Source organism: Oncorhynchus mykiss, chromosome 23, assembly GCF_013265735.2.
Source record: "Oncorhynchus mykiss isolate Arlee chromosome 23, USDA_OmykA_1.1, whole genome shotgun sequence".
Taxonomy (NCBI): domain Eukaryota; kingdom Metazoa; phylum Chordata; class Actinopteri; order Salmoniformes; family Salmonidae; genus Oncorhynchus; species Oncorhynchus mykiss.
This window is the reverse complement of record NC_048587.1, coordinates 24142269-24414224: the sequence shown is the minus strand read 5'-3', so window position 1 is coordinate 24414224 and position 271956 is coordinate 24142269. Positions and strand designations below refer to the sequence as shown.

At 41.7% G+C, this 271956-nt stretch overlaps 4 protein-coding genes and 1 pseudogene across 8 annotated transcripts; 2 read left to right on the top strand and 3 right to left on the bottom strand.

The window, feature by feature from the left end:
* The first annotated feature begins 53009 nt into the window (after positions 1-53009).
* Positions 53010-121326, top strand: LOC110502475 (E3 ubiquitin-protein ligase NEURL1). 2 transcript variants are annotated; one of them, XM_036960344.1, is made up of 6 exons: positions 53010-53237; positions 63052-63299; positions 63798-64119; positions 103107-103808; positions 117657-117836; positions 118322-121326. In XM_036960344.1, the coding sequence occupies exons 2-6, from the start codon at positions 63198-63200 to the stop codon at positions 118564-118566; spliced, it is 1551 nt and encodes a 516-aa protein (XP_036816239.1). In that variant the 5' UTR covers positions 53010-53237; positions 63052-63197; the 3' UTR covers positions 118567-121326. The 2 variants fall into 2 exon arrangements, with proteins under 2 accessions (XP_036816239.1, XP_021436186.2); XM_021580511.2 differs by lacking the exon at positions 53010-53237 and adding an exon at positions 53371-53947.
* Positions 121327-130178: 8852 nt separating this feature from the next.
* On the bottom strand, positions 130179-219511 carry LOC110502474 (SH3 and PX domain-containing protein 2A). 2 transcript variants are annotated; one of them, XM_036959992.1, is made up of 14 exons: positions 218974-219509; positions 214072-214152; positions 195258-195333; positions 194330-194406; positions 190779-190870; positions 181484-181515; positions 160759-160887; positions 146498-146611; positions 143564-143647; positions 141468-141585; positions 140975-141336; positions 140828-140877; positions 133044-133163; positions 130179-132890 (listed from the first exon to the last, which is right to left on the bottom strand). In XM_036959992.1, exons 1-14 carry the CDS (start codon positions 219043-219045, stop codon positions 130989-130991), a joined length of 3309 nt encoding a protein of 1102 aa, XP_036815887.1. In that variant the 5' UTR covers positions 219046-219509; the 3' UTR covers positions 130179-130988. The 2 variants fall into 2 exon arrangements, with proteins under 2 accessions (XP_036815887.1, XP_036815888.1); XM_036959993.1 differs by lacking the exon at positions 143564-143647 and having other exon boundaries at positions 218974-219511.
* Positions 219512-230283: 10772 nt separating this feature from the next.
* On the top strand, positions 230284-240064 carry gsto1 (glutathione S-transferase omega 1). Of its 2 annotated transcripts, NM_001160618.1 has the most exon segments (7): positions 230349-230443; positions 230543-230594; positions 231313-231421; positions 231542-231764; positions 233387-233488; positions 238947-239053; positions 239508-240063. In NM_001160618.1, coding segments are annotated over 6 exon segments (720 nt in total). In that variant the 5' UTR covers positions 230349-230443; positions 230543-230566; the 3' UTR covers positions 239659-240063.
* Positions 240065-243248: 3184 nt separating this feature from the next.
* Positions 243249-247638, bottom strand: LOC110502473 (annotated as a pseudogene).
* Positions 247639-248213: 575 nt separating this feature from the next.
* LOC110502471 (tumor necrosis factor receptor superfamily member 6) lies at positions 248214-264190 on the bottom strand. Of its 2 annotated transcripts, XM_021580507.2 has the most exons (9): positions 264013-264188; positions 262372-262516; positions 262008-262142; positions 259170-259287; positions 250440-250513; positions 250218-250313; positions 249975-250018; positions 249218-249236; positions 248215-249111 (listed from the first exon to the last, which is right to left on the bottom strand). In XM_021580507.2, exons 1-9 carry the CDS (start codon positions 264049-264051, stop codon positions 248792-248794), a joined length of 990 nt encoding a protein of 329 aa, XP_021436182.2. In that variant the 5' UTR covers positions 264052-264188; the 3' UTR covers positions 248215-248791. The 2 variants fall into 2 exon arrangements, with proteins under 2 accessions (XP_021436181.2, XP_021436182.2); XM_021580506.2 differs by having other exon boundaries at positions 248214-249111; positions 250218-250513; positions 264013-264190.
* Between the last annotated feature and the right edge of the window lie 7766 nt (positions 264191-271956).

The following is a 271956-nucleotide window of genomic DNA, read 5'->3' as shown; positions in this document are numbered from 1 at the left end:
TCTCACCGTACCTTCTCCGCTGTGCAATACGGTTTCCGAGCTGGTCACGGGTGCACCTCAGCCATGCTCAAGGTCCTAAACGATATCATAACCGTCATCGATAAAAGACAGTACTGTGCAGCCGTCTTCATCGACCTGGCCAAGGCTTTTGACTCTGTCAATCATCGTATTCTTATCGGCAGACTCAACAGCTTTGGTTTCTCAAATGACTGCCTCGCCTGGTTCACCAACTACTTCTCAGATAGAGTTCAGTGTGTCAAATGGGAAGGCCTATTGTCCGGACCTCTGGCAGTCTCTATGGGGCTACCACCGGGTTCAATTCTCGGGCCGACTCTTTTCTCTGTATATATCAACGATGTCGTTCTTGCTGCTGGTGATTCCTTGATCCACCTTTACGCAGACGACACCATTCTGTATACATCTGGCCCTTCTTTGGACACTGTGCTTCAATGCCATACAACACTCCTTCCGTGTCCCACAACTGCTCTTAAACGCAACCGATCGCTGCCCGCACCCGCCCAGCATCACTACTCTGGACGGCTCTGACTTAGAGTATGTGGACAAATACAAATACCTAGGTGTCTGGTTAGACTGTAAACTCTCCTTCCAGACTCATACTAAACATCTCCAATCCACAATTAAATCTAGAATCGGCTTCCTATTTCAAAACAAAGCATCCTTCACTCACGCTGCCAAACATACCCTCGTAAAACTGACTATCCTACCGATCCTCGACTTCGGCGATGTCATTTACCAAATAGCCTCCAACACTCTACTCAGCAAACTGGAAGCAGTCTATCACGGTGATTGTCACCAAAGCCCCATATACCACCCACCACTGTGACCTGTATGCTCTGGTCGGCTGGCCCACATTTTCGTCGCCAGTCCCACTGGCTCCAGGTCATCTATAAGTCTTTGCTAGGTAAAGCTCCGCCTTCTCCTAGCTCACTGGTCACCATAACAACACCCACCCGTAGCATGCGCTCCAGCAGGTATATCTCACTGGTCATCCCCAAAGGCAACACTTCATTGGCCGCCTTTCCTTACAGTTCTCTGCTGCCAATGACTGGAACGAATTGCAAAAATCACTGAAGTTGGAGACTTCTATCTCCCTCACTAACTTTAAGCATCAGCTATCTGAGCAGCTTACCGATCGATGCAGCTGTACACAGCCCATCTGTAAATAGCCCCTCCAACTACCTACCTCATCCCCATTTTGTTTTTATTTACTTTTTTTTTGCTCTTTTGCACACCAGTATTTCGACAAGTACATCATCATCTGCACATCTATCACTCCAGTGTTAATTTGCTAAATTGTAATTACTTCGCTACTATTGAATATGAATTGCCTTGCATCCTTACGCCATTTGCACACACTGTATATAGACTTTTCTATTGTGTTATTGACTGTACGTTTGTTTATTCCTTGTGTAAGTCTGTGTTGTTGTTTGTGTCGCATTGCCATCCCTCATCTTCTCAGTTGTAAATGAGAACTCGTTCTCAACTGGCCTACCTGGTTAAATAAAGGTGAAATAAAAAATACATACTGAAGAGGAAATACATTCTTTTTTATCTCTTTCAAACAAAATACTTTCATCTTGCACTGATACTGTCTAGCTCTGGGTAACTCAGTAGAATATTCATACGCTGTTGCATATATATGATTGCAGATGAGTGAGAAACAAAAAAAACGAAACAGTCAACCATCAAAATAACAGTCGGCCCTGAGTGGCTTCCTCTCTTTTTTATTTTCTCGCTTATATATTTCCACCACTTTGTTCTGTGCCTCCATGCCTCACAGCACTAGCAAACCAGGCTCTCTCTCCCCTGCACGCACCAGCAGGATTTAGATACTCCCATGTATTATGGATGGGAAAAATAAACGGAAGGCACAAACCATTTATATGAAACACTGCAGGATCACAGAGAGATTAAAATGTTGAAATAAAGCTTCTTGCTGCATGGAAAAATAAAGCAAGCAAAACAAAGCTCAATAAATGTTTGTTTTTTTCTTGACGCCTCCCTGCATGTCACCCTGTAACCAATTACATTAAGCTACCATTCCCCCACTTGCTGGGAGTCTATAAAAATGGGCCTTAATCTAATAGAAAGCTTATGAATGTGCTGTTATGATAATTATTCCTCTCATTGAGGGTGATAGCACCTTCATCAAACAGGGGCATGCTCAGGAGGACCTCCCTTTGCAACACTAAATTAAACCAACTGGGCATGCAGAATTGTCATGCACTGCAGTTTTATTCTTATATGAATAATTACACCCAAGGTTACAAAGGGGCAAACTGTTTACTTTTCTATTAAATGTTTTCTAACTAATTAATTGTGGATTTAATGATGTCAGAAACCCACAGTGCATTCAGGGTGGTAATCATAATACAAAGCCTACAAACCATCATCACCTTATACTACAACAGGATAAGTACACGTGAAGAAAAGGAAATATTTATTCACCGTAAAATGATGAGACAATAAATCATGCATTTTCTGCTGTTCCAATTTTTGAACTACTCTGTTTCTCACCCTACTCTGTTTAGTTCATGTTAATTGAATCACTTAGGTGTTTTCGAAAGTAAACCTGGTCTAGCCATGCCTGGGGTATACATATGATTACATCTTGCAAGCAGTGAAGAAGCCTGAACTAGCCTGAACGCTAGCAGTCAGATTGTTTGTGGCCTGTATATTAAGTTTAAACCTGATTGCCAGTGGGACAAGCACCATTGTTTCATGTATGATGCATCTAACTTTCTATCTAATAGCAACAACATACTGTATCTACAGTATGCCTAATGGAAAGCAAAGTAATCACATCTTGATTGATTGACTGATTGATGATCCACCAAATATTTTATTTATAGTAAATGTGGAAATGAATTGCTTGAAATTCTGTCTTTGTTTTGTGGAAATGTAAGTAATACTCTCAAAGAGTATGGTAAACCCTGGTAAACTCATGTCATCTGCTTAATGCAGGTTTGATCGTATGTTGTTCAGAACTCAGTAGAATTAAGATGAGTGTAAGTGACATTAGATCCTTCCAACTTCAAATCAAATCGCATTTGTCACATGCATCGAATACAACAGATGTAGACTTGAAATGCTTACTTACAAGCCCTTAACCAACAATGCAGTTGACTTGGCTCAAGGTTCATAATGCTGAAGATGACATGATAGAAAGGATATTCAAGCCCTGAGGAGAAAATTGCATATAACTAAACAGTAATGGTGAAAAGTATATCTCTGTAACCTATGTGTAAATAAAGCTATGAATATATCAGCATGCTAGATTGCAATTTCACAATTGTTCAAGTAGATCTCAAATATAGTCTCTATGCATTATTGACATCAATACCTATTTTTAGCTTCTAAATGAGAGAATTGTTTTCATAAGTAAACAATGCTCAGTGGCCACGCCCAAGTGAAAAGACATTGGTTGAGAACTATGAAACACGCCCTTCTTTCGCCCAAAACAAAAGCCTGCTGACGGAAGTCAACCTTAGTTCCCAACAACGTGAGGACTGGTGTCCATACATTTTAAAGTGCTGTACGTGACCTAGGAAAAGACAGACAATCTCCTGAGAACGACAGGGTACTTCAACATATCTCCTCTACAACATTACAACCAGAAAGATTCTTCAATGGACAATGGCAATCTCTGTTGGGCAAATCAGTCGTCCATCTTCGAATCTTATGTATTCTAATAACCGCCCATATCGGTTTCGTCCATTAGGGACTTTTTATTTTACGACATGATTAGTATATGTATATGTAATTCTGTGTGATTATTTAGGTATTTAATAAATAAATAAATATGCCAAATGTTGTATTACTGATTCAACTTGTTCGCCAGGGTTCATGAAGATAACCCAGAATTTTACGACATTCATACGACGTGGCGTTGGTGGCTGGAGCGAGACATGATGTCCAAGATGTGCTCAATTGGATTCAGGTCTGGGGAACGGGCGGGCCAGTCCATAGCATCAATGCCTGCCTCTTGCAGGAACTGCTGACACACTCCAGCCACATGAGGTCTAGCATTGTCTTGCATTAGGAGGAACCCAGGGCCAACCGCACCAGCATATGGTCTCACAAGGGGTCTGAGGATCTCATCTCGGTACCTAATGGCAGTCAGGCTACCTCTGGCGAACACATGGAGGGCTGTGCGGCCCCCCAAAGAAATGCCACCCAACACCATGACTGACCCACCGCCAAACCGGTCATGCTGGAGGATGTTGCAGGCAGCAGAACGTTCTCCACGGCGTCTCCAGACTCTGTCACGTCTGTCACATGTGCTCAATGTGAACCTGCTTTCATCTGTGAAGAGCACAGGGCGCCAGTAGCGAATTTGCCAATCTTGGTGTTCTCTGGCAAATGCCAAATGTCCTGCACGTGTTGGGCTGTAAGCACAACCCCCACCTGTGGACGTCGGGCCCTCATACCACCCTCATGGAGTCTGTTTCTGACTGTTTAAGCAGACACATGCACATTTGTGGCCTGCTGGAGGTCATTTTGCAGGGCTCTGGCAGTGCTCCTCCTGCTCCTCCTTGCACAAAGGCGGAGGTAGCGGTCCTGCTGCTGTGTTGTTGCCCTCCTACGGCCTCCTCCACATCTCCTGATGTACTGGCCTGTCTCCTGGTAGCGCCTCCATGCTCTGGACACTATGCTGACAGACACAGCAAACCTTCTTGCCACAGCTCGCATTGATGTGCCATCCTGGATGAGCTGCACTACCTGAGCCACTTGTATGGGTTGTAGACTCCGTCTCATGCTACCACTAGAGTGAAAGCACCGCCATTATTCAAAAGTGACCAAAACATCAGCCAGGAAGCATAGGAACTGAGAAGTGGTCTGTGGTTACCACCTGCAGAACCACACCTTTATTGGGGGTGTCTTGCTAATTGCCTATAATTTCCACCTGTTGTCTATTCCATTTGCTCAACAGCATGTGAATTTTATTGTCAATCAGTGTTGCTTCCTAAGTGGACAGTTACATTGTGTTGTTTAAGTGTTCCCTTTATTTTTTTTATTCCATTCAAAATGTATAACTTCAATAATTTGGTCACTTGGGTACATTTGGGCTACTTGTGTTGGACACCTGGGTGACTTCATGATAAATGTCATGTAGCACACTCATTTTGGAAGTTATCATTCTGAAACTTTGCACAGGTACTGTTGCCCTCATGTTTTTCACTGAAATTGTCCCCATCATCCTATCTGTTTGTTTTATCTTGTTCATTTTAAAGATGATGGTATAACAATAAAAAATAAAAAAACGTATGTTTTTTTCATTGTATTATCTAAACCAGATCTATTGTGTTATATTCTCCTACATTCAATTCACATTAACACAATGTTCAGTGTTTTTCTTTTCAAATGGTACCAAGAATATGCATATCCTTGGTTCTGTGCCTGAGCTACAGGCAGTTAGATTTGGGTATGTCTTCATTCGGAAATTGAAAAAAGTAGGGGGTAGCTCTAAGAGGTGAATTCAATCACATCATTCAATCAGTCGAACGTTAGGTAATCGATTTGCTAAAATAGTCTGTCATATAATTGAACCAGTTAGAGACACAACACATCTTTGAATGCAAGTAAGCAGCAGACTTTATTTACCAAATGTGGTGTGAATACAACGATGCAAAAGTACTTTAAAAAAACAACAGGAATCAGTGACCCACTATACTGCTGTGTCTGACCAGCATGGCATCCACACCGTCTATGGGACTTTTACATATGGAGTAATCACTGTAGCTATATGCCACAGAGAGAGACTTACCAGACAACGCAAGCCTTGGTTTTCCGCTGCATTAGAGGCTCTTGTAAGACACAGGGCAAAAGTCATCGAAGTACAACTCTGGGATGAGTGTTAACCCCACAGACAAAGAACAGGGAAATTGGTTACACCCAATACACTACTTCTCGATCTAATGACAAATATCACTTGGCAAGTTCTCATGTGTCCATATTTCATTATCATTCCTTTCCTATAGTCCTTCTTTCCTGTCACGGCACAAAGTATTCAAATTCAGTAGCAATGATGAAACAGAAGCACAAAGAGTCACATTCGTGAAATAATAGTTTCTCTGCCTTAAAGTTTAATCAATTTGCCACTGAGCCCCCACACAAGGCCAGCTCTGTCAGACTACTCAATGACTCTTTATAGTGTGAGTGTGAGTGTTTGTGTGCGTGCTTGCATCTAAAGCTGAAGAGCTACAATTTTTCTGAACAATTCCATAAACCCTCTGTGGCTGCCAGTACTGGTGATTTAGAAAAAGAGAGAAGACTTGACACTAAAATGTGTCATTTGTACCACATCCATTTCTATAATTCCTTTTCCCAATTAATTATTTGCTTTAACACAAAGTCACTACACTGTCATCTCAATGACATCTACAGTACAATATGGTTACACAAACAAGGGGGAACTGATCTTTTTCATGAATCCAAAGAGGTGAGGTTCTTAGTGGTTTTTCACTGATGTCCGACTCACAGTAATGAAGAGTAATGGTGAGATCAAAGACTTCATTCATTGTCTCAACATTGTGCAAGATCAAATGTCGGCTTGTAAGCATACAATGTGAAAGTGAAAGCAAGTAGTGAAAGTTATCAGTGTTCTGGATCTTATGATCTTACGGCAGGGTAGCCTAGTGGTTAGAGCGTTGGACTAGTAACCGGAAGTTTGCAAGTTCAAATCCCTGAGCTGACAAGGTACAAATATGTTGTTCTACCCCTGAACCATCATTGAAAATAAGAATTTGTTCTTAACTGACTTGCCTAGTTTAATACAAGTTTACACATTTGATATAGGAAATTGCAAAAGGCTATGCGTCATGATTGACATCCCTCGACTTAAAAAAGTGTGTTTTTAGTTCAACTTTAACTTCTTCCAAAGCTATCTGTAACAGGTGGTTAGTTAAATCTATGGTTGAGTTTAGGTTCTGCTTTTTGTTTTTCATTGAAATCAGAAGTGTCAACATTGTGTGTCTTAATATTTTGACAGTATATACATTTATTTCAATATCTCTGACACATACACGTTTAAACAAAAATATTGACGTAGATCTGGCCAGGTGTCATTACAAGAACCAGTATATAAGCAATGGGTATGTTTCTGTCCGGCTTGGATGTTAATCTACATGCACAGTGGCTCTCTATTATATACTTTGGAGATGGCTTAATGGGAAGTCATCACGCCTGACAGGAAAATATCACTATTATTTCCCTTTCAAAGCAGTCCCCCCAAACACAACACAAACAAACCAAGACATCGCCATATATTGGCCATCATCGGGAGAGGAGATTATGTTCCTTTTGGCGAGTTCTATTCAGATGATGTGTACCAGAACACATAAGGGCCTTTATTCACCATCTATCACAGCATTAGAAACACTTTGTTGTGTGTTTAAGATTCTGGGCTGCGGCTAGCTTCACTATTCATTTCAAACCTCGTGATTGACAATTTGGGACTACACATGTAAACAAATTAATTCTAATCTTCGGCTACACATGATCAAATATTTCACATCATTGGTGCTCAACCCTTCAATAAAGATCACCGATTATGAAGTCGTTGCATTGGGAATTTAATCAGGCTTGAAACCTCACCCTGTCGTCAAAGGATTGAAGAATTGTTAATGAGACAGGTCCCACGGAGGTTATTTACAGTAATGTCATGTAAACGACATCCTTCTGTGTGGAAGGCAAATTATCCACTGTGTGAACAGTAGATCTAGCAGTGGCACATTCTGAAATAAATAGTGTTGGGGTATTTAATCATTAGCCGGGAGGAAAAGGAGAATGGAAAGCTATCCGATGTTCCATAATAGCATCACAATCACCATCCACAAGATAGGAGTGCAACAGGCCAAAGGTGAGTCCCCCCTCCTATGTTATCAGTACGGTGCACATAATCTCTACCAGGCTGCCAGCAGAACATAACAGTACCTGGATTTAATGAATGTGGTATCGGCCCAATATCTGTCCATCACTTGCCCACCATGAGCTGAACACCATAGTACCCTCCAAGCTCACCACTAAGCTCAGGACGCTGGGACTGAACACCTCTCTCCAACTGGATCCTGGACTTCCTAACGTTTATCGTGCTTATCTTAAATTTTTTAACAAATATGACAGCCAAGCACTTCTGGACATCAGATTGACAGTTCCTGACCTCAATTTTGACTTCAAATACGACTTCAACTCCGCGTAGACATGGGAGATGAGGTGGAGTCCTGGGGAAATTGAGGTGAAGAGAAAACTGAACAATGCTCTGTTCTATAGGTCTATGTCTCAGTAACTTGAGAATAAGAGCTTCGTTCGAGAGTCTCCAATCAGAGAGACTTGAAAATCTGCAATATTATATGTTTTACTGAAACGTGGCTGGATGATGACATTACGCATGTACAATGCCTTGCAAAAAGTATTCATCCCCCCTGTTCTGCGTTCTCCCTATTTTGTTGCCTGTAATTAAAATGGATTTTTATTTTTATTTAATGTAATGTACATAGACAAAATAGTTTAAATTGGTGAAGTGAAATGGAAAAAATTCCTTGTTTAAAAATGTTTAAAAAAATAACAAAACAAACGGAAAAGTGGATAGTGTGCCTATGTATTCACCCCTTTGCTATGAATCCCCTAAATAAGATCTGGTGCAACCAATTACCTTCAGAAGTCACATAATTAGTTAGATTGCACACAGGTGGACTTTATTTAAGTGTCACATGATCTGTCACATGATATCAGTATATATACACAAGAGGGCCACCATTGTTCCTGTTCCCAAGAAAGCTAAGGTAACTGAGCTAAACGACTACCGCTCCGTAGCACTCACTTCCGTCATGAAGTGCTTTGAGAGACTAGTCAAGGACCATATCACCTCCACCCTACCTGACACCCTAGACCCACTCCAATTTGCTTACCGCCCAAATAGGTCCACAGACAATGCAATCTCAACCACACTGGACACTGCCCTAACCCATCTGGACAAGAGGAATACCTATGTGAGAATGCTGTTCATTGACTACAGCTCGGCATTCAACACCATAGTACCCTCCAAGCTCGTCATCAAGCTCGAGACCCTGGGTCTCGACCCCGCCCTGTGCAACTGGGTACTGGACTTCCTGACGGGCCGCCCCCAGGTGGTGAGGGTAGGCAACAACATCTCCTCCCCGCTGATCCTCAACACTGGGGCCCCACAAGGGTGCGTTCTGAGCCCTCTCCTGTACTCCCTGTTCACCCACGACTGCGTGGCCACGCACGCCTCCAACTCAATCATCAAGTTTGCGTACGACACAACAGTGGTAGGCTTGATTACCAACAACGACGAGACGGCCTACAGGGAGGAGGTGAGGGCCCTCGGAGTGTGGTGTCAGGAAAATAACCTCACACTCAACGTCAACAAAACTAAGGAGATGATTGTGGACTTCAGGAAACAGCAGAGGGAACACCCCCCTATCCACATCGATGGAACAGTAGTGGAGAGGGTAGCAAGTTTTAAGTTCCTCGGCATACACATCACAGACAAACTGAATTGGTCCACTCACACAGACAGCATTGTGAAGAAGGCGCAGCAGTGCCTCTTCAACCTCAGGAGGCTGAAGAAATTTGCCATGTCACCAAAAGCACTCACAAACTTCTACAGATGCACAATCGAGAGCATCCTGGCGGGCTGTATCACCGCCTGGTACGGCAACTGCTCCGCCCTCAACCATAAGGCTCTCCAGAGGGTAGTGAGGTCTGCACAACGCATCACCGGGGGCAAACTACCTGCCCTCCAGGACACCTACACCACCCGATGTCACAGGAAGGCCATAAAAATCATCAAGGACATCAACCACCCGAGCAACTGCCTGTTCACCCCGCTATCATCCAGAAGGCGAGGTCAGTACAGGTGCATCAAAGCTGGGACCGAGAGACTGAAAAACAGCTTCTATCTCAAGGCCATCAAGACTGTTAAACAGCCACCACTAACACTGAGTGGCTGCTGTCAACACACTGACACTGACTCAACTCCAGCCACTTTAATAATGGGAATTGATGGGAAATTATGTAAATATATCACTAGCCACTTTAAACAATGCTACCTTATATAATGTTACTTACCCTACATTATTCATCTCATATGCATACGTATATACTGTACTCTATATCATCGACTGTATCCTTATGTAATACATGTATCACTAGCCACTTTAACTATGCCACTTTGTTTACATACTCATCTCATATGTATATACTGTACTCGATACCATCTACTGTATCTTGCCTATGCTGCTCTGTACCATCACTCATTCATATATCCTTATGTACATATTCTTTATCCCCTTACACTGTGTACAAGACAGTAGTTTTGGAATTGTTAGTTAGATTACTTGTTATTACTGCATTGTCGGAACTAGAAGCACAAGCATTTCGCTACACTCGCATTAACATCTGCTAACCATGTGTATGTGACAAATAAAATCTTATTTGATTTGATTTGAAAGGCCCCAGAGTCTGCAACACCACTAAGCAGGGGGCACCACCAAGCAAGCGGCACCATGAAGACAAAGGAGCTCTCCAAACAAGTCAGTGACAAAGTGGTGGAGAAGTACAGAACAGGGTTGGGTTATAAAAAAATATTAGAAACTTTGAACATTCCACAGAGCACCGTTAAATCCATTATTAAAAAAGGGAAACAATATGGCACCACAACAAACCTGCCAAGAGAGGTCCACCCACCAAAACTCACAGACCAGGCAAGGCGGGCATTAATCAGAGAGTCAACAAAGAGACCCTGAAGGAGTGTCAAAGCTTCACACCAGAGATTTGAGTATCTGTCCATAGGACCACTTTAAGCCGTACACTCCACAGAGCTGGGCTTTACGGAAGAGTAGCCAAAAAAACATTGCTTTAAGAAAAAAATAAGCAAACACATTTGGTGTTTGCCAAAAGGCATGTGGGAGACTCCCCAAACATATGGAAGAAGGTACTCTGGTCAGATGAGACTAAAATTAATATTTTTGGCCATCAAGGAAAATGCTATATCTGGCGCAAACCCAACACCTCTCATCACCCCGAGAACACCATCATGCTGTGGGGATGTTTCTCATCTGCAGGTCCTGGGAAACTGGTCAGAATTGAAGGAATGATGGATGGTGCTAAATACAGGGAAATCCTTGACGGGAAACCTTTTTCAGTCTTCCAGAGATTGGAGACTTGAATGGAGGTTCCAGCTGGACAATGACCCTAAGCATTGTGCTAAAACAACACTCGAATGGTTAAAGGGGAAACATTTAAATGTCTTGGAATGGCCTAGTCAAAGCCCAGACCTCAATCCAATTGAGAATCTGTGGTATGATTTAAAGATTGCTGTACACCAGCGTAACCCATCCAACGTGAAGGAGCTGAAGCAGTTTTGCCTTGAAGAATGGGCAAAAAGCCCAGTGGGAAGATGTGCCAAGCCTATAGAGACATATCTCAATAGACTTTCAGCTGTAATTGCTGCAATGATACAAACCCCCCAAAAATCTATTTTAATTCCAGGTTGTAAAGGCAACAAAATAGGAAAAATGCCAAGGGGGTGAATACTTTCGCCACTGTATCTTAATTACCTCGTACCCCTGCACATCGACTCGGAACTGGTACCCCGTGTATATAGAAAAGTTATCGCTACTCATTTTATATTTATTTACGTTGTTATCTTATTTATTTCTGGTGTTTTCTTTTTTCTCACATTGTTGGAAAGGGCCTGTAAGTAAGCATTTTACTGTTAGTCCACACCTGTTGTTTACGAAGCATGTCACGAACAACATTTTCTTTGATTGATTTGATTTCTGAGTTATCTGACTGGGGGAAGAGGCCCTCATCCCTGTACATGAGTCAAGAGTCGTCCCATATGATTTTAATACTTTTTTGACTGCACCCCTTTTGATTCATATGAAATCTTCCATGTATGTTTGCCCATGGTAGAAGTGATCAAAACATTCAGGAAATAGAGATCCCCATGAAGAGCACACTTCTCCAGTGTGGCAGTGGCCATCGAAGGTCGGTTACAATGCCGAAATGTAGTCAGTTAAAGACCCTGGTGAAGACAACGAGCACACAGATGAGCTTCCCTGAGACGGTTTCTGACAGTTTGAGCAGAAATGATTTGGTTGTGCAAATCCACAGTTTCATCAGTAGTCCAGGTAGCTTGTCTCAAACGGATGTGAAGGTCCTGGGCTGGCGTTGTTACACATGGTCTGCGGTTGTGAGGCCAGTTGGACATACTGTAATATTCTCTAAAACGACATTGGAGGCAGCTTATGGTAGAGAAATTAACATTACATTCTCTGGCAACAGCTCTAGTGGACATTCCTGCAGTCAGCATGCCTATTGCACACTCCCTCAATACTTGAAACATCTGGGCTATTGAGTTGTGTAATGGTCATTCTTTTTTTTCTTTTTTACCCCCTTTTTCTCCCCAATTTCATGGTATCCAATTGTTAGTAATTATTATCTTGTCTCATTGCTACAACTCCCGTACGGGCTCGGGAGAGATGAAGGTCGAAAGTCGAAACACAACCCAACCAAGCCGCACTGCTTCTTAACACAGCGCACATCCATCCCAGAAGCCAGCCACACCAATGTGTCAGAGGACACACTGTGCACCTAGCGACCTTGGTTAGCGTGCACTGCGCCCGGTCCGCCACAGGAGTTGCCGGTGCGTGATGAGACAAGGATATCCCTACCTAGGCCAATTATGCATCGCCCCACGGACCTCCCGGTCGCTTCCGGCTGCGACAGAGCCTGGCGCTGTGATGGAGTGCCCTAGACCACTGCGCCACCATTAAACTAGGCAAGTAAGTTAAGAACATATTCTTATTTTACAATGACGGCCTACCCCGGCTAAACCCTCCCCTGACCCAGATGACGCTGGGCCAATTGTGTGCCACCCTATGGGCTCACTATGCTCACTAACAGGAATGTAAACTAATTTGTGAAAACTTCTTTAGAAAAATAAGCTTTTGTGGGTATGGAACATTTCTGTGATCTTTTATTTCAGCTCATGAAACATGGGACCAATGCTTTACATGTTGCGTTTATATTTTTGTTCAGTGAATTTCCATTTGTTTCTATTCCTAAGATTGTACAAGCTAATGCATGGGATATAAGACAATGAAAACATGAATTCACTTGTGTGCAGTGGTGAAGAAATTACCCAATTGTCATACTTGAGTAAAAGTACAGATACCTTAATTGAAAGTTACTCAAGTAAAAATGAAAGTCACCCAGTAAAATACTACTTGAGTAAAAGTCTAAAAGTATTCTTCTTAATATACTTAAGTATAATTAAGAATCGAAAGTAAATGGAATTGGTCAAATATACTTATGTAGCAAAAGTAAAAATATTTTCAAATTCCTTATATAAAGCAAAGCAGATGGCACCATTTTCTTGTTTTTAAAATGTACAGATAGCCAGGGGTACACTCCAACATCATTTACAAACGATGCATTTGTGTTTAGTGAGTCTTCCAGATCGGAGGCAGTAGAGAAGACCATGTGTTCTCTTGATAAGTGCGTGAATTGGACCATTTTCCTGTCCTGCTAAGCACGCCATGTAACAAGTACTTTTGGGTGTCTGGAAAAATGTATGGAGTAAAAAGTACAGTATTTTCTTATGTAAAGTAGTGAAGTAAAAGTAAACGTTGTCAAAAATATAAATAGTAAAGTACAGATACCCCAAAAAACTACTTAAGTAGTACTTTAAAGTATTTTTACTTAAGTACTTTACACCACTGCTTGGGTACCTAGAGCTAGCTCCCTGTATAGCAGCATAGTGGATGGAATGCAAAATGGCTGTAAGTTAATAGACCTGAGCTTGATTCGTGCCAGGGCTCTCCTGCACTTCTCTCCAGTTGAATGATAGGTACTCTGCCACCAGTCAATAAACACACTAATCATCAAGCTTTGATCATATAAATCAGCTGTGCAGTGTTAGAGCAAAAACCAAAACATGTACCCCTTGAGGTCCCGAGGACCAAGTTAAGGAACCGCTGCATTATCAGATGATAGATCCAGAGCATTGACGGCTATCAGTAGTAGTGGGTACAGCACTTCCCTCAATACAGCCTTCATCAAGCAAGCCTTGTTGCTGTTCAAACAGATCATTTTGCCATTAGATTTCAATTTGCAGTGCAGTGAGTCCAAAACTGTCTTCTTATTTGAACACTTTTTGGATAATCTCAAACTGAGCAACTTGCTCTTCAAAAATATTGACAAGTTTTTACAAACAGTTGATAATGTGCATGACACACCCCTTCACGTTTTAAATGTTTTGTTACGTTTAAGCCTCATTCTAAAATGTACAAAAAAAATAATAATCTCATCAATCTACACACAATACCCCATAATGACAAAGCAAAAACAGTTTTAGATTTTTTTTCAAATGTATTACAAATAAAAACAAATACCTTATTTACATAAGTATTCAGACCTTTTGCTATGAGACGCGAAATTGAGCTCAGGTGCATCCGGTTTCCATTGATCATCCTTGAGATGTTTCTGCAACATCTCAGACCAAAGAGTCTGAACAGTTATGTAAATAAGGTATCTGTTTTTTATTTGTAATAATTTGCAAACATTTCTAAAAACCTGTTTTTGCTTCATGATTATGGGGTATTATCTGTAGATTGACGAGGAAAATGTTCTACTTCATCCATTTTAGAATAAGGCTGTATCATAACAAAATGTGGAAAAAGTCAATGGGTCTGAATACTTTCCGAATGCACTGTGTATATACATAAACACAGCAAAAAAATAAACGTCCTCTCACTGTCAGCTGCGTTTATTTTCAGCAAACTTAACATGTGTAAATATTTGTATGAACATAAGATTCAACAACTGAGACAAACTGAACAACTTCCACAGACATGTGACTAACACATTTAATAATTTGTCCCTGAACAAAGGGGGGGGGGGGGGGGTGTCAAAATCAAAAGTAACAGTCAGTATCTGGTGTGGCCACCAACTGCATTAAGTATGGACTCCACCAGGTTTGCCAGTTCTTGCTGTGAAATGTTACCCCAGTCTTCCACCAAGGCACCTGCAAGTTCCCGGACATTTCTGGGGGAAATGCCCCTAGCCCTCATCCTCCGATCCAACAGGTTCCAGATGTGCTCAATGGAATTGAGATCCGGGCTCTTCCCTGGCCATGGCAGAACACTGACATTCCTCTCTTGCAGGAAAAAACACACAGAACGAGCAGTATGGCTGGTGGCATTGTCATGCTGGAGGGTCATGTCAGAATGAGCCTGGAGGAAGGGTACCACGAGGGAGGAGGATATCTTCCCTGTAACGCACAGCGTTGAGATTGCCTGCAATGACAAGCTCAGTCCGATGATGCTGTGACACACCCCCAATCCATGGACCCTCCACCTCCAAATCGAACCCACTCCAGAGTACAGGCCTCGGTGTAACGCTCATTCCTTCGACGATAAACGCAAATCTGACCATCACCCCTGGTGAGACAAAACCGCGACTCGACAGTGAAGAGCACTTTTTGCCAGTCCTGTCTGGTCCAGCTACGGTGGGTTTGTGCCCATAGGCAACGTTGTTGCCGGTGATGTCTGGTGAGGACCTGCCTTACAACAGGCCTACAAACCCTCAGTCTAGTCTCTCTCAGCCTATTGCCCTTTTGTGGTCAGTCATCACTGATGGAGGGATTGTGCGTTCCTGGTGTAACTCTGGAAGTTGTTGTTGCCATCCTGTACCTGTCCCACAGGTGTGATGTTCGGATGTACCGATCCTTTGCAGGTGTTGTTACACGTGGTCTGCCACTGAGTATGATCAGCTGTCCATTCTGTCTCCCTGTAGCGCTGACTTAGGCGTCTCACAGTACGGACATTGCAATTTATAGCCCTGACCACATCTGCAGTCCTCATGCCTCCTTGCAGCACGTTCACGTTTAAACAAATCAAAATATATTCTTCATTTTAGATTCTTCAATGTAGCCACCCTTTGCCTTGATGATCATGGCATTTTCTCAACCAGCTTCACATGGAATGCCACCCCCCCACATTTAGCCACATGCCACCCATCGTAAGTGTACTTGATGTCAGGCCTCTCCTCCCTCAGGTACTTCTGGATCGAAGGGTGTCGATCTGTGACAATGGAGTCAATGCTGACAGCTGCCTCCTCTAGGGCAGCGATGATCCTCAGCAGTCCCTCCTTTTCCATTCTCAAACTATTGCCAACCTTGTTGCTCTGTGGAAGATTAACATTGGCAATTTTTCCCTCAATCTTTGTAAGGCTGGGTAAGGAGGCTCCCAAATCAGGATTCAAGTTTGCCATTACCAACATGACACAGCATAATCTATATAAACAGAGAAAGGTACTCCATGGATGAAAAGCTCACCTGTACAAGATGTATGTCAAGCACTCTGTTCATGTTGAAGTTGACCATGTTGTAGGACCCTGTTCGATGTCAGAGTTTGAGATCAATGTCAGTCCAAAACAAGATAATTGTGGACATTTGTATATGTGTGCGTATGGTCAAATATGCTTTGGACATGCAGGCATGTGTGCCTTTCTCCACATGGAATTCAAAAGTGGACGCTCAGATACATTTTACAAACCAAATTTTGCAGAGTGGCCAGATGAGTCTGCTCTCATATCCCCTCCAAGATCCACATTGTCCCTGAAAGACTGTTGGAGGACAACTCTCTGCTCTGACTTCCACTGCCAGTATATGGTTGGAAGCAGTACCATTTTTTATGGCTGTAAAAAGTCGATTGATAAATGGCCTGTACTTTTAGTGCCTTCAGGAGCTGAAGCAGAAATTAAGCACTTAGAAGATTTTACACTACAACATATTTTGCTTTACTTTGTTTGTGCTTTGTCTAGCGAAAGAAAAAGCTGGAGTCAGTTGGAAGTTGCCTGCAGGATTGTCAGACACGTACGGCTGACTCTTCCACGTCTTAATATGGTCGTAGTGAGGGCATATCTCGACAATGGAGATCAAGGTGCCTTTGAACCGCTTTGTGATGTTGCATATTCTGGTGCAAAGGGGACAAGAGTGGAAAATCTGTCTTCGTATACAATGTATTTCCTTGCCCTGTGAACAGGTGTGTTAGGTATTCTTTAATAGTTATAAAAGTTTTTTCATGGTCTACATTAGTTGACATGTAGTATGTTGGTACAGCAATACAGTTCACTAATCAAAAATGGTCAGTACAACAACATTTCAACACAATTATCATTACAAGCTCACTAGTGTCATTTTACAGGTCACCATTGCAGATGGTGTCTGTGTCATCATCATGGTGAAACTGGAGTCGTCGCTGGAGTAGTCAACTCTTGGCTTTTTACTGGAATGAAAAGGAGGAGATGTTTCAGATATGCATACCAGTGTTGCTCTATTGCAAAACACACTGGCGTTTTGGCTGGAACAGGCTGGCTGTAAATTATGCAGAAAGACAGATGTTTTATTGTCTCAGTGAAACTCCATCCACGGCTTGCAATCCACATGCAACTCGTTGGGATGATAAACAGGCGAAATTACAGGTTTGATAATCTGGTGAACTGCAGGCTACAGAAGTGATACAGTTAATGATCTCATTCCCATTGGCAATCCCAGTCAAACTGTCTGCCATAAAATACCTTCTATACCCGAGTGCAGCCTGTCCCTCTCATACCCTCCTAAGTCAGCCGCAGCTCCACTGAACCCTACCTCAGATAGATATTTGTGTTGAGATTGAAAAACATTGTCTAGGCAACAATTGAGCTGTGAATTTAAACCGTATTCCTGTATTTGAGGTGATCTGAATGTCAAGTATGTCGTAACCGACTGGACACACACTAGTTGAATCAACAATGTATCCACTTCCTTTCAATGAAATTACGTTGAACCAATGTGGAATATACAGTGCATTCGGAAAGTATTCAGACTCCTTGACTTTTTCCACATTTTGTTACATTACAGCCTCTTTCTAAAATGGATTAAATTATAATGTTCCCTCAATCTACTCACAATACCCCATCACGACAAAGAGAACAGGTGTAGACATTTTTGCAAATTTATAAAAAATATAAAACAGAAATAACTTATGTACATAAGTATTCAGACCCCATCCTGTTTCCATTGATCATCTTGAAGATGTTTCTGCAACTTGATTGGAGTCCACCTGTGGTAAATTCATTTGATTGGACATTATTTGGAAAGGCACATATCTGTCTATATAACGTCCCACAGTTGACAGTGCATGTCAGAGCAGAGCAAAAACCAAGCTATGAGTTTGAAGGAATTGTCCGTAGAGCTCAGAGACAGGATTGTGTCGAAGCACAGATCTGGGGTAGGGTATCAAAACCTTTCTGCAGCATTGAAGTGCCACAAAAACACAGTGTCCTCCATCAATCTTAAATGGAAGATGTTTGGAACCACCAAGACTCGTTCTAGTGCTGGCCACCTGGCCAAACTGAGCAATCGGCAGAGAAGGGCCTCGGTCAGGGAAGTGACCAAAAACCTGATGGTCACTCTGACAGAGCTCCGGAGTTCCTCTATGGAGATGGGAGAACCTTCCAGAAGAACAACCATCTCTGCAGCAATCCACCAATCAAGCCTTTATGGTAGAGTGGCCAGACGGAAGCCCCACCTCAGTAAAACGCACACGCTTACGCAAATGCAGTAAACCAAGGTAAGTTGCTAGCTAGCATTAAACTTATCTTATAAAAAACAATCAATCATAAATCACTAGTTACACATGGTTGATGATATTACTAGATATTATCTAGCGTGTCCTGCGTTGCATATAATCTGACTGAATATACAAGCATACAAGTATCTATGTATCTGACTGAGCGGTGGTAGGCAGAAGCAGGCGCGTAAACATTCATTCAACAGCCCTTTCTTGCGTTTTTGCCAGCAGCTCTTCGTTGTGCATCAAGCATTGCGCTGTTTACAGTGCCTTGCGAAAGTATTCGGCCCCCATGAACTTTGCGACCTTTTGCCACATTTCAGGCTTCAAACATAAAGATATAAAACTGTATTTTTTTGTGAAGAATCAACAACAAGTGGGACACAATCATGAAGTGGAACGACATTTATTGGATATTTCAAACTTTTTTAACAAATCAAAAACTGAAAAATTGGGCGTGCAAAATTATTCAGCCCCCTTAAGTTAATACTTTGTAGCGCCACCTTTTGCTGCGATTACAGCTGTAAGTCGCTTGGGGTATGTCTCTATCAGTTTTGCACAACGAGAGACTGAAATTTTTTCCCATTCCTCCTTGCAAAACAGCTCGAGCTCAGTGAGCTCGAGCTCAGTGAAGAGCAGGCCCAAACCATGATGCTGCCACCACCATGTTTGACAGTGGGGATGGTGTCTTCAGGGTGATGAGATGTGTTGCTTTTACGCCAAACATAACGTTTTGCATTGTTGCCAAAAAGTTCAATTTTGGTTTCATCTGACCAGAGCACCTTCTTCCACATGTTTGGTGTGTCTCCCAGGTGGCTTGTGGCAAACTTTAAACAACACTTTTTATGGATATCTTTAAGAAATGGCTTTCTTCTTGCCACTCTTCCATAAAGGCCAGATTTGTGCAATATACGACTGATTGTTGTCCTATGGACAGAGTCTCCCACCTCAGCTGTAGATCTCTGCAGTTCATCCAGAGTGATCATGGGCCTCTTGGCTGCATCTCTGATCAGTCTTCTCCTTGTATGAGCTGAAAGTTTAGAGGGACGGCCAGGTCTTGGTAGATTTGCAGTGGTCTGATACTCCTTCCATTTCAATATTATCGCTTGCACAGTGCTCCTTGGGATGTTTAAAGCTTGGGAAATCTTTTTGTATCCAAATCCGGCTTTAAACTTCTTCACAACAGTATCTCGGACCTGCCTGGTGTGTTCCTTGTTCTTCATGATGCTCTCTGCGCTTTTGACGGACCTCTGAGACTATCACAGTGCAGGTGCATTTATACGGAGACTTGATTACACACAGGTGGATTGTATTTATCATCATTAGTCATTTAGGTCAACATTGGATCATTCAGAGATCCTCACTGAACTTCTGGAGAGAGTTTGCTGCACTGAAAGTAAAGGGGATGAATAATTTTGCACGGCCAATTTTTCAGTTTTTGATTTGTTAAAAAAGTTTGAAATATCCAATAAATGTTGTTCCACTTCATGATTGTGTCCCACTTGTTATTGATTCTTCACAAAAAAAATACAGTTTTATATCTTTATGTTTGAAGCCTGAAATGTGGCAAAAGGTTGCAAAGTTCAAGGGGGCCGAATACTTTCGCAAGGCACTGTATGACTTCAAATCTATCAACTCCCAAGATGAGGCTGGTGTAACCGAAGTGAAATGGCTAGCTTGTTAGCGCGCGTTAATAGAGTTTCAAACGTCACTCGCTCTGAGACTTCTATTGTTTGATCCCCTTGCTCTGCATGGGTACCGCTGCTTCGATGGTGGCTGTTGTCGTTGTGTTGCTGGTCCAAGCCTAGGGAGGAGCGAGGTGAGGGATGGAAGCTATACTGTTACACTGGCAATACTAAAGTGCCTATAAGAACATCCAATAGTCAAAGGTTAATGATATACAAATGATAGAGGGAAATAGTCTTATAATTCCTATAACTACAACCTAAAACTTCTTACCTGGGAATATTGAAGACTCATGTTAAAAGGAACCACCAGCTTTCGTATGTTCTCATGTTCTGAGCAAGGAACTGAAACGTTGGCTTTCTTACAAAGCACATATTGCATTTTTACTTTCTTCTCCAACACTTTGTTTTTGCATTATTTAAACCAAATTTAACATGTTTCATTATTTATTTGAGGCTAAATTGATTTTGATATATTATATTAAGTTCACATAAGTGTTCATTCAGTATTGTTGTAATTGTCATTATTACAAATAAATAAATGTAAAAAAAAAAATTGGGACGACTAATCGTTAACGGCTTTTTTTTTGGTCCTCCAATAAATCGGTATCGGCGTTGAAAATCATAATCGGTTGACCTCTAGTCAGGATAGAGGGAAAGATGAACGGAGCAGAGTAGAGAGAGATCCTTGATGAAAACCTGCTCCAGAGCGCTCAGGACTCCAGACTGGTGCAAAGGTTCACCTTCCAACAGGACAACGACCCTAAGCACACAGCCAAGACAAAGCAAGAGTGGCTTCGGGACAAGTTTCTGAATGTCCTTGAGTGGCTCAGCCCGAGCCAGGACTTGAACCCAATCAAGAATCTCTGGAGAGACCTGAAAATAGCTGTGCAGCGACTGCCCATCCAACCAAACAGGGCTTGAGAGGATCTGCAGAGAAGAATGGGAGAAACTCCCCAAATACAGGTGTGTCAAGCTTGTAGCATAATACCCAATAAGACTCAAGGCTGTAATTGCTGCCAAAGGTGCTTCAACAAAGTACTGAGTAAAGGGTCTGAATACAGTGGCTTGCGAAAGTATTCACCCCCCTTGGCATTTTTCCTATTTTGTTGCCTTACAACCTGGAATTAAAATAGATTTTTGGGGGGGTTGTATCATTTGATTTACACAACATGCCTACTACTTAGAAGATGCAAAACATTTTTATTTGTGAAACAAACAAGAAAAAAAAGAAAAAAACAAAATTGAGCGTGCATAACTATTCACCCCCCCCCCCCAAAGTCAATACTTTGTAGACCCAACTTTTGCAGAAATTAAAGCTGCAAGTCTCTTGGGATATGTCTCTATTAGCTTGGCACATCTACCCACTGGGATCTTTGCCCATTCTTCAAGGCAAACTACTCCAGCTCCTTCAAGATGGATGGGTTCCACTTGTGTACAGCAATCTTTAAGTCATACCACAGAGTCTCAATTGGATTGAGGTCTTGGCTTTGACTAGACCAAATGAGTGTTGCTTTAGCAGTATGCTTAGTGTCATTGTCCAGCTGGAAGGTGAACCCTAATCCCAGTCTCAAATCTCTGGAAGACGAACAGGTTTTCCTCAAGAATTTCCCTTTATTTAGTGCCATCCATCATTCCTTCAATTCTGACCAGTTTCCCAGTCCTTGCCGATGAGAAACATACCCACAGCATGATGCTGCCACCATGCTTCACTGTGGGGATGAGGTTCTCGGGGTGATGAGAGGTGGTGGGTTTGCGCCAGACATAGCGTTTTCCTTGATGGCCGAAAAGCTAAATTTTTGTCTAATTTGACCAGAATACCTTATTCCATATGTTTGGGGAGTCTCCCACATGCCTTTTGGCAAACACCAAATGTATTTGCTTATTTTTTTTCTTTAAGCAATGGCTTTTTTTCTGGGCACTCTTCCGTAACGCACAGCCCTGTGGAGTGTACGGTTTAAAGTCGTCCTATGGACAGATACTCCAATCTCCACTGTGGAGCTTTGCAGTGCCTTCAGGGTTATCTTTGGTCTCTTTGTTGCCCCTCTGATTAATGCCATCCTTGCCTTGTTCGTGAGTTTTGGTGGGCGGCCCTCTATGTGACTTCTGAAGGTATTTGGTTGAGCCAGATCTTATTTAGGGGCTTCATAGCAAAGGGGAAAACGCCAAGAGGGGTGAATACTTTTGCAAGGAACTGTACTTATGTAAAATGTGAGTTTTTTTTTATTTTTTATACATTTGCAAAAAAAATCTAAAAGCCTGTTTAAGCTTTTCATTATTGGGTATTGTGTGTCGATTGATGAGAGAAAAAAAATGTAATACATTTTTGAATAAGGCTGTAATGTAACAAAATCTGGAAAAGGTGAAGGGGTCTCAAGACTTCCTGAACACACTGTACGTTGAATTGTCGTCTGTGCCCAGTGGGTAGCAACTGTAACACCATTATATCTGAGTAGGTGGGGAGAGGCAAAGGGAATAGCCAAGCCAACGAGCTAATTATTCTGGTTGCACCACTGTAGTTCTTACTTGAGCATCAGAAACTCACCCTTGCTCAGATAAATTACAAGCCTGCATTGTAACCTAGAGAGTTCTGGATAAGTTTTGCCCTCAACTAAATAGTAGCTAGCTAACTTGAACTGAACTCACTTCATTTGGATGTTTTGATACATTTATCACAACTAGCTAGTCATCTCAGTCAACTAGCTAGTCAGCCACCAAATTATTTGGTTAGCTACTTGCATAAGCATTTCATGTAACGATGAAGCTAACTAGAAGAAGAAAGTTCAGAATTGACATTTGATCAGCTAACTAGTTAGCTGAGAAGCTCTCTTTACTTACGGTCTTGCAGTCCGGGTTGATGGTCGGAATGGTGTCTTCATTGAGTAATTCTCCCGGGTGAAATGTGCTTGCAGACTGAGCCATGCACAGTTTCTTCTGACTTCCAAGCTGATGAAAGTAATTCACTGGAGGTAAATATGTGGATGGAGACATTGGGAGGGCAACTCATGAAAACCCTGGTCTTTGATGTTGCAACCGGCAACCCTATACTCACCGTAGCCGTGGGGCTTTGCACAAATTAACATACAAAAGTATAAAGCTACAAGCAGACAGATCCAGAAATGAAGCAGATAAACACTAATTAGACAAACTAATTCAGACAGATATATTGAGCAAAAATATAAATGCAACATTTAACGATTTTACTGAGTTACAGTTCATAGAAGGAAATCAGTCAATTGTAATAAATTCATTAGGCCCAAATCTATGGATTTCATATGATGGCCAGGGGCGCAGCCATAGGCAAAATTCTCTAAAATTAAGTTGGAGGCGGCTTACGGTAGCGAAATGAACATTAAATTCTCTGGCAACAGCTCTGGTGGACATTCTACCAGTCAGCATGCCAATTGCACGCTCCCTCAAAACTTGAGGAATCTGTGGCATGGCGTTGTGTGACAAAACTGCACATTTTAAAGTGGCCTTTTATTGTCCCCAGAACAAGGTGCACCTATGTAATGACCATGCTTTTTAATCAGCTTCTTGATATGCCACACCTGTCAGGTGGATGGATTATCTTTACAAAGGAGAAATGCTCACTGACAGGAATGGAAACAAATTTGTGCACAACATTTGAAAGAAATAAGCTTTTTGTGCGTATAGAACATTTGAGGGGGTTTTTCAGCTCATGAAACATGGGACAAACACTTTACAAGTTACATTCATATTTTTGTTCAATATTGATAGATAGATATCATACTTTGACTAAAACGATGACTTACGGACTTAAATCGTTGTGCAGCTTTTGCCACCATCTTTCAGCTCAAAAAAGTGGATTTCTACTAGTGTGAGCGTTAATGGAGACCACAGATACTCAAATCTAAGGTTATTAACCCTTTAAAAAGAATTTACTTAGGTGATATGGTTCAGAATTTTGCACATAATGTAATTGAGTAACATTGACAGTTTTAATTTAGAAACCAAATAACACCAAAGGGTGCGATTAGCTAATAATTGCATTTATTAGACACCTCCCCGATTACAGTTTGCCACTGGAGGGAATGTTCAAGGTCTGTGTATATCTTTGTAATGAGTGAATTTCAAGGTGTTAATTAACACCAATTACATAAAACCTTATATTTGTAAGGTATTTTAATAGCGTTATTTGTTTTTGTGGATCAATACAATATGCAGTGCCATCAGAAAGTATTCATACCCCTTGACTTCTTCCACATTTTGTTGTGTTACAGCCTGAATTCCAAATGTATAATATTTTTTTAATGTGTTTTTAAAAAATGTTTGCAAATGTACTGACTATGAAAACAGAAATATCTAATTTACATAAGTATTCACACCCATTTGCTATGACGCTTCAAATTGAGCTCAGGTGCATCTAATTTTATTTGATTATCATTGAGATGTCACTACAACTTGATTGGAGTCTACCTGTGGTCAATTAAATTGTTCAGACATGATTTAGAAAGAAACACACCTGTCTATAAAAAGGTCCCACAGTTGACTGTGCAGTCAGTGCAGAAACTATAACATGAAGTCAAGGAACAGTCCACGGATCTTCGAGATAGAATTGTGATGAGGGATATATCTGGGGAAGGGTATAAAACAATTTCTAGAGTGTGTGTTCTCCATCCTTTGGGAAATTGAAAAAATATGAAATTCCCCAGACTTTGCCTACAGTACGCCGTACGATCAAACTGAACAACCGGGCAAGAAGGGCCTTGGTCAGGGAGGTGACCAAGAATCCAAATGACCACTCCGACAGAAACAGAGTGCCTTGGCTGAGATAGGATAACTTGCCAAAGGGAGAACAGTCTCTACAGCACTTTACAAATCTGGGCTTTATGGGACAGTGGCCAGATGGAAGCCACTCCTGAGAAAGGCACATGAAAGCACGCCTGGAGTTTGCAAAAAAAGGCACATGAAAGAATCAGAGAGCATAAGGCAAAATATTCTGTGGTCTGATGAGGCCAAAAATTCACCATTTGCCTGAATGCAAAGCACTATGTCTGGTCTATCGTGAAGCATGGTGGTAGCATGCTATTTGGATGCTCTTCAGCATCGAGAACTGGGAGACTGGTAATGATAGAGGAAGCAAAATACAGGCAAATCCTTGAGAACCTTCAGAGTGCAAACGACCTTAGACTGGGGAGAAGATTTACGTTCCACCAGGACGTATGAGCATACAGCTAAAGCAACAATGGAATGGCTTCAGAACAAGAGTGTGAAAATCCTTGCATACAGCTAAACCCCAGACTTGAATCCCATTGAAAATCTGTGGAAAGACTTGAAGATTGTTGTTCACCACCACTCCCTATCTAACAGAGTTTCAGAAAATCTGCAAGGAAGAATGGGAGAAAATCCCCAAATCCAGATGTGCAAAGCTGACAGACATACCCAAGATGACTCAAAGCTGTAATCGCTGCCAAAGGTGCTTCTGCAAAGTATTGACTCAGGGGTGTGAATACATACGTAAAATAGATATTTCTGTCATTATCAATATGTTTGTAAAAATGTCTAAAAACATGTTGTTTTCACTGTCATTACGGGGTATTGTGTGTAGATGGGATGGGGGAAAATCTATTTAATCCATTTTCAATTCATTAATTTTGTAACAAAATGTGGAATAAGTCAAGGGGTATCAATACTTTCTGAAGGCACTGTATGTAAGTAATACTTTTGGTTAAAAAAAATGTAGCATTCAAAATAGTCAGCTTGGTCTCAGACTAGACAACATAGTAAATCCTGGACATTCAAATTAGTATGATATGTTCTGTTTGGTATGGTTACATAAGACAGATGGTTACTGAAGGCAAAATAAATTGTAACATGTAATACGAATTGTAATTCGTAACATATCATACTAAATGTGTGATGGACATCCACAAATTAATAGATACCATACCATATGAAACGTAACGTAACATATTATACTAAATGGAGTGTCTTGGTTTTACATACAATATAACACGAAATGCTCTGAGACTAGGTTGAAATAATAGATAGATATCTCTAAATCCCCAAAGTAGGTCACTACAACTCTACTCAGCACTACTGGGACAAGCCAATTTGCTTGCCCTTAGTACTTTATACAATGCATTAAAGTAAAGTTTTGCTGTATGACGGACTTGCGTTATATTTTATCAATAATAAACAAAAACGTGTGATGTGTAACTGTTATTTTAAAGTGTTGTTTAATGGTTGCAACGCTGAGGCATGCAAATCTCACCTCATTTCAAGAATGATCCAAATTCCATTTAAATATACTTCAAATGTCATAACTCAAAACATACAATGATTCTGTTTAGATTCATGGTTTAATTTCAGTGCAAAATGAAATAGTGCAAGGCCCCAATACTACTCTGTCCACGGCAGACTGACATTTAGATTTCTTTCTGCAAATGTGATGTTAATGATTTGGCTTTCTAGGAAAAGGGGACCTACTAGGAGGGACTTTCAGCAGTGTGAATGCAATTTCCAACCTTGGGATGAAAGCACATTGATTGCCCTCTGATGGTTTTTTAAGGGCGTGCATTCAACCAGGCCAGGGCATTATTGAGCTGTACTCAGTATTTCCCGATCTTGTATAACTTTAAGTCATTGATGATCTGAGATCTATGATCTCTGGTCAGAGAAATGTAGTGACATCAAAACATGATTTCTAATAATATATGTAATAACCTGACAGAAAAACAAAGGGGACAATGGCCACCACTACTTACTAACCGAAAATTTTTCAAAAATTAACCGAGTGGCTTACTTTTCCTATTAGGGCACTCTTTCAGAAAAATTGCGCCTTATACCAAGTCTCCATGGCCTTACAGTTTTTACCCATTTGATTGCACCAGGAATTTGTTTTTCTCCTAATTTTATATCTTCTAAAAAGGACAGTATGCTTACGTCATAGACCTTACATCAACAGTTTCATAGATTTATACAGTATGCTACCTCAATATACATTAACGCATAATGTAACCTTGGCAGAGTAACTAGGGAAGTCAGGCAATAAGTATTATGTTATTAATAGCCGAACAATAAGCTTGCTACAGTATTTGCATACTATTGAATCAGGACACATGCAGCCCCTAGACATGTTATTCTATGCATGCATAAAAATACACTTTTAATTCATTAACAATTCAATCAGACTTTCTAATTTGGAAGCCCCTTAGTTTCACATTAGGCAGTATTAGCGCCCCTGCTTTCACATTAGGCAGTATTGCAGTAGGAAGTCAATCTGTCCTTATATCCATTCCGATTACAGACTCTGCTTTGTGTGTCTCTATTGTTCTAATGTGGTTTCTGCTTGGGTTAAATGCTGAAATTAGTTTGAGTGATTTTCTTAATTATTAAAGCTTGAACCTTGTTGACATAATACAGACAGAGAGAGACATGGATATTGTAGAAACATAATGTCTACATGAATATCTCTTGATTGAAAATGCTTTTAGTGGCAATGATGGAAATATATTCCATCCTAATTTCCAGTAATTGCACTTAATGTGAAACAAATTGATCAACAGCAAAGCTGCCCTCTGCTCACATCTGTCACACTCTCTGGACCCTACTTTTAAATTTACATACCAACAATATTGAATCAAGAACAACTGATATTAGGAAAATGTTGATGCTATTTTCATCGCTGTTTCCAATATGAGGGAATGTATGGCGGGGGCCTTGATTAGCTGGTGACATTTAACCTATAAAACTGCACATTTAGCATATTTGTGTGTGAATAAAAACATTGATCTCTGCTCTTTTCACTTAATTTGCTGTCAAACTATTAATATTGAACCCGAGGCCTCACCTTTGCGCTCCATATTGGCATGGAATAGGTGATGGATGGCAGGGGTGATTTTATATGTCAGACGTGTTCACATTAGCATCAGGGCATGTGACAAACACAAACCCAAGTTCAAGAGGCCCAATTTAGACCTCCATTTCACACTTTAAACAAAGCTATATTGTAACTCATGGACACTCCATATTTAGAATAAATTACCATTCTACAGAGAAGTTAGGAAAGCAAAACTGACTCTAGATCAGTGGTTTGGAACCTCGATAACAGTACCGTACACCCATGGCACACAGGCATCTCATGCAATCCAATGTGTAGCCCAGCCCCATTCGTGCTGCCTGTTCAATCCTTTGTTCTTTTTTCCTCTACCCTAAGACCCACAATCCCTTTAGATCTCAAGAGGCTTAATCAGTGTCTGTGTCAGACTACTTCCCAGCAGCCTTCGGCCACAACGGATATTATCCATCTTTCCCTCCAACAAATCTGTCAATCCACCCAATGGGAAATGAAACTTCTCATTTTGCCGACAAGCTACAGTAACTGTTTGTCTGGAACACCCTGGCAAAAACAGGAAGCAGAAGAACATGAATTCCCCATTTAATACTAGCACAGGTGATCTCTGATTATTTACAGTAGTAGTGTAGTAGCTATACCACACATTAATAACAGGTACCATATCAGTCACAAATTCCTGTCTTGTGCAATGGAACCAGCCAAGGGAATGCTTGCTTTGATTTGGCTTCATTTGCATTAACCTTCCCAACTATTATTGTGTTCCACACCCAGGGACTTGACAGTGCATGACATATTTGCATATTCTAGACAAGATAACCTTTTGATTTCTGAAAATAACAAGATACCAACATATCTACCAGACCTGTTTTTCATTCACTTTGTTTGGATTCTTTTTGTTTCTGAAAAATAACAAGATGTATATGAGATACAAAGATTGTTGTGAAAATGACAGATGTTAAAATTACATAGACCAACAATACTTAATGCCTGCAACAGTGTGGTTTTACAGTGTCCCCTGGTGGTATTACTGTGAATTCTTTATTGATGAACTGTTGGAATAAAATACTAGGGGATGTTGTCAGTCATTTTTCTTAGAAATTCAGGAACTGCCATATATATGCCTAAACAGACACCTGTAACTAATTTTGTGCAATGGTTTATTCAATGTTCTAACATGACTCCCTATGGTTTCAATATATATATATATGTGTGTGTATCAGCAGCCCTGATGGGCAAATGGATGTTGCATGAAGTGTTCACTTACTGAATATTAGCATGCTTCCCAGATGCATAGTAGAATTTCATGAACTGCAACTCCAACAAGTGGGGGGGTAAAGAATAGAAGGCTGTGGTGTGTTTATGAAACACTAGGTGGAGATATATCATTGGCAACAAGCTGTGCCTTGTCGAGAGATTGGCATTTTATTTCCCCACTATCACAAGCAGCAATGTGCAAAATAACAGGCATGGATAACTTGAGCTGTTTATAACACTAATATCCTGCATGTAAATGTGTTTTGAATATCTCGGGGTTTCACATGAAGTTATTGGTACGACATTGGGTATGATATTGGTAAGACATGTTATAATTTATAACTCAATAGCAAATTGTTTTGTTTTATTGCTGTAATAGTAAATGACCTAACTGATGCCTATGTTTCTGTAGTGTATTACGTCGTAAACATTTGGCAGAAGCAGACCTGCCCTTTGTAAATTCCTGGAATTTGAATGTGACAGCACAACAGCTAAGACATGGTTGGATATTACTTCATCATGTCAGAGTAAGCCCTCTCCATGGTCTTACACTGCAAAGCTGACAGACGTGATGGATGGTGAAACAAAAAGAGAACAGAGGGATGAGATCCATAATTCAATAGGGTGGAATGAGGGTTCGCTTGGCAGCAAGTTCATCTGCTGCCACTTTAATTTGTACGATTTTTTAAAAGACAAACTAATTGCCATTAGATGACTCTGTGTTGATAGGGGACACAATGGAAATATTGCCAGGTGCAGGAGGAGCATTAGCATCCACTGTTTAGTTTCTTTGAAAAGGTAGGATTACACTTCTAGAATGGCATGCAATTCTCTTTTATGAAAAACTGAAGAAAAAAATCCTTAATTTAAGATAATTGGACAACTCTTGGCTTGAAATGCTATTCATGTCCTGAATTGATTAGAATTAAAATCCAATTGATCGACATATCCAGCCACTGGGAAAGATTTAGAAGTTTGTGACAGCTTTGAGACCTAAGCAAAAATGCAAAACGTTACACAAACCATTATATATATATATGCATCGAAATATTAAACAAAACTATCATTTCTAACCAGGGTTCAGTTTTTAGCTATGATCCAACAAGAATCAGCTATGAGCCACTATTGGGTTCTGTTGTGGTTCTGGTGCTTAGGGACAGCTCGTGGTGCGGAGGTCACACAGCGAGCTCATCAAACAACCCATTCAAGAGGCCGACCAATTGAAACCAATATCCACACATTCAAAACTAAATACTTCATTTTGGAAACTCTAAAAAAAACGTGGCAGCTACAAATATACTATACACGCTCCATGCACCATTGACATGAGTGACATTTCAATCTGCAGGCAAAAGCAAAATACTCTACACAAAATTATTTGAATTAAAGCTTTTTCAGTTTCCCTCACTCTGAGTATTGAATGCAACAGATGGTATATGGTCCGAGGTGCATAGTAAACACTCTATCCAAGGCCACTAGGTCCCATTCTGCCGTGTTTCCTTGACAACCAAGCATGACACATCAACGGACTCCTCAACCGTCTCCTTGGTGAGTGCCTCTGATATTAGTAGCCTACATTTAATGATAATAACGGAAGGTATAAGGATGAAAATGAGTGTAATTTGCTCTCACTCAAAAAGCAAACGAGAAATCAGCTGTGTTTTCCATTTTCTCTCTTAACCTTCCTCGTATGAGCCTGAGCGCTTTAGGACAGCTTCCTGGCTTCTGTCAGGCTTTTCAAACAGTTGCCTGTTGATTGATTTATTCAAAATCCCCTGCAGAAGGGCTGCCTGAAGGGGCCCTAGCTCTGCTGTGAGGATGATGTCAGTGTGAGTAGAGACAGATGTGTTGAAGACAATCTGTCATGAATATGGACCCAGTCAGAGAAAAATACTGTACTGTAGCATTGAAAACCTCCTCAGTACACTCACACACAGTCGCTTCACACCTCAGTGTCCGAATATAATGCATATGTATTCACAAAAAGCATGATGTCTGAGGGTGTTGTGGGGTGCTGTGTTATTATATATTGTGATACGATGTTGTGTAGAGCCAAAGGGAGTTGTTGCGTCTGTCTGAAGGCGTTGTCTCCCCCCATCTTTCTGTCGCTCTCTCTCTAACAAACACACTCGCTCTCTCTCTCTCAAACACACTCTCTCTCTCTCGCTCTCTCAAACACACTCTCTCTCTCAAACACACTCTCTCTCTCTCTCTCAAACACACTCTCTCTCTCTCAAACACACTCTCTCTCTCTCTCTCTCAAACACACTCTCTCTCTCTCTCTCTCAAACACACTCTCTCTCTCTCTCAAACACACTCTCTCTCTCTCTCAAACACTCTCTCTCTCAAACACACTCTCTCTCAAACACACTCTCTCTCTCTCAAACACACTCTCTCTCAAACACACTCTCTCTCAAACACTCTCTCTCTCAAACACTCTCTCTCTCAAACACACTCTCTCTCAAACACACTCTCTCTCAAACACACTCTCTCTCAAACACACTCTCTCTCAAACACACTCGCTCTCAAACACACTCGCTCTCAAACACACTCGCTCTCAAACACACTCGCTCTCACACACACTCGCTCTCACACTCTCTCTCTCAAACACTCTCTCTCTCAAACACTCTCTCTCTCAAACACTCTCTCAAACACACTCTCTCTCAAACACACTCTCTCTCAAACACTCTCTCAAACACACTCTCTCTCAAACACACTCTCTCAAACACACTCGCTCTCAAACACACTCTCTCTCTCTCACACACTCTCTCTCTCTCTCTCTCTCTCAAACACACTCTCTCTCTCTCTCTCTCTAACAAACACTCTCTGCCCTCATCTCTGACACTCAGGATTTCCTGGTTTACGAAGGCACCAACGTAGACAAATGTTTCATAGGTTTATGCAATGATGGGTAATGTTTTGGACACAGATGTGAATAAACATGTGATTCTAAGGTTGGTCAGTTTAGAGAATGTACTCTTCCCATAGGAGATTGACAGAAAAAAAACTAACGAAGTATATACACAAGCATGCATACATGCACAGGTGCATGCAGTCACATATACACACTTTGCAACAGTTTACTTTCCTAGAGAGTCCACATACAGTAGCATGAGTGCACTCAATGTCACAAACACAACTGAAGAGGGATGAAGGGAACATGAAGTTTAGAATTAATATGGCCTTCACCTCCTAGTCTGCTTTATTTGATTGTGGGTCAGAGCCAATAACAGAACATCCGTTACTGTCAGGAAAAGCAATAGTTTGGAGTAAATGGTCCTTTTTTGTACACTATATTCTTATACACTGAGAAAATGCAGCACTGATTCACCAAGATGTATACTTACAAACTGTGGAAGACAGAGATATTGTTTGACCTTATACAATACTGTAACCACCTGTGAATTAGATGTTGTATTTTTACATAAAAACATTTTTTTTCAAGCTTTATTTCTGTTCCCCAGATAATCAAAACAAATCAAATGTCATTGGTCCAATTCACATATTCAGCAGATGTTATTGTGTGTGTAGCAAAATGCTTGTTTGGATACAAATCAAGTATATGTTTAATATTAGCCTTTATGATCATGAACCCAAACCGCAAAACAAATTAAAAAAAATACTAGTTACATTAAGCCGAATACTTTTCTTCTAGTCAGTAACTACCTAGCTTTAGGGAGCATCTAAACCATATGTGTCTGATACGAAAGGCACAAAAAAATGTAATGGCGCAGAACAATTGAATTTATGATGAATATCTGATCATAACATCTTCTCCCAATTGGTGCCCTACAAAAATCACAACAGACAAATGGATGTACAGTTGGAGTCAGAAGTTTACATACACTTAGGTTGGAGTCATTAAAACACATTTTTCAACCAATCCACAAATTTCTTAACTATAGTTCTGGCAAGTTGGTTAGGACATCTACTTTGTGCATGACACAAGTCATTTTTCCAACAATTGTTTACAGACAGATTAGTTAACTGTATCACAAATCCAGTGGGTCAGAAGTTTACAAACACTAAGCTGACTGTGCCTTTAAACAGCTTGGAAAATTCCAGAATATGATGTCATGGCTTTAGAAGCTTCTGATAGGCTAATTTACATCCTGTGAGTCAATTGGAGGTGTACCTGTGGATGTATTTAAAGAACTACCTTCAAACTCAGTGCCTCTTTGCTTGACTGTACAGAAACCCAGCCTAAAACCCCAAACAGCAAGCAATGCAGGTGTAGAAGCACGGTGGCTAGGAAAATCTCCCTAGAAAGGCCAAAACCTAGGAAGAAACCTAGAGAGGAACCAGGCTATGTGGGGTGGCCAGTCCTCTTCTGGCTGTGCCGGGTGGAGATTATAACAGGACATGGCCAAGATGTTCAAATGTTCATAAATGACCAGCATGGTTGAATAATAATAAGGCAGAACAGTTGAAACTGGAGCAGCAGCACGGCCAGGTGGACTGTGGACAGCAAGGAGTTATCATGTCAGGTATTCCTGGGGCATGGTCCTAGGGCTCAGGTCCTCCGAGAGAGAGAAAGAAAGAGAGAAGGAGAGAATTAGAGAACGCACACTTAGATTCACACAGGACACCGAATGGGACAGGAGAAGTACTCCAGATATAACAAACTGACCCTAGCTCCCCGACACAAACTACTGCAGCATAAATACTAGAGGCTGAGACAGGATTGGTCAGGGGACACTGTGGCCCCATCCGAGGACACCCCCAGACAGGGCCAAACAGGAAAGATATAACCCCACCCACTTTGCCAAAGCACAGCCCCCACACCACTAGAGGGATATCTTCAACCACCAACCTACCATCCTGAGACAAGGCTGAGTATAGCCCACAAAGATCTCCGCCATGGCACAACCCAAGGGGGGGCGCCAACCCAGACAGGATGACCACATCAGTGAATCAACCCACTCAGGTGACGCACCCCTTCCAGGGACGGCATGAGAGAGCCCCAGTAAGCCAGTGACTCAGCCCCTGTAATAGGGTTAGAGGCAGAGAATCCCAGTGGAAAGAGGGGAACCGGCCAGGCAGAGACAGCAAGGGCGGTTCATTGCTCCAGAGCCTTTCCGTTCACCTTCCCACTCCTGGGCCAGACTACACTCAATCATATGACCCACTGAAGAGATGAGTCTTCAGGAAAGACTTAAAGGTTGAGACCGAGTTTGCGTCTCTGACATGGGTAGGCAGACCGTTCCATACAAATTGAGCTCTATAGGAGAAAGCCCTGCCTCCAGCTGTTTGCTTAGAAATTCTAGGGACAATTAGGAGGCCTGCGTCTTGTGACCGTAGCGTACGTGTTGGTATGTACGGCAGGACCAAATCAGAGAGATAGGTAGGAGCAAGCCCATGTAATGCTTTGTAGGTTAGCAGTAAAACCTTGAAATCAGCCCTTGCTTTGACAGGAAGCAAGTGTAGGGAGGCTAGCACTGGAGTAATATGATCAAATGTTTTGGTTCTAGTCAGGATTCTAGCAGCCGTATTTAGCACTAACTGAAGTTTATTTAGTGCTTTATCCGGGTAGCCGGAAAGTAGAGCATTGCAGTAGTCTAACCTAGAAGTGACAAAAGCATGGATTCATTTTTCTGCATCATTTTTGGACAGAAAGTTTCAGAGTTTTGCAATGTTACGTAGATGGAAAAAAGCTGTCCTTGAAATGGTCTTGATATGTTCTTCAAAAGAGAGATCAGGGTCCAGAGTAACGCCGAGGTCCTTCACAGTTTTATTTGAGACGACTGTACAACCATTAAGACTAATTGTCAGATGCAACAGAAGATCTCTTTGTTTCTTGGGACCTAGAACAAGCATCTCTGTTTTGTCTGAATTTAAAAGTAGAAAGTTTGCAGCCATCCACTTCCTTATGTCTGAAACACATGCTTCTAGCAAGGGCCATTTTGGGGCTTCACCATGTTTCATTGAAATGTACAGCTATGTGTCATCCGCATAGCAGTGAAAGTTAACATTATGTTTTCGAATAACATCCCCAAGAGGTAAAATATATAGTGAAAACAATAATGGTCCTAAAACGGAACCTTGAGGAACACCGACATTTACAGTTGATTTGTCAGAGGACAAACCATTCACAGAGACAAACTGATATCTTTCCGACAGATAAGATCTAAACCAGGCCAGAACTTGTCCGTGTAGACCAATTTGGGTTTCCAATCTCTCCAAAAGAATGTGGTGATCGATGGTATCAAAAGCAGCACTAAGGTCTAGGAGCACGAGGACAGATGCAGAGCCTCGGTCCGATGCAATTAAAATGTCATTTACCACCTTCACAAGTTCAGTCTCAGTGCTATGATGGGGTCTAAAACCAGACTGAAGCATAGTGGTTCATCCTTGGGAGCAATTTCCAAACGCCTGAAGGTACCACGTTCATCTGTACAAACAATAGTACGCAAGTAGAAACACCATGGGACCACGCAGCCATCATACCGCTCAAGGAGACGCGTTCTGTCTCCTAGAGATGAATGTACTTTGGTAGCCCGTGGGGTAGACCGTACCACACACACAGGGCTCAGTTTGCATCCCTCCTGGAGAGGGCATCTGCATTGCTGTGCTGGGCCCACGACCTGTGGATGACAGAGAAAGAGAATCGCTTTAAAGACAGGAACCAGCGGGTGATGCAGTCATTCGTGTCCTTACCTCTTGTCATCCACACAAAGGTGGCATGGTCAGTGATCAGGGTGAACTTCCTCCCGAGGAGGTAATACTTGAGGGTGTCCAGTGCCCACTTCACAGCGAGGCACTCCTTCTCGACAATCGAGTACTTCTTCCTCAGGAAGACATTCCTGCTGACACACATGATGGGTTGTTCCTCGCCTTCCTGCTCTTGGGACAAGACAGCCCCTACCCCTGTGTCAGATGAATATTTTTGAGAATTTGAGTACCGGCTGTGTCATCCAGCACACCGTCTGTGGTAGGCGTGCTTTTGATAGGTCTGAGGGGAGAAGCTATTGCGGTAAAGTTAGGTACAAATTGACTGTAGTATCCTGCTAACCCCAGGAACGACTTCCCTTGCCTCTTGGTTCGGGGGACCGACCATTCCCTAATGGCAGCATTTTTTTTCTTTTTCTTGAGGCTTCACATTTCCCCGCCCGATTTGATAGCCCAGGTACTCCACCTCGTTGTACCCTAGCTTGCACTTGTGGGGGTTCGCGGTCAGCCCCAAATCCCTTAGCGCATCCACCACTACCTGTAACCTACAGAGATGGGACTCCAAACTGTCACTGTGCATGATTATGTCATCCAAATAAGCAGCAGCGTACTCACAGTGCGGGCGCAGGACCCGGTCCATGAGTCGCTGAAAAGTTGCTGGACCAACTCTTGGAGCTCTTGTCGTTGGGTCAGGTTGAGGTCTTCCTCCATGGCAACTTCGACAGAGGGCGGGTTCTGCTGTGGCCGGATCTACGTTGCGCACAGCTCCTCATGTCCATGCCACGTCTTCAGCAAGTTCATATGGTAAAGCTGGATGAGTTTTCTCCACCCCGGTTGGCGGACCTTATAATTGACGTCGCCTACCCACTTTACGATGTGGTAGGGCCCATGCCACATGGCCAGGAATTTTCTCTCCATTGTGGGGATCAACACCAAGACATTCTCACCACTGGCTAAACAGCCATCAAACTCTCCCTCATCTCCTCCATGTGTGCCATCACGCTGTGAGGGGGGGGGGGGGGGGGGGGGTTGGTTGCTCCTCCCAGACCTCCTTGGCTAGGTCCAGCAGTCCATGGGGCCGACAGCCATACAGGAGTTCAAAGGGGAAGAACCCAGTGGGGTACCTCGCACACCGAGAAAATCAAGTGGGGCAGCAGCTGGTCCCAGTTCCTCCCATCTCTTTCGATTACCCTCTTCAGTATCTGCTTTAGGGTCTTATTGAAGTGTTCGAATAGCCCATCTGTTTGTGGATGGTTCACACTGGCCCTCACCTGTTTGATTCATAACCAAAGGGTTTCTATTATGTGCGCTCAGAGCTGTGATCTGGCACTCCAGGCAGGTACGTCAATAGTCCTTCACCTCCACTCCGAGCCAGTGGAACAGATTCCCGATCCGCTCCCTGGTTTTCTCCATCCTCAGGTGTGCCCCAAGCAGGTGGGTGTGGGCGAGCTGCAAGACAGTCCTAACATACTGGGTGGGTATGAGTAACAAGTCTTTCATCTCCCCATTGTGCTTTACAACCTGGTCAATAAATTATGCTTGATGGCCAAGTGGGGGTAGCGCCACTCACTTACCCCAGGTAATAGCACGCCATCCACCGCGATTACCTGGCCCCTTGCGTTTTGGAGGTTGGGGTCTTCTAACTGAGCCTTCCCGGACTGGCCCATGAGGATTCTCATGTTGGGCAGCCCGTCTGGTGCATCCACCTCTATAAAAGGGAGCCTGAGGTCCTCCTTGGACGATGGCTTGCATCCCGGCATGGGGTTGTCTCCCTCCTCCTGGTCTGACTCGGGCCCAGTTGACTCCTCTCATGGCGGGGCATGGGTTGTGCAGGCAACTGTCCTTTTTCCTATCCTTACCTCCTCCTGTCTTTTTTCCTCTCCTTCCTCCCACATGCATCTGGCACACCCCCTTGGGGTGGTTATCCGCACCGGAATGGTTGGGTTCCTCTGTGTCCCTGTGTACACAGGACACGGTCACCTCGTCCCCGCTTCGTCTTTCCCCTCGTGTGAGCCACTGTGGTTGGGCCAGGGTCAACATGCTGCCGGAATCCAGCAGAGCGCTGGTGTCAACGCCATCGATTTGTGGCGGGGGGCTGTCGCGTGTACACCCAACAGGGGGTGACATAATTCTTCATCCGGTTACCCCGGAGCAGGGGGATGCGGAGAGCATGGACTCCTCCCTGCCGGGGCAGCTCCATGCAAGGTGTCCCGGTTTGCCACACTCATAGCAGCGCCTCTGATCTAGGTCCAGCAGCGGATGTTGTCGGTTTGGGTTGCCCTCCCACTTCATCGCCTCAGCTGGTTCCGTCCGGGCCACCTTTCAGCCCCTCGCCTCTCTGTACTTTTCTTCCCCCTCCCAATGTCCACTCTCTCCACTTGGGCCCTTTTCAGCAGGTCTTGGGTGTTCTGGTGGAAACATTCAAGTCGAAGTAGGCCCTCTGGGCCTTCCCAGAAAGATAGTGGGCCAGCCTTTTGGCACCCTTGGGCTTGGGCCATCCCATCCTTCACTCTGCGTTTTCCTCTCGAAGGTGCACAAATAGGTCTCCACGTCATCTTCCTCTAACTTAACCAGGAACTGATTTGGGCTAGACTCCTGAGCCATCCCAGCCTCCAACTGGGCTACCTGCGCTACCAGTCTAAGGTTTTGTTGGCGCTGCTCCACAAGTGCTTGCTCCTGGAGAGCCTGTTGCTTCTGCTGGCTGATGATAAACTAAGCCACCAGATCCTCCATGGTAATCTCTGCACGTTCAACCCCACGGCACCCAAAGCTACCGAGATGCCAGCATCCTCCACCATATGTGGTAAACTGTGGGGTGTTGGGTTGAGCGTGCAAAGATTAACCCCGAGACTGGTAGGTTCTAGTCAAAAAACACAACTTTACTAGGCAACAAAATAAACATAAAATAACGTACTGTAGATTTAGCTAGGTCCTTCTTCTCAGGTTCTGCTCTGTGTCTGTCTCACTGTTCCCTCTCACAGTGTGCCATGGTGCTCGCTTTATGTGGCTGCACAGCTGATTGGCACTCTCCACTAAATACTTCCACTTGGAGCCATTAGCGTCAGGGTGCCGAGCAAGTGTACTCCCAGAAGAGGGAGCCAACGTCGCGGCACGTACCTCACCTCTATCACCAACCTCCGGGGTAGTCCTCCCGGGATACCACAAGAGATAAATAACATAAGCATGTCTATGTTAGTGCAAGGTGAGCTGCACACAGTGGACTTCCTATCAGGGCGCTACATCTCAGTGCTAACAGTATCACTGGTTCATAGGCACATGATTACTGCATACAATAGCTGTGGTATCAGTAGAGGCATTCAGGGCAGTAAGAGTGACAAAAAAATAGGTTACTTACATTGTGTCTTCCAATGCCGCTGGGATAATGTACATTTGCTGAAGCATTATGACAACTCAGTGAAACAATGGTAGGGATTAAATGAGCTGTGCTTGGGTCATTAATAAGTCATTGTCTCAACATAGCCTTATAATGCTGTGAAAGAACCCAGGAACCCAAATTATTTGGTGGGATCACATCCTCCTTATTATACTAGCCTTGTTACAACCACAGAGGTGCATAGTATACACATTTTGCAACAAAACCCATATTAATACACATCTAAAATCTGAGAGCAATATTTTACACACATGCTGGATGTAATTAAGTTCAACACAGCCTACAGTTGTAATAAATAGGCCTGCATGTCCTTCATAAGTCTCTCCATCTTTCTCTCTCCGATTTATGATGGAGTGGAAAGATTGCAATGTCGTAATTGTGTTCTCTGTAGATGTCACCCGAGCACTAGCATACATCCACGCTGGCAGTAAAAGTAGTCACTAAGTCTTGTTTTTTTTATTGTTATCATAACAAAGATTATATTTTGTTAGGATTTAAATGAATGACCTGTTAAACAACAGGCTACTGTACCACTTAATCACTGGAACAGTAGCCTACAATTGAAAATGATCAGTAGAATAAAAATATGGTATTCCTTTTTGTTTTTCTTAATATGTGGGATATTTTAAACGAAGACACACACCCCACTCCCCTGACTTTAAAGGTCTACTCCTCAGTATACTTTGTGTGAGTGCCAAAATTTGACATTGAGTGACTTTGGTCTTGGCACATGGTGATATTACATAACCATTACTATATTACCTGAAGAGCAGCTGTTGACACTAGAGATCGACCGATTAATCGGAATGGCCATTTTCAAGTTTTCATAACAATCGGAAATTGGTATTTTTGGGCGCTGATTTTTTTTTTTTTATATACACCTTTATTTAACTAGTGATTATGATTGTTTTTTATAACTACACATGGTTGATGATATTACTAGTTTATCTAGCGTGTTTTGCATTGCATATAATCGATGCAACGCTGGGGGATGATTTAACAAAAATTAATCGTTGGACGACTGTACCTAACCATAAACACCAATGTCTTTCTTAAAATCAATACACAGAAATATATATTTTTAAACCTGCATATTTAGCTAAAAGATATACAGGTTAGCTGGCAATATTAACCAGGTGAAATTGTGTCACTTCTCGTGTTCATTGCACGCAGAGTCATGGTATATGCAACAGTTTGGGCAGTGTTGGGGAATAATCAGAATTGGTTGGCAACATAGGTAAGATGTTTTATATTCATCATATGTTTGTAAGTTATTTCTCATCAGAAGGTTATTTTTGTATAATACTGTGGCGGGGTTGCAGTATCTGTTCTGTCAAGACTAAGTTGCTTGGGCCGGAGAGAGGGGAGAGGTCAAGCGTGTATCTCTTGGCTCCACAATGTCTGTGTGCCAGCCAGTGTGTCTCTGATCTTGTCAAGATAGGATGGATTTGATATATGCCTGTTGATATGGAGGATTGGTTTATGGTTCTGAGTTTGAGAGAAGAGCATAGTTTGGGAGACAAAGCTGAACGGTGAGTTATGCCTATGCTGTCTCACTATGTGTCTTTGCTATAAAGGATCTCACTTGAAATGTGGAAGGGGCTCTCAGAGAATTCATTGATAGACACTGAATTGAACTGAGAGTCACAGGGTTGTGATAGAGCTCATATAATTAAAGATGGACTTTGTGATAACTAACTCTGACTTGTATGTGGTTTGCTCTCATGATTTGGTAAATAGAGGAAATTTCCATGACAACAACCTAAAACCTATTACCTTGGAATATTGAAGTCTCATGTTAAAAGGAACCACCAACTTTCATATGTTCTCATGTTCTGAGCAAGGAACTCAAACGTTTGCTTTTTTACATGGCACATATTGCACTTTTACTTCTCCAAAACTTTGTTTTTGCAGTATTTAAACCAAATTGAACATGTTTCATTATTTATTTGAGGCTAAATTGATTTTTATTGATGTATTATATTAAGTTAAAATGCGTGTTCATTCAGTATTGTTGTGATTGTCATTATTACAAATAAATAAAAATCGGCATCAGCTTTTTTTAGTCCTCCAATAATCGGTTTCGGCGTTGAAAAATCATGATCGGTCGACCTCTAGTTGACACTGCCAGCACTGTTGATCCGTAAACCAAGCTGTGTAGCCTCAGTGAACATGTTCTGGAACTCTTCCTGTTCCTCAATGGCTCCCAGGCAGTCAGTGACAGTAATTAGTCTTTATTAAATTGAGTTAATTACTATGTAATAACTAATGTGTCCACTTCAATCAAGCAGTTAACATGTACAGTCGGAGTAGGACTCATTAGTAAATTGATTACCTCAAGCCTCCATCGACTTGCCTGAGATACTAAGGCTGCTTTTATACAGGCAGCTCAATTATTATATTTCTTCCAGTAATTGGTCTTTTGACCAATTAGATTTTTTCAGAGCTGATCTGATTGACCAAAAAGCCAATTACTGAAGAAACGATCAGAATTGGGCTGCCTGTCTAAAGCAGCCTATTAGAAAGAAACAGTTCTGGTTGTGACTTATAGTGTGCATACAACCCCATATAGCTATTACATTTACAATATGAGATTACCTATAGTACTTTAATTCTGCAATAACATGGTTCTATCTAGCCTGGTTTAAGTATTTATTGTAAACGTCATATTTCATTATGAACTTGAAATGAAAGCCTTATGCTCCACCTAATTCCTTACCCTTATACTTTAGCTGTGGAGATGAGCTTGGAGACATTTGTTTCGAAATCAACAAATAGCGGGAAACAACGCACATCGCCAATGACGCATTCTCAGAATGCCAAAACATGTTTTATAGTATGTACATTTTACATTTTGTTACGGCTTTCTTCTGTTGAAAGAGAGGAGGACCAAACTGCAGCGTGGTTATCTTGATGCATCTTTAATAAAGATAATACCGAACAATACAAAAACACTAAACGTAACGTGAAAAACCGAAACAGCCCTATCTGGTGCAAACAAACGGAGACAGGAACAATCCCCCACGAAACACTCAAAGAATATGGCTGCCTAAATATGGTTCCCAATCAGAGACAACGATAAACACCTGCCTTTGAGAACCACTCCAGGCAACCATAGACTTTTCTAGACAACCCCACTAATCACAATCCCATAACCTACAAAAAAAAAACTTGACAAAACACACCACATAAATAACCCATGTCACACCCTGGCCTGTCCAAAATAATAAAGAAAACACAAAATACTAAGACCAGGGCGTTACACATTTTTAGCATATGGATTGTTTTAGTTTTGTAATCTAGGCTACCTATTGAATTATTTCCTTTATGCCTCAAGCCTTAGCAGTTATTCTGATATTGTTCCCAATGATCAGTGCTTTAGTTATTATGTTGCTGTCCAACGGTTCTGAATTTGGATGCACCCAACTGCCCACGTTTCTCTGTGCAATAACCTTTTGATTTTAAAAGTTTTGGTGTGTGTACTAGGCTAATTGATTTAATGTATACATGTTACAGCACTTTGGTTTCACTAATAAATATTTTGAAATGGAACCAAATGATCCGTTTCTGTCTTGAGTCCTTTTTAAACAGGATGAATGGGCTATATAGGCTATAGGCCAGCTAATATGAAAACTATTTTACACAGTGATCCTTCAGCACCAGGATTGGGAGATTACCATCAAGTTTTGGGTAAACTGGAATGTGCTTTTTTGTTGGCAGGAGACTGTCATTGGTGGGCTTTATTTCCTATTCTCTCTCATTCACTTCTCCTTTGGCTGAGTGGATCTAGCTATTTACTGTATGGGGGAAGCGGAGGTTGTGCTGTTACCATCTGGCTTGTTGTCCTACTTTGAGTGAATGGAAACATCTGCAGAGTGGATGGTACACTAGCTAAATTGCACTGAACCATCGTATCTCTCAGGAGTTCACTTTCTGACAGCCTCACACTTGAACACATTCCTTAAAACAGAAGAGACCAAAGGAGTGCTGAACATAATGCATTTTGTTCTTAAGATTTTTTTAATCATAATTTGGACCAGGAGTCAGTCAATATTTTGTCTTACTTTTTGTCATTCAGAACTGGTTCAAAACCTAAGAATGTCAAAAATGATCCGCATTCAAATGAATATGATGTGAAAAAAATTACACCTTGTGACACCTATTTAAATCATGGACAAAAGTTCAAGGACTGTTTTTCAGGGGCCTATCTGTTGGGTTCGAGACATATGGTACACAGACAGCTATTTAAATGCAAGCAAATCACTTTTGGGGAAGAATATGCAGCCATTCCAAAATTGCTCTGACATTAATGAACTGAATACAAATAAGATACAGTTTCCACAGGGTCAGCACTGCATTGTACAGGGCATATAGTTAACTATGTGCTTCCTAGTTATCACTTTGACACTATGCTATCTCAAAGATGCGAACTCTAGACTCTAGTTCCAGTCATGCTGGTCAAGAAAGAAAACTATTGGAGACAATGGGGTCCTTGAAGAGTGGATTTGGCCAGATTCTAAAACAAATTCGTTCCGAAACACCATGCATTTTAAAACCATATCAAGAATTTCTGAATATTTTTTGGGGGCGATTCATCCATCTAAGCAACAGAAGCATGTGACGAGATGACATATGATGTCGGCCCTTCAGGTGCTGACAACCAATTTCTGAAAACATTTCATGTAGCTGAACATAGCTGCCATAACAAATGAGCACCAAATTCCTCACTTAAGAACCTCTCCTGAAAGTCACATTACTTGCTCTGAAAAACCAGAGCCACAGCGAAACCTAAACCATATGCTGCTTGTGTGGTGTGTACTGTACAGCGCCTCATAGCTTATAATGAGAGCCGTGCTGGACGTCTTCTGGACAATGACTTGACAACAAGTAATTGCTAAATGACAAAATGGTAAACTGTATTAGGAAAAGGTTGTCCGTGCCAGTTTGGTAACAGAATGAAGGTTTGTGCTGTTTGTGCCGTCATTCTCTTAGCAAAATCTGCATCTGCACCGTTCAAGTAAATGTGTTTTGTAAAACTTTGTGGGAATTGTTCAAAGTAGTCTTTGTTCTTAGAGTTGTATGGCTTGTTTAACGTTTTTGTTTGACATACATTTTAAAGTGAAAAATCTGAGTCTCAGCGTTACTCTGTTACAGTGCCCCTATCAAATACTTGGTTGCTTGTCTTCTGTCTAAATATTTTGACTTTGCAACATATATCAACTGTCTGGCCCTGGGTTCCAGTTACCTTACAAGGAATGCCTCAATCCTGGCCCAGAAGGGAGCGTTTGTAAGCCACATTTACTGACCTTTGTCATATGTGAACTGTAATAAGTCTCTTGCTGTTTACAGTGGCTACAGGAGAGATTCTAGGCAGTGATGTTAGTGATTAGGCACATTAAAGCAATACAGCACCTTCCCACTAATCACACTGGTTGCAAACTTAAACTGTTCAATGTTCTTGAATGTAACCTAACCCTAGTTCCTTTTCCAGCCCTGCATTTCTAGTTTGGCTTTCAAACAATACAAGACACCTAGGATATATTTAGGAAATATCTAGTGTCAATCTTGCCTGCCTCCTCTCTTTTATATTTGATAGGATGGAAAGAGATGGGCCTCCCCTAGTGCATGAGTCACGCCACAGTCCCTCAGTTACCCACATCCAAATTTCATTGATGATTCATTTTTCCTACATTACCTGGCTCACTGCAAGCCATCAGAGGCCAGACTAGATGAAGCCTAAAGTGATTAGTCTTGGGTTATAGACAGTCCATAGTGCCAAAATATTCAAAACATTAAAACTGAACTAAGGTGAAAAAACTAAATGGATGAGCGCTCAGTGAGTGAGAATTTAATGTAAGCAAGTTCAGATGTTCAGTGGAATTGACACAACGAAACAAAGATCAACACGACTTGTGAAAAGGGCAGTTAGTCACATCACAATTAAGCTAATGTTGAGCAAAATATAATCTTTGGAAAGCACTGACACAGCCCTATTTCAACTTGAATGTGCCTTAGCATAATACCACAAACATCAAATGGTTCTTGCAAACTTGTGAGCATTTGGCTTTTTATTTGTGACTGCAACACATTTTATGCCCTCTATTTCACCTCATAATTTGGCTGGAGGGCTGGGGTGAAAATTCACTGTCTCCCTGTTGAGGATCATATGATGCTCGTGTTGCTTTGTATTTTTTCACACGTCGCCACAGAGCCAGGGTTTCAAACCCTTGGCTGAATGGTGTGTTTGTTCATCCTGGTCCCTGCAAAACAGGCACACGGCTTTCTCAGACAACACTGTCAAGAAGTCTAAGGGAGGCCCCATGCCAGCACACCCTACGTCGCAGCTGCTGCCAACAAATAATTTACAGGAGAGGGAAGTGTCAGTCAGTGCTGTATTTACAGTCCTAACCCTGAGAAAAAAGACGACATGAACACTAACATCGAGGGGCATATTTGGACCTCATTTTACTAGAACGTGGCTGATGAATATTGGCACTCAGGTTTTTCCTTGATGGGAAGAACAATCACAACTCAGGATAAGACCCAGACAGCTAGAGTCACATATGTTTATTGACCCAAACAGGGGGCAGGCAAAAGACAGGTCAAATGCAGGCAGAGGTCTGTGATCCTGGGCAGAGTCAATAAGGTACAGAACAGGCTCAGGACAGGAAGAATGGTCAGAACCAGGAAAACTAGGAAAGAGAACTTGAGAAAGCAGGGAGACAGAAAAACACACTGACAAGACGAACTGGCAACAGACAGAACACAGGTATAAATACACTGGGGATAATGAGGAAGATGGGTGACACCTGGAGGGGGGTGGAGACAAGCACAATGACAGGTGAAATAGATCAGGGTGTGACAAAACAGAACATTTAGCTTCAAATGTTGATACATTTTTATTTCTTCACATTTTAGGCACAGCAATGTACACACGATGATAGGCCTACACGCAAATGTTCCAAATCAAATCACATTTTATTGGGCACATACATGTGTTTAGCAGATGTTATTGCGGGTGTGGCAAAATGCTTGTGTTTCTAGCTCCGACAGTGCAGTTGTCATGTCTACTCCCGGTCGACGACATACTAACCACCGGTCCTGGCATCCATCATTACGTGCACCTGCAGATCATCATGATACTCCCCTGGACTCCATTACCGTCCTGATGACCTCCCCTATATAATCGGTCACTCCCTTGGGTCCCCTCCTCAGTCAGTACTGTTCCTGTGTTCATGCGTAAATGCCACTGTTATGTTGTCTCGTTTGTTGTTTTATTAAATGTGTCACCCGCTTCTCGACTCACAGCATCTCCGTTACAGCAGTAATATCTAACAACTTCACAACACCTACCCAATAGACACAAATCTATGTAAAGGAATAGATTTAAGAATATATGGACGAGCAATGTCAGAGCAGCATAGACTAAGATACAGTAGCATAGTAAAGAATACAGTATATACATGTATTTTTATTTAACCTTTATTTTACTACATAAGTTTACTTACTCAGCTGACATCTTCACCCAGTTTACGCCCTCATTTACAATGCAAACCATAACGAATTACTATGGGAATAAATGGAAGAGGCAAGTGGAAGGTGGTGGAAAGTAAGGAACTTCTCTGTCGGCCCTGGAGGCCATTTGAAAACATGTTGTTTTCACAAGGGCTATTAGCAGGACAATAGACATGTGGTCACAAAACCCCCTCTGACATAGGGTCCAGCATATCTCTTGATGATGACTGGGCTCGGGCCAACACGGGCTGCTTTATATAATTAACATTTATTTTTCCATATTTTCTCATTGTGTAGCCTACAGTGATGCCTCTTGCACATCTCAGTGCAAGAGGCATCACTACAGTCCCTGGTTCAAATCCAGGCTGTATCATATCAGACCATTATTGGGAGTCCCATAGGGCGGCAAACAATTGTCCCAGCGTCAACTAGGTTTAGCTGGGGTAGGCTGTATTTCTTTTTAACTGACTTGCATCGTTAAATAAAAAGGTTATATTGACATTTTCAAAACCTCATCCAGCGAGGGTATTGTTGTCTTAGCAAGGGAGGAGAATTATCCACCAGGGCAGACTGAGAGGATCACGTACAAAACACAATGATATCCTTGGGCATGCTGTAGTCTTCAAATCTGGTGGATAAATTGTCCCTCAGCTGCTTAATGAGATCTTCCATCACCTCTCTGACAATGCTGCGGCCTGGTCCCTCTGCCTGTCGTTTCTTCAGTGTGCTGAAGTGCAGTAGCCTTCCAGATGACAAGTCCAAATCAAACATCTCAAGCTCCTAGTAAAGGCTTCAAATTTCTCCACCATGTCCACAACTGTTTCCCTCTTCCTTGTAACTGCAGATTTAATTATTTCAAGTTACAGAATATGTACACACACAAAAAAAAAAGGTGCAGCTTGCAGTTGACGATTCAATGTTTCTTTGTAGGGCCTTTATATGGGACGGGAAGGCCACTGAAGTTCTATGCTTAGATTCAGAATTAGTCAGATTGCAAATAATTCAAACAGCGATATTTTCATTGCAAATAAGACACTGGCTTGGCATTGGGAAAAGATGGAGATGAACATTCTCTGAAACTTAGATTTTCATTATCCACCTTTATTCTTGATATTTAATGAGAGCGACATTTTATCTTGCTATCGAGCAAATTGTTCTGAACAAACGTTGACGTTAAAAAAGTAGTGTAGCCTACAGCAGGCTACGTAGACCTGTTTCTCACCAATCAACGCACAGAGAAATAGACTAAAATAACAATTGAATAGAGACAGTGATTTTTTGTGCGTAATCAGATCAAAATTACCTTATTGTCACTGAATTTATTAGGTACTAATCATGTGTGTTAAACATGTTACATTTTTAGTGTAGGCCAAGTAATTGTGCTAATATTATATACTTATTATGTTCTGGCCGGCCGTCATCCAATTGTTATAATAGGATTTGAAGCAATAGCCTACCCGGTGTCAACTATTTCATCACCGTTTCGCTCTGCTCTGAGACAAGCATGGGAACTGGTCTTGAAAAATCAAATTGATTTATCTTCCACTGAATCTCTGTTTGGGTATTGGTTAGCCTACAATTAGGGTGTGGAAATGGTCACATTGTACAACGCCATATTTTCCTAATGGAAATGCTAAGGGTTTCCTTTTTCATGGAATTGAAACACCATAATATTAATCAAATTAATTAAGCTAAATTTTAAAATCAATCCTCATACTATGTTCTCACAAAAAAAATGATCTAGTATAGCCAATATTGAAGACTGTCAAATGATTCTCAAACTGCCCTTTGGTGGTCAAACTAGCACCAACTAGCATTAATGGCAACAATGGCTGACAAATAACGTGCCACAAGATTTTGCTTGGTGGGCTGCAGTAGGATACACATTTTAAAGGAAGAACCACTGTATGAGATGAGTAATGCAAGATATGTAAAAAATTATAAAAGTGATTAGAGTTCCATTTATTAAAGTGGCCAGTGATTTCAAATCTAATTTGCAGGAAAACACAAAATGCACACTGCACATGGACAGAGATGGAAATATCCATTAGAAATTTAGAAATAGGGGATTTCTATAGAAGCAATAACTATCACGGGTTGCTAATATGACTAGGATAATGCATTTGGCTGCTAGAAAATGAATGTTTACTTGAAAACAAATAGAACAGGAAAGCGCATATGAAAAAGTAATTATAAAATAATTGCCTCCACGTTTCTATGGTGGGATTTTGGTTGTAGGCTACTTTGAAGCAAGGTAAAACAAGCCTCATAATATGAAGTCCAGGTTTCAAACAATTAAGGAACAGAAAAAAATATAGTGATGCTAATGACAGGCCAAACCCTTTTCTGGTAGATGAAAGGCTTCTTCTGCTATGGTATTATGGCAGTGCCCAAACATACATTAGAAGTGCATGCCACCACCTACTGTGTGGAATGTGTGTCAGCCTACAGTTCTGGAGTGTGAATGTATTACACTTTGTAACAAAAAGGGGAGGGAAAAAGGACGGGGAAAAGAGATGAATGCCCTAACAACTAACCCTACACCCATTAAAAGCTCACCACTGTTCAACTACTTTGGCCCCATCTGATCCTAGGTCAGCCCGGCAGCCTGGACAATTCTGATCTCCCGCACCATGAATTAACACAAATCTTTTTCCAGCGATACTACACATTCCTTTGTCTCATGTCCTCCTGCACACTTCTCACATATAGGAATCTCCTTCCTACACACTGCTGTTTGTCATAAAATTAGACATGTGCGGCACAAGAGTATACCCACTTCTTCAGACACCACTACACCACTGGTAATGTCATAAGTATTATTCCATGCTAGTTTTAAGGGTATCTATTCAATTATCTTCGAGGTTGTTTTTGAAATCCATACTTTTTGTTGACTGATTCAGTTAATTTCAAAAGCATGCCTAAACTGCATGCAGTGCAGATACATTTATTCCACTCCAGGCCATGTTGTCCTATATGTTTACAATGCTCATCCTATGATCAGAAAATGCCTAATCATATTTTCAAAGTCAAGTGATCAGGTGGCCTGTCAGCTATCACACTGTGTTAACAATAAATGTCATAGCCACAGGGATCTCCATCCCACATGAAAACACCCTCCAAGTGCACTGTGATTCTCTTTTAATTCCTGAGCCAAGAGTGTTTTTTTTAAACTTTCTAATAAATAAACTGCACAATCCATCAGAGCTCAAGCAAACATATTGTCAAGTAAAGACTGGATACATTTTTCTCTGATTTCCATTCTGTCATTGTGCTTTGGATGACTACTGACAACAACAGTTGACAACAACTGGGTCGGCAGAGATGGCTAAAGATATGCTGTTTCTGACAAACTCGCATGTCTAACTAACCAGTATGTCTTCAACCAGTATATTAATACCACCGCTGCTGCTAGCCAAGCTACTTACACTATCTGAAGGCTGGCTTGTTACATGCATTATGTAATGGCTGAGGTGACAAAGAAAAGTCAGAGAAGTGCCCATTGAGAGCCGGGGCTGTGATGATGTCAACTTGGCATGGTTGGACCCAGACACTGCAGAGCAGACCTACACTGTAATAAGTGGCTGACTTGCTTTGTCAAATAACCAACAAATCACTCCCATTTCTTTGGGAAAAATGGTAACCAGTGCTCATCACTCCTACATTTAATGATTCAAGTCTACAAAAGCATGCGTGTGCAGCCTACCTGACTTGATTACTGGTGTTCACAACACAGCTCTGCTGTCTTGGTATCTTCAATCATTTTCTTCAGCTCCAGCCCGCAGCTAGCGGTCTATGGGCATAGTAGTTGCTATACAGTCAAACCTGTCAAAATGCATCAGTGTTAAAAATGGGCTCACATGAGCATAATAAATCCCAAAGTTGTGCACCATTTTTAGTACAAACATTTGTTCAGTCTGGATCATTTCAACTAGGCTACATATAGCTTAGCCTGGTATATACATGACACAGTGAAAGTGCAACCCGAAACAGAGCTTGTGCGGAGGCCTTTTTCCATATATAGACACACCCTATGATTGAATAAAATAAACTATATGTAGGCTACTGAGTTTGTTTGATGCTTTCAGCACTGATTTGATGCTTTCGCAGATTCTGCCATTATGCTCCTGAAGTTGCCAGTAATAGTCTACACCAGCGATCTGCAACCTTTTCCATTTAAAGTGCCAAGTTATCATACCATTTCTACTGATCTGCGTGCCAGTTATGATTTTCATTAGCACATTTTCGTGGAACAGTTTCATTTATAATAAAGTCTACATATCTCAAAATCAATGCCATGTGGTTCATCAAAATATCTAAATGAAAGTGATACAAATCTAAAAGTAACTTATATTGCCAATATGAAAAGATAGCCTACATAAACCAACAAATAAACCAACAAATAAAAAGACTGCAGCCTGAAGGTAGAACATATACTGATAATACATATCCTATAAATCACATTGGCTACGCACTATTAACTTGGTCCAACCCGATCATGCTAGCAATCTTGCAACATTGTATAATATTCTGGGCCCTCCCGAGTTTCCCACACCAGTGTGCTCCGGGCAGACAGCTGTATACTATTTGCCCAGGGGATAAGAAGTAGTCAGTCAGGCTTAATTTATGACATTTTTTCCCCTTTCATGCTGTGGTTATTGAAAGTGAAAGAGCTGGAAATAGTTTTCAAAAAGGCAATATTGAGGAACTATTGTCATTCTCGATGGATGTAAAAACAGATAGTTTACTTACTGTTTGAGGCGAAGAACGAGTAGCTTGAGGAGCTACACAGTGATGCTGATTTAAGACAGAAATAGTATCAGCTCCCCAAATAGGCACATTTACAGGCCTACATTTGCACGCAGGCCAGGTAGCCTAGGCTTACTTTTATGCGTAATCAGGTGCTTGTCCTTACTCAAAAATTGACAGGAGCGCTCCAAACAAAAGACAATTAATAAATTATCAACTTGTAAATGGAAATAAATGGGGAAAAAAGTGTAGCCTAAGTTGTGCGCTCTGTAAACAACGTTTCCATTCCTACAATGACAACGGTAAGACTGAAATAATAATACATACATAATAAATACATATATTGAACTGAAATGACCGTAACCAAAACAAACATTGTATATTAGAAATTATGGGAATTAACAGTAAATGTGATACTGGTGTGCCATCCCCGCGGCCTCCACAATTAATTAGTCCACTGAGACTAATTGTGCCATACATTTGTTTTATACAATTGCCACTGCTCCAATAAAACAGTCTTGGTCGACCAACAGCCTATCAATCAACCAGTCGACTAAATGGGGTCAGCCCTATTAACACCTGATGCAGGTTTATATTTACACTGTTCATAAACACATTAATTAATGTCTTCATTAATATCAACCTAAAAATGTAGGCTGCGCGAGGCAATTGACATGCATTGTGGCTGGTTTTATCCATTCAACTTGTGCAGTAGCCCAACCAGTCGCAAGATGGCAGTATTATTTATTTTACGTCGTCTTACGTCCGACTTTAATGTGCACAGCAGGGTATACACTCGTGTACACCTTGGACTGGCTCTTACATGAAACATCCTCCATTCAGGCTGCAAATGTTTCAGTTTCCTCCTCAACTCGATTGAATGGCTCGTTGGTGAAAAAAAAAAACTGGCAAAATACGTGTACTGTCTTAATAAAACACAATTTTCCACCACTATGCTAAGGTGGCTAATGCTACTTCCTGATGTTGCCCACTATGTTCAGCCAGGGGTAAGCAACAGTCACGCACCATCCGGAAGTTGTCTGAAAATCCGAAAATTGTGGTGGAAAATTGTATTTTATTAACAGTATGAATATTTTGGCAGTTGTTTCCACAGAGGAGCCATTAAATTAAGCTAAGGAGGAAACTGACGCATTAGCAGCCTGAAGGGAAGACACACTGGGCACATACATCAGTTCAATGTTTAGATTTAAATTTGGTTAAGTTGTCCAATAACGTGAATTCAAGGTGAAATAAAAAACAAATGACCATGTCATCGGATTTGGGTGAAAATAATACGAAATTCCATTGTGTTGATTACTTTTTGCAAATCCAATCAGTTTTCCACGGTAATTCAACGTCATCACCTTGATTACCTGTACTGGCATCCACCTGTATATATATTGTTTTACTGCTGCTCTTTAATTACTTGTTACTTTTGATCTCTTCTTCGTATTTTTTTGAACTGCACTGTTGGTGAGGGGCTCGTAAGTAAGCATTTCACTGTAAAGTCTACCTGTTGCATTCGGCGCATGTGACTAATACAATCTGATTAGATTATTTTGGTTGAAGTGACGTTGAAACAACTCAACCAGTTTTTGCGCAGTGGGTATGATTTATGATGCCGGCCAACGGGGGACATGAGTGTATTGCTGGCTATGCACATTAGTCAGCCGTAAAATGACAAAATAATAATAGGGCCATCTTGCGGCCGTTTGGGCTACTTGCGCGGTAGATAAAAGTAACTTGGCGGAGTTTTTCTGCATTTTCCAAAGCTGTGTAGGTCATCCATATTTCTTATAGGCTGTTTCCTTCCTCTCAATGCATAACTTGTTTTTGGTCGGGCTAGGTTTGTTCATACGGTGATTTTTCGCGGACCTCAAAATTAGTTGGAATTCTCCTTCGTTGAAGATATCGATAGCGCTAATGGTAATTACTGAAGATTCACCTTATGTGATTCTACGCTGCGGTGCTGCTATTGTATCCGATCGGCTGGGACAGCCACTACTCTCACGGAGGGTTAAGTGTTAGGACTTCTGTGAACCCGAGAGAACGAAATCGTGAATTATCCGATTATGTTATGTTGACAGACAAGGAGCGCATGCCTCTGAATATTTTGTCTAACAAACCCAGAGAAGAGGAACTTGCCTTGTATTTAAAAACATGGGAGGTCAGATAACAAGAAATACCTTGTACGGTAAGGAGATTTTACATTTGAGGTGGAGGAATATTCGACTATAGATTGCATATATTTAGTAATTAAATCGTTGTTGATGTCAGAGGCTACAACGAAAACCTTGTAGCAGAAATGGCAAATCGAGGATGATTATATATTGAGAGTTAAGGGTCAGTAATGCACACATTTGGAAAGAGTCTGCAAGAAAATTAGTGTAAGTTATGAATACTCAAGCTATGACTTCATGTGTAAATTGTATGTAAAATGCATGCAAACGTTATCACACTTATAGCAATGCAATATTTTGTTAGCCCAGAAACGTGCATGTAGTCTAGATCAAGAATGAACTTCGTATTTGCAATTTGGCTGATGGTATTTATACTTTCGGGAATAACACTCGACTTTGTTTCCCCATTAGGCCTACTAGCTGACAGATAGCTACATACTTCGAGAAGAAAATGTACTTACTTATCCAGAGCGATAAGTCATAGTGTCTAAATGACAAATGTACATTATCTTTGGTTGACAAGTTGTTGTAATTATACAGCAACTGCCCCTTAAAACCAACTTCTCATTTGGAAAACAGCCTATGTGGCATAGATGAGTCAAACATTTATTATACCGATACATTTACTGCGAAGTGTAAATAGGATAATTTGGTCGTTTTGAGACTTGTTTGTGACCGCATCACAACGTAAATGAAGGGTGTTATTTTTTGAAATTTTGCCTATAGCTGGCTTCACACAATGAATAATACATTCTGAGTGCAGCTGCACGTGATCTGATCATATTGCCTGTGTTAAATTTGTGTTGACTTGGAATATCCCTATGGGGCTAGTTAGGGACCATCGCCGTGACTTCAAACCAACTAAAATTGTGTGTGTATGTACATATCTCGCAACAATTTTACTGAGTTACAGTAAATCAATCAATTGAAATAAATTAATTAGGCCCTAATCTATTGATTTCACATGACTGGGCAGGGGTGCAGTCATGGGTAGGCCTTGAAGCGCATAGGCACACTCACTGGGCAGCCAGGACCAGCCAACAAGAATATTTTGTTTCCCCACAAAAGGGCATTATTACAGTAAGAAATACTCCTCGGTTTCATCCAGCTGTCCAGGTGGCTGTTCTCAGAAGATCCCGCAGGTGAAGATGCCTGATGTGGAGGTCCTGGGCTTGCGTAGTTCGAGGTGGTTGCGAGGCCAGTTGGATGTACTGCCAAATTCTCTAAAATGACATTGGAGTTGGCTTTTAGTAGATAAATTAACTTTAAGGTCTCTGAAACAGCTCTGGTGGACATTCTTGCAGTCAGCATGCCAATTTCACACTCCCTCAACTTGAGACATCTGTGGCATTGTGTTGTGACAAACCTGCAAATTTTAGTGGCCTTTTGTCTCCAGCTCAAGGTGCACCTGTGTAATGATCATGCTGTTTAATCAGCTTCTTGATCTGCCACACCTGTCAGGTGGATGGATTATCTTGGCAAAGGAGAAATGCTCACTACCAGATATGTAAACAAATGTGTACAACATTTGAGTAAAATAAGGTTTTTGTGCATATGGGAAATGTCTGCAATCTTATTTCAACTCATGAAACATGGGACCAACACTTGTTGCATTTCTGTTTTATGTTCAGTGTACAAATATTGAAAGCATTTAATGAGATCCAAAGGTGTACAACATGAAAATATTATGTCATTTATATTGTTTAATTTATTGACAGTCCCTAACTATCCCCTGAGATTGGAAAGTCAAACCAATTTTTGCCATGGTTGCACACCAGCTGGCTGAAGCTAATTGGTGAAATAATTTGTCTAACTCTTCCCACCTGCGAACACAGACAACCAACTCACGATTGAATTCAGTCAGTTCTTGATGGAGCAAATCTAACCCCTTTATTCAGGCTATTTTTGGGTAATGTCCAGGATAAAAATATGCACTTATGTGATGCTGCAAAACCAGTCTTCATTAAGGGGAGGCTATGCTTGTTTTTTTTATTAAATGAAATTGGGGTAGATGCTAATTGTTTGTTTTTATGTTTCTAAATAGGAGATTCACCGGCAAAAAAGGAACATATCTTCTTCCATGGGCACTTCCGCTCTCAAAATCTATGCTATTATCAACTGTGTTACCATTAAGACTTACTTTTTGTGGGTCTTAACCTCTCTGGGATCGTTCGGGATGCTAGCTTCCCACCTCGCCAATAGCCAGTGAAATGGCAGGGCGCCAAATTCAAACAGCAATCTCATAATGAAAATTCCTCAAATATACAAGTATTATAAACCATTATAAGATAAACTTATTCTTAATCCAGCCACTGTTTGATTTCAAAAAGGCTTTACGGAGAAAGCACACCATGCGATTATGTTAGGTCAGCACCTAGCCACAGAGAACCATACAGCCATTTTCCAACCAAGGAGAGGTGTCAGAAATAGCGTTAAAATTAATCACTAACCTTTGATCTGATGGCACTCCCAGGTCTCCATGTTAGACAAATGTTTGATAAAGTTAATCTGTGTCCAAATACCTCTTTTGTTCGCGCTTTTAGTCCAGTAATCCAAATGCAGATGAAAAGTCAAAAGTTCGCAGAAACATGTCAAACGATGTATATAATCAATCTGTAGGATGTTTTTATCATATATCTTCAATAATATTCCAACCGGACAATTCCATTGTCATTAGAAAGGAAAGAGAATGAGCGTCACGGCCACACGACTAAACTAAAGGCTTTCAGCCTGACCACTTGTTGAAACAGCTCTTATTCAATGAAACAACTTTTAAAGACTGTTGACATCTACTGGAAGCCTTATGAAGTGCAATCTGACCCCATAGACACAGGATATTGGATAGGCAATCACTTTTTTTTGCCTATCATATGAGTTCTGTTATACTCACAGACATTATTTTAACAGTTTTGGAAACTTTCGAGTGTTTTCTATCCAAACCTATATGCATATCCTAGCTTCTGGGCCTGAGTAACAGGCAATTTACTCTAGGCACGCTTTTCATCCAAACTTCCCAATGCTGCCCCCTATTCCAATGAAGTTAAAACTGCTCACACTTGTTTTTAAGGACACATCTCAGATATTGCTACCCCTCCCACCTCAGCACAAGCGAGCTGATGATAGACAGGTAAATTGCCGAACCTGGCATTAGGGCTGGGAAATGCCAGTGCGCCAGTTTTTACATTGATACTTGCGCCACCTTAGCACTAGCTGAATGTAAAGCCCATAATTTGACATTAAATACAATATGGTTACTTGATTTGTTCTGACTTAATTTAAGACCATTGTTGTATATAGAGAACAATTCAACATTGTTAAAGTAGCCCAGGGATAGACATTTGAATTAGGCTTAGGCTGTATACTGTATACTGGGGTATGTGGAAAAAGCCACGGAATGGTTTTTCAATACCATCAATACCATTAAATATTTATTTTTTAAATATTTGTCACTACTTTAAGTAAATACCTGCAGTCAATTTGTACAATACGTTCACATTATTATGAATTGTATGGTAGTTTGTTTACAAGCACACAACGAGAGTCACTCACTGTTGTGCAGCATGCGCCAGGGTGATCTAATTACAGTATGTAATTCACAACTAGATAACTGTCTAAATGCTCTGCAGCTGTGCATTTGGTTTGCTAATCTAGTAGCTATCTAGCTAAGTGGTTAGCTTCTTCCAAAATGAAGCATTCGCTTGGTAACAGCAGAGACTCCCCATCTGGATCAAGAGCCTTTCTGGCTAATATTTTTTTTCTGCGTGCAGCAAACTGTGAGTAGCATTTTTGAGTTGCTTGTATAGTTTAGGTCAGAAACTGTACAAAATGTTTGCAATGCACTCGTTAGCATTCTCTATGGGATTTTACATGTACTTCGGATTACAGTTTGAAAACGGCACCCCTTTTGTCCAGTGCAAGTATTACCTAAATATCCTGGTATGGCACAAGTTTGGTATGAATGTATGCCAAGCTGCATACTGCCCAAGCCTCATTTGAAGACCTCAAGGCACAAGTGTATACTTTAACAAATAAGCATTAAATGACAGTTCAGCCCAATCAATTCATTGGAGTTCTATTGGCAGCCACAACCTAAAAGAGTTTCACAAATAAACAAACTCTGTAAAAGCACATTTGGTTAATTTCCTGATAAAATGTCCTCTTCAAATTATGCTATATTTACATTCATGGATCAGGATACGGGAGTGTTTACCCACCACACAATATTTCTGCCTTGAAATTTAAGCAGCTGCAAATAGCCTGTGGTCTTAAATGCCTCATGATGCTCTGTTGCCAATATTAACACAGGAGGTTGCTGAGGGAAGGAAGGCTCATAATACCATTTGAAATGGTGTGAATGGAAACCATGTTTGATGTGTAAGATACCATTTCAATTTATTCCGTTCCAGCCATTACTTTGAGCCCGTCGTCCCCAATTTAATGTGCCACCGGCTGCCTGTGCTGCCTAATTGATTTGTTTCCTGGGTAGTCTGAAAAGCTCTTGACCCCTAGAAGATATGAGCTGATGAGCAAGAATAACTTTCTGTTCCTAAGGGCATGTCTAGATTAGGCTATGGACACACGCGTATCTTTTATTAGGCATGCAAACATTCTCTATTTGTTGATCCTTAGACATTTTGCTTTTCAGTTTAGTGTTGACCTGCTCCCTCACAATTACTAATTAATACTGTCTGTAGGTTGGTAAAGGACTGCTATCTGTGACTGATATGTTAATTTGACAATCAGCTAAATGAAAGTCAAAAAAGAACATGAGCTACATATGCCTCATTCCCACAAATTTCTCTGAAAAATGCATTATTTGGGATGACCTAACCAGAAATATCTCCATGATAACTCGGTGTCCTTGGCATTGTTGTAATTATTTGATGAGAGATGGGGGGGGGGGGGGGGGGGGGGGTTAACCAAGGGGAGTAGCCTAACTGTTGATTTAGAGCTTAGTGTTTTACAAAATGCCAGATGTAAGAAGTAGATTGAGTCAATTACAGCGGCATTAAAGGATGTATGTGTCAGAGCCGTTTATTACCCATGATGCATTCTTTAATTTACTACAAGTCAGATACGCCCCGCAGTAGCTTTGTAGTAGTTTTTCATTCCCTGTTATACACATTTGTGTTTCTGCTTGTTCAGGGAAATGTATACAATATGTTTTTGGGATTTCTATTTGCTGCTTCCTCTAACATGCCCAAAGCTTTGAATAGCACATTAAATGGCAATCCTATTTTCTTGCTCTTAGTCATTGACTTTGTTTTTCCTGATGACTGCCTGCAACATGTTCATAAAGACAGTCATTCATGCAGCCTTCATGCAATCAATTTAACATTAGGCAAACCCAGAGATGTTGGGTTACACAAAGCTAACTGCTAGTCATCCTCATCATCACTACTGTGTCGCTTTCACCATCTCTCTGAGTATTTTAGCAGTCTTACGGTTCATCACCAAAGTTAATATCCTGGCTACCTATTCTTGTTAACTACCTTCTCAAGGGCCTTTGGAATCATGCATTTCACATTCATTAATGACTCATTAATTTCCTCCCACTTGTAACTATTGTAGGATGAAAACGTAACATGAATATAACTTACTGTTCACTGAAAGAGGGAAACGAGGTGCAACATACTTGGTTTAAGGATCTACAATCACGCCTTACAAGGCCAATTAAATTAGCGCCTTGCTGGAAGCCCCACCTTCCGCAAGTGATAAGCATGAGGCTTGATTAATTCCTTCATTTTAATACCGCTCTTCACCGATCACAGGAACGGGCAGGGGCTAAACAGGTGTTGTACCTCGTTTCCCTCTTTCAGGGAACAGTAGTTATAGTCATAACGTTACCTTCCAGTCAGTCAACTTTAGTACAACATACTATGGGGAAATAATATCACGCCCTAAGCCGACCCACAACGAATACTAAATGAAATGGCCCATGGCAGACCACCCAGACCTGACCCTGCAAGATTGTGGAGGTCTGGGTATTACACACAAGGTGCACTGCCTAGTGAATTTCTCCTGTTCCAGCTGGAGAGACGCTGCTAAGAGAGTGCCTGCCACGAGCTGGATTAGCTGAGGGATGCATCTTTCATGATCATCCTGCGGGGTACAACTGACACCATGGGAGCCTCCTGACAATAGGGGGTCTCACCCCTTGGCCAGGGTCTGTAGGCTTGACAGAGACACTCGACATGACCGATTAGGCTGTGAGATGCGTGGAAGTTGAGCGACTAGCACTCAGTGCTGGAAAGGCCGCAACAACAATAGCCCCAGGGGAACGTTTTCTATCACAGAAGTCATCATCCCCTGTAGGCGTAGGCACTGGTGAAAACACACTGCGTGACACAGATGAAATTGGGTTAATCAGAGGCAGAACCTGGGCACCCCCTATGGGGATAGAAAAGCGTGATTCACTGACTCGAGACCCAGAAACGGAATGTTCTGAGATGGAGTCGGAAAAGTTTTTTTTCAGTTCCCTATGAAGCCTTGAGACTGAGTATGGGACACCAGCATGTATGTGTGTAACACTGCTTGCCACCAGCCTGTTGACTGTAATAGCCGGTGGCTCGTGAGCATTCTGAATTCATAGACTGAGATGCTTACTAGGGGACACAAGTTTTGAGCGGGGCGTAAAGTCCTGACCCATTTCCAGATCCAGGAAATACCAGCTGTACCAGCCGTCCTGTATCTGACATAGAAACCACTCAGATTGCCTGCGTCTGGAGACTGGAGGATATTCCCCCTCTCAAAACGGGCACTGAGGCCTTGAACAGTCAGTGTGATGACATCGTAGAAGCATGGGGGACGCGCAACAAATTTCAGATGGTACCCCGACATCACTATACGCATGATCCAAAGCAACACTGCGCATGTGTGCCATTTGGTTAGAGCAGTCAAGTGCCATCTGAAGGGGTGCCACATTGTGGACTGGGAGATTTGGTTATTTTTCCCTTTACATCACTCTCTAGCACCATGTGTCTGAATGTGGAGAAGGGACACTTCATTGATCCCACATGTGGAAGACACAACACTTCTGACACCCGCAAATACTGTGGAACTTTGTGTTGACACAACTGTGTTTATGCACCAAGGTTTGCCTGAAGCATGGTCTAAGCTGGGTTCGGGGGCTCCGGCAATCAGTGATGAACTCTGATTGGCAGTGCCTCTTGGGTTATTCTGTCACAAGTGAATCACCCAACTTATTACTCTCATCATGGGGAGATTGACATACCCCTTGAGCCCTGTGAACACAATGGAATGTGGGGTAACAGAAGGGGCATCAAGCTTCCAAACTAAGTTGTGCTTCTGTGAGACTGTCAAGCCTGGATGAAGCCCAATCCCTTATTTTTTTATTTATTTAACTAGGCAAGTCAGTTACAAACAATTTTCTTATTTCTAATGACTGCCAAACCCAGACAACGCTGGGCCAATTGTGCGCCGCTCTATGGGACTCCCAATCAAGGCCGGATGTGATTCAGCCTGCATTTGAACCAGGGACTGTAGTGACACCTCTTGCACTGAGATGCAGTGCCTTAGGCCTCTGCTGCTCTGGAGCCAATGGACACTGGTGGCTCTGGCAATAGCTGACGTATCACCCGTTTGGCCATAACGAAACGTGGGGGCACTGGCGTCACAAATGTTTTTGTGAAGGGGTGCACCGGTCACTCAGACCCGTGCTAAGGCCCCTCGCTCCTGGGGTTACCCAATCCAAGTGCTCGGAGACTGCTTCCCCATCGGAGGTTTCCTGCAAGCCCCACATTCCTCCAACTCCAGGAATTTGTAATAGGAATGGGATTGCCATAATGCTGGGGGGGGTAGATGTTAAGCTTCATTAGCTGGAAGTTATGTATGATGAAGCCTCTAATCTAAGCTAGGCTAGCTGGCCTCTGACCACAGCACGGTCTGTTTAGAATAACCAAGCGACTTAACACTAGAAAAGCATACTAAACAAGATAACTACCCAAGCAATTCACCTTTAGGAAGCTGGAATAGCCAGCAGTAGCTAGCTCACCTCCGCGAGTTAGCTAACCTGGCTAGCACGCTATGCAGGGCATGTTAGCTAGCCTGGTCTCAAGTCTACATAGGACCGGATCACTGAGAAGGGACCAGGACCCTTCTGAGAAGACGTCAAGCGGTGCTTAACCAAGGCAGACACATGCGGCGAGAAGATACCCACAGAACCTTGTCACCCTCTCTCCTTTGAGTAGCCTCCCATAACCGGAAACAGAGCGCACAGGAGCCTGAAGACATAAGACTCCGCTGAGGTGCAGGCACCCGGGAGAGGAAGTCGCTATCAGAAACACCAAGCCCCCTAAAGAATGCTACACTATTCTCAAGAGAACCTGTGCCAAGGACAAGTAGGAGAACAGTGCCTCACACTTATCACCTGTGGAAGGCTGGGCTCCAGCGAGGTGTGGATTTCATTGGCCTTGTCAGGCGTGATTGTAGATCCTTAAACCGAAGTCGGGAGAGTGCTACTCCCCATAGTGTGTTGTACCGAAGTTGACTGACTGAAAGGGAACATCTGCCTGTTTTCCAAATGTTTACTGTTCTTGCCAGAGTATTATCATCAGTGCTAACTGCTGCTCTCAAAATCTGTTATTTTCTCATGTAGATATATTCAAGACTCATGACCAAACCAGTGCCAAATTGGCAAGATGTGGAATAGCAAAAAATATAGGCGTTGCAGGAAATTGCCTATTACAGAAATTACCTAATTTTGTATGAGTTTCTCGCAGCTGCACAATTCTTTCTGCTTACCAAGCAGCTCTTATCCTTATGTTTTTATCTAATGAGAAAATCGAGATGACTAACATAACTATATTTCATTTTGTTTGCACTCCTTGATATGATTTCTGAAAATGGAGCTTGAGTTAAATGCTTACTAAAGGAACATACACCCAGTCATCATCACACATTGAAGAAAGGAAGTGTTGATTGTGTGTGTACTGCTGATGCATTGCTATATTGACGTTGTGCATATTTATACAGTGGATGCCAGACAACAGCTGGAAATATTTAGGTTCCTATATTTTGTTCAGTAATACTTTTCTGATCTCTTAAGTAATGTTCTTAGTTATATCTACAAACTCCCCCTATGCTTCCTGCTTTTCAGATTCTCTGGGTGGCTCCTTCCCCACCACGTCTCACCGCTGCCACCATAAGCCCACCAAGAGATGTCTGCCTATCCAGCAGTGTGGAGGCAGCAGGTCCTCCTTTCCACTGCTCTTCCACCCTAGTGCCAAGGGCTCCCAGATCGTCATGGACATGGCCCAGAGGACCGTCAAGAGACAGGCCAGTTTCTGCAACGCCATCACCTTCAGCAACCGGCCCATTGCCCTGTTCGAGCAGGTCCGCCTCAAGGTATGGACAGACTGGGAGGTGGACCATGTTTATAAGCAGAAACTCTCATCTCTTTCTTTTAGTCTAACTGTTTTCCATAAATGTTTTTGTTTGTCTCTCTCACTATGTATGTTGCCTTTATTACCCTGATTCTGTGTGGGCCAAAGCAGCATAGCAAACGTTTCCACTTCACCTATCAGTCCATCTATGTCTCGAAAGTGAAAGAGCATGGGAAGCATTGCCATGTGAGCCGTACTGTTATCTTACACGGCGAAAGCAGTGTAAATGGAGGTTTTAAATGAGGTGAGACAAGAATAGCCAGATGATAAACAGACATGTCTATTTTTGTTGTTGTTTACCATTTTGTTTGTCAAAGTTTTAACATATGGCCAACCAGAATGTGGAGTGATAAATCTTAGACAAACACGACTAATGGAATGGTTTTTAGGTTATTCACCAGCTTAACTCTCTTTTATCATGTTTTAAATGGTACAAACCTCTTTACCTGTTCTCCTCCAGATCACTAAGAAGCAGTGCTGCTGGAGCGGAGCCCTGCGTCTGGGCTTCACCTCCAAGGACCCATCCCGCATCAACCCAGACAACCTGCCTAAGTACGCCTGCCCAGACCTTGTCTCACAGAACGGATTCTGGGCCAAGGCCCTGCCCGAGGAGCTGTCCAATGAGGGCAACATCATCTCATTCTGGGTGGACAAGAAGGGCCGGGTCTTCTACCGTATCATTGACTCTATCCCCATACTGTTCTTCTGCGGGGTCCATGCCTCCGAGCCACTCTGGGCTCTCATAGACGTCTACGGCCTGACACGAGGGGTCCAGCTACTGGGTGAGTTTCACAAGGAGAAAGGACAGTGTAATGGTGGCTTATGATGCTCCTGGCCATACATTGTTCTGTCTGATTTGAGATTAGTTTACAATTCAAATTCATTTTGATGAATTTCCCATATTGATTAGTGATGGCAAGTGGTGGTTAAATGTTTAAAATGCTATGTGCCTGGTCTGTTTAAGTGCATTTGGTTGTTTGATGTCACTTTTTGTAATACTGCTCTACTTTTCCCATACACTATCATATCAAAATAGTCCATTGGAAAAAAGATGGGTTGCACAGTTGTTAGCATAACATAAATGCCACCATAGTGGAATTTGAGAACCCCCTGGGAATAGGGTTGCACATTTTGGGGAATATTCAGAGGTGGAAACTTTCTGTTCCCACAGAAATAAATGGGAATTAATGGAAATATATGCAAATTAATATAGCATTTAAATGTAGATGTTTTTTTGCATTGGATATATTTACCATATCACATGGAGACAGAAACATAAACCTTTTACCTTATCATAAGTAGACATAATTGAAAATGATTAAATCCTTCCAATAGAATTAAAAAAAAAAAAAAATATTAAAAAAAAAAATTGAACTTAATTAAATGAGTTGACTCTTCACATGGAATGATTTCACTGAACAACAAAAGAAAGGGAATATTGAATGATCCACAATGATCCATCACATCTCCCAAAAATGTTTTCAACATATATCTGTAAAATGATAGTCTAGAAACTAAAGCTTTGGTTGTCTTCCTCTCAGACTTCCATGTCTTCTCCCTGGACCTCCTCAATGTCTACCTCTAAGGCCTCATCTTGTTGCTTGTTGTGACTGTAAGGCCTAATCCTCACTTTCCAACCTTATTGAGGATGGCTCGTTGCCAGGATCAAAATGCCTCACATTTTTCAACCCTTGTATCGGTCAGGCTGTTGAGTGCTTTGGTTTGTGTTTGTTCCCATACAAGGACCAGTTGCTCTCTGAGGCGGCTGATGTTTGTGGGATTTGGAGGATGATTGAGGCAACAGGGGAATGAGCCTCAGATCCACAAAGCCACTTCCACCAAGTGGCTGATATGGCAGTCGTGCCAACATAACTTATTGCATCTCCATCCCAAAGCCCTTGCTTGGAAGTGTACTTCGCCAGACTGCCAAGAACCTTGCCCTCTTCCAGGCCAAGGTGGCGAGGCACTGTAGTAATGACACCATAGGCCTTGTTGATCTCTGCACCAGACAGGATTCTCTTACCAGCATACTTGGGGTCCAACATGTATGCTGCGTGTATGGGCTTCAGGCAGAAGTCTTCATGTTTTTTGATGTATTTCAGAACTGCAGTTTCCTCTGCTTGGAGCAACAGTGAAATGGGTAGGGCACTACATATTTATTCTCTTACATCTGCAAGCAGACTCTGAACATCAGACAGGATGTCATTGTCGCCCTCAATCTGTGCAACTTCTACATGTTTTAGGCTGCTTACCGCTCTCTCCCAAAATACATCATCCAGGAGGATCCTCTTGATGGGGCTGTCCATATCGGCAGACTGTGATATGGCAATTTCTTGGAGAGACTCCTTCCCCTCCAGGAGACTGTCAAACATGATGACAACACCAGCTTCAATGTGGTGCTCTTATTCTACTCACTTTGTTTGGTGAGATTGCTGCAATAACTTGATGACCCTTCACATACCTAACCATTTCCTTGGCTCTCTTGTAGAGTGTTTTCAGTGCCATGATGTCCTTGAGGAGCAGATTCAATGCGTGAGCAGCACAGCCAATGGGGTGATGTGAGGGTAGGACTCCTCCACTTTAGACCAAGCAGCCTTCATGTTCGCAGCATTGTCTGTCACCAGTGCCATTACCTTCTGTTGTCCAAGGTCATTGATGACTGCCTTAATCTCATCTGTGTGACGACCCTCCCACTCTGTCTGCCGTATTCTCTCTTTGTTCTTGTTTCCTTATTAGGATGCCGGTGGGCGGAGTTGGGAGGGTCGTCAGCTACATGGGAAACACCTGGGCCAGGTGTGTCCCAGGATAATTAGACCTCTTCCACATTCATGGAGGAGACTCTCTCCATGCAGACACCTTTGTAGATTGTGTTGTGGTTATTGGTGGCCGTTTATTTGGACACCTTTCAACACCCTGCATTATCACATTCATGCATGCAAAACACTCACTTACACTACTGATTACACACACCGTTGTATATTTTCCTTAGTTGCTTTAGTTAATAAATATATATTTTGTTACTCCTTATCTCCACGTTGTCTCCCTTTGTTACGGGCTTTGAGCCGGTTCGTGACAAGTGGAGGCTCATCCGGGATCTTTGAACTATTGGTTTTGGAGACCGTGGAGGTATGTGTTTGGTTTGCATATTGTGTTTGAGTTTGATAGGCCCAGTATTGGTGGCCTTTGTTGTTTGATTTGTGTGCTGCTTTGGAGAGAGATAATGGTTAGTTTCCAGGCCCTGCCTAGCCTGGAAACTCTTGTTCTACTTTCTGTTTGGAAGTCAGTCTGAGGTGAGTAAATCGGCTGTGTACCTCGGTAGGAGATTTGTGTAGGGTAGTGGAACTTGCTACCTGGAGCTATAGCTTTTTTCCCCTGATAGGCTTAGCGACGTGTTTCAATTTTGGACATGTTGGGCATGGTTAAATGTTTGTTATTTTTGTGTGGTGTCTGTGGACTGAGCAGTTGTCTCGGGGGCACATCCGTGGCTTGGTGGAATTTGCCAGCATGCTGGGGAGTTCTCTTTCCTTGCCAGCGGGCTACAGTGCGTAAATACCCACCACAAATCTGCACGAAGACTAGGGTTGAGTTATTGTAGGTTTTGGGGTTTCTGTGTCGTTGTTCCGGGGCTCTTGTTGGTCCCCGGTTTTATGGGGGGGGAATGTGACGACCCTCCCACTCTGTCTGCCGTATTCTCTCTTTGTTCTTGTTTCCTTATTAGGATGCCGGTGGGCGGAGTTGGGAGGGTCGTCAGCTACATGGGAAACACCTGGGCCAGGTGTGTCCCAGGATAAATAGACCTCTTCCACATTCATGGAGGAGACTCTCTCCATGCAGACACCTTTGTAGATTGTGTTGTGGTTCTTGGTGGCCTTTTGTATCTCATCTCTCTTCTGTGGTGCTCAGGGTGATTGTCATTTCTCTGGTTGTGGTCTGATGTGCTCAGCAGAGGGGTTGAGCAAGATTATTTACTTGTGTACATGAGACACCATAGTCATAAGTTAATTCGCTTTCCATCAGAGGACCTGTTAGAATTATGTACTAAAGAACAGCTGTTGAAGATCGCTGAACACTACAAGGTTAAATGATTGAAATTAGTGAAATTCTGTTTAGTTGGAAGTGACTATGAATCGTTGGAAGTGACTATGAATCGTTGGGAGTTGTAAAAATTAAGAAGGACCCTGATGTTCTTTTCGTTGGAGTTTGTAGCTGTTGTGGTCTTTTGTGCCATGTTCCTGAATGTTTACGTGACTGACCATTGGTTGGGGTTGTCATGTTCTGTCTTTCCTGTCTGTTCCCTCCTGGTCTTGTGTTCTTCTTTCCTCTTAAATATTGCTTCCTATGCGCAAAGGTTGCTGAGGTCTGGGGAGGAGGAGGAGGAGGTTGGTTGGTGCAGGTGGAGGTGTGAACACATAACCCCTCATCAATTTGGGACGCAGAGGCTGTGTCAATTTGGGACGCAGAGGCTGTGTCAATTTGGGACGCAGAGGCTGTGTCAATTTGGGACGCAGAGGCAGACGCAGAGGCTGTGTCAATTTGGGACGCAGAGGCTGTGTCAATTTGGGACGCAGAGGCTGTGTCAATTTGGGACGCAGACGCTGTGTTGTTGTTCTGGGGCCCTTGTTGGTCCCCGGTTTTATGGGGGGGAATGTGACGACCCTCCCACTCTGTCTGCCGTATTCTCTCTTTGTTCTTGTTTTCTTATTAGGATGCCGGTGGGCGGAGTTGGGAGGGTCGTCAGCTACATGGGAAACACCTGGGCCAGGTGTGTCCCAGGATAAATAGACCTCTTCCACATTCATGGAGGAGACTCTCTCCATGCAGACACCTTTGTAGATTGTGTTGTGGTTCTTGGTGGCCTTTTGTTTGTTTGCTTGGACACCTTTCAACACCCTGCATTATCACATTCATGCATGCAAAACACTCACTTACACTACTGATTACACACACCATTGTATATATTCCTTAGTTGCTTTAGTTAATAAATATATATTTTGTTACTCCTTATCTCCACGTTGTCTCCCTTTGTTACGGGCTTTGAGCCGGTTCGTGACATCTGCAATGTAGAGACCAATGTGTCTGTTGGGTCTGTGCTCTTGTAGAATACTGGTTGAGGGGTGGAGATGATGTAGTTTGTTATTCCTTGCCCACAAACATTCGACCACCCATCAGAGATGATTGCCATATAGTCTGCTTTCTCTATAATTTGCTTGCCCTTCACTTGAACTCCATGGGACTCTGCACCAGCAAATGAGTAGATAAACCATGTCTGGTTGTAAGGGTGTATGCTGGGTGACGAACATTCAGAAATCTCTTCCAATACACATTGCCTGTGAGCATCAGAGGTGAACCAGTTGCATACACAGCTCGAGCAAGACATTAATCAGCATTTCTCTGACTACGTTCCTCCATTGAGTCAAAAAAACTTCTGATTCAGGCGGAACATGAGCTGTTGCTATTGATAAGGTGTCTGATTCATAATTTTCACCTCGACTAGAAGTAGTGGGACTTTTGTCAGAGGTTGCTTGTTGTGAGTGCCAAGGGAACATTATGCACTTGGCCAGATGATTATGAATCTTTGTTGCTTCTTCACATGATTTGGCACAGTATTTGCAAAGGTACACAGCTTTTCCTTCTACATTAGCTGCAGTGAAATGTCTCCACACATCAGATAGTGCCTGAGACATTTTCCTGTAAAAATGAGGGGGGACGGACGACAAATACAATTCCATGTGCAGATAAATAGTTAGTTAGATTAACCATTCTGGCGCAGACGTTCCGCTAGCGACCCACCTTGACAACATCCGGTGACATTGCAGAGCGCCAAATTCAAAATACAGAAATAGTCATAAAGATTCATAAAAAATACAAGCGTTATACATCGGTTTAAAGATTAAGTTATTTTTAATCCAGCCGCTTTGTCAGATTTCAAAGGCTTTACTGCGAAAGCCTACCATGCGATTATCCGAGGGCAGTGCACCGCACACAAAAGCATGAAAAACATTTTCCAACCAAACGGATGCATCACGAAAGTCAAAAATAGCGATAAAATAAATTGTTTAGCTTTGAAGATCTTCATCCTTTTGCAATCCCAAAGGTCTCAGTTACACAATGAATGGTCGTTTTGTTCAATGAAATCCTTTATATCCCCAAAATTTTGAAATATACCTGTTCCAATTCGCCCAATATGCCTACAAAGGATCTAATAAGTTACCTGTAAACTTGGTCCAAACATTTTAAACGTTTTGTAAAATCCAACTTCCAGGTAACCTAAAATGTAAAGAATCGCTAAAAGTTAAGATGGAATAAACTGTTTCCAATACCGGAGAAAAACCACACGGAGTGCCTGACACTTAGAAAGCATACGACTACTTCTTAATTTTTCAACAACAAAAATATTGAACAATTTCTAAAGACTGTTGCCATCTAGCGGAAGCCATATGAACTGCAATCTGGGTCCTAGTAATTCGGCTTCCCCATAGAAAAGCATTGGAAAATCCAATGACCTAAAAAAAAAAAAAAAAGAATCCTGGATGGATTGTCCTTGGGGTTTTGCCTGCCAAATCAGTTCCATTATACTCACAGACATTATTTTAACAGTTTTAGAAACTTTTGTGTTTTCTATCCAATACTACCATGCATATCCTAGCTTCTGGACCTGAGTAACAGGCAGTTTACGTTGGGCACCTCAGTCATCCAAACTTTAGAATTCTGCCCCCTATCCCTAAGAAGTTTTAAACAACTCCTTTGTAAGATAAATGTTTGAAAATGAAACGTGTATGGAAACCGGTGAATTAACAGTCCTCAGTTAGCAAGCTCAAGCAAGCTAAAACCCACATGGTAGCAAAAACGAACTAGCAGAAATTGTTAACAAGTTTGAAATGATTTGCTGTAGGCTACTATTTACTAGTTAACAAAAAAGCATCTGTCATATCAAATATATTCACCCAACCCAGTATTGTAATCAAAACTTACCAGAAAGCATTGGCTCAGACACTGTAGTAGTGTGGGCTCAATAGCATCTCATTAGTGTGCAAGCTCTTGAGAATCCGCCGTACATGTGTTGAAGAGTGCACTGCACATGTGATGAAAGAATGCACTTTGCATGCAGAGGGTTGCAATTCCATTGACTTGGGGATACTTTAACCAAAATATGCCACAAGACCCAGATTTGCCTTGTGTATCCCACAAAAAAAAGGTTCACTGTTATAAGCTAAACTTTTTGATCACTTTAAGCAAAATTCCCCAAATTCCAGGGCTTATTCCCATAAAGTTTCCGACCCTTTGCAACCCTACCTGGGAAACAAGGCATCTATTCTGAAATGTTAACCATTCTGTTTGATGGGTTTACCGCAAACAGTTTAAACTCATTTCAAGAAAACGTTTCACAGCCAACAGATTTTGCAAAGTAGAAACTATAAAAATAAATATTTCAAGTTGAAGAGATATTTGTTAAGATTTGTAGTTGGCCTCCCAGGTGGTGCTGCGGTCTAAGGCAGTGCTAGAGGCATCCTTACAGATCCGTGTTCAATCGCGGGCTGTGTCACAGACCCACGAGGCGGTGCACAATTTGGCTCCGCGTCGCCCGGGATAGGGGAGGGTTTGACCGGCTGAGATGTGCTTGTACCATGGTGCTCTAGCGACTCATTATGGTGGCCAGCTGTACAGCGTTTCCTCTGACACATTGGTGAGGCTGGCTTCCGGGTTAAGCGAGCAGTACGGCTTGGCAGTGTTGTGTTTCGGAGGACGCATGGCTCTCGATCTTCACCTCCCCTAAGTCCTTACTGGAGTTGCAGCGATGGGACAAGACTGTGGCATGTGAAAGTTCACATGTTCCAGAAGGCATTTCTGCCCAAAAACTCATTTTGATTTTAAAAGCATTACGTTCAAACAGCTCTCCTGTGAAGTAGTGACCCACGACATATGCCTAGTTTCCTGAAACAAGTCACAATTAATGTAAAATGCACATAAAATCAACAGTGTAATGTTTGGATTCAGTCTTGTGTCAGATGAACTGTTGTGTCCTCACCTTTTGGTCTGATAATTTCACCATCTCCAAAGTGTTATTTTCTTAATTGCTACTATGGGCATGCATTTAGTTCTTCTGTTAGAAACATTTCACTTTGGCCCTATCCATATACACTAATGGAAATGAGTCTAAGGGGTTAACATTGATAGGAGTGCAGTCTGATATTTGGAGCTGAAAATAGCCATATTACTGTCAAATAGTGCTAGTATACCTTCCTAGATTTTGCTTAATCCTAAATTGCTCTTGTTAGAGTACAACTCTGTCATTCACCTCTTGAGAAAATTCAAAGTTAAGATGGAAAGAAAACACCTTTCAAATTCCCCAAAACTTTAATCAACATGGGGTCGTTTTCAAGAATCGTTACCCTTAATAAAAATAAAACAAGCTCCCATATAGGTGTAGATTAGTACCATTTAACCTAATTTCTGGTTGCTTTAAACTGACAACAAGAAGTGTGCTATCTTATTTTGGGCTGTTTGGTATCCAGCGCTAGAGTGTGACTCTCTGGAGTTCAGTGGCCTTGCTCTTGTTCCTCAACAGACGTTGAGTAGAGGTGATGTCAGGAAAATGGCGTGACTGAAGCCATTTTCCCCGACGTGAAAAAAATGGAAAGTTTTCCCTGGGCTACGAAAGTGTAGGTTGTGTTGTATTGTGGAAATCACTGCAATTATAGTATGATAGCTAAGGAGATGGAGTAATTTCTGGCATTTTGATTGCAAATGAGGTCGAAAAGAGTTGTTGTTGTTTAAAACACCTGTCTCCGGATTACGTCTTGGGCAACCATGGCATCCGTGACAGAGATGGAGAAGGGTCCACCCATGTAACGGTTACTAACTCACTTGTGTACATCGCTCTGGTCTGTACAATTTACCTTATTTTAGTGCCCCAAAAACATAATACTTCCAGATCAACTGTAGTATCAATACCATTGTAAAGCACAATTTCTCCCCTTTCCAACAAAATCAATGACGAGACCTTCATGATGCCCATCTCTGTATGATTCAAGAAGGCAATGAGCTCTGTCTGGTTTAAAAAAATGGCGGGTGGGGAAGCGAAACCTATTGCGTGATAGTGAAAGGGAGAGATGTCGTGTGGGGAAACAGAGTTTTTCACCCAATCTGTCCAATTTATCACCTAAAATGTAAATAAAATAAATAAAGAGTTTATATAATGTCATTACATACCTATTTGAATCATGTTGTTCGGGCAACGCTAAAGTTATCTTCAGGAGTAAACAGCGGCTGTCGCTGCTTTTGAGAGTCATGATGGCTTACAGTGATGACCAAAAAATTACTAGCTATCCCCCTTACCCTGTCCCTTTCTTATTTTTAAATGGCGAGAGAAGTGCTACACCTGGTGGAGAGAGGCTGTAAGACACAGATTGCGTTGCTTTATTTGTGCTGTACGTAGTAGTCACCAACACTCTGGATAACATAAAAACAGCCTAACCAGCTCTGCTAGGGCGAGTAAAATGGTCAGAGTGAGATGTTCTCTCATTTGTGTCTGGAAGTAGCTAGCCAATGTTAGCCAGTTAGCTTGGGTGCTTGACTGCCCGACCCTACTCCTCGACCAGAGCGTACAGAGCGAAACGTCCGTTCGTAAAGCAATCTGACAGCGCTGAGTTTTACAAACGCCCATAGCACACTCTGGCACTCCAGATTAAATTTCCAAACTCACCCCGTACTATAAACCAGCCTTTAGTCTTGAAAGCTTTGGTTATTTAGGTCATGGCCTCCCATGTGAATCCTTACAGAGATGGGTGGGAGAGAGGGTGTGAACGATGCTGAATGGGTGTGGACAAAGAGCTCTCCAGTAGGTGTACCAAAACATTCAAGGGCCATTTTCTCAAAAGTGAGCTAAAAGTTTATCAACTTTCAAAGCAGAATTACTTTCCCATTGTTCCTTAACTGTAGTGTATGATATACAATTTTCTAGCTCTGAGTCTCTACTTTTATCCCATGGAAAAAACATAATTTAAAATGTTGCTGCAAAAGACCGAATCGGTCGGTCACGTTTAGTGAAGTTACATCAAAGCTGAATCAATGTCTTAGAAGATCACATTGATTAATTCATGTTCTGCATAACAGAACCAAATAAAATAGCATAGTATAACGTTACTGTCACATTTTTGGTTGGTCAGCTGAATAGTCCACCAAACTTTTGTGGCCAAAACTGCAAATGTCTTTAAAATTTCATCCTCTTGTCCCACATTTGGGTATATTTCATGTGGTCACCCTAAATGGACAGCCTATCCACAACAAAATTAACAGGCCTATCTAATTTTATCATGAGAACAGCTAACTACAATTCAATCAAAAAATGTAAGATCATCACATTTAACCACATTCCACTTTGTTCTGGCATGCGTACAGTCTCCACTGATGGGACTTCTGTATATCCCTCAGGAAACGTCTCATCTTGGCTTGTCAGTTCCATCCTCTCAACAGTCCCTCTATAAAAAATAATCAGATCAAACTACTAACTTTCTTAGGTCCTTGGTTGAAATGTTTTCTATATTCAGGGAACTAGCCTTTGTTTCAATTGGTCCGGATCATTCAATTGAAGTTTGGAAGGTTATAGCCGACCAGTAACTTGGTTTGTTATTGCAAATTTTGTAGTGATGGTAGAACGTCGATTTAACACAAGTTTCACCACACTTAGCTACTTGCTAATGTTGGCTAGCTAATAGCTTGAAAATACTTCCAATAGTGTCAACAATCTTCAGTCACGGCTGCGAGGTAAAAATATTGCCATTGATGAGCAATGTCAGTCTGTTAATGTACTCCATCTTCTGTTGGGATTGTCATTGATGTACTGTTCTCACACTTTGCTTACTTAATATCTAGCAAACATGTTCAAAACTGGCCAGCTGTGTAGACACTCATGCACAGCCTATTCTTGTTTGCACCGTCTCAGCGGATTAATTAAATGCATAGTTCAGAGATTTTTTTTAAAAAGGAAATGTTTTTCAAACAACTATAATCAAAATATTAATTGTGAAGAATACTTTACAAAGTGCCCAGCTTTGGAGTAGTTAGGTATATTTCCCTGCTTTGAGAGGAGCTGGCTAGTAGATACCCAGAGACCTCCAGCAGTTGCGCTAAGCTAACGATCTGTTACCTTTTAACTTCCTTCAAACTGCACGCAAATATAAAAATGGTATCCATGAGTTTGCCTGACTCTGGGTAAGTACAGTAGGAAAATACCCCAAATAAAGTATCCCTTTAAGCCTAGATACTCTCATACTTGTCTACACTGACTACCCTGCTGCCCTTTCACAGCAGCCTTAGCCCTAAGTCAACTTAAGGGTCACTTCTCTATCCGTCTTCGTCTATAGCCTAAACATCACCATTGAAGAGCATGATATATATCAAAGTGTTAGTATTGCCCCGGCAGTTGGCCACAGTTCAAGGAACCCATAGTCCCTTAGATATAGGTCGGCCATATCAAAGTCTCCCCCAGTGATCTGGCACGTGCTCAGTTTCCTAACAAAGGGGACATTTAAATACTTAATGATGCCAAATTTCACCTGTTGTGCGTCAAGCTATTATCATACAATCTGTCAGGAGGTTGGTCCTGTAGGATAGGGGTGAGTTTAGTGAAAAAACAATGCTTTGGAGTACGTGATTTTGAGAGATGACCTTTATTTGGTTGTTTTAAGTAAACGTGAAAGAAATGGAAAATTTGAGAAAAGAATGAGGACCATTTTCACATTGATCTCAAGGTTTATAGTTTATGGTGACTGTAAGGGATCTAAATCAGGAAATGTAAAACTTTTGTGTGACATGTTGTGTAATTTGAACTAGTGTGACCAGTTCAATATCCTAAATCTTGTCCACCACTGAGGCTTAACTGTCTTCCATGTGCGTGACACTATCTTGACTAGTTTTCAACTGAACTTCAATCCAACTTTCACTCTGTGTTCCAGTCAGAGATGTGTGCAGTCTTAGTGCATACAGTTGAAGTCGGAAGTTTACATGCACTTAGGTTGGAGTCATTAAAACTCAACCACTCAACAGATTTCTTGTTTACAAACTATAGTTTTGGCAAGTCGGTTAGGACATCTACTTTGTGCATGACACAAGTCATTTTTCCAACAATTGTTTACAGACAGATTATTTCACTTATAATTCACTGTATCACAATTCCATTGGGTCAGACGTTTACATGCCCTAAGTTTACTGTGCGTTTAAACAGCTTGGAAAATTCCAGAAAATGATGTCATGGCTTTAGAAGCTTCTGACAGGCTAATTTACATAATTTGCGTCAATTGCAGATGTACCTGTGGATGTATTTCAATGCCTACCTTCAAACTCAGTGCCTCTTTGCTTGACATCATGGGAAAATCAAAAGAAATCAGCCAAGACCTCAAACAAATTGTAGACCTCTACAAGTCTGGTTCATCCTTGGGAGCAACTTCCAAATGCCTGAAGTTACCACGTTCATCTGTACAAACAATAGTACGCAAGTATAAACACCATGGGACCACGCAGCCATCATACCGCTCAGGAAGGAGACGCGTTCTGTCTCCTAGAGATGAACGTACATTGGTGCGAAAAGTGCAAATCAATCCCAGAACAACAGCAAAGGACCTTGTGAAGATGCTGGAGGAAACAGGTACAAAAGTATCTTTATCCACAGTAACACGAGTTCCATATCAACATAACCTGAAAGGCCGCTCAACAAGGAAGAAGCCACTGCTCCAAAACTGCCATAAAGTAGCGGAATACTGTTTGCAACTGCACATGGGGACAAAGATCATACTTTTTGGAGAAATGTCCTCTGGTCTGAGTAAACAAAAACTAGAACTGTTTGGCCATAATGACCCTCGTTGTGTTTTGGAGGAAAAAGTGGGAGGCTTGCAAGCCAAGGAACACCATCCCAACTTCGAAGCACGGGGGTGGCAGCATCATGTTGTGGGGGTGCTTTGCTGCAGGAGGGACTGGTGCACTTCACAAAATAGATGGCATCATGACGCAACATCTCAAGTTCAAGCTTGGTCGCAAATTGGTCTTCCAAATGGACAATGACCCCAAGCATACTTCCAAAGTTGTGGCAAATTATTGGAGTGGCCATTTAAGTCCTGACCTCAATCCCATAGGAAATTTGTGGGCAGAACTGAAAAAGCGTGTGCGACTAAGGAGGCCTACAAACCTGACTCAGTTACACCAGCTCTGTTAGGAGGAATGGGCCAAAATTCACCCAATTTATTGTGGGAAGCTTGTGGAAGGCTACAATAAACGTTTGACCCAAGTTAAACATTTTAAAGGCAATGCTACCAAAACTAATTTAGTGTATGTAAACTTCTGACCCACTGGGAATGTGATGAAATAAATAACAACTGAAGTAAATCATTCTCTCTCCTATTATTCTGACATTTCACCTTCTTAAAATAAAGTGGTGATCCTAACTGACCTATGACAGGGAATTGCTACTCTGATTTAAATGTCAGCAATTGTGAAAAACTGAGTTAAAATGTATTTGGCTAAGGTGTATGTAAACTTTTGACTTCAACTGTAAATGTAGCTGCATGTGTCTTCTCTTTGAATAATCTGGTGCGTAGTCTTTCATGTTTGATGGATTGATTTTATGTCAGTTACATTAGTGTAACTGAAGCAGTTCCTCAGTACCAGCTGTAAGGAGACTGCTCTGTGCTATACATTCATTTCCCCTCATATTTGTTGTGAGGCAAGACTTGAGTGATGTGGATAATAAATAGTAGCTAGTGGCACAATGCTATATACAGTATTATATTAAGATAGTATGTGTAAGTAAATGCAGCACAGTAGAGAAGGGATGGAATGTAGAGTTTAAATCACTGCCTGTTCAATTCAGTTTAATTCCACATATTCGGTCACCATTCCCTCTAGGGACATGTGGTGATCTGTGACTTTGCTTTAACATGTCACATAGAGAAACATTTCTGGTCAAATGTACAGCACAGTAGTGATTGATAAAATATCCTGAGAATACATTTATGTTGAATTAACCAATGATTTCAGACTTTTCATTTCATAACTTAACAAGATCTGTTATCTTGTTTGTATTACCAATGGTGGTGGTAATGTTTGCATTCCTGGGGTGTTATTACTCAGATCTCTGAGGATCTCTTGCTCTGTTTCATCACAAGCTGCTACAGTATCAGGGGAGTGTAGCTCAGTAGCTATAGCCACCCATGTGAGGAGTCAAAGGTGATCCAGAGGCTGGTGCGACTGCTTGAAAGCCGATATGGTGTTGCATAACCAAGGAAGCTAAATGAATCTGCCAGAATCAAACTGAGCCTCGGGGTCTTCTAGACCAACAATGCTGCCCCTGCAATTTAAGTAAGATCTGTTACATCACTAGGCTCTCTTCCTACTCACAAATATCAATACAGAAAGGCTTGGTTATTATACCGTTATAAGCCAGTGACGTTAAGGATACACTTAGCTAAGGCTAATCCAAAGCCCTATAGAAAGATTAAGAAAAGGTATCCTCTAATAGAGTACATTATAAAACTGGTGGTTTGGACCCTGGATGCTGCTTGGACGAGCAGTGTTCCAAGCCGTGTTGTATTGGCCGTCACAGACACACCTATGGCTGCTAATTTTCAGATAGAACGGTTATCACTGCACTTCCATAAGATTATCATGTTCATGTTGTTGAATCATCTCTTGTACTTATCTGAAGTCGCACATTATTTCCTTTTGCCTGGCATTTTGTCTGTTACAGCCTGTCTGACCTCGGAAACAGTGTTGTACCATATAAGTGGTGCCCAGACAAGACAACTTTTTCTGAGCCAGTCGAAATCACCCATCAACAACATTATCATGACATATCCCAGTAGAAAAAAAAGCTAAAATGAAAATGCTGCAGGTTCAATGTGTGACGTGACTGAGTTTGCTGAAGTTGGCTAGCTAGCAAATGACAAGAATGTTATACAGCCTGTATAAATGTACACGTGGTGTAACCTTTCTGAATTAAACTAAACAAAGTGAATGGCTAACTGTGTGTTTTGAGTGGAACTGCTTATGTATATTCACCGATACCAACTTGAGTGTTTCATACTATATCCAGATACATTAGGTTCTCGTCACTCTTCATGAGGCGAAATACTGTATGTTCCGCAGAACTAAGCTCCTTTGCTAAGTGTCTCCACATTAACATTTAACTACTTCACTGCGCTTCAATTTTTGCCATATTAAAATCATGAATTGTTGTACAGCCCCTCTACACACTCAGTCTCTAATCACATTTTAAATGCTCAATCACTGAAACAGCAGGACATTTGCACATGATGTATTAGTGTGATCAGCAATCCCATCAGCAATTACAATATTGTTCTTAGACCTCTCGAGGTTAAGATGTGTATTTGGGAAGATGTTGTTGCCTTTTTGTGGTAAATGTGTTCTTTGTTCAGGATTTTTTAACCTCTCTGATCTCCCCCTCCCGGATCCGGGATCGTGAATACAGACTCAAGCTCATTACCATAACGCAACGTTAACTATTCATGAAAATCGCAAATGAAATGAAATAAATATGCTAGCTCTCAAGCTTAGCCTTTTGTTAACAACACTGTCATCTCAGATTTTCAAAATATGCTTCTCAACCATAGGAAAACAATCATTTGTGTAACAGTAGCTAGCTAGCGTAGCATTTAGCGTTAGCATTAGCGTTGGCAATTAGCAGGCAACATTTTTCACAAAAAACAGAAAAGCATTCAAATAAAATCATTTACCTTTGAAGAACTTCAGATGTTTTCAATGAGGAGACTGTTAGATAGCAAATGTTCAGTTTTTCCTGAAAGATTATTTGTTTAGAGAGAGATCGCTCCGTTTGGTGCATCACGTTTGGCTACCAAAAAAAAAACGAAAATCCAGTCATCAATTACGCCTAACTTTTTTCCAAATTAACTCTATAATATCGACTGAAACATGGCAAACGTTGTTTAGAACCAATCCTCAAGGTGTTTTTCACATATCTCTTCAATGATATATCCTTAGTGGAAGTGTGCTTTCTGTTCTGAATCCCAGGAGATAATGACCGCAATTGAAGATTACGCACGAATTTAGACAAAGGACACCGGGCGGACCCCTGGAAAATGTAGTCTCTTATGGCCAATCTTCCAATGATATGCCTACAAATACGTCACAATGCTGCAGACATCTTGAAGAAACCACAGAAAGGGCAGTCTCGTTCCTGCTGCATTCACAGCCATATAAGGAGACATTTGAAAACAGAGCTTCAGGATTTCTGCTCATTTCCTGTTCAAAGTTTCATCTTGGTTTCGCCTGTAGAATGAGTTCTGTGGCACTCACAGATAATATCTTTGCAGTTTTGGAAACGTTAGACTGTGTTCTTTCCAAAGCTGTCAATTCTATGCATAGTCGAGCATCTTTTCGTGACAAAATATTGTGCTTAAAACGGGCACGTTTTTTTTATCCAATAATGAAATAGCGCCCCTATAGACTTAACAGGTTGAATGGAGTGTGTTGATTCCTGTGAATAATATAGTCCATTATTCAAATATCAAAGCTTGATAAACCATAGACTAGAGTACAGTATAAGTGCACTCCCTTAGAAATGCTCTAGTCCCCATGACATTGTTGCCCAGGATAATCTGCCGTTGTAACGAGATCAATCATTTTGGCACAGTTTTTGGCCTATGCTGCTGGGATGCTACTTCTCACATCCAAACATTTCACACTGGACCTCCAACTGGACTAAGAGGACAAGTAGAATGTGGTATGGCCTTTCATCAACATCATACTATACACCAGGGATCCCTAACTGGCATCCCGCTGGTGATTTTATTTAACATTAAAAAATACTTATGTCATGCAATAAAATGCTAATTAATTACTTAAAAATCATACAATGTGATTTTCTGGATTTTTGTTTTAGATTCCGTCTCTCACAGTTGAAGTGTACACATGATAAAAAATTACAGACCTCTACATGCTTTGTAAGTAGGAAAACCTGCAAAATCGGCAGTGTATCAAATACTTGTTCTCCCCACTGTACCTTTTGACTATTGGATGTTCTTATAGGCACTTTAGTTTTGCCAGTGTAACAGTATAGCTTCCATCCCTCTCCTCGCTCCTACCTGGGCTCGAACCAGGAACATGTTGTCGTGTCTTTGGCTCTGACGGATTAAGTGATCTGACATGCTATTCTATAAAATCCTTTCTCTGTAATTAATATTACCTGATTTGAGCTAATCATGTAAATGTAATTAACTAGAAAGTTGGGGCACCACAAAATAAGATTTATAGTGCTTTTATCTTCCGAATAAACTCTTAAAGAACTAGTAATATTTTACATCAATAGCAGTCAATATTAATTGTCACCTTTTATTTCAATCTCATCTAAAAGTTGTAAATTCTTGGTTATCTTCACGAACCCTGGCTAACAATTTGAATCAGCAATACAAAATTGGGTTAATTATTTATTTACTAAGTACCTAACTAATCACACAGAATTACATATACACAGAATGAATCATACCTTGATTACAAATTATATCATGAAGGAAAACGTCCCTAGAGGAGGGAACTTATATGACAGCTGGTTACACAAAGAAAAAGGGCTGGGTTTGAGTGAAAGAGCAGGAAGACTGAGGAACAAAGGCAGAAGCGGTGTCTATATCGTAAATACAGTATCTTATGCATTCTAAATTACCGCCCATTTGGAAAAGGAAAATGCAATAAAATTTACTCTGAGCTGCGCTTCGGTAGGTTGGTGGTAAATGGAAGGCCGTGTTGCCCAACCGAGTCCTTTGAAGAATGTCTCAGGTGCTAAATTGGGTATGTTGTAGTAACGTCGTTGTGTGGTAGACGGGATACTCTGTCTGTTCTTTCCTAGCCCACGTTTGCAGCTGATGTTGCTAACTCAATGGCTAGGAGGTATCACTTCTGTAGTGAATAAGAGTTCAAAGTTCATACAATTCGCAACCACAGCTCACGCTGAGGTTGGCTTAGTTCTGTAGTTGACATGTTAATCCTTTTAACGTATGGACCGTCGTCCTCACATCCTCGGAACAGGAGGATACATTTTCGTCAAGGCTTTAAATAGTGTGAGTATAACAGAACTGATATTGCAGGCAAAAGAATGACAAAAATCCAATCAGGAACGCAGCGGTTTCTAAATAAGAGTCCCTTGCTATGCTTCCCTATTGAGCAGTGAATGGGATATCAACGAGATTAATTTTTCTATGGCTTCCTTAATGTGTCTAGTATCACAAGACATAGTTTAAGGCTTTTATTTTGAAAAATGAGTGTGTACAACAACATTGCGTCAGTGTCCACCTGATGGCTCTTTGTGTATTTCTCGCGCAAAAGACAGAGGTAGCCATTTTTCCACCCGGTCTTACTGAAAAAAGCTCTGTCCCGGTTGATATATTATCGAATAGATATTTGAAAAACACATTGAGTTTTGATTATAAACAACGTTTGCCATGTTTCTGTCGATATTATGGAGCTAATTTGGAATATTTTTCGGTGTTGTTGTGACCGCAATTTCCGGTAATTTCCGGTCGTTTTCTCAGCCAAACGTGAAGAACTAACGGAGCTATTTTTGGCTACAAAAATTACTTTTCTGGGAAAAAGGAACATTTGCTATCTAACTGGGAGTCTCGTGAGTGAAAACATCCAAAGCTCATCAAAGGTAAACTATTTAATTTGATTGCTTTTCTGATTTTCGTGACCAGATTGATTGCCTGCTGCTAGCTAGGGATAATGCTATGCTTGGCTATCGATAAACTTACACAAATGCTTGTCTTGCTTTGGCTGTAAAGCATATTTTCAAAATCTGAGATGACAGGGCTAAGCTGTGTTTGAATATATTTCACTTGTGATAATATGAATATTTTCTAGTAAGATTTTTTGTCTGTTGCGTTATGCTACTTAGTGTCAGTTGATGACAATTCTCCCGGATCCGGGATGGGTAGATCCAACAAGTTAACACCCCGGCCGTCTTACAATCTAAGCAAGATGCCCTCAATCTCACACAAATTATCAATGAACCTACCAGGTACCACCCCAAATCCGTAAACACGGGCACCCTCATAGATATTCCTGATCAACCTGCCCTCCAAATACACCTCTGCTGTTTCAACCAGGATCTCAGCGATCACTGCCTCATTGCCTTTATCCGTAATGGGTCTACGGTCAAATGACCACCCCTCATCAATGTCAAATGCTCCCTAAAACACTTTCTAATCGACACGGGTATCCTGGAAGGATATTGACCTCATTCCGTCAGTAGAGGATGCCTGGTTATTCTTTTACAAGTGCTTTCCTCACCATCTTAAGTAAGCATGCTCCATTCAAACAATTTACAACCAGGACAGATATAGCCCTTGGTTCACTCCAGACCTGACTGCCCTTGACCAGCACAAAAACATCCTGTGGCGTACTGCATTAGCATTGAATAGCCCCTGCGATATGCAACTTTTCAGGGAAGTCAGGAACCAATATACACAGGCAGTTAGGAAAGCAAAGAATAGCTTTTTCAAACAGAAATTTGCATCCTGTAGCACATCCTGTAGCACAAACTCCCAAATGTTCTGGGACACTAAATTCACTAATTCTCTATGGAGAATAAGAGCACCCCCTCCCAGCTGCCACCACCTTATAAATCCACGATAATTGAGAATTTCAATAAGCATTTTTCTACAGCTGGCCATGCTTTCCACCTGGCTACCCCTACCCCGGTCAACAGCCCTGTACCCCCCACAGCAACTTGCCCAAGTGTCCCCCTTTTTCTTTTTCTTCACCCAAATTCCGATAGCTGATGTTCTTAAAGACCTGCAAAATCTGGACCCCTACAAATCAGCCGGGCTAGACGATCTGGTCCCTCTTTCTAAAATTATCCACCGCCACTGTTGTTCAACATCTTTCATATCGTCTGAGATCCCCAAAGATTGGAAATCTGCCGCGGTCATCCCCCTCTTCAAAGGGGGAGACACTCTAGACCCAAACTGTTACAGATCTAGATCTATCCTGCCCTGCCTTGCAAATTCATACATCCCACTTAATAATATACATTGTATTTAATTGTTTCACTTGTACATTTTTTGTACTCTTTTATTTGCGCTTCTGGTCAGGTGCTAACTATATTTGGTTGTACTGTACTTGACAACGTTGAATCTAATATAAAAGTATTCTCTATTATTTTACAATGTAAATATATTGGAACTGAAATATTTCCTGTATATAGTATGCTTATTTACTTGTTTGTCATTTCTTATTTCATAATCATTGTCATTCATTATTGCATTGTTAGGTTTTGAGTTAGCGAGAAAGGTAGTCACATGCACAAGTACAGTGAAATAACTTGAATCTACTGAAGCACAAATTCGTATCACTCTTTTGTCCTAGACCTACTTCTCACTCTTGACCTATCATCCTCTGCTCCCTTCACTGCCTCAGCATACGACAGCTTCTGTTCTACTCCACAACCTGTCTCTCTTGCACTGGGCATTTCTGATCCCCAGCAACCAGTGGAGGTTCCTCAGAGGAGGAAGGGGAGGACCATCCTCAGTGAATTTCATAATTATAGTGAAACATTAAAATGATCAATTTTAGGTAAAACTATACTAAATATATTCACATCACCAAATATTTGATTAAAACACACTGTTTTGCAATGAAGGGCTACAGTAGCCTCAACAGCACTCTGTAGTTTAGCACCATGGAGTAGCCAGAGGACAGCTGGTTTCTGTCCTCCTCTGGGTATTTACTTCAATACAAAACCTAGGAGGCTCATGGTTCTCACCCCCTTCCATGGACTTATACAGTAATTATGACACCTTCCTGAGGACATCCTCTAACCTATCAGAGCTCTTGAACTGACATGTTGTTCCCCCCCAATCTAAGGATCAGAGAATGAATATAGTACTGGGAAGTATAAGCTACAGCTAGCTAGCACTACAGTGAATAAAATGTGGTTAGAATTTGACTCTGAGACAATAGTTGAACATTTTTTAACAATTTAATTTATTTTAAAATGGTGAGCGACTGTAGCTATTTTTTTCATTTAGCTAGCGAATGCAGCTAGCTAGTTTAGCCTACTATAACAGAGCTATGCTATGTTAGCTATCTGGCAATGTATAATCAAAACTCGATCTCTTCCAAGTCAAGGTTAGCTACGTATGGATCAGCCAAAAGGCAAGGATCCACTTTGTCCAAAAATGTCACTCCCACTGGGCCCGAATCACCATCCTTTGCATGACCATCAGGGAGAGGCTCGAAGGTCTTAACCACCCCTGCCACTACAGGTAATTCCTCTTCACTCTCATCAGGTTCAATTTCTGAGCCATCAGAGAAGGCAGAATACGGTTTGTACTTGGTGCCATTCTTCCTCAACACACATCTTCCCTCTTCACTCTGCTCTTCTCCTTCTTTCTCACCATCCATAACCATGTCTACCAGGGAAACTTTGGTTCCTAGCCTTTCACAGAATATTCTCCAGTTACACGATTGTCTGAGGAGCCAGATAGTGGCTTGGTATGTAAAATCAGTAGTCTGATTTATTGATGATTTATACTGGTAAAGCTAAAAGAAACTGTCAGTTGGTTTTCAATGTTTGTACAGAATTCCCTGCTTGGTGATGTGGATGCGGGAGAGGGCACTCGTGGCAGATGTGCGCTCTACCCATATCTATGGTCATGTGAGGATGGCGGGCACTTGTGGCATGTGTGCCTTCTATATTTAACTCCATGGCAAGGTATTTTTTTCCCCTAGAGTCGATGTACACACCCCTGCGAGATACTGGGGTGCAAAAGAGCAAAAATATAAAAACAATATGGGGATGAGGTAGTTGGGTGTGCTATTTACAGATTGGCTGTGTACAGGTATAGTGATCGGTAAGCTGCTCTGACCGCTGATGCTTGAAGATATGTCTCCAGCTTCAGTGATGCAAACATTTTTTTTTTTTTTTTTTTATTCATTCCAGTCATTGGCAGCAGAAAACTGGAAGGAGAGGCAAACAAAGGAGGAGTTGGCTTCGGGGGGGACCAGTGAAATATACCTGCTGGAACGCGTGCTACGGGTGGGTGTTGCTATGGTGACCAGTGAGCTGAGATAAGGCGGGAGTTTACCTAGCAAAGACTTATAGATGACCTGGAGTCAGTGGGTTTGGCGACGAATATGTAGCGAGGTCCAGCCAATGAGAGCGTACAGGTCGCAGTGGTGGGTAGTATATGAGACTTTGGTGACAAAACGGATGGCACTGCGATAGACTGCATCCAGTTTGTTGAGTAGAGTGTTGGAGGCTATTTTTTAAATGACATCGACAAAGTCAAGGATCGGTAGGATAGTCAGTTTTACGAGGGTATGTTTGGCAGCATGAGTGAAGGAGGCTTTGTTGTGAAATAGGAAGCCAACTCTAGATTTAATTTTGGATTGGACATGCTTAATGTCAGTCTGGAAGGAGAGTTTACAGTCTAACCAGACACCTAGGTATTTGTAGTTGTCCAAATATTCTAAGTCAGAACCATCCAGAGTAGTGTTGCTAGTCGGGCGGGCGGGTGCGGGCAGCAATCAGTTGAAGAGCATGCATTTAGTTTTACTAGCATTTAAAAGCAGTTGGAGGCCACGGAAGGAGTTTCGTATGGCATTGAAGCTCATTTGGATGTTAACACAGTGTCCAAAGAAGGGCCAGATGTATACAGAATGGTGTCGTCTGCGTAGAGATGGATCAGAGAATCACCAGCAGCCAGAGCGACATCATTGATATATACAGAGAAAAGAGTCGGCCCGAGAATTGAACCCTATGGCACCCCTATAGAGACTGCCAGAGGTCCAGACAACAGACCCTCTGATTTGACACGCTGAACTCTATCGGAGAAGTATTTGGTGAACCAGGCGAGGCAGTCATTTGAGAAACCAAGGCTATTGAGTCTACCGATAAGAATGCGGTGATTGACAGAGTCGAAAGCCTTGGCCAGGTTGATGAAGACGGCTACACAGTACTGTCTTTTATCGGTGGTGGTTATGATATTGTTTAGGAATATTACCCCTCTGTGGAAAGGTGAGACTCTTTAGTTCTAGGATGCAGACAGGCCTCACAGGACTTGTCTGAAGGTCCCCCTGTACCAGTTGAAAAAATGAATGGAAATAAGAGGTTAAATATCTTATCTCTCAGATATAGGACAGACACTTCAGAACAAACTTGATTTATATTTTTTGGTGGGACTATCTGTTCTATGCAGTGAATCTGTATTTAAATGTGTTTCTATGGGCTAATAGCACTAAGGCCGTGTGTGTGAGCCCCCACTTGTCACGAACCGGCTCAAAGCCCGTAACAAAAGGGAGACGACATGGAGATAAGGAGTAACAAAATATATTTTATTAAATAAGTAACTAAGTATAATATACAATGGTGTGTGTAATCAGTAATCAGTAGTGTGAGTGTTTTGCATGCATGAATGTGATAATGCAGGGTGTTGAAAGGTGCCAAAGTAAACAACCAAAAGGCCACCAAGAAACACAACAAAATCTAGAAAGGTGTCTGTATGGAGAGAGTCTCTTCCATGAATGTGGAAGAGGTCTATTTATCCTGCGACACACCTTCTCATGTAGCTGACGACCCTCCCAACTCCGCCCACCGGAATCCTAATAAGGAAACAAGAACAAAGAGAGAATACGGCAGACAGAGTGGGAGGGTCGTCACAGCTAGCTAGTGGAAGTAACAGATCCAAGTCATTTTGGTGTACTCTTGTTAATGTGTTATTTACAGTGCCTTGCGAAAGTATTCGGCCCCCTTGAACTTTGCGACCTTTTGCCACATTATAGGCTTCAAACATAAAGATATAAAACTGTATTTTTTTGTGAAGAATCAACAACAAGTGGGACACAATCATGAAGTGGAATGACATTTATTGGATATTTCAAACTTTTTTAACAAATCAAAAACTGAAAAATTGGGCGTGCAAAATTATTCAGCACCCTTAAGTTAATACTTTGTAGCGCCACCTTTTGCTGCGATTACAGCTGTAAGTCGCTTGGGGTATGTCTCTATCAGTTTTGCACATCGAGAGACTGACATTTTTTCCCATTCCTCCTTGCAAAACAGCTCGAGCTCAGTGAGGTTGGATGGAGAGCATTTGTGAACAGCAGTTTTCAGTTCTTTCCATAGATTCTCGATTGGATTCAGGTCTGGACTTTGACTTGGCCATTCTAACACCTGGATATGTTTATTTTTGAACCATTCCATTGTAGATTTTGCTTTATGTTTTGGATCATTGTCTTGTTGGAAGACAAATCTCCGTCCCAGTCTCAGGTCTTCTGCAGACTCCATCAGGTTTTCTTCCAGAATGGTCCTGTATTTGGCTCCATCCATCTTCCCATCAATTTTAACCATCTTCCCTGTCCCTGCTGAAGAAAAGCAGGCCCAAACCATGATGCTGCCACCACCATGTTTGACAGTGGGGATGGTGTGTTCAGCTGTGTTGCTTTTACGCCAAACATAACGTTTTGCATTGTTGCCAAAAAGTTCAATTTTGGTTTCATCTGACCAGAGCACCTTCTTCCACATGTTTGGTGTGTCTCCCAGGTGGCTTGTGGCAAACTTTAAACGACACTTTTTATGGATATCTTTAAGAAATGGCTTTCTTCTTGCCACTCTTCCATAAAGGCCAGATTTGTGCAATATATGACTGATTGTTGTCCTATGGACAGAGTCTCCCACCTCAGCTGTAGATCTCTGCAGTTCATCCAGAGTGATCATGGGCCTCTTGGCTGCATCTCTGATCAGTCTTCTCCTTGAATGAGCTGAAAGTTTAGAGGGACGGCCAGGTCTTGGTAGATTTGCAGTGGTCTGATGCTCCTTGGGGTGTTTAAAGCTTGGGAAATCTTTTTGTATCCAAATCCGGCTTTAAACTTCTTCACAACAGTATCTCGGACCTGCCTGGTGTGTTCCTTGTTCTTCATGATGCTCTCTGCGCTTTTAACGGACCTCTGAGACTATCACAGTGCAGGTGCATTTATACGGAGACTTGATTACACACAGGTGGATTGTATTTATCATCATTAGTCATTTAAGTCAACATTGGATCATTCAGAGATCCTCACTGAACTTCTGGAGAGAGTTTGCTGCACTGAAAGTAAAGGGGCTGAATAATTTTGCACGCCCAATTTTTCAGTTTTTGATTTGTTAAAAAAGTTTGAAATATCCAATAAATGTCGTTCCACTTCATGATTGTGTCCCACTTGTTGTTGATTCTTCACAAAAAAATACAGTTTTATATCTTTATGTTTTGAAGCCTATAATGTGGCAAAAGGTCGCAAAGTTCAAGGGGGCCGAATACTTTCGCAAGGCACTGTATGTGTCAAACACGCTTTAATAAACTTTACTTGTTCTTTATATCTTACTCTGTATTGTTTCCTTTTAATGGGCCTAGAACGTATTTAACATTTAGATGTACATTTAGACGTTAAGAATTTTGAATTTTTGCTACGGTGTTGTCTGTTCTGTTGCATTACTCAACTGTTGACCCAATGCAATAGGTGACCTGTCACGAACCTGTGTTCTGGTTGAGTTGTTCCCCTCTTTAAACAGTAACTGACGTAGCCTGGTAGTGGACATTTTGGCGAACCCTAGCCGGCAGGTGTTACTTCAATATACTAAGGTCATGTCCACAAAAATACTACAGTTAATACTACAGTCGTCTTCATAAACACTGAATAATGTAGTATACTTTTCATGTCAGCAAAGACACTACAGTGAAAACTATCGTATAGTAATACTACAGTCTTTAGAACATATACTAGAATTTCTTGTTAGCTGTAGAAGTGCAGTGACATGAATAAGTCACATTTTGCTCACACAATATGAGTAATGTTGGAGTAATCAAATAACCTTGTTTTTTTTTGTCCTCCTTGGTAATTAAATGATTAGCGGAAGGTGTGGGTCAGTATAGTGGTCTTCTTTCCAATATGGAAGGAGTTCCAAGAATCTGAAACATCTGGCTTTGGGCCAGAGAATCCAACTTGATGCCCCAAGAATGATACGTACGCAGCTCCTCTTACATTTGGCATCTCAAAGTCAGAGTTCATTGAAACATACACTCACCAGCCCGTTCACAAAAATGGATTGCTCCTATAGAGACAGTCACGTGCCCATAGCTTGCTATTTAAAGCAGGCAGACCGGCATTGAGGCATTCAGTTACTGTTTGATTGAATGTTTGAATGGACCAATCTTTCCACTATTTTGTAGTTATTCTGTTTTCTCCCCGGTCCCTAAATGAAACAACACCAGTAAATTTGTCTAACTAGATTACTGATGCATTCATTCTATCGATGTAAGATATTATTCTGTTGAGCGCTACTTTATTTAGTCTTCTTGTGCAACAAGTTATGACCGAAGAGAAGCTGCTTGTATCTAACTGTAGTTGACAAACAAATGTTGGAAATTCTAAGTAGAAACGTATATAATTTAGGGGTGAAAGTAGCCAGTAGTCTATACGGTCCGGTATGGAGTAGGCCTATCAGCAAAATGAATTATACTTGATCGAACTGCACAGGTAGCCTACTTTTTGAAGTCATTTGACAATCGGATGAAAACCTCACGCAACACTCATGATGCGTGAAATAGAGCATCCACAGACCGTGAAAACAACAGTTTATGGGATAAGATGTTTACATGCCACAGTATCCTGTCTAAGATCTGCATATCCCAGGCATTTTATCTGGGTTTCTCATAACCGGGATACAAGCTTTTTCAGGTTATTGTATATGGGATGAGAGATTTTATATTTGACCTGTTTCAAGAAGCTAGGTGTATGTTGCACGTCACTACTTCACAGGAGAGGCATTTGAATTTGATTATTATATTTTTGGGGGGCAGAAATGCCTTCTGTAATTTGAAAGTCACATGCCTTAATAACTTGTATGCCATCTGTAAATAAGAAATACAACCTTCCTGCTAGCCATTATTGGCTGAGATAATTGATGGGCTGGACATGCTGAGAGATGAGTTCGGATTGGTCTGCCATGTAGCATGCTTCTGACTATAACATGAGCTGCTCAGTATGTGTGGATAATCCTTTCTACCACAACTTTTTTTGAAAGATATGAAGAACTGAAAAAAGTTTTGCTACTGCTCTCAACATAGCGCTATTAACTTCAGGGCAGCAATCGACAAAGATCAGTGGGATAAAGTTGTGGAAGACGATCGTGCCATGCTGACGCTCTCTGACTTGTCTGAAAATTAATCAGACAATGAGGTAATCCGTGATTTAGGTAAAAACATTTTAATTGAACCAGACATTGTAGAGTCTTCTGATGACAGTGGTAGGGAAGAAACGGTGATCAACAGTGTCGTTGACAGAGTTTTGAAATCAGTGGAATGCTCGGTGAAAGCAGAGATTGTCAAATGCGGAGAAAGTCCAAAAGAAAACGCAGAAGGCTGTTGTATAAAACACCTGTCTCAGGATTACATCTTCAAACCATCCTTGACAGAGGGAGAAGCATTCATCCATGTGTAAGAGTAAGTCTAGCTACATTTTGATGGTAGAGCATTGCGCTTGCAACGCCAGGGTTGTGGGTTCGGTTCCGACGTGGGACCAGTATGGGGAAAAAAGTATGGAAATGTATGCACTCACTACTGTAAGTCGCTCTGGATAAGAGTGTCTGCTAAATGACTAAAATGTAAGTTAAAGCGTACGGTTAGCAAGCTAGCTAACAATACGTGTATGATCTGTGTAGTAATATTATTGGTATCAGAAATGTATTTGCATTGCTAGTTATAGCCTAATGTTAGCTAACATTGAACCTAATTAGTTTGCTTTAGCTACCTGCAGATTCCTGTATGGTAGTATTGCTGCATTCAAAACAACTGGGAACTCAGAAAAATACTTGAAGTCATGACGTCAGTGATGATTTCAGGTCGGAAAGTCGGAGCATTTGAAAGAGTTCTGCTGGAAGTGTTGTTGGACAGCCAGTAGTCTCTGGTCTAAAAAAAATATGTGATTGGAGACATAGCCATGTGTAGGGTGCAGTCTTTCAGATGGGACGTTAAATTGAATCTGTGGTCGCAATAAAATCCCATGGCACTTATATCGTAAGAGTAGGTGTGTTAACCCCAGTGTCCTAGCTAAATTCCCAATCTCATACAATCATGGCCACCTAATCATCCCCAGCTTCCAATTGGCTCATTCATCCCCTCTCCTGTAACTATTCCCCAGGTTGTTACTGTAATTGAGAATGTGTTCTCAGTCAACCGACCTGGTAAAATAAGGGTTAAATCAAATAAATAAATGATCTCACTCTGGACCTCGTCATACATACGTACAGTTCACAAACACATTTCCTTCACATGCTCTCTTTTGTACAATGAATGGGCTCTGCCTCTTATGTCAGTCAACCCCTGGCCTGTGCCCCTTTCCGCTCTTCTCACATATCCAATATGGCTAATTTTAGCCCAGGTTTAGAGGGGCAGGTTAATTTTGTTCTGCTGCCTGTCCCTAAGCATGCTATGATGCAGATATTTTTGTATTAACCCAAGGTTTGTTTTCGCTGCTAAGGCTGTCTATGAGGCTGTCTCACTCAAGTTTGCAAATTTAGCTCAAGGGAGACTAGAGATGAAATGGTATGAAAATTTCATGTCACTATTATCAGTATTATTGCGGTATTGTTAAAATGTGCTGGAAATGTTCAAAAAGTACTGATACACACACTGAAATCATTTCACCAAGTTTTATTTTGAAAACAACAAATACAATTTGCAGCACTATGTACTTTTTGTGTGCATAAATATTCAAATAATAACATTAACATTAAAGATGGCACCATGTGGCCATGAGGTAAAAGTTTCCCTAGTGCAGGTTTTAATGAATACAACCTTAAGTAAGCAAATCAAATGTGCATATAAAGGCAACACAAGTAAGCAATGTGCATGTAAGAACAATACAACCATATGTAAACAAATCCAATGTGCAGGTGTTGACATTAAAATAACACAATATGTAAACAAATCAAATGAACAGCACTGATTGTATGTCCGTTCTCTCCTTCATAAAGAAATAAGGTGCTGCTGGCCTAACATCCTGTATGTTTGCGTCTTTGTTCACTTGAGATTGAAATCTAAAAATGTCATCATATTTACTTTGTCCAGTTAAAGTAGTGATCTGCGAGGGGAGACAAATGTGCCCACTGGCACTGAACACTCTCTCTGATGGCACGCTGGTTGCTGGGATGCACAAAAGCTTACTGGCAACCCTCGCAAGGTGAGGCAGCTCTGATGCATGGCCCCTCCACCACACCAGTGGATCCTATTCTGCTGGAATGGGTGGCAGAGGCATTCCACTTTGTCTTTTGGGGTGGTCGGAATCTGAATCTTTACCTCAACAATGCAGCAGAGAGGTGATCTTTCTCAGCAACCCTGCCAGGCCTTCCCCTCCGATGCCGCTGTGGTGGTGGTGGAGGTGCCTCTGGTGCTTTGTGGTTCTTCCCTGACTTGTGCAGCTGCCAGCTTCAAGGCTTCCTGGACACAGCTGTCAGTGTCAACTTTTGCAGCCTCAGGCTCATCTAAAAAGCTCATTTTTGAAGCGGGGGTCAATGAAACAAGCCATGTGCATGACTATCTTTGCCTTATCTGTCCCTTTTCATCTCCTTGGTCAGGGATGGCTCTGTATCCTTTTCTACCAGAACATCACAGGTGGTGTGGTCCAGGACAGGCTTGATGGCTGACAGTGTCGCTTGTGTGTCTGAAGCAAGTGCATCTGTAAACTTGCTCAGAGGTTCAAGGAGCTGGCACAGTCGCTCCATGACACTTATGTCGGCATCAGATGCCATGTTCCTCTTTCTCCAGCCAGTGTCACACAGACTGGCTGCTGTTGGCTGAGGAAACGCTCAAGCATCCCATCGGGTCACCACATCATGGAACAGAGCGTTCTGTGGCATGTTGAGGGCACCTTGCTTTTCTCTCAATTCTCTCCTTCTCTTCCAGCTCCGTGAGAAGCCTTGGACCAGATGACGGCAGGCCTTGAGTGCTGTGTCAACTCTCTGAATTTTCAGGGCCTTTGAGATGGCCAGGTTAAAAATATGACCGAAGCACACAAGTCACAGATCTGGGAACTCTTCAAAAGCCTTGATCATGTTTGTTGCATTGTCTATGGTTATGCAGACCAGGTCTTTCTTGTTTATCCCCCACTTTTCCAGCATATTATCAAAAAACTCTGTTGTGAGCCGAGTGATCTGGGAAGAACTGTTTCCAGGCAGTTTGATTCCAGTTGCTTGTCTGGAGTGAGTTAATGGATAGTGAAGCTGATGTAGCGTTGACCACCCCCACTTTCACTGGTCCAGAGGTCAGTAGATGCAGCAAACCACCTTGAGCCAAACTTTTTCCAACATCAGCTTTAACCTGGTTGTACAGGTTTGGGATTTGTCTTGGAAAATAATGTTCATGATGGCACTTTGTAGTGAGGCACGGCAGCCTCAGAAAGCCAGGCCTCTCAACAATTTGAAATGGCATCATGTCAATATGAAAGGGCTGCAGTCCTGCCTTTTTAAATACTTGCTCGAGTGTCTGTGTCACAACTGTAGAGGAGGGACCCATAGCATCACTGTGTTTGCCTGCTGCACGCCCACTCTGTAAACAAGGGAGTTGCAAATGTATTATTATTATTGGTGTTATACTGTAAGTATTATTCACACACACACACAGTCTATCTTCTGTGTTGCATTTGAGTGTATGCAATGACCCCATGCACAATTGACATAAATACAAATGAGTCTTAAGGCAGTGATAGCAATGAGCCTTCTATAGGACTCTATAGTGTTTCTCCTGTTTGAACACTTTTACAACCAAGTCGACGACTGACGGATTTTAAATGAACAAAATATGTTGGTTGAGTGACTAAACTGCATAACGTGTTATCGTGTGCAATGGATGAATAGAGTCTGCAGACACACAACGCATACAGCAGCAGAACAACGTGTAGTGTTTTTACAAGAGTAGGTAACACTGAAAGCTTCAGTTTACATTATTGACCAGCTATTAGCAAGTTAGACAGACAAACCGTGAGTTTTTCAAACCAAGGTAATCAAACACGGTTTTAACAATTTGAAACGGTAATAGTAACCATTGGGAATTTTCCCATGGAACGGTAACCGTTTCATCCCTAAGGGAGACTATGTATTGGTGTTGAGCACAGCCAAAGGAAAGGGGAAATGGTTGGTGCTTCAGAATGTCTGTTCCTTCAGTTGCAGCATTGGCCATCTCTATACCACCCAAAAACATCCCACATAAACAAATATGTTTATCATATACTGTATACTCTAGTATCCCTCGATCGTGTAGTGCTTCCTATAGACATTTGTGGAATACTGTAAAATACTGTACTAGTCATTGTAACGGTTTTCTTTAGGTGAAGGAGAGTCGGACCAAAATGCAGCGTGGTATTCTTGATACATATTTCATAAAGAAGAAAACAATACAAAAACAACAAACGTAACGTGAAAACCTATACAGCCTATCTGGTGACAACAAACACAGAGACAGGAACAATCACCCACCAAACACTCAAAGAATATGGCTGCCTAAATATGGTTCCCAATCAGAGACAACGATAAACACCTGCCTCTGATTGAGAACCACTCCAGACAGCCATAGACTATGCTAGAAACCCCTACTATAATACAAACCCAATACCTAACAAAAAAAAACAAGACAAAACACACCACATACAAAACCCATGTCACACCCTGGCCTGACCAAATTAATAAAGAAAACACAAAATACTAAGACCAGGGCATGACAGTCATGTAATTCTTACTTTGGAATATTGCAGTATACTGGAGAATAGTATACTATACAGTATATTGTATCCCTCAAACTTGTAGTGCTAACTATACACTTTTGTAGTATACTGTGTAGAATAGTATACTACACACTGTACTATCCCTCGACCACATAGTGCTTACTTTAGGATTTTAAGATCGATTTGACTGCTAGCTTTATTTATGCTGATTTGATTCGAAAGTGCTGTCATTGGGGAGCTCATGCTGGGGATTACCTCTGAGTTTTACCCTCGATCGAGTAGTCCTTAATATAGAATGTTGTAGTATACTGTATAATATTATACTCCACACTGTAATATCCCTTGATTGACTGTTTAAAAAGAATACAACCACACGTGAATACAATTAATTTAGAAATGTTTCAAGAATAATACAAAGTTAATGTATTTCCTTTGTGGTCTTAGTTCAAACATGTTACCCATTTACAGCTAACGCACATGAAGCAATACTATTATATACTATGTTCTAAATACCACAGTATTCACTAGTGTTTTTTGCAGACTTTGTAGTATACTAGTGTTTACTTTAGTGTTTTTACAGAAATTACTAGTATACGATAGTATTCACTAGTGTATTGCAGATATTACTGTAGTATACTTTAGTATCCACTGTAGTGTTTTGTGGACATGACTAGTATACCGTAGTAACACCTGTCAACTAGGGTTTGCTAAAATGTCTCAACTACCAGACAACCCCAGTTACTGTTTAATGAGGGGAACACCTCAACCAGACACAGGTTCTTGACAGACCAACTATTGAGTTGGGTCAACAGTTCTGAGAAATGCAACGACCAGACAACACCTTTAGAAAGACTATCAAATGTTTATTAGAGTTGTAATATGTTAAAATTAGACACATTCTAGCTAGGTCCATTAAAGGGAAACAGTACAGAGTCAGATATAAAGAACAAGCTACATTTTATTTAAGCTTAGAGGATTAGGTTGACTTGTTTGACACACATAAATAACACATTAACAAAAGTACACCAAAATTACTTAGATCTGTTTCTTCCAATAGATGGCTTTCTGATATACAACAGTGCTTTCACAGAGCTTTAGCTGACCAAGTTCACAAGATGACCAAAAACTGTGATAAACAATACTGTTCTACTGATGGTTAAAAAAAAAAAAGTTAACCACTGTATTTACATAAACAGATATTTTAGAAATACAAATGACTTCACTTAGACAGTCACCTTATTGGAAAAGGGCTCTGCCAAAAAACTACCTGGACCTCATACCAGCAAAACCTCTCCAAACAAACCAACTGAAAACAAAAGGGCATTATTACAGTGGATTTATATGACATCTTGAATATTGTCACATTTAATAAACTCAGTAGCTATGTTTTCATTAACTTGTCCAGTGATTTTTGTTGCATTTTAGAAAGTTGATATAGATGCAACAATTGTCTGCCAGGGTTAGTTTCCATTGAACCATCTTGTGTCAATGGAAACAACTGGAGGTAATGTCACACCAACAAAAAATTGAAAATGTAGTGTTCAATAAAAATGTAGTGTTTCCATTGCACATTAATAAATTGGTGACCTATATGCCTGTCCAAATATTTCATGTAGACTGCGAAAGCCAGCATGGATAGAATGTACTAGACTAATATTTGCCATTCTCTAATATATTCATATTCTCATGCGCCACCGTATCATGGTCTGTGCCATGGTGAAACTTGTGTTCCTGTAGATCTGAAGTAATCGGATGGTGAAACTTGCCAGCCAACTTGAAAAGCAAGGCGAAGCAATTCGGGAAAGTTAGAACAATCGTTGCCCTGCAATGAAAACACTTATTTTTTTATTTTCTTGGTTTTGCAGGCAGTTGCCATTTAGAATAGCGCATATAGTTGCGTGATTAGCCTACATTACGTGCCCGGCATAACTTCAGAAGTATTCGGAAATCATTTATTTGAAAAAAAAATCATTCTGCCATTTGTTGCAATACATTTTGACAAAATCCATCCCTGTCGAATGGATAAAATGTTTTTGAGCTTTTAAAATGTCCCCTACATCTACTGTCTCCATTAGATATGTCGCAATTTTTTGTTGTTGTTGCGACATTGCTTTTGTGGAATCACCCTGGATCAATGGAAACCTGCCTACTGATGGTCGAACAACACATCCCATTCAGAACAATCGACAACGCCCCAAATATTATTTCAAGACAGCACGGTAGCCAGAAGTGGTTGCTTACAGAAATGATTGACAGTTGGTCGGCTTTGTTTGGAGTATGGTTGATCTAAAAGGAAAGGTGGGAATAACAGCAATGAACATATATAATTCATTGATTGTTTAAACTTCTTATGGCTGAGATACCGCTAAGGGGATCAATATGACAACAGCCAGTGAAAGTGCAGGGTGCCAAATTCAAACATAAATCTCATAATTAAAATTCCTCAAACATACAAGTATTTCACACCATTTTAAAGATACACTTCTTGTTAATCCCACCACAGTGTCCGATTTCAAATAGGCTTTACAACGAACGCACCACAAACGATTGTCAGGTCAGAGCCAAGTCACAGAAAAACACAGCCATTTTTCCAGCCGAAGAGTGGAGTCACAATAATCAGAAATAGAGAGAGAATTAATCACTAACCTTTCATGATCTTCATCAGATGACACTCATAGGACTTCATGTTACACAATACATGTATGTTTTGTTCGGTAAAGTTCATATTTATATTTTTTAAAATCCCAGTATACATTGGCGCGTTATGTTCAGTAGTTCCAAAAACATCCGGTGATTTTGCAGAGAGCCACATCAATTTACAGAAATACTCATCATAAATGTTGATGAAAATACAAGTGTTATACAGTGCCTTGCGAAAGTATTTGGCCCCCTTGAACTTTGCGACCTTTTGCCACATTTCAGGCTTCAAACATAAAGATATAAAACTGTATTTGTTTGTGAAGAATCAACAACAAGTGGGACACAATCATGAAGTGGAACGACATTTATTGGATATTTCAAACTTTTTTAACAAATCAAAAACTGAAAAATTGGGCGTGCAAAATTATTCAGCCCCTTTACTTTCAGTGCAGCAAACTCTCTCCAGAAGTTCAGTGAGGATCTCTGAATGATCCAATGTTGACCTAAATGACTAATGATGATAAATACAATCCACCTGTGTGTAATCAAGTCTCTGTATAAATGAACCTGCACTGTGATAGTCTCAGAGGTCAGTTAAAAGCGCAGAGAGCATCATGAAGAACAAGGAACACACCAGGCAGGTCCGAGATACTGTTGTGAAGAAGTTTAAAGCCGGATTTGGATACAAAAAGATTTCCGAAGCTTTAAACATCCCAAGGAGCACTGTGCAAGCGATAATATTGAAATGGAAGGAATATCAGACCACTGCAAATCTATCAATCCTCTCAAGCTCTGTCAGGTTGGATGGGGAGCATTGCTGCACAGCTATTTTCAGGTCTCTCCAGAGATATTAGATCGGGTTCAAGTCCAGGCTCTGGCTGGGCCACTCAGACATTGAGACTTGTTCTGTAGTCACTCTTGCGTTGTTTTGGCTGTGTACTTAGGCTTGTTGTCCTGTTGGAAGGTGAACCTTTACCTCAGTCTGAGGTCCTGAGCGCTCTGGAGCAGGTTTTCATCAAGGATCTCTCTTTCTCTTTGCACCGTTCATCTTTCCTTCGATCCCGACTAGTTTCCCAGTCCCTGCCACTGAAAAACATTCCCACAGCTTCTTCACCGTAGAGATGGTGCCAGGTTTCCTCCAGACATGACACTTGTTATTCAGGCCAAAAATGATCTGAGAGTCCTTTAGGTTTCTCTTGTCAAACCCCAAGCGGGCTGTCATGTACCTTTTTACCCTCGGAGTGGCTCCCGTCTGTCCAATATACAATAAAGGCCTGATTGGTGGAGTGCTGCATAGATTGTTGTCCTTCTGGAAGGTTTTCCCATCTCCACAGACGTACTCTGGAGCTCTGTCAGAGTGACCATCAGGTTCTTGGTCACCTCCCTGACTAAGGCCCTTCTCCCCCAATTGCCCAGTTTGGCTGGGCGGCCAGCTCTAGGAAGAGTCTTGGTGGTTCCAAACTTCTTCCATTTAAGAAAGATGGAGGCCACTGTGTTCTTAGACCTTCAATGCTGCAGAAATGTTTTGGTACCCTTCCCCAGTTCTGTAACTTGACATAATCCTGTCTCGGAGCTCTATGGAAGATTCCTTCGACCTCAATGGCTTGGTTTTTGCCCTGACATGAACTGTCAACTTTGGGACTTTATATAGACAGGTGTGTGCCTTTCCAAATCATGTCCAATCAATTGAATTTACCACAGGTGGACTCCAATCAACTTAAGTAGATACTACATTTCTACAAAACAGTTTTTGCTTTGTCATTATGGGGTATTGTGTGTAGATTGAGGGATTTCAGAATGCTTTCAGAATGCACTGTATATCATCAGACAACCAATAATACAGTTTGTGGTGCAACGTGGCGTTGATGGATGGAGCGAGACATGATGTCCCAGATGTGCTCAATTGGATTCAGGTCTGGGGAACGGGCGGGCCAATCATAGCATCAATGCCTTCCTTTTGCAGGAACTGCTGACACACTCCAGCCACATGAGATCTAGCATTGTCTTGCATTAGGAGGAACCCAGGGCCAACCGCACCAGCATATGGTCTCACAAGGGGTCTGAGGATCTCATCTCGGTACCTAATGGCAGTCAGGCTGGCGAGCACATGGAGGGCTGTGCACCCCCCCCCAAAGAAATGCCACCCCACACCATGACTGACCCACCCCACACCATGACTGACCCACCGCCAAACCGGTCAAGCTGGAGGATGTTGCAGGCAGCAGAACGTTCTCCACAGCGTCTCCAGACTCTGTCACGTCTGTCACATGTGCTCAGTGTGAACCTGCTTTCATCTGTGAAGAGCACAGGGCACCAGTGGCAAATTCGCCAATCTTGGTGTTCTCTGGCAAAGGCCAGACGTCCTGCACGGTGTTGGGCTGTAAGCACAACCCCCACCTGTGGACGTCGGGCCCTCATACCACCCTCATGGAGTCTGTTTCTGACCGTTTGAGCAGACACATGCACATTTGTGGCCTGCTGAAGATCATTTTGCAGGGCTCTGGCAGTGCTCCTCCTGCTCCTCCTTGCAGAAAGGCGGAGGTAGCGGTCCTGCTGCTGGGTTGTTGCCCCCCTACGGCCTCCTCCACGTCTCCTGATGTACTGGCCTGTCTCCTGGTAGCGCCTCCATGCTCTGGACACTACGCTGACAGACACAGCAAACCTTCTTGCCACAGCTCGCATTCATGTGCGATCCTGGATGAGCTGCACTACCTGAGCCACTTGTGTGGGTTGTAGACTCCGTCTCATGCTACCACTAGAGTGAAAGCACTGCCAGCATTCAAAAGTGACCAAAACATCAGCCAGGAAGCATAGGAACTGAGAAGTGGTCTGTGGTCACCAACTGCAGAACCACTCCTTTATTGGGGGTGTCTTGCTAATTGCCTATAATTTCTACCTGTTGTCTATTCCATTTGCACAACAGCATGTGAAATTTATTGTCAATCGGTGTTGCTTCCTAAGTGGACAGTTTGATTTCACAGAAATGTGATTGACTTGGAGTTACATTGTGTTGTTTAACTGTTCCCTTTATTCTTTTAGCAGTGTACATACCCATATAGTGGCATACGCTACAGTATTCAGACAATCATAAATACTTATGACTTGAAGTCACATATATGATCAAAGAGGGTCATTTCAAATACTATATTTATGATTGTCTGATATGTACATTACCCCCCCAGCAATCTCCTTTCCAAATTTAACACAAAAACATGCACATTTAGATGCATTTATGTGACAGTATGTTTCATAAGTTAATAAAGTGGATCTAGAATACCATCAGAAGTACAGTATTTGTCAGTGTTTTTGGGCATCTTGTGAACTTGTTCAGCTGAATCTCTGTGAAAACATTTTTTTTTTCCAGAAAGCTATCATGAACCTGTGTATAACATTCAAAATTGGAATAAAAAATATAGAATTTCGTAAGATGTTGTCTGGTCTGTTGCATTGCTCAAACTGTTGACCCAACTCAATCAGTGGCCTGTCACGAACCTGATGTGATTGAGGTGTTCTCCTCATTAAACAGTAGGTGTAGTCTGGTAGTTGTGACATTTTGGCTAACCCTAGTCGGCAGGTGTTACTACAATATACTACTGTCATGTCTGCAAAAACACGACAGTAAATACTACAATATTCACTACTGTTTTTGCGGACTTCAGTCCTTAGCACTACATTAAAGTCTGCAAAAATACTACAGTGAATGCTATAGTATTTAGACCACACTATAATATAGTATTTTTATATGGGATAGTTCAAATGGCTACAGAGGACATACTGTACTTAAGGTCAATGTTAATGTGACTTATGTAAAGTCGGGTCATGTTTATACACGTCACTGCACATGCATAAACACACTCAGTGGCCAGTTTATAAGGTACACCAGCCTGTTTGCTCCTACAGACAGTGAGTCACGTGACCATGGCTTGCCATATAAAGCAGGCATCAAGGCATTCAGTTACTGTTCGATTGAATGTTAGAATGGGCAAAGTGAATGACCTAATCCACTTTGAGGGTGGTATGATCGTTAGTGCTAGTTGTGCCGGTTCCTGTATCTCAGAAACACCCAGCATCCTGGGCTTTTCATGCACGACAGTGTCTAGGGTTTAGTGAGAATGGTGCAACAAACAAAAAACATCCAGTGGGCAAAAACAGTTTGTTGATTTGGTCAAAGGATAACGGCGCAGTACAACAGTGGTGTGCGGAACGACATTTTGGAACACACAACTCGTCAGTCCTTCTCACGGATGAGCTATTGCAGCAGACAACCACACCGGGTTCCACTCCTATCAGCTTAAAACAAGAATTTGCTCCAATGGGCACATGATCAACAACACTGGATAATTAAGGAGTGGAAAAACATTATCAAATCCGTCGAATCCCGGTTCCTGTTGCGCCATGCTGATGGCAGAGTCAGGATTTAGCGTAAGCAACATGAGGCCATAAACACATCCTGCCTGGTGGCAACTGTACAGGCTGAGGGTGTAATGGTGTGGGTAATGTTTTCCTGGCATGCAATAGGTCCCTTGATACCAATTGAGCAATGTGTCCATGCCCCCAGAGAATTCAGGCTGTTCTAGGGGGCAAAGGAGGGTCTGACTCTGTACTAGATGAGTGTACCTAATAAACTTTCCACTGGGTGTATAGCTTTTTGAAACATGTTTATGCATGTTGCTTAACTTGTAGTGGCATGATAAGATACTGCACTAACCCAAAGACTTGCACATTAAAGCATTTTAGTTCCCATACTTAATTCTGGGTGCACTAACATTCGATGAGAACTGTTTGAGGCTGATAAATGCTTTCAACAGAATGGTGAGCTATATGGAGTCTGAAAGCCTAGTTAATGTTATCTGTGTAGTGTGTGGAACAGCTGGAATGTTTGGTCTCTGATATTGTGTAGAACTGTCCCGTCCAGGGCACAGCTGAGCTTTTTGGTCTTTGTAGTAGGGACAAGTGAACTGCTCATTCAGTCAATGTTATGTAACGCTATTATGTCTATTTAATTCTGATATGGACATTACCCCCCAGCAATGTCCCTTCCCACTTTAACGCTTCTATTTCTAAACACATAAACATGCACATTTAGCTATTTGTGCATTTGTGACTATGTTTCATAACAGTGAGTAAAGTAGATCTTGAATGCATAAGAAAGACAACTGAAAAGCTTTAGGCAAACAGCTCATAATACGTATATTCCAATGTAAAAATAAAAAAGACACTTCAGTGTACAAATTTGTGCATTGTACTAACATAGAAAGTTTTTTTTACACACCTTTGACCATTTGATTCATGGAATTTATAAGAAAAGTGTTAATCAGATGATTAACCATTCTGCTTTTGTGTCTCTCTATCCCGACAGACAGTGAGATGGTGCCTCTCGACTGCCTGCATCCTCACTCCTTCACCGTGACCCACCAGGCGTCCTTATGGCGGGACCCAGACGACCCTCGCCTTTCTATCAGACTGTGTGACCTTCGCCACCAGCACAAGGAGGAAGAGGAGCGCCTGCACCCCCTTAGTTCCACCTCCTGTTCCATCCCCCAGAACTCCCTCAACTCCCAGCAGTGCTCCCTGCTCCCCTCGCTCCTTGACAGCGATCTCCACTTCCACCCACTCCGAGGTGCCAACGTCAAAGCCCTCGATGAGAACACGGTGACCCGGGGCGTGGAGCACCGCAGCGGTGATGAGAGGACCTTGGTGTTCACCAGCCGGCCACTGTGTTGTGGAGAGAGTGTGTTTGTAAAAGTGACCAAGGCGGGTGGCACTCGTCTCGGGTCACTCTCCTACGGCGTGACGTCGTGCGACCCGGCCGGGCTTCGGCCCAATGACCTGCCATACAGCCCGGAGTCTCTGGTCGACCGCAAGGAATTCTGGGCGGTGTGTCGGGTAGGGACGCCCCTGCATAACAGTGATATCCTGTGTTTCGTGGTGAACGTGGAGGGGGAGGTATTTCTGAGCCTCAATGGGATCAACGCGGGGATGCAGGTGTGTGTGGACAACTCCAGGCCTCTATGGATGTTCTTTGGTCTGCATGGAGACGTTACACAACTCAGGATCCTAGGTGAGTTCATTGGAGGGTTTGTGACACTGAACGGTTTTGTACAATTGTTATGATAATACAATACATAATTCTGTTAAACTCATGTCAGAGTTAAGGGATTATGACAAGTGCATCAAGTGAAATTCCAGTATAAACTAAGGCTTCATTATGTGTTAATACGTGTATGTGTTAATATGTGTTAATACAACGCTAATCTGTTTTCATAAAGTCAGCCTCATGTAATCGACTCTAGCAAATACATCATATTCATCTTTGTTGTTTAACTGAAAATGGTGAGACTTTTCAGATAAAGTATTTTTTCCCGATTTAAGAAACAACTTCAGTGGATGATCCTTGAATGGCCTGTGGAAGATAGATGCCTATGTACCAAAGTAATTCAATTATAGGAAAGACGATAGTTTAGGTTTTGATTGGCCAATGCATTTTAAAAGGGAATTTTTTCCCCCCTCTTTTCTCGTTCAATATCCATATTCCGGAACGTCATTTTGGACCACCGCTGAGAACTCCATTCCCATTTTGTCACCAGATGGCACCGAGATCGGTCAGCTAGTTTTTTTGCTAAAAAAAGGGGGTTGCATTTATTTGCATCATCCAATAGGCACTTTTTGAAATGGCCTCTGAGAAATGGGGAATCCGATTAGTCTGGATAGAACGGTATTTCTTAATCCTTGTCCTGTGGACCCAAAGGCGTACACGTTAGCAATGGCTGAAGGTCTTCACTTGAATGGGAACTGCTATGGTTGGTTGCGGCTGTAAGTTTGGCTTTTGCAAATTTCAAAATACAATCACATGAAAAAATTTACAGTTTGGAAAGTAAAATGCTGTCTTTACTAAATGTGTAATATTAACATTTGATGAATAAAATATTTAATCAGCCTTCCTCAAATGAAGGGGATGATGACACAATCTTTGTGAGAGGAAGGGTATCTGATTTAATTGGTCTTCAACTCTTGGCTCAGTCATTTCATTCAGGGTAAGTGGAGTTGGCCTTGAGTTAGCCTGTCCAAGAGCAGGTTAGTTCTGAAGGATTTGTTGCCATAGAAATGTACCTGGCTAAAAGGTGAGCTACTTTCATGGTACTGGTTAACCCAAGTTGAACTGTTTGTGAGTCTATAGAAGCATTGCCTCTATAGCTAATACCGGACACACATTCATTCTTCAATCTGCAGTCTCCTAAACTCCTGACTCCATTTAATGCCAAGATGTTTATTTATTTTGTATTATACTTTTGTAATGCTTTTTGTGCCGTGGATCATAATTAGTCTATCAGGTTGCTTGATCCTCGTAATGTTACGTGGAAAATACAACTAATGGAACACAGAATTAAATGTATATCATACTCGCACAAAACCAGTTATTTTTCGTATTTGCATTTCATTTCTTGCAGGTACTTTAGAGCCCACTGAATGTCCATCTTATGTTCGCTAACGTTAGCTTGAAACAATTAGTGTTTACCTTTCCACAACACAGAGTCGATAAGGGATTTGTCCATGTGTTTGCGTACAGCTGACAGTAGGTAAACTCAGCATCACAACAAACAGGAGGAGGGGCAGACAGGGGGTAGCGACGTCCAATTATGATGTATTCATCTCCATGTCCATTGACACAAACTCCGTACATGGCTGTGTTGCAGCTCGAGAATCGGGATGTTAGATTGCTCAGTGGATTTATTTTTGATTAAAAAATCAGGCCCTATTCATTTCTGCGTACTTTAACTCAGATCTTGTACCTGCGTACATGGGTAGAGAATTGCGTAGTTGTGCATGTTGGCAGGTCTGCTCTCTGTAGCCGTCTTCTCAGTCCCACCGCTACAGCACTGTGCACCCAGTCACCCCCAACAAGCTTATCTCTGTGTCATTCATTCACACACATACAGACACAGAGGAGACATAACGCTATCTACAAACAATTAATAAACCAATCAGTAATTAGGAATTGATGATTCATCATAATGAGATGGTGAGAACTGAATGACTCTTAAGTTCTTCAGGCCTTTGCAGACTGCATGATTTAGCCAGGCTGATAAGTGTGACGTGATCATGGTAAAACACTGAATGTGACGTACAGGCAAAGGCCTTTAGCATCACTGACATAGTTGTACTGTAGCATGATGTCAAAAACAGATGGAGACATGCTCGCCTTTCTGTGCCTTGACAGTTTTCAATTTTATGTATTTTATTTTCTGGTGCCCACAACAAGGCAGACCGGTCCAGTATATTACCCTCTAGCAGTCTCAAATAATGGTTACATTAGCTACATTAGCTTGTAACACTGTTCACTACATTCGACAAACTTGGACAATAACAAAGGGGCACAATTTTACATCATCCCATATTACAGTACACTCCATTAGGCCCCATTAACTTCCATTAGCCCGCTGTGTGTTGCACCTGGAACTGATGCCAGTCAGTGGGTATGCCCGGTCTGTGAGTGTTCTTCCACCAGTGCAGGTGGTCCTGTTCATTGATGGCCATGAGTGCTGTGGAACTCATTATACACAGCCTTCACACTGGGAGAGAGAAGGAGAGAGGAAAAAAGGGGGAGATAGAAAGCTAGAAAGGGGTGGGGGAATGAGAGATCAGGGCATGACAGAAATGATCAGTGAGAGATGAGCTAAAAAAAAGACATCCACACACACTCCTGGTAACAGTCTGACTGCAGGTTGTAGCCTACCTCATTGTTGGTGATGTCTGATGCTTATCCTCTTCCTCTCCTCCTGTGATTGGTCAGATACCCAAACTCCTCCATGTACAGTGCCTTGCGAAAGTATTCGGCCCCCTTGAACTTTGCGACCTTTTGCCACATTTCAGGCTTCAAACATAAAGATATAAAACTGTATTTTTTTGTGAAGAATCAACAACAAGTGGGACACAATCATGAAGTGGAACGACATTTATTGGATATTTCAAACTTTTTTAACAAATCAAAAACTGAAAAATTGGGCGTGCAAAATTATTCAGCCCCCTTAACCTTTCTGATCTCCCCATCCCGGATCCGGGTTCGTGAATACAGACTCAAGCTCATTACCATAACGCAACGTTAACTATTCATGAAAATCGCAAATGAAATGAAATAAATATGCTAGCTCTCAAGCTTAGCCTTTTGTTAACAACACTGTCATCTCAGATTTTCAAAATATGCTTCTCAACCATTGCAAAACAAGCATTTGTGTAACAGTATTGATGGCTAACGTAGCATTTAGCATTAACATTCAGCTGGCAACATTTACACAAAAAAACAGAAAAGCATTCAAAAAAATCATTTACCTTTGAAGAACTTCAGATGTTTTCAATGAGGAGACTCTCAGATAGCAAATGTTCAGTTTTTCCTGAAAGATTATTTGTTTAGGACAAATCGCTCCGTTTTCTGCGTCACGTTTAGCTATGAAAAAAACCCTGTATCCAGGATTGTGTAAATCTATCAGCAAGCTCATTAGCATAACACAACGTTAACTATTTATGAAAATCGCAAATGAAATGAAATAAATATGCCATCTCTCAAGCTTAGCCTTTTGTAAACAACACTGTCATCTCAGATTTTCAAAATATGCTTCTCAACCATAGGAAAACAATAATTTGTGTAAAAGTAGCTAGCTAGAGTTAGCATTTCGCGTTAGCATTTAGCGTTAGCATTAGCGTTAGCATCCAGCACGCAACATTAACAAAAACATAAAAGCCTTCAAATAAAATCATTTACCTTTGAAGAACTTCTGATGTTTTCAATGAGGATACTCTCAGTTAGATAGCAGATGCTCAGTTTTTCCAAAAAGATTCCTTGTGTATTAGAAATAGCTCTGTTTTATACATCACATTTGGCCACCAAAAAAAATCCATAAATTCAGTCCTCAAAACGCAAACTTTTTTCCAAATTAACTCCATAATATCGACTGAAAACATGGCAAACGTTGTTTAGAATCAATCATCAAGGTGTTTTTCACATATCTCTTCATTGATACATCGTTCTTGGACACATGCTTTCTCCCCTGAATCAAATGGTAAAGTGGAAGCAGCTGGCAATTGCGCACCGAATTCGACGCAGGACACCAGGCGGACACTTGGGAAATGTAGTCTCTTATGGTCAATCTTCCAATGATATGCCTACAAATACGTCACAATGCTGCTAAGACCTTGGGCGAACGACAGAAAGTGTAGGCTCATTCGTTGCGCAATCACAGCCATATAAGGAGAGAATGGAAAACAGAGCTTCAGAAATTCTGCTAATTCCTGGGTGATGCATCATCTTGGTTTCGCCTGTAGAATGAGTTCTGGGGCACTTACAGACAAAATCTTTGCAGATTCTGAAACTTCAGAGTGTTTTCTTTCCAAAACTGTCAAGAATATGCATAGTCGAGCATCTTTTCGTGACAAAATATCGCGCTTAAAACGGGAACGTTTTTTATCCAAAAATGAAATAGCGCCCCTAGAGCTCTAAGAGGTTTTAAGTTAATACTTTGTAGCGCCACCTTTTGCTGCGATTACAGCTGTAAGTCGCTTGGGGTATGTCTATCAGTTTTGCACATCGAGAGACTGAAGTTTTTTCCCATTCCTCCTTGCAAAACAGCTCGAGCTCAGTGAGGTTGGATGGAGAGCATTTGTGAACAGCAGTTTTCAGTTCTTTCCACAGATTCTCGATTGGATTCAGGTCTGGACTTTGACTTGGCCATTCTAACACCTGGATATGTTTATTTTTGAACCATTCCATTGTAGATTTTGCTTTATGTTTTGGATCATTGTCTTGTTGGAAGACAAATCTCCGTCCCAGTCTCAGGTCTTTTGCAGACTCCATCAGGTTTTCTTCCAGAATGGTCCTGTATTTGGCTCCATCCATCTTCCCATCAATTTTAACCATCTTCCCTGTCCCTGCTGAAGAAAAGCAGGCCCAAACCATGATGCTGCCACCACCATGTTTGACAGTGGGGATGGTGTGTTGCTTTTACGCCAAACATAACGTTTTGCATTGTTGCCAAAAAGTTCAATTTTGGTTTCATCTGACCAGAGCACCTTCTTCCACATGTTTGGTGTGTCTCCCAGGTGGCTTGTGGCAAACTTTAAACGACACTTTTTATGGATATCTTTAAGAAATGGCTTTCTTCTTGCCACTCTTCCATAAAGGCCAGATTTGTGCAATATACGACTGATTGTTGTCCTATGGACAGAGTCTCCCACCTCAGCTGTAGATCTCTGCAGTTCATCCAGAGTGATCATGGGCCTCTTGGCTGCATCTCTGATCAGTCTTCTCCTTGTATGAGCTGAAAGTTTAGAGGGACGGCCAGGTCTTGGTAGATTTGCAGTGGTCTGATACTCCTTCCATTTCAATATTATCGCTTGCACAGTGCTCCTTGGGATGTTTAAAGCTTGGGAAATCTTTTTGTATCCAAATCCGGCTTTAAACTTCTTCACAACAGTATCTCGGACCTGCCTGGTGTGTTCCTTGTTCTTCATGATGCTCTCTGCGCTTTTAACTGACCTCTGAGACTATCACAGTGCAGGTGCATTTATACGGAGACTTGATTACACACAGGTGGATTGTATTTATCATCATTAGTCATTTAGGTCAACATTGGATCATTCAGAGATCCTCACTGAACTTCTGGAGAGAGTTTGCTGCACTGAAAGTAAAGGGGCTGAATAATTTTGCACGCCCAATTTTTCCGTTTTTGATTTGTTAAAAAAGTTTGAAATATCCAATAAATGTCGTTCCACTTCATGATTGTGTCCCACTTGTTGTTGATTCTTCACAAAAAAAATACAGTTTTATATCTTTATGTTTGAAGCCTGAAATGTGGCAAAAGGTCGCAAAGTTCAAGGGGGCCGAATACTTTCGCAAGGCACTGTAGCAAGGGGTGTAGTGGGTCGCCTCCTTTTCAAAGCGGGGATCACACATGGGGGTGTCACATTGGTGGGAGATGTACACATTATTACACACACCCACGTACATAAATACAAGTTTCCCGTAGAACATCATGTTTTTACAATATTGAGAAAAGCGTAAATGTACAAAAATAGATGGTTATTCTGTACTTACTTTGATTGGTGTTGTACTGTATTTTCAAAGAATGTGTGTGTGTGTATATATATATATATATATGTCAAATTGTATGACTGACAGAAACAAAATAATGCTTTGTAAATTATAGACATTTAATCATAAGACTGAATGGTTTCAAATACTAAATCTACTCATCAAGGACTTTTAAAATAGGATGGCAACTCGGCTGTTTACAGCTAGCGTTAGATAACTAGCTACGAATCGTAGCTAGGGTAAGACCTTGAATGTCTCTCTGAATGATAACATCAACTAGCTAGCTAGGTCAAAGCAATGTATAGCCAGATATGACTATTTCTGGCATAGTCATAAATAGCTAGCTAATTAACTAGGTAGGTATCAAGCGTTATAACTTTTAGGACCTAGAAGAGTTCGCTGACAGGATAAACTATTATTGGTAATGTCAGCTAACAGGATATCCCCTTCGGTCCGGGAGCTAGCTAGCTATCAATGTTCAAATGTTAGGTACAAGCTAGCTAGTTAGGTAGGTATGTTCAATGTCTAACGTTGTTAGACTCAAACAGAACGTTGCATAGAATGATCTGCAAAAAAAACAAGGTCCCCTTTGGTCTGTTTGAGGTTAGCTAGCTAACAGCGTCACTGCCCAGTGACAGTTTCAACAAACAAAGCAAAAACTTTTAAATAATTTATACCGTAACATAATAGCTTGTTAGCAATTTCAGTTCAGACATTCAACACTGGTACAATAATTCAATCTCTTACAATGATGTCACAACGCAAAAGTTTTCCAGGTCGTTGTCTTCTATGGTATTATGGCGGTCCTCAAACAAACGTTAGAGGTGCTTGCCGGCACCTACTGTACTGGAGTGTGCAGTCAATCACAGCGTACAGATGAATCAAAAAAGAAACAAACATTATGAAAAAAGAAACACTCCGACCTAATCCTGTTCTACTAAGAAAATAAAAGAGCCCTACTTACGTCTAACAAATCCTCCCCCATCCTCCAAATCCCTTCCACCCTCCCATCCCTGTCCAACCTAAATAACCCTACACAACAATATTTCTTTCTCTTCCACATATCGGCACTTTCAACACATGCTTTACTGTTTCATCAACCATATACTCCGCACACAAACCATTCACATGCTTGCCAACCAAATGTAATGACCAGTTCAATGTTCAATGTCCTAGGCGCAACCAAACGACATTGAAATGCCGACCCTTGGTCTTGCTGTCCCACCTCTTCTGCCACACGTTTATCATAACGACTTTAATCTTACATTTGCCCTCACCTACTGTACTTCTCCCGGTCGTGCTGTAGGAACTAACTTAACTGTGTATCAGGGTTCCCCAACTGGTGGCCTGTGGGTTGAATTTGAACCACGGGTGGTTTTATTCCGTTTTCTGAGCACAAAAATGTGTATTTGAATCTTCATTGTTGGACATAAAAGATTGTAAAGGCATATGTGATAATTTTACATCATGGATGCTGATTGGACAAGCAGTGTTCCAAGCCGTATTGTATTGGCCGTCACAGGTACACTACCAAATAATCTCTTATCTCAACTCGCACATTATTTCCCCTTGCTTCTAGCCAAGCATTTGGTTTGGTACAGCGGGGGTTAATATATGCCTCCCTTGCCCTCTGCAAAACTCATCAGACTGATGCGAAATCTTCATACTGGCTGTATTTCTGCCTGCTTGAACTGTGAATATGTCTGTGTGCATGCAGGAATACACAGGCACACACACACACACCACAAATGACCGTACACACTCATTCCCTAGCTGTAAGTCCTCTCAGGTGCAGACTAACACATCATGCCCAGTCTTTACACACCATGACAAGCTTAGATAGATGAGGAGGCCTTAGGGGGGAAAACCTGAATACAACTCCCACTTTTTGGTATTGAGGTGCCAGTCCCATGTATCAGAGGCAACAGGGTGATTATAGGACCAACCCATGATAAATAAACACTAGAATAACATGTCATAAATAATGGCTGGCAGGGAAGGGTGCTGTTGCAAATGGGGAATTAATGACAAGATGCATGTGGAGATTTGCGCTCACATTTGCAGTGATTCTCCTGTTTGTAAGTGGATTTTAGGGCCTGGAATTTAAGTAAACTACAATGTTCTACACAGAGAAATTAGGGGGGAAAAGTATTACTTTGAAGATGTTTTACAGGTTGAAAGAAATCAGAACTCTTAAGATGTAGGCCTACATATTTTTCTGGTTTGCAAGCATGTTTAGTACTAGATGTTCATGGCTTTGATACTCTGTAGGAATACTTTTTTTTACAGAGCCTTGCGTCTTTAGGCAATTTATTATTTTGATATGAACATTTCTATATTGCAGAAAACAGCTTGTAAGCACAGATGCGTGTGTGTGTGCTCTATTGTTTTGTTAATAAGCTCTGTTGAGGCCAGGTTATTTGTCATAATGTCCTGAACAACCTGTTCCCCTGGTAGGCTTTGTTTTCTGACCAATTTGTTGTTGAGAATGATTGTGTTTCAATTTGTTTAACTATGTTAGCATAGTGTTTGAGAACAGGTCTTCAAAGACAAATTAAACAAGAAATGTGAAGGAACTAATGGAACTGCTTTGAAATTGCGAGGTAATTTGTCTCCTATCTTTTCCACTCTCCTCTCCTGGGTTGAGTGGGTTATTTCTGTTCTGCGTGGGCCCAGCAGCAGCGTCAGACAGTGTCATCATCCATCGGGGGGGGGGGGGCTCCGCTAGCTGCTTATGATTCCTTCCATATGCATTATGAAAATATAATTGCATCTCGCATTCAGACATCACGGTTTTCACCCACGTCTTACTCTCCTAACGGTGGCCGCCACTCTCTATCTCCTCTCTCTTTCTCTACCTCTTCTTTCTTTCTTTCTTTCTCTCTCCACTCTTATGACTCTGACATCACCACCTCTGAAAGTGGCTCTTGTCCATGGTCGTGTGTTGTTGGATCTGTGAAATGAAGCAGATGGGAGTTCATCACTTTTGCATGATCATGGCGTGTGAATACCTTCATTTTTTCTTGTTTGTATGAGCTCCAAAAGAGTACTTATTTATCTTCATTCCCATTGCAGCTCCACACACACATGCTACTATACATTCATGATAATGAAATCATGGTGTACTGTAAGTACAGTGGCAAACTTCAGATAAGATATAATGCCATTTAGCACACACTATTATCAAATTGACTTAGTCATGGTTTACATATGGGTGGTCCCGGGAATCGAACCTACTATCCTGGCATTGTAAGAACCCTGCTCTACCAACTGAGGTCTGATAAGGTTGTGGTGAAAGGCGCTGTGCATACACTACATCATTGTTACCCAACTCCAGTCCTTGAGTACCCCCAAAAGCACATTTTTGTTGTTGCCCCAAACAAACTGACCTGACTCAACTCATTGAGGGCTTGAGGATTAGTTGACCAGTTGAAAAAGGTGTGCTTTCCCAGGGCTACAACAAAACTGTACTGTTGGGGGTACTCAAGGACTGGAGTTGGGAAACACTGAACCACAGTAGATTTACCTGGGGCCACATGCAGACATCCCAGGCTGCATTGCATACTCCTAGGCCTTCAGATGTTGTCCATTCCAGATAGAGGGGCCAGGAATGCATTCATACGATGGCAGGATCTGAACCCTGTCCTGGATGAAAGGGTTTAGGAATACACATGAAGGGTATCTTTCTGTATGAGCTCCTATTAGAGGTGACCAGGATGTTACCAGACAGCTGTGCAGCCGGTCTGTCACACAGGTCACGTTAAGTAGATAATGATCATATGAGGACGCTTGCAAGCAAACTTGTGTAATTATAGTACTCTACCACAATGTCACTGAACTTGTTGCTAGTAATGCTAGTGATGTATGTGGTTCACACGTTTTAAAGAAGATACTGTATATATGCAAACTTTACATTGATCCACTTGAAACCAAACATGTTTGAGTGTAACCTTGGTTGATACATAACAATAAACAAGTGCTTGACTTGAACTGAAATAGGTGCCGGCATTCTTGTTGGGTGCCTGTACTGTTTGTATTTAGGTGCAGGAGCTCCACAATAATTTTGATATAATATTCTATGTGGATTGAAACTGAGACCCCGCCAGTAAGGGTGGTCCAACTAGATAGAGATGGGAACGTATAGGGGCGCCCCCTTGTCAAGGCTCTATTGTATCAGAGTCACTCAGTTTTAGACTAGATTATGTACATTATTGTCATAGCAATAGGGTTCACGAGAATGTGTTTCAAACTTTCTTTTAAAAAAATGGCCGGTCTCATTGAGTGAAGTACAGCTGTTGCGGTTCTTTTTCACCTTCGGGAGTGAGGTCAGGTATCTATTCCATTTCAGGGAGACTTAGGGTACGGGATATAAAAATAGGGAACAAATGGGGTAATGTGTGGGTTGTGTATGCTTACTGCTTGCAAACTGACGGTGTTGTTTCATTTGGCACATAAGTGATACCAGTGTAAGAGGAGTTTTATGGCAGACATTATGTTTAAACAGGTTTCTAAATTAAAACATCTTATTGGTGGTACTGTTGCCCTCACCATAAAATTATATAATTGGGCCTATATGGATTTCAGGCTCATTTTGTGTCCTATAAACTCTTTGTTTATTATAAAAGGCTAAAATGTTGATACAAAAACATGTCATTGAAATTACAGTCGTTTGTGGAATATTAAGTTTCTACATTGTGTAAAAGCACTACCTATTTAGATGCATTACATTGAAAATTGTACACTGTCTCCTTAAGAGAGTTCAGTTCATCGCTATGATAAGGTCATTGATTTCCTGAAGAAGCTATCCCCACACTGTTCATTCTGTACTGTCTTTGCTATCCCTTTTCCTTTCTTTCTTTTCCCCTAAACATTTGGTTATACTGGTACTCGAGTAACCAGGTTGTTAGTTAGCGAATAATGTTACATGACTGAACAAGGTGTAAACAAATGCCTGTGAGTGGTTTTGGAACAGCCCGTGAAATGGTTTATGAATGTAAGAAATAAGAAAAACATTTCAACAGTTTGTGCTAGAAACAATCAGTTTTCGCTGTATTAATGGTGCAACCATGACAGTAATGAATCTGTACTTCACTTTTATATTTTTTATCTTTATAGGTCACTCAAAAACAATAGTACAATGAAGCCTACTCATTACAAAAATTATTACCTGGCTGATTATTTTTGTAGATGCACGGTGATCCCAAAATAAAATATTGGGTCGGACAGTATAGTATTTCGTAGCATAGACAACCAAAATGGTTGCACTTTAGAGCCCTGTGTGTAAACCCCAAAAAATTGTGCCATTAAGATATAGTCCACTAGGTCTGTGGATTTGGAAATGTCATAGCTATTCTGCTCTGATGCCAATAGGAGGGCTGATGCCAAATAGGGCTGCCGGTGCTGCTGTTCAGAATGGATGGATATGGCACAGGACAGACACTGCCATGGCCAGTGGGATTGCAAATGTGGTGGTGGTGGGGGGGGGGGGCACTTCTTGGTGAGACTACAATACCTCAAGGGCTCCTGATTCACTTATAGATGCACGCAAATGCAACCATACATACTGTAGACTGGGGTCCGGGGACACAACTGATTGGCTCAACTGATTGGCTCAAACGCATGAAGAAGGAAAACAAATTAAGTAACTTTTAACAAGGCACATCTGTTCATTGAAATGCATTCCAGGTGACTACCTCATGAAGCTGGTTGAGAGAATGCCAAGAGTGCAAAGCTGTCATCAAGGCAAAGGGTGGCTATTTTGAAGAATCTCAAATATAAAATGTATTTTGATTTGTTAAACACTTTTGTGGTTACTACATGATTCCATGTGTGTTATTTCATTGTTTTGATGTCTTCACTGTTATTCTAAAATGTAGAAAATAGTGAATAAAGAAAAAACATATTTGACAGGTACTGTATATATAAACAAACAACTTTAGAGGGGGCCATACAATGCAATGTGATATAATTAATCTGCAATATAGCCAACAGACTATCAGAGATTATCATGAAATAGACACAAATTACTTATTCCAATTTGTGTCTACCACAACATTTCTTCATAACACATTTGTGTCCAGTACACGACTTTCTTGATGTGGCTAACGTTAGCTAGGTGGTTAATGTTAGCTAGGCTAAGGGTTAAGGTTAGGGGTTAAAGTTCTGTATGAGAGTCAGGGGTCAGTCTGACTTATGGAGATATACAGTTGATCTCGGAAGTTTCTATACACCTTATCCAAATACATTTAATCTCAGTTTTTCACAATTCCTGACATGTAATCCTAGTGAAAATTCTCTGTTTTAGGTCAGTTAGGATCGCCACTTTATTTTAAGAATGTGAAATGTCAGAATAATAGTAGAGAGAATGATTTATTTCAGCTGTTATTTCTTTCATCACATTCCCAGTGGGTCAGAAGTCTACATACACTCAAATATTATTTGGTAGCATTGCCTTTAAATTGTTTAACTTGGGTCAAACGTTTCGGGTAGCCGTCCACAAGCTTCCCACAATAGTTGGGTGAATTTTGGCCCATTCCTCCTGACAGAGCTGGTGTAACTGAGTCAGGTTTGTAGGCCTCCTTGCTCGCACACACTTTTTCAGTTCTGCCCACACATTTTCTATAGGATTGAGGTCAGGGCTTTGTGATGGCCACTCCAATACCTTGACTTTGTTGTCCTTATTAAGCAATTTTGTGTACAACTTTGGAAGTATGCTTGGGGTCATTGTTCATTTGGAAGACTAATTTGCAACCAAGCGTTAACTTCCTGACTGATGTCTTGAGATGTTGCTTCAATATATCCACATCATTTTCCTTCCTCATGAGCCATCTAAAATGCCTTAAGGACAACAAAGTCAAGGTATTGGAGTTGCCATCACAAAGCCCTGACCTCAATCCTGTAGAACATTTGTGGACGGAACTGAAAAAATGTGTGCAGCTAGGAGGCCTACACACCTGACTCTGTTACACCAGCTCTGGAATAGGCCAAAATTCACCCAACTTATTGTGGAAAGCTTGTGGAAGGCTACCCAAAACATTTGACCCAAGTTAAACAATTTAAGGCAACGCTACCAAATACTAATTGGGTGTATGTAAACTTCTGACCCACTAGGAATGTGATGAAAGAAATCAACTCTGAAATAAATCATTCTCTCTACAATTATTTTGACATTTCACAGACTTAAAATAAACTGGTGATCCCAACTGACCTAAAAAATGAATTTTTAAATGTCAAGAGTTGTAAAAAACTGAGTTTAAATGTATTTGGCTTAGGTGTATGTAAACTTCCGTCTTCAACTGTAAATAGAACATATAAAAAAACATAAATGGATAGCACACAATCATAGATTGTATGATAGATAGATAGATTGTATGCTATCCATTTATCCATGTATCCTCTGACATGCGCTGTCAACTGTGGGACCTTATTTAGATAGTTGTGTGCCTTTCCAAATCATGTCCCATCAATGGAACTTACCACCGATGGACTCCAATCAAGTTGTAGAAACATCTCAAGGTTGATTAATGGAAACAGGATGCACCTGAGCTAAATGTTGAGTCTCATAGGAAAGGGGCGGAATACTAAAAAAAAAATATATATATACTGTTTTTGTTTTATAAGTATGCAAAAAAGTCTAAACCTATTTTTACTTTATCATTATGGGGTATTGTGTATAGATTGAGGATTTTTATTTATTGAATAAAACATTTTACAAGCCTGTAACGTAACAAAATGTGGAAAAAGGAAGGGGTCTAAATACTTTCTGAATGCGCTGTACATGAGTTCAGAGCAGTTTGTATGTGACACAGTGCTTCTCTGTGCCCTCAGGCTCGTCTTTGAATGCAGACCCTCAGGTGCCATCAATTCCCAGCTCCCCCTCCTGCACCCCTAACACCCCAACACTGCGCTGCAGCGACAGCTCCGAGCCCAACCTCAACTCCAATCTGAACATCAACCTCAACACCATTCTCAATGCCAGCTTCCCACCAGCCTTCAGCAGCTCCACAGGTGAACCCTCTTTCCATTACTACCTTCTCACTCACCAGGTTAGATGTTATCCCGGTGTTTTATCTCTCTCTATTTTTTCTTTTTTTCTTTTCTCTTCTTCCTCCTCTCTATCTCTTGCTGTATATCATTTCCCACCTTTGTTTATGGCAGCAATGTGACCAAGAAGGGCAACATTAGCTGCATTTAACGTATTTGTTGAGTTTCTTTTGACCGCGATAGGCTGGAAATGTGATATGTATAATTCCCCAAAGGTCACACAGCAACCTGATACCTGTTATTATAGTTTAGTCCCTCTCAAAAGGAACAACATGAGTTATACTGACTCAATATCCTGCAAAGTGTAAACATAGAAGATATCTTTTCAGAGAAGATGCAGTATAATTAGTCCGAAATTGAAAAACGCCTACTAGGAGAAGTACAGTTTCCAAGCTATACGGTATGACAATTATCCACCTAACACTAAAACCTATTCCATTGTCTCCCAGGTACAACTCGCAGCTCTCCATTCTCCAGCCACCCAAAATCCTCCACTTTCCAAGTGTGCTCGGGCTCTTGGAGTGACGAGTGCACCATCTGTTATGAGAACGTAGTGGACACGGTGCTGTACGCCTGTGGTCACATGTGTCTCTGCTACGCCTGTGGCCTCAAACTGAAGAAGATGGCCAACGCCTGCTGTCCGATCTGCAGGAGGACTATCAAAGACATTATAAAGACCTACCGGAGCACGTAGGATCGGCTGTGTAACACAGTGGCTTATTCACCGAGATCAAAGAAAACATTTAGGCCTATCAGTGCATGTAGGGCTGACCTGTCTGTGTCACCTATGGCTCAGCTACAGGAGGTTTTTCATCAAAGACCACCAGAGACATACTGTAATTCAGTCTTATTGGAGCATGTAGGTTTGGCCGGTCTCAGTATGGCTCAGCAACACTGAGATTCAGCATCATCCAGTTGGCCCGTCAAAGATATCAGAAAACCATGTTGGGGCATAAAGGGCTGGCATTTCACCATGACCTGTCTACTGTACAGTGGAGGCTGCTGAGAGGCAGACTGCTTATACTAATGGCTGGAATGGAGTAAATGGAATGACATCAATTGGGGAGCTTTGACTTGTGGTAATGTTATGGAAACCATTTGTATGATGTATTTGATACCACTCCACCTATTCTGCTCCAGCCATTACCACCATCCTGTCCTCCCCAATTAAGTTACCATCAACCTCCTGTTCTACTGTACCAGGTATGTGATAGACCATTAAAGATATTATAACGATACACAGGAAGAGGCCATGCTGGCTTCCACTGTGTCACTATATCCCAGATACTGGATTGGACTCCGCAACCATGGAAGTGGACTTAACCAGGAGGGATCTGGCTCACTCACTGCAAAACAATCATCTTCTACCCCACTGGTGGTGGACAGTGATGCATGTTTTGTTGTATAGGCTCTGTACTCCAGGATTTTAAATGATACACTGACTGTTAGGTTTCTGGTGTAGACTTGTCAGCTTTAATTTGAGGGTATTTTCATCCATATCGGGTGAACTGTTTAGAAATTACAACACTTTTTGCACATAGTCCCCCCATTTTAGGGGACCAGTAAGTACAGGGACAAATTCACTTATGTGTATTGAAGTAGCAAAAAGTCAAGTATTCGGTGCCATATTCATAGCAAGCAATGACTACATCAAGCTTGTGACTCTATACATTTGTTGGATGCATTTTCTCTTTGTTCAGGTTGTTTCAGATTATTGTGTGCCCAATATAAATGAATGGTAAATAATTTGTGTCATTTTGGAGTCAATTTTTATTGTAAAAAATAATATAATGTTTCTTAACACTTAAAGGTAACCTTGTAAAGGTAACCTTGTCCCCAGGATAATTGCTAGAGAGCCAGCTGTTGGAGGAGATTATGGTAAAGGAAACAGGATATCTTTGTCACATTTTGTCTCTTTAGTTAGAAAGTCTCTCTGATATTTTGCCTTCATACTGTGTTTTTGCTGTTTACACAGGAAACTGTATTCACACATGTGGAGGTCAAGGATCTAGCTACAGTAGCTGGTTATTGTTGCACAGTATGTGAGCTTTAGACTTGCATTGCAATCATTTAAAACAAACTATTTATCTAATCATTAAGTTTTCATACTAATACAGTGTTTTGAATCTATAATGTTTCAAAGACAACAATGGTCAGGTACAAGCCACTTTTCAGGTTCATAAAACAAGGTTGAATTATATGTACATTTTCTTAAATGTGTTTTTTCATGGTGTCAAAATGTGCCATCTCATCCCTCTGTTACGAAAACTGCTCAAGGGAACTATGTTAGTTTGAATATTATAGAAGAGTATTCGTGTGTGCCTTTTGGAGAAGAGAACTTTGATCAGTTACAACACTGAAATGTTCAGGCAAATGAATATTCAGGTGCATATTTATCCCAGTTCACTTTTACATAGGAATGAAGACTTGCGTCCAATCACACATCCCATCTATTGATGTAAAAAAAATATGGTGTTTTCAAGCCAACATTTGAGTGTGTGTAATATGTACTCTATGTATGAAGTTATTCAGCGCTATTAATAGAAACTGTTTAACACAAGCCTCTGTCATTGTATTGTATAATACTGGATTAATCTTGCGCTTGAGAAGTGGTTTGCCTTGACTTTTCTACTGGTTCAGTTTTTCTGACCAAATTAGGACATACAGAGATCAACCATGATACATGTTAACAGAGACAATTATAATAATTGTATGATAATTATTTATTTTTTCAATCATATGAATTATCACTGTGTTTGTTCTTTTGACATCCTGTACAGCACAATACAAAGTGTACAAGTCTTTTTCTATTGTTTAATTTCCACTGACCTACTAGTGTGGGTTGAAATAGGATTTTCCATAGCCGAACATTACTTTTTATCCAAGTCGCACCCAAAGACACTTAAATTTCAATTTTTCATCCTCTCCAACTTTAGAAATGTTCAATCTTATATTGCAACATTGTGTTGTTTTACTGAAACACGGACATAATGCACCTCGCTTCATCCCATTCTTTTATTTTCAATATCTATAATCATAAAATGGGACCAAATATTTAAAGGTACAGACACATGAGACAGGGTAGAAGTATTGCTTTTTGAAGCAAAAATCAGGTCATTGGTCTTTACTACTTTTGATTTGTTATCATTTTGTCAAAACATCACTCTGTGTAAAATAATGAATAATAAAATAATAATTTTCTGACTTGCAACATTATGTTCACTGTGTGAGTCAGATGGACATGACTTTAACACCTCAAACTTTAAGTTAAAGTAGTTCCAAGCAAATTCTAATTTGCCTACACATTACACATACAGTACGCATTAAATAATATGCATCATAAGCCGCTATAGCTACAGTGGGGCAAAAAAGTATTTAGTCAGCCACCAATTGTGCAAGTTCTCCCACTTAAAAAGATGAGAGAGGCCATAGTGGAGTGTGACTGTTTGAGGTTGTGGACAGGTGTCTTTTATACTGATAACAAGTTCAAACAGGTGCCATTAATACAGGTAACGAGTGGAGGACAGAGGAGCTTCTTAAAGAAGAAGTTACAGATCTGTGCGAGCCAGTAATCTTGCTTGTTTGTAGGTGACCAAATACTTATTTTCCACCATAATTTGCAAATAAATTCATGAAAAATCCTACAATGTTATTTTCTGGATTTGTTTTTCTCATTTTGTCTGTCATAGTTGAAGTGTACCTATGATGAAAATTACAGGCCTCTCTCATCTTTTTAAGTGGGAGAACTTGCACAATTGGTTTCTGACTAAATACATTTTTGCCCCACTGTATATTAGCAATGTCAGTTTGTCAACTTACTTGTCATGGTTATTACACTTGCAGGGATGCTGAGGTTTGCTAATCCATTAGTAGACAAGTTAGATATGATTGTACCAAAGCTTCGTTTTCAAAACTGCTGGTTACATCTCTAATGTAATGTGTTGAGTGCAATCTACAATGTAGAGTTTTGTTGATAGTGATTCATATCTACACCTTCCTTGCTTTTAAACATTAAAATAGATCCGCAACATTAGGGCAATGCTCCAAAAATATAAATAACATCCATACACAATCATGCTGCACAGTAGTATTCTGGTCTTCAGTCTGTGCATGTGAAATACAAAGCAGAGCGCTACAGTAAACAGTCATAACTCACACAGAGACTGTTTAGAGCGGAGGCATGTAGACCTGGCCAGAGTGAACATCATCTGTTATTTACTACCATGCCTTAGCTAGGTTGGCTGCACTAGTGTTTTATACTGCAGTCTAATATGCATAAATAAAGCCTGTGATGGCTGGAAATGAAACAAGCAGCGGCAACCATTTTTCATGGACCAAGTTTCTCAAAAGTGAGGGGAGACACAGCCACCGTGTGTAAAACTGACATGGACACAGTATGTCTTTCTTTTCTACATACAGACTTTCCATTTAGACCTCTGAATGAACCTGCCGGTAAGGGTTTTGATGGCAGACATCTGAGTATTATTCAGATTTTTTTAACCCACCCTTTGGGTGCGGTTGTTGGTGAATTGAAGTAAACTGAATTGATATTGTCTCACTATCAAACACTTATCAAAGCTGTGCGCTTTTGGTTCAGTGTAATTGTTGGACATTTGAGCTAAAAAAATCTAGTAGTCTCCAAAGGTGTATTTCATTAGCATGTCCTTGTCCGGTATGTAAAGCTGTTGTCAATTCCAGGTTCATAGCTCTTTTAAAATAATTATGTTGATATCAAAATTCTGTATCAAACAAGTAAGCCATAATCTAATGGTATAGTGTTGAAGCAAGGTTTTGAGAATTACATTTGGACTGTGCTGTTCTGGAGTGCTTATGCTGCCCCCTTGAGGATATAGGATTGTAACAATCAATCAAATGTATTTATATAGCCCTTCTTACATCAGCTGATGTCACAAAGTGCTGTACAGAAACCCAGACTACAACCTCAAACAGCAAGCAATGCAGGTGTAGAAGCACGGTGGCTAGGAAAAACTCCCTAGAAAGGCCAGGACCTAGGAAGAAACCTAGAGAGGAACCAGGCTATGAGTGGTGGCCAGTCCTCTTCTGGCTGTGCCGGGTGGAGATTATAACAGAACATGACCTAGATGTTCAAATGTTCATAGATGACCAGCAGGGTCAAATAATAATAATCACAGTGGTTGTCGAGGGTGCAACAGGTCAGCACCTCAGGATTAAATGTCAGTTGGCTTTTCATAGCCGATCATTCAGAGTTTCTCTACCGTTCTTGCTGTCTCTAGAGAGTTGAAAACAGCAGGTCTGGGGCAGGTAGAACGTCCAGTGAACAGGTCAGGGTTCCATAGCCGCAGGCAGAACAGCTGAAACTGGAGCAGCAGCACTGCCTGGGGACAGCAAGGAGTCATCAGGCCAGGTAGTCCTGACACTGTGGTCCCGTCCGACGATACCCCCGAACAGGGCCACCCAGGCAGGATATAACCCCACCCATTTTTCCAAAGCACAGCCCCCACACCACTAGAGTGATATCTTCAACCACCAACTTACCATCCTGAGACAAGGCCGATTATAGCCCACAAATGTCTCCGCCATGGTACAACCCGCCACGCCAACCCGGACAGGAAGATCCGCCACGCCAACCCGGACAGGAAGATCACGTCAGTGACTCAACCCACTCAAGTGACACACCCCTCCGAGGGACGGCATGGAAGAGTACCAGTAAGCCAGTGACTCAGCCCCTGTAATAGGGTTAGAGTCAAAGAATCCCAATAGAGAGAGGGGAACCGGCCAGGCAGAGACAGGAAGGGTAGTTTGTTGCTCCAGTGCCTTTCCTTTCACCTTCACACTCTTGGGCCAGACTATACTCAATCATAGGACCTACTGAAGAGATTAGTATTCAATAAAGACAAAGGTTGAGACCGAGTCTACGTTTCTCACATGGGTAGGCAGACCATTCCATAAAAATGGAGCTCTATAGGAGAAAGCCCTGCCTCCAGCTGTTTGCTTAGATATTCTAGGGACAATTAGGAGGCCTGCATCTTGTGACCGTAGCGTACGTGTAGGTATGTATGGCAGGACCAAATCGGAAAGATAGGTAGGAGCAAGCCCATGTAATGCTTTGTAGGTTAGCAGTAAAACCTTGAAATCAGCCCTTGCCTTAACAGGAAGCCAGTGTAGAGAGGCTAGCACTGGAGTAATATGATCACATTTTTTTGGTTCTAGTCAGGATTCTAGCAGCCGTGTTTAGCACGAACTGAAGTTTATTTTGTGCTTTATCCGGGTAGCCGGAAAGTAGAGCATTGCAGTGGTCTAACCTAGAAGTGACAAAAGCATGAATTAATTTTTCTGCATCCTTTTTGGGCAGAAAGTTTCTTATTTGTGCAATGTTCGTCAAAAGAGAGGGCAGGGTCCACAGTAACGCCGACTGCATCTATGGTATGGCGTAAGGTTAAATTGAGTACCTCGGTTAGGTGGTTAACTGATTTTTGCACTCTGACATCCTTGGGTAGGAGGAGGGAGTCTGGAAGGGCATCTAGGAATCTTTGCGTTGTCCGAGAATTTATATCACGACTTTTGATGATCCTTGGTTGGGGTCTGAGCAGATTATTTGTTGATATTGCAAACGTAATAAAATTATGATTCGATAGTCCAGGATTATGAGGAAAAACATTAAGATCCACAACATTTATTCCACAGGACAAAACTACGTCCAGAGTATGACTGTGGCAGTGAGTAGGTCGGGAGACATGCTGGACAAAAGCCACTGAGTCGAGGATGGCTCCAAAAGCCTTTTGGAGTGGGTCTGTGGACTTTTCCATGTGAATATTAAAGTCACCAAAAATATGAATATTATCTGCCATGACTACAAGGTCCAATAGGAATTCAGGGATACATTAAGGAACGCTGTATATGGCCCAGGAGACTAGTAAACAGTAGCTATAAAAAGTGATTGAGTAGGCTTCATAGATTTTATGACTAGAAGACAAGACATAAACGTCATTTTTTTTGTAAATTGAAATTTGCTATCATAATTGTTAGCAACACCTCCCCCTTTGCGGGATGCGCAGGGGATATGGTCACTAGTGTAACCAGGAGGAGAGGCCTCATTTAACACAGTAAATTCATCAGGCTTAAGCCATGTTTCAGTCAGGCCAATCACGTCAAGATTGTGATCAGTGATTCGTTCATTGACTATAACTGCCTTGGAAGTGAGGGATCTAACATTAAGTAACCCTATTTTGAGATGTGAGATATCACAATCTCTTTCAATAATGGCAGGAATAGAGGAGGTCTTTATTCCAGTGAGATTGCTAAGGAGAACACCGCCATATTTAGTTTTGCCCAACCTAGGTCAAGGCACAGACACGGACTCAATGGGGAAAGCTGAGCTGACTACACTGACTATGCCAGTGGCAGACTCCACTAAGCTGGCCGGCTAGCTAACAGCCTGCTGCCTGGCCTGCACCCTATCTCATTGTGGAGCTATGGGAGTTAGAGCCCTGTCTATGTTTGTAGAAAAGATGAGAGCACCCCTCCAGCTAGGATAGTCTGTCACTCCTCAACAGGCCAGGCTTGGTCTTGTTTGTGGGTGAGTCCCAGAAAGAGGGACAATTATCTACAAATTCTATTTTTTGGGAGGGGCAGAAAACAGTTTCCAACCAACGATTGAGTTGTCAGACTCTGCTGTAGAGCTCATCACTCCCCCTAACTGGGAGGGGGCCAGAGACAATTACTTGATACTGGCACATCTTTTTAGCTGATTTACACGCTGAAACTATTTTGCGCTTGGTGACCTCTGACTGTTTCATCCTAACACCGTTGGAGCCGATGTGGATAACAATATCCCTATACTCTCTACACTCGCCAGTTTTAGCTTTAGCCAGCACCATCTTTAGCCTTAACGTCGGTAGCCCTGCCCCCTGGTAAACAGTGTATGATTGCTGGATGATTTGTTTTAAGTCTAATACTGCGGGTAATGGAGTAACCAACTAGGGTTTTCAATTTGTCAGAGCTAATGGGGGGAGGCTCCACATGGTTTACTTGGTCTGTGGAGGCATTAGGTATCCTATTAGGTTCTGATAACCTCAGTAAAAATGTTCTCAGTTTACAGCTAGTGATCGGGGGAAAACATATTTTGTAGCGCTAGTTGGCTGCACCTGCGCCAAAACCTCTGTATTTCTTAGCTTGTGCTCAATCTTCTTTTTAAATAGTGAGCCAACATGTTTTCAGCACTTCTATTTCCATGACTGATCAAAACGTATTTTCTCATGGCTCTCTCTCATCTCTATGCAGCAGACATACTGCAGATTGAGCAAAGGTTTTGAATATTGAAAATCGGCAAAACTTATCAGTGTCTTCGGAAAGCATTCAGGCTCCTTGACTTTTTCCAAATGTTTTTATGTTACAGACTTATTCTAAAATGTATTAAATAATATTTTGCCTCATCAATCTATACACAATACCCCATAATGCCAAAGCAAAACAATTTTTTTTTTTTTTACAATTTTAGTAAATTAAAATAATTAAAATAAAAAAACTGAAATGACATTTACATAAGTATTCAGACCCTTTACTCAGTACTTTGTTGAGACACCTTTGGTAGCGGTTACAGCCTTGAGTCTTCTTGGGTATGACGCTGCAAGCTTGGCACAACTGTATTTGGGGAGTTTCTCCCATTATTCTCTGCAGATCCTCTCAAGCGCTGTCAGGTTGGATGGGAGCATCGCTGCACAACTATTTTCAGGTCTCACCAGAGATGTTTGATCCGGTTCAAGTCCAGGCTCTGGCTGGGCCACTCAAGGACATTCAGAGACTTGTCCCGAAGCCATTCCTGCATTGTCTTGGCTGTGTGCTTAGTGTTATTGTCCTGTTGGAAGTTGAACCTCTGCCCCAGTCTGAGGTCCTGAGCACTCTGGAGCAGGTTTTCATCAAGGATCTCTCTGTACTTAGCGCCATTCATTTTTCCTTTGATCTGGACTAGTCTCCCAGTCCCTTCCATATAAAAACATCCCCACATCATGCTGTCAACACCATGCTTCACCGTAGGGATGGTCCCAGGTTTCCTCCAGACATGACGCTTGGAATTCAGGCCAAAAGTTCAATCTTGGTTTCATCAGACCAGAGAATCTTGTTGACTTTTACTGAGGAGTGGCTTCCGTCTGGCCACTCTATCATAAAGGCCTGATTGGTGGAGGGTTGCAGAAATGGTTGTCCTTCTGGAAGGTTCTCCCATCTCCACAGAGGAACTTTGGAGCTCTGTCAGAGTGACCATCGGGTTCTTGGTCACCTCCCTGACTAAGGCCGTTCTCTCCCGATTGCTCAATTTGGCCGGGCAGCCAGCTCAAGGATGAGTCTTGGTGATTCCAAACTTCTTAATTTTAAGAAATGGAGCCCACTGTGTTCTTAGGGTTAGGCAGGTTAGGTTGCGCTAAGTATCAACAGCCAATCCAGTAGGGTCAATACGAAACTATAGTGAGCTTCGGCTAGTCAACAGCAATGCAATATTATGGAGTAAGCAACAAAAGTTCAGCTCAGAGTGTAATGCACAAGATCAGATTCTTGCAGAAAAATCCACTTAACTACTGAGAATCATAACAGCCTCATTACCTAAAATGAAGACAGCCACTCAATCTGTTGCATCTCTTTTCTTCACTGCTTTGAATAGTATGATGCATTAAGGTTTGAGGCACTTTAGTTTGCATTACCCCCAAGGTGTCTCATACCTTGAAACATACAAGATGAAGAAATTAAAATAATCATAATTCATTCTGTAAAAGAATGACATCTTTAAACAAAATGCACACTGAAGATCTTGAACATCAGCCATAAGAGGGCCAGCTTCATTAAAATAAATTGAGAATGTTGTGCTTGGACAAGAAAGTATGTAATGTGACCTATCCATTGATAAATCAGTTCTATTCCATTTTATGTAAAACAGGGAAAGATTAACTCAATGTAACTAGATGTTAGTTCAAAATAGGGAATTAATTCCTTGAAATACTTTATTTAAAAAGTTATGTAGCTAGAATATATGTTCAAACATAAACATTTATACTACACAGCATTATTAAGAGTACACCTTTTTAAATACTGTATGTGCCTCCTTTTCAAAGGGGCAATAGTATCAAGTCTTTCCCGATATGAGTTATGAGTAGCACCAGGTGGGTCATTGTTTTATGCATTTGCGCTGCTGCCTGCAAGCCCCTTGTGGTATAAATAAAGGATTTTAAATGTAATTGATTTGTTCCCTCTCGGAGAAGATCACAATTTAAGTTATTGGAATTAGAATTGCTATTCAACACATCGCTGAGGTTTGGTTTTGAATCAATTCCAATATTCAAGTCAAATATTTAATCCTCTGGTAAATTAAATGGAATAATGGAAGTGCATAAGCAGCTCATCATTTATTTGTATTTTTTTTTTTTACAACCTAGCAAACACCTTAAAAGGTAGTTAATTAAAATGTACTTACTAGAAGAAGACGATTCTGAAGAGCAAAAAAAAAATTTGATTTACCACTCCTTCAAATATACAGTAGGCTGACTTATTTTGTCACAAGACCAGAGCAGAAATACACTTCTAAGGTGGCGAATGATACATACTTTACGTATAAGACATTAGGTAGAGTGTCATCAAGAAAATCATGAAACATTGATAAAGAATTACATTAAAGCTACAGTCAGCAACTTGGGAAGCTGTTTAATGGTTCTGTTCAATTCTTCATATTTACCCATTGAATCTGGAAGAAAATTCTTATAAATGCCTTCAGCACAACTGTCTGTCTTTGTCATAAACCAAAATTGTCCTAGCCCTATCCCTCAGCTGCACCCAAAACAAGTGGCAGGGACACAGTTTTGTTTATTTTTGTTTTTCAAATCTCAGACTGTAGCTTTTAAGAGGTTTCAAATGACTTACATGCTGTAATGAACTGATAGAACACATTCATAAAGCTCTACAACAAGATGCCATACACACAACGCCATATGAAACAATACTACATGAAATATACATTAAGCTTCATAACAAAGTGACTTAAAAACATGCACAAGACATTCTGCAGATGACATTTAACATATGAGAAGGTGTAGCAACAGACCTTTTAAATACAACATACAAAGCATTTCAAGATAAATGTTTACTTAAACAAAACATTTTAAACATGCAAAAAGCTTTAAAGGTCCAGTGCAGCCAAAAACTACATTTTTCTGTGTTATATATACAATGCATTCGGAAAGTATTCAGACCCCTTGACTTTTTCAACATTTCGTTGCATTATAGCCTTATTCTAAAAATAAAAAAATCCTTGTCAATCTACAAATTATACCCCATAGTGACAAAGCAAAAAAAGGTTTTAAGATATTTTTGCAAATAAAAAATAAAAAAACTGAAATATTACATTTCCATAAGTATTCAGATCCTTTAGTCAGTACTTTGTTGAAAACCTTTTGGCAGGGTACAGCCTTGAGTCTTCTTGTGTATGAAGCTACAAGCTTGGCACACCTGTATTTGGGGAGTTTCTTCCATTCTTCCCTGCAGATCCTCTTAAACTCTGTCCGGTATGAAGGGGAGTGTTGCTGCACAGCTATTTTCAGGTCTCTCCAGAGATGTTCGATTTCGTTCAAGTCCAAGCTCTGGCTGGACCACTCAAGGACATTCAGAGACTTGTCCCGAAGCCACTCCTGCGTTGTCTTGGCTGTGTACTTTTGGTCGTTGTCCTGTTGGAAGGTGAACCTTAATCCCAGTCTGAGGTCCTGAGCGCTCTGGAGCAGGATTTTATCAAGGATCTCTCTGTACTTTTCTCTGTTCATCTTTCCCTCAATCCTGACTAGTCCCCCAGTCCCTGCCACTGAAAAACAACCTCACAGCATGCTGCTTCCACCCCCATGCTTCACCGTAGGGATGGTCCCAGGTTTCCTACAGACATTACGCTTCGCTAGGCATTCAGGCCAAAGAGTTCAATCTTGGTTTCATCAGACCAGAGAATCTTGTTTCTCATGGTCTGAGAGACATCGAGGTGCATTTTGTCAAATTTCAAGCGGGCTGTCATGTGCCTTTTACTGAGAAGTGGCTTCCGTCTGGCCACTCTACCATAAAGGCCTGATTGGTAGAGTGCTGCAGAGATGGTTGTCCTTCTGGAAGTTTCTCCAATCAAGGGACTCCAATCAAGTTGTAGAAACATCTCAAGGTTGATCAATGGAAACAGGTTGCACGTGAGCTTAATTTCGATTCTCATAGCATAGTGTCTGAATTCTTATGTAAACACGTTTTTAAAAACCTGTTTTTGCTTTGTCGTAATGGGGTATTGTGTGTAGATTGCTGAGGACTTCCTCCATTTTAGAATAAGGCTGTAACGTAACAAAATGTGGAAAAGGGGAAGGGGTCTGAATACTTTGCAAATGCACTGTATATATATTTACACTCTATGATGTTGGAATAATTCTGTGAAAATGTAAAAAATAATGCCCTTTTAGAGTTAATGCTATTTGAGTAAATTAGTTAATAAATCAATTGCTATTTGCTATTTTTGTTTATTTTTGACTATTTTAATTGAAAACAATCACAGTAAGCTACTTAATTTTTACCCAGAAATGATTTGGTATTGAGATAAAATGGCTGCATTGGACCTTTAAAGAAGAAATCATAAAAAAACATTAAATGATCAAATATCATTAGAAGTGAATAATTTGTAGCCCATTGGAGATCATTAAGTAATGTTATCATATCACAAAATCTCACCATGATCAGCCAAAGCTGTCCAAAGCTCCAAAGATTATTCTTCCATTTTGGATTAAAAAGCACATTTCATCAAATCGACCACTTTGTTTAATTATTTTATTATTATTATATATATTTGATTGACCTTTTGCTGATTTTAATGCCAAAGGTATTTGTTCCAACCCCCGGCTGTCTGTGAATAGATAAAATCCTGTCAAAAAAGTATACTTTGAAGTATTTTCTTTGTCACTTCAGATTAGAATAATAAAATGTCAAGTAATTATATGCAGGATTGGTTGGCCACCCTACTGTAAATGGTCTCTTCTGATTTCCATCTTTACACTGTAAAAAAACAGTGTCTTTCCATTTCCATTTCCACTGTCTTCCATGGTCTCTGACCTGATTGCACATGCACTGAATATTAGTGTGTCACTAGCTCTTCCTTTCCAGGTAATTTGAGGGGACCCAGCCTTTTCGAGGTCGACCTCCGTCCAGGATCTGGCAGTACCACCACCCATTAGGGTTCCTCTCCAGAACCTCCAGAGTCGTTCCTTCGGGGAACCCCATGGTCTCCTCATCACCATGGTAATCCGCTATGGAGACATACACCTCACGGAGGTTGTTGTGGATGACGTGGGTTTTGGGTTTCACCGTGGAAATAGGTAGACCGTACCTCTGAGTCCCCCGGCCCAGTGATTCGGAGCTTCCCGTGTCGGGTCTGTTCCGGTTTGCCATGTTACCATTCGGCACTGGGCACCGCGGGGTAGTACCAAAGGAAGCATTGCGGCGCAAGGTGGGACTAGAGCGTGGGTGGTCAGTGGAGTTGAGTGACTCACCCCTCCTAAGGGAGCCTACTGGGTTTGGCCCGTCGATGATTGGCTTGGAGATGAAGACAGACTGAGGCCTGACCACCTGCTGCTGTTTCAAAACATTCTTCTGCGAGCCATTGTACAGGCCAAAGGGCTTGGAGGGGATGGGTGGTATGCTCCTCTTTAGGCTCTGGTTGATGTTGTTCAGGGCCTGGACTCTCTGCTCATTCTTCTCCAGGCTGTTGGACTTGCTCAGGCTGCCCAGTCTGGTAGGTGTGCCATCGGACTCTGACCCAGCTTTGTCGTCTAGCTGCCTGACAGGCTCCAGGTAGTAGGTTGGAGCCCAGCCCTCAGTGTCGCCCAAGCGGACGTACCACCAGCCGCTCTCCTGCTTCTCCAGCACCTCCACTTCCACCCCGGGAGGGAAGCTCATCTCTGAGTCCTGGACCTTCTCATAGGCCTCTGTGGTGCGGTAGAGACTGCAGCCCTCGTCTGAGTCTCCCCGGCTGCCTTTAGAATAGATGGAGGAGATGTCTGAGGTGCTGTGGGAGGACACAGAGTCCTCAGAGGAGATGACAGAGGCTGTTTCAAAGTCTTCTCCTCTGGAGCCCTTCTTCAGCTGGCCTGTCGGCCTAAGTTGTCTCCGGAGGCTGCCGATGTCCATTTTCTCTGCACTGGAGGCCTTGGCTAGCTGGGGCTTAGGCCTGACCAATGGCTTAGGTTTGGTGGAGGACTTGGTGGAGCCCATCTTGTGCTCCTCTTTGTCCTTCTTGGGCCTGGACTGCTTGGAGAGATCTGGGTTGGACTCTGTAGAGGCAGGTTTGGAGCTGGATGCCCCGGCCTCTGCTTTCGTTTGAGACAGGGACTGGCTGCCGTTCAGCTGGATCGTCTTCCCTTTTCTCCTTGCCCCAAACATGGAGTAAGAGTTTTCAGCTTTGCTAGTCTCCAACGGGGCACTAATCTTCAGGAAGTCTGAGTCGCCACTGGATTGTGTATAAGGCATCTCTATGAAAGGCATGAAGCAGTCATTCTCATAGATACACTCCTCTCCCTCAGGCTCCTCCACTTCCTGCCCCACGTCCTCGGACGACTCGCCCATCTTGAAGGAGGCGCTATGGAGAGAAGAGGACGGAGATGGCTTGGAGGAAAGGTGAGAGCTCTTCTCTGAGGAGCTATCCTCGTTCTTCCCATCCGCTGAGGACCCATCTGTTCTGAGGAACTCAAACTCTGACTCCAGATCAAACCCAATGGCAGGAATATCATATTCTGGCTCCTCGTACACAGGCCTTCCGGGAGATGCAGGGGACTCTTGAGCCTCGGAACCAGGACTGCTGGTAGGGACAGTCTCCTCAGAGTCCTGCTTCTTGACGGGCGGGGCTGGGGGCGGGACTTTGGGCCGGCTCAGAGTGCTGGTTCTGCGGTTTAGGTTGGGCTTCTTTCGTTTGTCGATGTAGGAGCAGGGAGCCCAGCCCTCTTTCTCACCAATCTGGATATACCACCAGCCACCAGAGTTCTTCTCGATCACCTACAAGACAGAACAGAAAGAATGCATGGGTAAGAATAGGCCTCATCAACTACATGCAGTATCTGTTAATTTCAGTAATTTACCTGAACAAGGTCAAAAACAATAACACATTGGACATGCATGCACTCCAAAATATACATAAAAGAAGCTTACATCTGCTTTCTGCCCTCCATTAAAACTGATGCCATCTGAAATGACGGACTGGAACTCTGCAATGGTGTAGTACTCTGCTTCGACAGTAGGGGGCTCTGGTGGCGAGGGTAAATTTAATCCCTGAGTGGAAAAAATGTTACAGCATTATGTGTATTGCACAGCTGATACTGTTAAAAGGAAACAATAATAATTGGCCATAGAGTTCAACTTCCAATTTAAATAACGATCCTGTTAGATGTCGATTTCCCCCTAAATAGACATACCCTCAAGTAATTATTTATCATTAAAAGGCAATGAACTATACAGTGCCTTGTGAAAGTATTCGGCCCCCTTGAACTTTGCGACCTTTTGCCACATTTCAGGCTTCAAACATAAAGATATAAAACTGTATTTTTTTGTGAAGAATCAACAACAAGTGGGACACAATCATGAAGTGGAACGACATTTATTGGATATTTCAAACTTTTTTAACAAATCAAAAATTGAAAAATTGGGCGTGCAAAATTATTCAGCCCCTTTACTTTCAGTGCAGCAAACTCTCTCCAGAAGTTCAGTGAGGATCTCTGAATGATCCAATGTTGACCTAAATGACTAATGATGATAAATACAATCCACCTGTAATCAAGTCTCCGTATAAATGCACCTGCACTGTGATAGTCTCAGAGGTCCGTTAAAAGCGCAGAGAGCATCATGAAGAACAAGGAACACACCAGGCAGGTCCGAGATACTGTTGTGAAGAAGTTTAAAGCCGGATTTGGATACAAAAAGATTTCCCAAGCTTTAAACATCCCAAGCAGCACTGTGCAAGCGATAATATTGAAATGGAAGGAGTATCAGACCACTGCAAATCTACCAAGATCTGGCCGTCCCTCTAAACTTTCAGCTCATACAAGGAGAAGACTGATCAGAGATGCAGCCAAGAGGCCCATGATCACTCTGGAGGAACTGCGGAGATCTACAGCTGAGGTGGGAGACTCTGTCCATAGGACAACAATCAGTCGTATATTGCACAAATCTGGCCTTTATGGAAGAGTGGCAAGAAGAAAGCCATTTCTTAAAGATATCCATGAAAAGTGTTGTTTAAAGTTTGCCACAAGCCACCTGGGAGACACACCAAACATGTGGAAGAAGGTGCTCTGGTCAGATGAAACCAAAATTGAACTTTTTGGCAACAATGCAAAACGTTATGTTTGGCGTAAAAGCAACACAGCTGAACACACCATCCCCACTGTCAAACATGGTGGTGGCAGCATCATGGTTTGGGCCTGCTTTTCTTCAGCAGGGACAGGGAAGATGGTTAAAATTGATGGGAAGATAGATGGAGCCAAATACAGGACCATTCTGGAAGAAAACCTGATGGAGTCTGCAAAAGACCTGAGACTGGGACGGAGATTTGTCTTCCAACAAGACAATGATCCAAAACATAAAGCAAAATCTACAATGGAATGGTTCAAAAATAAACATATCCAGGTGTTAGAATGGCCAAGTCAAAGTCCAGACCTGAATCCAATCGAGAATCTGTGGAAAAAACTGAAAACTGCTGTTCACAAATGCTCTCCATCCAACCTCACTGAGCTCGAGCTGTTTTGCAAGGAGGAATGGGAAAAAATGTCAGTCTCTCGATGTGCAAAACTGATAGAGACATACCATAAGCGACTTACAGCTGTAATCGCAGCAAAAGGTGGCGCTACAAAGTATTAACTTCAGGGGGCTGAATAATTTTGCACGCCCAATTTTTCAGTTTTTGATTTGTTAAAAAAGTTTGAAATATCCAATAAATGTAGTTCCACTTCATGAATGGGTCCCACTTGTTGTTGATTCTTCACTAAAAAAATACAGTTTTATATCTTTATGTTTGAAGCCTGAAACGTGGCAAAAGGTCGCAAAGTTCAAGGGGTCCGAATACTTTCGCAAGGCACTGTAACTAGTAATGCTGCAAGAAAGATTACAATCTCATCTTTCTTGAAAATATTTTTATAAATTGCCTAATGTACTCACTTTTTAGGACAAAAGCACAAGTACATAGTAAAAATATGATCAAAATATTAAAATATGAAATTGAGGATAGGTCTTGAAATGACTCAATAGGAATAGGACTAGGTCAACAAAAGTTGAGGAATAGGCCTTGAAATGACTCAAATGCTTTCTAAATATACGTAGTGTTAAAAATCCTCTCCCCCTGAGTATAGAGTTGCTTACATTTACTGAAAGTCTGCTGCAGTGGGAAGGATGCTCTCCCCCTCTGCCTTGGAGGTGTGAAGTGTCTGTTTACAGGTCACACCTCTGACCTTTCATGGGACCCTTGACCCGGCCCACCTTGACCATGAGCCAATAGGAACTTTAGGCCGAAACTGATGTAAGGGCGGTAAGTTGCCTACTGGTTAAAAGCGTTGGTTCAGTAACCGAAAGGTCGCTGGTTCGAATCCCCGAGCCGACAAGGTGAAAAATATGTCAATGTGCCTTTGAGCAAGGCACTTCACCCTAATTGCTCCTGTAAATCGCTCTGGATAAGAGCATCTGCTAAACACACAAAAAAAATGTTTTAAAAAAGGATAAGAATCAGGCCCATCCCGGGATCAAAAGTCAGTTTCATTTTTCCAGTGAAAGAGGTAGGCTACTCTACCACAACTGGACATTTCTATCGGCTCTTTTCTGCAAAGGATTCTAAACTCTGAACCTCCCTGGTGTCATGTGAATGCGTCGATGATGAGTAAAGTGATTCTCTTCACCCACCAGGTCATGTACATAATGTTGTTGAGGGTAATTAGCTTTTTACAATGGTTATTAAATGGCTATTACTTTGTACTTATACTTTACATTTTATTATTGTTATTTAAATGGTAGAACGTTTACATTGTTCTTCTGTGTGGTTTGTAGGTTATTAGCGAATTCCGGCAATAGCCATGTAAAAGTATGTGGACACCCCTTCAAATAATGGATTCACCTATTACAGCCACACCAGTAGTTGACAGATGTATAAAACCAACATCTCCATCTTTTTCTTTCACAAGAGTTCTAAACCTATACTTGTTTTACGGAAACAGTATTTTTTACATTAGTTATCTTGTTGTTATTAGTTGTTATTATTCCCAACCTTCAGCTCCATTCGACCCCATCCCATCTATCTTTTAACACCATCCATATTGGATTCATGTTTGCCATTTCTTTTTCAACTGTGCATTGATGTTTCACAAAAGTTCTGAACCTTTCTCATAATTTTTTACAGATTGTAAATACAAAATATACACTTTTGCTAAAAGTATTATATTATTGATCGATTGACTATGACTTTTCAGATCACCCAGTAGTGCTATCTGCAGAGTTAGCTCCAGGTAAATGTTGCAATTCTTCAGCCATTCCTACATCTATGACCAAAAACAAGCTACATTATGGACAGTAAAAAATGGTTGATTCTGTCTCTTCGCAACAAAATCTGCAGAGCTGGAAAGATTGTATCCCCCATATATATAACATTCTACTGGTTGCAATAATTTTGTATAATAATTTAAAATGAACAATTCTAAGATTTCAATCTGATGTCGTTTTGTGTACCAGTTCATGAACACGTACCATGGAATCCGTACGTCGAAAATCTCTTCCCAACTATTTTGCAATCTATATGGCACAGCTTTAAATTATTTGGTCATTAAATGAAACTTGTATACTTTTTTATTTATCACAATTTTCTTTAACCAATTATGGTCTTTAATGCCGACAGACAAGTTCCCTACTTTTTCCCACTTACACTTTCCTAAGTTTGGGTAGAGGAGACATTTCCATACATTTAAGTTAGCTGCATGTGTGACATAACTCCACCAGTCCTATTTATGATATAATTGACAAAGATTATACAATTTTTCACATTTTTTATAATTTCTTTTATCTATTACTATATTTGAGTTTAACAACAAGATTTGTTGTATTATTTGTTTAGTTTTTTTCTGGTGGATTAAATTGAAATTGCAACCAACTTTCTACGGCTTGTTGTCACGTTCGTCGTAATAATGGTCGGACCAAGCTGCAGTGCGATATGGTTTACACATCATTTATTAAAGTGAAAACTTAGAACAAAAAAAATAAAGAAACAAACAATGAACCGTGACTAACGAGATGCTATGTGCACTAACTCAAAACAATATCCCATAACACACAGGTGGAAAAAAATGCTACTTAAGTATGATCCCCAATTAGAGACAACTAGCCAGCTGCCTCTAATTGGGAATCATACCAAAACACCAACATAGAAAAAACAAACCAAAACCCCACATAGAAAATATAAACTAGACTAAACCCCTAGTCATGCCCTGACCTACTCTACCATAGAACATAAAGGCTTTCTATGGTCAGGACGTGACACTTGTTTTAAAAATAGTCGATATTTGGGAGATTATTTCCTTTTCAAATAACTGAATGTGCGAGGTTGTAATCTGAATAAAGGGAAAAAGGCCATTCTTGAACATAGGGTGAGACATTTTTATTAATTTGCTAGAGAACCAGTTCGAATTTAATTATAACTTTTGTTTGACTGAAGCCTTTAAAGTCTAATGTTTCAATATTTAATAATTTCTGCCCTCCGAATTCATATTCATTATATAAATAGGCCCATTTAATTTGAACTGTTCGCTAGGTGTAGGTAAGACCATAAGCAAATAGGTAAACTGGGATATGACTAAAGAGTTAATCAGGGTGATTTTTCCACAAATAGACAGGCATTTTCCTTTCCATGGTAGCAAGATATTATCTATTTTTGCTAACTTTCTATTAAAATATATTGGAGGAAGATCATGTATTTATTTGGGGATATGTATACCGAGCATGTCTACTTCACCATTAGACCATTTAATTGGTAAACTACACGGTAATGTAAAAGTTGTATTTTTAGTTATCCAATACATAATTTAGTACATTTATCACAATTTGGTTGTAATCCAGAGAGGTTAGAAAACGTATCTAAATCCTCTATGAGGCTGTGGAGGGATCCAAATTGTGGATTTAAAAGAAACCATGAATGATCAGCGTACAATGACACTTTTGTTTTTAAACCCTGGATTTCTAACCCCTTGATATTATTGTTGGATCTGATTTTAATAGCTAACCTTTCGAGGGCCATAATAAATACATATGCCGATAGTGGACAACCTTGTTTTACTCCTCAACAGTTTCAAACTTTCAGAAGTAGCCATTATTGTCACGACTTCTGCCGAAGTCGGTTCCTCTCCTTGTTCGGGCGGTGTTCGGCGGTTGACGTAACCGGTCTTCTAGCCATCGCCGATCCATTTTTCATGTTCCATTTGTTTTAGCTTGTTTTCACACACTTTCACACCTGGTTTCAATTCCCTAATTACGTGTTGTATATGTTCCCTCTGTTTCCCCCATGTCCTTGTTGGGAATTGTTTATTGTAAGTACGTTTGCATTGTGTGACTGGTGCGATACGGGTTTGGTGTCCATGTGTTTGCTGTTTTTTGAATGCCGGTAGTTATGTTTATTAAACGGCTCTGGCTATTTACCAAGTTCTGCTCTCCTGCGTTTGACTTCACTTCCACCAGTTACGCACCCCTTACAATTATATACTGTTTTACACCGTGCGTTATTATACATGATTTTAACCCATTATATAAGAGATTCTCCAAAATTGAAATGTTCCAGGCATTTATATATAAACTGCAGTCGTACTTTCTCTAAAGCCTTTTCAAAGTCAGCTATGAATAGCAGGCCTGGTTTCCCAGATTTTTCAAAGTGTTCTATTGTTTCCAGTATCTTAATTTATCGTCCATGTAAAAAACCTGTCTGATTAGAATTCATATCCGACAATACCTTTTTAATTCTATGCGCTTTACATTTTGCTAGAATTTTGGCATCACAACACTGAAGTGTAAGAGCGTCAGACCTTCTTGTTGAGTGTCCAATAATCTACCATTTACATAGTAGTTGTTAAAACACGCTAATAACTCCTGCACTTGTTTGTTTAGTTGAGGTTATGGGCAAATTCCCTTAGAATGGGCCTCTATGGCCTAAAATGGCGTTTGTCTAACAGCCTGGCTGTTATTTTACTGTTACTGCTGCTATTGTTGCTGGGGTTTATAGCCATTATCATTGCACTCTATGCACAATTTATATCATGTTTACTGCTATTTATAAGTTATTATTGCTGGTTTATAGTTATTACCTTTGCACTTCATAAGACTGTTTACCACTGTTAGCTAATTGCTAAGGCTACTAGCAATCCCGGATCCGGGAGCGTAATCATAGCCTCAAATGAATTAGCATAACGCAGCAGACATAAATACCCCTAGAAACTTTTCTATTCATGAAAATCGCAAATGAAATATATTCAAACACAAGCTTAGCATTTTGTTAATCACACTGTCATCTCAGATGTTCAAAATATGCGTTACAGCCAACGCTAGACAAGCATTTGTGTAAGTTTATCATGGCATAATGCTATGCTAGGCTCTGCTGGCAGCAGGCAACATTTTCATGAAAATAAGAAAAGCAACCAAATTAAATAATTTACCTTTGAAGAACTTTGGATGTTTTCACTCAGGAGACTCCCAGTTAGATAGCAAATGTTCCTTTTTTCCCAAAATATTATTTTTGTAGGCGAAATAGCTCCCGTTTGTTCATCATGCTTGGCTGAGAAATCGACCGGAAAATGCTACCACTACAACGGCGAACATTTTTACAAATTAGCTCCATAATATCGACAGAAACACAGCAAACGTTGTTTAGGATCAATCCTCAAGGTATTTTTAACATATATATTCGATAATATATCTGTCGAGGCAATTGGTTTCTCATAAGAAGCGATTGGAAAAATGGCTACCTCAGTATTTTACGCAAGATTTTCTGCGGGAGACACCATTTCAAAAAATGCGGCACTTCCTGGTTGGATTTTTATCTGGGTTTCGCCTGGAACATCAGTTCTGTGGCACTCACAGACAATATCTTTGCAGTTTTGGAAACGTCAGAGTGTTTTCTTTCCAAAGCTGTCAATTATATGCATAATTATATGCATAGTCGAGCATCTTTTCGTGACAAAATATCTTGTTTAAAACGGGAACGTTTTCACCCAAAAATTAAAATAGCGCCCCCTTACACCAAGAGGTTAAAGCTAATTGCTTGATTAGTACTGCTAGTCATTTGCCATTACTGCTAAGCTATGCTACTCTGTTACTATTACCTGCTCCCTCATGCTAATTGATTTATGCTATGCTATTTCACGTTAGGCTATGCTAATACATCCTAGTTTGTACTAGTGTTAAACCATTGCTGCTAGTTGTTATTGTCATTATGCTACTGTATAATATGCCATATTGCTGCTTATGTCATTATTACTCATCATCTGCTATTACATAGTATTTACACCTAGCCATAAACCTTTTAACACATATTTCCCGTTTTTTTGCATTTCTCAGTATACCATTCATTTAACTACACCATAAAGCTGTGTGTGTCTGAGGCAATAAAAGGGTTGAACTTGAGTCCATGTCCTGATTGTCACTGTGCCTCTAACTGGGTACCAAGAGTGATTGTCCCTTATCTAAACCGGCACCTTCATTTTCGGAGTCCATCACCAGTTGGTGGCGCTGTTTTTCATATAGTAACAATCAAATTATAAATGACTAACTACAAGATTCCACCTTCCTCATAACTGTAAAATAGAAATGATCATATTTAGTGAGAGTACAAAATTGGCATAATTTTCTGTACAGTAAAATTATGATCGCCCCCTATTTAGGGGACTTTACATCTATAGAGGATTTATGATTTGTTTCATACTGACCAGAGTTGCATCTCTGCGAGGAGGTGGCTTTTGTCTGAGGATTGGGGAGCCTAGAGAGAACCAAATTTGATAGATATAACATTTTGTGAGTGTATTAGTTTAACAAACCGTTATAACTTCCAATTCAGTCTCTGAATGACAACTCACCGATATCTATTCTGTGAGGAGCGATGCGGGCTATGACTGGAGAGACTGGTTCTACTTTGCCCTTAACATCCACCAGTGCGGCACCAGGGCTGAAGTCCGAGCTAGAGCAGGGTATGGGCAGGCTGATCTGCCTCTTGACCAGGGAGGGGGTGGTTAGGGGGTTGTCCTCTGGCTGGCCATCTGTCTGCACGTCCTTCTCACTCAGGGCCTTCTTGTTCAGCAGGTTGCTGATCTCCATGATGTTGCTGATTATCTCCACTGGGCCAGTCAAAGGGGTCTTCGTATTACTACTACGGGGAGAGAAGTCCTCCATCACCTTCTTCAGGTAGGAGGCCGGGGCCCAGCCCTCCTTATCCTGGTACCTGGGGAGAGGAAGAGAGAATGGAAGGAAAGGGGAGAAAGGGGTGATCATGAGTGAGAATAACCATAATTGAGAGACAGTATAAACAGGCAACAGTTTATATTGTGGTTGGAGCACAAATCATGGCCTTACCTGATGAACCACCAACCCTCCAGGTTCTTCTGGATGACCTCCACGATGACTCCTTTCTCAAAGGCGATCTCATCCTTTCCCTCGCTGGTGTATGGCTGCACCGTCATATACTTCTCCTCTGTCGGGCCACAGAGAGGACGTGGGAACACAGAGTCTCACGTCAGTTTCAAATGTCCTATACTGCTTCAAAAACAAAACATTACTCAAAGAAATGAAAAATATGTCAACGTTTTATAGGAGGAACTGTAACGATTGTAGAAACACCTCTGCGTGAGTGAAAGTAAATAAAGACATACTGCATATTGGCTTGAAGCATAGAATTCTGTGTGCAGTTCTGATGTGATTGATTCTGTCAGATCCACAAAGATATCCAGCATTTTACCATCAAAGGCTTTAAATAATCGGGGAAACTCTAATTAACAATATGATGTCCCTCACTTCATACTGTAAATGTCTTCCTGCAGCAACTGATAATTACATTGCCTTTATGTCATGATTGCTAATTACTAAGTGTAAATATGGGACAAAATAAACTCAAACACTGATCTCTTGAAATGGTGAAAACAGTTCTAATGACAGAGTGGACTAATGGTGTGGTAGCGGTCAGCCTCTGTAAACTTAGCAGATGATAGAGAACAGAGATGCCATCTTGATTTGTAATTTCCCAAAAGGCCAGAGTACTTCCTGTCATTAAAGACCAGAGGTCTCATCTCATCACACCGTAAAACACAGACAAGCGGAGGGAACACAGCCCAATGGTGTAGAGAGGAGATGTCCTATTTGCATGCTAAGACTGGAATGACTGGATTCCTATCTGATATCTAATAACTCTCTCCTTTCCTCAACTCCTGTTGAGTCTCAATCAGGGATTTATAAGGACTGAATAAGGATACAGTAAAAATATATTTTACTTGCAAAGAAATAAGACGATGTAGGGCCTTGTAAATAAAACCGAAAAGGCCACTTCCTGAATGCTTTGTTTTCCCCTGCACTGACTTATGGGACTTCCAGTCTCTCTGTTTAAGACTTGGTAGGGCACTCCCTACAGGGGCCTACAGTGGGGGGAACCTCTGAATAAGATATTATGTTAACCACAACATGCATCGCCTGCATAACTTTTAGAAACAATTTTCCTGCAGTCAGCGCTATTACTGCTTTTTTCCCCACAGGCAAGATTTAGTTCCTGCAGTTGAAAAAGTTATTTTTACTCCAGAGGCTGGTCGTTTTTATGCGCGCTGTGGACACTGTTGCCAAGCACAAACCTTGGGCTGGACTCAAATAGCCTATCCTCACTCCGCTGTCAGCAATCCAACCCGCATCCCTTGTCAAAAAAACCTGTCTCGAGGCAAGTGTAATGTGTGCAAGCACAAACACTTTTCACTGCAAGCACAAACACTTTCACTCTTACTCCAACAGATGAATACAATTCTTCATTAGCCTGATCCGTCGGTAGACCTGCTTGCTCTAAACACCTCTAGTTGATAAACTGGCTTTAAATAGTCTGGCTTTTTTTTAAATAGTCTGGCTTTTTAGCTCTTTTGAAAAGTACATACAGTATTGTGTACATGTTTAATTTGGCTCATAACAAAGCCAACTAAAGTAGCAAAATATTGAATGCGGCCTACCAACTTGTAGATTGCTGTGATTCTATAGCTGTAATTTAGAAAAGTTTGGAGTTGCACATAGCCGTTAATTAAAATAAACCGCTTACATGACACAATCTTTTCCAACACTACCGCATTCAAGTGCAGAAACTGAGTAACAACAAGATGGTCAATGTTTTCCGATGTTTATCTTCTAGCAAAAGGTCAAACCTGTAACTGCTGAAAGCCACCATTGTGGATGTAAAAAACAATTTAGCATTGTAATGACATATCTCTACTGTTAACTAGCTGGTTTATAACGATGTTAGTGGTTATTGGGTGTGGATCATGATGGCGTAGAAGACAGCATACGACACAAACCAAGACATTAGGCATCAGGTATGAAAGATAAGACAGGACAAGGTACAGTGGGTTCAGGAAAATGGGACTTCAGAGAATAGAAGGACGAGCAGTAAAGGAGGAGGAGGAGTTCGGCGCCCTGTCTCTGATCACCTCGGCTCTGCTGCCTGCTGACCATTCCCCCCAGGGTCCATCTCCGGTCCAGCCTCTTCAGATGGGCCTTACGGTGCTTAGTGACTGACCCACGCACATGGTGACGAGACACATACACACACACAAATTGGCAGATAAACAGAAAAGACACACTGTACAAACAACATGGAATCAACTAAAGAACCGACTTGAGTTACTTACATGGCGAACATGGAAACAACAACACCGCATTACATTAGAAGGACTGGTGGATGAAGCGGGTGAATGCACGTTACACAGGAAATGCCAACTATGGACAGATTCTCTGTGGCTTGTAATTAGTGTGGTTATTATCATGGTTTTCCCATCCTGTAGTGCACGAGCATCTGGGGCACACATTGCTGCTTGGGAATGCCATCCAATTAATAGACCAGCTGAATTCCTTTGCCAGCAGCTCTATGCCAGGTCTATAATTGTTGATTGTTTTTGTTAGTTAAATGCAGGAGATGGGAATGATCTTTTGTCACATGCCAACACTATAAACGGCAGCGCTTATAAAAATATCTAATTCAAAAAAAGCTTCCCATCACTCAACCAGAGCACTAATCTCGAAGATGAACAGGCAGTTCAGATTTCAGGGCAAATGTACATTTATTGAAAAAAAGGAAATAAAAGAAGTCCCTGTTCAAAAATATACAACAACTGACCCGCATACTCCTCCAGAATACGAATGTCATGATGAAATATGACCACCCTAAGTAGGAACATGTCCCAGTGTTATTCATTAATGTGACAGTCTTCCCAATGAGGGACAGATCCACCATTAGACTGTCATAGCCTCCAAACATCAACATCTTCAGCTAAAGCCATATTCAACACAGCAAAAAAAAAAGAAACGTCCCTTTTTCAGGACCCTGTCTTTCAAAGATAATTTGTAAAAATCCAAATAAATTCACAGATCTTCATTGTAAAGGGTTTAAACACTGTTTCCCATGCTTGTTCAATGAACCATAAACAATTAATGAACATGCACCTGTGGAACAGTCGTTAAGACACTAACAGCTTACAGACAGTAGGCAATTAAGGTCACAGTTATGAAAATTTAGGACACCAAAGAGGCCTTTCTACTGACTCTGAAAAACACCAAAAGAACGATGTCCAGGGTCCCTGCTCATCTGCGTGAACGTGCCTCAGGCATGCTGCAAAGAGACATGAGGACTGCAGATGTGGCCAGGGCAATAAATTGCAATGTCCGTACTGTAAGAAACCTAAGACAGCGCTACAGAGAGACAGGACGGACAGCTGATCATCCTCGCAGTGGCAGACCACGTGTATCTGCGCAGGATCAGTACATCCGAACATCACACCTGCGGGACAGGTACAGGATGGCAACAACAACTGTCCGAGTTACACCAGGAACGCACAATCCCTCCATCAGTGCTCAGACTGTCCGCAATAGGCTGATAGAGGCTGGACTGAGGGCTTGTAGGCCTGTTGTAAGGCAGGTCCTCACCAGACGTCACTGGCAACAACGTCGCCTATGGGCACAAAGTCGCTGGAACAGACAGGACTGGCACTTGTGGGGTTTGTGTAAATGTGAAAATCCAGAAAGCTGTCACGCTAACAGACATCTTAATTACTCTCCAAAAATGTTTTATACAGAATGGATATGCATTCTGTATGCAGGCCTAGGGAGGAAGAAGCCTGTTGGGATTACTGTGTAACTATTGGACTATAGAGGTTCATTCAATGCAGCATGTGCTCTCTCCTCTCTCCTTCAGTCAGAAGATCTACAGTGCCAGGGGTAATGTGGGTCACAGTGTTTTGGAGTCGACACTCAGTACTATAATGCTGTTTTAACCAGAGTGCTAGAAAATGTTAATGTTTGTTTGGAAGTCAATGATTTCAGTCCTTAAAGTGTATTCTTTCCAAACTACATGAAATGCATTAGGGAGGTACTGCAGGTATGTAATTATGCCTACTGTAAAAATAATGACCAATACAGTCATGACCTTTTCCACAATATTAGCACTCTGAGTGTGAGCGACAGGAGAGTGAAAATGTTAAGGCACTAACCGTAAAGCAACTCTCGATATTGGGAATGGCTAGATTATGACATAGCTTGGACTGCCACACAACGACATTATAGTCTTACCCATGCTGTGTGTTTTGGGAAAGGCTGGTCTAATGACTGTATGAGTGGATCCCAATTTTATATCATCCTGATCATTTGGCAAACAACCCTCTTGCTTAGGTGTGTTTCTTGTCAGATTCGTAGGTTTTAATGCAGAATATAGCAGCATTCAACCATTGCACAGACAGAGCAACATTCATCAATATCTTCTAGTTTTGTTTCATAATCAGTCTGTATAAACTGACATGATTTATCTCAGGGCCCGGAATAATTATCTTCAGACATGACTTGGCTAGTGACTGACTCACATAAACAAACTCCTCAAAGCTCAATCCATACAGTGAACCAAACATGCACCTCTTTCATTCGTTTAGCATCCTAAACTCCAAGGAGGTAACCTCGTTTTAGAATTGCATTGAATTTCTACACTAATACTGTAGAGTACAGTACGTCACTCAGTGCACCTCAACCCGGAATTGTGGCTTAGGCCCTGACACTCCTTCTCCAGGGCTGACTCTGGAGCTTGTTCAGGGGTGTTTATAGTGGCAGCAGCACAAAGAAGGTTGTTCACACTGGGGGAAAGTCGGACGTTAACGTCAGTCGGTGGTGGGTCGGGGGTGGTAGTCAGACTACTGCACCCATTTAGAGATGGGGGTAGTGGGGGTACAGCGGTCTTGTAGGTTGTGGGATATTGCACATCCACAAATTTCACCCAGTTGCTGGAAGTGATGAAAGCTGGTCTGTTTTGTGGTGCAGCTTGTATACTGTATTCTGGATGTTAAGTTTTTCTTCCTATATTCACAGCGGTGTGGAGCTCTTACCTTCCCTGGACTTGGAGGCGCCCAGCTCCAGGTCATCTCGTGTGTTGCTGTGGGTATTCAGATATGTGGCAGGGACCCAGCCCTGCTCCTCCGCTGTACTGACAAACCACCAGCCTGGGGGCACAGAGAGAGGGATGTCAATTGAGATTTTGTGTGGTGCTTGTCGACTAGGACAGCATCTTTCAGTATGGTTTATAATCTTATTAATGACTTTAGAGAAGTGTTCCTCCTCCATTTCAGGAATCATGTTTGTTCTAGTTAATAGACCCTGATTCAAAAATATTCCTTGGATGACTGGGGTGGTTGAAAGACTAATGGATATAGAGAAAACATGAACTATTCTCTATCACCGACAGGTTCTCTAATCAAAATCAAATAAAATCTAATGTTATTAGTCACATGCTTTGTAAACAAAAGGTGTAGACTAACAGTGAAATGCTTACTAATGGGCCCTTCCCAACAATCCAGAGAGAAAATATAAATAATAGAACAATTATAACATGTGGATATAATAATAATAACGCAAGGGTTATAAATATGTCATGTGTGGAGCATTTCATAAAGAAAACAGTGTAGGCCTAATATAGAGTAGTTAACTTAATAAAAATGTATACAAAATAAAAAGGCAATTACCCCCCTCGCCCTACCGTCGGCTCACTCTCGCTCCAGTTACTACTTAAATCAGATGCACGAGTAGACGTACATAATTACACATGTCTATATCCATGAATTCATCAGACTCTAGGTAAGTAAGTAGGCGTAGGTAAGGTGGTTGTTATCAGCTTTGTACAAGCAACTGTCTCGTGAGCGCTGAGCCAAAGGCAGCAGTTGCTAGGATATTCACACACAGAGGGGCTGTATCGCATTAATGGAAATCAGGGCAGAACTGCCGGTTTTGACTTGCATAAGTGACTTTTCACAGCAGGTTAGGATAATTAACGTATCAGGTTAGGATAATTAGGTTAAGGTTAGGAAAAGGGTTAGGGGTTAGCTAAAATAGTCCCTGATGCGACTCGAACATCTAGCTACAACCTAGCTTGCCCTGCGAACAGTCTTGGTTTCCACTAATGCGATGGTGCCACAGAGTGGGGACAGACGAGCAGCTAACAGAGGAAGTTATTTATGATTTCTGCGCTTAAAAGTTAGAATGGGAAGGGAGTGATTTTATCGGGATGGGACAGGAAATTTACAGGGTTATATAAATGTTGCGGGATCGGGAGAGCACAGGAAACAAATTGACAGGACAAGAGGGGACAGGAATGACTTTTCACTCCTGTGTCAATCTCTAGTATACACTACCCTCTATTGCGCCTTACTGCCAAGCAGTTGCCATACCAAGAGGTGATGCAACCAGTCAACATTCTCTCAATGGTGCAGCTGTAGAACCTTTTGAGGATCTGAGGACCCATGCCAAACCTTTTCAGCCTCGTGAGAGGAAAGAGGCATTGTGGTACATTCTTCATAACTGTGTTGGTGTGTGTGGACCATGAACATTTCTTAGTGATGTGGACACAGAGGAACTTGAAGCTCTCAAACTGCTCCACTACAGCCCATTAATGTGGATGGGGGAATATTTGACCCTCCATCTCTTGAAGTCCACAATCAGCTCCTTTGTCTTGCTGACGTTCAGGGACACGTTGTTGTCCTGGCACCACACTGCCAGCACACTGCCAGGACCACACTGACTTCCTCCCTATAGACTGTCTCATCATCTGTGATCAGGCTAACCACTGTGGTGTCATCAGCAAACTTAATGATGGTGTGTGAGTCAAGCGAGGCCACACAGACGTAGGTGAACAGGGAGTGCAGGAGGAGACTAAGCATGCCCCTGAGGGGCCGCCGGGTTGAGGGTCAGAGTGGTGGATGTGTTGTTGCCCTCACCACCTGGGGAAGGTCAGTCAGAAAGTCTAGGATCCAGTTGAAAACAGGAGGTGTTCAGTCCCAGGGTCCTGAGCTTAGTGAGCTTGGAGGCCAATGGTGTTGAATGCTGAGCTGTCTGTCCCCGCTGGTGCTGAACAGCGTTCCTCTTGTACAGGTGGAAGAGGGCAGTGTGAAATGTAATAGAGATTGTGTCACATGTGGATCTGTTGGGGCAGAATGTGAATTGGATTGGGTCCAGGGTGTCTGGAATGATTTTGTTGATGTGAGCCATGACCAGCTTTTGAAAGCATTTCATGGCTCCAGATGTGAGTGCTGTCATTTAGACAGGTTAACTTGGCATTCTTGGGCACAGGGACTATAATGGTCTGCTTCAAACTTGTAGGTATTACAGATTTGGTCAGGGACAGGTTGAAAATGTCAGTGAAGACACTTGCCAACTTGAGTACGCATCCTGGTAAACCATCTGGCCCTGCGGCCTTGTGAATGTTAACCTGTTTAAAGGTCTTGGTTCAGTGTTGCTTGCCTCGAAGCAAGCGTAGAAGGAATTTAGCTCATCTGGCAGGATCGCGTCACTGGGCAGCTGGCGGATGGGTTTCCCTTTGTAACCTGTGATAGTTTGCAAGCCCTGCCACATCCGACAAGCATCAGAGCCGGTGTAGTAGGATTCAATCCTGTATTGAGGTTTTGATTGTTTGGTGGCTCGTCAGAGATTACTTTTAAGCATCCGAATTAGTGTCACGCTCCTTGTCACGCTCCAGCTTGTTCTCTAGAGATTGTACGTTCGCCAAAATAATGGAGGGTGGGGGAGTGTTTACTTACTCGCCGTCTTAGTCTCGTCAGGGAGCTCGCTCGTTTGCCTCTCTGGCGTCGCCTTTTCCGCTTTAGAATCCCGGGGATTAGGGCCTGGTCTGGAATGAGCAGTACATCCACAGCTGTTGACTCGTTGAAGTAGAAATATTTATCCAAATCGAGGTTAGTGATCACTGTTCTGATGTCCAGAAGCTGTTTTCGGTCATAGGAAATCACACAAAACAGCAGAATTGGTCACGAACTCGTTAGACGGCAGCTATACAGCTCTGCAGCACCATCCTAGCCTTAAAGCCAACAGCATCAAAGGGAGGACAGTGTGGTTTTGGATGTCCTTGTGATGATTTAAATCTCGATTTAGCCTCGTTACCCCTGAAATCGGTGGGACGTAACTGGTACAGTAGCTCAAATCTCCATTATCATTGTCTTGCTTGATATGATTGAATTCCTTGGGATATGACTGCATTATTCAGTCAATTGGATTCTAGACAAAGGTCTGGGTGAAAGATACAGTATTGAGCATACACAGGACAGCTTCATCTAAAAATAAAGTAAGAAAATATTGAAGTTTGAAGTGCATGGGAATAAATTAGTATTAGATTAACAGTGAGATGTACGTTCCAAGGCCTTGTGAGTCATTTCATGCTTAACTTGGCACATTTGAGTCAATTTCAGTCACTCAGTGGATGTGAAATAATACACAGACCAGTGTTTTCAGTGCCTGAATGGCTACAGACAGTAACCTAACACCTTGATCGTTGCACCAACCCCAAGGGCTAGTTTTTCAAAACCTTTTTTGGGGGGTTCAGAATGATCCGGATTCTGTAATCATATTTCATGCTATCCAGGATCAGATAAATCTGGCTGCTTATAAGCCGTTTTTTCCCCAGAAAATAATCATATAGGATCATTCTGATCCAGATACCACAACATCAAGATCACAGAATCCAGTTCTTCAGTGCTTTAAACAGGCCTACACCATGCCATCTACTGGACAGGTTGTGGTACTATTTCAACCTGGGGAAACAGAAATGAGTAACTACACTGAACAAAAATATAAATGCAACATGTAAAGGGTTGGTCACATGTTTCATGAGCTGAAGAAAATATCCCAGCAATTTTCCACGTGCACAAAAATAATATCTCTCTCAGATTTTGTGCACAACTTTGTTTACATCCTTGTTAGTGAGATGTTCTCCTTGACCAGAAAATCCATACACCTGACAGGTGTGGAATATAAAGAAGCTGATTAAACAGCATCAGCATGATCATTACACAGGTGCACCTTGTGGGGGGGGGGACAATAAAAGGCCACTTTAAAATGTGCAGTTTTGTCACACAATGAGTGTGCAATTGGCATGATGACTGCAGGAGCTGTTGCCTGAGAACCATAAGCTGCCTCCAACGTTGTTTTAGCGAACTTGGCAGTACTTCCATCGGTCTCATAACTGCAGACCACGACAGCCCAGGACTACCACATCCAGCTTTTTAACTTGTGGGATCGTCTGAAGAGGGTTGGTGGGGGGGTTGCTGAGGAATATTTCTGTCTGTAATAAAGCCCTTTTTCTGGGGGAATATTCCTTCTGATTGGCTGGGCCTTGCTCCCCGTGTGGGTGGGCTTGGCTGCGTGTTTGGGTGGGCCTATGCCCTCCCAAGCCCACCCATGGCTGCACCCCTGCCCAGTCATGTGAAATCCATAGATTAAGGCCTAATGAATTTCTTGCAATTGACTGATTTCCTTATATGAACTGTAACTCAGTAAAATAATTGACATTATTGTATATTGCATTTATATTTTTGTTCACTATACATGAATAAAGGTACCTTGAAATTTTTTTTGCCTGCATATCACTTATAATTATGTAGATTCCCTAAGACTTCCGGGGCCGACAGAGATGGCCGCCTCGCCTCGCGTTCCTAGGAAACTATGCAGTATTTAGTTTTTTTATGTGTTATTTCTTACATTGATACCTCAGGAAATGTTAGGTTTTATTACATACAGTCGGGAGGAACTATTGGATATAAGAGCAACGTCAACTCACCAACATTACGACCAGGAATACGACTTTCCCGAAGAGGATCCTCTGTTTGGTCCACCACCCAGGACAATGGATCGGATGCCAGCAGGCGACCTAAAACAACGGCGCCGCAGAACGGGCAGACGGAGCGGTCTTCTGGTCAGGCTCCGTAGACGGGCACATCGCACGCCGCTCCCGAGCATACTACTCGCCAATGTCCAGTCTCTTGACAAGAAGGTAGACAATATCCGAGCAAGAGTTCAGAGACTGTAACATTCGTTGTTTCACGGAAACATGGCTCACTCGAGCCATGCTATCGGAGTCAGTACAGCCATTTGGATTCTTCACGCATCGCGCCGACAGAAACAAGCATCTCTCTGGTAAGAAGAAGGGCGGGAGTGTATGCCTTATGATTAACAAGACGTGGTGTGATCATAACAACTTACAGGATCTCAAGTCCTTTTGTTCACCTGAATTCTCTTCGATCATAATCATAGTCGTGTATATCCCCCCCCCCAAGCAGACACATCGACGGCCCTGAAAGAACTTCATTAGACTCTATGTAAAATGAAAACCACATATCCTGAGGCTGCAGTTATTGTAGCTGGGCATTTTAACAAGGCTAATCTCAAAACAAGGCTCCCCAAATTCTATCAGCACATCGAAAACAGCTTCTATCTCAAGGCCATCAGACTGTTAAACAGCCATCACTAACATTGAGTGCTCAACATACTGACTCAACTCTAGCCACTTTAATAATGGAAAAATGGATGTAATAAATGTATCACTAGCCACTTTAAACAATGCCACTTTAAATAATGTTTACGTACCCTACATTCCTCATCTCATGTGTACATACTGTATACCATCTACTGCATCTTGCCTATGCCGTTAGGCCATCACTGATTCACGTATTCTTATGTACATATTCTTATTCATTCCTTTACACTTGTGTGCATAAGGTAGTTGTTGTGAAATTGTTAGGTTAGATTACTTGTAAGATATTACTGCATGGTCGGAACTAGAAGCACAAGCATTTCGCTACACTCGCATTAACATCTGCTAACCATGTGTGTGTGACAAATAAAATGTGATTTGATTTGAGTTGCATTTATTTGACACTTAACATAACTTACCACATACCGTACTGCAGTCAATTTAACATAATTAACCTTTGGATTTGATATGTAATAACGTTTTTGAAGCCTCCTCAACTTAGTTACATTGACATTTCTTAGTTGTAGTGCCTGTCACCTTTCCAAATCCACCTTGAATACACCCTTCTAGTGGGATCAAAATATTCATTATTTTTGGGATCAAAACAATCCTAATCACCTACAAAGGGGCGGCAGGGTAGCCTAGTGGTTGGAGCGTTGGACTAGTAACCGAAAGGTTGCAAGTTCGAATCCCCGAGCTGACAATGTACAAATCTGTCGTTCTCCCACTGTTCCTAGGCCATCATTGAAAATAAGAATTTGTTCTTAACTGACTTGCCTAGTAAAATAAAAAATAAACAATTCCTGATTAAAGATCAGATTGGATTACTAAATCCTTATCCCTATCCGGAGGATCAGAATGTGGATAGGGTAAGGTCCATATCTGGAGAAATAGAATCCCATTTTTCAGTTTTGAAAAACTGAATTCTAAAATTAAATCCTATCCGATAGGGGTAATCCGATCAGATAACTTTTTGAAAAACCAGCCCCTTGGCTGCTGCCACATAGGCTTTTCAACACCATTTCTAGGTCGCCTAGCTCTGGAGAGGTCATGGCTGTTCTCTGCAGGAGAGTGAAATGACAAAACCCCTCGAAAATGGGCCTTCTGAATGGAGCAGCAGTCTCAGGCACTACATCGCAGTACTTGAGGTGTCACTACAGACACAGGTTTGATCCCGGCCTGGGGCACAGACCCATAAGGCGGCGCACAACTGGCCCAGCGATGTCCGAATTAGGGGAGGGTTTGGCTGGACGGGATGTCCTTGTCCCATCGCGCTCTAGCGACTCCTGTGTCTGGCCGGGCGCGTGCATACTGACACGGTCACCAGTTGTACGGAGTTTGCTCCGACACATTGGTGCGGCTGGCTTCTGGGTTAAGCAAGCGGTTTGTCAAGAAGCATTGCGGCTTGGCAGTGTTGTCTTTCGGAGGATGCATGGCTCTCGACCTTCGCCTCTCCCGAGTCCGTACTGGAGTTGCAGGGATGGGACAAGACTGAAACTAACAATTGGATATCACAAAAAATGTATTACAAATAAACCAAGGCAAACCTTCTCTGTGATGTGGCGCTCCACGAATGCTCTATTTGTTGTGGAAAGCAGAATCCAAGATGGCCAACAGCTCTTCACATCCCCCATTATGAAGACTGGAGGGTTCACTGGAAATGCAATCACACATGCTTCAGCAGCAGTGTTACTTTAGATTGACATTGTGTGGGTCTACATACTAGAAGGCCTTGCTGTTTGGATCTGGCCCTGCGCCCCCGCATTGGCAAAGGCTCAAGGCCCTAACAAGCCATGTAATGTGTTACATTTTTACACCAAGGCTGTGGCTTCATACAAACCCGGTGCCAAGAAATTAAATGGAGAACGGAGAGCTAAAATAAATGTCTACAGTACTTTGGACTGGAGCCTTTCAACTGCTGAGGTGTGCAGTATCTCCCTGACAATGCAGAGTCTGGAGTGTGTTAATGCGCTTATTAAATGGATTGCAACATTTTATTTGTGAGAATTCCCTCTCAAATGTACTATTTCTTTCAAAAAAATTTAGCTAGCATTCTTTGGACACGAGAGTGCGGTTAACTTTTGACATTAACGTAACCCCCACCACTCCTCTGACTGTTGCCGTGTCACTATGCCACATAGAACAAGTATTCCCATAATGCCGATGATGACAGAACTATAATATTAGCCTCAGTCTGCTACCCACCTGGCTAGCCAGCTATAGTAGTAGGAAAAATGTAATGGCTTTGCCTCTTCCTCTCTGTTGGCTGGCTAAAGTCACTTCACTTCGTAAACAACAGGTGTAGACTAACAGTGAAATGCTTACTTACGGGCCCTTCCCAACAATGCAGAGAGAGAGAAAATAGAGAAATAATAGAAAAGTAATAACATGTAATAATACAAGTAATAAATACACAATAAATAATAATAACTTGGCTATATACATGGGGTATCAGTACCAAGCTGATGTAGAGGGGTACGAGATAATTGAGGTCTTGCTAGCTAATATGGGAAATATGGGAATAAGGTATAGGAATGTGGTACCTTAATTTGAAAGCACATTTGAAAGTTAGACATATGAATATACATTATGGCCACTTTAATAAGGCAGCCACACAACCCACCGAATGTCGATCTGCTGTTCATCTACCATTCGTTCGCTGAGGTGTGTTTTAGGGACCACATTTTCATGCAATTCTACACGTAGAATTGGTTTGCAAATTATAGCTGGCAATCTGTTCAGAGGTGCTAAGCGGTTAAAAGCAGTTAAGAGCGTTGGGCCAGGAACCAAAAGGTTACTGGTTTGAAACCCTGAGCCGACTAGTAGAAAAATCTGTCAATATGCCCTTGAGCATGGCACTTAACCCTAATTGCTCCTGTAAGTCACTTTGAATAAGAGCAGTTGCTAAATGACTAAAATGTACATGCCTGCGTGTCTGTCCCTTAAGATGTTTGAGTAAATACACTCTGTTATTGATGGCTATGACTGCCTCTACTTTATTTTTCAACCTTGTTCTCATATGGTCTTAGGCTGAGTTCACTGCACCTCAAAAGAGGCAACAAGTATATTTCCTTGCCAATGCAGGTTTATAACACACAGGCGTGAATTACAGAGAACCTGAAAATTGTCTCTGGTCTTTCAGTAATGAATAAATGTTAATATATCAGTGCTACAACTGTTTTTGTTGCATTTTCTTGACCAAATTAAAGAGACAGAAACATACATTTAAAGATGAACCCCCTGAAAATGATTTGGTGACATGTATGAAAATGTGGAACTGAGTAGACATTCAGCTGTTGAAAGGTGAGATATGCACATTTTCCGTATCCCAGGATGTGTGTGTGTGTGTATATGCATGTGCATTTTTGTGTGTATTATGTATCATTTGATACATTGACCAGCAGGGCTGGGACTGGACCCAACGCGGAGGAAGTGGAGAGATATTATACGACTACACCTACATCTGTGTCTTTATCTGTGTCTGTCTATCTACCATATGTCTGTCATCTCCATTAACATCCTCATCTGTGTCTGTGTCTGTGTCTTCTGCAGCTGTACGAATCTTTATCATCTGTGTCTCAAGTCTGCGTTACTAGCTGTGCTGAGGAAGTAATGGATCAAGTAAATATTATTTCCTTTCTATACTGTAGTTCTCAAGAACGAGCTTTTAAGAGAAATTGCAAGGATCCATTGGTTCACTGACAGATAAACATAACAAACAACATTCACTTGAATTAGGAGCAATTTCATAATGTTTATGTTCAGGTCCACGCAGTGCTTTTCTCCTCATCTAATCACTGAGTTAACAATACAAAACAACATATGTGATTGCACTGCAAAGAAACCATGATACAACTCAGGACAGGACAAATAAATGTTGTAAACAGAGTTTACACTGGATGTACTAAATTAAAGGATGTGGTTGCCAACTATCTAATTAGGCTTTCGCCTGGATGAAATGTTGACGTCAGTCTCATTTACACAGCCAAAAACACTAACAAACACTTTTGAAAAAAAAGTTTCTTTGTTTTGTTTACAGAGAAAATGAATCATAAAAAAATGACGATAATTATGTAAGCCGTGTGTGTCGTAATTTGGCTCTAGGGTGAAAAGGAAAGTGGTACTGCTACAGTAAGGATGGATATTCCTTGAAAGGAAAAAGTGGAGCAAGTGAACAGATGTTTGGCTCAGACTTCAAAGTGATAAAGCTTTACTCATATCCCCTCTGCCCCTGTCTCTTTCTAAGAGGGAGGGCAAAATAGAGGAACCTATCTGTTGAGGAGGGCCTGAGCCCTATTTGTTTCCCTTGCAGTACCTGATGTCTGGAAACACTATATCAGGTTCAACACTCCGCAGCCTCCATATTACTGTAATCAACAACACATTTATTGCTCAAGACAAAAATGCGAACAGGCTAGCAACTTTCGATTTTCTTACTGTAAATGTATACCATATGTACTCATCTAAACTACAATATGAAATGTTTTAACACAGGATTGAGGTGCCTCAGGCTCTACTGTGCCGCATTTATTTAATTTATAGATATCCAAAGTCTCACATTGAATCAAATAGCCTGTCTTTAACTGCTACTAAAACACAAGTGTTACTTACTAAAACAAGTTTTTGTGTTTTGGGGTCAGTCTTTGAAATATTAGCTCATGCTACAGATGTGATATGAAGATTACAACCTTTAGCGTGACAAGCATTTCTCTGGGCTTGAGATGATGTGGAATGCTGAGCCTCAGCACTACTGGAGATATCTGATCCCACTGGAAAGCACTGCAGGAGAAAACCCCATTCATTTCAAGTTTCTGTATTTATAAACACTGTATAGAGTACAAAATATATAAAGTTCGATACATTCACTTCCAATTTTCATAAAATACGGGGACCAATTTCCAGCGATGGCTCTGTTAAGATTGGGAGGCGAAAAAGTACTAATGTTGACCTAAGGAACAGCCACTGCAGCCCCCTAGAAAGTGAAAAGATCCCCTCTAGAATGTGTGCTGACCTTTCTAAAGCTACGTACTTCTGCAGCCCTATGCTCTAGGCAGCACAGATGGCGTGTGTGGGGCGCCCATAAATGCTATTTAACTTGAATTGTTATTCCTAAATGAGAGGCACCTCACGAATCTGTTGTTTCATGTCCATCGTCTAGCATAAGCTTGTTCCCAATGGTGTTAAACAGCTCCTTATTCACATCTCCTCTTCCTCATGAACACTGATCTACAGTATCTGAGAGGATTTAAGCACAGAGAGAAATACATGTTGGAAACCCATCGAGTACCTCCTCAACGTATCCATGGTCCATCAAGAATGAAGGGAGACAAGAAAAGAGAGACAAGGAAAATAATTGGGACAGAGCCTTAACATTTAAGCCTAAAATACCGTACAAAGTGTTCCCAGAATTCACCACTGACTGACGCAGGCTATTGGTTTATAGACGAACACACATGCAGGGTGGTACAGGGGAGCTATGGGGAGCCTGAGGGGCAGACAGACCCAAGCTGCTTCCCTCTCCGACACAGACATTCCTGGAGTTAATTTGTCAAATTACAATTTAAAAAGCCGATCTAGGATTTGAGCAGTGTAAACGTACACTGGTCAGAAGAGATTTAGAGGGATATTATTTGGGTTGGACTGGGCAAGGCTAGCCTAACATTGCCCTTGAGGTGTAGAATAGGTGGCATACCTCTAGAGGGAAATGTGATGGCAAATGTTTTACTTTTCCTATGCATTTCGATAACAAGAAAAGTTCAACTGTAGACAAATAAAAAGATTGTTCTTAATTGACCCACCTGGTTAAGTAAAGGTTAAAAAGTGGTGTGCTATCTTAGCTTAGCCCTGGTTATCATCTCTTTAACACACTGTAAGTTGAGGAGGCATCCTGGAGGATCCATTAAGCCATTATAATGAACCAACCTCTCTGAACCGCTAACTTTGGCAGGAAAGGGCTTTTTCCATATTCCCCCTGACTCTCTCCCTGCCCCACACTCCTCTCCTCTCCAAAGTCAGTGTCTCTCTCTGGCAAGCTCTGACCTAATTCAGTAGTGAAAATATACAGAGGGATTGCAATCAGGCATCAGGGATAAAACATTTATGGAACACTGCCTTTGAGTATCCTAAAAAGTGGCAGCTGATTTGTATGCAACTCTGTGAAAATGACATAACCAAAAATATAGATCTTGCCCAATTTCTCTGCCTTTGATGAGTCCTGGCAGAGCAGCATTCCTGGCCTTTTACAAGAATTGTATAATATAAATATCAAAATAAAAATACACGTTGTCATTCTGAGTTATGTTTATTTACAAGGTACAGTACCTGATCTAATAACCAGGAACAACCTCTCACCAAAACATGAATTATCATCAGCTATGACACTGACTGAAGGCCAATATGCAAAAGCAGTATCAACAAACCAGTGCAAAAAAAGAGAAAGGGACATGGAAAGCTGAGAAAGCTGAACGTGCCTAAATGAACTGACTTAGATTCAAAGCCCCTGTCAGAAGTATTTTATCTAATCCAAGGTAAGGAAATGTGCCGTTCCTTTAGTGCAATGGGCAATCTTTTGCATTAAAATTGCATTATCCTTGGGTATGGTAACAGTGAAATCAGTTAGATATTTACATTGTACAAGAAAAGTACATAGAGTTACTTACCAAAATGCTTTCTACGTTCAAATTAGAGAACCATCATGGTAAGTAGAGCACAAAATAATAGCTCTTACACCATGCAGACACTACACAGACATAAGGACAAATTCCATTCTAAGCCATCTTCTTCATTGGACAAATGAGAGCTCTGTACGAGAAGCATAGTACCATATCAACACCATATTCACACCATTTAAAGAATTCCCCAAGACTCTATAAATACCTGAGCACCTTTTGTCATTTCACAACAAAGTACTGGAGACATTTAAGCAGCTCTGGGTTCATAAAAAGTACATATCTAACTTCTTCAGCACTGAAAGTCTGGGATTCAGAAATCAACCTCAGATGCCATAAAATACATGAACTTATTCTGGGAGAGATGGATGCTGAACTAAACGGACTGAAGTATTTTACGCGCACCTGTAATTCTTACAATTGGCATGAGGCTTAGGACTGATGTCACCCACATTGCAGCTTAGCCGTCTTCCATGCTGTCCAGGAGGTGTCATGGCTTCAGCTAATGCTAACCATGCTGTTGAACACAACAGGCTTCAGCTAATGCTAACCGTTCTGTTGAACACACCAGGCTTCAGCTAATGCTAACCATTCTGATGAACACCACAGGCTTCAGCTAATGCTAACCATTCTGATAAACACTACAGGCTTCAGCTAATGCTAACTGTTATGTTGAACACTACAGGCTTCAGACAGTGCTCTGATGGGTTTTGATTTAGCTACCTCTGCAATACTTGGGAGTCCCCTGCCTACAGTGCTTGAGTTGTTGATGCCAAATGCCATCTATACAGTACTGGTTGTACACCTATGAATCAGACAGTGATTCAGTTAGACTTGCAGGTGGGTGAACTCTCTGACCAGTGACATATTTACTCTGTAGTCATCTAAATGTACTGCAGCCTTCAATAGCCCAGTCACCAGTATCATCCATCAAGCTCTATGCTTATTATGGAGGAAAGGACTCAAGTCAAGGCCTCGGGCAGAAGGACTTCAAGGTGTTTGGAAATCTGCCTCAAAGTGACTCCCTAGTGGGCTCAAATCCAACTGGACCAAGAAGGAAAAATAAACGGAAGAACTCAACGGGTGGGTACAGACACTTCAAAGCAGTCTGAGTCAATTGACTCTCTTCCTTTAGGCCTCTATGGCATGGGGTTTTACTCACACCCAATGTGAAACCTAAGTCAAATTGCTTTTCTGATCACTGTTTCCCTCCCCTTTGAAGAACACATGAGTCACATTACTGCTTCACTGTCTGGGAACACCATTTAAGCCAGGACGTCAACCTCTGTTACTGAGCCTGTCTCTTGCTCTAGAGGCTTTGGAGATGGAGATGACAAAACGTCTTATTTCATTCTACTGAAGGGAAAGGAAAACCAGACAGGTTTCCTTATGCTGCGTCGGCTAAAACTGTGGTTCAGTTAATGGTGAGGTGTGTTTGTATGTTATAGCGCAAGAGTTAGTGAGTCTTAACTGGGTCAAAGAGTATAGGCAAAAGTAAACACGGGCATATCAAGTAAGACCATCAACAGGACTTTATAAAGAGTAGACCATTTCATTGATTCTACTGGAGGGCATCATATGCATAACAGTCAACAGACTAAGCTCTGCGTAACATTTATCACCTTTCACTGTGAAAAAACCACATTGAATCAATCTCAACAAATGCCAGATGAAGATTCTTTTCAGTTCCTTTTGAGGATCAGCTCCTAGCACTCCATTTTCAGAGGTTAAACAGCTGACTCAGGACGCCGTGCAGCTGGCATATGTAAATCGAGCATGTCTCTCTGTCTTTCCATTAAAGTGAGCTGGAAAATTAATATAGGAGTCTGGGAGACATTCCTCCTACAGAAGGCAACATTCTGGCCCCGGCCTAAACCAACAAGGGTAAAAAAAAAACAGGCCTCTCTGCAGGCCAAAGTGAGCCTCCAGGGCTAAAGCACAGTTTGAAGGCTGTGGACATAAAGGGAGAGGAGAGAGGGGGGGGGAGAAGGGAGGAAGAAGGGGAACTATTGGGGATGAAGAAAAGACCGTGACCCCAGACTGAGAGGTGAAAATGGGAATTCTCATGTGGATGCTGGCTGGAAAGTATGCATGAATAGGTGTGCATCACTGTGTGTGTGCGTGCGTGTGTGCCTGCATGCATGCGTGTGTGTGTAGGTTGGTCACTCACCACTCTCGCTCTTATCGATGACGTCTACCAGTTTGCCGGCCTGCAGGCTGATTTCCGCCGGCTCCTGCTTCTCATAGTTGGCCACCACCATGTACTGCTCCAGTAGCATAGGATCGGCACCATCCAAACCTGGGGTTGATGGGAAAAAACACGCTGTCAGCCAGCTCCCGGTCATGGGCCCGCGAGAGCGACCGCCGGGCACCCTCTGCGCCATAGGCCAATTTGTCAGTAGACCTCAGCCAATGGGAACACACGCTGGGCTCTGTGCATTTTCCCAAGAGTCTGGCCATATAGCTGGAGAGTCAAAAAGGAACGCCTATTAAACTGAAAGTCTCCCAAAATACATCAAGCAGTTTGCTGAAGAGAATCCATTCTAAGCTGTCAGGGGGCCTCATCCATAGTCTAAACTTGAGATAGAAAAATAGGAATGGATGGAGAGAAAAAGAGGAAAGCAATAGAGAGAAAGAGAAAGAAAGAGCAGGAGCAGCGGCCGGTTGTCGATAGAACAGTGCAGCGGGAGAAAGGAACGGTTTCCCCTGGAAAATAAACAGTCTGTTAAAAAGCCTCCTTCTCCTTGTTGGGGCTGGAGCTGGAGGAAGAGTAGGGGGGGTTGTGTACGCCAATCATAAGAGTCGACACTGAAGGCCTTAAATAGAACCAGATGAGTGGGCTGGAGTTGAGCTCAGGAGGCCGGGCCTCGGCTGCTGTGAAACACTAGAGCACAGGACTTTCATTTAGTATTGCCAATGGAAAGCTTCTTTCCTGGCCTCGCTGGGTTAACCATATTAGCACCAGCAATGACTTAGTTTTGACAATGTTATTCAGGAGGACCATTCCACTGGGCACAGACGTCAGTTCAACATCGAGTCTTGACTTACATTTTGTTTAGTCACGTGAATTCAACGTGAAATAAAAAATAATAATAATGTAATTGGATTAGGTTAAAAGTTAGAGTTATGAAGTTCACTTACGTTAATGGCTTTTTTTATGTGGAAACAATGTTGATTTAACCCGTTTTTGTCCAGTGGGGTACATTGATCAAACATCCAAGAATGTGTCAGTATTATAGATGAGGTGGCTCTTATTAAGCTGTGATCACAAACATTGCTTTATTTTTTTTTCATATATCTATTGTATCTGTCTTTTATACAAACTGTGCAGTCCATGTTGCATTACATGGTAGTGATGTTTATGATATGAATTTCAGAACATAAACCAGTTTGCAAAGAGTAAAGCACACTTAAATATACATGGACTGGTATTGTACAAAAAGCCATAACCTCAACATCAAAAGGAAAAAACACAAAGGTCATTGGGGATGTTTCTCATTTTGAAAACAAAGCACCTGTTGCATGAATTTAAAACAGTAAATAAACTACATCTTCAAAACAAATTCAACCACCTACCACTACACACTAAACCTTAAAAAGTCACTCCAAAACATCTCCAGCTGCAGATTGAATGAACTGAGACAACCCAGTTTAGCAGCAGAACTAACACATGTCAGCTGTAACCTAGAATCAGACACTGCTGAGATGGATTTCACACATTACTGATAGCTCAGACTGGCCACAGAGTTTCGTAAAACGGAGAGGAGAGAAATGATTCACAGATCACATAAGAACACAGTATATACATACTATGTATCCGGAGTCAAAACCAGGATATCCTTTGGTCTAAATTCCAAGCTGCTTCAAGGCTTGCCTGAGTAATAATTTATAGTTTAACTGCCAACAGAGAGTTCAAGTATATGGATACTAAGATGGAGGATACAGCACAAATGCTCTGTAGTACTCATTGTCAATGTACTGTTTCTCTCTTAGCTGAGATAAATTACAGTATTTAGTGAAAAATAAATGAGTTAGCTGAGTTCCTGTATCACATAATCAAGAGAAATGTCTACAAAACAAATGTTATAAACTAGATGAAGCCAACCATGTCCAAATGAAAACATTATTCAACCTGTGGTAAACTCAGTGTCTGGAACGTTGTACAGAGAGCTCTATCTCACACGATGGAAAATAGCATGATTCCAGTCCAATAAATACTATTAGATAAGAAGAGATTGAGTAAAAAGAGAGGACCTGATGACAACTGTCAGACTAAAGATGAACATTTACGTAAATTAGGATTATGTTCCCACTATATGCTGAGGGGCAGGTATCACAAATGTCAAAGTACTAATAACTCATCCGGATGAGCTCAGCTTCAATAGCATCCAAAATACTAAATCTGCCAACTAGTAAAGTTGAACCAGTGTGGTTCCTTCTGTGGTTTATGCTGCTTTCTCATTATTTGCACAGGGTTCTTTGCTCACCGCGAGGTTGTGTGCAGAAGCATTGGAAAGTTAATATTAGTTGAACTTTGAGTGCAGGAGTGCAACCCCTTGCAGTGTGATCCACTTACGGGTGGAAAACAATGACTTGTGCTACACATAAAGTAATGTGAAGCCTGCTTTAGAAATGCAAGGCTTTGGTTTTCCTTTCAGCATAGCTGCCATAGATGAATGCTCAAGATTATACATTCAATGAATGATGCTGAGGCCAAAACTCATCCAATGCATTTTTATAACCTGTTGGGAATGGTCAGAACGATGGTGGACCACAGAGACAGATGAATCCCATCGCTTAGCACTAGAAATGAAAAGGAGATCATTTTGACCCAATATGAATGTAAAATTGCCCCCCTCCGTCCTTTACTTTTCTTAAATAAGTCTATTTAACACACGTACAGTATGTTGTTAGAATTGATATGACAAACATAATATGTTACAAGCAGTTCTAAGAGGACAAGAGACGATCCTGAGGTTTCCAAAACACTTACCATTGCCAAATAACTATCAAAATTGATATTTAAAAATATCACTTTTTCCACTGTTACATGTGCCCCATGCTTGAGCACGCGGCAACAGCTAGCCTACAGCAACAAACAAATACAAATGATATTGTGTTATTTAAAAATATATATATATTTTTCTATTCTAATGTTACCCCAGACTTTCATAAACACAATCAAAGTATTATTTTTCTGAGAGCAAAAATCAAATGTATTTATTAGACTGTTAGAATGTTGAGTGAATATTAATCTGGTATATTGTGGTTAAAGAGTTACCTGTCTAACAGAACGCATAGGATGTTCTTTAATGGAAGCCTCTCCAACATAATCCAGGCAGAATCAGGAATTCCCCAGGGCAGCTGTCTAGGCCCATTACTTTTTAAAATCTTTACAAATGAGATGCCACTGGCTTTGAGTGAAGCCAGAGTGTCTTTGTATGCGGATGACTCAACATTATACACGTCAGCTACTACAGCGACTGAAATGACTGCAACACTTAACAAAGAGCTGCAGTTAGTTTCAGAGTGGGTGGCAAGGAATAAGTTAGCCCTAAATATTTCTAAAACTAAAAGCATTGTATTTGGGAATAAAACATTCACTAAACCCTAAAACTCAACTAAATATTGTAATAACTAATGTGGAAATTGAGCAAGTTGAGGTGACTAAACTGCTTGGAGTAACCCTGGATTGTAAACTGTCATGGTCAAAACATACTGATACAACAGCAGCTAAGATGGGGAGAAGTATGCCCATAATAAAGCGCTGCTTTATCTACTTAACAGCCCTATCAACAAGGCAGGTCCTACAGGCCCTAGTTTTGTCGCACCTGAACTACTGTTCAGTCGTGTGGTCAGATGCCACAAAAAGGGACTTACTGTAGGAAAATTACAACAACAGAACCGGACAGGACAGCACTGCTGGCCATTGGATGAACACGGAGAGCTAACATTAATGACATGCATGTCAATCTCTCATGGCTCAAAGTGGAAGAGAGATTGACTTCATCATTACTTCTTTTTCTGAGGTGTTGACAAGCTGAATGTACCGAGCAGTACATTAAAATACACACATGGAAACCCCACGAGACATACAACTAGATTTCTCTTCACAGTCCCCAAGTCCAGAACAGACCATGGGAGGCACACAGTACTACATAGAGCCATGACAACATGGAACTCTATTCCACATCAGGTAACTGATGCAAGCAGTAGAATCAGATTTAAAAAGCAGGTAAAAATACATCTTATGGAACAGAGGGGACTGTGACGCAACACAAACATAGGAATGGACACATTCATACACACACATGATAACATACACACTATACACACACGTACACATGGATTTGCGTTGTAGATATATGGTAGTGAAGTATGGGCCTGAGGGCAAACACTTAGTGTGTTTTGAATTCTGAAATGAATGTATTGTAATGTTTTTTTAAATTATATAACTAACTTAATGTTGCCTAATGTTGCCTAAGCGGCAGCTAATGGGGATTCATAATAAATACAAACTGATGAATTACATTTAAAAAAAACAGATCAAATACACCTTATGGAACAGCAAGAACTGTGAAGAAACAAACATAGGCACAGACAACAAATGCACACACACACACACACACACACACACACACACACACACACACACACACACACACACACACACACACACACACACACACACACACACACGATAACATACAGTTGAAGTCGGAAGTTTACATACACCTTGGCCCAATTACATTTAAACTCAGTTTTTCACAATTCCTGTCATTTAATCCAAGTAAAAATTCCCTGTCTTAGGTCACTTAGGATCAACCACCTTACTTTAAGTGTATGTAAACTTCCGACGTCAACTGTACATATCTGTATTCCCAGTTATGTGAAATCCATAGATTAGGGACTAATGAATTTATTTAAATTGACTGATTTCCTTATATGAACTTTAACTCAGTAAAATTGTTGAAATTGCCGAATGTTGATTTTATATTTTCGTTCATTGTAGTTTAAAACTTTCCATTTTCACATACTGAAAAGGTGTCATGCATATTGCATTTTTTCTGCTACTGGTTGATTTTGGAAGCACATTCCCATATCTAATCGAAAGCTGCTATCAATGACGAAATGAGTATGACGTCCAGGCATTTTTAAGTATACTCAATTGTCGAAATGTCACATACTATAAAAAAAAAATGCATACTCAAACGTCCTACTAGGATGCAAATATGGGTATTCAGACACGGCCAGTGTAACTCTTCACAAAGACAAAAATAGGTTCATATGATAATGTACAGTACATTGAGTGAAATATACTTAATATCATAAAGGTACATTTGAAGTCGGAAGTTTACATACACTTAGGTTGGAGCCATTACAACTCGTTTTTCAACCACTCCACAAATTTCTTGTTAACAAACTATAGTTTTGGCAAGTCGGTTAGGACATCTACTTTGTGCATGACACAAGTCATTTTTACAACAATTGTTTACAGACAGATTATTTCACTTATAATTCACTGTATCACAATTCCAGTGGGTCAGAAGTTTACATACACTAAGTTGACTGTGCCTTTAAACAACAGAAAATGATGTCATGGCTTTAGAAGCTTCTGATAGGCTAATTGACATCATTTGAGTGAAATGGAGGTGTACCTGTGGATGTATTTCAAGGCCTACCTTCAAACTCAGTGCCTCTTTGCTTGACATCATGGGAAAATCAAAAGAAATCAGCCAAGATCTCAGAAAGAAAATTGCAGACCTCCACAAGTCTGGTTCATCATTGGGAGCAATTTCCAAATGTCTGAAGGCACCACGTTCATCTGTACAAACAAAAGTACGCAAGTATTAATACCATGCAGCAGCCGTCATGCCGCTCAGGAAGGAGACGCGTTCTGTCTCCTAGGGATGAACGTACTTTGGTGTGAAAAGTGCAAATCAATCCCAGAACAACAGCAAAGGACCTTGTGAAGATGCTGCAGGAAACAGGTACAAAAGTATTATATACTCAGTAAAACGAGTCCTATACCGACATAACCTGAAAGGCTACTCAGCAAGGAAGACGACACTGCTCTAAAACCACCATAAAAGCCAGACTACGGTTTGCATCTGCACATGGGGACAACTATTGTACTTTTTGGAGAAATATCCTCTGGTCTGATGAAACAAAAATAGAACTGTTTGGCTATAATGACCATCATTATTTTGGAGGAAAAAGGGGGAGGTTTGCAAGCCGAAGAACACCACCCCAACCGTGAAGCACAGGGGTGGCAGCATCATGTTGTGGGGGTGCTTTGATGCAGGAGGGACTGGTGCACTTCACAAAATAGATGGCATCATGATGTAGGAAAATGATGTGGATATATTGAAGCAACATCTCAAGACATCAGTCAGGAAGTTAAAGCTTGGTCGCAAATGGTTCTTCCAAATGGACAATGACCCCAAGCATACTTCCAACGTTGTGGCAAAATGGCTTAAGGACAACAAAGTCAAGGTATTGGAGTGGTCATCACAAAGCCCTGACATCAATCTTATCGAAAATGTGTGGGCGGAACTGAAAAAGTGTGTGCAAACAAGGAGGCCTACAAACCTGACTCAGTTACACCAGCTGTGTCAGGAGGAATGGGCCAAAATTCACCCAACTTATTGTGGGAAGCTGGTGGAAGGCTACCGAATAAGTTTGACCCAAGTTAAACAGTTTAAAGGCAATGCTACCAAATACTAATTTAGTGTATGTAAACTTCTGACCCACTAGGAATGTGATGAAAGAAATAAAAGCTGGATACTTGGATTAAATGTCAGGAATTGTGAAAAACTGAGTTTAAATATATTTGGCTAAGGTGTATGTAAACTTCCCACTTCACCTGTATGTTATTGTGTGTGTGTGTGTATATTGTCTCTCCTAGCTCTGTAGCTTTAGTACACACATGTGACTTACAGTGGGTGTGTATTCTCCAACTCCATCATCTGAAGTAATTCAAATTAGATGCAGTAGCTAAAATGTATTTGATAGATTGAAGGAGTATGTTTTAGTGTGCTGGAAGTAGTAGCCACACTAGGGTCAACAAACTGAGATAAATGTTGCTTTTACACAATATATACAAAAGTATGTGGACACTCCTTCAAATTAGTGGATTCGGCTATTTCTTTTTTTTATTTTACCCGTTTTTCTCCCCAATTTTGTGGTATCCAATTGTTATTAGCTACTATCTTGTCTCATCGCTACAACTCCCGTACGGGCTCGGGAGAGACGAAGGTTGAAAGTCATGCGTCCTCCGATACACAACCCAACCAAGCCGCACTGCTTCTTAACACAGCGAGCGTCCAACCCGGAAGCCAGCCGCACAAATGTGTCGGAGGAAACACTGTGCACCTTGGTTAGCGTGCACTGCCCGCCACAGGAGTCGCTGGTGACCGATGAGACAAGGATATCCCTACCGGCCAACCCCTCCCTAACCCGGACGACGCTAGGCCAATTGTGCGTCGCCCCACGGACCACCCGGTCGCGGCCGGTTACGACAGAGCCTGGGCGCGAACCCGGAGTCTCTGGTGGCACAGCTGGCGCTGCAATACAGCGCCGTTAACCACTGCGCCACCCGAGAAGCTGGATTCGGCTATTTCAACCAAACCCGTTGCTGACAAGTGTATAAAATCGAGCACGTCGCCATGCAATCTCCGTAGACAAACATTGGTAGTAGAATGGCCTTAGTGCAGAGCTCAGTGACTTTCAACGTGGCACCATCTTAGGATGCCACCTTTCCAACATGTCAGTTCATCAAATTTCTGTCCTTCTAGAGCTGCTCCAATCAAAATTAAGTGATGTTATTGTGAAGTGGAAACGTCTAGGAGCAACAACGGTTCAGCCGCGACGTGTTAGGCCACACAAGCTCACAGAACGGGACCACCGAGTGCTGAAGCGTGTAGCGCATAAAAATCATCTTTCCTTGGTTGCAACACTCACGACTGAGTTCCAAACTGTCTCTGGAAGCAACGTCAGCACAAGAACTGTTCATCGGAAGGTTAAAAAAAATGGGTTTGCATGCCCGAGCAGCTGCACACAAGCCAAAATTCACCATACGCAATGTCAAGTGCCAAGTTGTCTGGAGTGATGAATCATGCTTCACCATCTGGCAGTCCGACGGACTAATCTGGGTTAGGCCAGTGCCAGGAGAACGCTACCTGCCCAAATTCATAGTTCCAACTGTAAATGCAACAGCATACAATGACATTCTAGACAATTCGGTGCCTCCAACTTTGTGGCAACAGTTTGGGGAAGATGCTTTCCTGTTTCAGCATGACAATGTGCACAAAGCAAGGTCCATACAAAAATAGTTTGTCAAGGTCGGTGTGGAAGAACTTTACTGGCCTGCACAGATACCTGACCTCAACTCCATCGAACACATTTGGGTTGAATTGGAACGCAGACTGTGAGCCAGGCCTAATCACCCAAATTAGTGCCCAACCTCACTAATGGTCTTGTGGCTAAATAGAAACAAGTCCTCGCAGCAATGCTTCAACATCTGGTGGAAAGCCTTCCCAGAAGAGTGGAGGCTATTGTAGCAGCAAAGGGGGGACCAACTTCATATTAATGCCCATGATTTTGGAATAAGATGTTTGATGAGCAGGTGTCCACATGCTTTTGGTCATGTAGTGTATGATTGATATTAGTTTCCCCACCCTTCCTTGAATCTCAGAATCTCAACAACTTTAGTGTCTAGACTCTAGACTACTGTGTTTACATGTGATACAGTATGTGTTTGTGTGTGTGCGCCTGCCTGCTAAGGTGCCTGCGTGCCTTGCTGCTTGCATACCTCAATTAAATAGCCCTATTAGCCACTTTCTGTTTACATCTCTCCTCACACAGATTTACACTGAGTGTACAAAACATTAGGAACACGTTCCTAATATTGAGTTGCACCCCCTTTTGCCCTCAGAACAGCCTCAATTTGGGCTCCTGAGTGGCGCAGCGGTCTAAGGCACTGCATCTCAGTGCTAGAGGTGTCACTACAGACACCCTGGTTTGAATTCAGGCTGTTCCACAATGGTCCCGGATTGAGAGTCCCATAGAGCAGCACACAATTGGCCCAGTGTCGTCCAGTTTTGGCCGGTGTAGGCCATCATTGTAAATAAGAATTTGTTCTTTACTGACTTGACTAGTTAAATAACGGTAAATGTCAAAAATGGTCAGGGCATGGACTCTACAAGGTTTCAAAAGCCTTCCACAGGGATGCTGGCCCATGTTAACTCCAATGTTTCCCGCAGTTGTCAAGTTGGCTAGATGTTCTTTGGGTGGTGGACCATTCTTGATACACAAAGGACACTGTTGAGCGTGAAAAACCCAGCAGCGTTGCAGTTCTTGACACACTCAAACCAGTGCACCTGGCACCTACTAACATACCTCGTTCAAAAACATTTGCGTATTTTGTTTTGCCCATTCATCCTCTGAATGGCACACATACACAATCCATGTCTCAATTGTCTCAAGGCTAAAAAAAATCCTTCTTTAACCTGTCGTCTCCAACCCTGTTCCTGGGGAGCTCTAACTAACCGGTTCTAACAAACCTGATTCAGTTTATCAACCAGCTAATTGTTAGAATCAGGAGTGCTAGATTAGGGTAGGAGAGGAAAACCTACAAGACAGTAGCTCTCCAGGGACAGGTTTGGAGATCCCTGCTCTACACTGACTGAATTGACATAAATAAAGTATCACATCTTTTACCTGGTCAGTCTATGTCATGGAAATAGCAGATGTTCATAATGTTTTGTACCTTATGTTTACATGATTACATTATGCATGATCAGTATTTATTATGCAACATTTCCTCACCTGGGATTTGAACTCACAACAACATCGTGGTTCATGCAAAGGCAATCTTCCTGCTATGCCACCATGTCCGTGACAGGTATCAATTAATCTGACTATTCTCATTAATGATTGTATTTAGTTGTCTAATGTTGGTGGGGCATATTAACCTATTTTAATGATAGTCCTGAATCACTATGATCAATATAATATTTTCTTGGATCAATAAAATATTTCTTGAGTGCATTTTTAACAGAGCTGATATTTACTTCCAAGTGCATTCACCCTATTGCTTAAACCTATCAAGTTGTTTCAGATCTACACAAATGCCTAGAGAGGAGGTTTTATGTTTTCTTCTGGACAGGGTCTAATTACAATGGCCCAATAAGCACATGCCCTACAGCAGTGGTCACGAACTGGTCGACCGTGGTCAATCTTCATGGCATGCCTAGTCAATCACCAAACATTTATGTAGAAAAGCCAACGATAAAAGATGTGATAAAAGGCTTGCACTCCTTTTTTAAAATTCCTGTTGTGCTGTTGCAGTAGGTGCACTTGATTCAGGAGCCCAGAGCACCGGGTAAGCAAAGTATTCCCATTTTGAACCATTGTCTGAAAAGACAAACTCTGCTTACCCGGCTGACCAGTAGATCTGTGGCTAAATCGAGTGTGCCTACTGCGCTGGCCAATCGGAAAGCTCAAATCACCATGCATACAAAGCTTCCATGACACCGGCCACAGCAAAGTTTGATACTAGCCTACGTAAGGTTGAATAACTTTTAAAACCATGACCAGAGAGAGACTGTCAAAGAATACAGCAAAGAGCTGCTGTTTTTATGAGTAACTTCATATTTAATTGTTTATTCAGCACTATCAACCCTGTTCTTACTCAACACTATTACAAAACATAAAACACGCATCTCCCTACTTCCATTCCCGCTGCAGCTGCAATGAATGAGTAGCCAAGTGTATAGATAGCCCAGCATTTTTATTATTACTAGCAGATTGTCTTGTCTCTTTTAAAATCGAGGAATATTTATCTCTGGTCATAGGAACAACCTGAACGGTCATCCAACTCAGAATTCCAAATCAGAAACTCTGGCATCTTTCTAGACCTCTGATTTTCCGAACTGAAGATCACTGACATCATGATTTGACATTCCCAGTTGTCTTGAAAGCACCATGATCATCTGATGCAGTTACCATCAGTCCAGTAAAATAAAAAAAAGCTAATTATTTGAAAATGAATGCTCACCTGTGCCTTTCAAGTGCTACACCAACTGATCTAAATTGTAATCAAAGCTCAAGTTTTGAAATATAATATGGTCTGAGAAGAACATAATTGGTAGGCCAGGCATTATAGCCAATATGATGTGATAATGTACTAGGCCTACCGCACAAACCTCATTCTTACAAAAAAAATGATTAGGTTAATTAACATTTTGTAAGTCATGATCAAAAGAAAATATGAGTGGTAGATCTTGACTTGCTTTTTGACTGTGAAATGAATCTTGACTCAGAAAAAGTTGGTGACCCTGCCCTAGAGATGTACCTTATTGGGACAGTAGTTAGGACATTCATCACTGGTGCTGTTGGCCTGGTTCATGTTTGATGTCGTGTTTCTGGACAAAGAGATCAATGCCGCCTTTGCAGAGTTATCATTTTACTAAAATGTTATCTTTCTCCTCGATTAACAAAACATAAATGGAAGCATTTCCACAAGGAAAAGGTTAAGTGGGGTAACAACCATAGAGAACGATAGAGGCCTCTAGTGGCCAAAAGCTTGTTTTAGCATGGGCAGCACCATTGAGGGATTCCACCAACTTGCCTTGAACGCAGTCTTTAAGGAGCCTTACATATGAACCAGCTTGCTTACTCATTGCAGACAGCCTCTGATTTATCAGCCTCTGAGGCTGCTATTGAATCTCATCAGCCTGCCAGGAATAGAGGACACCCACTCTGGATTATATGTTTCAGCATATAAAGCATTTTGACTGCTAATCTGCCAGCAAATCTGGTCAAATTTCAAATCAAATCAAAGTTTATTTGTCATGTGCACTGAATACAACAGGTGTAGACTGTACAGTGAAATGCTTACTTACAAGCTCTAACCAATAGTGCAAAAAAGGTATTAGGTGAACAATAGGTAAGTAAAGAAATAAAACAACAGTAAAAAGACAGTGAAAAATAACAGTAGCGTGGCTATAAAAGTAGCGAGGCTACATACAGACACTGGTTAGTCAGACTGATTGAGGTAGCATGTACATGTAGACATGGTTAAAGTGACTATGCATATATGATGAACAGAGAGTAGCAGTAGCGTAAAAGAGGGGTTGGCAAGTGGTGGGTGGCGGGTGGCGGAACACAATGCAGATAGCCCGGTTAGCCAATGTGCGGGAGCACTGGTTGGTTGGCCCAATTGAGGTAGTATGTACATGAATGTATAGTTAAAGTGACTATGCATATATCATAAACAGAGAGTAGCAGCAGCGTAAAAGAGGAGTTAGCGGGTGGCGGGACACAATGCAAATAGTCTGGGTAACCATTTGATTAACTGTTCAGGAGTCTTATGGCTTGGTGGTAAAAACTGTTGAGAAGCCTTTTTGTCCTAGACTTGGCACTCCGGTACCGCTTGCCATGCGGTAGTAGAGAGAACAGTTTATGACTGGGGTGGCTGGGGTCTTTGACAATTTTTAGGGCCTTCCTCTGACCCCGCCTGGTGTAGAGGTCCTGGATGGCAGACAGCTTAGCCCCAGTTTGTTGGTGAAGTGGACGCTCAAGGAGCTTGAAGCTCTCAACCTACTCCACTACAGCCCCGTCGATGAGAATGGGGGCGTGCTCAACCCTCCTTTTCCTGTATAATCTCCTTTGTCTTGATCACGTTGAGGGAGAGGTTGTCTCGTAGTTGTCGGTGATCTGGCCTACCACTGTTGTGTCATTGGCAAACTTAATGAAGGTGTTAGAGTCGTGCCTACCCGTGCAGTCATGTTTGAACAGGGATTACAGGAGGGGACCTTTTTTTTTATCCCATCCCCCGTCTCCGCAGGAGGCCTTTTACCTTTTGGTAGGCCGTCATTGTAAATAAGAATTTGTTCTTAACTGACTTGCCTAGTTAAATAAAGGTTAAATAAAACTTTTTTTGTAAATCCCCAAACTGTTGACACAAAGTTGGAATGACAGAATTGTATAGAATGTATGCTGTAGTGTTAAGATTTCCCTTCACTGGAACAAAGGGGCCTAGCCCGAATCATGAAAAACAGCCCCAGACAATTAATCCTCCTCCACCAAACTTTACAGTTGGCACTATGCATTGGGGCAGGTAGTGTTCTCCTGGCATCCGCCAAACCCAGATTTATCCATCGCGTTTCCGCTGCTCCAGAGTCCAATAGCGGTGAGCTTAACCTCACTCCAGCCGACACTTGGTGAACTTAAGCTTGTGTGTGGCTGCTCGGCCATGAAAACCCATATCATGAAGCTCCCGATGAACAGTTCTTGTGCTGAGGTTGCTTCCAGAGGCAGTTTGAAACTCTATAGTGAGTTTTGCAACCGAGGACAGACGATTTATATGCACTGCGCGCTTTAGCACTCGGCGGTCCCGTTCTGTGAGCTTGTGTGGCCTACCACTTCATGGCTGAGCCGTTGTTGCTCCTAGACGTTTCCACTTCACAATAACAGCACTTACAGTTGACCGGGGCAGCTGTAGCAGGGCAGATATTTTATGAAATGACTTGTTGGATCCTATGATGGTACCATGTTGAAAGTCACTCAGCTCTTCTGTAAGGCCATTCTACTGCCAATGTTTGTCTATGAAGATTCCATGGCTGTGAGCTCGATTTTATACACCAGTCAGCAACGGTGTGGCCGAATCCAATACTTTGAAGAGGTGTCCACATAATTTTGTATATATAGTGAATGTTCTGCTTGACATTAACTTTAAACACCAAAACATGCTAAAAAGGTTCTCAGAAGGAATTTGCTAACTTAGATAGTTAAGAGAACATTCAAAAAATTGGACACTCAAACATTAGGGGAACATTACATGTAACAGTGCAAAAAATGTTCTCTCCCTAGAATTGTTAGCCGAGTTGACACTCAACAGCTGTTGAGCATTGAAACTCATCAGCCAGTCCCTTTTCCTTATTTAGTGTCTGTTGGTTTCCTATCATATTTTCTGGCACACACTGGTTATTATGAGACGAAGACTCCATTGCTTTTTTTTTGTGTGTTCCAGCTAGCTGCCTGCTGCGGGGTTAGGAGGGGTTGGTTCCATGTCGGAGGCCAATGTGACAAATTGTCACTGTCAGAAACTGGGAGGCTTGGCTTTACGCTGACCCCTGAGTAGAACTCCCGATGGAGTCATCTACTTCTGCAAAAGGTAACTGAAGCTGTCAGTGCACACACTGACTTTGTGGTTGAAGAGACTTGTCAGTTTATAATGCAGTTCTGCTACTGCTGTATGTATTTTATAGTTAGTTTAGCCAAATATCCATACAATATCTTTATAAAAAAAAAAATGTAAGAATGGTGCAAATGTATGTCTAACCCTAGAAAATGCTATTATAAGATGGTAGTTACACTCAAGTAAGACTGAGTTAATTAAATCTTTCAGGTGCTATTGCCTTTGCAGCATGTGAATAAAAGCCTAGTATCTGGGAAGCAGGATCAGTCAAAGAGCTCAGTATTCAATGGCTGTTTATCAAGCAAGGGTAGTGTGACTGTTGAAACAGTCCACAGTTGTTTAAGTGGGAGAGAAGCACACATTCATCTACATTCAGACTAAAATCTCACGACTACCTAGCCCCTTACCCCTGTGCGCCCCTTGACCCTCCACACACAGACCCGATCCCACACACACACACACACAATTCCACTCTCTATATGCCCCTGAGCCCCACAGCTTCAATAAAGCCAGCACGGCTGTGCACACACTCCTCCGGTCCATGCGAAACACTGAAATGGTTTCCATTTGCCACGTAAACCTCTCCATCTGCTTTTCACATGCACAGTGCCTCCAAGCGCTCCGACACTCTTTCCCACTCTCTCTCTTTCTGTGTCTCGCTCCCTCACTCTCCTTCTCTCTCCCGTCTTTCTCTCTCTGACACCGACTCTCTTTCCCTTACTCACTCTCTCTGACTCCCGCTCTGCCTCTCATACTCTCTCTATCTCTCTCTCCACTCAGTCCTGTTATCCTAAGTAACACAGTAAAGCTGCTCACAGACAAACAGCTAACTTTATTAACTTGTGCTGAGTTGGACAAGTGTAAGGTTTATTTTAGTAAATAGTGTTTCAGCCTGAACTGTACTTTATCATAGTTATTTCAAAACAGTTTCCAAACAGTGTGTTCACTTTCAAACAATTTTCCTGTTGGGACACAACAGAGCTAGCGAAAACATTCAGGTCTTACTTCTGAGTAACATTGTATTCTAACAATAGAACTACAATACCTGCTAGTTTCAAGTCTAGTTGTGCTGTGACCATGAGGTGTTGACCAAACCTCACGTGCTTAGTCAGCCACTGTACTGTATGCTGCTCTATATAGAGTTAGTGTAGAGGACAATAATAGACAGAGCTAGACAATGCAAACAGTTCAGATATACATGAACAACCTGTAAGGTATATCCTGTTTTGACCCATATAGAGCCACAGATCTAAAGAATGAAGTGGACTCAAAATAGGGCTCTTGACTTACCTGTACCCTTGCACATTGACTCGGCACCGGTACTCCTTGTATATAGGCTCATTGTTGTTATTTTATTCTGTTACTATTTTTTCTTTAGTTGAGCAAATTGTTCATACTTAAAAATAAAAAACCTCTGCATTGTTGGTTAAGGGTTTGTAAGTGACCATTTCACGTCAAGGTCGACACCTGTTGTATTCGGCGCATATGACAAATTCATTTGCATTTTATTTTATTGTAGCGGAGGTCACAGTTGGAGAACAATTACTGAGGTACAAGCCAAAACCTTACTGAAACCACATGAAGGAGCAAATCATTGGGCAAGTAATATATTCGTAACTAAACAGTGGTTTTCAGGGACATCTATTCTTTATCTTAACATCATAATCAACGGAGTACATTTTTGGGGTCCTAATCAGGTACCCAGTGGTTTACCTCTGAGAAAATTAACCAGTTCATAATTAAATAACAGAACTTGAAACTATCGAACCCTGGATAAACTGATATTGAAGAAAGACATTCAAGATAGCTGGCGGGTGGGTGAGGGGATGACAAGCCACTGAGAGAGAGAAAAACAGAGAGAGAAAGAGGGAGAGAGAGAGAGCGAGAGAATAATGACGATGCTATGAATGACTGATTGTCTACGTCAGAGTATAAGATAGCCTGTGATTTCTGTAGCATGTGCATGCCAGGTAAACATTGGTAGCCAGTCTGGCTAAACCATGCACTAACCGCCAGCAGTTTGAAAGCCTGGGACAACATTTTCCTGTTGGGGCACAGTTTCAGTAAACTCTTAGGGGAGACCAACATCATGTAATTATGTGGACCATAAACTGCAGCTACAGCACAGATTCACCACAGACTTGCACACTCGCTCCGCTGTCCTGGTTTAATAAAGTAATACCAATATCTCAGCAGTTAACCCTGTGTCTTGGTGTGCCGGAGGAAGATTTCAAAAGGAGATATGGTCACTGAGCTGTCTATTAAGACTAAGATGTAGAAGCTTTGACTAGACTTGGTTGGCAAAATATTAGCATCTTGAGAGATGAGACTTTTCCTCCAAGGCTATCAATCTTAATCTAAAAGACGGAAAATGTTGTTTACAAGGGACAATAAAATGGGACCCATTCATTAATTCATCATTGTTCGGCTACTGTAACCATTTAAAATGTATCGGAACAGCAACGTTTACAACTGTGAATAACCTATTATTCCAGCCTCCGATTCCTGGAAGAAATGCAATACGTAGCATGGTCTGAATGTAGGTGACGACAGAGACACACACCTGAAATAAGGCAAGCTTTCCATTTCATCATGTCAATGGAATTCACTGATACGTAAAGGCACAATACCATAGAGTATAGAATGAAATTGGGTTGGAGTCTCGTTTCATTTCATGGCAACTTCAAGTGTGTTTTCCTATCAGAGAGAAGCAAAGAGAAAATTAGGTTACCAGGAATGAGAAATTCAGCTGTACTATTTTCTGCATAATACTCTAGGTCTTCTGTATGTGTAAAGTACATTTTCACAGAATGTTTGTGTCAAATCCATGGCAGCTTCATGAATCACTGAATCATTTAACCTCCCATTTTGTCACCTGGTAAGAAGAGTCTAGAATTCTGAAGACTCAAGTACACACACACACACACACACACACACACACACGGTCATACTACAGCTGCTAACAGACACACGGTCATACCGCAGATGCACAGCTGCTTCCCCAGCCCCACTGAATCCTCTGTATAACCCCACCCACGCCCATATCCCCATGCACTGAGCCCACTCACTGCCTCAACAGCCAGCACCCTACCCAGGCACAGCCAATACACAGCATAGCTGTACAAACAGGTGCTCCATTCCACCCAATGCTGTTTGCTTAACCCTTTCATCACAATGAGCCATGTATGATTTGGCTGTGTGTCTTAAGCAGAGACTTGATATGTTATCGTGAGCTGAGTTGGTCTTGTTATACACTTATGACATTATACAGCTTTGTTCAGCTGTCGGTGGAAAGGCTATGGACTCCCAAGAAATGCTTTACTACTGTCTGCCTATTTGGTACAAAGACATACAGTATATGCCTACACACATACACGCCAACAGGGATACGAGACACAGACACACGCACCTACCAGACTCATTTCAATAATGGACTTACATACATCATCACATAGGCTACAAGACCTGTTGCAGCTAACTCAATAACTAGCCAAAGCAATACAATACTGTAATAACTTAATCGAAATAGAACATACTACCACTGAAAACAAATATTACAAACAGGACACCTTGCAATGTAACAGACCGGAGCAGAATATATGCACCTCTATTTTTAATGCTGTTCAATATAGAGAGAAATTAGCCCAGCTAGCACATTTGGTTCCTTGGAAATTGTGGGAACGTACATTTTTTGGTGTCCCATTGGCTCTGGTAAACGAAGCCACAAGTTCCCCCCCCCCCCCCCCCCCACACACAATTAAGTCGGTGCCACGGGGCCCCAAAAGCGCTAGTCTGGCCCTGCCTGGGAGGTTTTATGTTCTGAAAATGGAAATGCTAGGTTATTTGAAGGTAATTAAATAATGTACTGAGAACATGTTTCAGTAACACTTTTAATAACACTGCTAATCTAGGTTAACTGTTTTTAACTCCAAGCACAGATAGGCGTAAGTCATGTAAACAGATGTATTTGTAATTGTGGCACAGCATCAGTGACATTCAACCATATGATCTTCTGTTCTCAATCCATGGGAGTAGTCCACTGCGCCACAGGGTGGAGCTGGCATATCATGTTGTTTTTAAACTCATACAGTGGCTTGTGAAAGTATTCACCCCCCTTGGCATTTTTCCTATTTGTTGCCTTACAACCTGGAATTGAAATAGATTTTTGGGGGGGTTTGTATCATTTGATTTACACAACATGCCTACCACTTTGAAGATGCAAAATAGGTTTTATTGTGAAACAAACAAGAAATAAAACAAAAAAATGAACTTGATGGTGCATAACTATTCACCACCCCCAAAGTCAATACTTTGTAGATACAACTTTTGCAGAAATTACAGCTGCAAGTTTCTTAGGGTATGTCTCTATAAGCTTTGCACATCTAGCCACTGGGATTTTTGCGCATTCTTCAAGGCAAAACTGCTCCAGCTCCACGTTGGATGGGTTCTGCTGGTGAACAGCAATCTTTAAGTCATACCAAGATTCTCAATTGCATTGAGGTCTGGGCTTTGACTAGGCCATTCCAAGACATTTAAATGTTTCCCCTTAAACCATTTCAGTGGTGTTTTAGCAGTATACTTAGGGTCATTGTCCTGCTGGAAGGTGAATCTCCGTCCCAGTCTCAAATCTCTTGAAGACTGAAACAGGTTTCCCCTCAATAATTTCCCTGTATTTAGCGCCATCCATCATTCCTTTAATCCTGACCAGTTTCCCAGTCCCTGCCAATGAGGTGTTGGGTTTGCGCCAGAAATATAATTTCCTTGATGGCCAAAAAGCTCAATTTGTGTCTCATCTGACCAGAGTACCTTCTGCCATATGTTTGGGGAGTCTTCCACATGCCTTTTGGCAAACACAAAACGTGTGTGCTTATTTTTTATTTAACAATGGCTTTTTTCTGGACACTCTTCCGTTAAGCCCAACTCTGTGGAGTGTACGGTTTAAAGTGGTCCTCTGGACAGATAGTCCAATCTTCACTGTGGAGCTTTGCAGCTCCTTCAGGGTTATCTTTGGTCTCTTTGTTGCCTCTCTAATTAATGCCCTCCTTGCCTGGTCCATGAGTTTTGGTGGGCGGCCCTCTCTTGGCAGGTTTGTTGTGGTGCCCTATTCTTTCAGTTTTTTAATAATGGATTTAATGGTGCTCCGTGGGATGTTCAAAGTTTTGGATATTTTTTTATAACCCAACCCTGATCTGTACTTCTCCACAACTTTGTCCCTGACCTGTTTAGAGAGCTCCTTGGTCTTCATGGTGCCGCTTGCTAGGTGTTGCCCCTTGCTTAGTAAATTGCAGACTCTGGGCCTTTCAGAACAGGTGTATACATACTGAGATCATGTGTCAGATCATGTGACACTTAGATTGCACACAAGTGGACTTTAATTAACAGATTATGTGACTTCTGAAGGTAATTGGTTGCACCAGATCTTGTTTAGGGGCTTCATAGCAAAGGGGGTGAATACATATTCACGCACCACTTTTCTTTTTTTGTTTTTTTAAAGAATTTTTTGAAACAACTTATTTTTTCCATTTCACTTCACCAATTTAAACTATTTTGTGTATGTCCAAGGGAGATGAACACTTTTTCAAGGCTCTGTACAAAGCTTTTAATTTTAGTCTATTCAAACAGACCTTTCAAAGGAACAAGCACTCATTAAGATCAGGTGAGGCCAATTAGTGGGTGTGGCCAACATACCAGAACACACTTAACAAGATGGAGCAGGGTTTCCCAAACTAATGATTTGAAAATGGTGTTAGAGAATCTCTGAAAAAAATGTGCTTGGTTCATAGAACCGGGGTTACTTCAATAACCTTCAGTAGCTGCTAGATTTGGTTACAATAAACAGTGGTTTCTGTTTTCTTACTACAAATGTGGCTCTATCCTTGGAACCATTTGAGCTGCAAAATATTACGACTCCATCAATGACAGATAAGACTCTCAGGAACACGTACAATATGTTTTCCTCTAAAATGCCCACAAGCCACGCAGGACTCATTAGAACAGAGTGGACAAGAAATAGTTATTTTCTACACAGAAGATCATACAAAATTATTGCCTGATGATTTTCTGAATTTACCAATAAGTTTGATGCATTTCGCTTCAAACCATACTTCCTTCAGATTGATATACTTTCAAAGTCCTGTCAGAATGATTTGTAATAGACGTTCATAGCCCCAATTTTAAAAAAGAAAACATCCGCCGTTGATTCCATAATTGTTTTTACATGGTGGAGTTTTGTTGATGCTGTTTTTGATGCTGTTGTTGATGCTGTTTTTACATGTTGGAGTTTTGTTGATGCTGTTTTTGATGCTGTTGTTGATGCTGTTTTTACATGTTGGAGTTTTGTTGATGCTGTTTTTAAATAACATTCTTAGAATGATCTTTGAACGTTACTAATGGTTTCTTGTGGTTTTATGGAAATGTTTCATTGTGTTCTGAGAACATGACTTTAAACCTGCAGAAAATGCTATACTGAAGTACTGAAATTCCCACCTAAGAAACATACGGTTCTCAGAACGTTTTGTGCTGGCTGTCCTGAACCATTCACAGAACTTTGTGGGAACGTTGCATGCAAAATAGCCATAGCACAAACATGCTCTCACCAAGCTCTAAGAAACATATGGTTCTCAGAACAGTATGTGCTAGATGGGATGGTTCTCAGAACGTTATGTGCTAGCTGGGAGGTGATTTGTCTTACCTGATTTGTGTTTGGTGGATCCCCCATAGTCCCTGAAAAAGAAGCAACACCAGAGAGTCATGGTAAGTGTGTGACAGGGAGCCAGGGCAAAGCAGGAGCATGTTGTCCCACACAGGACTCTGTACCCTACCAGCTACCAGCCTAACCCTGATTAAGAATGCACACACACAGATAGGCACCCCACACAGAGCAAGCCAGAGAGAGAGAGGGAGAATGAGGGAGATAGATAGAGGGAGATTGCTGTGTGTACAGTATGTGTCAGAAAGAGTGAGAGAAAGTGAGTGTTTTTTGATTTGAGTATGTTTATTGGTGAATGTTGGGTATGTGTTTGTGTGTGCAATGTGCGTGTGTCAGTGAGAGAGAACACTGCAATGAAATGGACACGCCTGATCTTAATGAGTGCTCGTTTCCTTTGAAATAGGGTGTTTGAATAGACTAAAATGGACAGTTAAAAAAACATGGTATGCTAGCTCCATCCTGGTAGCGCAGTGGACTAATTTCATAGATAAAGAACAGAAAATAATAGGTTCAAATTTCACTGACGCGGTGCCACTAGAAAAAAGAAATGTGTATGCATGATTAATGCCTAAGCTAATTAATTTCCATGTGTTATATCTGTGCTTGGATTTCAAAACAGTTAAACTAAGCTATGAGTTATTGAAACATTTTCTCAAATAACCTATGTCCGTTCTCAAATAACCTGTGATGTCTGATCTCAGAATGTTAATTTAGCCTCCCATAAAAGCTTTCAGGGTCCATAGTAAGACATTCTCAGAACCTGCCTGCAATCTAAAAATGTACGTTCCCAGAACAGGCAAAATGTTCACTACCGTTCTCAGAACGTTTAAAAAAAAACTTCAGTTTTACCAGTCAGGAAACTTATGGCCTCGTTCTCAGAACCAATGGGAAACCAAAAACGTACATTTCCACAACCAAATGTACCTGCTGGGGTACCTCGCAATATTTTGTATTTATCATTTAACTAGGCAAGTCAATTAATAATACATTCTTATTTACAATGACAGCATACCCCGTCCAAACCCTAACAATGCTGGACCAATTGTGCACCTCCCGGAGACTCCCAAACACGGCTGGTTATGATACTGCCTGGAATCGAACCAGGGTCTGTAGTGACACCTCTAGCATTAGACCGCTGCGCCACTCAGGAGTCCTGAATATTCAGAGTAATTTTCTGAAACACACAACTAGGCAGTCATATTTTATATGGTGCCTTAAGAGACATGTAAATAGTTACCTTGGCACTCATTAAATCTTACGTAATTTTGAAATAACAACACAATCAGTTGAAAAGACACTTGCATTTAAAGTTGCACTATGCAGAAATTGCTCCGCCATTTCCTGGTTGCTAAAACTCAAATAGTTCGCCTAATTTCAGTCTGTTACAAAATAAGCTATTATAGTGTAGATAATCATTGTACCATCTAAACCTCTGTTAAATATAGTGTATTTTCCATAACCCCAAAAATGTGTTGTTTCAGCTGTACAAAACCGAAAGTAAAAGACTTAAGAACGGGAATCATAGAAATAGCACACATAGAACAACAGATCTACCTAAATCTATAACTCACATTTCTATGTGAATTTGGTCAGGTTGCCCAAAAAGTTACAAATTGCCACTAACTGTTACATGGAATCTACATACATGCATGCATATTCTAAACATTAGATCCAGATGAGATGCCTGTACACTACTGAATAACAACTATAACACTCCTACTGTAAACATTTTATAATTTTAGATTATCAATGGTGAGAGATGAAATAATCGTATATCCAGCTCGTTTTGATTCCCAGCCGACATAGTATGTTTGTGTTGCAAAAAAAAAAACAACCCACAAACATTCTAAGCAAGACGACTTGTACCCTATCACAAATGAACAATAGCTTTTTGGAACCACTTAATTAAAGTTTATCCTGACTTAGTGACCTAAAGAGGACACATTTTACTGATATGGAACAAGCTAAGTACTAATAAGTAGCTAATTTATAGTTGATTCATAATTTGTATGTTGAGGTAGTTGATGTAGTTAAGGTTACAGTATGCAGCTACAGTATAAGTTCCAGTTGTACGCCTATTTTAAACGCAACCCCTCTCCCTAACATACTGTACACATCAAGAATCACTACACCACTTCAGCCAATTCTTTCCTGAGGGCCACTCAGGAGAATAGAGCTGTTCTGTTGGACGGTTGGGCTGCTGGCCTCTGGAGCTAGCTGTTTATGGTTCTGGGCCGTAGTGGCATATGAAACGCATTACCATGGAGGTCTGAGGGTGGGCTAGAGGGGCTGGGGAGCTTTGGGGGTAGAAAGTTGGGGTGGGGGGACCGGGGGATGCTGGATCGGCCAGGCTTGCGAGTAACCCGTACCTCAGAGCTGGAATAATACACTTCCCAGGAGAGGAATGTGCGCACACTCTCTGGCTCAACACACTCCTACCAACAGTAAAATCGAATAGATGTGGGGAAGTTGAGGGGAGAAATATGTCCAAACACTATTAACATGTTAAGACAGTGTGCTAGTGCTTTCTGCAGTGAAGTGAACCTTTTGCTGACTGGAAAGGGCATAGACATATAGTACACACACACACACACACACACACACACACATATACAAGCTCGAAACAATCGTCTCTCATCACTCTCTCCCTAATGCACACCATCACACACACAAACATTCAATGTATGGGTGGAGGTTTTAAACGTATAATTAAATCTGAATCTGTATGGGCCCATCCTGAGCTGAGAATAACCAGCTGTTTGTATCTGACTGCAGCTCAGTCTTTGTTGGTGGGCCCATTAGACATGGAATGTGTGAGATATTAGTATTTTGCACACAGTTTTCAGCCAGTTGGGTTTCAGCCAAGAGACTGAGTCCACTCGAGGTATATGGTAAACAAATACTGCTGTCCGTAACCATAGTCTGCCCCCTGCATGAGTAACCCCTGGTTCGAGGTCAAAAGTAATTGGACAGGAAGTCATTATAATCAATGGAGAGTTGACCTACCCACAGAATCATGCAGTGTGTGCGGTTGAGGGAGGAGGGGGTTGATAAGTGAAGACAAGCATGCATTACAGAGTCAATGAGGTATAGAGTCAATGACACCTTCCTTTCCAATTAAGCAAAAGCCCCTAGACAAGGGGTCCCCAGTTACATTCAGCTGTGGGCCTATTTTTCCATGAGCGAATGGTCGGAAGGTAGTTATAAATCATTTGTACTCCTCAAATTGACCGCAAGAATCGCAAAAATATATAGTATTTGACACAAACGGAATCATTTCAAACTTTGATTACATTGGGGTACGATCAGAAAAGCATATTTAATTATCCATGGGAATATTTGGGAACAGATTTCCTACATTTAAATCAATTTGAGCTGATTTCCTGGTGATTTTACAATATTTTATGTCCAACAATTAATTGTATTTATTTATTTTTGCTCAGAAATCTTGTGGGGGTCAAATAAATCACCCGCGGGCCACCTATTGGGGAACCCTGCCCTAGACAATGGAGTTACTGAATCCATGTCAGTGAAGGTAAATACACTGAACAAAAATAAACACTCAACATGCAATAATTTCAACTATTTTACTGAAATCAGTCAATTGGAATAAATTAATTAGGCCCTAGTCTATCAATTTCCCATGACTGGGCAGGGGCGCAGCCATGGTGGGCCTGGGAGGGCATAGAACCACCCACTTGGGAGACAGGCCTACTCACTGGGGAGCCAGGCCCAGCCAATCAGAATGAGTTTGTCCCCACAAAAGGGCTTTATTACAGACAGAAATACTCCTCAGGTTCATCAGCTGTCCGGTTGACTGGTCTCAGATGATCCCGCAGGTGAAGAAGCCAGATGTGAAGGTCCTGTGCTGGCGTGGTTACACGTGGTCTGCGATTGTCAGGCTGGTTGGATGTACTGCCAAATTCGCTAAAACAACGTTTGAGGCGGCTTATGGTAGAGAAATTAAGACTCAATTCTCTGGCAATAGCTCTGGTGGATATTCCTATAGTCAGCATGCCAGTGGCACACTCCCTCAACTTGAGACATCTGTGGCATTGTGTTGTGTGACAAAACCGCACATTTTAGTGGCCTTTTATTGTCCCCAGCACAAGGTGTACCTGTGTAATGATCATGCTGTTTAATCGGCGTCTTGATATGCCACACCTGCCAGGTGGATGGATTATCTTGGCAAAGGATGTAAACAAATGTGTGCACAAAATATGAGAGAAATAAGCTTTTTGTGTGTATGGAAGATCTTTTATTTCAGCTCATGATTTCAGCTCATGAAACATGGGACGAACACTTTACATGTTCGTCATGCGTTTATACTTTTCTTCAGTATAGTACTATGGTTAGATGAGTTTGTTAGCTCAATGTCAGAAGTCAGCATATCTGCTTTTTGGCCTACATTTACTCAAACTCTAACTTATTGTATGTTCTGTGCGTCACTCAATGTATTGTGTTACTGTAAAACCCTTGTTCAGAAACATATTAGGTGGCTCCCTCTTGTGGTAGTAAAGCTCCTGTATTTCTGGTTTCTGTATACTGCTTGAGTGGTGCATTAAGGTTACTAAACCAATAGAGGGCAGTGGGGGGAAGGCAATTGCAACAGTCCAGTTGCTTTCAGTCTTAGAAATTAGCATATGACTACAACAAATACAGTGGGCACCCTTTGGATTTGTTCACATTTTGTTGCGTTACAAAGTATGATTAAAATACATTCTATGTCTCTGGGTGGCAGAAAGGAATGATGTTGCTGTTTGACTAACATAGCAGTAACTTGATGCTGTCGTTTTTTTAAATGATTATATATTTTTTATTTCCCCTTTATTTAGCCAGGTAGGCCAGTCGAGAACAAGTTCTCATTTACAACTGCGACCTGGCCAAGATAAAGCAAAGCAGTGCGACACAAACAACAACATAGAGTTACACATGGAATAAACAAACTTATAGTCAATAAAAAAATAGGAAAAAAATCTATATACAGTGTGTGCAAATGAGGTAAGATTAGGGAGGTAAGGCAATAAATAGGCCGTAGTGGTGAAGTAATTACAATTTAGCAATTAAACACTGCAGTGATAGATGTGCAGAAAATGAATGTGCAAGTAGAGATACTGGGGTGCAGAGGAGCATTTAAAAAAATAAAAAATAAAAAATATGGGGATGAGGTAGTTGGAAAGGCTATTTACAGATGGGCTATGTACAGGTGCAGTGATCTGTGAGCTGCTCTGACAGCTGATGCTTAAAGTTAGTGAGGGAGATATGAGTCTCCAGCTTCAGTGATTTTTGCCATTTGTTCCAGTCATTGGCAGCAGATAACTGGAAGAAAAGGTCATTGGCAGCCAAAGGAGGAATAGGCTTTGGGGGTGACCAGTGAAATATACCTGCTAGAGCGTGTGCTATGGGTGGGTGCTGCTATGGTGACCAGTGAGCTGAGATAAGGCGGGGCTTTACCTAGCAAAGACTTATAGATGAACTGGAGCCAGTGGGTTTGGCAACGAATATGAAGAGAGGTCCAGCCAACGAGAGCATACAGGTCACAGTGGTGGGTAGTATATGGGGCTATGGTGACAAAAAGGATGGCACTGTGATAGACTGCATCCAATCTGCTGAGTAGAGAGTTGAAGGTTATTTTATAAATTACATTGCCGAAGTCAAGGATCGGTAGAATAGTCCGTTTTACGAGTGTATGTTTGGCAGCATGAGTGAAGGATGCTTTGTTTTGCGAAATAGGAAGCCGATTCTAGAATTAATTTTGGATTAGAGATGCTTAATGTGAGTCTGGAAGGAGAGTTTACAGTCTAACCAGACACCTAGGTATTTGTAGTTGTCCACATATTCTAAGTCAGAACTGTCCAGAGTAGTGATGCTGGACGGGCGGGCAGGTGCAGGCAGCGATCGGTTGAAGAGCATGCATTTAGTTTTACTTGCATTTAAGAGCAGCTGTAGGCCACAAAAGCAGAGTTGTATGGCACTGAAGCTCATCTGGAGGTTTGGAGAACGGTGATGAGAGGGTTTTCCAATTTTTCCTATATTTTTTCTATTTTTTCCGGTGAAATGTCCTGAGCACCGTCCTGTGAATTGGAAAGTCTTGCCTGTTCTCCCCGTGGCCCTGAGTTGGTCAGCACAGAGGTACCTTGTCCTGTATAGGCCTGCAGACTTGGGTTAGAGTCTTGTGCAGCAGTGTGCTCTCTATGAGCTGCTGTCTGAATCACACTGTGTCCTGACTGTTCTGATTGAGCTGAAACACTGTGAGCCTGGGCTGTTTGAATGTCAATGTGCTCAATGAATTGGGGTCCTTCTTTGGGACGCACACTTAATACATGTCTGGCAGATGTGCCCCTCTGCCCTATGTGAAATGCAAGGTCTAAGATCCTGTATCTCTCTACAATTTGCTCAAAGCAGTCATTCATGCTATCTATTGTTGTTGAGTTGGCCTTTCTTTCTTGCTATTTCAGTTTGCAGCTCTAGAGTCTCCCTTATTTTCCTCAGTTCCATCTTTTGTTGGTTTAATTCTTCCTCCTTATCCTCTAAATGGTGTTTGAACTTGAGAGCAGCAGCCATTATTATTAATGCTGCTCTTTCAGCCTCTGGTCGGATGCAGGCTGAGGATGTGGAGGATACACCTGAGCGTGAACTCCTGTTAGACCTGCGGCTGGAGGATTGGGACACACTGTCAGTAGGTTTAATATCATCTTTCTCATCAGTGCATTCATCAGGTTTCTCTGGTACTGGGGCTGCACCTGAGATCCATTGGGACACAGTAACAAGAAATGTCTTAATATGCTGCCATTTGGGTTCATACCAATTCAACATATCATTTTTTTATTTCATCCTCAGGTATCATGTGATGATAGGAATCAATAAATTATTTGAATCCATTCAACATTTCTTTATTACAACTTGAATATTCTTATTGTCAGTCATCAGATCAGTAACACCATATGTCCATTTTGTGAGTCAGCTTTTCCAGTTTACCCCTTCTGGATTTGCGCATTTGGGAAACTTTCTCCTTCCAAGTCCTTTTCTTTTTTTCTTTTTATATATATATTTTTTTGAATTTTACCCCTTTTTCTCCCCAATTTCGTAGTATCCAATTGTTGTAGTAGCTACTATCTTGTCTCATCGCTACAACTCCCGTACGGGCTCGGGAGAGACGAAGGTTGAAAGTCATGCGTCCTCCGATACACAACCAACCAAGCCGCTGCTTCTTTAACACAGCGCACATCCAACCCGGAAGCCAGCCGCACCAATGCGCCGGAGGAAACACCGTGCACCTGGCCACCTTGGCTAGCGTACTTCCAAGTCCTTTTCTGATAAAGGCACCTCCACTAGCACCGTGTGCACTGGTATAATTCTCTTCCACCATCTTCCCTCAATAGGCTATCAGAATAATACCTATATTTCAATATGCAACCATGAACATGGATCAATAAGCGCTCTGGTGCACTGCTCTCCTTTTAACAGTGCCACTATATAATTCATATTCACAATTCAAAGAATTAGGCAGCGGAGATTGGAAATCGGATTCTATGCATTCAATCCATTGTCCAAATAAGTCACTCCAATAGAAAACGTTCCATTACTTTGTACGTATGCATGATGAATGTAGCCATACACTTAAATGTAACCATTTATCCATCAAAAAGTGTGTGCACTTGTTAGACTACTTTTACATACCAAAGTGTGTCTTTTCTACGCTGTAGTCTTGAGGCCGCGTGAGTTCTTTGTTCCTTGGTTATGCATCTTTCCAAACAATCCAGTTTTTCAATTCCAATTAAGTCTTTTGACCATACCAGACCATGTTAACCATGCTGTTTGTTTCTTTAGTTTAATGATCAAAATTCATTTTTGTATACAGAAGAACGACAAATAAAGGTATTACTATTTTTCTAATTGAATCAAACACTGGACATTGGATTTCTATGCTTCAAGACGAACATTTCACCACTCTCCATTGAGGCTAAAGGATTAAAATGGAAATTGTATTGGGACAATTATATTGGACAATTTAGCAACTACATTTAGTCAAGAATCCTGGTACCTCTCGCAAATCAGACATGTTATATTTCTTTAAGCATGGTCAAGTTAATAATCATGCTGTGGATGTTATAGTAAAACACCCAGACACAACAAAGATACAGTCGTCCTTCTGAACTGAGCTGCAGGACAGGAAGGAAGGTGATTTTAAAACAGCTACAGAATTGAATGGCTGTAAAGGGATAAAACTGAGGATGGATCAACATTGAAGTGACTCCACAATAATGACCTACCTAAATGACATAGTGAAAAGAAGAATACAAATATACAGAATAAAATATTCCAAAACATGAATCATGTATGCAACAAGGCACTAACGTAATACTGCTTAAAAGCACACCAAAGGAATATACTTTTGGGGAAAATCCAACACAACACATCAATGTTTAACTGCCCACTGGGCACACACTGGTTGAATCAATGAAATTATGTTGAACCAATGTGGAATAGACGTTGAATTGACATCTGTGCCCAGTGGTTGTCTGCTTATTTTCAAGCATGGTGGTGGCTGCATCATGGTATGCTTGACATAGGCAAAGAGTAGGATGTTTTAATGATAAAAAGGAATGGGATGGAAAATCCTGGACAAAAACCTGCTTTAGTATGCTTTACACTTGACACTGGGAGAGGAATTCACTTTTCAGCAGGACAATAACCTACAACACATGGCCAAATCTTCGGAGAAAAAAATTACTAAATGCAGATGTAAGTTTCCACTTATCAAATGTCCATTGACATCAAATACCAAACCCTACTGGTATAAATCTGAGGATGATACATTAATTCTAGTAATGCCTTGTCTGACCTGAACTTAACCACCATAATACCAATGAACAATAAGCACTGCGCTGGGATCAGATGTCACCTCCCATGTATCATCATTAATAAAAGCCCAGAGCCTGGTTGACCATCCATCATCTATGTGACATGAGGTCACTTGGAGATCAATACATGTCAGTGTGGGTGAGAGACGTCTGCACCAGCTGCCAGTGCTCTGACACATGCACACACACACACACACGAGCAAATAAAACATATCCTTTGTATTATCATATTAACCTAAATTAAACATGTTTATTGTTGTACTTGGGGGCAGTGTTTGATACCTTAAAGTACAACTGAAAAGTACAACATGAAGAACCTGGTAAAAAGCAAGAAATTGAGAAATAGATGCCCTTTAAAACCTGACAATACACAATATACTGTAGGGAGAGATCGCCAGGTAAATGAAACTCACTCTTTAGGAGGGTTGATGTCCTCAGCCTTGGTTTCAAAGAAACTCAGCACCTCCTCACTCTGGGAGATCTGGTTAGGGAGCCTCATCACAGCCTAGAAGGAGAGAGGGAAGGAGGGCGAGAAGGAGAGTGATGGAAAATATTATAATTGTGAAATAGTATAATGATTATTCACAATGACAAGACTTCATAACACATCATCAAGATAACTATCAGCTAATGTGGTCACATGTACCCTGAATTTCATCAACTGACTGACTCCATATGTGGAAGCCACTATATCACAAAAGGACTGTGTGTGTGTGTGAGATCACCAGATCATCAACTAGGATCATCAACCAAGGGACGATTATTTCTTGAGAGGATGGTCATGGGACCAAAACATAATTACAAATTATTTGTAGTCTGCAAATTCACCGCAAGCCCAAACAGATATAATATTTGACTAAAATCTAATAATTTCAAACCTTGCTTACATTTGAATATGATCACATGCGTGTATATCTCTCTATGATGCATGGGAATACTTTGGGAATACTTTTTCTGGTGGTTTAGTCTTTTATGTCCAACAAATACATTTCTTAAAAAACATACATATTTAGTTATTTATTTTGCTAAGAAAACCTGTAGGGGGCCTCCCGGATGGTGCAGTGTTAAGGGCGCTGTACTGCAGCGCTAGCTGTGCCATCAGAGTCCTGGGTTCGCGCCCAGGCTCTGTCGTAACCGGCCGCGACCGGGAGGTCCGTGGGGCGACGCACAATTGGCCTAGCGTCACCCGGGTTAGGGAGGGCTTGGTCGGTAGGGGTGTCCTTGTCTCATCGCGCACCAGCGACTCCTGTAACGGGCTGGGCGCAGTGTACGCTAGCCAAGGTGGCCAGGTGCACGGTGTTTCCTCCGGCGCATTGGTGCGGCTGGCTTCCGGGTTGGATGTGCGCTGTGTTAAAGAAGCACCGGCTTGGTTGGTTGTGTATCGGAGGACGCATGACTTTCAACCTTCGTCTCTCCCGAGCCCGTACGGGAGTTGTAGCGATGAGACAAGATAGTAGCTACTACAACAATTGGATACTACGAAATTGTGGAGAAAAAAAAAAAAAAAAAAAAAAAAAAGAAAACCTGTAGGAAAATAAAAATCACCCACGGGCCAACCAGTTGGGGGACCCTGGTTTACAGTAAGGCCCTGTTACTCAGCAGCTCAGAGGATGAAGGGGAGGTAAGGAAGACGAGAAGGGGAAGGAAGAGGGATCAGAGCCCGGAGCAGGGATAAGACAGAGGAAAGCAGATGGAGGACGATAGCTACCAGAACCCTCTCTGACAGGACTACAACTGTGTCTGCTTTGAAAAGTACTTTCGAAATAGACAATTTGCATACACAATGAATATGATGCATATGATACTGAATTAGGGACATACAGTCTTTATATTTGGTGTAAATCTGATAATTACATGTTAGAACTTTACTCTTTCAGACTCAGCATTTTCTGTCACAAGGCTCTGCATTCACAGCTCACACGGCAGGTTTCGGTTTTTCCACAATAAAAAAAATTGAGCTAGACTTTCCAGTGAATGCTGCTGGTGTAGAAAACATGTTCCAAAGACATTCAAACTAAACAATTTATTAAAGAAATGACTGGACCGTGTGAGATGTGGCTACTTACAGTGCCTTGCGAAAGTATTCGGCCCCCTTGAACTTTGCGACCTTTTGCCACATTTCAGGCTTCAAACATAAAGATATAAAACTGTATTTTTTTGTGAAGAATCAACAACAAGTGGGACACAATCATGAAGTGGAACGACATTTATTGGATATTTCAAACTTTTTTAACAAACCAAAAACTGAAAAATTGGGCGTGCAAAGTTATTCAGCCCCTTTACTTTCAGTGCAGCAAACTCTCTCCAGAAGTTCAGTGAAGATCTCTGAATGATCCAATGTTCACCTAAATGACTAATGATGATAAATACAATCCACCTGTGTGTAATCAAGTCTCCTTATAAATGCACCTGCACTGTGATAGTCTCAGAGGTCCGTTAAAAGCGCAGAGAGCATCATGAAGAACAAGGAACACACCAGGCAGGTCCGAGATACTGTTGTGAAGAAGTTTAAAGCCGGATTTGGATACAAAAAGATTTCCCAAGCTTTAAACATCCCACGGAGCACTGTGCAAGCGATAATATTGAAATGGAAGGAGTATCAGACCACTGCAAATCTACCAAGACCTGGCCGTCCCTCTAAACTTTCAGTTCATACAAGGAGAAGACTGATCAGAGATGCAGCCAAGAGGCCCATGATCACTCTGGATGAACTGCAGAGATCTACAGCTGAGGTGGGAGACTCTATCCATAGGACAACAATCAGTCGTATATTGCACAAATCTGGCCTTTATGGAAGAGTGGCAAGAAGAAAGCCATTTCTTAAAGATATCCATAAAAAGTGTCGTTTAAAGTTTTCCACAAGCCACCTGGGAGACACACCAAACATGTGGAAGAAGGTGCTCTGGTCAGATGAAACCAAAATTGAACTTTTTGGCAACAATGCAAGACGTTATGTTTGGCGTAAAAGCAACACAGCTCATCACCCTGAACACACCATCCCCACTGTCAAACATGGTGGTGGCAGCATCATGGTTTGGGCCTGGTTTTCTTCAGCAGGGACAGGGAAGATGGTTAAAATTGATGGGAAGATGGATGGAGCCAAATACAGGACCATTCTGGAAGAAAATCTGATGGAGTCTGCAAAAGACCTGAGACTGGGACGGAGATTTGTCTTCCAACAAGACAATGATCCAAAACATAAAGCAAAATCTACAATGGAATGGTTCAAAAATAAACATATCCAGGTGTTAGAATGGCCAAGTCAAAGTCCAGACCTGAATCCAATCGAGAATCTGTGGAAAGAACTGAAAACTGCTGTTCACAAATGCTCTCCATCCAACCTCACTGAGCTCGAGCTGTTTTGCAAGGAGGAATGGGAAAAAATGTCAGTCTCTCGATGTGCAAAACTGATAGAGACATACCCCAAGCGACTTACAGCTGTAATCGCAGCAAAAGGTGGCGCTACAAAGTATTAACTTAAGGGGGCTGAATAATTTTGCACGCCCAATTTTTCAGTTTTTGATTTGTTAAAAAAGTTTGAAATATCCAATAAATGTCGTTCCACTTCATGATTGTGTCCCACTTGTTGTTGATTCTTCACAAAAAAATACAGTTTTATATCTTTATGTTTGAAGCCTGAAATGTGGCAAAAGGTCGCAAAGTTCAAGGGGGCCGAATACTTTCGCAAGGCACTGTAGTAGGCTATAAGTATTAAAAAGACTTCTTGCCATTCATTGAAGGGTAACTGCACTTCCTGATTTGGCCTCAATTCAAGATTTGGTTCATTGAGAAATGCTAGCGGCCATGACTGAATTAAAACATGGGTTGGTTTCAGGGTGTGGTTTGACGTGGGTGTCTCGTGTGTGTGTTCACAGGTGGGAAGAGTTAAAGAGCAGTTGGCCTTTAAAGCAGCAAGCAGTACATCATTTACAGCAAAGACAAAAACAAGATACTTGGTTCTTACTCTGCAGTAGTCATTAAGATGCTTCAACCTTTTCACAGCCACGTCTCTGACTTGACTTCGCCGAAATAAGAGTTTACCTGTAAAAGAGATATAGAACTTTAAGTTGTCATTGAATGTGCTGTTTCTAAAAGTACCAACAGGTGGCATAACACTAGCCCAGACCCAGGCATTCGGCAGTGGACTATTTAAGAAACGGTCTGACATATTATGTAGTAGGCCTATTCTAAATAGTATGTGGTACTCGAGACAAGATTTCATGAAAAAGACAAATGTAAAATATGTGTGAGTGTGTCTGTCTTTCTGTCTCTCTGTCTGTCATGATAACAGTAAGACGACTGTTTATTTTAGAGTGAGGAAGTGCATAGAGCCCACTCCCTGGCTAGGTTTTACAGGGTGGTGTAAACAATACTATCCAGACGTTTGAGTGCTGTGCAGCTCTCTGACAATGGCACTCTTCACTCCTCTGGGGCATGCTGAGGTTATCAAATTAGCCTCTTACTGCCATGCTACAAGCACACCACAGCCTTATTCAGCCAGCTGGAAGCGTGGAAAAACTAGAAATGTGCTATGTTAGAACAGACCAAATGATAGAGAAGCAGGTCCTTTCTGTGTGTTCTTGCGTTTCATTGCATTTTGTTTCAATGTGGTGTCAAACCCCCACCTCTAAAACGCTGCTGTTCAACATCTAGTTTTGATTGACATTTGTTTCAGTTTTCTACTAACGTGGATTGAATGTGAAATCAACAACAAAAACACCACATCATTGGATTTAGGTTAAAAGTTTAAAGAAAAAAAGACCAGGATGTTGATGACTTTTTGCAAATCAAATCCGTTTTTCACATTGATTAAATGTCATCACATACATTTTTTGGGGTCGAAATGATGTGGAAACAACGTTGATTAAACCAGTTTTTGTCAGCATGCTCACCTGGTAAGAAGGGAATTATTCTCTTTTTGGGGTCCTTCTGCCCTCCCTCCACTGGGAACTTGTCCAGGATCTGCATCTGAAAATAAAAAGAACGCAATGGATATCTTAACTTTTGTCTTCTAAAACTAAAGGATGGACACTTGTGGCAAACATCTAGATAACAGTTGGAATGAATACAGTCCTACGTGCTATGTTTGTTTTTTTGTATGGTCAATGTTATTTCAAACTTAAATCGATTACTGGTGGTAATAAAGTATATTTGATAGTTATGTGACAGACAAAGCCAAGGGAGCTCAAAGTGGAGGAATGTAGATGAGATCATTGGAAAGAGAAGCACTTGGTGGTCCTGACCTCTTACAGACAACCTCCCAATTAAATTACTACAAATGTGGGCTGTATATACAGACTCTGAAGAGCTACTACGTACCAGTCACCAGACACAGGCAGGTAGCCTAATCGCATGAAGAGTTCTAGACATGTTAAACCTAGTCTCAGAGACAGTCCTCGAACCATGATCATTGAGTCGTTTCACTGAGTAAAATGGAGTAACCCAATATTATAATTGAGTAAGGGCAACAGGTGTGCATTGAGGAGAGGCCACCCAATGGTTCACACGGGTTGAATCGACATTGTTTCCGCGTCATTTCAGTGAAATTGAATAGACGTTAAATTGACTGTGCCCAGTGGGCATTCTGTATCAAGTGATATTTTATGACAAGATCACAAAAACAATCATTCTGCTGTACATGCGTGGATGCCTGCAAGTTTGCTTACGTGTATTTGGGTGTGTGTGTGTACGTACAGTACGAGTCAAAAGTTTGGACATACCTACTCATTCAAGGGTTTTTCTTAATTTTACTATTTTCTACACAGTAGAATAGTCTGCTGAAGAGGATAAATTCATTAGTTACCAGAACCTCAGAAATTGCAGCCCAAATAAATACTTCACAGAGTGAACAGACACATCTCAACATCAACTGTTCAGAGGAGACTGCGTGAATCAGGCCTTCATGGTCGGATTGCTGCAAAGAAACCACTACTAAAGGACACCAATAAGAAAAAGAGACTTGGCTTGGGCCAAGAAACACGAGCAATGGATATTAGAACAGTAGATACCTGTCCAAATTTGAGATATTTGGTTCCAATCGCCTTGTCTTTCTGAGACGCAGAGTAGGTGAACGGATGATCTCTGCATGTGTGGTTCCCACCGTGAAGCATGGAGGAGGAGGTGTGACGGTGCTTTGCTGGTGACACTGTCTGTGATCTATTTAGAATTCAAGGCACAATTAACCAGCATGGCTACAACAGAATTCTGCAGCAATACGCCATCCCATCTGGTCTGCGCTTAGTGGGACTATAATTTATTTTTCAACAGAACAATGACCCAACAAACCTCCAGATTGTGTAAGGGCTATTTTACCAAGAAGGAGACTGATGGAGTGCTCCATCAGATGACCTGGCCTCCACAATCACCCAACCTCAACCCAATTGAGATGGTTTGGGATGAGTTGGACCACAGAGTGAAGGAAAAGCACCCAACAAATGCTAAGCATATTGTGGGAACTCCTTCAAGACAGTTGGAAAAGCATTCCAGGTGAAGCTGGTTGAGAGAATGCCAAGAGTGTGCAAAGCTGTCATCAAGGCAAAGGGTGGCTACTTTGAATAATCTCAAATATAAAATATATGTTGATTTGTTTAACACTTTTTTAATTCCTACATGATTCCATATGTATTAGTTAATAGTTTTGATGTCTTCACTATTATTCTACAATGTAGAAAATAGTAAAAATAAAGCAAAAGCCTTGAATGAGCAGGTGTGTCCAAACTTTTGACTGGTACTGTTTGTGTCTGTGTTCATAACCGCATCTGGCGTGTCGTGTGCATGAATAGATGAGCGCATTAATTGGTAAGTGTGCGAACATGGGCATGCCTAAGTGTCAAGTGTGTATCTGCTTGCGTCCTGCTCACCGACTTTCAAGACTCCATGTCTAATAAATCATTGCAGTGTGCTAAAGTAAACCAATGCACATTGGAGACCTACAGTAACAAGCCTGCTCAGCTCCAGATGTGGTCCTGCCCTGCCCTGCCTTGTTCCAGATATGCTCTGGAGAGGGACTGATGCTGTGAACAGTAAGCTCAAAATCACATGCGTATCTAGGCCAGGGGACTGGGCCAAGGCCAAAGTGGCCAAAGGAACCAGGCGCATAAACAGTCCCAGGCTAATATGGGCAGAGCCATTTTATCTTGTTTGGTTGTTTGAGAGGGTTAAAGAAAAAAAATGTCCGCAACTGGTGATTTAATCAGATGCACAAAAAATCAGGTCATGAGAGAGTTTCCAGCTAAAGTTTTTTTTTTAATTATCTTTCTCTACTGCTGTTGCTGAAACTTTAAATCTCTTTTGGACCTTGGTATTTCCCTCTCCTTGGAAAATGGAATGCGCTCAATCTTATCCTTTGAGGTAGACCTCTGCTACCTGACCAGAGACCGACATTATACATCGGGTTAGGGCGAGGAGAGAGATTACTTAACAGAAAATCTGAGTTTAGAGTGATGAAAAGGAGATAACAGCTAACTGCTCTCTCATGTCTCGTCATTAAGCAGCTCAAATGGAGCTGATGCTATGGATACTCGAAGACCCAGAGCCGCCATGAGCATAGCGCATGCAGAGCGAGCAGCGCGCAGGGAGCGAGTGACAGACAGAGAGGATCTAATGGATTTACTAATGGAGGAAGATATTTCTGATTTCGGGCAGATCCAGGTGCTAGGGCTGTGGCGGACATGACATTTTGTGAGCCAGTGATTGTCAAGCAAATAACTGCCGGTCTCACGGTAATTGACTGTTAATTAACATAAATACATTTAGTATCTCCTGGCTTCCACTCATAGCTTATAAGCCACTGATGCAGACCTTTGGAACATCAACAATAAATAAAATAAAAAAGTCTAATAAATCAATTTAATATAGTCTAAACCATCACAATAAATCCATTATTTATTTTAGACTCGTCTAAAGATAAATATGAAGAAAATGTAGTCTATTTCAAAAGAAAAAATTGCATTCACTGAGTTGTCCTTATGCATAGCCATATCAGGGTTCAACATAAGTGACTAGCCGTATGCCGCACATCACTACTTCACAGGAGAAGCATTTGAACATAAACTGAATTTGTATCAAAATGCGTTTTTTGGAAAAAAATATATCAGAAAAATGTGAACTTCCATGTGCCTTAATAACAAACTTGTTATCCATGAATACAAATAAAATTGTTAAATTACTAGTTGTGAGGGAGATATAAGACTCCAGCTTCAGTGATTTTTGCAATTCGTTCCAGAGCGACGTCATTGATGTATACAGAGAAAAGAGTCGCCCGAGAATTGAACCCTGTGGCACCCCCATAGAGACTGCCAGTGGTCCGGACAACAGGCCCTCCGATTTGACACGCTGAACTCTGTCTGAGAAGTAGTTGGTGAAGCAGGCGAGGCAGTCATTTGAGAAACCAAGCCTGTTGAGTCTGCCGATAAGAATGCATTGATTGTAAGAGTTGAAGGCCTTGGCCAAGTCAATGAAGACGGCTGCACTGTATTGTCTCTTATCGATGGCGGTTATGATATCATTTAGGACTTTGAGCGTGGCTGAGGTGCACCCATGACCAGCTCGGAAACAAGATTGCATAGTGGAGAAGGTACGGTGGGATTCAAAACAAATCTGTTTGTTAACTTGGCTTTCGAAGACTTTAGAAAGGCAGAGTAGGATAGATATAGGTCTGTAATAGTTTGGATCTAGAGTGTCTCCCCCTGAAGAGGGGGATAATCGCGGCAGCTTTCCAATCTTTAGGGATCTCAGACGATAGGAAAGAGAGGTTGAACAGGCTAGTAATAGGGGTTGCAAAAATTGCGGCGAATAATTTTAGAAAGAGAGGGTCCAAATTGCACAAGCTTTTCGCTACACTTGCATTAACATCTGCTAACCATGTGTATGTGACAAATAAAATTTGATTTGATTTGAGATTGTCTAGCCCGGCTGATTTGTAGGGGTCCAGATGTTGTAGCTCTTTCAGAACATCAGCTATCTGGATATGGGTGAAGAAGAAGTGGGGGAGGCTTTGGTACGTTGCTGTGGGGGGCGCAGAGCTGTTGACCGGGGTAGGGGTAGTCGGGTGGAAAGCATGGCCAGCCATAGAAAAATGCTTCTTGAAATTCTCGATTATCGTAGATTTATCGGTGGTGACAATGTTTCCTAGCCTCAGAGCAGTGGGCAGCTGGGAGGAGGTGCTCTTGTTCTCCATGGACTTTACAGTGTCCCAGAACATTTTGGAGTTTGTGCTACAGGATGCAAATTTCTGTTTGAAAAAGCTAGCGTTTGCTTTACTAACTGCCTGTGTATATTGGTCCCCTAACTTCCCTGAAAAGTTGCATATCGCGGGGGCTATTCGATGCTAATGCAGTACACCACAGGATGTTTTTGTGCTGGTCAAGGGCAGTCGAGTTTGGAGTGAACCAAGGGCTATATCTGTTCTTAGTTCTACATTTTTTGAATGGGGCATGCGTATTTAATATGGTGAGGAAAGCACTTTTAAAGAACAACCAGGCATCCTCTACTGACGGGATGAGGTCAATATCCTTCCAGGATACCTGGGCCAAGTTGATTACAAAGGCCTGCTCGCAGAAGTGCTTTAGGGAGCGTTTGACAGTGATTAGGTGTGGTTGTTTGACCGCGGACCCATTACGAATGCAGGCAATGAGACAGTGATCACTGAGATCCTGGTTGAAGACAGCAGAGGTGTATTTAGACGGCAGGTTGGTCAGGATGATATCTATGAGGGTGCCCGCATTTACGGATTTCGAGTTGTACCTGGTAGGTTCCTTGATCATTTGTGTGAGATTGGGGGCATCTATCAAATTGTAGGACAGTCGGGGTGTTAAGCATATCCCAGTTTAGGTCACCTAACAGTATGAACTCTGATGATAAATGGGGGGCAATCAATTCACATATGGTGTCCAGGGCACAGCTGGGGGCTGAGGGGGGTCTATAACAAGTGGCAAAGGTGAGATTTGTTTCTGGAAAGGTGGATTTTTAAAAGTAGGAGCTCGAACTGTTTGGGCACAGACTTGGATAGCATGACAGAACTCTGACGACTATCTTTGCAGTAGATTACAACTCCACCCCCTTTGGCAGTTCTATCTTGGCTGAAAATGTTGTAGTTGGGGATGGAAATTTCAGATTTCCATTGAATCATAAACTAGGATTCAGACATGGCTAGGACTTAAGGGTTGGCGGAGTGTGCTAAAGCAGTGACTAAAACAAACTTAGGGAGGAGGTTTCTGATGTTAACATGCATGAAACTAAGGCTTCTACGGTTCCAGAAGTCAACAAACGATAGCGCCTGGGGAATAGGAGTTAAACTGGGGGCTACAGGGCCTGGGTTAACCTCTACATCATCAGAGGAACAGAGGAGGAGTAGGATAAGGGTACGGCTAAAGGCTATGAGAACTGGTCGTCTAGTGCTTTGAGAACAGAGAACAAAAGGAGACGATTTCTGGGCGTGGTAGAATAGATTCAGGGCATAATGTACAGGCAATGGTATGGTAGGATGTGAGTACAGTGGAGAAAAACCTAGGCGTTGAGTGACGATGAGAGAGGTTTCGTCTCTGGAGGCACCAGTTAAGCCAGGTGAGGTCTCCGCATGTGTGTGGGGTGGACAAAAGAGCTATCTAAGGCATGCTGAGCGGGACTGGGGGCTCTACAGTGAAATAAAAAAATAAGAACTAGCCAAGGCATATTGACATTAGAGAGGCAAAAAGCAAGGCGAGCTAAGAAAACAACAGGTAAATGGTGATGAATCGGCAGAGCGGGTCAGTTAGGTACATACACGACCTGAGTCCAGGGGGCATCAGCTGTGTAGCCAAGTGATCATAGGGTCAAAAGAGCAGCAATAGGTGAGTCAGGGTGCTGTTCGGAAGTCATACTACGCTAGGCAAGCAGGGGACACAGCGTTCAGAAAAGCTAGTGGGCCGGGGATAGTAGATGGTTCTTCGACGACATTGTAACAGAATAGCCTGTTGAGACCACATCGGGCAGTCACATCGGCAATGTTAGCAAGCTAACATTTGAAGCTAGTTTGTTAGCTTAGCTACCTGCAGATTCAGACTACAGCTATGAAAATGTTCGTATTGTTAGAAGTATGAGTTGGGGTTATGCCGGTTCATCGTTTAGCAAGCTATCTACATAGCTAGCTGCATGTCTAAACAAAAGACTCCACTTCGGCCTCATTATTACATGACCCATCAAATTAGCAGGTGTGTCTACGGGTGATTACGGCCATTGATTGTATTTCATGAACATGTGCACGTCTAGACAATAGTGACCCATCCACTTAAATAGATGTGGGTGAGGGGTGGTTATAGTATTTCCTTCACAGGACCCATCAATTTAGGCAAGTTTGTTGGGTAAGCGTCATCTAATAACAATAAAACATTTATCAAATATCTTTATCTGGACACTTTCTGTTTTACAAGTACTATCACTACCATTTACACTTACTTTATCCTGTGCATGTGACAAATAAACAAAGATTTTATTTGATATAGCATGCTTTTACCACATGCCCTCGTGAATCCTTAAAGAGATGGGTGAAAGACCCAGAATTTCTCCTTACTGTAGGCTACTACCACTTAAGATCATTAGTCTTAATCCTTACTACACTACTCACTGTTTAGCACATGACCTCATGTGAATCCTTAAAGAGATGGGTGGGGTTGGCTTAAGAGGGTGTGAACAATGCTACATTTGGGTGTAGACAAAGAGCTCTCAAGTAGGTGTACCAAAACATTCCAGGGCCATTTTCTCAAAAGTGGGGTTACAAGTTTATCAACTTTGAAAGCAGAATTACTTTGAACTGCAGTGTATGATACACCATTTCCTAGCGCTGAGTCTCTACTTTTATTCAATGTAAATAATAAAATCTATGTGGTCGGTCACATATACAGTGGGCTCCAAAATTACTGGCACAAATATAAAAAATATAATTATAGAGATAAACTCAAAATAATACCAACATGTGAGAAATAATGTACTTTATTAATGTTTCAATGGAACCAACCAAAATAAGTTATTGATTTGATTAAAAATCAATGTCCTCCAAATCAAGGTTTCACAATTAATGGCACCCTTAAAGATTATTGTAAACTGCACTACCAAAATTAAACCACAAATTAAATTCCACTTATTTAAGTTTATCTAAGTCTTAAGGAACTATATTGAGCCATTACATCACTTCCTGTTTCACTAGGGTATAAAAATGAGGTAACACACATGCAATATCCCGCTGTCATCAAACACCATGAAGAAAACAAAAGAACTAGCAGTTCAAAAGAGACAGATGGTCATAGACCTTCATAAATCTGGTAATGGCAACAAAAAGATCCGCAAACGATTGAATATACCACTGAGCACTGTCAGGGCAATTATTAGAAAATTCAAAAGATATGGAACAGTTGAAAACCTCACGGGTAGAGGACACAAATGCATTTTTCCCCCCAGGATAGGGAGGAGGATGGTGAGAGAAGCAACAAAATCCCTAAGAAACGCTGTGAAAGAATTGCAGGCCTTGGTGGTGTCTTGGGGTCACCAGGTTTCAAAAAGCACCATCAGACGCCACCTCCACATCCACAGGCTCTTTGGAAGGGTTGCCAGAAGAAAGCCCTTTCTGACCCCAAGACACAGATGCAAGCGCTTGGAGTTTGCCAAACGTCATTTAAATTATGACTGGAAGAAGGTGCTCTGGTCAGATGAGACCAAAATTGAATGTTTTGGTCAGATACAGCATCGGCATGTTTGGCGTCGAAACAGAGATGCATACAAGGAGAGGCACCTCATACCCACAGTGAAATATGGAGGGGGGTCAGTGATATTTTGGGGCTGTTTTAATTTCAAAGGTCCAGGGGCACTGGTTAAGATTGATGGCATAATGAATTCTACCAAGTATCAGGCAATTTTGTCTGACAATCTGGTTGCCTCTGCCAGAAGGATGGGAAAAGGCCATAGGTGGACTTTCCAACAAGACAGTGACCCGAAACATACGTCAAGATCCACACAGAAATGGTTCTGTGACAACAAAATCAATGTTCTGCCATGGCCATCTCAGTCGCTGGACCTCAATCCAATCAAAAACCTGTGGGCTGAGTGGAAGAGGGCAGTTGATAAGCGCAAACCCAAGAATGTGAAGGATCTTGAAAGGATCTGCATAGAGGAATGGTCCAAAATCCCTCCAAATGTGTTCCTTAACCTTGTCAAACATTACAGGAAAAGACTCCATGCTGTTATCCTTGTCAGAGGTGGTTGCACTATGTACTAAATGAGGAGTGCCAATAATTATGAAACCTTGATTTTGGTTAAATTAATTGTGTATTAAATAACTGAATGATTTTGGTTGGTTCCATTGAAACATTAATAAAGTGTAGAATTTCTCACGTTGGTATTTTGAGTTTATCTCTATAACTACATTGTTTATATTTTTTTAAGTGTTGTTTGTGCATTGCCAATCAGGGGTGCCAGTAATTTTGGAGCCCACTGTAGCTGTGGGCTACAGTAGTTCATTTAGCAGACAAAATGTGAACCAATTCAAGAAACTAGGCGTATGTCACAAGTCATAAATTCACAGAAGAACCGTTTGAACGTAAACATTTTTTTTTCATCAAAAGGAATTTCTGCCAAAAAACGCATTCTCGAACTTGTGAACTTTCATGTGCTTTAATAACAAACTTTTATGCCATCTGTAAATATTGGTTTAGCCAAAGAAAAAGTCAGGAAACTTCCCTCTATCCATGATTAGAGTTGCACATTTTGGGGAATATTCAGAGGTGGAAACTGTCCGTGGGAATTAACGGGAATATATGGGAATTAACAGAAATATATGCAAATTAATATTAATAGCATTTAAATGAAGATGTTTACCATGTTTACCATATCATATGGAAAGAGAAACAGAAACGTGATCATAAGTAGACATTGCAAATGATTGAATTCTTCCAAAACAAATTTTAAAAACATTGTCAATCAAATCAATTTTTATTAGTCACATGCACCGAATACAACAGGTAATGCTTCACCTTACAGTAAAATGCTTACTTACGAGCCCCTAACCAACAAGAGATAAAAGTAACAAGAAATTAAAGAGAAGCAGTAAAAAATAACAATCTATACATGGGGGTGCCGGTACAGAGTCAGTGTGCTGGGACACCAGTTAGTTGAGGTAGTATGTACATGTAGGTAGAGTTAATTAAAGTGACTATGCATAGATGACAACAAAGAGTGGCAGTGGTGGGGAGGGGGGGTTAGGGGCTCCCATCAGAGATGATTGCAATACAGTCTGCTTTCTCTATGATTTGCTTGACCTTCACTTGCACTCTGTTGAACTCTGCATCCAGCAAATGAGTAGATAAGGCATGTCTGGTTGTACGGGTGTATGCTGGGCAAAGAAAAATCAGAAATCCCTTCCAATTCACATTGCCTGTGAGCATCAGAAGTGAACCAGTTGCATACACAGCTTGAGCATTTCTCAGACTACAATTCTCCATTGAATTAAAAAAAAATCTAATTCCAGGAGGACCATGAGCTGTTGCTATCGATAAGGTGTCTGATTAGTCATTTTCACCTCAAATAGAAGTAGAGGGACTTCTGTCAGAGGTTGCTTGTCGTGAGTGCTGAGGGACCTTTATTTACCTGGCCAGATGATTCTACATCTTTGTTGCATTCTTCACATTTGATTTCGCACAGTATTTGCAAATGTACACAGCTTTTCTTTCTACATTAGCTGCAGTGAAATGTGTCCACATGTCAGATAGTGCCCGTGGCATTGTCCTTTAAAGATGAGAAAAAAAAATGAGTAAAAAAACCCAAATACAATTCCATGTACAGATAAATAAACTCAGCAAAAAAAGAAAAGTCCTCTCACTGTCAGCTGGTTTCATTTTCAGCTAACTTAACGTGTAAATATTTGTATGAACATAACAAGATTCAACAACTGAGACATAAACTGAACAAGTCCCACAGACATGTGACTAACAGAAATTGAATAATGTGTCCCTGAACAAAGGGTCAAAATCAAACGTAACAGTCAGTATCTGTTGTGGCCACCAACTGCATTAAGTACTGCAGTGCATCTCCTCCTCATGGACCGCACCAGATTTGCCAGTTCTTGCTGTGAGATGTTACCCCACTCTTGCACCAAGGCAGGTTCCCGGACATTTCTGGGGGACCGTAGCCCTCACCCTCTGATCCAACAGGTCCCAGACGTGCTCAACAAGATTGAGATCTGGGCTCTTCGCTGGCCATGGCAGAACACTGACATTCCTGTCTTGCAGGAAATCACGCACATAACGAGCAGTATGTCTGGTGGCATTGTCATGCTGGAGGGTCATGTCAGGATGAGCCTGTAGGTAGGGTACCACATGAGGGAGGAGGATGTCTTCCCTATAACGTACAGCGTTGAGATTGCCTGCAATGACAACAAGCTCAGTCCAACGATGATTTGACACACCACCCCAGACCATGACGTGCAAATCGATCCAAATCAAATCAAATGTATTTGTCACATACACAAGGTTAGCAGATGTTAATGCGAGTGTAGCGAAATGCTTGTGCTTCTAGTTCCGACAATGCAGTAATAACCAACAAGTAATATAGCTGACAATTCCAAAACTACTACCTTATAGACACAAGTGTAAGGGGATGAAGAATATGTACATAAAGATATATGAATGAGTGATGGTACAGAGTGGCATAGGCAAGATACAGTAGATGGTATTGAGTGCAGTATATACATATGAGATGAGTATGTAAACAAAGTGGCTAGTGATACATGTATAACATAAAGATGCAGTAGATGATATAGAGTACAGTATATATGTATACATATGAGATGAATAATGTAGGGTATGTAAACATTATATTAGGTAGCATTGTTTAAAGTGGCTAGTGATATATTTTACATCATTTCCCATCAATTCCCATTATTGAAGTGGCTGGAGTTGAGTCAGTGTGTTGGCAGCAGCCACTCAATGTTAGTGGTGGCTGTTTAAAAGTCTGATGGCCTTGAGATAGAAGCTGTTTTTCAGTCTCTCGGTCCCAGCTTTGATGCACCTGTACTGACCTCGCCTTCTGGATGATCGCGGGGTGAACAGGCAGTGGCTCGGGTGGTTGTTGTCCTTGATGATCTTTATGGCCTTCCTGTGACATCGGGTGGTGTAGGTGTCCTGGAGGGCAGGTAGTTTGCCCCCGCTCCATGCCTCGGTGTAACAAAACAGGTGATGTCTGGTGAGGACCTGCCTTACAACAGGCCTACAAGCCCTGAGTCCAGCCTATTGCGGACAGTCCGAGCACTGATGGCGGGATTGTGCATTCCTGGTGTAACTCAGGCAGTTGTTGCCATCCTGTACCTGTCCCGCAGTTGTGATGTTCGGATGTACTAATCCTGTGCATGTGTTAGATGTAGTCTGCCACTGCTAGGACGATCAGCTGTCCGTCCTGTCTCCCTGTAGCGCTGTCTTAGGCGTCTTACAGTACGGACATTGCAATGTATTGCCCTGGCCATATCTGCAGTCCTCATCCCTCCTGGCAGCATGCCTAAGGCACGTTCACCCAGATGAGCAGGGACCCTGACCATCGTTCTTTTGGTGTTTTTCAGAGTCAGTAGAAAGGCCTCTTTAGTGTCCTACCATCTGTAAGCTGTTAGTGTCTTAATGACCATTCCACAGGTGCGTGTTCATACATTTTTATGGTTCAATGTTTAAACTCTTTACAATGAAGATCTGTGAAATTATTTGGATTTTTACGAATTATCTTTCAATCCTTTGGATCCTGAAAAGGGGACGTTTCGTTTTTTTGCTGAGTTTAGTTAAGCAGTTAGATTAAACAACTCCTTTGTGAGATAAACGTTTTCAAATGAAACATGTATGGAAACAGATGAATTAACACTCCTCAGTTAGTAGGCTCAAGGAAGCTAAAACCCACATGGTAGCAAAAACTATCTAGCAGAAATTGTTAACAAGTTAGAAATGATTTAAACACAATTTGCTGTAGGCTACTATACTATACTAGTTAACAAAAAAAGCATGTATGTCATATAAAATATATTCACCTCACCCAGTATTGTAATCAAAACTTAGACAGTGTAGTAGTGTGGGCTCAATAGCATCTCATTAGTGTGCAAGATCCTGAGAATCAGCTGTACATGTGATGGAAGAATGCACTGTGCATTCCACTGAATTGGGGATAGTTTAACCAAAACATGCCACAAGACCTAGAATTGCCTTATGTGTATCCCACAAAAAAAGGTTCACTGTTATAAGCTAACTTTTTTAAATGAATTTAAGCAAAATTCCCCAAATTCCAGAGCTTAACTTCCCATGGAAAATTTCCGTAAAAATTCAGAAAATGTACCAGAAACTTTCTGACCCTTTGCAACCCAAGCATGATTGGCTGAGATAATGAATAGGCTGGACATGCCGAGAGATGAGTTTCAGATTGTTCTGCGGTGTAGCATCTTGTGTCTATAAAATTAGCTGCTCGTTATGGGTAGATTATCCTTTCTACAGCAGTTGGTTCTAAAGATATAACGTTAGCCATGGAGAACTGCAAATATGTTGCTACTGCGCACAATAACATTGCTGTCCTGAATATATCAGGCGATATCTACAAAGGTCAGTGGGAAAAAGTTGTGATGGATTACTTTCTGGAGGACGATCGTGCCATGCTGACTCTCTTTGACTCTGAAAATGAATCAGATGATGAGGAAATCCCTTTTTTAGGTAAAAACATTTTAATTGAAGAAGACATTGTAGAGTCTTCTGATGACGGTGTGGGGAAAAAACAGCGATCAACAGTGTTGTTGTCACGGGAAGAAATTGGCAGAGTTTTGAAATCAGTTTTGACAACAAGCTCAGTCCAATATTAGGAAAGTTGAAAAATAAATATAGTAGGCCTAGCCTATAGAAAGCTGATTATCCTCTTTTTAGTAGAGGCCATCACTCTGTTTTCTTGTGCATTTGCAAAGCCAATTGAAATGTTGCGAGACATGAGCTCATGGGCTCTCATGAAGTATTTGATTAGATTTTCGAAATACATTTTGCATTGATGTCACAGTGATTTGAGGGACAATAGAGTGCTGAGTACCAGGCAGTTAGCAAGTTTGATAGGCTACTAATGACCATCAGCAGCATCAGAACTCGGAGAAGCCTAATTACCGTTACTAAACGGTCACATGGAATTTGACTGCCTTCATGACTCGTGACCGCCGGTGTGGTGGTAATACAGTCACCACAACAGCCCTAATCCTGCCTTCCGTTGCTTAAAAAGTTCTGGGACACTGTAAAGTCTATGGAGAACAAGAGCACCACCTCCCAGCTGCCCACTGCTCTGAGGCTAGGAAACACTGTCACCACCGATAAATCCACTATAATTGAGAATTTCAAGAAGCATTCCTCTACGGCTGGCCATGCTTTCCACATAGCTACCCCTACCCGCCAAAGCCCCCACCATTTCTCCTTTACCCAAATCCAGATAGCTGATGTTCTGAAAGAGCTGCAAAATCTGGACCCCTACAAATCAGCCGGGCTAGACAATCTGGACCCTCTCTTTCTAAAATTACCTTTGCAACCCCTATTACTAGCCTGTTCAACCTCTCTTTTGTATCATCTGAGATTCCCAAAGATTGTTAAAGCTGCCACGGTCATCCCCCTCTTCAAAGGGGGTGACACTCTAGACCCAAACTTCTACAGACCTATATCTATCCTACCCTGTCTTTCTAAGGTCTTCGAAAGCCAAGTTAACAAACTTGAGAAGATTACACTTCGAATCCCAACATACCTTCTCCGCTATGCAATCTGGTTTCAGAGCTGGTCATGGGTGCACCTCAGCCACACTCAAGGTTCTAAACAACATCATAACCGCCATCGATAAGAGACATTACTGTGCAGCCATATTCATCGACCTGGCCAAGGCTTTCGACTCTGTCAATCACAACATTCTTATTGGCAGACTCGACAGCCTTGATTTCCCAAATTATTGCCTCGCCTGGTTTACCAACTACTTCTCTGATAGAATTCAGTGTGTCAAATCGGAGGGCCTGTTGTCCGGACCTCTGACAGTCTCTATGGGTGTGCCACAGGGTTCAATTCTCGGGCCGACTCTCTTTTCTGTATACATCAATGATGTTGCTCTTGCTGCTGGTGATTCTCTGATCCACCTCTACGCAGAAGACACCATTCTGTATACTTCTGGCCCCTCCTTGGACACTGTGTTAACTAACCTCCAGACGAGCTTCAATGCCATACAACTCTCCTTCCGTGGCCTCCAACTGCTCTTAAACTCAAGTATAACTAAGTGCAATCGATCACTGCCCGCACCTGCTCGCACATCCAGCATCACTACTCTGGACGGCTCTGACTTAGAATACGTGGACAACTACAAATACCTGGGTGTCTGGTTAGACTGTAAACTCTCCTTCCAGACTCACATTAAGTATCTCCAATCCAAAATTAAATCTAAAATCGGCTTCCTATATCGCAACAAAGCATCCTTCACTCATCCTGCTAAACATACCATCGTAAAACTGACCATCCTACCGATCCTTGACTTCGGTGATGTCATCCATAAAATAGCCTACAACACTCTACTCAACAAACTGGATGCAGTCTATCACAGTGCCATCCCTTTTGTCACCAAAGCCCCATACACTACTCACCATTGCGACCTGTACGCTCTCTTTGTTTGGCCCTTACTTCATACTCGTCGCCAAACCCACTGGCTACAGGTTATCTACAAGTCTCTGCTAGGTAAAGCCCTGCCTTATCTCAGCTCACTGATCACCATAGCAGCACCCACTCGTAGCACGCGCTCCAGCAGGTATATCTCGTCACCCCCAAAAGCCAATTCCTCCTTTGGTCGTCTTTCCTTCCAGTTCTCTGCTGCCCATGACTGGAACGAATTGCAAAAATATCTGAAGCTGGAGACTCACATCTCCCTCACTAGCTTTAAGCACCAGCTGTCAGAGCAGCTTACAGATCACTGCACCTGTACATAGCCCATCTATCTCACCTCACCCCCATACTGGTATCTATTTATTTATTTATTTTGTTCCTTTGCACCCCAGTATCTCTACCTGCACATTCATCTTCTGCCATTCCATTGTTTAATTGCTATATTGTAATTACTTCGCCACCATGGCCTATTTATTTCCTTAACTTACCTCATTTGCACTCACTGTATATAGACTTTTTGTTTTCTTTTGTTCGACTGTATTATTGCCTGTATGTTTTGTTTATTCCATGTGTAACTCTGTGTTGTTGTATGTGTCGAATTGCTACGCTTTATCTTGGCTAGGTCGCAGTTGCAAATGAGAACTTGTTCTCAACTAAATAAAGGTGAAATAAAACGTTTAAAGAAAGAAATTAACTCAGGTGTGAGCCTGTACTGAACTTTTATCAGGGTTTCATGATTAATAGGCTACTTTCACACTCAAAATGACCTCAAAGCCCTTGGGATTCTGGATAGAAGTTTTAAAAAGTGAAGAAACTTGTTATGGAGCCAGCTTACAGTATGTCAGGAGGAAACTAGGGCAGAAGACAAATTACAGTGCAGACAGAGGAGATGATCTGATTCTGCTCCAATGCCTCAACCCAAAAATAAGGCAACTATGGGACCTGTAGAGGAGTTTCCACCCAAGTGGAGAGTGAAGGGAAAGCGGCCAACTTGCATATGCAACAATCCCCCAGTGGAATGTCATGATCTCTGTGTTATGTCTTCTGTGATCCAAGGGTGTGGAGCGGGAAAGTTTATTTAGGGTAGAATCTCTGTTTGACTCACGATAATTTCTGCGAGGCTCAACATTTGTGGGTCAAACCATTTCCCTCAGCCACACACCTGAAATTATGTTGTAGGAATGCTCAGCATCATTTTACACCCAACAATATTAAAGCCTTTATTGAGCTAAATTTCAGGAACTGGTGAGAAGTGTGTTGAATTTTTATGTGTTTTACACTCAGCAAAAGATGAGGGAAGAGTCAACCTGATTTGAAAAATGGTTTCTAGTGATTTATGATTGCATCCCTGAGGAGCAGTAAAGAGCTCTGATGAGTGTGCTAGAGAGTTTGGCAACATTAGGAGTAAGTGTACGTAAACCATCACCATACTTCATCTTAAATAGAAATTACTAGCTAAACTAGTAAACACTGGCTAACAATACTACACAGCTAGCTGTGAGGAGCTACTGCATCTTGAAAACAGACAACAAACTATGACAGGCAATTTCATAAACACATGAAAAAGTGCGGCTTCACGTTACAACTGTACACCATCCACAAAGTATTGAGCTGAGATGTAATTATTTCTTAATAAAGTATATTATGATTCCTTGGCGAGCCAGAGAGTGCAAAGCATGTTCGTGTTCCCTGCAAGCGTCTATCTGAACAGTGTGATTGAGCTTAAAGGGCAAAGAACAGAGATGAGCTTCAAATGAACTGTAGGTGTTTGTTGGCACCATGGCACAAACACTAACTCAAACAAACAGGGTTTGTTTCTACTTAGCAGAACACAAGAATTGAAGAGTGATCAGATGAGCCACTAGAAGATTTCATAGAATAGAGAGGAATTAAGGAGTGGATCAGGTACACTAACTATTGCTAGATTTCTACAACATTAGTAGCCCTAAATAAGTACAATAAAATCTCATAATGTTACAACCGGCCATGACCAGGAATCCCATAATCCCATAGCACAATTGGCCCAGCGTCGCCTGGGTTTATAGGGGAGGGTTTGGCTGCCCTTATCTCTCTCTTTCATCATCTTTGGTGGTCATTTCACTACCCAGTGGCCTTCCCTCATTCCTGATCATGACTTCCCCTTCATTCCACCCCAGTGCATGTTGGGATTGGGCATGCCGTCTCCTCAGCTGGATACTATACCCCCATGGAGGTTGCAAATGTCACTGGCCTGGAAGAATGACTTCCAGGAGACTCAATCACTCCATCAGTGTTCAGTGTTTTCATCTACAGATCTATAAAGCACACCAGCAAGAGTAGCAGCTGCTATTGCGTCAGCTAATGGGGATCCTAATAAAATGCGAAACACCAAGCCTGTGTGAACGTATCATTCTCAAATTGGGCTACAATAGAATCAAGCTTTAAACTTAACTGGTTCCGGAAAAACACAAAACATTGTTCAGATGAGGATTTGGAGATGTTGGTGAAGATAACTAACCCTGATAGCTGTAATGTTATAATCATGGTTGTGAGTGACAAGTGGAGAATCCATTTCGTGGGTCATCCATTGTCTCTGCCCTTCTTGCTGTACCTGGTCCCACAATGATAACATATACATCTGTATCATATACTTTCAGTCAGTGCATTCAATATGAGGACTAAACAACACCGTAACTGATTAATGGACCATACAGTATGACTATGTTCAAAGACCTATAAGGGACTTGTAAAAGGCAGTATCTCCACCCATTCCTTGTGTGGACAGCTGTTGACCGTTTCTCCTCACTGATTAGCACAGACAGTGAGCCAGAGCCAGCAGCAGTGATCTCTGGACAAGACTAATATTTACAGACACAGAGACAGGGGAGAAGCTATGTTTCCATCAAACAGAGCAGGACAGCATAATGTTCCTGGCTATTACCAAGTGCCCCTGAAACAAAGGGTTTCCTCTGCGGCCTTCACCACAGTCATGAGACCTGAAATACAGTCTGGCTGGACATAACAAGGTTTTACTGGCCATAACGTGGTTGTCTGACCTATCTACCTCACTTTTGAGGCAGCAGCAGGTAGCCTAGTGGTGGCAGGTAGCCTAGTGGTTAGCGCGTTGGACTCAAATCCCTGAGCTGACAAGGTAAAAAATCTGTTGTTCTGCCCCTGAAGGCAGTTAACCCACTGTTCCTAGGCTGTCATTGTAAATAAGAATTTGTTCTTAACTGACTTGCCCAGTAAAATATAAAAATGATAAGAGCCTCTTCCAACTGTGAAATGCAATGTAATTAAAGTGTAATGAGAGAGTATCAGACAGGGTTTCACAGAGACTTGATGCCGATTTATGCACATACATCCACATTTTCTTTTTACTATTACAGAGACCGAAGAGCCCACCCTGTTCAGAGCTGTGGTGGGCTCTTTATGGGTTTCAATTGGAATGTTTAGGATCAGAAGCCCAAGAAGTTTCCCTCGAGGGCAACTTTATGTCTCTCCAACCGATTAAGAGGCAACTTCACCCCACAGCCAATCTCTCAGCCTGAGGTAATTTTTTCCTCTCTCACGACTAGTCTGCAGGACGTATGACACGTGTGCAATGGGATTTTCCCTACTTCAGTCAGGAACCAGTGGTCTTCAATGGGACCATTCAGTTCCCCTGATTGAAACATAATGTTGTGGGAAATACACTGAGGGCATTGAGGTTTGACTCCCCATTGAGCAGCAGATGGCCATCACAAAAACATTTATGTTGGTCTCATCTCATAGAGAATCTCATAGCAATGTTTTTTGCAACATATTGCAATATATCATAAGTATTTTCATCCATTTAGAGGGCAGCAGGTCAGTTTGATAGGAAATCAATTGAACCTCCATGGACAGGACAGGGTTGAGAAAAGCTGAGTGAGGAAATGTATGCATGGTAAGGAAAATAGCTCTGTGAGATGCTATAGCATACAGATTCACTGTTTTTAATGCAAGTTCACCTTACTATAAGTTTAAGATGATTGAGTGCATGATCAAACAGATACTGGGGAATGGTTCTACATCATTGTTCTATGGTGAAACTTACCTGGAGATCAAAAAAAGTGCTGTATCTCCTGTAGATGACATGAGAGGTGGAGTCAGAGTATGTGACATTGATGAGGTACACCTACGGAAGAAAACACACAAGGAAGACTTATTAACAACAAAGTCCCATTCATCAAAGACACATAATATCATTTAGTTTTGACTGTCCCCAAACTTACATAGAGCATTCCCTTCAGACTAAACTTCAAGAGGTCAGTAGAGGTCAAGTTAACTCATTAGGCCTGTCTGTCAGCACACACCTCATTTGAATCCTGTGTGGGGTCATAGAGGGGGTCAACAGCTTTTAACCATTTGCCACTTTATTCTGGGTTTGAAATTCAAACACCTCAAGGAAATAATCCAATATTTTCACTTCATTGGCTCTTACTTTGATAGTAACTCCAGCTAGTTAGGTTACATTTCCGAGTATTTTACAATCTTGTTTTGTCAGACTCTAGTCTACAGCTATGGCATAGATTCCACAGGGGGCTGTTGGCTATAACTATATGGCTAGAGTGGGAGCTCTCCCTGGCACTCACTATGTGCCACAAACACTTGGGCACACCCTTTCTTCTACTGCAGAAACATATGCTATTGTTCTGCATTTGCATGTGAGTTTTGAGTGTTGTTACACATGGCTACAATCTGTAAAAATGTAAGTGTCCTACGTGAAATCAAGTCTTGATTTTACATCATAGTTCACTACAGAAATAATGTGTTGCAGGGTGGAGCAAGTTCCTGTGCAGTTAGTGCTGACGGCATGACCAAATGCCATGGATAATGGGTTTAGAAAACAGTGTCTTAAAGTGTGGTAAATACAGCATGTCTACGAGAATGGATAGAGAGTACATTTTGAGCTGTGCAGTTCATGTAATGTCAGTTCAGACTAGAGGTCGACCGATTAATCAGAATGGCCGATTAATTAGGGACGATTTCAAGTTTTAATAACAATCGGAAATCGTTTTTGGACACCGACTTGGACAATTTTTTTTACACCTTTATTATCCTTTATTTAACTAGGCAAGTCAGTTAAGAACACATTCTTATTTTCAATGACGTCCTAGGAACGGTGGGTTAACTGCCTTGTTCAGGGGCAGAATGACAGATTTTTACCTTGTCAGCTTGGGGATTCAATCTTGCAACCTTACATGCTGACCAGACCGGGCACGTCGCGTGCGCGAGCGTTGCAAATTAAATTTAGAAATCCATGTTATTCAATTGTTGCACCCACACTGCTCACGCGCGCCAACGAGCGTCTGCGACACCAAGGGCTAAAATAGAACTCATTCCTATTTCTGACGCAGATCGTGCTAAAAGTCCTGCCTCTCCCATCTCCTCATTGGTTTATAGAAGCAGGTACCCACGTGCCATCTCCTCATTGGTTATACCCACAAGGGTGACTGAAAGACGAACTGTTTTGCCAGTAGTTGTGGTAATACAATTAGATGTGATCACCATATAAGTTAAACGATGAAAAAGCCTGGAAGGAGGAGAGATGACTAGAAACGATTAGGTTGGCCATTTTATGTGTGGATTAATTGTCAGAGTAGAGGTCCTTGTGCATTTCAGGTAAAATAACAACTCAATGTTTATATCCCATGACAAATTAGCTAGCAACAGCAAGCTAGCTAAATAGGACAAATTAACGTTAGCTAGCAAGTGCAAGCTAACTAGCTAAATTGCCATACATGTTTCATAATTTTCGACCTGTCCCCAATTTAATGTCATTGGTTCAGAGTTTGTTTTGATATTTTAACCTGTGTGTCGTGATCGTGTTTGGTGTGGGGGGGCATAATAAATGTATGCACGATAGCGCACGATGGCGCACGAGCGCAGCCGGTTTGGGTTCCGTGTTAAAGTTAACTAGTCCAACTCTCGTAACTCGTAACAGGCAGTCTCCTTGTGGAGTGCAATGTAATCAGTTGGTTAACCTGATTACATTGCACTCCACAAGGAGACTGCCTGTTACGCGAATACAGTAAGAAGCCATGGTAAGTTGCTAGCTATCATTAAACTTATCTTATAAAAAACAATCAATCAATCATAATCACTAGTTAACTACACATGGTTGATGATATTACTAGTTTATCTAGCGTGTCCTGCGTTGCATATAACCGATGCGGTGCGTAATCGCAAAAAAGGACTGTCTTGCTCCAATGTGTACCTAACCATAAACATCAATGCCTTTCTTAAAATCAATACACAAGTATATATTTTTAAACCTGCATATTTAGTTAATATTGCCTGCTAACCTGGCTCGTTGCGAACTCTGTGAAGACTATTTCTTCCTAACAAAGACAGCCAACTTCGCCAAACGAGGGATGATTTAACAAAAGCGCATTTGTGAAAAAAGCACAATCGTTGCACGACTGTACCCAACCATAAACATCAATGCCTTTCTTAAAATCAATACACAGAAGTATATATTTTTAAACCTGCATATTTAGCTAAAAGAAATCCAGGTTAGCAGGCAATATTAACCAGGTGAAATTGTGTCACTTCTCTTGCATTCATTGCAGTGTTTATGCAACAGTTTGGGCCGCCTAATTTGCCAGAATTTTACTTAATTATGACATAACATTGAAGGTTGTGCAATGTAACAGGAATATTTAGACTTATGGATGCCACCCGTTAGATAAAATACGGAACGGTTCCGTATTTCACTGAAATAATAAACGTCTTGTTTTTGAGATGATAGTTTCCGGATTCGACCATATTAATGACCTAAGGCTCGTATTTCTGGGTGTTATTATGTTAAAATTAAGTCTATGATTTGATAGAGCAGTCTGACTGAGAAATGGTAGGCAACAGCAGGCTCGTAAGCATTCATTCAAACAGCACTTTCGTGCGTTTTTCCAGCAGCTCGTCGCTGTGCTTCAAGCATTGAGCTGTTTATGACTTCAAGCCTATCAACTCCCAAGATTAGGCTGATGTAACCGATGTGAAATGGCGAGCTAGTTAGCGGGGTGCGTGCTAATAGCGTTTCAAATGTCACTCGCTCTGAGACATGGAGTGGTTGTTCCCCTTGCTCTGCAAGGGCCGTGGCTTTTGTGGAGCGATGGGTAACGCTGCTTCGAGGGTGGCTATTGTTGATGTGTTCCTGGTTCGAGCCCAGATAGGGGCGAGGAGAGTGACGGAAGCTATACTGTTACACTGGCAATACTAAAGTGCCTATAAGAACATCCAATAGTCAAAGGTATATGAAATACAAATTGTATAGAGAGAAATTGTCCTATAATTCCTATAATAACTACAACCTAAAACTTCTTACCTGGGAATATTGAAGACTCCTGTTGAAATGAACCACCAGCTTTCATATGTTCTCATGTTCTGATCAAGGAACTTAAACGTTAGCTTTTTTACATGGCACATATTGCACTTTTACTTTCTTCTCCAACACTTTGTTTTTGCATTATTTAAACCAAATTGAACATGTTTCATTTTATTTGAGGCTAAATTTATTTTATTGATGTATTATATTAAGTTAAAATAAGTGTTCATTCAGTATTGTTGTAATTGTCATTATTACAAATACATTTTTTTTTTATCGGCCGATTAATCGCTATCGGCTTTTTTTTGGTCCTCCGATAATCGATATCGGTATTGAAAAATCATTATCGGTCGACCTCTAGTTCAGACACCTCATTTGTTCGTATGACGTATATTTATTATGGCAGTGTTTTGGGCCCAACATTGTACTGCTGAATGTACAATACAGATGTAGGATTTTAATTTGAGCCAGTTTGATACAGTAGGAAAATAATACTGCAGCAACAGAAAATGTGAATAATAGATACATTTTTCATAAGGGAAAATCAAGTCCAAATTTTAAAAGTGGAAATTCCAAACTTCAGATGCCTTTTTAAACCTGAAATACACTACATGTTTTACATTCCCTGCATTTCAGGAACGTTCTCCTGGAACAGGGTGATCTGATTAAGATCCTACATTTGCAAAAAAAATAATAATAATAATAATCACATTCCTTTAAAATAATAATGGGTTGCAAACTTGCAATAAAATCCAACATGGTATCTGACCATATCCACATCACTCTGCATGCAAGTCAGCATAATATCTGCATGACTACCAATTTCTCAAGACTTTGTCAAAGATCAAATTCTACAAAATATCTCCATGATGCAGGATATTAAGCAAAAACGCCTGCCATTAAAGCTAGGGTATGTGGATACTGTTATTAAGTATTCTTAGTAGCTAAAAGCCAAAGGACATAGGGCTTTGTCCAAGGCAAGTGAAAAAAGGGGTTGTCAATACTTGTCATTGTCCCATTTGATTCATATATAGTATAGATCATTTTGTCATTTTAACAACAAGTTCAGCGGTAGTACTGTAGTTTCCAAGGGCTCTCCCAGTTCTTGTGTCCAGTGTTCCTCTCTTGCCCGTGCAAGGAAGTCACACTGGAACCTTGGACACAAAAGACAACTGTTTGCTTCTTTCCTCTCTATAAAACAGGATAAGCCTTTTTCAGTTGCTTAGCTCATGAGATTTGTTGTATGTTTTCCTCACTGGACTTCGCAGGCTAGCAGCATCTCCTAATGTGACACCCCAGGGGGAATGATTTGCACTGGGCTTAGGGACCTCAGGGAGGACTGGTTACATTGATCCTCTCTCTGCTTAATTAATCCTATTGGACCTGGTGGACTAATTTATTTTCCTCCATAGAGACTAGCATTGTTCCCACTTGTCCCAGTGCATTAAGTCTACAATATGGATAACTGAGGTTCTTACTTATTGACAGAAGAATGACCACAAAAGTATAATAAAAGAATAAACCTGTGCACGTATTGACAGTAATAGCCCAGACAAAACTTCAATGCATTGTTTATGATCATGAAGCACAAGTCAAGTGTCTGGCACTGGCAGAGACAATTAGAGTACTCACGTAATGTTTAGAGGGATTCCGCTTCTTCTGCACAGCCATAACCTTCACTTCAAGGACCGTTCGGACCTGCATCTTGAACTTCAAAAATGATCATACAATCCTGTAATCCAGCTGGCAGAAAATGACTAATGTGGGGGCTCCTCTTATTGTCAAAAATAAAGTTTCAGCAGGTCAATCTATCAAAGCGCAAATCTCCTATAAAGACAATGTAGGCCAAACTAAACTTCCATGTTTGTCAAGTAAAATGTGGCGTAGCAATGCACGTATTGGAGCGCTCAGATCCACTACATACATACAATCAATGCAAGTTGCCAGCTTCCAGTCGCCGTTCAGATCCACTACATACATACAATCAATGCAAGTTGCCAACTTCCAGTCGCCGCTCAGATCCACTACATACATACAATCAATGCAAGTTGCCAGCTTCCAGTCGCTGGTTATTTTTGCTGAGCAAGAAAAACTGTGAACAACACACTGAACAGAGGGAGGATGGCAATTCGCGAGCACATAATGCAGAGCACTGCGCAGCTTCAGCCCTCCTTGGAAGAAAAGTAGGTTGGACCTTCTGTTCTTCTTCGGTATCATGGTGTTAGCGCATTTTGTTCGTGCAAGCAGCGGTAATATGTGTTCAGTCCCCTTACATTTTGTGATACAAAAAATAAAAATGATGATGCAAAATTGTAATAATAATAATAAGTGCACAACCAACTACTCCTACACCTACAGTCGGGAAGTTTACATACACTTAGGTTGGAGTCATTATGTATGTCCTGCCGTACATACCTACACTTAGGCTATGGTCACAAGACTCAGGCCTCCTAATTGTCCCTAGAATTTTGAAGCAAACAGCTGGAGGCAGGGCTTTCTCCTATAGAGCTCCATTTTTATGGAATGGTCTGCCCACCCATGTGAGAGATGCAGACTAGGTCTCAACCTTTAAGTCTTTATTGAAGACTCATCTCTTCAGTAGGTCCTAGGATTGAGTGTAGTCTGGCCCAAGAGTGTGAAGGTGAACGGAAAGGCACTGGAGCAACAAACCGCCTCTGCTGTCTCTGCCTGGCCGGTTCCCCTCTCTCTACTAGGATTCTCTGCCTCTAACCCTATTACAGGGGCTGGGTCACTGGCTTACTGGTGCTCTTCCATGCCTTCCCTACTTGAGTGGGTTGAGTCACTGACGTGATCGTCCTGTTTTTTTTAAATTCTCCTGTCTTATCCGGTGTCCTGTGTGAATTTAAGTATGCTCTCTCTAATTCTTTCTCTCGGAGGAGGACCTGAGCCCTAGGACCATGCCTCAGGACTACCTGGCCTGATGACTCCTTGCTCTCCCCAGTCCACCTGGATGTGCTGCTGCTCGAGTTTCAACTGTTCTGCTTGGGTTGTGCCGTGGCGGAGATCTTTGTGGGCTATACTCCGGCTTGTCTCAGGATGGTAAATTGGTGGTTGAAGGTATCCCTGTAGTGGTGTGGGGGCTGTACTTTGGCAAAGTGGGTGGGGTTATATCCTGCCTGTTCGGCCCTTTCCGGGGGTATCGTCGGACGGGGCCACAGTGTCTCCCGACCCCTCCTGTCTCAGCCTTCAGTATTTATGATGCAGTAGTTCATGTGTCGGCGGCCTAGGGTCAGTCTGTTATATCTGGAGTATTTCTCCTGTCTTCTCGGTGTCCTTTGTGAATTTAAGTATGCTCTCTCCAATTCTTTCTTTCTCTCGGAGGAGGACCTGAGCCCTAGGACCATGCCTCAGGACTACCTGGCCTGATGACTCCTTGCTCTCCCCAGTCCACCTGGATGTGCTGCTGCTCCAGTTTCAACTGTTCTGCCTGAGGCTATGGAACCCTGACCTGTTCACCGGACGTGCTACCTGTCCCAAACCTGCTGTTTTCAACTCTCTCGAGACAGCAGGAGCAGTAGAAATACTCTGAATGATTGGCTATGAAAAGTTAACTGACATTTACTGCTGAGGTGCTGACCTGTTGCACCCTCGACAACCTCTGTGATTATTATTATTTGACCCTGCTGGTCATCTATGAACATTTGAACATCTTGGCTATGTGTTACAGGAATTATATTCCTCTATGTTTTAATACCCAATTAAAATTAAACACTCTGTCAATTCCTAAGAATTTGTAAGACTCTTATTTGCATGAAATGGACAGAGACCAGTCTCAAAATCTATCAGCAGCGTTTATTCTCGAGAGTACTGAACATGATACAGTTTACCACAGATTATAAACTGAAAATGACGTCATTAGTTTTCGTACTACCCCGTCTCATCAACCAGCAGTACAATGGCTGTATAGTTCACAAGCCTTCCCACATTGTCTCTCCCTACTAAGATAATTTACGATGCAAGCCAAGGTCTACCTGTGTAGATAAGCATTCTAGCCAGTCTGGCTATAAATTCATTCATTTCTACCAAGGAACAGACAGTAATTGTTCTACTTCTTGATTATATTTACACACATTATATTCAGTACTAGGGTTGAAAGAAAATTCATACATCTATACAGTAACATAACAGTATTCTGATTAGTCAGTCCTGATTGAAATGTATACATAATTAGTCATTATTGATAAAAAATCCCTTAACACTATGTTCTGTTATAATTTCCACCCGGCACAGCCAGAAGAGGACTGGCCACCCCTCATAGCCCGGTTCCTCTCTACGAGCCCTCTCTCTCTCTCTACGAGTTTTTCCTAGCCACCGTGCTTCTACACCTGCATTGCTTTAGGCTGGGTTCCTGTTCAGCACTTTGAGATATCAGCTGATGTAAGAAGGGCTTTATAAATAAATTTGATTTGATTTGATATGAATAAAACTATTTTTTTTTAACCACTCAACAAATTTCTTGATAACAAACTATAGTTTTGGCAAGTCGGTTAGTACATCTACTTTGTGCATGACACAAGTAATTTTTCCAACAATTGTTTACAGACAGATTGTTTCACTTATAATTTACTGTATCACAATTCCAGTTGGTCAGAAGTTTACAAACTGTACACTAAGTTGACTGTGTCTTTAAACAGCTTGGAAAATTCCAGAAAATTATGTCATGGCTTTAGAAGCTTCTGATAGTGGTGTACTTGTGGATGTATTTCAAGGCATACCTTCAAACTCTGTGCCTCTGCTTGACATCATGGGAAAATCAAAAGAAATCAGCCAAGTCCTCAGAAAATAAATTGTAGACCTCCACAAGTCTGGTTCATCCTTGGGAGAAATTTCCAAACACCTGAAGGTACCATGTTCATCTGTACAAACAATAGTACAAACACCATGGGACCACGCAGCCGTCATACCGCTCAGGAAGGAGACGCACTCTGTTTCCTAGAGATGAACATACTTTGGTGTGAGAAGTGCAAATCAATCCCAGAACAACAGCAAAGGACCTTGTGAAGATGCTGGAGGAAACAGATACAAAAGTATCTATATCCACAGTAAAACGAGCCCTATAACGACATAACCTGAAAGGCCGCTCGGCAAGGAAGAAGCCACTGTTCCAAAACCGCCATAAAAAAGTCAGACTACAGTTTACAACTGCACATGGTGACAAATATCGTGCTTTTTGGAGAAATGTCCTCTGGTCTGATGAAACAAAAATAGAACTGTTTGGCCATAGTGACCATCGTTATGTTTGGAGGAAAAAGAGGGAGGCTTGCAAGCCAAAGAACACCATCCCAACCGTGAAGCACGGGGGTGGCAGCATCATGTTGTGGGGGTGCTTTGCTGCAGGAGGGACTGGTGCACTTCACAAAATAGATGGCAACATGAGGTAAGAAAATGATGTGGATATATTGAAGCATAATCTCAAGTTAAAGTTAAAGCTTGGTCGCAAATGGGTCTTCCAAATGGACAACGTCCCTAAGCATACTTCCAAAGTTGTGGCAAAATGGCTTAAGGACAACAAAATCAAGGTATTGGAGTGGCCATCAAAGCCCTGACCTGAATCCCATAGAAAATTTGTTGGCAGAACTGAAAAAGCGTGTGTGAGCAAGGAGACCTACAAACCTGACTCAGTTACGCCAGCTCTGTCAGGAGGAATGGGCCAAAATTCACCCAACTTTTCGTGGGAAGCTTGTGTAAGGCTACCCAAAACGTTTGACCCAAGTTTCTGAAAACTGTAGATTAAAGAAGCAATAAAACAGTACGTCTTTAGACTCATTGAGTATCTGGAGAATCAGCATTTGTGGGTTCGATTACAGGCTCAAAATGGCCAGAAATAAAGGACTTTCTTCTGAAAATCGTCAGTCTATTCTTGTTCTGAGAAGTGAAGGCTATTCCATGTGAGAAATTACCAATAAACTGAAAATCTCGTACAACGCTGTGTACTACTCCATTCACAGAACATCACAAACTGGCTCTAACCAGAATAGAAAGAGGAGTGGGAGTCCCGGTGCACAACTGAGCAAGAGGACAAGTATTTTATAGTGTCTAGTTTGAGAAACAGACACCTCACAAGTTCTCAAACTGGCAGCTTCATTAAATAGTACCCGCAGAACACCAGTCTCAACGTCAACAGTGAAGAGGTGACTCTGAGATGCTGGCTTTTAGGCAGAGTTCCTCTGTCCAGTGTCTGTGTTCTTTTGCCCATCTTAATCTTTTATTTTTATTGGCCAGTCTGAGAAATGGCTTTTTCAATGCAACTCTGCCAATTGTATCTGACATGTACTTTACTTGCATTAAGGGTTGGATGGAAACCTGGTTACTGTGGCACTTCCAAGTGCTACTCAGACATTCTGGAAGAAAAATATCTGGCATTGAACTTGGTAGAAGTAGTTGTGTGTATGTTTTCAACGAAGGATCCCATCTCCAGTTTCCATACATTTACCACCTAGATTACAAGGGTCAGATTTGCTTTAAACAATTTCATGTCAGCACAATGCATGTACAAAATCTACTAGAATGATTAGCCTCATATACATTGTCTGCTGGTATCGTTTTTAAATAGAGAACATATAGCTCAACGATATGTAAACAATGTGTCAGTTAAGCTATTATCTGCTTCAGATGTACAATGTTAAGGGGTGCATTGCAAATATCCATAAGGCAAATGCCATCATACTGTATGCCAGTTGTTCCCAACTCCAGTCCTCAAGTACCCCCAACAGAACACATTTTTATTGTAGCCCCGGACAAGCACACATGATTCAAGTTGTCAACTAATCATCAGGCCCTCAATTAGTTGAATCGGGTATGTTTGTCCTGGGCTACAACAAAACATTGTGCTTTGGGGGGTACTCAAGAACTGGAGTTGGGGACCACTGCCTGTAGGCCTATGGCTGCAATGGCATTGCATGCCATTATCAGCTGCAAAATGGGTTCATGTGGCTGTTATCTAGAACAAAAGAGTGACAATCAAATAAAACTAGTTGGCAAGCTTACAACTGAACAAATATGTATTGTGCATTAAAGAATACAACACAGAAAAATTGCCCTCTTTATTGCAGGATTGGGTTATGTGATTAATCAACACTAGTTAATCTAGAATAATAGTTAACAATGAAAACAAGTTTAAACATTTAAGTTCAAAGAATCAACACTATTTCATATAATTAAAAATTGTACAAGTAAGCTAACTCATATTTAAAGGTTAGACAAGTAGGCTGTTATTACTAAAGCATAATTTAAGGTGAACAAAAGTCAAAATTCCATACCAGATGTGGCCAATCTTGCTTCATCTACTAGGTGAGCAGACTTCTATTCCAGCCAAGCAATAGCACACTTAATTATCAACTAATTAGGTTTGATCAATTGAGTCAGGTGTGTTAGTGCTGGGTTGGAATAGAAGCCTATATACCCAATATTTTTTAACTGTATTTTTGTTTACAGAATTTGCTAACCCACATATAACCCATGGTGTACAAGGATGTACCCTTATTCTCTTAGGACATTAATTGGGAACTCTTCATCTGCAGACAGGGTTTCACAACTCTGTATCTGAGTACAGAAAGCATCACAAAGAAATAGGCTGCATTATACTCAAATTAGACAGCACTGAATATTATGTTACTATATCTTACTGTCCTCAGTATCTCACTAGGGACTGGAACTGGATAATATTTTCATAATGTCCACCCACAAAGGTCACTGCCCAATTCAGAGTAACCTACTGTCCCTTCTCTGCTAGAACTGCTAGCTATTCCTTTCACCCTCTTCCATGGCTGTTAGCTAGCTAGCTTCAAACACATTTAGAGTTACAACAATAAATACATAAAGATAACTAGCTAATATGAAGTTAGCTAGCTGGTGATAATTGAATTCACTTAGCTAGCAATACAGTATGTTAAGCTAGCTAGCTAGAGATCAACAGCCAATCTGACAGAGCTTGAAGAATTTAAAAAATAATAATGGGCAGATGTTGAACTATCCAAGTGTGGAAAGCTCTTACATGCTGACCAGATGGCTCGCACACGTACGTCCGCATGCGCCATTGCACGCATGTTGATTTTGTCCACCCACACCAGACGCGATCAGGACATGCAGGTTGAAAGATCAAAACAAACTCTGAACCAACTATATTAATTTGGGGACAGGTTGAAAAGCATTAAACATTCATGGCAATTTTGCTAGCTAGCTTGCTGTTGCTAGCTAATTTGTCCTGGGATATAAACATTGGGATGTTATTTTAAAATAAATGCACAATGTCATCTACTCAATTAATCCAAAGATAAAAGGGTAAAAGTATTTTTTTCTAGTAATCTCTCTTCCTGCAGGCTTCTTACTATTCTTTGGACTTTATATGCCAGTTGGCAACCAACTTTAAGGTGCATTACCACTACCAACTGGACTGGAGTGTGGACCTCAGTACATCTTTCAATCACCCACGTAGGTATACAGTGGCTTGCGAAAGAATTCACCCCCCTTGGAATTTTTCCTATTTTGTTGCCTGACAACCTGAAATTAAAATAGATTGTACTATTTGATTTACACAACATGCCTACCACTTTGAAGATGCTAAAAAAATGTGTGTGAAACAAACAAGAAATAAGACAAAAAAACAGAAAACTTGAGCTTGCATAACTATTCACCCCCACAAAGTCAATACTTTGTAGAGCCACATTTTGCAGCAATTACAGCTGCAAGTCTCTTGGGGTATGTCTCTATCTATAAGCTTGGCACATCTAGCCACTGGGACTTTTTTCCAATTCTTCAAGGCAAAACTGCTCCAGCTCCTTCAAGTTGGATGGGTTCCGCTGGTGTACAGCATCTTTAAGTCATACCACAGATTCTCAATTGGATTGAGGTTTGGTCCTTGACTAGGCCATTCCAAGACATTTAAATGTTTCCCCTTAAACCACTCAAATGCTTTAGCAGTATGCTTAGGGCTATTGTCCTGCTGGAAGGTGAACCTCTGTCCCAGTCTCAAATCTCTTGAAGACTGAAACAGGTTTCCCTCAAGAATTTCCCTGTATTTAGCGCCATCCATCATTCCTTAAATTCTGACCCGTTTTCTAGTCCCTGCCGATGAAAAACATCCACACAGCATGATGCTGCCACCACCACGCTTCACTGTGGGGATGGTGTTCTAAGGGTGATGAAAGGTGTTCGGGCTTGACCAGACATAGCGTTTTTCTTGTTGTCCAAAAAGCTCAATTTTCGTCTCATCTAACCAGAGTACCTTCTTCCATAAAACCCCCAAATAGCGTCTATGATATGGAAGTCTGTAGCTTCTTTATTTCAGCTTCCAGAGTCTGGAACAGAAAACACATTCAAATACATCTCTACAATATGTTTACTTCAAATGACTTTTATTACATTTATTGAATGTTAATTAATATTGGGTATTCAATTCATATTCATATCCATATTTCAAATTCATTAATATTTCATGTTGACCACTCCACCCACCATTTCATCCAGAGCCCTCTCTCTGATATTGTCACTAAGGAAGAAATATAGTAACCAGAATGTCAGTTTCAATGGGTGCCAAAGAAAATTAATATCAACATCAATTCACACTGGATTTGTATTGAGAAAACAGCACACAGTTTTCACAATTTATCAGTGAGTGAGTAAGGCCTTGATTGTGTTAGTAATGGTTAATAAGTTATATTTGCATGATTTAGCTCATTCATCATTCATAGTTAATTCAACATTAACGTTTGTTTCCTTCATGTTACCGACAAATACTGGGTCATGCATGTGACAGACCAATACCTCACGTGGCTTCTTCTCTCTAAGCTGAGACCTTGAACCTGAGATATCCCTTTCTCAAAACAAGGTTCTGGGCGTACTGCCAAATTGAACACAGAAATTGGTTATTAGAAAAGCACATGAATAGAACACAGAAATTGGTAGAAAAGCACAAACATAAACATTTCCATCGCAGCACTTTTAAAATTGAAAATGGAGACGGGGAGTCACCAATCATAATTTGATGTGAAGTAACTTGTGATCTGGTGGAAATACAAACCATTAAAAAGGGGGACAATAAAAAAAAAGTTTCAGTCCTCCACAAACTGTGTCCACCCTGGCCCATTGTTGTCAGACTGGCTTCCTCTTCAGGTCCAGCTCTGACATGATCTCTATGATGCGTCGGTTCTTATCCTTCAATCAGTTGATCTCCTTCTGCTTGCGCACCCCATCAAAATCTGTGTTTTCACTTTGTATATGACATCCTAGAATGTAAGTGAAGGTGAGAGGTCATTGTAGAGTTAGGGGTTTGAGCCTCCATGCTGGGCACTGAGGGCAGCACTCTATTTGAGGGCAGCACTCTATTTCTCACGGCTTTCCTCTTCTTTGGCCATGATCCTGCTCTTCTTCTCTAAAATCTCCTGCTGGAACTGGGGTGTTTCGAAAGACGATGAGTGGCATGTAAAAAACAAAACATATAGCAATTGCCAATGAAGGAGTGCAGAATGTGCAAAATCTCTAGCAATTGCACTGTGACTAAAGGGACATACATCACATTCTAACTCATATTGCTGTCAGCTCATTCAATCTTCTTCATACTCTCCATTCTATGATGATCATCCTGCTCCTGCTAGTCCGCTCCTTCATGGAGTAGTTTTTCTTTTTATTTTTTTTATTTTTTAATTTTACCCCGTTTTCTCCCCAATTTTGTGGTATCCAATTGTTTAGTAGCTACTATCTTGTCTCATCGCTACAACTCCCGTACAGGCTCGGGAGAGACGAAGGTTGAAAGTCATGCGTCCTCCGATACACAACCCAACCAAGCTGCACTGCTTCTTAACACAGCGTGCATCCAACCCGGAAGCCAACTGCACCAATGTGTCGGAGGAAACACTGTCCATCTGGCAACCTTGGTTAGCGTGCACTGCGCCCGGCCCGCCACAGGAGTCGCTGGTGCGCAATGAGACAAGGATATCCCTACCGGCCAACCCCTCCTAACTCGGACGAATATAATCCCACCCTGTGTGTGTTTGTGTGTGTTTTACCATGGTGACCTACTGGTGTTGGATTCATTCTGTTTAGTATCCGTATACTGTAAGCATATTAGTGGATAGATTTATCAGGACTACCTAAAAAACAGTACATTGTTTTGCCAGTATATCTGTCAACAATGACTCATCTGAACTGTATGATGGTTATCATATATTTCACATTACATCAGATATCAAATTACACCCAACTAAATAATTTACTACTCAACATGATGGGACTTGAATGGAATGCAGAAAACACATCACCTTGCACCTGAAGTGCACACAAATAATTTAAAACCAACAATAAAGCATGTAATGGCCCAGTGGCTGAACATTAACCAACTGTGGCTGATTCCATGTTATGTTACTAATTGTGAACAAGAAAGTATTATAAACCCACAACACAATAAATGCCACCCCGTTGATATCAGTTCTGTGTTATATTCAAATAATGTTGTGTGACACAGCATCCAACATTTCTTCAAAAATGTTTTCTGCCTTGCTACAATTCTGGGCGTGATCTTTTCACACTATAACGGATAAAGTTCATCGAGATGTCGCAATCACCAAGTAAAAATGTGCCAACAGCAACACAGCTGTTTTGTGATTCAGTTATTGAAGTATTTGTTAAATGTCAAGGGCATCGCCAATGTTTCCCACACCAGTACTGGAGTACAAACTCTCACAACCAGTCTTTGAATTGGATTAAACTTAGTTCACACGATATGTCAAAATGTCATACTGAGAATTGGCTTCTCTGATGTCGTCACACTCTCCTGGGATTTGCCAGCAACGGTCATTTTCAGCCTTCATGGAGACACAGAGAAATACATAGAAGAAAATGTACAAATAAAAGTAGTCCAATGCATTATAACAAGAGAAAGGTTCTCCTTGTAATAGTAGAAATTGTGAAATGTTTTATAATTATTTAACAATCTCCCAATGTTAATAAGTCAAGCTGGTGTCAAATTTCACATCTACATGAACTATAGTGCTCTCTGGTGTTCAACACTGCATTGCATTCAGACTTGACCCCGTTGCTTTTCCTGAGTCTTGTACAGAACAGAGAGCCATCTTTCAGGACAGTGGTGATCATGGTCTGGCTGCCTGAGGTAAGGGAGAGTGTCCTCACCCCTCCTACCCAACACGAGTTGCACTGCAGTTGAACATTGTACATGACAGTTACAACATACTCAGGTTAATAGTGTTATGAGCGGTTATAACATAAACCTAATGTGTTGCTTCCCTGGATCTGCACTTCATCTCTCCCTGTGTTAAAATAAATATCTTGGTTCATTCATCCCTGTTTCCTGGTCAGAGTCTGCTCTTGGGTTCCCAGGTGCTGCTCATCCTAACAGGTAGAGGGGAATGAGGAGGTGGATGTTATCGCCAAACAGGCTCTTAAACATCCTAATGCGATGGAATTGTCCATCAGTAAAGCAGAAGCCAAGGGGTTGATTAAAAGTTTTTTTTTAAAGTGGTTAAAAACAAATGGCAAGAGTTGTGGAAAAGGGAGGGAAATTGAAGACCCCTGTATAAGATCCAGGAAAAGGTGGTGGCAGGGAAGTCACAAGGCTGAGACTGGGACACACGTTGCAATAGCAAATTGAAATTGGTGGAAAAACATCTGACTGGGAGGTGTGATCATTGCCAGGGGGAGAGGGAGACAGTGGAACACATTATTTTTCAGTGCAAGCAATATGGGAGGGAAAGGGAGAAATTGTTATTAGAATTGAGTAATGGGGTTGAAGAGCTAATATTAAGTGAACTGCTGGGGAAATCTTCAGGGGATGTACAGTATTTATGTATTTGTTTCCTTTGGGAGATGAGAATATTGGGTAGGATTTAGACCTTCCCTGTCTCTGGTTCACACTCCAGTCCAGTAGGTGGCGGTAATGCACCTTAAACTACACAGAAGAAGAAGCAGAAGAAGAAGAAGAAGAAGAAGAAGAAGAAGAAGAAGAAGAAGAAACGAGTTCTAAATTCAACACGCACAGGGAAGTAAGTCACTCGACTTGTCAAATCAACACAGACCTCGGAAACCTAACAAAATAATACCAGAATAGAACGTTACTGAAGAAAATACCTTGGTAAGTATTAAATTGTACAAAACATGTGAACAAAGAATCTTTGCATTTTATGTTTGTATACAAGAAGTGTGCATGAATGTGTCCCTTTGTTTCATTTAGAGACTGAATAATTGCTCATCTACCATGGCCTCTGAAAAATGTTTTGCGAAAGGTAAGAAAGACTTTCTCATATATTTGGCATGTGTTGGTCATGGCTAGGCTATTCGTTGGAGCTAACGTTAGCTGTATTTTCTACCCTAGTCGTTGACTCATTATATTGGTCATTCTACGAATAGAATGCCTTATGGTTAGTGTACTTTTGTCGGAAAATACTAATTTATTAAAATAGTATATTCTGTCATAAAGAGCACATGTTCAACTTTGTCCCATCTCAAGGGGACAGAGTTGACGATTTAATATTTCAGGGGGAATGGAAGCTTGGTTCAAATGATATTTTGCACAGTCATGACAACTGAGCGTTTTTCTATAGGAACAATTATAATAGGCCGTCTACTTCTGGTTAAGGAGGGGCTGTTTACTTTACAAGATATCTTGACGTATGACCTGATTTGGCCTGGCATTTTGCAAAGTCACCATGATCGCGATGTGCTTTCTGTTGCCAGGATACTCTTAGTTCTACAAAATTACTCTCACTGGATTATAGGGCTCTTGGTTCACAGTATCACTGCAAGGGCTTTAAACATTCTGTTCACACGATCATGTAAATACATTACCATATCTGATGATGACAGCCAGGATCAAGTGGGAAAGCGTAGAACACACATCCCATGGCTAGGCCTTTATGCTGAATAGTAAGGGATCTGCAATAAACCAAATCTTAGATATGTATTGGGTTTAATGAGTGGACATTATTTCCTTTTATTAAACAGGAAGCTCTGCTCCTGGCCTGGTTGCCAAAGGTCAAATCAGGCTCTACAGTATGAGGTTCTGCCCCTTTGCCCACAGAACCAGACTAGTGCTTCATGCCAAGGGGATCAAGTAAGTTGCTACCAGTACCAACACAATTTTAAGGAGTTACTGTCATTTTACACAATAGCCTCCATAAATTTCACTAAGATTATATTAATAATAATCAAGTAACTTTTAATTTTGCCTTAGGCATGACACTGTAAACATTAATTTGAAAGACAAACCTGAGTGGTTCCTTAAGAAGAACCCTCTTGGCCTGGTTCCAACATTGGAGACTTCGAGTGGTCAGGTGATCTACGAGTCACCAATCACCTGTGACTACCTGGATGAGGTTTACACAGACAAAAAGCTGCTCCCAGCTGATCCTTTTCAGAAGGCCCAACAGAAAATGATGCTGGAGAATTTCTCCAAGGTATGCTCAGCTCTCAATACAATAATATTTTACACTCTGTAAAGGAAACCATGAAAGTATTCCCTTGACCTTTTCCACATTTTGTTACATTACAGCCTTATTGTAAAATTTCAGCACACTTTTTTCCCCTCATCAATCTACACACAATACCCCTTAATGATAAAGCAAAAACAGGTTTTTGGAAAATGTTGCAAATGTAATAAACTGATATCACATTTATATAAATATTCAGACCCTTTACTCAGTACTTTGTTGAAGAACCTTTGGCAGTGATTACTGCCTTGAGTCTTCTTGGGTATGATGCTACAAGCTTGGCACACCTGTATTTGGGGTGTTTCTCCCATTCTTTGCAGATCCTCTCAAGCTCTGTCAGGTTGGATGGGGAGCGTCACTGCACAGCTATTTTTAGATCTCTCCAGAGATGATCGATCGGGTTCAAGTCCGGGCTCTTGCTGGGCCGCTCAATGACGTTCAGAGGCTTGTCCCGAAGCCACTTCTAACAATGTCTTGGCTGTGTGCTTAGGGCCGTTGTCCTGTTGGAAGGTGAACGTTTGCCCCAGTCTGAGAACCTGCTCCAGAGCGCTCAGGACTTCATCAAGGATCTCTGTACTTTGCTCTGTTCATCTTTCCCTCGTTCCTGACTAGTCTCCCAGTCCCTTCCGCTGAAAAGAAATCCCTGCAGCATGATGCTGCCACCATGCTTCACCGACGGGATGGTGCCAGGTTTCCTCCACACGTGTCACTTGGCATTCAGGCCAATGAGTTTAATCTTGATTTCATCAAACCAGAGAATCTTGTCTCTCATGGTCTGAGTCCTTTAGGTGCATTTTGGCAAATTTTAAAAAGGCTGTCGTACGTTTTACTGTAGAGTGGCTTCCGTCTGGCCACTCTAATCGTCTGATTGGTGGAGTGCTGCAGAGATTGTTGTCCTTCTGGAATGTTCTCCCATCTCTGCAGAGGAACTCTGGAGCGCTGTCAGAGTGACCATCGGGTTCTTGGTCACCTCCCTAACCAAGGCTCTTCTCCAATTGCACAGTGTGGCCAGCTCTTGGAAGAGTCTTGGTGGTTCCAAACTTCTTCTATTTAAGAATGATGAAGGCCACTGTGTTCTTGGTGACCTTCAATGCTGCAGAAATGTTTTGGTACTCTTCCCCAGATCTGTGCCTCGACATAATCCTGTCTCAGAGCTCTACGTAAAATTCCTCTGACCTCATGGCTTGGTTTTTGCTCTGACATGCGCTGTTGAATGTGGGACCTTATACAGACAGGTGTGCCTTTCCAAATCATGTCCAATCAATTGAATTTACCACAGGGGGACTCCAAGTTGTAGAAACAATTTTCTAAAAACCTGTTTTCGCTTTGTTATTATGGGGTATTGTGTGTGTAGATTGTGGATTTATGTTGATACATTTTAGAATAACGCTGTAACGTAACAAAATGTGGAAAAAGTTGAGGGTCTGAATACTTTACGAATGCTCTGTATGTCTCCGTCACCTCACTACATAATAATAGCTTATTTTTTTGTGCTTTTGAACTTATATATAGACCCAGATACTTTACCAACACTACAGTTTGCAAATACATTTACAAATACATATTTATTCTAAATATATATTTTACAGGTAACACCATATTTCTACAAGATACCAATGGGGAAAAAAAATGGAGAAGACATTTCAGTGCTGGAAGGGGAGCTGAAAGAGAAATTTGTGAAATTGAATGAAGTAAGGCACTACAGACCAGGGTTTCCGTTATGATAATGTGACACTGGCCATTTGATCGGCAGCATTTTAATTTACTGGACATTTGAAACGTGATGTGTGTCCTTACCGCACTCTTTGAAGACATTAGAATAACTGTCCACATTTACTTTTCCTCCTTGTCCTCAAGATGAGTAATGAACCCCAAATAACTAACCTATACATAGGCAGCGTGTGAGTTCCATGTTTGGGGAAGTAAATTTTCACTGTAAAAATTCCATTCATCATTGTAGTTGCAGACTTCTGTAAAATAGCCTAATGTGATGAGTAGAGGCCTGGGCTATAGGCTATATCAGATACGTTTTCATTGCACGGGAAAAACGCATTTCATGCCATTCTACTACACTTCATATGACTGGAGACATTAGCAGAATATTTTTTATTACAACAAATTGCAGGGTAGCTTACTCTGCTGACACTGACAAACTGGAAAAACAAACTTTTCTTAAGTGGCACTGACCCAACAATGATAGAGTGAATGTGCACACTCACTGGGGATATGGCTGACGCTCTCCGCTGGTGCCAATAAGATAGGCCATGTGTCAAACGCATTCCACCAACGGCCGAGTGTCTGCGGGTTTTCTCTCCTCCCTTTACTTGATTGAGGAATTAAGGTCAAGAATTCGTAAGGAACTCCCCTCACCTGGTTGTCTAGGTCTTAATTGAAAGGAAAGACCCAAAACCATCAGACACTAAGCCCTCCATGGAATGAGTTTGACACCACTGCTATAGGTCTACTGTTGTTCGCTCAATTGGGTTGAGACTTTATAATTAAAATGACGTTTTTTTTCCTTGTCTTCTCTTTACAGCAATAGCCATTTGCTTTCCTAACTGTGTTTTCCCGCGATTGAATTTTGAAATGTTGCGATATGCCTATTTGGGCCTCCTATTTTTCACTGACAGTCGCTACTCAACAATTATTTGGTATTCACTGTGTGCACACTGTCTAATTTGCGACCTGCCTTTCTGTCCGACTGTAGTCAATACGATTTTAAAACAATCCACAACTAGGCTAGGGGAAGCTAATGATCCTCTGTGGCCAAATCACGCTTTAGTAGCCTATTTTGAATGATTTGTATTTATTTCTGTATAGTTTGGAGTATGCTAATTAAGTTATATAATTTTGGCAATCTTAATTCAATTTACTTAGGGAAAGCTTAGCTTCCCCTAGCCTTATGGACACACCGCCTAGGTCAATCTACTATCCCTGATAGTAGAACATTTTACCTATTCTGTTGGTCAGCTTGTCAAGAAAGAAATGGCCCAAACTGACTCTGGAACAGATCACAAATTCACACAACCAGTAGGCCTAGGCTAGATGAAAAAAATATATACAGTATATCACAAAAGTGAGTACACCCCTCACATTTTTGTAAATATTTTAGTACATCTTTGTGACAACACTAAAGAAATGACACTTTGCTACAATGTAAAGTAGTGAGTGTACAGCTTGTATAACAGTGTAAATTTGCTGTCCCCTCAAAATAACTCAACACACAGCCATTAATGTCTAAACCGATGGCAACAAAAGTGAGTACACCCCTAAGTGAAAATGTCCAAATTGTGTGGCCACCATCATTTTCCAACACTGCCTTAACCCTCTTGGGCATGGAGTTCACCAGAGCTTCACAGGTTGCCACTGGAGTCCTCTTCCACTCCTCCATCTCCTCCATGACAACATCACAGAGCTGGTGGATGTTAAAGACCTAGCACTACTCCATCCTTCCGTTTGAGGATGCCCCACAGATGCTCAATAGGGTTTAGGTCTGGAGACATGCTTGGCCAGTCAATCACCTTTACCCTCAGCTTCTTTAGCAAGGCAGTGGTCGTCTTGTAGGTGTGTTTGGGGTCGTTGGAATACTGTTGGAATACTGCCCTGCGGCCCAGTCTCTGAAGGGAGGGGATCATGCTCTGCTTCAGTATGTCACAGTACATGTTAACATTCATGGTTCCCTCAATGAACTGTAGCTCCCCAGTGCCGGCAGCACTCATGCAGCCCCAGACCATGACACTCCCACCACCATGCTTGACTGTAGGCAAGACACACTTGTCTTTGTACTCTCACCTGGTTTCCACTACACACGCTTGACACCATCTGAACCAAATAAGTTTCTTGGTCTCATTAGACCACAAGACATGGTTCCAGTAATCCATGTCCTTAGTCTGCTTGTCTTCAGCAAACTGTTTGTGGACTATAGGAAAAGGAGGACTGAACAGGCCCCCATTAACATTGATGGGCTGTAGGGGAGCGGGTCGAGAGTTTTAAGTCCGTGGTGTCCACATCACCAACAAACTATAATGGTCCAAACACACCAAGACTGTTGTGTAGAGGGCATGACAACACCAACGATTTGGCATGGGTCCTCAGAACCTCAAAGTTATACAGTTGAACTATTGAGAGCATCATGATTAGGTGCACCACCGCCTGGTATGGCAACTGCTCGGCATCTAACCCTAAGGCGCTACAGAGGGTAATGTGTACAGCCCAGTACATCACTTGGTCCAAGCTTCCAGTACCTATATACTAGGCGGTGTCAGGGCAAGGCCCAAAAATGTGTCAGACTCCAGTCACCCAAGTCATAGACTGTTCTGTCTGCTATGGTACGGCAAGCGGTACCGGAGCGCCAAGTCTAGGACCCAAAGGCTCCTTAACAGCTTCTATCCCCAAGCCATAAGAATGCTGAACAATTAATGAAATGGCTACCCAGACTATTTACATTCACCCCCCCTCCCCCTTTACACTGCTGCTACTCGCTGTTTATTATACTATGCAGTCACTTTACAAATTACCTCCACTAACCTGTACATTGACTCTGTATTTAGCCACGTTATTGTTATGTAATTTTCTTGTTAATTTGATTTATATAGTAAATATTTTTAACTCTTTCTTGAACTGCATTGTTGGTTGAGGGCTTGTAATTAAGCATTTCTTTAAGCAACTATAAGCATTGGGCTTGTCTGAGGCTTAAAGCTTATGGTTTGATGAAATAAAGCAAAGGCCTCATGAGGGCGCCAGAGATGTAGATAACCACAAGGGGGGGAAAAACCTTAACCTGAACAACTTTTCCTCCTCCTGGTTTTCTTAGATTCTGCCATTACTCTCCTGAAGTTGCCGGTAATAGGCTACACGGAGTTGGCAACCTTTCTCATGTTGAATGCCAATTTCTTACCATTTCTACTGCTCTGCGTGTCAGTTATGGTTTTTAATATGGTACATTTTTGTGAGAAACATTTTAATTTATAATAACGTCTTCATATCTCCATTGTCATCTGGTTAGTCAAAATCCTATTCAAATTTAAACGAAAGTGATACTTTTTAGGTTGGTAACTTTATTGCCATTGCCAACCATGTAGAAATAGCCTGCATAAAGCCATCAAATAATATTTCAGCCTGCAGGTAGAAAATATCCTGATTTAAAAATAAATGTCCTATAAATCACATTGGCTACACATGGCCTGTCAGCGACAAACTTGAAACAATGTATTATCGACTTAAGTTTGGTCTAGCCCTGACACTTGCACTAGCAACATTATATAAAATATTCTGGTCCCACGAGTTTCCCTGCCAGTGAGCTTGAGACAGACACAGTTGTAGGCTATTTGCACAAAGGATAGGAAGCAGTGCTTGACTTGGGCAGGAGCTCACCGGCGCTTAATACCGGCAACTCAAGTTTTCTACTGCTTGAGCTCCTGTTCCTCTTAAAGGATATTAGCTTAAAAGTATTGTGGAACTCCTGCACCTAAATATAAACAGTACCAGCACCTAAAATGATTACAGGTTCCTATTTCAGTCCAAGTCCAGCACTGATAAGAAGTAATCAGCTCTGCCTATTTTATGACATTTCCACTGGATCGGAGAATGTCATTTTTTGCATTCATGCTGAGGGGTTATCGAAAGGGAGAGATGTGTGCACGTCCTTACTCAACATTGACAGGAGCGCTCCAAACAAAAGACAATGACTAAATTTGACAACTCGTAAATGGAAGGAAATAAACAAACTTTCTCACAAGTGTAGGGTTGTTTGCAGAGTGCACAACCTATGTGTTCACTCAGACCATGAGAATGGGAAGACTGTAATAATAATATTGAATGCATAAAAATAATTACCATAACCAAAGCAACAAACATTGCAGATGACAAATTATATGAATTAACGGTAAATGCAATGGTGAATTGATATAAACTAACAAACAATTCACACAATGAAGTTATGAATTTGACATCTACATTGGCCATGCAGCATTTACGGTGATATGGCCTCAGCAGAAGTCAGGGCATTCATACTTATTGCGCTTCATGGAGCAGTATAGAGCTGTTGTCAAGGAAGTGAGTTTGGGCGGTACATCCTGTGTAAACACAATCATGTCAATGCAGAGCTATACAGAGCCCTCCACATTCTACACAATTTGAGATGCGCATGGCGATGCGCTACAAAGCTCAATTTGGCCTCTGCATGCATCTGGAGGCTCCGCAATTGCATCACACCCTCCATATGGTGCCTCAAACCACATTTTTGGATCAAGTTTAAGTTGGGTTTTAGTCTAGGCCTCCGCAATGAATTAGTTCACTGAAATATATATTTGTTACTGCTCGACTAACACAATCTTGGTTGACCAACAGCCTAACGACCAGTCGACTAATTGGGGTCAATCCTAATATGTAGTAACATGTTCAGGTCTCAAACAATGATGTAGCTACATGTTTTCAAAATGCCCACTGCCTCCAGCTCATTGCGAAGTGGTGTGTGTGTGTGTGTGTGTGTGTGTGTGTGTGTGTGTGATGCACTTAAGCCTGCCTACTGTTGCCTCAGCATTTGAATGGCGAATTGGAAGCACGCTTCAATTACCAGTTGAGAAATAAAAAGCAGCTCTTTTAATCATGGCCAAAAATATTTGTAAAATATGATTGCGTTTAGAATTGTTGGTCTTATTTTTTTTAACCATTCTTATTTTCAATGACGGCCTAGTGGGTTAACTGCCTGTTAAGAAGGCAGACCTTGTCAGCTCAGGGGTTTGAACTTGCAACCTTCCGGTTACTAGTCCAACGCTCTAACCACAAGGCTACCCTTGCCTGCCGTCTTTGGTCAATATAAAAGCTCTCTGACAGATTTTCCACTCCAGATTTCCATCAATGCATTTTCTTCTTCTGGTTATCTGGTGGTAATTTTATTTATAGGCTTTTTTTTTTCTTTTTTTTTTACTGCCAAAAGCCGGCTATTACCAGATAGCAGAAACCCTGCTAGATATAAACATGAACAATATATTACTACTGTTTTAGGGATTCACCTTGGTTACATCCAGATTGAAATGTTTTGAAAGTTTATTATCAATTTATTCAATTTAAGTCAATTTATTATCTTAATAGTTTACAATAAGATGGCATTATTCATGTATCTCTAAAATACTGAACTTTTGTTTTCAGGATCTTGTCAATAAGAAGTCCAAGTTCTTTGGTGGAAATGCAATCACAATGATCGATTACATGATGTGGCCGTGGTTTGAGAGGCTGGAGATCTTTGAGTTGAAGCAGTATGTATCCATTCTAAATTAAATATCATTTTTTCTTTCAATTTAAGGCATCTCAACCCTTGAAATCCATAGCTATGTGGGAGTTGTGGAACACTTTTGAGACCTAGGCACGTATTCCCAAAGCGTCTCAGAGAAGGAGTGCTAATCTAGGATCATGTCCTCCCTGTCCACATGATTTTATTCATTATGATTTAACAAATCCAAAATTGATCCAAGATCAGCACTCTTACTCTGAGACGCTTTGTGACTGACTACTGGCCCTAGTGTAAGAATAGCTGTCAACAAAGTCCTCCGCATTATTGCATCTCTCTAATAGGGTTTATGAGATCGATTAGTCCTCCTCTTGCTTATGAGATTTAGTTTGGTTCACAACCAAAGTGCACTTTGAGTGACATGGACTCATTAGCCTCATTTCCAAAAAAATGCAAATAAATGTCTCCTCTCTAATTTCCAGCTGTCTGGATGGTACCCCTGAGCTGAAGAAGTGGACAGAGCATATGTCCGAGGATCAAACTGTCAAAGCCACCATGTTCCCCACGGAGACCTACAAGGCATTTTACAAGACCTACGCAGACGGAAAACCCAATTATGACTATGGCCTGTAGATATGTGGCACTTAACCCTTGGCCGTCCAGTTACCGGATTTTTAAATTACTCTAAATCTTTATTTCTGCTCAGGTAATTAGGAAATTAGATGTACATGATAATACAGTTGTGCATCTCATAGAAAACTTTTCTGAAAGGTTATTTCTGTCTACAAAGTCAAATATATTTTCTGTTTATTTTTCATATGGAACATGTATTGTCTGATTACCAGTGTTTTGAATGGACACAATACAATGTAGAATGATTATGTAGTTTGGAACAAGTGGTAGATCATAACAAATGTTGATGGAACTATTTGAATAATGTCTTATGGTTGATTTCGATTATGCATTGTCCACACACGGCGTTTTTTTTTACATGTAAACTATATGAATATCTTTGTGTAATAAAGACTGCACAACTAGAGTCTGATATTTTTATATTGGCGTCCTGAAATCTGGAAGTTAAATCGTTTTTTTGATAGTCATCTCCATTATTTTATTTTCACCACTAGTCTTGACACTTGATACTGTACTTGGACAGGTCTGTGAATAGAGGGTGGAGTACTACCGTGGAATAACATAATTGCTTTGTGGAATTACGATTGCCACTGTCTTGCCTGTCAAGTAGCTAAATCTCAAGGCAAGTAATTAAGTCTATCATACAAATTGCCAAGAATGCCTTCAAGATTTATGAATGCAACATGCAGCGATGCTAAAAGTACACTGTTAAAATAGGCAAGTTACAATGTGTTCGTATTTTAATGTTTAAGGACTCTTGGAAGATGAGGACTAAAAGATAAAAAATAAAATGAGAGGTACAACTTAATTTTAAAAGAAAATTACAAATATTGTTGTATACAAATTATATTTTAATGTGTATTCCACTCATCCATTTCAAACCATGAATTTCAGTTTGCCAAAGACTAAACAGAGGGGATTTGTTTCCTTCAGTTACGTTTACCTCAACCTTACAATTTAACAGCTGCTGTGTACAACGTAACTGCCCGCAACCGCAACGCTCTCCAGAGGGTGGTGCGGTCTGCCCAACGTATTATCAGGGGCAAACTACCCGCCCTCCAGGACACTTACAGCACTGATGTCACAGGAAGGCCAAAAAGATCATCAAGGACATCAACCACCCGAGCCTCTGCCTGTTCACCCCACTATCATCCAGAAGGTGAGGTCAGTACAGGCTATCGTGGAAAATTGCGAGATTATGTTATAGTGCTTGAAAGATTATATAATCTTTGTATTGCATTAGAATGGTTGTTTTATTCGACAGAATATAATCTGTCGACTATTGTGTGTTCAGTGTTCCACTGAGGATGGGCCTCTGTGAGATAGCACTGACAGGAGATTTACGATGTCTTTGGCCAATAAAGCCTAAAGAGCATTCCAGATAGTGAGGTAATGTTTTGGTACTATGAAGTACCAAGAACGAGATTAGAACCTCGTCTTAGAGACCAAACTGAACAATAATTTATTGCGAATACTATCTGGCTATGGGATACTCTTCTCTCAAGTAAAAGTCTTTCTTTGTGAACAGTTCCGATTATCTGTGGTTTGTCATGTCGACTAGGGGGTGGATCTTTGCTATAAAAGATCTCAGTTGCCATTATGTTGACCACTCTCAACTTTTCATTAGAAATACTGAAATGTTGAAAGTCAAATGCTATTGCAAAAGCTTAATATAATTAAAGACAAAGTTTAAGTATAACTCTGACTTGTGGGTGGTTTATAACTCTCCTCATTTAGTAATACAGGAAATTACCACGACAAGGCGCACCAAAGCTGGGACCGAGACTGAAAAACAGCTTCTATCTCAAGGCCATCAGGCTGTTAAACAGCCATCACTAGCATATTAGAGGCTGCTGCCTATAGGCAAAGACTAGAAATCACTGTCACTTTAAGGAATGGAACACTAGTCATTTTAATAATGTTTAGATATCGAGCATTACTCATCTCATATGTATATACTGTATTCTATACTATTCTACGGTATCTTAGTCACTTAATCATGTTTACAAATCTTGCTTTGCTCATCTCTTATGTATAGTGGCTTGCGAAAGTATTCACCCCCCTTGGCATTTTTCCTATTTTGTTGCCTTACAACCTGGAATTAAAATATATTTTTTTTGGGGGGGGGGGGGGTTGTATCATTTGATTTACACAACATGCCTACCACTTTCAAGATGCAAAATATTTTTTTATTTGAAACAAACAAGAAATAAGACAAAAAAAATGAACTTGAGCGTGCATAACTATTCACCCCCCCAAAGTAAATACTTTGTAGAGCCACCTTTTGCAGCAATTACAGCTGCAAGTATCTTGGGGTATGTCTCTATAAGCTTGGCACATCAAACAACTGGGATGTTTGCCCATTCTTCAAGGCAAAACTGCTCCAGCTCCTTCAAGTTGGATAGCTTCCACTGATGTACAGCAATCTTTAAGTCATACCACAGATTCTCAATTGGATTGAGGTCTGGGCTTTGACTAGGCCATTCCAAGACATTTAAACCACTCGAGTGTTGCTTTAGCAGTATGCTTAGGGTTATTGTCCTGCTAGAAGGTGAACCTCTGTCCCAGTCTCAAATCTCTGAAGACTGAAACAGGTTTCCCTCAAGAATTTCCCTGTATTTAGCACCATCCATCATTCCTTCAATTCTGACCAGTTTCCCAGTCCCTGCCGATGAAAAACATCCCCACAGCATGATGCTGCTGGGATGGTGTTCCCGGGGTGATGAGAGGGGTTGGGTTTTCACCAGACATAGCGTTTTCCTTGATGGCCAAAAAAGCTCAATTTTATTCTCATCTGACCAGAGTACCTTCTTCCATATGTTTGGGGAGTCTCCCACATGCCTTTTGGCTAACACCAAATGTGTTTGCTTATTGTTTTCTTTAAGCAATGGCTTTTTTTCTGGACACTCTTCTGTAAAGCCCAGCTCTGTGGAGTGTACAGCTTAAAGTGGTCCAATGGACAGATATTCCAATCTCTGCTGTGGAGCTTTGCAGCTCCTTCAGAGTTATTTTTGGTCTCTTTGTTGTCTCTCTGATTAATGCCCTCCTTGCCTGGTCCGTGAGTCTCTTGGCAGGTTTGCTGTGGTGCCATATTCTTTCAATTTTTTAATAATGGATTTAATGGTGCTCCGTGGGATGTTCAAAGTTTCTAATATTTTTTTATAACCAAAACCTGATCTGTACTTTTCCACAACGTTGTCCCTGACCTGTTTGGTCAGAGACTGAAAAACAGCTTCTATCTCAAGGTCATCAGGTTGTTAAACAGCCTTCACTACCTCAGAGAGGCTGCTGCCTACATACAGACTTGAAATCATTGGCCACTTTAATAAGTTGATCACTAGTCACTTTAATAATGCAGCTTCAATAATGTTTACATATCTTGCATTACTCATCCCATATGTATATACTGTATTTTCATTCCTATTGCATACCATACCATATCTATTGCATCTTGCCTATGCCGTTCGGTCATCGCTCATCCATATATTTATATGTATATATTATTATTCCATCCCTTAGATATGTGTGTATTAGGTAGTTGTTGTGGAATTGTTAGATTTCTTTTGAGATATTACTGCACTGTCAGAATTATAAGTACAAGCATTTCGCTACACTCACAATAACATCTTCTAACCATGTGTATGTGACCAATAACATTTTATCTGATCTGAAGTGCATTCAAACTCGTACTTGTGAAAAATCTGTCCCCAGGCTTTTGTCAAAGAGATCAGGAACCATGTCATGACCTGGTCCCTGGCCATAGAAGGCGTGTTCTTGGAGCACAGAAGGTCGTACGGGATGTGGTCAGCTATGGGCTTTTCATTTTTGCCATGCAGCAAGCATAGCATGTTTTCACCCAGGTTGGCAGAGCCACAGAGACAGCCGTCCTCATTCTACCCAATCCATGTCACCTTGATCCTGCCACAGCCCTGCATGTCCAGGGGCACATCACTAGTGGGGCTGCACCACAGCTGGAAGGAGTACACCTCCGGTGGGGTGAAAAGGACAATGAGAACCCACATCAGGGGCTTGCTCACCCTCCACGACTCAAAAATGCTCCCAACGCCCACAAAGACCCCACCTCCATGTCAGCCTACCTGTCACACAAATTTCTCAGGGACTTCAGCAGGTCTTCAGTGAAGCCCTCAACAAATTCCTGCAACCTCCAGTTCTCATGGGCCGAGGTGTGGATTGATCTCTCACAGAAGCTGATTAGGACTCCGTTATCGAGCATGAGGGTCTTGGAACTGATGGATCCACCCTCAACAAACCCATCCTCATCATCAGCGTAGTGGTTTCCATGTCTGCCAGATCCTGCCGACACACCTCGATAGAGAAGATGACCAGCGAGATGGCGCTCCAGATGTGCCAGTCGTAGCCATCCTTCGAGCCAGGGTCCTGCTGCTCCTCCTACAGCCACACTTGCTCCAGCTCAAGCCTCTCCTCATGTGGGCCAGCAGCACATCATCCTGCTCTGGGAGAGTGGTCATCTCCTGGTGGAACAGCAGCGGGTGGTTCAAGATGGCCGCTGCCACCCCCACAAACACCCGCACTATGGCCGCCTGCATCCTGGCTCCCTAGTCCTCAGGGAGATAAAACCACAGCGTCACCCCTCACGCCAGCATCTCGTCGACTCTGACAATGCCTCAGCCCAACACCTGAAGAACAATTAGATTAAAAATATGTTATGAAATGTCATTGCAACTTTTATATTGGATATCATTCAATATACAGTCTTCAAACAAGTTGCTGTTGGGTATTGCTTTTGTGTCATTTTTGCTGTGCATTGCAAGGTGATTCAGTAGAATAATGAAACACAACCATGTGTTAACTCTGTGAACCTTCTTGAGGCAGCAGTCTGCCCCTCTAAATATAAAGAGAGCAGAGTGACTCACTATTGACACAATATTGAACTGTGTGCCCTGGAAGGAAGTAAGATAAATGTGTTTTTAAGGGAATGCAACCTTTTCCGATAACCAAACATAGCACTGATTGCATTGTATCTGTCAAGAATTTGCTTCCAGTAAACGATTCAAGGAAAAGCCTTACAAACTGATTTGGCAAATGCCCAATTCATTTTTACTTCGTGTCAATGATAGTCAAAAATAATCACTATTGTAGTGGGGTATTAGGTCAGATGATGTATCCTGAAAGGGATAAATAGCTGCACAGTTCATGTAACTTTGACTCTTGTAATTTCTTCATGAAACATTTTGGTTGTGTTTACAGTAGATAGGAAGGAACCACAAAATAAAGAGAATGGAAAGTAGGTAAGCGCCTTTTCAAAATGTTCACATTTTTTATAGAACTTCAACATTAACTAAAATTACAAGCATGTACAGTGAAATGCCAAATAAACTGTTAGCCTTAGATGTTGAACAACTATTTGGCACTTCCCCTGTAAACTGCAATGTAGCATACCATTGATACAACTGCCTATATGCCATGAAGTTGTGTCATCTTGACTAATGAAAGTTGTTAATTAATGGTGGATTTAGTCTGCTCCTTGAAATCTCTCTCAGACTAAAGGTATGAAAGTTGTAGAGCCAGAAAAAACATAATGGAGACAAACATTGTAGGCCTATACCATGTCAACATTTTTTTATTTTTTATTCTCCCATGACTGACTTTATTTGGCTATTTTACATAATTTGGCCTGCATTTCAACAGAATAGCATACAATGCAGTGCACATTTATAAGAATACAAGAGATGTGAAGTGGAGTTGTCAAATACTGTTAAAGGCTATAGTTGTTGTATTTTTCAATAAAATAGGGCCCATCTTTATGACTACAGTATTAATCATATGACTTACATGGGTATAAACAAAATACATTGACTCAATGGAAAACAATTCAACAAAGACCTTTGCAAAATTAAAATAGCTGGCTGCATGACAAATATAAACTGCCTACAACCATACACCACCCAGTGGGCATAGAACATGACAAAAGACGTATTTGTCAAGTTGAAATCTGGTCGGGACGTCTTATATCCAGATCACAACCAGAGTAACACATATTTTTCATGACGTCTTTTTGATGTAAGCATCGAGGAAAAAGCTCAAAAAAAAATCCTTGTCAGAAGGTTCGCAACATACCTCAACTTGCACCTCTTCATCTGTAGGATTGGTTGGAGGAGGCGTGGCAACACACACACATCAACTTTGCAGGTCCATTCAAAGACAGAATGTTTCTTGTGTCCGTGGATGCGCATCGCAAGTTAGTGTCTGCAGCTAGAGTCCCAAGAAACTACCTCAGCGGACCAAAGTGGGTTCATGCTAAACTCATTTCTCAGACTAGTCCTGTGTACTACACTGTCCAGAATGCAGAGGACGTCATCTGGAAAAGGCACACAGATCAGTTAAGTTGAGTATAGCAACACCAAAAGAACCACCACTTGTAAGAGGATCAAAACTATTACTGGGTGACACCCTGACCCAGCAGTTGTCACCTAGTTCCTCAAAGTACATTCTCATGACTGTTGCTCATAATGGTGACAATTTAAGTAGGAGGTAAGGAGATGTGGTGTATTGGGTATGTGTTGAGGGGTCATGTTATAGATAAATGGTTGAACTGAATTAAAATCCACAGCCAGACTATTTGATTCTACCAGGGCCTGTCTGCAAAGCTGAGAAAAAGACGCATGGATTACATCCCGATCAGACAGTCACTGGAGGAAAAAGGGATTAAACCTCAGCTCCGACTTCCCAGCAGTGCTGTGGGTATGGAAGGGAAGGTAAAGGATGGAATTCACAAGCGCCGACGAAGCCCAAATCAAGCTGCAAGAAACCTTTCCAGTTCAACAAGGAGAGTCCCATTTACTGAGAAGAGAATGAAGCGGGAAAAAGCGATGAGCACAATATAGGCTAGATCCAATGATGCCTAAAACCAGTTTATCGTAAATTGAGAGAATATTAATTCCCCCTCCCCCAAAAAAATCTACACTAGACTTTCCCAAGCAACTGTTCTGCTCAATAAATTAATGATAGAAGTATCCGATAACAATGGTCTGGACATGGACACTGATGACAATTAAAATGGGATGATATAGCATGTATGTCAATAACTTCTATATATGTGTGTGTGTGTGTGTGTGTGTGTGTGTGTGTGTGTGTGTGTGTGTGTGTGTGTGTGTGTGTGTGTGAGAGAGTGTAGGTATGTGTGTGGGTGAATGTTTGTGTGTCTGAGAGGAAGAGAGAGTGGGAAAATATGGGAGGTTGGGACAAGCTTGGCTTGGGTGGGTAAGGGTGGGCAAGGATGGCCAAGAATGAGAAATAAGGCCAAGCTTGGCTTGGGTGGACAAGGATGGGAGGTTGAGAGAAGCTTGGCTTGGCTGGTGTAAAGGGGAGAGAAATTGGGGAGGTAGAGAGGGATACATTTGACTTGGGAAAGAGAGAAGGATTTAACTATTCTAATGTACAATGTCATTTTATTTCCATTTGCTACCTGCAAACCTGCTGGCACATTCAACAGAAACAGTGTTCCCCAAAACAAAAACAAAAGCAACTCAGAACCTTTGACATTGGACAGGAAGTTATTGCCAGAAACTACAAGAGCCCAAACCAGAAATGGCAAGCTGGCGAGATTGTGTCAAAGACAGGACCCTTGACCTACACTGTGAATGTAGGCCCCAACATGATCCGGCGCACAAATGTGGACCAATTACTGAATGCAACAGCTCAAGGAGTCACAGCACAGGATGAAGCTGCTGATGGCTTTATCTCATCAGGACTCGGATGAGCTTGTCCCTGCAACAACAGAGGTCTTACCTGTTACTGATGAAACTGAACCTCAAGAGACTGTTAAACCCAGCATTACATACTGGCATCTTTACTGGCATGAACAGTACTACTAACATTTTATTGGTCACATAAACATGGTTAGCAGATGTTAATGCAAGTGTAGCGAAATGCTTGTGCTTCTAAGGCACTGCATCTCAGTGCTGGAGGTGTCACTACAGACACTGGGTCAAATCCAGGCTGTATCACAACTGGCCATGATTGGTAGTCCCATAGGTTGGTGCACAATTGGCCCAACGTCGTATGGGTTTGACCGGTGTAGGCCGTCATTGTAAATAAGAATGTGTCCTTAACTGACTTGTCTAGTTAAATAATGTAAGATATGTAAACATTAATAAAGTGACTAGTGATACCTTTATTAAAGTGGCCAATGATTTGAGTCTGTATGTAGGCAGCAGCCTCTCTGTGTTAGTGATGGCTGTTTAGCTGTCCCACCTCTTAATTGTGCATCTATAAAAGTTTGGGAGGGTTTTAAGTGACAAGCCAAATGTCTTCAGCCTCCTGAGGTTGAAGAGGCGTTGTTGCCTTCTTCACCACACTTTCTGTGTGGGTGGACCATTTTGGTTTGTCCGTGATATGTACGCAGAGGAACTTAAAACTTTCCACTTTCTCCACTGCTGTCCCGTCGATGTGGATAGGGGGGTGCTCCCTCTGCTGTATCCTGAAATCCACGATCATCTCCTTTGTTAGGTTGATGTTGCGTGAGAGGTTGTTTTCCTGACTCCACACGCCGAGAGCCCTCACCTCCTCCCCGTAGGCTGTCTCGCCGTTGTTGGTAATCAAGCCCACTACTGTTGTGTCGTCTGCAAACTTGATGATTTGAGTTGGAGATGTGCATGGCCACACAGTCATGGGTGAACAGGGAGTACAGGAGGGGGCTGAGCACACACCCTGAAAGTCCAGGAACAATTGTGACCATATTGATGCAGTCTGGGCCAACAGCCTTGCAAGGGTTAACATGTTTAAATGTCTTACTCATGTCAGCCACGGAGAAGGAGAGGGGGGGCCCGCAGTCCTTGGTAGCGGGCCTCATCGATGGCACTGCATTATCCTCAAAGCAGGCAAAGAATGTGTTTCGTTTGTCTGGAAGAAAGACGTCGGTGTCCATGATGTGGCTGATTTTCTTTTTGTAGTCCATAATTGCCTGTAGACCCTGCCACATACGTCTTGTGTCTGAGCCGTTGAATTGCAACTCCACTTTGTCCCTATAACAACATTTCACATTTTTGATTGCCTTGTGGAGGGAATAACTAGACTGTTTATATTCGGCCATATTCCCGGTCATCTGTCCATGGTTAAAGGCAGTGGTTTGACCATACTGTACATACAGTATCTACACCTGTCCTGATCCTGAGTTTTGCCCTGTGACGCCATCCTCCTTGTTGCTGATGATAGCCATGATATCCTCTGCCTTGACCTTTTTCTTCATGCGGAGTAGAGTCTGGACCAGTGTCACAGAGGCTGTGGTCATCCCCTCTTTCTCCACCCAGGCCCTCAGTAGGCTGGAGCATTGCTCCTGGGAGTCATTGGGAAAGTTCAGCTGGTGGGATTCTATGGCGGTATGTGTCATCCCACTGCACTCGGCCACCTGTTTCATGTCCCTCCACCCCAAGGTCTTAGCAATGTCTGGGAGGTGTGGCCAGAGATTAACACCTGAAACCAAAGAAGAAAGAGGGATTATGGGTAATTCTTAGTTGGAAATAACATACATAAGGTTCATATTAGCACACATCAGTAGTAACATTGATGATGTTCTTACCTCTCAGTGGCTGCATTTCCTGCAAAAAATAAATACATGTAAAACACATTCACCATTGATATTTAACTCACTAATCATAATAGGTGACATGATATGTAAAAGTGATGTAGCACTAGAGATGCATGTCTGTGTTTTAAGCGGTGGCTGTAGTCAGGGACAGAGTGGAGTACTGTGACACTTTCAAGAAGCCGGTGTTTGGAAGACATATTGGCACGGGTGTTGTTAGGCCCAAGACGAAGTCCACAATATATAGTCCCTACACAAATATAGGGTTACTATCCAAGCCGGCTGGTCGTTTGTTCTAAATGTTCCATTGCCATACTGGCTGGCAACATTCCTTTCACTTGCTTGCTAGCTAGCCAACTACGGTTAATTTACAGTCACGACAAACAGTGCAGACAGCTGCATTTGCATTTATTTAAGCTGTTTTCTACAAGGATACATCCATGAGTTAATGAGGCGCAATTTCGCCTGGCATAGAAAATGTGCTCTCATTAGGACAATGTTGTTCAGAGGAGCTAGCCAACAACACAGCTAACACAATCACTTCAAACTGAAGCTGGGAAGACTGCAAACTAGCTGCACTTTGTTTCGTTTCTTTGTATATATCCATAAAAATGTCAGATGGAACAGAGTAAATAGGCATTTTAATGTCATAGATTTAGCCGGTGATAACTTGTGGAATAGACACCGACTGGAATGTGCTTTTAACCATTCAGGTTTAGACCCACCCCTTGTATAAATTGAAGATATTTACCTCTGAACTCCGGTTGGGCAGTTCTGTCAAACCACCATTTGGCCCTAACAAAAGAAATTGGAGACATGTCAATGCTATTTCAAGGACGACTCAAAACCAGATACTTTTGGAAAGGGAGCTTTTCAACAAGCCAGACTTCTGTGCTCTTCAAACACTTTACTAACTAAATTAGAGAAGAACCTCTTCTGCCCCCTTTTGGTGATTTAGCATAGCCTACAACTGGCAGAATGACCAAACACTTACCAAAACAATATTTATTACTTCGCCACAGGTAAATGATCACAATCAAAACGACAAGAAGAACAGTAGTCAGGACAAATACTACTGCCAAATTGCGTCCTGCAAGAAAGGAAAATAAAAGCCTAATGTTTAGATAAAAAACAACCTTATAACATTCATACTGTAAGTGAAAGAACATCTTCCAAATCATTTTAATGCATTGAAATGTTATGGTTTTGCTCAAACTTTGTTCTTTGAAGGCATGGCATATGGTGTTGTTGGTGGCGCTACAGGCTACCTTGATGCCCTCTTCACTGCATCTTCAGGAGAAATTAAAAGATTTGATGTGGAAAGGTGTCACTCTAGTCCATAGCCTACACCAGATTTAATGATAGCACTTTACTGTAGGTGTCCTTATTCATGCATTCTTTATCATGTCTATCTTAATCCTGGTCTTGGGGACCCAAAGGGGTGCACATTTTTGTTTTTGCCTTAACACTACAGCTGATTAAAATGATCAACTCTGCATCAAGCTTTACTGATTTGAATCAGGTGTGTAGTGCCTAGGCAAAAACAAACATTTGCAACTCTTTGGGTCCCCAGGACCTGGATTAAGAAACACTGATATAACACGTTACAGCATTTGTCATATGATGTCATACATTTTAAACAGTTATGAGTAACGGCATAAGATTATAAAAAACATTTTTTTGCCAAGGAGGTATTAATCACGCAATTTGACATCAAACTAAGATGCTTGGTGAAGTATTTCTCAAGTGAAAACATTTGCTAGTCGTAGGTCGTTGAATGACAACAAACACTTAAAAATTACCTTATCAAACAAACTTCGACTAACCTCAAATGTCCCTGTTTAGACTGGGAAGCATACTTTAAACTTCATAGACAACTGTTCATCCTGTTGTCATATGCTCTAATGTCAACTGTTAATAACAATGGCTATTACACAGTCTGCCTAACAACTTATGTCATATGTTTTTACATGCTACACAAGTGTCTACACTCCAGATGTTATGACCATGCGTTATATCACTTACCAAACTCTGTCACATTATTACATTGAATGGAATGATGGGTGTCATAACCGTGTCATATGCCATTAGAGAGTGTGCGCAAACACCTTAAAGATGGAATCCGCAGTTGTGGAAACAGCGCCACTGTCTTTCCCACCGCCAATGTTATTGTTTTTGTTTAGTTGACAAAGCAGAGTTGAGAAGCTACGTGATTACAAAAAATGGTACATTTCTGCTGTTTTATCGCACGTGCAATGATGTCCAAAGGAAAGAAAATCTGTAACTTCTTTGTTGTTGTAATGTCGCAAATGGACATGGCAGTTTCACCATTAAAGATTCCAGCTTTAAGTAAAGTGATATTAATTTGAGGTGTTATAAAACAGTAATGAATGTCTTAATACGTCAGAGTTGAGAGTATCACAAAACCATTTTGGATCGCTAAGAAACGTGTATATTGGAGCACTTTGTTTTATTTAGACAACAAGACAATAAACTGCTGAGTTGTACAATTTGGGCCACATCCAGATTTTAAAAAACATTATTATAATAACAACAACTTGCCAAAAAGCACAACAATTGTGAAACTAAATGGAAGCAAATATAATTCTACAACAAAATCACAAAAGGAATTGTGAAAGCTGTGAAGAAAGGAAGGTGTGCAGGTTAAAGTAACAATGTACAGTATATTATGAAAAAAATAAAGCAAATAGTAACACAATAAAATAACAATAACAAGGCTATACACAAGGAGTATCAGTACCGAGTCAATGTGCAGGAATACTAGGTAGTTGAGGTAATATGTACATGTAGGTAGGGGTAAAAGTAAATGGGCCATCAGGATAGATAATAAACAGAGTAGTAGCAGTGTAAGTGAAGTGTGCCTATGTGTGAGTGTGGCGTGAATATGCATGTGTGTGTGTGTTTTGTGTTTGTGAGCGTATATAGTGTGTGTGCGTGTGTGTGTTGGAGTGTCAGTGTAGTGTCAAATCAAATCAAATTGTATTGGTCACAAACAGTACACGTGTTTAGCAAATGTTATTGATAAAAAACAGTTCTAACAGTGCAGTAATATCTAACAAGTAATATCAAAACATTTCACAACAATACACACAATAAACACAAATCCAAAGTAAAGGAATGGAATGGAATTAAGAATATATACATTTTTGGACGAGCAATGTCGGAGCATCAGCCACTAAGATACAGTAGAATGGAATACAGTATATACATATATACATGAGATGAGTAATGCAAAATATGTAAACATTATTTAAAGTGAGCAGTGTTCCATTATTAAACTGGCCAGTAATTTAAAGTCTATGTATATATGGTAGCAGCCTCTAAGGTACCTACTGATGGCTATTTAACAGTCTGATGGCCTTGAGATAGAAGCTGTTTCTCAGTCTCTCGGTCCCAGCTTTGATGCACCTGTACTGACCTCGCCTTCTGGATGATAGCGGGATGAACAGGCAGTGGCTCGGGTGGTTGTTGTCCTTGATGATCTTTTTGGCCATCCTGTGACATCGGGTACTGTAGGTGTCCTGAAGGGCAGGTAGTTTGTCCCCAGTGATGGGTTGGTCAGACCTCACCACCCTCGAGAGCCCTGCAGAATGCGAGTGGTGCAGTTGCCATACCAGGCGGAAATACAGCCCAACAGGATACTCTCAATCGTGCATCTGTAAAAGTTTGTGAGGGTTTTAGGTGTCAAGACACATTTCTTCAGCCTCCTGAGGTTGAATAGGTGCTGTTGCTCCTTCTTCACTACACTGTCTGTGTGGGTGGACGCTGAGGAACTTGAAGCTTTCCACATTTTCCACTGCGGTCCCGTCGATGTGGATAGGGGCATGCTCCCTCTGTTGTTTCCTTAAGTCCACGATCAGCTGCTTTGTTTTGTTGATGTTGAGTGAGAGGTTGTTTTCCTGGCACCAGGATCTTTTGGGGCGGTAAGAAAATTGAAGTGGGTCTAGAGTGCCAGGTAAGGTAGAGGTGATATGATCCTTGACTAGTCTCTCAAAGCACTTCATGATGGCAGAAATGAGTGCTGTGGTGCGATAGTCATTTAGTTCAGTTACCTTTGTATTCTTGGGTACAGGAACAATGGTGGACATTTTGAAGCATGTGGGGACAGCAAACTGGGATAGGGAGAGATTGAATATGTCCGTAAACACTCCAGCCAGCTGGTCTGTGCATGCTCTGAGGATACGGTTAGGGATGCCGTCTGGGCCGGCAGCCTTGCGAGAGTTAACACGCTTAAATGTCTTACTCACATTGGCCACGGAGAAAGAGAGCACACAGTCCTTGGTAGCAGACCACGTCGGTGGCACTGTGTTATTCTCAAAGCGGACAAATAAGGTGTTTAGCTTGTTCGAACACACCATCGGTGACCACGACATGGCTGGTTTTCCTTTTGAAGTCTGTGATTGTCTGTAGACCCTGCCACATATGTCTCGTGTCTGAGCCGTTGAATAGCGAATCCACTTTGTCCCTATTCTGACGTTTTGCCTGTTTGATTGCCTTACGGAGGGAATAACTATACTGTTTGTATTCGGCCATATTCCCAGTCACTTTGCCATGGTTAAAGGTGGTGGTTCGCGCTTCCAGTTTTGCGCGAATACTACCATCTATCCACGGTTTCTGGTTTGAGTAGGTTTTAATAGTCACAGTGGGTACAACATCTCCAATACACTTTCTGATAAACTCAGTCACCATATCATAGTATTCGTCAATGTTATTCTCGGAGGCTACACGGAACATTTCCCAGTCCGCGTGATCAAGACAATCTTGAAGCGAAGTCAAAATTCGTGATCAGAGTCGTGATCAGATTTGCCAAAGGGAGGGTGGGGGAGGGCCTTGTAGGTATCCTGGAAGTTGGAGTAAAAGTGGACGAGTGTTTTAGCAGTGCGAGTACTACAGTCAATGTGTTGATAGAACTTCGGCAGTGTTTTCCTCAAATTTGCTTTGTTAAAATGCCCAGCTACAATAAATGCGGCCTCAGGATATGTGGCTTCCAGTTTGCATAAAGTCCAGTGTAGTTCTTTGAGGGCCGTCATGGTATCAGCTTGAGGGGAATGTGAACTTCTCATCCTTTCCTTTCCTCTCTACTTACTGGCTGTGGTTAATCTCTACCACACATGTGAACTCCTCCTTTACATTCAAAGATTCCTTTCCACACTTCCTTGCTCCTTTCTTCCTTTTCTAGCTCCCTTTCCTTCTTCCTTTCCTTTACTTTCTACTGGCCATGGTTAATCCCTACCACATTCACGTGAACTACTCGTGTTCTTTCTTAAGATTCCTTTCCTCATTTCCTAGCTCTGTTTCTTTCCCTCCTTTTCCATATTCCTTTCCTCTTTTCCTCAATTCCTTTCCTCATTTCCAGCTTTCTTTCCTTCCCTACCTCCCTACCATCCTTTCCTCTCCTATTTTTGCAAATGCAAAGCTGTCACAAATCATGTTCTGCCCCAGAGCAGTTTGTTTCATTTGTTGTAAATATATATATATATATATATATATATATATCTATATAATCCTAACTACGTATGTATCCATGTTTCTTGGAGATCCTGAATGTTTTTGTGATAGTATAAGCACCGTCATAACTTTTATAACACCTCAAATGAATGTCACTTTACTTAAGGTGTCTGTGCACACTCTATAACGGCCTATGGCATGGTTATGACACCCATCATTCCATTCACTGTAATAATGTGACACAGAGTTTGGTAAATTATATGGGTCTTTCTATAAACTAGGGTAACAGTGAAGATTTCCTAAACTGGACAACTTCCTACACTTCCAAATGTGTTCATATCATTACATTAAGATATAAGGAGGGATCATAGCTATATTGAATAAAATTCACAAGTTGATTTAGAACCTATGTTCAATTATTTTTGTCCAAAATCGTGTGAATCGTGAACCCTGTAAGAATCCTGGATCTAGCTGTCGAACAGTTTTTTTGTATAGAGATCTCATAAATACAGTGTAACTACGTAACATTTTGTCCTTATGTTACGGGGTGAAAACAGCTTTTCATGCGCACACAAATCCAAAATAATATATGCATTGCAGAATGGAATGCTTCTAACCGGAAGAGTCACCTTAACTTGATAGTTAAAACCTAAATCGATACTGTCATTAATGTGGTTCTTCAATAATTATGCATGATACTTGTTGGATGGGAATTTGGTGTCCATCTGATTAGCTACGGCGTGATATTTTCACACACTGTCATCTGATCCAGGAAGGAATTTTCAGAATGACAGTCAAGTGACAAACAGCTGTTTGTCATACGATGCAACAACAGCCCAAGTCCTGGAAAAAAGGTGTTCACCAGAATATTTTGGTGTTTAATTCGTTATGCCAATGAAGACAGTTGTGCCTGGATCCATTTTGGATATAACATCCCTAGTGAATTGATGTTGTCTGCTTGATTTACAGCAGGGTCTCGTTAGATTTAACAGAGAACGCATCAAGGTAATAAGTTAAATGTTTTCAAATGTATTTGTGCCTCGGATTGGACACCGGGTCTACATTTTGTTTTCCATGTTAGACCTGCAATTTTAAACAATACAAGGGGCTTGAAGTTGCCTACTTGAACTTGGAGCTCAGAAATTCAAGGACAAGAATAGGCCTACCTAAAATCAGACATTTCCTCAATCTGGTGCTTAAAAAGTCAGTTGTAATTATTGTAGTCAATTTATAAATTATCATGCTGCCTTATAATTATCCGTGATTACATTTTTAATCCGTTTTTGTGAGAGATGTAGCCACTTTCATTTGTTTCCCAGCGCTTCAATTGAACAGTGTTGTGCTACTCTGTTGCGGTAAAACCACATACAGTTATTATGAGGAAGGCAACAGCTAATGCTGGCTTCAAGTTGGCTTTCCATACAAATCTACCCATTAAAAAAGGAACCTGGTGTTTGGTCACTTTCTCATGATAAAAACAGAAAGTTAGTTTCAAATGGTGAGCTTAATGCTACTGCTATTCATGGATTTCCTATGTGTGCCTGCGTCGGCCATAACAATCCCCATGCATGCATCCATTTAGTCAGGCAATGTCTACATTATTCTCACGCATTTAAGAATGTAATAATACTTGACAAGGCTTAAAATAATCGCTATTTTTAAAGTGGTAATGGCCTACTTAAAAAAAAACTCTTGAGTGTAGGGGGCAGTATTTTGATGTTTGGATGAAAAACGTACCCAAATGAAACTGCCTACTTCTCAGGCCCAGAATCTAGAATGTGCATATAATTGTCAGATTAGGATAGAAAACACTCTAAAGTTTCCAAAACTGTCAAAATATTGTCTGAGTATAACAGAACTGATATTGCAGGCGAAAACCTGAGGAAATCCAACCGGAAGTGTTGTTTTTCCTGAAAGCTCTCTTCGCTCCATTTAAAGGGATATCAACCTGTTCCTTTCCTTTTCCTATGGCTTGCACGTGTTGTGAACAGTCTTTCGACATAGTTTCAGGCTTTTATTTAGAAAGATTAGCGAGAAAGACCACATCGCGTCATTGGATGGCTGGGTGCCAGCAGTGTTTTGCATACGCAACAGCTTGGAGCAGACATTTTCTCTCTCTCTCCTATTGAAGAAGTTACAGTCCGGTTGAAATATTATCGATTATATATCGTAAAAACAACCTGAGGATTGATTATAAAAAACGTTTGACATGTTTCTACCAACTTTACGGATACTATTTGGAATTTTCGTCTGCCCCGTCGTTATCGCTCGAGCCTGTGGATTTCTGAACATAACGTGCCAACCAAATGGAGGTATTTTGGATATAAAAATTATCTTTATGGAACAAAAGGAACATTTATTGTGTAACTGGGAGTCTCGTGAGTGCAAACAGCCGGAGATTATCAAAGGTACCACATACTTTGTGACCAATCTACTGTGCTGCTAGCTGTTTGTAATGTTTGGTCTGCTGAGAGAGATGTCCTTACATAAAAGCCGAAAAGCTTTTTTGAAATCTGACACGCCAGGTGGATTAACAACAAGCTAAGCTGTGTTTTGCTATATAGCACTTGTGATTTCATGAAAATGTAATATTTTTAGTAATTTAATTTGAATTTGTCGCTCTGCAATTCAGCGGATGTTGATCCCGCTAACGGGATGAGTGCATCAAGAAGTAAAAAAAAAAACAACACTTTTTGCATGCTTTCGGGGGGGCTTCTTTATTAGGCCATATATAAATTAAACAATTGTATAACATTGATGTCCTTGAAAAGTACAATTAAGCACTTGAAAAAGTCCCTGAAAGTCCTTGAATTTGACTTGTCAATGCCTGTATGAACCCTGCTTAAATGATGTATAGAGCTAGGCCTATGTGCTTGCATAGGTGGAGTTATGGGGCAATTTGCATATATTCACTTTTATTCCTCTAAGTACATGTGGAACTGCATGAAAATCACATTTATTTTTGTTTCAACCATTTAGAATTGTTGATCCCAATGTCACACATTGGCCCCATGATTTATAGAAAGCCCCATATAAAGTCCAGTTACAACATATGGTATGTAGACACTTATGTAGCATGTAATAACATATGACATAAATTGTCATGCAGTGTAATAGTAGTTGTTATTAACAGTTGACTTTAGAGCATATGACAACAGGATGAACAGTCATCTATAACACCAATTATAACATCTTATGCCATTACTCATAACTATACTGAACAAAAATATAAACGCAACATGCAGCAATTTCAAAGATTTGACTGAGTAACAGTTCATATAAAGATATCAGTCCACTGAAATGAATTAATTAGGCCCTAATCTATAGTTTTCACATGTCTGGGAATACAGATACGCATCTGTTGGTCACAGACAACTTTAAAAAAAGGTAGGGGCGTGAATCAGAAGACCAGTCAGTATGATTGTGGTCTGTGGAACTTTGTCCCACTCATATTCAATGGCTGTGAGAAGTTGCTGGATATTGGCGGGAACTGGAACACGGTGTCGTACACGTCGATCCAGAGCATCCCAAACATGCTCAACGGGTGACATGTCTGGTGAGTATGCAGTCCATGGAAGAATTGGGACATTTTCAGCTTTCTGAATTGTGCACAGATCCTTGTGACATGGGGCCGTGCATTATCATGCTGAAACATGAGGTGATGGCGGCAGATGAATGGCACGACAATGGGCCTCAGGTTCTCGTCACGGTATCTCTGTGCATTCAAATTGCCATCAATAAAATGCAATTATGTTCGTTGTCTGTAGCTTATACTTGCCCATACCATAACCCAACTGCCACCATGGGGAACTTTGTTGACATCAGCAAACCGCTCGCCAACATTACGCCATACACGTAGTCTGCAGTTGTGAGGCCTGTTGGACATACTGGGAAATTCTCTATAACAACGTTATGGTAGAGAAATTAACATTCAATTCTCTGGCAACAGTCCTGGTGCACGTTACTGCAGTCAGCCAATTGCACACTCCCCCACATCTATGGCATTGTGTTGTGAGACAAAACTGCACATTTTAGAGTTGCCTTTTATTGCCCCCAGCACAAGGTGCACCTGTGTAATGATCATGCTGTTTAATCAGCTTCTTGATATGCCACACCTGTCAGGTGGATGTTATATCTTGGCGAAGGAGAAATGCACACTAACAGGGATGTAAACAAATTTGTGCACAAAATCAGAGAAATAAGATTTTTGTGCATATGGAAAATTTTTGGGATCTTCCATTTCAGCTCACTATACACAGGACCAACACTTTACATGTTGCGTTTATGTTTTGTTCAGTGTATTTAAACTACTTATGACAGCTTATATGTTTATATAGCTGTTATAAAGACTTCATGAAAGCATGAATAAGGACAACTACAGTAAAATTTTACCGATTTAACAATGTGTCTTTAACATTTAGAAAACTATAAATCAATATATTTTTATAGTTATTTGGTTAAAGTATCTTGAACTTACATGGTACATGGGTAGCAGGCCCTGCAGTGCTCCTTCCCCTTGTTACAGTAGTGGCCCTGCTGGCATCGACATACTGAGTCCTTGAAGATGGTGCATCTGTCCTCCACCTCCAGATTGGCTACGAAAGACAAACATCAAAGTGGCAGTACATTGGCAAGGTTGGGTTACGGATGTAACCTTGTTTCTCTGAGTAGTGTAACGGGTGGCCAAATTACCTATGGGAACTACTTCACGTGATGCTTAATATCAAAGATGTTTACAGTCACACCACACCCTTAGTGCACCCACGTGACCTCAATCCACACCCTTAGTGTACCCAAGTGACCTGTCACTATAAAAGGCGGTATGGCGTGACATACTGTCTATTACTTAGATCCGTAACCCAGCATTCACTTTTGTAATATCTTATGGTTCACCGAGTTGCGGCTGAAAGACAACATGAATAAAATAAAACTGCCGTGTTTTACACTTTTTCGGCAGGATAGAACAGCGGCCTCTGGTAAGACAAGGGGTGGCAGTGTATGTATATTTGGGAACAACAGCTGATGCATGAAATCTAAGGAAGGTTTTGCTCGCCTGAGTTAGAGTATCTCATGATAAGCTGTAGATCACACTATTTACCAAGAGAGTTTTCATCTATATTCTTCGTAGCTGTCTATTTATGACCACAAACCAATGCTGGCACTAAGACCGCACTCAATAAGCTGTATACGGCCATAAGCAAACAGGAAAACGTTCATCCAGAGGCGGCAGGGACCTTAATGCTGGGAAACTTAAATTGTAGGATGTGGCAGGGCTTGCAAACTATTACAGACTACAAAGCTAAATTACTTCTATGCTCGCTTCGAGGAAATTAACACTGAAACATGCATGAGAGCATCAGCTGTTCCGGACGACTCTGTGATCACACTCTCCATAGCCAATGAGAGAGTAAGACCTTTAAACAGGTCAACATTCACAAGGCCGCAGAGCCAGACGGATTACCAGGACATACTCTGAGCATGCGCTGACCAACTAGCAAGTGTCTTCACTGACATTTTCAACCTGTCCTTGACTGAGTCTGTAATACCAATATGTTTCATGCAGACCACCATAGTCCCTGTGCCCAAGAACACTAAGATAACCTGCCTAAATGACTATCGACCCGTAACACTCACGTCTGTAGCCATGAAGTGCTTTGAAAGGTTGGTCGTGGCACACATCAACACCATTATCCCAGAAACCCTAGACCCACTCCAATTTGCATACCACCCCAACAGATCCACAGATGATACAATCTCTATTGAACTCAACACTACCCTTTCCCACCTGGACAAAAGGAACAGCTCTGTGAGAATGCTATTCATTGACTACAGCTCTGCGTTCAACACCATAGTGCCCTCAAAGCTCATCACTAAGCTAAAGACCCTGGGACTAAACACCTCCCACTGCAACTGGATCCTGGACTTCCTGACGGGCCGCCCCCAGGTGGTAAGGTTAGGGAACAACACATCCGCCATGCTGATCCTCAAGACGGGGGTCCCTCGGGGCTGTATGCTCAGTCCCCTCCTGTACTCCCTGTTCACTCATGACTGCATGGCCAGGCACGACTCCAACACCATTATCAAGTTTGCCTATGACACAACAGTGGTAGGCCTGATCACCGACACGATGAGACAGACTATAGGGAGGAGGTCAGAGACCTGGCCGTGTGGTGCCAGGACAACAACCTCTCCATCAACATGATCAAGACAAAGGAGATGATTGTGGACTACTGGAAACGGAGGAAGGAGCACGCCCCTTCTCATCGACGGGGCTGTAGTAGAGCAGGTTGAGAGCTTCAAGTTCCTTGGTGTCCACATCACCAACAAACTATCATGGCCCAAACACACTAAGACAGTCGTGAAGAGGGCACGATAAAGCCTATTCCCCCTCAGGAGACTGAAAAGATTTGGCATGGGTCCTCAGATCCTCAAAAGGTTCAACAGCTGCACCATCAAGAGCATCCTGAGCATCCTGACATTACACCTGGTATGGCTGGCTGACTGCTCAGCCTCCGACCGCAAGGCACTACAGAGGGTAGTGCGTACGTCCCAGTACATCACTGGGGCCAAGCTTCCTGCCATCTAGGACCTCTATACCAGGCGGTGTAAGAAGAAGGCCCCAAAAATTGTTAAAGACTCCAACGATCCTAGTCACAGACTGTTCTCTCTGCTACCACACGGCAAGCGGTACCAGTGCACCAAGTCTAGGTCCAAAAGGCTTCTTAACAGCTTCTACCCCCAAGCCATAAGACTCCTGAACAACGAATCAAAGGGCTGTTTATTATCTATGCATTGTCACTTTAACTCTACCTACATGTTCTTATTACCTCAATTACCTCGACTAACTGATGCCCCTGCACATTGCCTCTGTACCGGTATCCCCTGTATATAGCCTGGCTATTGTTATTTTACTGCTGCTGTTTAATTATTTGTTACTTTTTATTTTCAATGTTTTAGTGATCTTTTTTTTTACTTAAAACTTATTTTTCTTTTGAAACTGCATTGTTGATTAAGGGCTTGTAAGCATTTCACTGTAAGGTGAACCTGTTGTAATATATCATTTGATTTAATTCGACAGTGAACAAAAGACAGCATGCCACGCCACACTGTGTTCTATAGTGACAGGTCAGTAAGGGTGAGGCGTGACTGTAAACATCTTTGATATTAAGCATCGCAATCATATCGCATGAAGGGAAAGTAGTTCCCATAGGTTGTGTGGCGACCCTGTTCCGAAAACAAAAGAGAACCTAATTTGCTACAGTAGGTAGGCCTACCTATAAGGTGTCAGTTCTACCTGTTGTGTGTGTAGGCCTACCTTTAGAGTCACAGGAAGTGCAGGGCTCACAGGAGTCCAGAGAGTTGGGGTCACTGTTGTAGGTCCTGTTTTCCTCACAGTAAACACAGGTCCCATCCTCTGGGCTCACACTGCAGTGGCTCTCCAGATGTTGGCCTATACACATAGAGTACATAATCAAAGGGAAAGACATAGGCCTACATAGCATAGATTAATTTTATTCATGCATTTTACAGGAGTTGACTAGGACAGTGCTTGTTAATTAATCAACATTTCACTCCAATGTAAATGTGCTTGCGCAATTATTATGGTATTGGCCTGTCATGGTGGTGACCAAAAGAATGCTAATGTGAGATACAGATAATGTTAAACATTAGATGCTTACCAGCCGCACAGAGACAGCATGCCATTCCCTCATGCTGGTAAGTGCCATCTTGACAACTCTGCCTTTTGGTGCGCAATTTGCTAGTGATTAAGATGTCTTGGGAACTCCGCTCTGCGTTGAATGGTGTAGTTAAACGAACCGTACACTGTTAAATGCAATTACATTATTGAGTGTTATTATAACAGACAGCAGTAGGCAGTTACGGTAGCTGCGTGTGTGTATGTGTGTGTGTGTGTGTGTGTGTGTGCGTGCGTGAGACTTATCAGTGATTTAAGTATGATACATTTGAAGGTCAATTATTGTGTGATAAGTGTATCATAGTAAAGGTAAACCTGTATTAATTTGTGGATGTCCATCATCCAGTTCGTGTAATATGTTATGTAAAAAATGTGCCATATGTTTAATATGTTGTTTTTACCATGCTGCTACTCACTGTTTATTATCTATACATAGTCACTTTACCACTACCTACATGTACAAATTACCTTGACTAACCTGTACCCCTGCACATTGACTCGGTACCCCCTGTATATAGCCTCCTTATAGTTATTTAGTAAATATTTTCTGGACTCTCTTTTTTTAACTGCATTGTTGATTAAGGGCTTGTAAAGTAAGACTTTCACGGTAAGGTTCTATTCGGTGCATGTGACAAATCAAATTGGAATGTTTTTTATGTTAACTAGCGTTAGCTAGGTGGCTGAAGTTAGCTCGGCTAGGGACTAGGGTGAGGGGTTAAGGTTAGGGTTAAAGCTGCAATATGTAACTTTTTGGGCGACCTGACCAAATTCACATAGAAATATGAGTTATAGATCTGTCATTCTCATTGAAAGCAAGTCTAAAAAGCTGTATCTGTTCTATGTGCACTATTTCTATGCTTCCCATTCATAAGTTTTGTTTTTGCGTCTTTTCCTTTTGGTTTTGTACACCAGCTTCAAACAGCTTAAATAAAATACAATGATTCTTTACACTATACTTGCTTGTTTTGTGACATAAACAGAAATTAGGCAAACTATTAGACTTTTAGCAACCAGGAATGGGCAGAGAGATTTCTGCATATTGCACATAAGGGTAAACTCCAGCCAAAAACTATCTTCTGGTATTTGTTTCATTAGTCCATTGATATAGTCACAAAATGTTTTGCATGTCAGCAATCAAGCTTTCAAGATATACAACTTTCAAAATACAGAAATACAACTGCTATAGTGCATTTTGTAGTTACAAAGTAGCTACAAAAGTAGTAAGTAGTTGCAACGTTGCTATTTATTTAAAATTATAAAAGGTGTCCTTGATTAGATTCGAATACTCAACTTTTGCGTTGCTATGTTTACATCTAGTCTATGAGACAAGGCTGGCGTGGCATGTCCCAACAAGTCTAAATCAAAAGTGAAACTACTTCAGCACGGACAGTTTAGGAACTTTTACCTGTCGATTAAATAAAAAATATCAAATATTTATACATCGTGTTTGGTAGATGTATATACTGTATTTCATCCATGCAAGATACCAGAGCAGAGTTGAGAATGACTTGACAAATATGGCTGTGAGAGTTAGTTTAGCTAGCCCAAATTCTGACAATAATAGAACATCTGAGTTTAACCTATACAAAGTATGTCAACAATAACATGTTGATAGTCAACTCACCAAAATGCACAGGATATATAAAAAAGTATATTTGTTCATTTTCGAAATTGATGCCTCCAAGAAGAGATTGCTGCGCCCCGTGTGGTGTTTGCAATTGCAAATCTGCCCTCTGTTTGAAGTTTGGATGAATTACAGACAGTACGTTGAACACGATTGCACAATGACAGTCAAGTTGCTGCATGTTTGTAGGGCGCATAGACAAGCAATGCCAAACCGGAAGTACGTGCGGTTAGAATAAAACCCTTATTCTAACCGTTTTAACCCTTATTCTAACCGTTTTATTCAAGAAAAACATCCAGTAAAAATGTGTTTCACCATTGAAAATGGTTATCTTATGAGATACATACAATGAGTTGTTGGAGTAAGTTTAGTAGATACTGAACATGTATTGTTTTCATCATTGTTCTATGAGACAGACCTATCTCTCCATGTAGCACTAGGGGGAGCGAGTGGCCTTTGCGCGGGACCGCCTGAGTTGCTCCTCTTTTTACACATTTTCTGGGTCCGTTATTGCAGCGATCCGTCAGGACCGGATGTGTGTAATGGTCATTTTCCAAGCACACCAAGCTCCGAGGCAGATTGTTTCATATCAAAGTGTCAAGTTCTCGTTCTACCATGCAGTGCAATAGAGATCATTGCTTGGTGATCTTCAAAAACGGTAAGGACTTATAGGAACTGCATCTCAGTGCAAGATGCGTGCGTCACTGCGGTCTCTGGTTCAAATCCAGGCTGCATCACATCCGGCTGTGATTGGGAGTCCCATAGGGCAGCGCATAATTGGCCCAGCGTCGTTCGGTTTGGGCCGGGGTAGGCCGTCATTGTAAATAAGAATAAGCATTTGTTATTAACTGACTTGCCTAGTTAAATAAAGGTTAAACAAAACATAAAAAAAACAGTGTGTTGTCTGCATTTCATTGTGGTGACACTCATCAGTTAAACATATGGTCCAGAGACTTTCTTCAAATCAGGTGGTAAGGAAAAACTCCTGGTCCTATACCAATAATAACAGTTATCATCAAACCTGTCCATACATTAATGAAGGTTGATGCAATCCAGTGATCCCTACAGACCAATAGTCTGCATACTATATGTATGGAGTAATCCCTACTGGTGATGCACAGCATTGATTGTCACATCAATCAGAGTTACCACACTATCTTTATCAGAGATGTGCAGTATGCATGTGCATTTACTGTAGCCATGACTCTAATTACTATATCACATGCTATCACAGTAGAGATGTAATGATCATGCTGTTTAATCAGCTTCTTGATATGCCACACCTGTCAGGTGGATGGAATATCTTGGCAAAGGAGAAATGCTCACTAACAGGGATGAAAACAAATTTGTGCACAAAATTGGAGAGAAAGTTTGTGTGTATGGAACAATTCTGGGATCTTTTCTTTCAGCTCATGAAACATGGGACCAACACTTTACATGTTTCCGTTTATATTTTTGTTCAGTGTAAATAAAAAAACTGAGCTACATGGTATCACCCCTGCCATTCAATAGTTTATTGCCATTTTTGTGAAATCTGAAAGCAGAGAGATAGACCGTGAGAGTGAGAGAGAGTGGGTGAGAGGAAATGTGCTCATTCACATTGGTTTCCTGTGAGTCCCATTCAGATAGATGTGACAGGAGGGAGTGGAGGCTATTTGTGAAAAGTGTACAATGTGTGGGATCACTGAAAGGATACTGAAATAATGGATAGTCCAAGAGTGATCAGTCAGGTTTGAAATACAGAGTAGACATGATAAGTGCACAGCGGTGCACTTCAATGCACACCTGGGGCGGCTGTGCTATGTCCCTCTGTTAGACCTCTGGATTACTTTATATACTGCAGTTAATTGAGATACTAGTTTACTTGCCAGCAGTTGATACTTGGAGTCTCCATCAGCATCAAAGGACAAGCTATTGAATCAGAAAAGAGGTAGAATGTTCGATTCTTCTCATAGAAATAGTATTGAACGAATGGACACAATGCGTGTCTGATTGAATGCCTCTGGGGAGGGGGTTTCCCATAAAGCTATGAACTAAGATCAGCTATACAATCATCTAGGTATGTTGCAGTGAATTATTTTTAATGTCTCCTGGTAAGTAAAACAAAATACAAGGATAAAAAAACAAAGCATATGTTTGATCTTTGCAAAGTGGTCAACGAGGGCTTTCGCATTTCCACAAAAAGGCTTGTTAAATTCTCTTAAACTATCATTTTGGCCTGGAGAACTTCCTTGAAGCAGACATCCTGTGTGATTTGATAGTTTTTTCCAAGAGTATCAAATTTCCGCTTTTTGTAGTTTCACTGATTCTTGGATGTGCAGACTTAGCTTTGTGCTAGTGTCACGACTCCCACCGAAGGTGGCTCCCCTTCCCGTCCGGGTGGCACTCGTCGTCACTGGCCTAATAGCTGCCACTGATTTACACCTGTTATCAATTAGGTTATTAGTTGGGCTTTATTAGCCAGCTGGCCCGCCTGCTGGGTGTGCGGGATTGTTTCATGTGTACTCGTTGTACATGCATGTATGCCACGGTTGTTTGTGTACGTGAGCTGTTTTCTGATACTGTTTAGTTCCCCTGTGTATTGGGGTATTTGTTTTGAGTGGCGTCTGTTTTCACCTGGTCGGTGTATAAAGAAGTCGCCTACTCTGAACTCTCTGTCTCCTGCTTCTGACTCCTTCCTCCACTACACCCCAGGCATTACAGAATCCCGCACCGGTAAATATGGAGTAAACAGGAGCAGCGGCCAAACCCCTCCCATCGATGAAGGAACGGGTTCTCCACCACACCACCGTCCTCCATTAGATCGGATCCGCCATGGACCAAATGATGGAGAGAATGGACCCATGGGAGAGGAGTGGTCTCCTCTCTCCACCTTCGGCTTCCCCAGCTCAAGACTCCACTTCTCCTCTCTCCCCATCCCCCAGCTCCAGCGCTCTCCGTCTTGAACTCCCGAGGAGTTCACCCGCCGCTTTTGTGCCGTGTTTGACCACACTCCACCTAAGGCAGGAGAAGAGGAGCGCCCAGGATTACGCTCTGGACTTCCAGACCTTGGCCGCTGGGTCTGGGTGGAACGACAGGGCCCTTATAGACCACTACCGGTGTAGTCTCCGGGAGGACGTCCGCAGGGAGCTAGTGTGTCAGGACACCACTTTCTCCCTAGATGAACTAATTGACATGTCAATCCGGCTGGACAATCTGCTGGCTGCCTGCGGGCGTTCGGAGAGGGTCCTGTGCGTTCCACCACCCATGACCCCCGCTCCCATTCCGATGGAAGTGGGAGTGGGCGTGCTGAGGGGTACCAGAGGAGGAGGCTCCCCCTGCACCAGCTGTGGTCGGAGAGGACACACGGCCGATCGGTGCTGGGGTGGCCCGTCTGGGAGTCGAGATGGCAGGCGGAACGCTTCTCGGTCACCCCAGGTGAGTCAGCACCAAACTCACCCAGAACCCCCTGTTGGTCACATGTTTGTCTTGATTTTTTTCCTTGATTTTTTCCCCCTCTTCCCAGCATAAGGCGCTAGTCGATTCAGGTGCAGCTGTGAACTTTATGGATCGCGGACTCGCCATCAAACTGGGTGTTCCGCTTGTGCCGATAGATTCTCCCTTTCCTGTGCACTCCCTAGATAGCCGGCCATTAGAGTCAGGGTTGGTCAGGGAGGCCACGGTTCCACTGGACATGGTGACGCAGGGGAATCATGGGGAGCGTATAAGTCAATTTATTATCGATTCGCCAGCGTTTCCAGTGGTGCTGGGGATTCCCTGGCTGGCTCGGCACAATCCTAAGATTTCGTGGAGACAGGGGGTTCCCCAGGGGTGGTCAGAGGAGTGTTCTGGAAGGTGTCTGGGAGTTTCCATTGGTGCCACGTCGGTGGAGAGTCCAGACCAGGGTTCCACGGTGCGCATCCCCCCCGAATATGCTGATTTGGCAATTGCTTTCAGTAAAAAGAAAGCAACTAAATTACCACCCCATCGACCGGGAGGGATTGTGCAATAGATCTCCAGGAAAACGCTGCGCTTCCCAAGAGTCACGTGTACCCATTGTCCCAGGAGGAGAAGTTGGCTATGGAGACATACAGTGCCTTGCGAAAGTATTCGGCCCCCTTGAACTTTGCGACCTTTTGCCACATTTCAGGCTTCAAACATAAAGATATAAAACTGTATTTTTTTGTGAAGAATCAACAACAAGTGGGACACAATCATGAAGTGGAACGACATTTATTGGATATTTCAAACTTTTTTAACAAATCAAAAACTGAAAAATTGGGCGTGCAAAATTATTCAGCCCCTTTACTTTCAGTGCAGCAAACTCTCTCCAAAAGTTCAGTGAGGATCTCTGAATGATCCAATGTTGACCTAAATGACTAATGATGATAAATACAATCCACCTGTGTGTAATCAAGTCTCCGTATAAATGCACCTGCACTATGAAAGTCTCAAAGGTCCGTTAAAAGCGCAGAGAGCATCATGAAGAACAAGGAACACACCAGGCAGGTCCGAGATACTGTTGTGAAGAAGTTTAAAAGGTCGCAAAGTTCAAGGGGGCCGAATACTTTCGCAAGGCACTGTATGTCACGCAGTCTCTGGGACAGAGGTACATTCGGCCCTCCATCTCACCCGTCTCCTCGAGTTTCTTTTTTGTGAAGAAAAAGGAGGGAGGCTTGCGTCCGTAAATTGATTCTAGAGGTCTAAATGCCATCACAGTGGGGTTTAGTCACCCACTACCTCTCATCGCTACAGTGGTGAAATCATTTCACGGAGCACAGTTCTTCCCAAAACTGGATCTCAGGAGTGCGTATAGTCTGGTGCGTATTCGGGATGGAGACGAGTGGAAAACCGTGTTTAGTACCACATCGGGCCACTATGAGTACCTCGTCATGCCGTATGGGTTAAAGAATGCTCCAGCCGTCTTTCAATCTTTTGTAGACGAGATTCTCAGGGACCTGCATGGGCAGGGCGTGGTTGTTTATATCGATGACATTCTGATCTATTCCGCCACCCACGCCACACATGTGTCTCTGGTACGCAAGGTGCTTGGTAGACTGCTGGAGCATGACCTATACGTCAAGGCTGAGAAGTGTGTGTTCTCTAAATGAGCTGTCTCCTTCCTGGGTTATCGCATTTCCACCTAGGGGGTGGTGACGGAGTGTGACCGCATTAAGGCTGTGCGTAAATCGCCGACTCCGACCACGGTAAAGGATGTGCAGCGGTTTTTGGAGGTTTATCCGGGGCTTTGGCCAGGTAGCGGCTCCCATTACCTCACTGCTGAAGGGGAGCCCGGTGCGTTTGCGGTGGTCAGCAGAGGCGGACAGAGCCTTCAATAGGTTGAAGGATTTGTTCACGGATGCACCCGTGTTGGCGCACCCGGACCCCTCTCTAGCATTCATAGTGGAGGTGTACGCATCCGAGGCTGGGGTGGGTGCCGTGCTGGGTACCGTGCTATCACAGCGCTCGGGTACCCCACCAAAACTCCGCCCCTGCGCTTTCTTTTCGAGGAAGCTCAGTCCAGCGGAGCGTAACTATGATGTGGGGGACCGGGAGTTGTTAGCGGTGGTCAGGGCTCTGAAGGTGTGGAGACACTGGCTTGAGGGGACTAAGCACCCCTTTCTCATCTGGACCGACCACCAGAATCTGGAGTATATTCAGGCAGCTAGGAGACTGAACCCACGTCAGGCAAGGTGGCCCATGTTCTTCACCCGATTCCGGTTTACTTTGTCATACAGACCGGACTCCCAGAACGTAAAGGCTGACGCACTGTCCTGCCTTTACAACACGGAGGATCGGTCCACCGAGCCTACTCCCATCTTTCCAGCCTCGAGGCTGATGGCACCAGTAGTATGGGAGGTGGACTCAGGCATCGAGCGGGCGTTACGGGCGGAGCCCGCGCCTCCTCAGTGTCCGGCTGGGCGGAAGTATGTGCCGCTTGGTGTCCGGGACCAACTGATTCGGTGGGCTCACACCCTACCCTCATCAGGTCACCCTGGGGTGGTGAGGACAGTGGGGGGCCTCCGGAAGAGGTATTGGTGGCCTACCTTGGCTTCTGACGTTAGGGTTTATGTCTCTTCCTGTTCGGTGTGCGCCCAGAGTAAGGCTCCTAGGCACCTTCCTAGAGGGAAGTTACAACCCCTCCCCGTTCCACAACGGCCATGGTCTCACCTATCCGTAGATTTCCTGACAAATCTCCCCCCGTCTCAGGGGAAAACTACGGTTTCGGTGATTGTGGATCGGTTCTCTAAGTCCTGCCGTCTCCTCCCGTTGCCCGGTCTCCCTACAGCCGTACAGACTGCGGAGGCATTATTCACCCACGTCTTCCTGCACTACGGGGTGCCGGAGGACATCGTCTCTGATCGGGATCCCCAGTTCACGTCCCGGGTATGGAGGGCGTTCATGGAGCGTCTGGGGGTCTCGGTCAGCCTGAACTCCGGTTATCACCCCGAGAGTAATGGGCAGGTGGAGAGAGTGAACCAGGAGGTGGGTAGGTTTCTGCGGTCGTATTTCCAGGACCGGCCAGGGGAGTGGGCGAGATACATCCCCTGGGCTGAGATGGCCCAGAACTCACTACGCCACTCCTCTACTAACATGTCTCCATTTCAGTGCGTGTTGGGGTACCAGCCGGTCCTGACACCATGGCATCCTAGTCAGACCGAGGCTCCTGCGGTGGAGGAGTGGGTGCAGTGCTCCAAGAAGACCTGGAGGGCCGTCCAGGAATCCCTCCAACAAGCCAGTGGACGGCAGAAGAGGAGTGCTGACCGCCACCCCAGTGAGGCCCCCGTGTTTGTACCGGGTGACAGGGTCTGGCTCTCGACCCGAAACCTACCCCTCCGCTTGCCCTGCTGGAAGCTGGGGCCGCAGTGTGTAGGGCCCTTCAAAGTCCTGAGGAGAATAAATAAGGTGTGTTATCGATTACAACTCCCTTCCTATTATCGTATTAACCCCTCGTTTCATGTGTCTCTCCTCAGGCCGGTGGTAGCTGGTCCCCTGCAGGACGGTGAGGTACCGGAGGTCCCTCCTCCCCCTCTGGACATCGAGGGGTCCCCGGCGTACACGATACGGGCCATTCTGGACTCGAGACTCCGGGTGAGGGGCCTGCAGTACCTCGTGGACTGGGAGGGGTACGGTTTGGAGGAGAGGTGCTGGGTACCGGTGGGGGACATTTTGGATCCGTCAATGTTGAAGGATTTACATCGACTCCATCCGGATCACCCTGCGCCTCCCCTGCGGGTCGCCCTCGAGGCCGGTGTAGCCACGTATCAGGGGGGGGGGGGGGGGGGGGGTTACTGTCACGACTCCTACCGAAGGTGGCTCCCCTTCCCGTTCGGGTGGCGCTCTGCGGTCGTCTTCACTGGCCTACTAGCTGCCACTGATTTTTTTCCTCACCCTCCTTGTCTGTTTATTAGTTACACCTTTTATCAATTAGGTTATTAGTTGGGCTTTATTAGCCAGCCGGCCCGCCTGCTGGGTGTGCGGGATTGTTTCATGTGTACTCGTTGTACACGCATGTATGTCACGGTTGTTCGTGTACGTGAGCTGTTTTCTGATACTGTTTAGTTCCCCTGTGTTTTGGGGTATCTTTTTTGAGTGGCGTCTGTTTTCACCTGGTCGGTGTATAAAGAAGTCGCCTACTCTGAACTCTCTGTCTCCTGCGTCTGACTCCTTCCTCCACTACACCCCGGGCATTACAGCTAGCCTACAATGTCTGTTCTTATGGACCTACCTGTGCAGCTGATTAACATTTGTAATCAAATATCTATATACATTTCTGTAAGGAAATATTTGTAATATTTTCAAGCAACCAGATCTGTTGGATAATAATGTATATGCCCTTGGCAGTTCACCACAGATGTTTGCCTGATGAAGGCGGACATTTTATATTAATTTTGTGAATTGACAGTGACATCATGGCTACAAGGTCAGATTAATTGTAGCATCTCATCATCAGCTTTAAGCACA

What these genes read in the sequence shown, in the direction of transcription:
- LOC110502474 (XM_036959992.1), bottom strand. Translation starts at nt 219,045, where the DNA reads ATGCAGGTCCGAACGGTCCTTGAAGTGAAGGTTATGGCTGTGCAGAAG. An exon ending in GGAATCCCTCTAAACATTAC is followed by an intron (nt 214,153 to 218,973) that starts GTGAGTACTCTA and finishes TTTCTTCCGTAG; the next exon opens with GTGTACCTCATCAATGTCAC. An exon ending in GACATCAACCCTCCTAAAGA is followed by an intron (nt 181,516 to 190,778) that starts GTGAGTTTCATT and finishes CTTCTTTTTCAG; the next exon opens with GGACTATGGGGGATCCACCA.
- LOC110502471 (XM_021580506.2), bottom strand. Translation starts at nt 264,051, where the DNA reads ATGAACAAATATACTTTTTTATATATCCTGTGCATTTTG. An exon ending in CACTTCCTGTGACTCTAAAG is followed by an intron (nt 259,288 to 262,007) that starts GTAGGCCTACAC and finishes TGTCTTTCGTAG; the next exon opens with CCAATCTGGAGGTGGAGGAC. An exon ending in GCCTGCTACCCATGTACCAT is followed by an intron (nt 250,514 to 259,169) that starts GTAAGTTCAAGA and finishes TTTCTCCTGAAG; the next exon opens with ATGCAGTGAAGAGGGCATCA.
- LOC110502475 (XM_021580511.2), top strand. Translation starts at nt 53,914, where the DNA reads ATGGGAGGTCAGATAACAAGAAATACCTTGTACG. An exon ending in AACAAGAAATACCTTGTACG is followed by an intron (nt 53,948 to 63,051) that starts GTAAGGAGATTT and finishes CCTGCTTTTCAG; the next exon opens with ATTCTCTGGGTGGCTCCTTC. An exon ending in TACACAACTCAGGATCCTAG is followed by an intron (nt 103,809 to 117,656) that starts GTGAGTTCATTG and finishes CTGTGCCCTCAG; the next exon opens with GCTCGTCTTTGAATGCAGAC.
- gsto1 (XM_036959636.1), top strand. Translation starts at nt 230,567, where the DNA reads ATGGCCTCTGAAAAATGTTTTGCGAAAG. An exon ending in TGAAAAATGTTTTGCGAAAG is followed by an intron (nt 230,595 to 231,312) that starts GTAAGAAAGACT and finishes TTTATTAAACAG; the next exon opens with GAAGCTCTGCTCCTGGCCTG. An exon ending in CTTCATGCCAAGGGGATCAA is followed by an intron (nt 231,422 to 231,541) that starts GTAAGTTGCTAC and finishes ATTTTGCCTTAG; the next exon opens with GCATGACACTGTAAACATTA.